Source organism: Cnephaeus nilssonii, assembly GCF_951640355.1.
Source record: "Cnephaeus nilssonii genome assembly, chromosome: 22".
Lineage (NCBI taxonomy): Eukaryota > Metazoa > Chordata > Mammalia > Chiroptera > Vespertilionidae > Cnephaeus > Cnephaeus nilssonii.
The window spans coordinates 5,498,427-5,786,784 of NC_137093.1; the positions used below are offsets into that span (position 1 = coordinate 5,498,427).

Below are 288,358 nucleotides of genomic sequence, written 5' to 3' on the forward strand. Positions count from 1 at the left end.
GGAAAAAGGAATTGATGTAGACCCTGTGGGAGAAATGAAGACAAGCCACCCTCGGGGGCGCCCCCTCAGTGGCCCATAGGCTCCTGCTCTTGTAATGACTTTGCTGAAAAATAGGCAACACTCTAATCCTACTACCGATAAAAGTATTTCCGCGGCAATATTTTTAGCTCCATAAACTAAGCCCCGGCAGTAGGGAAGGCGGTGGGTGGGTGTCTGCGTTAGTGTGGGAAGCCAGGGAGGGCTTTGTCAGTGTTATGCTTGCTGCTCGGATGAATGTGTTTTTCTTTCATCTTTACTCTCCGTACATTGTAGGAGGGAGGAAGCTTTGTTTTTACCACCGGCAGTTTCTTCCTTGGAGCAGGGGGGTGGTGATAACTGGGAATGAAATGACTCTGTTATGGACTGAAGGTTTATGTCTCCGCAAATTCATATGTTGAGCCCAGCCAGTGTGGCTCAGGGGTTGAGCATCAGCCTATGAACCAGAAAGTCATGGTTTGATTCCTGGTCAGGGCACATGCCCAGGTTGCTGGCTCGATCCCCAGGAGGGGATGTGCAGGAGGCAGCCGATCAGTGATTCTCTCTCATCATTGCTGTTTCTGTCTCTCTCTCCCTCTCCCTTCCTCTCTGAAAAGAAATCCTATGCTGAAGGCCTAAACTGCCGTGTGGCTGCCTTTGGAGATGCGGCCTCTCCATCAGCGGCACCTTGACCTTGGACTTCGCAGCCCGCAGAGCTGTGAGGAGTACATGTCTGTGTTTACACCGCCTCGCCTGCAAGTGCCTGGCACCCAGGAAGCGCTCATTTAATATCTATTGTAGAATGAATGAATGAGGAGCAACGTATGATTGCCTGGCGCATAGCAATCCCAGATTCTTGGGCCTTTTGAAATAATCTAACCCAGCATTTCTCAGGCACCTTTGTCTCTGGACCCCATTACACTATAAAAAAGTACTGAGGACCCCAAAGAGTGTACTAGTGTGGTTATATTTATTGCTAGTTACCATATCGGACATTAAACTGGTATGTTTTTAAATTATTTACTTATAAATCCATTTTAAAACAATAATAGGCCCATGAAATGTTAACAACAGTAACATATTTTGTGAAAATAATTATATTATTTAAAAAATTAGTGAGAAGGAATAGCATTGCTTTACATTTTTGCAAAGATCTTTAATGTCTGACAATAGAACATGGCTGCTCCGGCATCTGTTGTGATGTCATAGGTCATGTAGACTCCGCAACATTCCTTTCCTTGTTATGCACATCGAGTATTATTATAAAAGTAGTTTTGATCTGGTGGCCCCCAGAAAGTATTGGGGGGCCCTCTGTTACCCCTGGACCTTTCTTTGAGAATCCTGGATCTAGTCTACCGTTTTATATTTTACAGGTGAGGACACTCAGGCTAGAGACATGAAGGGCCTTACCCAAAAGTAGAAGCAAATTTTTCATATAAACTAAGTGATAATAAGAGCTATCATGTATAAAGTTCTTACTATGCACCTGGCACTAAGCTCAGCACTTGACATGATTATCTCATGGAATCGTCCAGGTGACTCTCCAATGTTGAGCCTATTTTGACCCTTGTTTACAAAAGAGAAAACTAAAGATCAGAGAGGTTATGTTAGTTACCCAAGGTCACACAGCTGGCCAGTGGCAGAACTGGGATTCAAACTCAGAGTTAGGTGTTTCAGTTTTGGCTCTTAGTCCATTATTCGTATTCCATCCCTAAGTGTTTGTGGGTTGAAAAGAATGAAGAGGACAGGCTCCTCTCAAAATGTGGGCTGACCTCAGAGCCCGGAGAGGCTGAGGTGCGCCTGAGGGTCCAGGGCTGAGCCAGAGGGCCAGAGCTCTGGCCAAAGTGGGAGGTGAATCTTGATGGACTTCCCTCAGACCTCACAGGAGGTACGCTGGATTCTTCCCCTGCAGTCTTGGAGGGAGTTTGCTCCATCCACCAAAAACCACCCCATAATGCTTGGTTCCCTGAAAAAATCAAATTGCTGATGACCAGTTGCTCCAATTAGTCAAATTTGCCAACTTTCCAAACCTTAATAAGGAAAGTTCTTATCAAATATGGTTAATTAACATGAATGTATGCCTCTTGAATACAGTCAATGGCTACATTTTTACACATAGGCTATTTTAATTTGCTGGATGATAACATTTAGTGAATTTATGCTCTTTAATACTCTTATCCAAAAATTTATTCAAGATATTTTAATTATATTCAAGACTGTTTAAGATATCCAAGAATATATTATTTGTTAAAAGATAGTCATAAGAAAGCTAAACATCTCCCATGTCTTTAGCTTGAGATAAATTGAGCTGAAAATTGTGCCAAAAAGATATTCACTGAATATGTTCGATACCAGTTTATTAAGAAGAATATTCACTGAAAATATTGAAGAAAGCTATCTTGCCCTGGCCGGTGTGGCTCAGGTGGTTGAGCATCGTCCCGTGTACCCAAAAGGTTGCTGGTTCGATGTCCGGTCAGGGCACACGCCCGGGTTGTGGCCTCCATCCCCAGTAGGGGGCGTGCCAAACAATGTTCACTCTCACACAGATGTTTCTCTCCCTCCCTCTCTAAAAAAGCCAATAAAAGCATCTTTAAAGAAAAAGGAGAGAAACCAAGCAAGCTAGTCTTCAAGACATTTTTGGCAAATGTAACAAGTTGGTGTATTTACGGTCTGGCTTCCAGCCAGGTATGGGCCTCTCGTTTCTGTGGGAGCTGTGGGGTCAGCAGGTCCTGTTAGAAGCCGTGAGCTGCTTCTGGACCGTCAGAGGATGAGAAAACATGGTTGTGTCCCCAAACACCCCCTGGACCCTTGGGTCACCTCCCCGGGAGGGAAACAGTCAGACAGAAAAGGGAGAGGTGGCTCATATTGGCTGCAAGCGTGACTTCACTCACCCGACCCAAGGAATCGGTTATGGAAATCATCCCCTTTAGGCAGTGAGGACGCTGGGGCTCAGACAGGCCACGTGACTTGCCCAGGATCATTTCGTTCATCAAGGCCAGAGGGGGAGTTTGAACCCACGCAGAGAGGGACTCAGACTCGGGCAGAGCAAAAACCTGAAGCCAGGCAGCTAGGTTTCCGCCCGCAGTCTTGACCATTGAACTGTACATTCTCCCACCACTGCGGCCTCCCAGGAGCCTCCTGATTCAATGAACAGAGAAGTGAACGTTGAGGTGGGGGCCTACTTACTGGTGGGGCCTGGGCGGGTGGGGCTTTGGGGTGCAGGCTCCGGGAGCTACAAGGCGATCTGGTGGCTCGTCCCTTAGGATAGCAGAGGAGCCAGGTGCCGCAGGAGGAAACCGCGAGTTGCCGGCAGGCCCCCTCCCCGTCCTCGATGCCGTGCATCACATACATATGGAGAGTCGGCGCCAGCTGTCTGTCTGTCTGTCCTATAGTCTCGTGGTTGCGTGGACGGCTGTGCCTGGTCCCTGGAACTCAGCACGAGGAGCCACTGATGGAGATCTTGCCCTGTTTCCCCAAAGCCTTGTAGGAGTTTCCAGCTTATGGAAGCCTTCGCCTCATTCTTTTTTTTTTTTTTTTAATTTCTTTATTGATTAAGGTATCACATATTTGTCCTCATTCCCCCATTCCCATCCCAAACCCCTCCCCACGTATGCCCCCACCCCCCTGTATGCCTCATTCTTTCTCTTGGGGAAAACCCCCAACTTTTATTTTGTCTTTATTTTCCAAGTAAGATACACACCCCAGGTACATTGCTGATAAATTAGAAAATATGTAGACGCTAAAATAATAAGGTAAAAATCATCCATACATTTTTTCTTCCTCTATTCCAAAAAATTAATAGTGGGTATATATGGTTTTTAATGCAGTTGTAAAATGGGGTCATATTGCACTTGCTATTTTGGAACCCGATTCCTTTAATTTATTATAATCCTAGTCATGAAGGCAACTTCGCATCATTTTTATTATTGCAGATGTCGGATTGTTAGTGATTTATTCTCTGTCCCCAAAGAGGTGAGAGATGAGAAGCGCTTTTGGGGCTTCCTGGGGTGGTGGCTGCCGGGCCAGGGGTCCTGGGCCAGGACGTCCCAGGGCTTGGTGGGCGGGTCTCTGAGGAGGGTTCACCTTCGGCCTCTTCCCAGCCAGTCAGGACCCAGGAGACTTCCGATGGCAAACGTGTGGGGACAGCTTACAATGACATCCTGCCAGTCACCTCCTTAGGTTCCTCGCCAAATGGGCTTGTCGTGAGAATTGTGTGAGGGAGGCCTCCTTGTGCCCACACAGTGCCTCCTCCCTCCCCCCATTTACTGCACACTGACGCCTCCACACACACACGGAGGCCCGTATGCCCCACCCAAGGACGATGGGTTTTAGCAGCTTTGTTCCACCAAGACAGCAAGGCTTTCAAACACCACATGACTTCACTTACATGTGGAATCTAAGGTACAATATAAACGATCAAACGAAACAGAAACGACTCAGCCGGAGGGAACAGACGGAGAGAACCGGAGGGGAGGGGCTGGGGGGCTGGGTGGAAAGGTGAAGGGATTGGGAAGTACAGGTTGGTAGTCACACAGTAGTCCGGGCTGTAGAGTCCAGCACGGGGAATATGGCCAGTAGGACTGTAATAACTACGGGGCCAGGTGGGGACTGGGAATATCGGGGGCACTTTGTGGAGTGTATGAGTCCAACCACCATGCCCTGCACCCGAAGCCAAGATAACGCTGGCTGTCAGCTGGGATTGAAGAAAACGTAAAAGTAAAAAAGTCCCGAACCACGTTTCAAACATTACTTTCTCCTGTCTTCTCAGCATCATCCTTTTAAAATCAGGTATTCTAGAAAACATTAAACTGGACAAATTAAATACACACACACACACACACACACACACACACACACACACACACACATAGTCTTTACACACACACATAATATATACACACACTGTATGTAGTCTTTACACACACACACAGTCTTTACACACACATATATAATACACATACACACATTGTATATAGTCTTTACACACATACACATACACATATAGTCTTTACACACACACACACACACACACACACACACATACACACACAGTAGAACTTGGCAGGACAACGAGACCAGGCTCAGCATCCTTCCCTCTCCCGGGGCTGGCTTTCCCAGGTCCTCCTCTCTGCCTCCTGCTTGGTCTTCTTTCCTTCTATTCCCAGCGCTCTCTCGCTCTCTCGCTCTCTCGCTCTCGCTCTCTTCGGAGTCCCCCCCACAAAGAGGGAGGCTCCGTGTGGTGGGTGTTAAGGCCAGAGATGGTGAGAAGTGGATGAACCCTTGGGAGGTGACCTGGGTCACCATTTGTAAATGCTATTTGATGAATGAGAATAATGACAAGGAATAGACACCCTCAAAAGAGTCTAATTCCTTCGCAGCAATATTTTATTTTTAGCCGTCAGCGAGATCATGTGGAATAAAAGCCACGCCCCTCAATCCCTGCCCCACAGAAGCACTTAGTGAGGCTAGCGATGGCTTTATGATGCTTTTAAAAGGCCTAGAGCAGTGGTTCTCAACCTGTGGGTCGCCAGATGGGAGTGGCTAGCAGGGTCGCCTAAGACCATCGGAAAACACAGATATTTACATTACGATTCATAACAGTAGCAAAATTACAGTTATGAAGTAGCAACGAAAATAATTTTATGGTTGGGGGTCACCACAACATGAGGAACTGTATTAAAGGGTCACGGCACTAGGAAGGTTGAGAACCACTAGCCTAGAGAGCCGTGGGGCCCGCAGTGGGCAACCGTGGGAAGTCTGAGGCCCTCTCCCCCCTCCTGCCAGCCCCCCCAGGCACCACCCCAGGCAGTGTGCACGCTGGGGAGTACGTTCACACCCCTCACCGCCTGGAGACAGCGGGGTGTCACAGGCAGATAAATGCCTTCATCTTCTCCCGCTGAAATTGGCACGTCCGGCTGGAGCTCGATGATTTATCTGCCGTGACAGTTCTGCTCTGGGGCGCAAGTGCCCTGGTTTGCTGAATGGTTCATTCATTTGTCTTTGTTGGGATGCAGGCCCGTGGGATCCCCGCCCCAGCTCCCACCAATGCCACATCCTTCTGTACCGCCGCTCACACGGAGGGGCTGGGCACGAGGGGTGGGTGGCGTGCTCGCCTCCCCGCTATGGGAACACCCTCCTGGGTCTGCGTCTGCTGGGGAGGCCCCCGGAGGGGGTCATGGAGTTGTGTGTGTCGGGCGGGGGGGACATTAGAGAAACCACTCTGGGCTCAAATGCGGTGCCTGCTACTTGTCAGTTGTGTGGCCTCAAGCAAATCGCCTGACCTCTCTGATCCTTCAGCTCTCTTATGAGGGAATAACAGTCTCTCTCTCCCTCCCTCCCTCCCTCCCAGCACACAGTAAAATGAGCCTGACACAGGTAGGAAGCTTTTAATTAAAGGCAGCTATTATTCATATTCTCATTATTATTCCCCAGGGCTCAGAGCTGGCCCCTGGAGAAAAGGGAGTTTCCTCTTAGGCTCATGAAATGTGAAAGCTGGAAGTAAGGTATAGAAAAAGCCAGACAGATTGAGGCTGTGACTCCCCAGCACATTCATGCTGTGCGATCTCAAGGCAGGTTCCTTCACTCTCCTGAGCCTCGGTTTCCTCATCTGTAAAATGGGGATGATGAAATGAGATATGTTCATGGAAAGTGTCTGGCCCCGAGGGCACTCAGTGGGGGTCAGTCATCTCCCACCCCCTCTGACTCACACCGTCCTTTCCGACTTACAAAGGAAAGTGACGGTCATTATCTGGTATGGTTCCCACCATTACACCTTTGACCCCAGGGATGGATCATACTCCCCGATTCGAGTAGAGAAGCCTGGCCAGCATGGCTCTGTGGTTGAGTGTTGACCTATGAACCAGGAGGTCATGGTTTGATTCCCGGGCAGGGCACATGCCCGGGTTGCGGGCTCGATCCCAGGGATGTGGGCTCGAACCCCGGGTTGTGGCCTCGATCCCTGGTGTGGGGCATGCAGGAGGCAGCTGATCGATGATTCTCTCTCATCATGGATGTTTCTATTTCTCTCTCCTTATCCCTTCCTCTTTTGAAATCAATATATATATATATATATATATATATATATATATATATATATATATAAAAGAATAGAGAAATGGGGCCTCAGAGAAATTCAGCAACTCATCCCAACTTATGATCATTTATTTCACAAATATTTACTGAGCGCCTGCTGCACACCGATCACTGTTAGGTGTCTCAGACATATTGATGAACAAACAGGCAAAAAAGAAAAAAATGCCTGTCTTTGTGAGCTTATATTCTAGAGGTGGGATGCAGGTAACACACCAAGGCAACAATAAATAGATCAACTATGTAATATGTTAGAAAGTGGCAGGTGCTGTGGAGAACGGACATCCTGACAAGGGGGTTCCGGAATGATGGGTGGGGAAGAGGCAGGTTGAGGTTTTAAAGAGGGTGTTCAGGATGAGCAGGTGACAGCCGAGCAAACACTTCAAGGAGATGAGGGGGTCAGCCATGCAAATGTCTGGGGAGAAGAGCATTCCCGGCAGATGGAACAGCATGTGCAAAGGCCCTGAGTTCATGGAGCAGCGAGGAGTGAAGTGGAGAGAGCAGAAAGGGGTGAAGCCAGAGGGGCACAGAGGGAATGGAGTGCGAGTGAAAGACAATCCTTTAGGACATTGGAGGCATACGAAGGACGAAAGCTTTTACTCTGAATGGACTGAGGAGCCACTGAAGGGTTTGAATAAAGTTGTGCCAACATCTGAGTGATATTTTCCCCAGCATTGCTCTGGCCGTTGCAGTCGAGTGGACTGGTAGGGTATCCATCAGCAGATGAATGGATAAACAAAATGTGGTCTAGCATACAAGGGGATGTTATTCAGCCATAAAAAGGAATGAAATTCTGATATATGCTACAACATGGATGACCTGTATAGACATTATGCCAAGTAAAAGAAGCCCGATACAAAAGGACAGATGTTGTATGATTTTAGTTACATGAAATAGCTAGAGTAGGCAAATGCGTAGAGACAGAACGCAGAGGAGGGGTTACTGGGTGCTGGGGAGAGGGAGGGGAAGGGGATAGTTATTGCTTCGTGCTTAGAATTTCGTTTGGGGCGATGAAAACGTTTTGGAAATAGATGATGATGATGATGATGGTTGCACAACATTGATTATAATGCCTCTAACTGTAAAAATGGTTAAAATGGCAGATTTTTAAAATATATTTTACCACAATTAAAACAACATTAGAAATTGACAACGGTGGGAAGGCTCAGATCAAGGAGGAGGCAGGGGAGGAGGCGAGAGGGTTCGGTGATGGTGCACTGGGGGTTAGGGCTTCCTGCTGCTTTGCAAGCAGAGCGAGTGACTCACAGGCCGGGCCTGGCCCGGGTCTCCTTCCCCAGGCCCGGGCCGCGCGGTCCATGTTCGGTGCTCAAGCAGGTCACCACCCTCCCAGCCCCGCAGTGTTCCCAGCGCCGGGGGCCCTGCCGGGCCTGGCTCCCGGGGCACATGGTGCTGACCACCTAGAGGGGAGGTGCTGGGCTGGGCCCGGGGTGTCTGCACGCCCCTCACCCCATCCGCATCCCCAGCTGCCAATCCAGTCCCGCCCGGCTGCCCGGCCCCAGGCTGGCAGCGCCGCCTGTTTGTTGCATCACTCGGGTTGTCTGGGAGATGAGTGCCAAGGTCACACGCCCAGATTTGGAACTGGGTGGAACAGATGAGCTCATGGACAACACTGTTGCTGTTTGCAGGGTGGACCATAGTAACCAGCCAGAGAGACCGGCCTAAGTCTGGATCCTCCTGAACTCAGGCACCATGGACAGAGGGCGTCCTGGGGCATCTTGTATAGACGGAGGGGGGGGGGGGGGGCTCAGACAGACCCGGGTTCAAATCCCAGCCTCGTCTCCTCCTTCCCTGTGATCTTGGGCAGTTGGCTTCCCGTCTCTGATTTCCCTGCTTCCTTCTGTCGGGATGACACCATTGGCTCTGAGTGGCAAACAGAAGAAGGGACGTTGGAGAGTCACAGTTGCTAGACAGATAGGAGGACAGAGGACATTGAGAGAGTGAGGTGCCTGTGACAGGTGAGGGGGCGAGAGACATCTGGGAGAGGTCTGGGTTTTCTTGGGGACAGGTGTGTGTTTGATGTTGCTTTTTGTTTAAATATATATTTTTATTGATTTCAGAGAGGAAGGGAGAGAGAGATAGAAACATCAATGATGAGAGAGAATCATCGATCGGCTGCCTCCTGCATGCCCCCTTAATCGAACCTGGGACCCTTCAGTTCACAGGGCGACGCTGTATCCACTGAGCCAAACCCGCTAGGGCATCGTGGATGTTTCTCTTTCTCTCTCCCTCTCTCTTCCTCTCTGAAATAATAAAAAACAAATTTTTTTTTAAAGAACGCAGATGTCACTTTAGATGTGGCATGGAGACGCCGCCGAACCTGCCACCTCCGTGTCTCTCTCTCTCTCTCCCTCTCTCTCTCTCTCTCCCTCTCTCTCTCTCTCTCCCTCTCTCTCTCTCTCTCCCTCTCTCTCCCTCTCCCTCTCTCTCTCTCTCTCTCTCTCTCTCTCTCTCTCTCTCTCTCTCTCTCTCTCTCTCTCTCTCCCCCCTTTGTGAAAGGAATAGACAATCCATAGCTCATATCATTGAAAGGAAGGCCAAGCGCTGGACCCCAGGGAGGGCAGGAACCACGAGTCCTTCCTCCTCTGGGGACCACGAGTGAGGAAGATGGCACCTCTTCAGGGCACTGTCATTGGGACAGATCCACTCCAGCTGCTCCCCATCCTCCAGTCCTGTGAAAGGCTCGCACTCCCCTGCGAGAGGCCCTGGTTGGCTGAGCGTGGGCCCGGGCCCACCATTGGAGGAGGGAGGGTTAGGGCCCTCTGATGGAAGTTCCCAGTGAAACGGCACATAGTGGTGAGGATGCTGAGGGCTGTGACCAGAGGAGAGGGACACGGATCCGCCAGGTAGAAGCCACAGGTGTGCACCCCCAGGCCCGGGCAGGGCTCTCCGGAGCTTCTGAACCTGGGTTGCAGGCCTCTTGGGGGAGGTAAGACCTGAGCATGAATGAACGGGCTTGGGCAGCCTGATGAGTTCATCAGTGCCCACTTACGCCCGGCAGGGTCCCAGAGGGCTGCCACAGGAGGCGGGACCGGATAGCTTTAATGCAAGGAGGAAGGACGAAGCCGGACCTGAGCCATTCAGTCTAATTAGGGGTGAGGGCGGGGTGGGGGACGGTGGGTCTTCACTGCCAACGTGCTTTCTATATGCCAGCGATGGCTCTAAGTATTTTACGTATCTTGTTTGTTCCTCGCCACAAACCTACAAGGCACTGTCATCGCTCCCAGGTTATTGCCAAGCAGCCAGAGGCCCAGAGAGGCTGGGGAATTTGCCCAGGGTCATGCAGCTAATAAACGATAGAGGAGAATTCAAACCAGGGCAGCCGGGCTCCAGTGCGTGTGCTCAGCCCCACACAGCCCACAGATGCCGTGTTCTGGCGGCGGGCTGTGATTTGCACCCGGTGATATATTCCATCGAGTGTCCCTCATGAGCGTGTACTCTTACATGTAACAACTAGGTCGACTTTTCTCTTCTTAAAGGCAAACAGTCTCCATGCAGAACAGTTGAAAAACCCAAAAATGCACAAAGGAAAAAAAAACAAACAGTGGCATCTTAAAACAACTAAAACATAAATGCACATTTGGGGTTCTTTTAAATGGGGCACCCTACATATCGATTCTTTGAGGCGAGCTTTTCCCATGGGCTGTTTCCGTGACAAACCATCGTCTTCAGGGGCCTGATGGTTCACGCTGCGTGTGTTTCCCTCGTGTGGGGGGCGGGCCCATCTGTCCACCTGCTCCTGTGACTGAGTCACCTCCCATGATCCTCGATTCCAGAGGCAGCAGACGCTGCTGTGGGCCCCTCAGCCCCCTGCGCCTTCCTGGCTCTGAGCCCTCTTGTTCCCAGGGTTTGCCCCTGGGACTCTTTTCGCAGGACTGCCCTGGGCTAGTGGAGCCACTTTGCTCACAGGGTGGAGGAGCTTGCGGATGGAGTTTATGTTCCTCAATTCTGTGCCTAGGGTAGACCCGAGCCCACGGGTGTCCGTGTGGGAGGCCTCACGCCCAGCTCCCCGGCCTCGGGATAAATTCCGGCCCACCCTGGGTTCCTCCGTGGCGAGGATGGCCAGCAGCACGTTGCAGAAGGATGTCATGCCATTTCCAAGGCCAGATCACCAAAGACCTAGTGGGCTGCTGCCTGGTGCTCTCTCTCGGATCACGTGCTCGGGGCGAAGCCGGCTGCCGTGTCACGAGGACACCCACGCAGCCCGGTGGGAGGCCCACGTGGTGAGGGCTGAGGAGCCATTGCTCAGTGCCTGAGCCTCGGAGCTGTGTAACAGCGGCTGCTGCATCCACAGAGCTCAGTGCCTCCGCATGACAGGCCTGTCGCTGCCGCCGATGCGAGGCTGGCCCGTACACAGCGCGTGCTGCGCCGTGGGCTCCTCTCGGTTCCCCGCGCACAGCGCCGGCGGCGGAGAAGCCCGTCGGTTTGATCCAGCGCGTCCCGAGATCATTTGGCGGCAGGACCTCCCACTCCCTTCCTTTTGGTGGAACCGTGTTGGGAAGGGCTGATCTGGCGTGAAATCTTGGACACACCCAGAGGTGCTCAGTATCTGTCCCTTCTGCCCCGCTTTGTCCCTGACAGCCGTGTCCGTGCTGGCTTGGACCGGAGGGCGTGTGTGTGCCCGTGCGGCGATCGGCGGAACTCTGCCGTCCTGTCGGCTGTGGGTGTTGTAAGCCGTCACTGTCAGAATGCGGACAGGCCAGTCTGTCATGCAGCGCTGACAGGACACCAACAGGCGGAGGGAGCATGAAATCACCCCTGATAGCAGGTCACTAGGCAACGTTTCCAGACAGCTGGTCGGTCCGCCTTTCGTCTGCCCTCGCTGCCGGATGGCGACAATTTCTAAGCAGTAGTCACGGTTAGTTGACAAACTTTGGTTCGTCTTCCCAGCCACCCTCCATGTGGTGATGGATTATTCCCATTTTATAGATGAAGAAATGAGGCTCTGAATGAGGATTAAAGTTTTGTGTGTGTGTGTGTGTGTGTGTGTGTGTGTGTGTTTTAAAGCTCCATCTACTGAACCCAAGAGTTATTCTGTCTGCCAGGAACTCCTGACCCCTCCTCCCACCCTGCCTGCTGCCTGGTTACCACACACAGGGTCTGGGACCAGTCTGCTCCGGTCTGGAGCTGGCTCAGCGACTCCACCACCTCCAGCTGTGCAAACGTGGGCGCATCTCTGGATCCCTTCGGATTGGCTTCAGGTTAAATGGGAAAATGGGTGTGAAGAGCGTAGACGGCGCCTTGCAGCTAATAGACGTTTAATAATGTCATCGTTACTAATACTCACCCTCCGGTTTCCATGTCATTTCTTCCTAGAAGAGCAGGAAGCTCCTGCCCCAACCAGGCTGGGCCAAGCCCCTGGGCTCTACCTGTGCAGCCCCATCCCTGCGCCCCGTTCTCCTGCGGTTCCTGAGCCCGGCTAGAACCCTCTGGGGCTTCTACTCAGGCCATGAGCGAGGCATACACCCCTTCCTTCCCCTCCAGCCAGTGAGGGGTGCGGGGCTGGTGCCTGGGCACCTCCGTTGGGACCTGACGGGAAGGCGTGAGTCGGGCCAAGCAGGCCGCCCAGGGCATTTCCACGTCCTCCAGGGAGGAAGGCTGCCGGCTGCCCCCTTGTCCGCCCTCCCGCCACCATGTTCTCCGCGGTTTCAGGATAACCACCGACCACGAGGTGATGGTCAGAGCTGACGCTCTGTGCTTGCTGTGTCCTAGGAACTGTGCTGACGGTTGGGGGGCCAAAGGCCCCCTCCTCTCATACAAATATATGATCCAGCCCAGTCAGCGTGGCTCAGTGGTTGAGCATTGACCTATGAACCTGGAGGTGAGCGTTTGATTCCCGGTCAGGGCACATGCCCGGGTGGCGGGCTCGATCCCCGGTTGGGGGCCTGCAGGAGGCAGCTGATCAGTGATTCTCTCATCACTGATGTTTCCATCTCTCGCTCCCTCTCCCTTCCTCTCTGAAATCAATAAAAATGTTATATGATTCAGATCCCAAGGTCATATTGGCAGGTTTCTCCTGATTCACAGGAGCCCTTCATTCTTGGGCAGGGCAGGCGGGGGGTGGCCGTGAGGGTTATGGCGATGTGGGTCAGGGTTACCTCTAGACCTGAGACAACGGCCACCGAAGGCCCCTCAGTGCCCGTTCCCGTTCCCGTGCTGCCGCTCCCAGGTGGAGACCGGGACCTGGGAGGCAGGTGCTGGGCACAGCAGCTCCCGGTGTGGAGCCCAGGGCCGCTGGCTCGGCCTCAGGTGGGGTGAGCATAGGGAGGGGGAGGAGCACCAGGAGGGGGAGGGCTGTGGAGCGCCGGGAGGGGGAGGGGGAGGAGCACCGGGAGAGGGAGGGCAGCAGAGAGCGGCACCCAGTGTAGCCGTGAGAGGGAGATGCGGTTGGGATGCGGGATCTGGGTTGGCTGGTTTTCATACAGAGCGTGTGCTCGCGGGGAGCCCATCACTGTCTCTCGGGGTCAGCCAGGCTTGAGCGGGACCGACCCTCCAGAGTCAGAAGGCCCCGCGCCAAAGCATCAGGCTACGGAGTGATGCTTAACGGGGACTAGGACCTGGGGCACCTCAGGGCTCGGGCAGTGCCGCTCGCCACGTGGTACCGAATAGCTCGCTGTGGGGACACCGGGCACCCGGCACCTGGATGTGCCGGGGAGTTAGTGCCCCGCACAGAGCCTCAGGGCGTGGGCATCGGACTGCGGAGTTGGGAGTGTCCTCCCCAGAGCTGTTGTCCTTGGAGAAGGGCCTGGCAAAGCTGCTCCACGTGACCCCCTTCCCTCCCCGGCGTCCAGCCCGCCTCTGCTCACACCCAGGAGGCCCTGGAGCTGCGGTCGGTGGGTTGACCTCCCTGCGGACGGGGCGACTCAGCCAGCCCTCAGCGAGCAGAGCAGAGCCCACAGCAGCCCTGCGCCTCCCACCCCCTCTGCCCACTCCCTGGCCCTGGACCGGACGCGGGGCGGGAGGGGACTTCCTGGCAGCCCCACCCTCAGCCCCTCCTTTAAGAGGCAGGATTGATTTCACATCATGATGCACAACTCGTGAGGCACCGAGAGAAGGGGGTGGGGGCGCAGCCAGCCACCGATTCCCGGAATGCATTTCGAGACACATTAATTTGTTTCTTCCCTTCAAGGTCAAATCAAGTCACCTCCATATATCACCACCTGCGGTCGCTGGCCGGCGGGCAGTTGGGAGGAGGTGGGGTGGGCTGCAAATACGACTTTCTGGGGAGCTGGTCAGGGGACTGAGGGGGTGGGGGGGAAGCAGGTTCCGGATCCTGTCTGAGCAGCAGCATCGGAGCGAGAGCCCGGGAGCAATATTCCGCTGTCATTTCACTGTCGGTCTCCTGGGAAGGGTCAGGTCATCTATTTTGATGACAAAGCGTGTGTCCTTAAGCTGGAAGCTCTCCAGACTGAAATGAGCTGAGTTTCTGGGGGTTGAGATCATGCCTTGGCTTAATTTCCCAGGGTGACTCACACTCACCATTCATCCACCCATCCATCCATCCACCCATCCATCCATCCATCCATCCACCCATCCATCCATCCATCCATCCATCCATCCATCCATCCAGTGCGTGTTTATTCCATGATGCATTGCACGTCGCACTTAGCATGGAAGACCCCGTGGTGGACAAGACAGAAAGGAAAGCCCTTCCCTCTTGGCGTTTGCATTCCAGGGTGTGTGTGGATGTGACGTGTGTCGAGGGCCGCGCAGACTGCAATATGCACGTGTGTTTGCAACCGGATGGACACAGTTCTGCAGGGTGCTTGGAGCCGATGCAGCAGGTGATGTGTTTATTAGTCAGTGACCAGAGAGGCCTGTTGTGAGGCCGCTCTGGGGAGGTGGAGTCTGAGGAGAAACCTGAGGAAGTCGGGTACGAAGGAGGTGGCTAGGCAAACAGCTGGCGGCAGAGTTCTCATGACCAAAGGAAGAGAAAGTGCAAAGGCCCTGGGGTGAGTGTGCGCACGGTGTGTTTGAGGGACAGAACGGAGGCCCGTGTGTGATGAACAAGAGCAGGAGCCACGGGAGACGGATCGGGGAGGTGACAGGGCCGGATCCTGTGGGACTTTGAAGGCGGTGGAAAGGAGTTTGGATTTTATTTGTTCCGTGCATTCATCCATGCATCCGGTGAATACAAAATGCCTTCTAGGTACCAGGAACTGTGTTAGGAATCATAGATACGTTGGAGACCAATAAGATGTGGTCCCGGCCTTTGAGAGACCTGGGGCCTCCCAGGGGACCCAGTCATCTGGTGAAGCCACGCCCTCTGGAGAGATTTAAATAAGTCCCCCCTCCATCCAGGGCCCTGGCCAGGAGGACAGTGATGTCTCAGGAGGCTCATTCTCGGTCCCTTCTCCCTTCAGGTTCCTGCCCATGGAGACGTCTCCTCTCCATTCACAGACAGAGGGAGACAGAGGGAGACAGAGAGAGACAGAGACAGAGGGAGACAGAGACAGAGGGAGACAGAGAGAGACAGAGGGAGACAGAGAGAGACAGAGACAGAGGGAGACAGAGACAGAGGGAGACAGAGAGACAGAGGGAGACAGAGAGACAGAGGGAGACAGAGACAGAGACAGAGGGAGACAGAGAGAGACAGAGAGAGACAGAGAGACAGAGGGAGACAGAGACAGAGGGAGACAGAGGGAGACAGAGAGACAGAGGGAGACAGAGGGAGACAGAGAGACAGAGGGAGACAGAGAGACAGAGGGACAGAGGGAGACAGAGACAGAGAGAGACAGAGACAGAGGGAGACAGAGAGAGACAGAGACAGAGGGAGACAGAGGGAGACAGAGAGACAGAGGGAGACAGAGACAGAGGGAGACAGAGAGACAGAGGGAGACAGAGACAGAGGGAGACAGAGGGAGAGAGGGAGGAGCAGCAGTTCTACTTGTTCACGCACACGGGTCGGTTCCTGTACGTGCCCTGACCCGGGTTCCAGCCTTGGCGTGCTGGGACGATGCTCTAACCTGAGCTGCCAGCCGGGGCCTGTGATTTGTTCTGCTGCACAAACACCCGGCTGTGACAGGCTGTGCTGTGTTCGGGGAGGGCGTCCCAGCCGAGGCCTGTGGGCCCAAGGGGGTTTGACGGAAAATAGCTTCGCAGGGGATCTCCTTGCAGGTTCCTAGCTGGGCCGGCCTTGGGCAGCCACGCCCCAGGCACATGACATTTTCAGTAAAAGGTTTCTCTTTGCCTTAAGCAAGCCCTGTCCGTGTTTTTCTGAGTCGATGTGACATATGTTGAAGTAAGCAAAGCCACCTCTGGAGACGCATTATCTTGTTTACTGTCCTGGAATCCGACCCCCACCGTGCGTCCTCCCACCTCCCGTCATCTTCCTCACGTTCCCTCATTCATTTCCAGATCTTTTGAGATCTTGCTCCCCGGCGTAGGTCGTCAGTTTTGGCTCCAGTAAACTGACAAGCATTCTCTGCAGGTCAGACGTTCTAGCCTTGACAGACGTAAAGAATTAACCCGTGAAGAGGCAGAAAGTGAGGCTTGGAGAGAGAGAACAGAGTGTTCAAAGTTGTGCTAACAAAAGCGGGCTTGTCTGGTTGGATTGACAGAGGGAAGTTGGGGGGGATGGGGGGGTGCGGGCGGGGGGAGGTAACCTGAGACCTGTAGGCCTTGTTCGTCTAGCAAAGGAGCCTGCGCTCAGTCCTGAGGACAATGGGAACGAGGATTTCGGCCGGGACATGCCATTCGCCTTGGCTCATGTGTTTTCCTCTGCCTGTGCGGCCCCTCCTTGCCGGTCTCTTGTTTGCTCAATCCTACAACCTGCTGATCCTCCCACCTGGCGGGGGGAACCCCTCCTCCGTAAGCCAGCCCCACCCCTGCCCACTCCCTGCGAAGCCCCACCTGGAAATAATGATGGGGTCAAACGTTTTGAGCTTTAGATGTAGAGCTAACAGGCGGGGTCACTGCTGGGTGTAGGAAGCTGTTGTCCCAGGGACTGGAATGTGTGACTGGACCCGCCCGCACTCCCGCCTCCCGCCCCAGGAGGACAGCGAGGGCCCCAGGAGGACAGCGAGGGCCCAGGAGGACAGTGAGGGCCCCAGGAGGACAGCGAGGGCCCCAGGAGGACAGCGAGGGCCCCAGGAGGACAGCGAGGGCCCCAGGAGGACAGCGAGGGCCCCAGGAGGACAGCGAGGGCCCCAGGAGGACAGCGAGGGCCCAGGAGGACAGCGAGGGCCCCAGGAGGACAGCGAGGGCCCCAGGAGGACAGCGAGGGCCCCAGGAGGACAGCGAGGGCCGCAGGAGGACAGTGAGGGCCGCAGGAGGACAGCGAGGGCCCCAGGAGGACAGCGAGGGCCCCAGGAGGACAGCGAGGGCCGCAGGAGGACAGCGAGGGCCCCAGGAGGACAGCGAGGGCCCCAGGAGGACAGCGAGGGCCCCAGGAGGACAGCGAGGGCCCCAGGAGGACAGCGAGGGCCGCAGGAGGACAGCGAGGGCCGCAGGAGGACAGCGAGGGCCGCAGGAGGACAGCGAGGCCCCAGGAGGACAGCGAGGGCCCCAGGAGGACAGTGAGGGCCGCAGGAGGACAGTGAGGGCCGCAGGAGGACAGCGAGGGCCGCAAAGGGTCCGCCTGGGCTTCAGGGCGGGAACCGGATGCTCAGTCACCGCACTGCGGCTTCTGTCTGACCCACTGCTCGCTCCTGAATCCCAGACCCTTCACTGCACTTTCTTCTCCATATAAAAGCGGGGGGGGGGTGGGGGGGGGAGGGGGCGGCTTGAGGCGAGATGCACGGTGGTCTGTTTAGGGTACATGACCCGCCGCCCTCTCAGCTCGCCGGCCCTGAGGGAAGTGCCCACTGTGATTCCATCCTTGTCTCTACTTACGGGCTCTGGTAGTGACGGGCAGCGTAAATGCCGACTTTTCCGGTTTCAACTTCATCTCTCTTTCTTCCCCCGAGGCGGATGGACGCATTTTACTTTCTTTGTGGGGAGCAGGCAGACGGGTAGTTAGCGGTGAAGGTGCTGGGGTCAGAGGCCCGGCCTGTGAGCGGGCAGTGCGCAGCGGCCTTCCTTGTCTCGGCCTCACCTTAGGCTGGAGATCAGGGGAACCTGCCCATCGACGTGCAGGGCGGCTGCGTCTGCTGCACACGGCACCTGGCACCCAGCACGGCTCCCGGGGGCCTGGCGTTCCTGTTCCTGCCCCTCTGCTCTGGGAGCTTCTTGCCACAGGGATCGTGGCCATTGGTCCCCGCACCCTGGGCTCCCAGCACAGGACCAGCGGGGTAGGTGCTTGGGAGGCAGCCATGGCCCTGCTGTCGGGGTTGGAGGTGCCCAGCAGCTGCTCATTCACGTCCCAAAGCAAACACCTCGGCTCCAGTTCTGCTGTCACCGCGTGACCTCCCCGCCGCTTCTTCCCTCTCAGCTTCCGCCTCTTCCTTGTAAAATCAGCGTCTACTTCCTCCAGCGATGGGGCAGGTGATGGGGCAGGTGACCCAGGCCTGGCCCCTCAAAGCACTGATTCCATGAGCTGTAGCTCACAGGTGGTCCTGGGACACCCAGGCGGGTCCCGTAAGAATGACTCTTGGGATGTGACCAAAGCTATGGGACAGACGGCTCCTCTCCCCCCCCCCCCCCCCGCCCCCCCCCCCCCGCCCAGGCCTGGGGCCGGAATGTGGGAGAATGTGGGCTGGAGTGACTGGAGTCATCTTGTGGCCACGTGAGAGGATGCGGGGGGCGGGGGGGCATGGAGGGCAGGAGCCGGGAGGCAGGACAACCGGGAGCCGGGGCGTGGAGGCAGCACCTCAGCACCGGGAGGGAGAGAGACGTCTGTTGACGTCACTGGGAGCTGAAAGGGACCTCACCCCTGACTTCTCGGCCGTGGGCACCCATCCGCACCCCTTTGCTCACTTCCGTTTGACTTGGTTTCCTGAACCCGAACGTGGCCGGTGCCCCGGGCACATTGGTCTGTGACGGTCGCTGCCCTGCTGACTGTCCTCACAGCCGCCGGCCGCTCCCCTTCCTGGCAGAGCCGTGTCTGTTCACCAGCCGTGTGCCCGCCTCAGGGGGTAAGTCATTGAGCTAGGCCCCTTGTGGCCCCCCTTTCCCTTTTGCCAGCGACTGGCTTCGGGGTAAACACGCCCCCGTTTGGGTGGATGAGGTAAACGTGGCCTCCTGAGCGCTCCTGGGACAGACCTTGAACCGGCCGAAGAGAGTGCGGATGAGGAGGCCATGTGCCCTGCCGTCTCTCCGACACACCCCCCGGACGGGTGCTCGGAGCCACCGCAGCCGCCGTGCAGACAGGAGGGGAGACTTGTCAGACGGCCGAGGAAGAGGGAAATCCTTCGGGTTTCACAGCTGAAGAAATCGTTGTGAAATCACGTATCTAGACTTGTTGTAAAGTCAGACAGTAGAGGTTTACGTCAGTTAAACCACTACGTGTTGGGTGTTAGTATTCGCAGCCAGAGCATTCCCAGTTGATATTAGAAATCTAAGTGACGTAGCATTTAATTCCTCAATCGAAGGAAGCACACAGGCTAAGAACACCAGTTCCTTTATTATTATTTACTGTTATTTTTTCCCCTAAAGAACAGCACAATTCAGATAACAATGACACACGTCCCACCCATATGCACAGTACCGCATCCTGCCTGCCAGGCTGCCTGGCCTCTGCTTGGTTCCTGGCGGAGCTGCCTGGAGACAGCCCCCTCTGTAAAAATCCCGACGGGGCCATAGACACGAGAAAGGGCGACTTCAGCTAGAGGGAAAACTGAGGGGCTTCCAGACTCCTGGGGGCTGCGAGCTCGGGGACGTGCGGCGGGTGCTGGGTGCAGGGCAGAGGCGCCATCTGTGTTCACGTGGCTGGTGGGTCACTCCCGGTGGGAGTGAACCCTGCTGTGGCCTCTGGAGGCCAGGGCTGCACAAACACAGGGGGGTGAGCTCGTGAGCTCCATCAGCCAACCAGGAGGCAGGCACGGACATTGGGGCCCAGAATAGGAATCTGGGTGAGGCGAGGTCCCCAGAGAAAAGCAGCCCTTGCAAGGTGAGATACTGTGTGAAATGTTATGTCCCCTTCTGCGTGCTTTGCAGCTGTTGAATGGACATTTTTATCAAGACAGAAAGGTAAAGAGAAAAAACTTCCAGCATTTTGGCCTAACGCAACCCAGCAGGACTTGCCAATGGCGCCCTCGGGTGCAAACACCTAGTATACACTCTCTAGGGACCGGTCAGATGACCCTGACCCCCAACATTTCAGTGGCACTAAGTCTATGAGTTCAGCTAAAGTGATGACTAATGTACCCTGGAATCAGAGAAGCCCTGGGGGTTGGGGGGGGGGGGTGACGAGGATGGGCCAAGACGGGTCTCAAGTGCAGGTGACTTCCTGGCCGTCATGAGGAAGCTGGCTGCTGAAGCTGCTGTCTCCAGAGGGGGAGTACGGGGGCACCTGGGGAGCCTCGATGATCAGCAGGCCCTCCGGGGACAGCGAGGCAAATACCGTGGCGGGATCCACCTCTGCAGGCAGCCTAGGAGAAGCACAGGGTTTGGTCATGTATGTGAACGCGGTCCACACGTCCTTCTGTTCCTCTGAAAGAAAATACTTTTGGTAAGAGCTTGGGCTTGGGGTGCAAATGCTGGGTCTGAGTGCTGGCTCTGCCCCTTTCTAGCTGCGTGTGGTCCTGGGAAGGCCACTCAGTTACTCGGGGCTTGTTCTCTCCTCTGCACAACGGAGATGGTTACATTAAACGTGTACCGCGTTTGGAGCTTTGGAAGTCTTTGCGAAGGATGTGGACATGCTTTGCGAGTGGTAAAACCCTGCTCGGCAGGAACTTACAAGGGAGCCGTGGCCCCGTGTCTGGTCCAGGCTGAAGTCTCCACTTAGCACCCACGACGCACCGGCTGTTGGCAGAAATGGCCACCGTCCCTCCCCGCGGGGAGCGTAAGGTGTGTCTCCCAGCGGGTGGCGCGTGTCCACCTGCCACGTGCATTGTGGGTGGAATTAATGGTGGAATGGGCAGTTTGGCAGAACGGGTCAGGCTGGCCGCCTGGCTAGAATGCCGGTGCCAGCGTCCGCGGTGATGTTTGGAATGAGCCGTGACTGGCACATCTTAGGTGTTGGCAGAAGGTGATATGTGTTTTGTTCCCTAAACACGTGTGTAGGCATGACCTGGTCAGAGCTTTGCAGCGGGTCCCGGATGGTTAACAGGAGTTGGTAGCCCATGCATTCAGCATTTATAGCGACTCAGGGAAATGAAAGGACAGGCTCTGTGAGGGAGCAAGCAAGCGTCAAGGATGGGCTTTCTGAACCCAAATCCGGTTCCAGTTCTGAGGCTGTTTTCACGATTTGGGGGTTGTTTGGAGTGAAGGAGGCTCCCCAGGACACGGTTTCTTCAACAAACTATTGGAACCGGGAGAACCTGTGGTGGCCTCTTCGGGATGCCTTTGTGAATAAAAATAATAAACCTGGGCCTCTGAGCGGTTCCCGTGTGCCAGGTACTCCACCTGAGGCACCTCATTTCCTTGTTAACCACAATCGCACCAGGCGAGTTCCATTACCATTCCTGATTCACAGATGGGGAGGTCAAGGTCAGAGGAGTGATTTGCCCAAGGTCACACAGCTGGTGAGCGGCAGATGGGAGTGGAATGGGAATCCTGGTCTCTGAATTCACAGTAGCTCTCTGGCACCTGACTTTTGAAAAGGGGACCATGGTGGGGGGGGGGGGGGGTGGGAACACAAGGTTCGATCACCATAGAGCTCTCCTGGCCCCGGCTGGCTCTGCCTGTTGTAAAAGCAAAGTCACGGGTCTGGATGGAAGAACCCGGAAGTGAGGTAAGCCCGCTCTGGGTCATGGGCAGGCCCTTCCCGGAGGGACAGCCCGTAGCCCATGCGCCGAGTGTACCAGGAGATGCCAGCCAAGTTGAGCTGCGGGCATTAACGGGGCCTGTGGGAAGGAGGGATGAGAAAGAAGGAACATGGGCAGCTGCCAAGTCGAGCTTCTGAAGTTTGTCCCTCCCCCTGGCTGCTGGGATGGGTCAGCTCTGCTTAACCGTCCGCATGCCAACCCAATGGGCAGCGGATACAATGGGAGATGGTGGCAATTTTTAAAAAACGTATTGATTTTAGAGAGGGGGGGAGGGAGAGGGAGAGAGAAACATGTTGGTCCACTTATTCATGCATTCCTTGGTGCTTCTTGTTTGTGCCCTGACCGGAGATCAAACCCTTGGCCTACCGGGACGATGCTCTAACCCACTGAGCTATCCGGCCAGGGCCCTGAATTCAAATTCTGACTCTTCCTGATTGTGTGCCTTGAGCCTGTGCTCTCGCCCCCTGAACCCATTTCCTTAAGGGGAGGGGTAACGGAAGTGTCGGCCTCTGCAGGTGGCGAGAACCCCGTGCCTGGTACGCAGGAAGTGCTTTGCTGAGGGTGAGCTGCTGCTGTTCTGTGAATATTTCAGCACAAAGCCCCGTGTCACTGACCCCCAGAATGTCAGAGCCCCAAAGCGTCTTCACGATTGCCCAGGACAAAGCTCTCATTTTACACCCGGGGAAACTGAGGCCCAGCGGTGGGGAGACTCAGTCAAGGTCTCTGGCCAGGTGCCCTGGTTTGGAGGTTTTAATAAGGCCAGTCCCCAGGAGGAGCCGGGAGTTATCCCCTGTGCTGAGTGCTTCGCACACATCCTCTCCTGCCCCATCGGGGTGCCTCCGCCTCCGCGGGGAACAGCAGCTCAGGTTAGAGGAGCCTGGACCCCCACCCCCTGGGTGAGATGAGAGATTTAACCGCAGGCAGCTGGGCACTGACCAATCAGAGGGGGAGGATTCACGCCGTGGCGAGGGGGGAGGGTCCTGGGGACCCTTTAGTTCAGGCGTCCTCAAACTACGGCCCGCGGGCCACATGCGGGTGTTTTTGCCATTTTGTTTTTTTACTTCAAAATAAGGTATGTGCAGTGTGCATAGGAATTTGTTCATAATTTTTTTTAAACTATAGTCCGGCCCTCCAACGGTCTGAGGGACAGTGAACTGCCCCCCGTTTAAAAAGTGTGAGAACCCCTGCTTTAGTGTCTGGGATGAGGGGAGCCCTGGAGGGTCCGGGCAGGTCAGGGTGGCTGGTTGGTGGGAGGGGACCTGGGGGCTCAGGGCAGTGCTAGTGCAGAATTGTCACAGGAGCCGGCTCAGCTGCCGGGCCCAGCGGACCCTCAGCCCTGCCTCCGGGGCTCCAGGCTGTTCTGTCGGGTCAGTAACCCCCAGAGCTGTTTCCCCGGAGGCCCCGGAGATGGCAGCACCCACGCAAACGGCCCCGTTCTAAGGTGATTAATCCGCTGCCTTCTTTCTGCCTCAGTCCCCTTCACAGCGCAGCTCTGTCTGTGACGCGGGGACACCTCATATGAGCCTCTTGAAAGAAACATCCGCGCCCCCCCCCCCTTCCCCTCAGCAGCGTTGGATCTGCTGCCTGACCGCGGGGAGGGGTCCTGGGCGGCAGGCCAGGGAGCACGGAGACAGGCAGGCCATTGCCTTATGGGGAAGTGCCCGCGGCTTCCAGGAACCCGCATCGCAGGGGGTCAGGCCGGGACACGTGGGGGACGGGACTGCAGGATCCCGAGGCCAAAGGACGCCTAGGAATCCGGCTCCTGCTGTCTGCAGGGCCGGGCGGAGTGAGGACCCATAGCAACAAGGATGACAGCCATGCGGGCGCCCGCTTGCCAGGGGCTGCCGCCTGCGGACCCGGCACCGCCTTCTCCTCGGATGTGCAGCCGGGGCGGCCGCAGGGCTAGCGTCACCCTCCGTCCTCCTCGCCGTGAGGAAAGGGCGTTCGGGTGAGGGACCGCTCGGGGCTGTTCTCAATTCTACCTGCAAGCACCTTCCGCCCACGGCTCTCCACCACCCGGGAGGGTGCGGGCTCCTGCCTGCACCTTGAGCTGCACCCAAAGGCTGCAGGTGCTGCCATGGGGCTCCGTGGGGCTCCGACTCATTGGCTCTGCGGGTGGCCTCCTGCTCACGTGATTCCTCTGCTGTGACATCTCCCCTTGAGGGTGAAGGTTCAGTTCCCTACCCCGCGGCCGGGGCGGGGTGTCTCTCAGGAGAGACGCCCAGGAGGGTACAGACCCCAGAACGCGGGTCCCAGGCCCCTCCCCCGCCCCCAAGCCCACCCGGAAACGCACCCAGGGGTCACTTACTGGATCTTCTTGGTGAAGTTCTTGGACACAATGCCCCCCTCGTGCTGCTTCTCTTCGTGTTTGCCTGGAGGGGAGAAACGCCACGTCAGGATCGGAGTCCCTTGGGCTCAGGTTCAAACCCTGCCCCGGCCCCGCTCATGGTGGGGCTTGGGGCTTGATCTAGACTCGAGGCTCCAGCGGTCTGAGCCTCGGGCCCCTCACCTGAGCCCGCCTCCCAGGCTGCTGAGGAGATGAAGCAAGACAATGGACGGGACCAGGGCCTTGACTGCAGTTTGTAGACAATGATGTGTTGTCTGGGGAAATCACAGAGGTGGGCACTGTTCTCCTGAGCCCTCATTGGACAGCACCCACTGCTCAGCAGCCAGGAGAGCCCTGGGCTAACACCCCGGATGCACAGCTCAGGGACCCTCCCCACCTCCCAGGATGGGCTGCTCGGGGTTACCCGTGCGGGAACTGAGGCCCAGCCCCGGGCTCTGAACCAGCTCTCTCTGAATCTAAGCCCGGTGCTGGGTCCGATCCTCTCTGCCCATCCCAGCTTCCATTGCTACCAAACCCACCCGGCCTCCCAGAGGGGCTCGGCCTAAGGAAGGGGCAGGCTCATGGTATGAACTGCCCTGTCCCTCCTGCAGGGGGCAGGGGAGGGGGTGTCGTTTTATTTTCCTTACTTAGGAAGGAAAAAGATGAAATTACAAGGAGGCCGGGCCCAAACTGCCTATCACCTTGCAGTTTATACAACAAATTCTGAGCCTCGTGGCCCTTTCCCATTCTTACTTATTTAAATGGAGAGAGCGTCTCTAATTTCTCTGTCAACAAGGAGTTAGTGTCAGGGAAGCCATTCCCCTCCTCATTTGTGGGGCCACGGCCCAGGGCGAGGGACCCTCATTTACACAGGGACGCCCTTCGGAGGGGCTGGGGAATCGAGACTCAATAACCTGGTGGGATATGTTATTTTCTGTGGTCCCAGATTTTTAAAAACTGACCATTTATAGGTAGCTACATTATTAATTGCTTTTTTATTCATTACTCCTTTCTTAATTACTTTTTCCTGATTACGAGATAATGCATGTGTAAGTTAGAAAATGTAGAAAATAATGAAAAAAATCAAAACCACCCATAACCCCATCGCGCTGGGAAAACCACTGGCATTTCTGTAATGTCCCAGACTGGTCGTTCTGTACTTAGAAACGCATCGATGTTACGCGGTGTAGCTGGGCACCATATAGCTTATCAAATGTGCACGTGTTTTTACATCTTGCTAACACACTCTGTGTAATTATTTTTCTGGGTGACGGCAGATGTTCTTGGACATGGTTTTTCACGGCTGCCCGGCGTTCCCCGTGGGGACACACAAGGTCATGCAGCCAGTCCCCAGCTTTTGGGCACCGGGACGGCTCCTGACATGGAAAGAATGTCGCTGCGCTGATATTCTTGGGCTTCTTTAGGGTAAATTCCGGGTTCTAGAATTTCTAAGCTTGATCTGTGCTGCTCAGTCACCCAGCTGGGCAGAAAGGGGCAGTTATAGGAAATGGTGTTGACACTGGAGTGCTGCTATTCTGTGAATGTGCTGATGCTCTGAGAGTGTGTTCTGACCTGCCAAGTCCCTGACCACCAGCTGCCCGGCGCTCCCACCGGCACGTGGCCAGAGGCGCGCGGTCAGCCCCTGGTCCCCTCCCCGGAGCCTGGGCCTCTGGAGGCCTGTCTCCCTTGGGGACAGGCCAGTGCCTCTGACTCAGCCCTTCTGCACACTGCGTCCTGGGAATAATAAAGGAGGAAGCGGGGACAGAGTAATAATAGCAAACTCAGATAGCACTTGCGTGGTGTCAGCCACTGTTCTAAGCACCTCACCTGTAACAACTTTCATTTCCACACCAGCCTTATTCCTGCAGTTTTGTGGATAGGGAACAGAAGTTCAGAGAGGTTAAGTGATGTGCCCAAGGTCACACAGCTTGGAAGAGCAGGAGCAAAGGTTCAGAGGCGGGTGTGTGGTTTTTGGACTTGAGTCCCTGCTCTGACATCTACTTTTCTCAGAGCCTCAGTGTATTGCTCTCTAAAATGGGGGTGACAGCAACATCCTAATTACTGGGTTACTGTGAGGAGTGAATGACAGTGAGTCACAGAATCGCTTTGTAAGTTGTAAAAATATTGTGTGAAGGTAAACGCTCTTGGTTTATTTTGATGTTTGGGACAGGATTGCCCCTCAGAAGCGAACCCTCCCTGTCCATGCTCTGGGAACAAGGTTTTGGGGTCAGGGAGGAGAGGGTCTCTGATTTCCATAAGGTGGGCCTGGGGTGGGGTTCATCTGGTTGAAAGAAGGTGTTGAGTCTTAAAGCTTAATTTGCATAGCATTTGAATATCTATTTAGTAGGGGCAGTTGAAGGATTATGAGTCATTATTTTGCTTTCCTGTTTATTTTCTACATGGGAATAATTTGATTTTTGTAAACATAAAAAAGTAATTATTATGATTAAAGAAAGAAAAACAGAACTCATCTGAAGTCCAGGGACGCTAAGAGGCTCGGAGGAACGTGGGCATCAGCCCTCGGGGAGGCCACGGCCCAGCTGAAGGAGGCAGGCTGTCACCCGGGGAGGGGGGCCTGGGGGAGGAGAAGGGCCGGGCATACGGTCTTGGGGGCTTTCCAGTCCCTCCCCGCCCAGAGCCTGGCCCAGTGGCCCGGGAAGGGAACGTGTCTTGGCTGGTGGCTGCAGGGCGGGGGTGGGAGTGTGAGAGGCATGATGGGAATCTTTAGTCCGGCATCATCCAAACACTTCTCTGGAACTGGACACTCACATGTGTCAGATAAGACAAGGCCGTCTCTCAGAGAGGCAGAAACCACGTTAGCAAACTCAACGCTCTGCCAAGCCCCACAGCGAGAAGACGGTTATAATGTTGTTTCATCTGGCACCCTCTAGAAGTCTGGACCCCCTCCTCCAGCCATTTCTCAGATGCCTAGTGACAGCTGAAAGAACACTGTTTGGCAAATACTGACCCAGTCCACCTTCATGGTAGCGCTGAGGGTAGGAGGGGGTAGGGAGGTTTTGCCCAGGGCCACGCAATCGGAACCGGGAACTGGCTAGGTTGGCCTGGCTTTGAATTTCAGACATTGCCATGGAGAAGTGGGTGATCTCAGGTGAATTCCTCTCTCTGGGCCTCAGTTTCCTCATCTGTAAAATGGGTGTAACAAACCTAGCCATGTTTACTTAGAAGTCCACGTGAGGAAGCGGCGAGCCAGCCTGTGTAGGTATTTAGCACCAAGTGCGTGGGGAATCGGTTTGTCACTCTGTGATGCCGGAGGGGAGGCCGGTTTCACGTCTGACTTCCCTTGAAAGTTGCGTTTTAGACGGAGCCTCTGCTGTTGATCTGATTTTTCAAACTGCTTTCGCGAGAGAGACTGTACGTCCTCTCAGGGGATCTGGATTCTGTCAAGCCAAGGTGGCTGAGTGCATACCTGTGAGACTCTTACAGCCTCAAAAGGCTTTGTCTGTCTTGGTCTTTTTTATGTTCCCCAATGACCCCATTTTACAGATGTGGAAACTGAGGCTCTGAAATGCGTTCAAAGCCTCCTGATCAGTAAGTGACTTAGCTGGGGTCTCGGCTTGGAGCTGCCCGACCCCATTTGCTAAGAAGCACCTAGAAAAGGGCACGGAGAGGCTGGGCAGAGGTCTCCTGGGAGGGCCACCGGACCCTCGGACCTGGGGTGGAAAACTCAGCACCTTAACTGAAACCCAGACGGAGAGGGGGGTCGTAATAATGCCCATTTCCAGGGCGCCAGCCAGGCACCAGCACCAGCTCCATCCTACAGACACTCTCATGTTCCATATTGTCTGCATGTATCTAAGCTTCCCTGTAGCCTGTGGGATAGATATTATTATGATCCCCGTTCTGCAGGTGAGGAAACTGAGACTCGGCGGTGAAAAGACGTTCTTGTCCGCATCCATCTAGAGAGTGAACAGCGCAGCCGGGGCGGGGACCCAGGTCTCGAAGGCCATCTGCCGTTTATGATTGCTCAGGGCCTTCTGGTGTGGCTGGCATTTTAGCAACATCGGCTTCGGTAACAGTTTCAGGCATTCTGCACCCACACGTTGCACGCATCAGCCCATTGGATACAGTCATCCTTATGCCCGTGTAGCCCTTTGAACCCCAATTTCCAGGTTAGGAGGCACAGCAGAGAGCCGCTAAGTCACCTGCACAGCCTGCCGGTCAGTGGGGGAGCCTGTTTCAGAACCCCAGCCCAGCTTCCCGGCCACGGCTGCCCAGAGCCCTGGCTGACCCCCTCCGGCACGTGGCCCCGGCCTGACTCCGGCCCCGCCTGCCAGCGCCTCCGATGTTTATCATTCCGACCTGCCGGGCTTTGAAACTCCCCCGAACGCCTTCCTGCCCGGCTGGTCCCGCCCGCCCGCCCCTGTTTGCAGTGTTTGCGAGGCTTTTATTGATTTCTGGCCGGCAGAGCCTGCTGGGAACCGGCTCCTTTTAATGGAGCTTTAATTGCCGGGAAGCGACAGAAAGCGTCTCCTCTCTCCTGGAGTGTGGGCAGGCCCAGACTCTTCTGCTGCTGACTCACAGCGTGACCTTGGGCGCATCCCGCCCGGGCCCAGCCTCAGCCCGAGTGGGCCTGGAGGCCTCTGTCCTCAGGGCTGGGGGCGGCGTGTTGGGGAGCAGGAGCAGAAGAGGTTTAGGCCGGCCCTTAGTCCCTCGTAGGGGCTTACATGACCGATTCGCCTCTGGCCTCCAACTCGCAGGCAGCTGGATTTGAGCCTCGGGAGAGTTCCCTGAGCCCCCCTGAGCCTCCGCTTTCTCATCTGTAAGAAGGGGAGACCCATGGGACCCCTGCCCTCTGGTCGCATTGACTGAGGAGCTGCAGGCGAAGTGCTCAGGTGGGTCTGGCAGACAGGAAGCTTGGTCAAGGTGACCAGTTCGTACCCTTAACGTGGCGATGAAGCCTCAGTGTTCTCAGCCGGGACAAGGGGAGTGTTGCCCTTGAAGCCAGGCTGTTGCTAACACCCCACATTAAACACACCTTCGAGGCCATGTTGTGATGCTGGGGTGCAAGGAACCCTATTTCTCTTCTGTCTTTCAACGCCTATGCCTGTGTCACTTCTACCTCTGTGATTCTCCGTCACCGTATCCGGCCGGGTTCCCACCTCCCTGCGGCTCTGATGGGTAGGCCGGCACCCCAAGGCCCGCAGCTGGTCAGGCCCAGTGTTCCGGGGCCAGGACAGGGGAGTTCTCCCTAAAGGGAGCTTCTGGGGCTGCATTCCTGAGCCCTGAGGTCGCCTGCGTCAGCCGCACAGCTTCCCCTGCGGAGAAGTCCTCTGAGCTGTTTCAGCCTGCAGCCCCCACCCCACCCCCTTCTCTCTCCCTCCTGCTCCCCACTCACCAGACACCTCCACGTATCTGTCCTTGGTCTTCACCATCAGCTCCTCCGGCTTGAAGCTGTGCACGTTGACACACACTTTCCAGGGCTCCCCAGGGAAGGGCGGGGGGCTCCTGCCATCCGCAGGGACCCCAAACCTGCCTGTGGCCGTCGGCACCCGGGGCACCGTGCCCGGCCTCAGGGATCCTGGCCAGGCCGAGGAGAGTCGGGGCAGCGCCCAGTCGGGCCAGGGGGCCGTCAGGTCGTCGGGGAAGGGGTCCATGCCAAAACCGTCGTCCAGCAGGCGGGAGGAGAGGGGCGAGTCTCGGAAGGGGTCCCGGCGCAGGCGGCTTGGGTAGTGGCAGGAGAAGGGCATCTGACCATCAGCCATGGCGGATGCTGAGCTGGAGCGCAAAGGAGGCTCAGCGAGAGGGAGCCACCTGCCCAAGGTCACACAGCCAGGTGGTGCGGGTGGCTAGCCTTGCACGCTAATTCTTCAGCCTCCAAAGCTGCTGAACCATCCACTGCGGAGGGTGGGGGCAGGCACCAGGCTGGGGTCCCAAACCCCAAAGACTCTCCGGCCGCCACAGGCCCCCCTGGGCTGCTGGTCCTGCAGAATCCCGGAGCGCTCTGTCCACACCGCCTCACCCGCGATCCGCCAGCCTCTGTCCTCCCGGGCTGTCCAGGCTCGAAGCCAGAGCCGCCAAGGTCTCAAGTGGAGCCAGGAGCTTAATAAACCCTGGGACGCAGGCCTAGAAACTTCTCCTGGCTTCTGGGCTGGGAGCCTTTTATTTATAGCTGCTGCGGCGGAGGCGGGTACTGCCCAGGGTCCGTCACGGGAGTATTCCGAGGTGATGAACTGGCCCTGCGGATCCGGAGGCCCCGCTGGCCCGAGGGGGCGGGGAGGGCCGGGCAGCCGCCTCTGGGACAGGCTCTCCGCCCCCAGCCGGCTCCGCCCGCCTCCCCGCCCTCCCCGGAGCCGCCCTCCCAGCCAGCTCTGAGGCCCGGCTATTAATAACCCTCTGCTGGCCGCAGGCTCAGATCACCCTCTGCAAATACTTTCCCCCGAGCCTGCTGATCCTGCCACAGAGGGGACCAGGGACCCGGGAGCCACGGGTCTGAGGGCAGGTGGCCCGGGCTGCAGCAGCGACAAGCTCTGAGCTCGCCTCCAGTGCCTGCCAGGCTCTCACGTTACCCCAAGCGCCCCGTTCCCACCTGTGAAATGGCCCTCAGAGCAGCCAGCTCGCGGCGCCCGGAGGAATCAGCCTCCCGCGCTGGGCGGACGGACGTGTTTGCAGAGTTGAGTTCTCACCCACCAGCTCCCTGTACCAGGCCCTTTGAAACTGCGTGGGACGCGGTGGCCTCTCTGTTGTTACTACGATGTTAATACTGGAACTTATCAACAGATGTTAATACTGGAACTTATCAACAGATGTTAATACTGGAACTTATCAACAGGTGCGATCCAGGCCGGGGTGTCGGTCTGACCTGTGAAGCCAGAGAGGACCTGTTCTCCAGTTCCCTGCCCCCCCGCCCCCCGCCCCGGGGCTTGGAGAATGACTGCAAACCCCCTTTGATGGGAGGGCCCCATCTTTGATCTGCCCCAACAGGTGGGCGATCTGGGGCAGGCTTCCCTCTGTGGGCTCTGGGGCTCAGCCCCGCCTTGCCGTGGTGGGTGGGGGTGCAGAGGAATTCGGTGAGTCATTGGCTGAGAAATCGTTGTGATGTTCAGCGGTGCCCGCATGAGGCAGTTGCTAAAAATAAGAACATGGAGGGTACCCGCACTCACCATCCTCCACTGCCCGGCGTGCCCACCCGTGCGTGCGGGGAGCAACTGCAGCCCACCACCACCCCGTTTTGCAGATGAGGAAACAGGGCGCGGGGTTAGGCCCCTGCACGCAGCTATGGGGCGGCAGGGCCCGGGCGGGGGTCTGGGTTGTTCTTGAATCTCTGATGCCTGCTGAGTGGACTGACCGGACCCCAGTAAATGCAAGTGGTGACCCCACCTGCCTCTCCCTCTATCCGGGAGGGAGCTGAGCCCCCAGCCTGGCCCCGGCCACCACATCCCAGCGACTGGGTCCCCACTAGCCCGGGGCGAGACCATCCCGCTGGGAGCTTCAGTCTGATGTCACCGCTGGGCCTGAGCCTCACGCTCTGTCATTCCTGCTGGGCCGGGCGCCAGTGCGGAGCCAGGATGGAGGGCGCTGCATGCCCAGAGGGCGCTGCCTGGCCTGGGACTTAGGCTGGGCCGGTGAGGGACCTGGGTGGGAGGGAAGGGGGAGCGGCTGGTCCCGTGGGTTTGCTGTGGGTTTGACTGGGTTTGCTGTGGGTTTGACTGGGTTTGAATGGGTTTGCTGTGGGTTTGAGTGGGTTTGCTGTGGGTTTGAGTGGGTTTGCTGTGGGTTGAGTAGGTTTGAGTGGGTTTGCTGTGGGTTTGGGTTTGAGTGGGTTGAGTGGGTTTGAGTGGGTTTGCTGTGGGTTTGGCTGGGTTTGCTGTGGGTTGAGTGGGTTTGCTATGGGTTCACTGTGGGTTTGAGCGGGTTTGGGTGGGTTTGCTGTGGGTTTGACTGGGTTTGCTGTGGGTTTGACTGGGTTTTAATGGGTTTGCTGTGGGTTTGACTGGGTTTGAATGGGTTTGCTGTGGGTTTGAGTGGGTTTGCTGTGGGTTTGAGTGGGTTTGCTGTGGGTTGAGTAGGTTTGATTGGGTTTGCTGTGGGTTTGGGTTTGAGTGGGTTGAGTGGGTTTGCTGTGGGTTTGACTGGGTTTGCTGTGGGTTGAGTGGGTTTGCTGTGGGTTGAGTGGGTTTGCTGTGGGTTTGCTGTGGGTTTGACTGGGTTTGAATGGGGTTGCTGTGTGTTTGAGTGGGTTTGAGTGGGTTTGCTGTGTGTTTGAGTGTGTTTGAATGGGTTTGCTGTGGGTTTGAGTGGGTTTGCTGTGGGTTCACTGTGGTTTTGAGTGGGTTTGCTGTGGGTTTGAGTGGGTTTGCTGTGGGTTTGAGTGGGTTGAGTGGGTTTGCTGTGGGTTTGAGTGGGTTTGCTGTGGGTTTGAGTGGGTTGAGTGGGTTTGCTGTGGGTTTGAGTGGGTTTGAGTGGGTTTGCTGTGGGTTTGAGTGGGTTGAGTGGGTTTGCTGTGGGTTTGACTGGGTTTGCTGTGGGTTTGAGTGGGTTTGAATGGGTTTGAATGGGTTTGAGTGGGTTTGCTCTGGGTTTGAGTGGGTTTGCTGTGGGTTTGAGTGTGTTTGCTATGGGTTGAGTGGGTTTTCTGTGGGTTTGTTGTGGGTTTGAGTGGGTTTGCTGTGGGTTTGAATGGGTTTGAGTGGGTTTGAGTGGGTTTGCTGTGGGTTTGAGTGGGTTTGCTGTGTATTTGAGTGTGTTTGAATGGGTTTGCTGTGGGTTTGAGTGGGTTTGAGTGGGTTTTCTGTGGGTTTGAATGGGTTTGCTGTGGGTTGAGTGGGGGGTGTCTGTCGGGACTGTGTTGTCTGTGGCGAGTCTGCAGGTGGAATTGTTTCTGAAGACCCTCTTCTCCCTCCTCTCCAGGCCTCCCTTCCACAGCCCACGGGGCCTGGGAGGAGGTGGAGACACAGCCGCGGGGCCTCACCCACCTTCTCATTTCGAGAGTGCCTGCAGCCTCGAGGCCCCGGGGAGGGGAGAGAGGGCGTGCGGCCAGCAAACCGGTTTAGGCATCATGGCATTTACCTGGCACCTGCGATGTGGCAGGTCCTATTCTAAGCTCTTTGAATTTATGTGCATTAATTCACCTAATTTTCCCATGGCCCGGCAAGGAAGGGACTGTCATTACCCCACTTCACAGGTGAGGGAACGCACAGCGGGATGGCGTGACTTGCCCATATACACAGCCTCTGTTAAGTGTCAGAGCTGGGGTTCGAACCTGAGCCCTCTGCTCTACGCCTCTTACCATCACGGTCACCACTTGCGTTTACTGACACTGACTGTGTACCAGGCCCCGTGCGCATCTCTTCACTATGACGGCATTGAGTTCTCGTGGTTCAGAGAGGTAAAGCCACCTCCCCTGGGCCACACAGCGGGCTGGGGGTGGGAGCCTGAGCCAGCGGGACTTGGGAGCCCGGTAGCAGCCAGAATGGACTCTGCTACCCGGGTCCTGTTCGGTGACCCTCCCACGGGCCTGCGACCCCGTCCCGCACCGGACACTCGCCGCATTTTGGGGCCAGGCCAGCCTTCCACTTGGGGAGCTGAGCAGGGAGGCAGCGGCTTGTCCTGCTGACCCAGCCACCTCGGGAGGAGTCAGCTCACCCCCGGGAACATGATCGGCAAGCTCCCTGGCTGAGAGCACAGGCCAGGCCCGGGGAGGCCGGCGGAGAGGGGGGTCCAGGCTGGTTCTAGGGCAGGAGAGACCCTTGGAGGGTGTGGGGGATGCTGGACCCCAGCCCTGGGACGGGGTGCTTTAGGCTGCCATCTTCTTGGAGCTTCCGCATGGAAGGACCGTAGTGAACCCTCAAACCGGCCAGTCGGGGCGAGGGTGGCATCCCCTGCGTCCTGGACCCGGGCCGGGAGCAGCCCGCACGGCAGTGCCAGGCGGACAGGCTCTGCCTCTGCTTTTCCCGCAGAAAGAGGCCCCGTGCCCGCCCGGCCTCCCCAGCTCATGGCCGGCACCTGTGGGGCAGCCGTGGCGGGAGGGGCTGGGGGGCCTCTGTGACGCCCTTAAAGGCCAGGTTTTCTGCAGGACTTGCTGCCTCACGTTTTAGCTACAGCCCAAGGGTTCAGAGCTGTTTTCCGGGTGTGGGGACAAGCCCCGCCCCCTCTGGGCTCCAGGCCCAGGAAGACCGACTCCGAGTTCGCTGGAGCCAGCACATCCTCCACCAAATAGGGGCACATGTGCTCCCGCTTTTTTCCTTTCTTTCCTCGGGCCCCTACAGAAGGCACTTGGCTCCCGAGGGCAGAACTGTTGGGTGTCCTGTTCGCAGCAGCGCCCCCCCCCCGTCCCCCCCCCCCCCCCCCCCCCCGGGCCTGGAAGGGTGCCTGGTGCCTTGCGGAGCTCAGTGTATCTTGGCCGAGGAAGATGTGTTAGCAGCCCTGTGCGCACATGTGAGAGACCCACACAGGGTCAGCTCTGGGATGTTCACTGACATCTCCCGAGCGAGCGCTGAGAAGGTGCCAGACCCCAAGCGAAGTGCTTTCCAAGCGTGTTTTTATTTAATCTTCACATCAGTCCCCCCTCCCCCCCACAGAGGTTCCTATTGTCATCATCCCATTTTACAGATGAGGAAACTGAGGCTCGAGGCATGATGTGACTTGTTCAAGGCCACCAGCTGTGGGTTCTGAACCCCGCTGTGTCTGAACGTGGGGCGCCGTGCTCTGCTACACCCACACAGAAACAAATGGTTGATACATCAATAACATAGCAGCCGGCACGGGCCCACCCTCAGCGAGTCTGTGCCTCCCCGTCCCATGAAGGTAAGGCTATTGACTGAGCCCTGGCAGCCTCCCGTTGTCCCCCAAAGCTCTCCAGGGGGTCAGCTCCTCTGACCACCTCGACAGGAAGTCATCATCATCAGAACCATAAGAAGAGCCAACAGTGAGTGCTTTGCTCCAGTTGTGTTTACAGATGTCAGCTTGTTTATTCCTCACCCAGGTTGCTCTAAGAGAGGTTTATTATCCCCGTTCGGGGTGATAATATTGAGGCACAGAGAGGGTAAGTGACTGGTCTAGGTCACACAGCTTCTGAGTGGCAGAGCACATATTCAGACCCAGTCAGTCTGGCTCAGAGTCTGGGCTGCTCACCGCTGTGTCATTCTCTGAACAACACCCAACACAAAGCCCGTGACGTGAGACCCACTTCGCGCCAAGCTCTGCTCCCTGTGCCTCCCTCTTACTCCTCACGGCCGCCCTCGGAGGCAGCGGGGTACGGTCACCCTGTGTCATGCTGGGAAGGCTAAGCGGAGTCCCGTCTTGCCGACCGGCTCGGAAGCAGCCCAGCAGGGACGCACCTCGGCTCATTCATTCTCTGGCGCATTCGTTCACACTTAGTTCTTCATTCTTGTAAGCAAAGCGCCCGCGAGGGCCAGAGAGGGAGCAGTGACGGGAGGAGACGAGGAGACGAAGGACTTGGCTCTGCTGTCTGTCGATAAACGCGTCACCGAACAACAGGGAAAGCGTTGTCGGTGCTGCCGTCGATGAAGGAGATGGAGGCTGCTGGCTACCTTACTGGTCCCATCCCCTGCGGCCACCCTCCTCCCTCACCCGCTGAGTCCCACGACCTCCTGTCTGTCCCTCGGACAGAACCGCACATGTTCCTGTCTGAGGCCCCACACCCGCCGCTGCCGCCGCTGCCTGGGCCGACCCCACCTCCACGGCTGTCCCTCCTCCGTCTGTGACTCCACTGAAACGGCCCCTCCTCCGAGAAGCCCCCGCCGCTTGGCCTGAGTCACTCTCTTCAGCTGACTTCCTCTTCAGCGGCACTTGCCCCTCCGTCATCATAAGCGACACCGCTGTCCTGTTTGTTTTCTGCCTCCTCCCTCCGACCGGGCCATGGGGGCTGAGGGCATGTGGCCGGGTCAGCGACACCAGCACAGGACCCGGCGGGTGCATCGGGCGCAGCCAGGTCCCGGGTGCCTGCCAGGTGGCACCGACTGTCCTGGCGCCTGTGCTGTGAGGAGCGTGGGACTAGATGCGGCCGGTGAGTGAGAAGCAGACGCCAGCCTGAGGCTGCGGGTTCAAAGCATTTGGTATCCGAGCGCGGGAGCCGGCTGCCTCTTCCTTCCCATCCCGCCAGCCTCGCGGAGGAGCAGAGCGCCCGGCTGGCCGCAGCGCCCGGTGAGCCTTAGGCTCTGCTCCTCCGAGGCGCGGGCATCTCAGATGTATCTGCAACGAGGGCGAGGGGGTCGCCTGACTGTTCCGACCTCTGTCCTCTTGTGCTTGTTGGTGTGGCTTCAAAGAGCGCTCTCAGCACCCCTCCTGGGGGCCACTCCCCTCTCCTCTGCCAGGAGCCCCGGCCCAGGGCGCGGTGCCTGCCTGGCGGTTTGGGGCTCTGAGGCGCTAGGCAGAGGGTGGCTCGGAGGCCTTTGGGGGAGGGAGAGCTGGAGCGAGCGGCATCTTGACGGTGCCTTTCCCAGGGACCTCTGAGGTCAGGGCAGAGCTGGTCCGACCAGTGGTGACCCTGACACTAGGCATCTGCTTTGGAAAGAAGTCTGTCTGTCTGTCTGTCTGTTTGTGTTGCTTTTACGTCTGAGAATGGGCAGCTGGCTCTTGGGCGGGTTCAGCCCGAGGGTCTCATGGTTTGTGCCCGGGGCGGGGGGGGGCGGGGGGAGGAGGAAGGTGAGGGTGGGGGGGGAGAGGAGGAAGGCGGGGGGGGAGGTCGGGGGGGGGGGGAGAAGAAGCTGGGAGGAGGATAGAGACGGACAAGGAGAGCTGTAAGCACACAAGACATCCTGTTTGGGGCTGTTTCACCCTGAGTATGAGATGAGCTTTGGCTGTGAATAGCAGAGTCAACACAACAGTGGCTGAAACAAGAGGGAAGTGTTTCTCCCTCGTGTTCACGTCCAGAGACTGTCTGGTACTGACATGGGGCTCCTACTCCACAAAGTCTAGAAACGAGACCTTCCCATCTTACTGTTTTGTCTGTATGGGCTCCATTCCCAAAGCCACTCACGGACCAGAGAGCCACTTGAGTTCCAGCATCATAGCCACATTCCATCCAGCAGGAAGGGAGGGAGGGAGGGAGGGAGGGAGGAAGGAAGGATGGAGGGAGGGAGGGAGGGAGGAAGGAGGGAGGGAAGGAGGGAAGGAAGGGAGGGAGGGAGGGAGGGAGGGAGGGAGGAGGGAGGGAAGAAGGGAAAAGCACACACACAGATCTATAGAAATTTCTGAAAGCTACCACACAAAATTTCTGCCTATATCTCATTGGCCAGCATTAGTCACATGGCCACACCTAGCTGCAAGGGAGGCTGGGAAGTGCAATCTTTACTCTGGGCGGCTATGAACCCAGTTAAAAATGGAGGGGATGAAAGAGCAATGGCTCTTGGGAGGCAACCGAACCTCTGCCATAACCTGAGCGTCAAGACAGATTTTGCAAACGATTCCAAGTTGGGTCCCTTTGGGAAACTGGTGAGAATATGTACTTTTCTGCACCAAAATGCGGGTATTTTTATGCATAAAAGCTTAGTGGGAGGTCATGGATTCCCTTCAGTTAAGACCACTTCATCCAGAAATAGGGTGGAGGTGAGGGAGACTGGAGGGAAAAAACTGTGTGTGTGTGTGTGTGTGTGTGTGTGTGCACGCGCGCGCACAAGTATGAGTACATTCGATATGGTTGGTGTCTATTTTGGTTTTAGGCTCCAGAGTAGATTGTGAAGGGGCCCAGCGTTACACCTGGGGAAATGATTTGATAACGTCCGTTGGCAATGGAAGAAAAAGACAAAAAGGACAACTGCCCTGAGCCATGTGCCCACGGTTGGCCGTAGCGATGGGACGTGGAGGGCCAGGAGCAGAGGGGGTGGGAACGCCGCACCGCGCCCCACGCCTCCCACGGGTGCACCGATGTCGGAGCAGGTCTGGTGGCAAATGTGGATGACGCGTCGGGGTGGGGACACCGTGGCACTCGCCCACTGCTTAGGAGGCTCTAGATTCTTCTTCGTGGAGGAGACACTTGTGGAGGGCGGCAGCTGGGAGTGACTCTCTTGAGAATTTGGTGTTCGAGGTGGTTTGACCTTTTGCCCAGGTGACCTGGAACCATCCCAAAAATGTGTCATCAGCTTACCTGGGCAACAGAAACGCCCCTAATTTTTTTTATTTTTTTATTTTTTTAGTGTCGGTAACGATGATGAAGATGATGCAATCAGGCCCTGGGCTAAGTGCTTTGCATGCAGCAGCTCTCCTCTTTACGGCAGCCTATGAGATCGGTACTTACTGTCCTCATCGGAAAGATGAGGGACCTGACGCTCAGAGAGGGTAAGCCACCTACACATACACACACAGCTAGGAAGTAGCAGGGCCAGGCTGAAACCTAGGTCTTTCTAACTCCCAGGTTCTCACTCGCAGACACGGCCTTAAATAACAGCCACCACCACGGGACTCCCAGCAGACAATGGACTGTTGCTTGGCCATGAAAAAGAACGAGATCTTACCATTTGTAACGCTATCGATGGACCAGAGGCTAATGTGCTAAGTGAAATAAGTCAGACAGAGAAAAACAAATACCATACGGTTTTACTTACATGTGGAACCTATAGGACAAAATAAATGAGCAAACAAAACAGAAGCAAACTCACAGACACAGAGAACAGACCAGTGGCTGCCAGAAGGGAGGGGAGTTGGGCAGCTGAGTGGAGAAGGGAAGGGATTGAGAAGTCAGAGGGTAGTTCGGAACAGTCACGGGATGTGAAGCACAGGGAACACAGTCCGTAGTTACTGTAAAAACCGAGTACGGGGCCAGGTGGGGACTAGAGCTGTTGGGGCCGTCGCTTCCTAGTTGTATAAATGTCTGACCCCGATGCCGGACACCGGAAACTAATAGGACACTGAATGTCAGGTGTCATTGAACAATTAAAGAACATTAATTTAAAAAAGCACGTTATTCTCTAATTTCAGGACATAAACCCCAGAGCTGCCCCTGGTGCTGGACCGGAAGCAGGTGCCATCTGTCTGTCCGCCGTCTGTCTGCCTGGCTGCCTTCTCTGACGCCCAGGAGGGACACAGTCCCCGAGGGAAGAGCAGGAGAGCGTCTTTGGCTCCCTAAGTGCGACGTGTCCCACTTGGCCACAGCCCTCGGGCTGCACGGCAGGCCCATCAGGTGACCCTCGCTGCTGGGCCAGGTGTGGCTGCCTGCTGGGCCTGCTGGGCCTGCGGGGGGTGGCGGGGGGGGGGGCGGTGAACAGGCCCATAAGGCTGGGCCTGCGGGGGCGCGGGGTGGGGGGGGGGGCGGTGAACAGGCCGATAGGGCTGGTCCTCTTGGAGGCGGGCAGTGAACTAACAAACACCAGTTACCACAGCCGTGAGCTCAGGGAGGAATGCGTGGAGGCCGGGCTGAAGAGCCACAGGCTGGTGGAAGGCGGCCTCTGGTCCCGAACACACACACACACACACACACACACACACACACACACACACACGGCCCAGCCTGGGATGCCTCTCCCTCCTCTTTCCTGAGCCCCTTCTCCAGCATCAGCCCAGACATCAGTTCTTGAGGGCGCTGTTGTGGCTGTAAATCACCATGACAGCTGTGGCACGCGCAGGACAGCAGACTGGAGGCAGGTGACATTCCGGTGCCACCGGACTCAGTAGTTCTCCATCCCTCCCGGCTGCGTATTAACGGGACCGAAGCCTCTCAGACACCCCGTCTGGCTCCCACCACAGCAGTGTTCCTCGGCGGCTCTGGGAGGTCACGGGCGGCTCTGACGTCTGTCAGGCGAGGACCGCTGGCCTGAGCAGCCTCTTGTAACGGGGCGGAACCGGGTCCCGGGTCCCGGAAAGGGCTCCACTGGCTTAGGTCTCCAAGCAAGCGGGCTCTGCCTCGCTCATCCTCCTCCCACCCCTGCTGGCCTGATGCCTTCGCCCCCGAAGGGCTGTGTGTGCCTGGGCGCTCCATCCCTGGGCAGGTCTGGGAGAGAGATGCCCCCCGAACGCTGGTCCCTCTCCCTGGCGGCCGGGGCGTGGAGCTGGGAGGGGCGGGCACCTGTTTAGGACAATCACTGGGGTTCCTGTCAGTGGGAGCCCGGCAGGAAACAGAAAGCTGGCGTCCCTGCGGACTCGGGGAGGGGAGCCGGCGTCACAGGGCAGCCTCCTGCAGCCACGTTTCCTGGGAAAAGGCGTCGGGCCTCACGGAGGCCAGCTCTCCTCCGTCAGAGCGGGAGGGCCGAGCAGAAACCTGCAGCCCACAGACCTGGGCTCAAATACCCACGAGCTCCGGGGTCTTCTGTGAGCCTCAACGTTCTGCTCTGTCAAATGGGACTAAACGGGGTCGTCATGAAAATAAGTTAAGGTGGGAAAAGGGCTAGTTGCTCCATAAAAGGTTATCATTATTGTTCCTGTTCTTTACTGATAGAACTTCAGAGGAGGACAGGGCTGTTGCCTTACCCTATGTGGGAAGAAGTTAATCAGTGTGTGTGGGGGGCAGGAGCGGGGACGGGAGGGGCGAGGGGGGGAGTGACAGTGGAGGTTAGCACTGGATGTACCCCGGGGGGGTGTCCCGTCCCAGTCACCTCCAGGAGAGATTTCCAGGGGGCAGGATGCCCGGGGCGGGGGCGGGCGGGGCGGTGGGAACCTGTCTTGTTTGCTCTCTCCCCAGCTGATAACCCCTCACAGGGGTGGACAAGACTGTGCAGGACTCGGTGAGAATCCCTCCCTAGCCCTGCGGTGGGGTGAGGGGCCCGGGCCCGGCCTCCTGTCTGGCCCTGAGACATGTATTATGTCTGTGTTTGTGTGTATCATATTTTTGACCCACATGGTGTTTGGGGAGGAGGAATGAGTTACAAACGTTTTAAAAGTCGGGAAATTTTTATCTAAAAACTCAGGTTTCCTTGAGAAAGGGCGAGGCTTCTCCCTGGCCTGGGATTGGCCCCAGGTCCCCCTCCCCCTGCCTCCCGCCCGTGGGTTCCAGCCCCGTCTCCAGGGCAGCAGCTTGGAGGCCGGCACTGAGGACACGGAGGCCCTGCTCCTGGTCCGTGTGGCCACGTGCACGAGCCCCGCCTGCAGGCCCCGTCTCCGCTCCGGGGACAGTGACGATGCTCACAGGCCCTGAGAGCAGGCCATGCCCTGTCATTCATTCGTTAGTCCTCACCCTAGGACACTTTCCCACTGATGTTTGGAGAAAATGTAAGGGATGGAGGAAGGAGGGGGAGAGAGAGAGGGGAGAGGGGGGAAGGGAGAAAGGGGGAGAGAGAGAGAAAGAGAGGGAGGAAGGGGGGGAGAGAGAGGGAGGGGGGAGAGAGAGAGAGAGAAGGGGGGGAGAGGGGGAGAGGGGGGAAGGGAGAAAGGGGGGAGAGAGAGAGAGAGAGAGAGAGAGAGAGAGAGAGAGAGAGATAGAGAGGGGGGGAGGGAGAGAGGAAGAGAGAGACAGAGAGAGATTGAGATTCAGTAGTTGGCTTCTGCAAGTGCCTGACCAACCTAGGTACATGCCCTTCAAACCTGCATCCTAGGTACATGCCCTTGACCTGCGACCCCGAGCCACACTGGCCGGCCTTTTTTTAGAGCCCCCATTGCCCTCAGTTCCCACAGAGGCTCGGGGAGGGGACTGCTGTCCCCGTTTACAGATGGCTGGTGGCCGCAGGGTCGCGCTTTAGGTCTGGTCCTTGGATCCCGAATGTGTCCCCCGCACTGAACTTCCTCTTGCCCCTCGGGGCGTGGAGAAAACCTCCTACCGAAGGGCCTGGCTCCTCCTGCCACCAGCCCAGTGCGGGGAGCAGAGGTGGGCAGCGGGTCGGGCCGTGGGCCTGGTCCTGTCATCGCCTCCTGGCCGCGGCAGGGAAGTGTTTTCGGGACCTGGTTTCCCTGTCGGAAGGAGGACCTCACACCCTCACAGGGTCGTGGGGAGACTAACCCAGCGCCCGCCAAGGCCCGGGACAGGCCCTAAGGCACGGCGCCCTGAGAGCACATGAAGCCCGGGCCTCCAGGCTTGTTCTGCAGGTTAAAGAAACGAGCAAGGCCTCCCTCCCTCCCCCCTCCCCCTCCCCCTCCCTCCCCCCACCCTCTCTCCCTCCCCCCTCCCCCTCCCTCCCTCCGCCTCACCCCAGAAGGCACAGAGCACGCCGTGTGTGCGAACACCATACTGTGGGACCTTTATTAGGACAGACCCGTGTTTCGTACAGGCTGAGAGTCGGACCCCGGAGACGGCTCTGCTGAGCTGTGAATGGGAAGCAGGCAGGCGTGGCCGCTGGGCGCCGGGTCCGAGGACGCGGGAGGACCCCAGAGCTGCTCCCCTCCGGCGTGGCTGGCCCGGGCAGAGGCTGGCTGCTCAGACTGAGCTGGGCTGGTGGTGGGCCCTGGTTTGGGGTTTTCCCGATGGGCGTTCCAGCCCCTGACGTGGAAAAATGGCCTTGGGGTTCACCAAGACCGCTGGGCTGATGTGGTAGATCTGCTAGGTCCTGGGCTCCTGACGGCTTGAGGAAACAGCTGAGAATTGGGAGAGAAGAGATACAGCACAGAAGTCCTCAAGCATAGTCCCGGCCAGAAAGCATCCTGAGATTGAGGGGCGTGGGCTCAGACAGCTCTGAACCCCTCCCTCCACGCTGCCAAGAACACGTAGGCCAAACCCCATTCTGCAGAGAGCAGGACTGAGACCCGAGACCCGAGACGCACTCCGTTCAATCCAGACACACGGGCTCATCTCGTTAAAAGGTGAGGCACAGCTTTTCTTGGCCAGGGAAGAGGCATTACAATCTTCTTCCTCACTTTTTTCTCCCAAGGAGCTGTGACTTTTTAATAGAAGTTGGTTCGTGTGCAGGCATTTTATTCCTCAATTAATTTCCATCTAAATGAGGTTTTCCCGGAGTTAACCAGTGTTTCAGTTCCATTTGAGCTTAATTTGTATGACTGAAGCCTGCGTTGCTGCCAGTTCCAATTTGCTCGGCGATTCTCGCGCTCATTACCTGGTGATCACGCTCCCACGCAGGCGGCCGCACCCGGAGCCGGGAGCCGGGAGCCGGGAGGTGGGAGCCGGGCCGATTTCCACGAGCCATTCTGGGGCGGGGTAGTCCCTCTCCTCTCCCAACACCACTCAATAAATAGGAAATAAATTATTAAAAAGCCAAGTTTTGGTAAGGGGTCCCCATCATGGTGTTTACAATGCAAAACCATCACCACTAAAAAAATCACCTCAAAAAATAAAAACAAACAACCAACAAAAGACAGCAGCCGCAGACAGAGGAGGAGGAGGGGGCAGCCGCCTGGCGCGGTGCAGAGGGAGGGAGAGGTTTTAAGAAGCCTTGCTTGGAACAGCCTACCCCCCCCCCCCCGCCCCCCGCTCGGGACTCAGGTGGCCACTGTAGGAGGGGTGAGTGTTAAGGAAACCTGCAGGTTTTAAAAACATTTTTATGAGACAAAATTTTATCTTCAGCTGCAGAGAAAAGCAAGATGCAGGCCAGGAGGCTACTTTGGCTGTCGGGGGGAATGTGGCAGGAGCAGCGCAGAAGTGGCACTTGAGGAGGAGAAGATGCTTTCGAACCCTTGGCCGCACCCCGGATTCTGGCCGCCAAGCAAACCTGGGGAAGAGGGTCTGCGTGCACGAAGGGATGGGGCTCTGAGGCCCTGTCGTTCAAACAGCTTGATTTCCTGTTGCTTCTGAAAGACCAACTTTCCTTCAAAGGAAGGGTTCGCACAGGGTGCAGGGAGACCTGGATGGACGGATGCCGGGCGGCTCTGATCGGGGTGTCTCCTCAGCCAGAGGGAGCCCACACACTGCCTCAGGCTCTCCTCTCCGATGAACCGCTCCATGTCCATGTGTCCTTTTTCTCCAAGTCTCGGGGAGCTCGCTCTGCCTTTGAGAACTGCCCAGGCCTCGGGTGAACCCCACTTCTCAACGTGGGAACTGGCCCCAGAAAGGGAGCGGCTCGCCAGGCGCCCTCACTCAGTGAGTCCCGCAGCCGGTGGGGGGGGGGGGGGATGGCAAGGGCTCCAGGAGTTTGGCCTCCAGCCAGGCCCCCTCCCTTCCATCCTGGTGGTTCTGTGCGCTCTGCCTGAGGTTTCGGGCATCGGCCTGCTCTCTGGAAGCGGGGGGGAGCAGCGATGGCAGCAGGGGGGGGGGCGCGGAAGGGGGGTGTGTAAAGGAGATGAGCAGCACCCAGTGAGAGCGAGGGACCGAGCCCCCAGGGCACTGAAGCAGCCTTCCCGGCCAGGGCTCCCTGGCTTGGGACGCCTGGGCGGAGGCAGGTGAGTCACATTGCCAGGGGAACGGCCAGGGCTGTGGCAAAGTCTCACCAAACCCAGCGCTGGGCCAGGCCTCCGGGGCCCGGCAGGGTGACTGTGGGAAGGCGAGCCGTCCCAGCCGCAGACCCCCGCTGGCTGGGCCGAGGCGCTGGGAGAGCCTCTGGGTCCTGGGTCCCAGGATGGGTTCTGAGGTGACCCTCTCGGGGGGAGGGGGCGCCTCTAGCTGCTCATTTCACTCCCCAGTTTCAGAAACAGCTTTGCTCTCTCTCCTGGCAGAAGAGCACGAGGTCACAGAAGGCCTTCGCTTGGGGGGGGGGGGGGGAGTGTCTCCCGGGATGACTGGCACCCCGTCCCCGGCAGCGGGACCCCGGCAGAGAGGACAGAGCGGGCTCAGGACGGGAGGATGAGCCACGCCTGTGGGGAGCGGGTCCCGCACAGGAGCCAGCCGGGGGGTCGGGGATGCCCAGGGATGCTGCCCGCCAGCAGGGGCCCTGGGGCGGGGGGAGGCCAGGGGTGCACGTTCCCGCCTCTTTCAGGACCTGAGCGCCTCCTCAGCTCCAAGTGCCTCCCGGTTAACACTCCTGTGACCCCGTGGCCTCCACCCTCCAGGCCTCAAACACAGGCCGCACCGATGGGCTGGGCGGGCCCCCACGCCTGGCACCACCTGCCCTCAGCGCCTGAAGGGCTTTCAGGGCCCGACTCCGACTGTGGCCTCCCTCCCTCCCAGCTAACCTGGCTCCACCACCCGTGGCTGGGACTCACTGTCACGTCGGCGCCTCCGCTCATAAGCTTCTTAGCCACTGACCTGGTGGGCAGGGGGCCCAGCCTGAACCCCACAGGCGGGGCTGAGGACTGAACCTTGGGGCTTGGAGCTCAGGGGTCTCACCTTCAGGGCGAAGCCAACATCCCCACCCCCATCCACCTCTCAAATCCCATCCAGAGAGACACGAGGGGAAAGAAGTGAGATGCACAGAAATACTTTAGAAAAAACCCTTCCCCCCCCCGACCCCCCCCACAGCCTCTCCATATAAATAAATAAATAAATAGTGAATACTGCTAATGGCGGCGCAGCGAGATCTCACCACATAAATAAATAAATAAACATAAATACAGGAAATAAATAACAGGCTTGCTGGCAGCCAGGCCTCTTGCTTCTTCCTAAGGAGGTGCCGTGGCTCCGGGAGCCTCAGTCTCCGTGGAGGGGTGGCGTCCAGCGGGGCTCCGGGGCGGGGGGGAAGGGGGTATTTACAGTTGCTGTACATGCCCTCCCGGGCACCTGCCTGTCCCGGCACCTGCCATCCGGCCTCCGTGGTGACGGCATTGGCATCGGTAGGTGTTGGCGGGCGGGGGCCGGGCCTGGGCCAGAGGCGTCGTGGAAGCCTGTCCTCACGCTGCCTGACAGCCCTCCGCTCCGGGTGGCCAGGCCGCTCTGGCCCCTCAGGCTGCGTGACGGAGACTGAGGAGGGGAGGGGGGCTGCTCCAGCAAAAACCACGCTGTTCCCCAAGGTGTTCCCTGTGGTGTGAGCGGTAACGGATGCTTCGTCCCTGCTTCCCCAAAGCTGAGTGTCCCCTCACTCCCTCCATGTCCTGTCCTGCTGCTGTGGCCACCGCAACGTGAAACCCACCCACGAGGCTCCGGAGAGCCAGTCAGCCGGTGAGGGGGCTGCCCCGGAGTTTATTTAAGGATCCTCTCTCACCCTGTTCTCTGCCTTCTGCGCACACAGCAGCTGCTGGTGTTTGTGTGTTAGAGATCAGCTTACCCACTGCCCAGCCCTGGGCAGGGGACGGGGTGGGGGTGGGGGGCGGAGGGCAGAAAGAGGGTGGGGCTTTCTCCACTGACAAGGAACTTCAGAAGCCACTGGCAGCTCAGGGCATGGAGCACCCAGGACCCCCAGACTCTGGATTTGGGTCTTTCCTCCAAACTGGAGCTGCTATGCCCCATCCTAGCAAAATTCCTGAGAGGCAAAGGGGGAGGCGGAGGTGGGTCCTCAGCTGCACTGGGCGGGATCCAGGGTGTGGCAGCCTGGGCGGTGGGGAGGGGGCAGGCAGGCGCCAACCGGAGGGCAAGGCCAGACGGGCTGGCGCTGGGGGCTGGCAGCTGGCCCTGCACTGGGGAGTGCTCGGCAGATGGTCCCGTGGAATTACGTGGGTGCCAGCTGGTGGGGCTGAGGCAGGTTTGGGAAGGGGCTGTGTCCTTTCTCCGGGAGGTTGCAGGTCCCTGCGAACAGCCCAGAGGCATTGTGGGTGAGCCAGTGAGGGCCTCTCCGTGCTAGAACCTGCGGGCTCCTTCTGACCTGGGGGGGGGGGGCATTGGACCCCCCGCCCTCGCCCTGTGTCTGCATCCCTGGGCAGAGGACCCTCCTCCCAACGGACACGCCCACGCCCACGTCCCTGCTCACACACGTCCCTTCTAGGACTCGACAGCCTGTTTGGGGGTGAAAGGCCTGACCCTCTCCTGGAGCTGAAGGGCCCTTGGTCTCTTCTCCTGCCCCCACCCCACACCCACCCTCTCGAGCCTGCATGAGGGAGGGGTGCTAATCGCCCTGCACCCCGGCAGCGGGTCCGTGGAGCCATCCCTGCGTTCCCCAGGCCAGGCCCCTCCACTGGAGTCACGGCCCCGTGGCTGCTTACAAAGCCCGGGGGGGGGGGGGGAGTGTGGTCTCCGTAGGTCCAGGCCTCAGTTGAACCCAGGGTGGCGCTGGTGGAGGCTCCTCGCAGCTGGACATGGAGGCCGACCCCTCGCTTCCTCCTCCCAGGAGCTCAGGAAGGACAGGGTCCAGGAGCCCTCAAAGTCTGTCACCAAGAAGGCAGGGTGGGCAGGGAGGGGGGCTGGCCCAGGCAAGGCCCGCCCGCAGGCAGCTGGCTCCCGGGGCCTCGCTTAGCGCCTTGTGCTGCAGTCGCTGTCTGCGGAGCTGGAGCTGCGGCTCCGGCTCCGGCTCCGGCTGCGGCTGCGGCTGAGGCTGCGGCTGCGGGAGCCCAGGCTGGGGCTGCGGGAGCTGGAGCTGCTGCTTGTGCGGGTCCGGCTGCGGCTGTGGGAGTAGCTGCGGCTGGCGGAGCGGCTGCTGCTGCTGCTGTACCAGGAGGAGGTGCTGCTGAGGCCGCTGGACGAGGAGGGGCTGGGCCGGTAGTAGGGGATGGGGCGCTTCCGGGCGCTGCGGAGACCAGGGGGAGAGCATGAGGGCCAGACTCCTCGCCTGCGCCCCAGCCTGCGCCTGTCCCAGGGGAGAGGGAGCCGCCCTTCTCCCTGGAGGTTCCGAGCGCCAGGGAGACAGATCTAGTGCTGACAAGTCCTAAAAAGTGGTAATTTCACCTTTTAACACAGCAGGCCCGGGGCTCAGAGCCTCCGGCTGGCCACGGAGTCTACGTTAAACTTCAGTCCGACTTTGGTTATTTTTACTTTGACTGGAACCTTCTATTTATGGCAGGGAAGGACAATTTTCCATTTACTGTGGTGTCTCAGTTTCCTTTTTAGAGAAATGTATGGCCCTCTAAGAAAAGGCAAGTCTATTTAGAGAAAATTAAGTCAACACTAGGACACTTGAGCAGACAAGGCAAAGGTGGGGGTGGCTGAGGTTTGGGAAACACTGATGAGTTCATGGCATGGACTATTTGGGGTTGACCAAGGAAACCCAAGTCTTTGGAAATGCCACCCTCATGACGTCAGCCTTCCTCTAAGCCATGGCAGCGGGCGCAGGAGTCCCCTCTTTGGCACAAGTTCCTTTCCCTCTCCGGGCCATGAGGGGGCGCCCTGCCCTGCGGGTCTCGGGGCTGATCCTGGAAGGGGCGGCAGGAAAAGCCCGGCAGCCAGCTGGAGGGCAGCACTCAGGCCCGAGACATCGCGTCCACTCAGACCGGCTTCTCTCTGCTGAGACCTCACCTGTTACAGAACCTGGGCACCTGCCCAGCCCGCCCATAGGATGGCACACAGCGGGGCCTGGTGTTCTGCATTTAACTCACAAGCACGTCCACATCTCTGTCTCCTCTCATTCCAGCTCAGATACTCCCGGGACTGATTTCCTCCCACACTTCCTGGCGAGAACTTTCCCGTTCCCCTGGGAAGCGGCCTGGCCAGGATTCCACTCTAAACCCAGGACCCTCCTCCTCACGGCCCTCCGAGCACCTGTGAGCTCCCCCACCTGCTCTCTGACACTGGGTCAGGGTGCAGATACAGTGGGCCTATCTCAGCCTGGATTCTGAGCCTGTGGGTCTGCCCAGCTCCACCCCCGCAAAGGCCCCGGCCCAGTGCTTTGGCCCGACCTCACTCTCTTCCCCAGCCCCGCCTCCTGGCCCCAACTCCGGCCACCGCCCAGGCCACACCCAATCCTCACGCTGGCCCACCCTTCCCAGCCTGGAGGGTGGACTGGGGTGCTGCCTTCGCCCTGAGGTTCTGAGGCAAACTATTTCCGTGGTTAAGGAGTTGGGGGCGATGTGGTCCTGAGCTCCCCCGGGGAGGGGAGGAGGGAGTGGGAGTGAGGGTGAGGTCGCACCGGCCTCCGCCTCCTCTCACCTGGTGATCCTCCGCGCCTCCAGGTGGCTCGGGGAGTCTCTCCGGCGCTTCCTCATGGGCGAGTAGGACCTCCGTCTCCTACGAGGTCGCTCGCGCTCCCGCTGCTGCGAGTTCTTCTCATTGTACTTGGGGTCCCGCTCCCTGAAGGGGTGCGGAGGGGATTACTGGGAAGCTGGGGCTGGCCTGGCTTACTGTGCGAGGTGCTGAGAGGGGCACTCACTTCCTGTGCCCACGCCCTCCCCCCACCGGGGCAGGGGCTGCTCAGGCTCCAGAGGGCGGGAGGGAAGATGGCCGGGCTGTGGAGTCTGCGTGGGTGGGCACCGTGGGCGTGTATGGGCACCGTGGGCAGGGTGGGCACCGTGGGCAGGGTGGGCACCGTGGGCAGGGTGAGCACTGTGGGCAGGGTGGACACCGTGGGCAGGGTGGGCACCGTGGGCATGGGTGGGCACCGTGGGCAGGGTGGGCACCGTGGCAGGGTGGGCACCGTGGGTAGGGTGGGCACTGTGGGCAGTGTGGGCACCGTGGGCACCGTGGTAGGGTGGGCACCGCGGGCAGGGTGAGCACCGTGGGCAGGGTGGGCACAGTGAGCACCGTGGCAGGGTGGGCACCGTGGGTAGGGTGGGCACCGTGGGCAGGGTGGGCACAGTGAGCACCGTGGCAGGGTGGGCACCGTGGGTAGGGTGGGCACCGTGGGTAGGGTGGGCACCGTGCGCAGGGTGGGCACCGTGCGCAGGGTGGGCACCATGGGCGTGGGTGGGCACCGTGGGCGTGGGTGGGCACCGTGGGCATGGGTGGGCACCGTGGGCGTGGGTGGGCACCGTGGGCGTGGGTGGGCACCGTGGGTGTGGGTGGGCACCGTGGGCGAGGGTGGGCACCGTGGGCAGGGTGGGCACCGTGGGTAGGATGGGCACCGTGGGCAGGGTGTCAGCCTTTGAGGGTAGGACGGGGGTGCAGGAGCTGCAGGGGTGAGGATGTGAGGGTTACACAGGCCCTGATGAGTAAGAATTGGGGGCTCAATATGGGGATGAGGGGTACTATGGGGGGTGTGAATGGTGGAGATGTGAATTCTGGGATGTGGCTGTGGGAGCCTTTGGGGTGGGGGTACATTAGGGCACAAGGATATATTTGGGGTCTCAGTTGCCACCCCAGCTTACAAAGGGAACTACAGTTTAATCATCATCCTGCTCCTAGTCTGGCTGGTTTGACCTAAGGGGAGTAGGGGCGGGGCTTGGGGACATTCCACTGTGAGCCTGGGGGCGGGGCCTACTCAGAGGGGCGGGGCCAGTGCCTGGGGGCGGGGCCGGTACCTGCTGGGGCTGTAGCGGGAGTAGCTGGGGCTGCGGCGGGATCCAGAGCTTCTGCTGGGCGGGCTCCTCTTGCCAGACTTGGAGGAGTAGCTGGGAGAGCGCGAGTAGGACCTGGAGGAGAGGAGACCCCTGAGAAGCCTGCTGGGCCCCAGGCCTTCCGTTTCCGGAGCCGCCGGAGGCAGCAGCCCTTCCTGGCATGAAGTGCCCTCCCTGTCACGTGGTTAATAACATGGGCATCTTCCTCTTACCGAGTTCTTCCTATCCTGGTCACTTATTAGCCACGTGACCTTAGGTAGGTGATGCCTCTGGGTCTCTTTTCTCGCCTCTAAAATGGGGGTAATAATAGTACTTACCCCACAGAACTGTAAACTAAATGAGTAAATTAGGGTAAATCACTTAGCATACTAGCACTGAGCCAGCCCGCGGGAAATGTTAGCTATGATGTGTCTATATTATCATATTATGTATTTTACTCTGTGCCAGCATTGAACAGCATTGAACTAAGATAAGCTTTGGGTGCGCTGTCTCATTTAATCCCAGCACATCCTAGGGTTGGGTCCTGTGACCAGTGTTGTGTTTGAGGAAACAGGCACCGGCAGGGGACAGAATTTGCTCAGGACATCTGGGGGAGCTCCTGTTTGCAGGGGGAGCTGGACTGCAGGAAGGCCAGGATGATTAGGTGGACTCTTGCAGACCCTGAGGTTTCGTGTCTGTGCATTCTGCTGCATCCATCTTCCACTTGAGAAAAAGCAGCAATTACCAATCTATTGTGCTCAGAGGTGGGATGCAAACAATGGACACGCCCTCGTCTTCCTGTAGCCACACCCCTTGAAATGTGACCTTGCAGCTCCTCCCACTCACAGGATCACCCCTTGCGTCTGATTGGTCGTTGTGACTTGCTGTGGCTAACAGAATGGCAGAAGGGATATCAGGCATCCCAAGCCAGGACCTCAGAGGCCTCGCACACTTCCGCCCTCTCTCCGCACCTGCCATCGCTGCGTGGAGAAGCCCAGAGAAGGCAGCTGGAAGGTGAGAGGCCACCCGGAGCAAAGCAGCCAGCCCCCGCTCACGGAAGACGTGTACTTGAGCCCGAGAGAGACTGGAAAACCACTCAGCTGAGCCCAGCCCAGACTGCTGATCCACAGAGTCAGAAATTAAATAAATGCTTGTTTAAGGATGCTAAGTTTGGGGGTAATTTTTTTAATTTTTAAAAATATATTTCTTACTGATTTCAGAGAGGAAGGGAGAAGGAGAGAGAGAGAGAGAATCATTCATTGACTGCCTTCTCCATGTCCCCCACTGGGGATCGAGCCTACAACCCGGGCATGTGCCTTGACTGGGAACCGAACTATGACCTCCTAGTTCATAGGTCAACAACACTCAACCACTGAGCCATGCCAGCCGGGTGGGGGGCGGGTATTTTATTTTTGCAGAAACTAATTGACACACATCAGCTCCTCATCATGCCAATAGCAACAATAATAACTAATATTTATTATGTTCCAAGTTGCTCTAAGTGCCTTGTAGTTCTCGGAACAATCCTTCAAGTAAGTATTATTATTTTCATTTTGCAGATGAGGAAACTGAGGCCCAGAGAGATGAGCGGAGGCCCCAGGCGAGCAGCTAGTCCTGGGTAAATGGCATTCAAACTCACGTCCGCCTGCCTCCTCTGCCCACGGGTCCAAGGACATCTCTGGTCTCTGGTACCTCATCAGCTCCCTCGGGAGGAAATGCTGCAGAGCCAAGGTCAGAGGGCACTCACCTTTTCCCAGAGGAGGCGGATCGGCTCCGGGTGTACCTGGGGGAGGCCCTGGGGCTGGGGGATCGGGAGGAGCGGCTGGAAGACCGGGTACTGGCGTGGGAGGAGCTGCGGGAGCACCCTCTCCTGGGGGAGCCCTGGGCTGTGGGCGGGACTGCACTGGACTTCACCGGCGACTGCCGTCCCCTGTGGGAGGGAGAGCATCGTCAGTGCCGCCCGCCGCTCACCGCCCACCTGTGCCTCAGCTGCGGTGCGCTCCGCACCCCCTTCCGCCTCTCCCACCGACCTCCGGGAAGTGGTCCCAGGCCACAGGCTGGAGGAGAGGCAGAGTGGGACACTTCGCAGTAGTTTGGGCCACTGGGCAGGGGCACGGTGGTGAATACATCACATCACGTGCTGGGAGATCTCCCTTCCCAGTCTCTCCCGGCCCTGGATTCCATTCGTGGGAAGGGTGTTGGTGCTGCTGGGTTTCACCCCCTCTCCAGGCTGCAGTCTCCCAGAGAGGAGGCAGGTCACCGTGACTAACCAGGAATAAATGCACCATTTCATCGTGTACCTTTATGGGTGCCTTCTATTTAGGACAAGTGGTACTAATGTTCTATTTAAGGTGGCACCCTAAGTGTCCTTAATGAAGAGGAGTTTATTGAGGTGAGAGGAGTACAGAGGGAGGGTGAGAATCGAGAAGCTGGATTGAGTTTGGGAAACCATGGTGTCGCCAGTTTGGGAGAACTGAGACCCAAAGGGTTAGCGGCTTGTTCAGAACCACCAAGGACAGCGACCGCCCTGTGCTCTCACTGCCCAGGGCCACTCGGGCCGTCAGGACCTGCTCACTTGGCTTGGACCAAGGGTCAAGGGTCAAGTTCCAACAACATTAGCAGGTTTCGCGGTTCAGCCCTCAGGCTCAGCTCTCCCCTCTGGACTCTGGGCCTTGCGGACTGTTAGTTCCTCCTGGAATGTCCCTGTCCCCTCCCTGTCCCCTCCCTGGGAGCATCCCCACCGCCTGGCACCCTTTTCTCCCCTCTTCACCTGAAAACTACTCAGGGTTCAGGCTTTAGTCTGACCTCACCTTTTCAGGGAACCCTTCCTTGACACCCCCCGAATCTGGCTGGGTGCCCTCCAGTGTGCCCCCGCCCCCATGCCTCCCTCTGCCCAATAAGACCTCTTGGCCTCATAGCTGTTCCTTCCTCCTGCAGACACTGAGCGCCTTGGGGACGCTGTCCCAGCCCCTGTCCCAGCCCCCGATACCTGGGCGCTAGGCTGTCAACACACAGCTGCGGAACAAGCACCTGGAGACGCCCAGGGCCCTGGCCCTTCACAGGCATCATCTCACTCGGTCCCACCAACAGCCTAGTGAAGCGGCACCACTGTTACCCCCAGTTCACAGAGGACTCCAGGCCTCCCGGACTCCCCAAACGGATCTGTCCAGCTCCGAGCCCATGCCCCTGCACCTCGCCAGCTCCCCACCTTCACGGATGAGGGTTCCCCGGATTTAGAGCTGATGCCTCTTGCACTCAGCCATCTGCTCAGAGCTGACATGACACAAATAGCCGTGGATTTAAAGATCATTTACATTTCAAAGTGCACGGCTGGGGCTGAATTATTTCACGTGACTGTCCACATCGAGCAGGTTAAACAGGTAACTGCTCGATGCTTCTAGGCGTTGCTCCAGTTCCGGGGACAGACCTGTGTTTGGATCCGGTGTTGACCCTCATAACTACTCGGAGCCTCAGTTTCCCCTGCCGCTCTAAAGGGGTTATAAGGGGACCGATCCCGTAAAGGGTTCAGCGTGCAGGAAGGTGATTCAGGGAAGCACGTGGCACAGGACCTGGCATGTGTCAGGGCTCCGTAAATACCAGCTGCCGCTATTTCTCCTGCTGCTGGCGTTTCCGTCGCTACTCTCGGTGCGCCTTGCGTAACAGCCTGTGTCAGTAGACACGTGTCCCCGCTCATCTGGAAATGTCACTCCTGTTCTGGAGACAGTGACATTTGCTCTGGCCCAGCCCTGGCTCCCAGCCAAGCTTGGGCGTGAACTGGGGTCAGGGATGTCCTGAGGCGGCGAACCAGAGGCCAGGTCTCGGTGTGGATGCCGCGCGGTGTCCAGGACAGAAGTGGCTATGTGCTGGGCACATGGGGGCTCTGTCCTTGCAGACGGCTCTGCGGCCGCGGCTGTGCTGTCTTTCCGACCTGGGCCGGTTCCCCCTCCTTAGGCATCCTGGTGGGCCCCGCTCCCGGAGGTCCCCATACTCGCAGGAGGTCCCCATATTGATGCTGACACCCTATCGATCGGCATAGCGCCTTACGGCCCAGAGCTCCTGGGCTCCGGGGTCCCCCAGCCTCAGCCTCCCCAATCCTGTCTTCTGAAACCGGCCACTGTGAACCAGAGCAGACCCCATCCCCAGAAGGAAGACCCCACTGTTGTATGGCGGAGTGCAAGCCCGTCCTTCCCACCCTCCTCACCTCTGCATCTCCCCCATTAATACTCGCTCCCGGGGAGAAGGGCCCCCGCTTTTGTATCTCCAGCACAACCAGGGTCCGGCCTGTGGGAGGTGCCTGGAGCTGAGGGATGAGACCCTGCATGAGTGTGGGGAGGGAGTGGGCAGCAAACTGCAGCAGCTGCTGCCCAGGCGCTGTCCTCGGTGATGAGAGCGTTACAACGGTCTCCTATGTGGCTGCACGGAAGTGTTTTCCACAGAAAACTGCACCCAGCAGGTGTGTGAAATGGGCAAGAGGCATGTAAAGTTTTATATCTACAACTTTCCACAAGTTCAGCCTATCCCGCTGTCACCATTCCCCACGGAAGGGTACATTTGTTATAAATAACTAGAGGCCCGGTGCATGAATTCATGCACGGGTGGGGTCCCTCCGGGTGGCCTGCAGGGATCGGGCTGAAACCTGCATTCCAACGCCACCTGTAGCTCCTACCTGCCGCTCCCGCTCATCCCGGCCCCACTTGCCTGCCATGGGCTCGCGCCCAATCAGTCCCGATCGGGAGAGGCTCGTGCTGCCACAGCAGTGCTCGCCAGCCGAGCCCTGCATCTGGCACCCTCTCAAGGGGAGCAGCCTGTGGGATGGAGGCTGAAACCAGCTCTCCAACATCCCCTGAGGGGTCCTGGATTGCGAGAGGGCGCAGGCCAGGCTAAGGGACCCCACCAGTGCACAATCTGGCTGGGGAGGGACCATGGGAGGGCTCCAGGGTGTGTCTGACTCATCTGGCTCAGTCCCTATCCGCTGGACCCCAGCAGCGAGCTAACCTACCGGTCAGAGCATCTGCCGCCTGGTGGTCAGTGTATGTCATAGCGACCGATTGACCGGTCAACTGTCTGCCCCCTGGTGGTCTGTGCACGTCATAGCAAGCGGTTGAGTAGCCTAAGCATATCATTAGCATATTACGCTTTGATTGGTTGTTCGGTTGTTCTGCTGTTTGGTCTATTTGCATATTACCCTTTTATTATATAGGATAAGCCTGACCCCAAGCCCAGCTCACATGAGGGCCCACTCTTGGTGGTGTCCATTCTGTGGGCTTTGACAAGTGTATGATGACACGTAATCACCATTACAGTCTCATACACCATCGCTTCCTTGTCCTAAGAATTCTCTGTGCTCGGCCTACTCCCCCCACTCCCTGCACAGCCCCCGGTGACCGCTGGTTCTTTTACTGTCTCCAGTTTTGCCTTTTCCAGATGTGATACAGTTGGAATCATACGGTAGGCAGCCTTTTCAGATTGGCTTCTTTCACTTAGTAGTATGGATTTTAAGGTTCCTCCATGTCGTTTCATGACTTAAAAGCTCATTTCTTTTTGGCTCTGAATTAATATTCCACTGTCTGGAAGGACCACAGATTATTTCTCCATTCATCTACTACAGGACATCTTGGTTACTTAAAAATGAAGCTGTTATCAATTGCAGGTTTTTGTGTGGACATACATTTTCAATACATTTGGGTAAATACTGGGGTCTATTTTTGAATGACAGCGACTTATTCTATACAAGAATCCAGCCTCCCCTGGCCAGAGTGGTTGGTCCACTGCGGCAAAGGGCCCACGCTGGCCGAGCAGAGCCGATGGGCGCCTGCCCTGGTGTGCTGATGAAGTTCGGGGAAAGAGGCATTCCCCTGCCAGTGGCTGGCTATCAGATGGAATGTTAGCTGGATGGCACGGCTGCCAGTGCTTTGAGAGGGCCTGCTCGAGAATGAAGCAACAGAGAGGGAAGCAGAGCTGAGAGATGTGATGGGAAAGACAGATTCCCAAGGATATATTTTTGAGCCCCTGGATCCAGCTGTACCTGAAGCTGAATATTTCAAAAAACATTTTAAAAAAGCAGGATTTGTTAAAAACGATGCCAGTTGGAGTTTTTTCCTCTTGCAAATAAAAGACTCCCGGGTCGGAGCCCAGTGGGAGGTGCAGGGTAGGGGTGCGAGGCTGCGATGCAGAGCTAAGGGGGTCCCCTCCTCCCGCCCAGGGCACTGACCTTGGCTCTCTGCCCCTGCTGGTGGGGGAGAGATTCTCCGGAGCCGTCCCCTTGTTCTGGGGAGAGGAGGTGGTGAAGGAGTTCCCTGAATCAGAGGTGTTGCCGCTGTTGAGGTCCCGGCCCTGGCTGCGTTCCCCGCCGGGGCTCTCCTTCTCCGGACCCCGAGACCTGCTGGAGCTGATCTGCGTGGAGGGTGGCGAGGAGGTGTCATTGCCTGAGTCGTACTCCTGGGAGCGGCCGCGGCGGGTGGCGAACGGGCTGGCTGTTTTGGTAAAGAGGTCAGCAGCAGACCCCGACCCAGTGATCTGAAAGCAAAAACACCCGTTGGACGCCTGAGCAGCGGCCCGCGGCTGCGTCTAGATAACCTAGAAATGTTTACCGTCATGATGCACTGTAACGAGAGGAAAGAGAGAAAGAAGAGACGCCAAAAAACAAAAGCACAAATTCCTGAAAGAATACCACAGAAAGGAGATATTTTACCCCCTGCTAGGATAACTGGAAGATTTAGGTATCATGCAGAGAAAAAGCATGCGATCCAGATTAAACAAAAGAAAAAGGAAATTATACAAAATTTAATTTCTAATGAATTAACGCAAACCAAAGAGGCAACTTAATAGAAAGGGGGGTGGATACACCCTTAATCTAAAACAATAACAAAATAAAGGAAGGGGAAGGGGAAAGAAATGGGACTGTGGGCCTGAAAAAAAAAATTATCTTGGAACTGAAAAAAATAAAAAAGATAAAGCCAAAATTTTGAACTTCAACCAAATTCTCAATGATTTGGACTATTTTTTTCTTTTTAAATAAAAAGTTGCCTGAATAGATCCTTAAACAAATATCACATGGGGAAAAGAAATGAAATAAAGATGAGCTTTTAAAAATATATATGTAGAGTCAAGGTCACAAAATGACATTTTAGTAGTGTTCAATTAAAGGGGAACAGAAAGGGGGCGGGGCAAAAGGAAGTCAAACAGTCTGACTGAAAACAAACAAAAAGCTCTATGGCCTCTGTGTGCGTCCTTCCCCCGGAGCAGGTGGCTAAGGCTCTCGAGTGGCTTCTAATAAATGCTCTCATGTCTTTGCGGATTTTATCCACTTACCGAGCAAGAGCTCCTCCTTTAGTAGGTAGGTAAGGTGTAAGAGAAAGGGAAGAGCGGGCAACGTGAGTCCATCATTAGAGTCGCAAATGACAAGAAAACACACACACCTTTCTGCACACCCTCACGCTGGGCCCTGAACTCCGCGTTTTGGTTTCTCCGGGTTCTGGACAGGGGAGGCGGCCGAGCTGTTCGCGTCCTCTGTGGGGACCTCGAGCTGCCAGCGCTACCTGGCGTCAGTCCCTGAGTGCCCGAGCTGGACCCAGAACGCTCGCGGACATGCGCACGGGGCCACAGCTGCATCTGTCTGGGTGCCGGGATCAGGCCACACAGGGAGGGTCTGCTTGCAACAAAGGGCTTGGGGAGGGGCTTGGAGATTTGGCTTTGGGGTGACTGGGAACGAGGAGGGGTTCTCAGAATCCTGCTTGGGGTTCACCTAAGACAGACGGAGTGAAGGGGTGCTGGAGAGCCCGCCCGTGGGAAGGTGGTGTGTTTAGAAGCCAGTGGCTGGTTTTCTCTCCAGGTTCTGGGTGTCTCACACCTGGGGTGACCCGTGTTTGGTTCTGGTCCCCGCCAACAGTGCAGGCGTATTTAGCTGCGGCAAGAGGAACCCCTGCCTGGGCCTCCTCCAACGATAACCATCCCCATGGGATCGAGAGGGCGCCTGGGGAACGACTCTCCGGCACCAAGACCCCAGAACCCTGTTTAAATGGCCCCAAGCCCCGGGGTCTCTGCGGCTCATCCTGGATCTACCTGTTCTCGAAGGCGTACACACTCCTAGCTCCAAGGGGCTCTCTGGACAGGCCTTGGAGGCTCAGGCTGAGGTGTCAGCGTGCAGGCGTGGGAGGCCCATCCAGGTGCCGCGTGGTGTAGGAGGCGGATGAGAAGGGGGGGGCAGGCCCTGGGCAGGTTCCCACACTGCCACGCCCTGCCCGGCTCTCTGAAGGGCCTGAGGTCCCCGATCAGAGCAGAGATGCTTGTGAAGACATGCAGGAGCACAGCCTTCACTGAAGCCCGCTGGCCTGGCTTACAAACATGCGGACGGACAGCATGTGGGCTGCCTTGAGACGCTCGCCCCCGACCCCGCACGTCCTCGTGTGGGTCTCACCGTCAGCAGCCTGCGGCCCCCACTGTATCTCCCGCTCTGGGCTTCCTGAAGGAACATTCCTGCCTTCAGCAGCTGGCCTGAGGGTGAGCCAGGAGCACCGCAGCTGGGAGCGGCACAGGCCCCTCCGGCAGCTCAGCATGGCTCCGGGCCGGGAGGCGGGGCTTCCCCGTGGGCGCTCCCGGGAGGCTTTGAGCACAGCCAAGGGATGGCCCAGCGGTGCCACGTTCTACCCAGCACGGCTGCTGCGTTCCCTGCCTGGGTCCTGGCTAGCTGTGCCCTGGAGAAGGGACCTCAACATAAGGCTGCTCAGGCGGAGTTTCTAGCTCCTTTTGGTCTTCCTGTTTGCAATGTGGATGTCACCTCTTCCCTGCCTCTGGGGTGGGAAAGGTAGGGTGTATTTCCACAGCCGGTCAGGAGTCAGACAGCGCCATGCCAGGCAGCTAGACCGGGCCGAGCGCTGGGGCGAGCGCTCAGCTGGGGCGTGGTCCAGGGATGGGCTCCAAGACTCGGCCTCAGAGGTGGTGGATGTCACTGGTGAGCCAGGCAAGCCCTCCTTGGAGAGAACCAGGCTCAAGGGAAGGGACTGTGAGAACAACGATCCCGTGGTCCCTGGCCTCCTCGCGGGGGCAGCCGGCTGGGCCTTTCTCTCCCCAGAACCTGGCAGAGCTGGGCCCTCCCCTTGTCTGTGCGCAAAGCCTTGTCTACTAATTTCCCATGATTGGCCCTGCTGCATCGTGGGTCCCCGTCGGCAAAGATTTGGCAAGTGGGAGGCCCCTCAGGGCTGGTGGAGGCAGAGGGGACCTTTTCTTCTCAACCCCACACCTGTGCTCACGGGGACACTTTTGGAGCGTCTCTACCTGACCACAGCCAATACCCACACGGGACTTGCGAGCTTAGAACCAAGAATTCTATATGGCATCGTGCTTTCCATCATCACCAGCGAACAGAGATAAAGGTGCTACTGCAGTGTTCCCACGGGGTTGGCCCTGGTGCCTGAAAATATCCACCTCTCTGGCCTGTTTAAAGGTCCCGCTGCTCGGGATGAATCTCAATTCTGTGACATACATGACGCATCCTTTACAGCCCACCCTCTGGGCTGCGGCGTCCCAGGTCGGTATTCACAACTGGCCTGGTCAGTGGGCCGGTGGGGGGGTTAATTCCACTCCACGGCCCGGGGCACACCAGTGTGATGTAACATCCCTGGCAGGTGCCGGACATACAATTCTTCTCCCTCTATCTGACCTGCTTGGATTGGAGTATTAACCGGGGATGGGGTGGGGGCGGGAGGGCATTCATCCCTGCTTCTTCCCCGAGATCTATTTGGTTCTGTCTTTCACGTCTTGGTGGCTCTGTCTGTATTTCCAGGGACAGGACATTTTAATAAATTCATTAGGGATGTCTGGTTAGTTTCATGGCTTCGCAGCCTCAGACTCTACCTTTCCCAGAGCTTGCCATTCACCCCACACAAAGAGGAGGCACAACTGAAGGGAGCTAGAGACGAATGTGTGTGTGTGTGTGTGTGTGTGTGTGTGTGTGTGTGTGTGTGTGTGTAACAGCTACGAGGACGCACAGGAGACCAAGTCTCGACTTTGTGACAGGCAGACAACAGGCCTCAGTCCCTGGCCTCTGCCCTCCTGTCTCGGGGGTCTCCTTCTGAGCGGGCACCCCCTCCAGCATGGAAGATGCAAACAGTGGCCCGTACCACACTGACACCAGGGGCAGCTCCCCGCCGCCCCCCCCAACCCCCCCGCCCCCGTCGCATAACAGGCCTCTCAAATTCATCTCCGAGCTCTTCTCCATCCACTGCACTTTCTCCTCTAGGCCTGTAGCTGCCTCCTGCCCTTTCTTCCCGGCTTGGTTGCAAAACGGTGCTCAAGATCCTTGCTAGCAGTCACCTAGACCTGCTGCCCAGTAACAGTGTCTTCAGGGAACCAGGGACCCCATTTAAGACGGGGCGCTCCTCAGACCAGGGCTGTCCTCTTTGGTCCACGCTGACCCCTTCCTCCGTCTCGGCCTCGCCCACCTTTGGGTCTTGGCATGAACCTTCAGCCCCGTAAGATCTGCTTAGCCACCAGGAGCAACAGCACCGTCTTACTATGGTTCTCTGGGAAATCAAGCCGGGCATTTGAGGGCTGGTAGTTTATCCCAGAGGGCGTGGCTGTAGGGACGCGGGGGGCGGGCGGGGGGGATGAGGTGAGGGAGGGGAGGACCCAGTAGAAGATGCATCAAACCAGCTGCCACAGAGGGCGCTGGAGGGCAGGAGCCAGGGCAGAGCTGACGCCAGGGTCCAGCTCAGCCTGGGCGGGGCCGCGGCACTGACTCCCCACTCCCACCCCTCCCACTCCGGATGAAGCCCGCAATGGCCAGGCCAGGTGGCCTTTGACAGACAGAGACACTGCCTGGCAGCTGGGAGTTGACCATGAGCCCTGGGGGGAGGAGGGTGAAGGGACGGACAGTCGGCTGCAGCCCCCGAGAGGCCCGGGACAGCGGTGCCTTGTTTTAGGTACGCCCCCTTGGTGTGCGCGACCACCAACGTGAACTAACTGGTTTCACCTAACAACCCCGTTTTGGTTCGTGTTGAAGAAATAAGATCTTGCAATGCAGGGTCCACATTCCTGCAGTATCAGCGTGAGAGTCACGGGCGCGGCCTTGTCCTCGGCGCCTGAGCTCTCTGGCCCCGAGCCCCACAAGGCCCCCCACACGGACCCCTGGCTTGTGTCGCAGCTGCCTGGCCCCTGAGACCCCAGAGTCTGTGACCCTCTGTTCTAAGTGTTGTTACCCCGATCACTCTTAAAGCAAAGCAACAGACACGTGTGTCCTGCGTGGCCTGTCTCGCCCTTCCACAGCTATAATGGATTGCTCCTGCTCCCCCATCTCGACCTTTCACCCCTCCTGGCCTTTGCCAATGAAAGGAACGAGGAGACCAGAGCCGTGAAGCCTTATCGATCGGAAGGATTGCCAATCTCAGATTTTTTTTTTAAGGGACAAGCTCCTGGCCCCGGGGAGGAAGCAAGCAGCCCCTCCTGCCTCCTCAGCTCCTCCCGCTGAAGCGCTCGTCCTCCCGCGCTCACCAGCCTGCCGCCTCTCCTTCCCTAACACACTCAGCGTTAACACTTGAGTTTTGCTAATAAGTAATTAAGTCCCCTCACCACGATCTCCGGCTCCCAGCGTTTCACTGGGAGTCTCGCTCAGCCCTCCAGGGAAGCCGGCACTGTTATTTATTGTTTTTGTCTCAAATCATTATTTAATCAAGAACGGGGGAAAAAGACAACCTCTCACTTACACTTTAAAATTTAATTTCAGCTGAATTCTGAGATCAAGAGGCAGCATAGCCTAATAGGTTACAAAAATACAATCAAGAAGAGAATTCCAATTAAGCTGAACAAGTCCATTTGCTGAGCTTCGCAGGGCCCCGTGGAGAGAGATGGCTATAAATTTCTTTTCCTTCCCTGCCATAGGGGGGCTGGGAGTTCTCAAGTGAACCTAGAGCTGCTGGCAGAGCTTTAGCTAGAGGGGCTGGTTGTTTCTTTTAAAAAATCCTTTTGTGGCGCAGACATTAAGTTTATTTTGCTGGCTGTCGTTGTCTTCCTTTGCAAACTAATTAGGAAGACAGCAAGAGAATGGATTCATTGACCTGTTGGGAGTTCATTTGAGAGGAGCAGGGGATGGAGGAGAGGGAGACCTGCAGGGGATTGTGGGGAGGTGACAGAGGCCCCGGGGCTGGAGCCATTGTGCAGGGCTGTGCACCGCATGTGACCTGGGGCCCAGGGCGTGGTCTGGCCTCCTCCTGTCTTTCCCTCCAGATGAGCAGGGCAGCTCCAGCTTCTAATTTCCCTGAAGGCCCTCTTGCTGGCCCCAGCCCACCGGTTCTCGCACTCTCAGCGCGGATCCAGTTGGATGGATTTTCACCAGCCCCAACTGAAACGAGAGGACTCAGTGCAGTCCTCTCGTTTCAGTTGGAAGGAGCTGCATTCAGTGGAAGGAGCTGCATCCATTTAAAGGCGCATCCTTTCTCCTGAGGCCATGCCCTCTGACCTTTTCTGGTGGGGAGATGTCACTTTCATGATAGAAAATCCTGTTTTCTTTCTCTCCCGACTCGGCAAAAGTAAAAGTTGACAATGTCATGCCACTTTCCATTGAAAACACACACAACCCACGGGTCTCACAGCCCCCAAGCCTCAGGCTGCCCTTCTGCATGCTGGTCCCTCTCCTCTAAACCGCAGGGCATGCTGGGCGTGGAGCCTTCCCGTCCGGGGAGAGCCCGGGAGCTTTTGCAGAATCTGCAGGAGCCTGGGCCAGGGCTCCGAAGGCCAGGGCCGCCCACGTGCTGCCCCGTGGCCTCAGTTTCCCTGTTTACAAAATAGGAAGCAAATTGCCATCCCACCCGTCTTTGAGGGTTGTTCTGCGGGTCACCAGAGAGCTTAGCTGTGATTAAACCTTGCAAAGTGAGAGATACTCCAATAACATCACGTCGGGGTCTATCTGCGGTAAGTCTAATAAAGCCACTCTGACAACGAACAATAACCCGCGTGACACTGTGCCCTGAGGGTATGGCCCAAGCACTGGGCAGTTTCCACACAGAACTGCAGCTGCACGAGGCAGGAACCTTGCCTGCTCACCCAGTACCTGGCACACAGTAGGTGCTTCATGCATGTCTTCAAATGAAGGAAGCGTTTATCTCATTCCATCTGCACTACTGCCCGATTAGCCAAGGTACAGACAGGGCACTGAGGCCCAGCGCAGTGAAATGACATGAGGGGGCCATACAGCTACACACCTGGTCTCTGAGGTCGGGCGTTCTGGGTGTGGATCTAACTTCTCCATTGAGTAGCTGCCTCTTCCTAAATTCTTCTAGGCTGTGGTTTCCTCATTGTAAAAGGAGGTATTAGTGGAAGCCCTTGAAGGGCTACTCAGAGAAATGAATCAGATGATACCTGTACAGAGTTCAGCCTAGCACCTGGCACACAGTAGGTGCTCAGTAAGCATTAGTTATTGCTGTTACCCAGGGTCTCGGAGGAAGACAAGGTGAAGAACTTTCGAGTATCCAGACCTGCCTCCAAGTCTTCACCACTGCCCTCTATTGCCTCTTCTTGTAGACAAACGTCGTGAGACCCATTTTTATGGACCCCAAGTTCTGCTTTTTTTTCCTCCTTGTTTTTTGTTGTGGCATCTGTGCAGATTTTTATTGGCAACGAGTTTGTGGCAACCGTCAGCCCAAGCTAGATTCGGGAGGAGAAGAAACAGAGCCTGCTCTTCTCCTAGGTCTAGCTTCCGTCTCGATCAGCCCCGTCCAGACTCCCTCCTAGTTACATGGCGATATGCTTCCTAATTTGTAAACAGGGCATTGCCAAACCTTGTGGCCACCAACCTGCCATTCATTCCGTGCTCTGGCTCTCAGAGTAAGCTTCTGCGGCACAAGCCGTGATTCATACCAGCTCCCCTTCCTCCTAATTGGGCTACCTGCCTAAGTCATTTCACCTCTCTAAGCCTCAGTTTTTCCACCTGAAAAATAGTGATAATGATAGTATCTACCTCAAAAAACTATTCTGTGGATCAAGTGAGGAAAAATCTGTGTAAAATATGTGACAGGGCCTAGCACATAGCAGTATTTCCCCCTCCCTCTGTCATCATCCATCTCATTTTCGTGAACTCCTACTCATCCTTCAAAGCCCAGCTCAAATTTCCTTTATTTATAAAGCCCTCTCAGACACCAAGACAATACTGTCTGGTCCTTCTTCTGTGGTCCTACTACCCATTGTATCTGCTTCCATCACCATTAGAGGTGATGTTACAAATATTCAACAATAATTGGTTTGGTGTGGATACTCTTTCCAAAGGTCACTGGCCTTGGTACTGAAGGGCTGTCCAGTATAACTCTTTAGTTGCTGGACTGTAAGAGGTCCAGAAAGTACCAGAGGAGAAAGGAGATGGCTTTGTTGAATGGGGGTGGGGGAGAGGGCGGGGTGGCAGTGGGGGGTAGAGATGGTGACGACAGGGTCTATTTATCAACTGGTGTGCAAGTATTTGAATATTTTAACAATTGAGGAGGTGCTCACCGGCTCAGTCTCAGCTCTAATTACAACACTTATCTCACTGTGTTGCAGCATTCTGTTGACTACTAGACTGTGAGCTCTGGAGTTCAAGGGGAGTATGTTATTCATGTCTCTGTCTCTCTAAGGCCTGAACGAGATGGTTGAGTGGAGATAAGGAACATGAGTGAGTCTGTGAAGGGTCCCTAAGTCATTTCCTTGGGACCCTCCTTTGGATTTGAGCTCAGGCCCAGCAAGAGGGCTTCAGGTTATCTTTAGCTCACCAAGTAGGATCGCAACGAGACAGGACCCCAGATTTGCATATTCATATATGCAAATATGCCCCTTGATGTGATACACCGCCCTTGATTTTTCCAAGAGCTGTGCATACGAAATGCCTGCAGTGGAGTGGGGCAGGAACCGCGGCACAGGAGACCCTTCGGGCCCCTGTCCTCTCCAGACCCGCACCTCCTGTCCCGGAACTGTCTCCACCCCCGACTCCAGCCTTCACTTCCTGCTTCCTTCGGCTCGTCCTGCTCACCTCTGGTTTCCCAGTCAGTTAGCCTTCTCTGCCCTAAAATAACCCCCAAGTCCTGTTCCAGCCTGCTCACCTTCAAGCCCGCCTCAGTGTCCCTGCACTCATGGCTGTGGATTGTCTTACCCAGTTTTCACCCGTCTGCCGCCGCCTATGAAGGTGCAGACTGCTCCCCACCCACTGGATCCCCAGACCAAGGTCAGAGCTGACCCTTCATAGATGCTCAGTGGGTAACTGGTCGATCGGAACGGATGACCGGACGGGTGATCAATGACAGTGGCGTTGCTGTTCTCTTTATCAGAGAGCTCAGGGACAACGTGGGGCCAGGACGTGGAAAACCTCCGGTCCCCCTGGCACCTCCTCTCACCCCTGCCCTGCCTTTGCAGAAGAGAAGAGGAGAGCGGGTCCGGTGTGGAGGGCACTCAGAGGGCCAGAACTGGGGGGCATCCGATGTGCCCACAAGTCAGGCAACCACGAGTGGGGTGGGCTCAGCCGCCCTCTAGGCCGGAAGGAAACGGAAGGCAGTGGGAGCAGGGCCCGGCTCTAAGTCCCAACTCATCCGCCGTCTAGTCTGGGCCGGAACCACACTCATCTGTGTTACATTACCACCATGGCTGCTACCATTCCTGCTTCCGCTGCCACATCGTGAGCATCGGCCATAACAGCATTTGCCCTCGCCTGCCGCAGCCCAAGGTGCTCACTTACACTGACTCACTGGACCCTCACAACATACCTGTGAGGAGGTCGGCCACGTTATTATCTGGGTTTTGCAGATTTAGAGGAAACAGAGGCACAGCGAATTCATGGAACCTGATGAAGGTCCCGCAGTGGGAGGGGCGGAGCCAGCACCGGGACGCTGTTGTCATGACACCCGCTAACCCGTGCCGGCTCTGCCCCGTGCCCCGCACCAGGAGCGGAGGTTCACCACATGGCTTTGCCTTTGTCCTGACAACGGCTTCTGAAGAAGAGCCTTCTCGCCATGTTTCTAACAGAGGAGGGGACTGTGGCTCCCGCAGCGATGCCCAGCGTGGATCTCACAGCTCTGACTGGCCGTGGCTCCTGGCGTCATGGGCCTTCTGTGAGGCTCAGTTTCTTTTCTTGGGATCGGGGCGTTGTTGGGCGAGCTCTGCAGCTCCCTGCCTTCTACCCACGGACGGGCTTCCAGCTCTTCTGAGAAGGGCTGGGCCCGTGGGGGCATCACGGCTTCAGGAGCCAGCAGCCAGCTCGTCCCCCACTGGCTGTGGGAGGCCCACTCCCCCCGACTTCTGGACAGACCTGCGCTGTCAGGACCCCTCCCAGGCAGGTGACCACACAGCCAGCTGCTCCAGGGCACTTCTTCATGAGGGTCTCGGGGCCACCGAACGGCCATGACCGGGGAGACGGGGCTTTCACTGACTGAGAAGCATTCTTCTGTCCCTGTGGCTTGGACTTTAAACTTATTTCCACCTTCGCAACAATCCCTCCGGGAGACCATTTCCCATTTTGCAGGTGAGAAAGCTGAGGCTGGGAGGGATAAAAGGAATTGTCGAGCCCCGTCTGGGACCGGAGTCGGAACCTCCGCACACAGGGTCCTCAGAGGGCACTGGGGGAGGGCGGCATGCAGGTGCCGCACCCAGCACCCAGGCTCGCCGCGGAGGAGCTGGGAGGTGGCGGTTCCAGCAACGGGGGAGGCAGGGAATTGGGCAACGCGGAACCTCGGTGACTCAGGGCGCCTTGGCAGGTAACGGAGGGTTCAGAATGCACGACGGAGCCAACCAGGGTGTCAATGAGACCCAGCGAGGTTTGTCATCACCTTCTCTCCCCTGACCTCCCAGCAAGCACCTCGGTCCCTGTCTCCCGCCACATCCTCTCTAAGGGAGCAGCCCTCTGAAATCGCCCGTTTGCTCGTGGCCAGACAGATGGGGCCCTCCTACCTGGCAGCCGCTCAGGCAGGCTCCCTCAGGGCTGAATCCCTGTCTGTCTGTCTGTCTGTCCCTTTAGCACCTACAACAGGCCGTCATAGACTTTATGTTGTTGTATATCCCCAACCGCCCCTTCTGTGAGCGAGTTACCGATGAGAAAACCGCGTTTCAATGAGGCTCAGTGACCTTCCCAGAGCGGCACAGCCGGAAGTGGCAACGCTGGGACCGGTCCCCCTCCACCCCCAACCCCTTGCCCAGGGGCTTCGCGGGCGCCGTCTGAAGTCACAGCCCAGCTCGTCACTGCTGACGGGTGTGTGGCCTGAGTCCACTTGCTTTTGCTCTGCTCTGTGGTGTGGACCCAGACCGCAACCTCTCAGAGCCTTTTTTTTTTTTTGGTCCCATCTGTGGAAAGGACTGGGAGAGCAGCTATGCCCACCGTGGCCCCCCCACCCCGCCCCGACCTCTGTGGACCGGGAGGGAGGCAGGGCCACGCAGGTAGGGCTGTGTTTACACAGTGAGGCCACGTCCCGGCGGCAGGCAATGGGGGCTGGCTGGCGTCAGAGACGTGGGCTTCATTGATCAGCTGGGGTGCCCTGGAGCCTCTAAGACCCCCGTCCCTTCCTCCCCCAGGTGGCTCCCACAGTGCCTCACATGTGTTCCTGAAGATGTCACTCTGGAGACTGTCAAACACGTATGTTTCAACATCCCCTGGGTATTTCCATTTGTCTAACCACCCACCCAGCCCCAAATCCCCAAGCCGAGTGCTGCCAGAGGCTGGCGAACGAGCATTGGATGGATCTGCCATGAGGCCTGAAACCGGGGGGCTATCTGCCCGAAACTGAATTAACGTGTGATGTACACTGCCCTGCGCTTGTGCCTGCCCCCCCCCCCCCCCGCCCCCAGGTGTCGTGGCCCAGGCTGGCCGAGGAGCCGTGCGGAATACTTACTACACCCCTGGCGGACAGGAGGCTGAGCATCTGGAGGGGCTGGCTGGGCGGGTGGCTGGACTGGGCCTGGGGGCTGGCCTTGCCGAGGGTCTTGGAGCAGCGGCGGGAGTGCCTGTGGCGAGACTTCCGCCCTTCCTCGGGGGACCGGCCGCGGTGCCTGGAGTCAGGGGAGAGAGGCCTGAGCGCCTGTCCAAGGGGAGCTTGGCAGAGAGGAGGCTGAGGGTCCCACAGGACCTGAGGACTAGAGTGTTTGTATAAACTCCGCGCGCATCCATCCCAACACACCCCCCCCCCCCCGCCCCACCCGCCCAGTCATTCATTCTCTCATCGTCTCACTTGTTCATTTAACAAATGTTTGTTTACGCACCTGGCGCCGTTTTAGGGGCTGGGACGCAGCTATGAAGACAGAAAAGGTCCCTTCCCTGATTCAGGTTAGGGCCCTTCGCACACCTGAGAGGCTGTCTGTGCGCCTGCGCCTGCGTGTGGCTGTGTGTGTCTGGGCCTGTCTGTCTGTATTTTCCTGTGTTTGTCTATAAATATAACCGCAGATTTCTGTGCGTCTCTGTGTATGTGACTTCGCCATCTGTGGAACAGGCATCGCGCTGACTGTCACCCGAAACTCTGGGGGGAATATAGCTGACAAGTGACAGAGGTGCCTCCTGCGAGCCTGTCAGGCCGAGATCGGCCACCCTGCCCGCCGTGCCGGCCAGGGGCGCCTCTGACTCTCAGAAAGGGCACTCGTGTGGGCTCCTCACGCTCGGCTCCTCGCTCACATCGCCCAGGGCCGTGGTCGGCAAACCGCGGCTCGCGAGCCACATGCGGCTCTTTGGCCCCTTGAGTGTGGCTCTTCCACAAAATACCATGGCCTGGGCGAGTCTATTTTGAAGAAGTGGCGTTAGAAGAAGTTTAAGTTTAAAAAATTTGGCTCTCAAAAGAAATTTCAATCGTTGTGCTGTTGATATTTGGCTCTGTTGACTAATGAGTTTGCCGACCACTGGCCCAGGGAGACGGGAAATCCTCCCTTCTCGCCCCGCCCTCATCCGCACTGACTCTGACCGTGTGCAGGGTGGGGCCCGGGCACTGGTGTTTTTAAAAACTCCCACGGTGGTGGCAAAGGGCAGCCAAAGTGCAGAGGCCTGGCGAGCCCGTGGCCTCGGGGCTGAGGGAGAGAGAACGTACGTGGAGGGGTAGCGCAGTGCCAGGCAGCGTGGGCTTGGAGGAACATTCCCCTCCTCCTTGCTCTAGAGCTTCTCATCAGACTGGGGGCGGCGGACAAGGACGTGAGATTTAAAACCTCCCGGTGACATGGACACGCAGCCACGTGGGAGAGGCATTTAAGGAAAACTAAGCGGCCGCCGGCATCCAGAAGCTGGCCTCCGCGCTCCCGCTGCACATCAGCCACTTCGCTCACTGGCCCCTCCTTCGCCCACAAAGCCAGTCCTTCTCCTGTTCTCAGGAGGCACAGCCAGCGTGTCAGCAAGGAAGGGCCCAGGTGAGGAGAAACCCGACTTGGAAGGGCCTCAGAACGAGGCACTTAGTGCTGTGTGACCTTTTATAGGTTGCTTAACATCTCTGTGCTTAGAGCAACCCTCAGCGGGAGTGCCAAGTCCAGAGCCAGACGCCCCATTCAATCCTCGTCTATCACTCAGCAGCTAAGTGAGGAGCAAGTTCCTAACCTCTCTGTGCCTCGGTTTCCTCATCTCTAAAGTGGGGATCACCATGGCCCCTATTTCCTAAGGTTGTAGGGGCCCCTGCAGCTGAGAGAGGGAGCCTGCGCACCCCAGTGCGGCCACAGGCGCCCAGGAGGCATGTGTGCTGGTTAGTGGTGATGACAGTGCCGGGGGCGTGAGGGGGGGGCGGGCACCCCTCTGCTGGGACAGCGGCATGGGAGGCGAAGCTGATGTAACAGAAACTGGGCTCTGGGCAGCGGCCGGGTGAGGGGCCCTTTGGGGTGAGGGGTACCTGCTCTCGCAGCTGGAGGACCGGGACTCCGAGCTCTGGGACCGCGAGGGCCTGTGGTGGTGGCGGAGGCGGTGAGACTTTCGGGGCCGGCTTCGCGATCTTGGGGTCGGGGGGGGGGGGGGAAGGAAAGAGTCAGAGAGAGAGAGAGGTTGAGTGATTGACCTTCTGATCGGACTGGGATGCAGTCTGATCGGACCCGTGTGACAAACCTTGTCCTCTGCCAGTGTCCCTGCCAAAGTTAAGCCTCTCCCTCCACCTCCCCCCATCACCCTTGCTCCCCACGGGGCACCTGGGGTCTCTCACCAGCCGTACCGCACACAAGTGACAGGAAGGGGGTCCTCGGCAGGAGCCGCCTGAGGACCCCGCCTCCCCGCTGGAAGCAGGCTGCCGACCATACCCTGGACAGGAGAGACCCCCCGTGCCCCCTCTCCCTCAGCTACGGCTGGAGGCTCAGCAGCAGCCCCGCGAGCCAGGCAGGCACCACAGTGCGCCCAGGTGCCAGCCCAGGGCCCGGGAGGAGCCTTTGCCCACAACAATGGCTTGGAGCTGGGTCTTTTAATTTCTCAGGCGAATACAGAACTATAGGTGTTTTTTATGTAAAAGATTCCTATTTTAAATGGAGGCTCGTTTTTAAAAATAACACTGTTTGGGGCAAACACACACCCCTGCAGAGTACATGAGGCCTCTGGGCTGCCAGTTGGTAACCTCAGACCTGGAAATGGAGTCTAGAATCTTCCCCTGGAGCCAAAAGCCCACTTTCAGAGTGAGTCCCACATCACCGACCACAAACAGCAGGGGAGCCATGGCCACTGTCCCTGCAGCGGCACCCTGACAGCGACTCAGCTCCTTTTCAGCGACAAGGACCGGAAACAGCGGTGCCACCGCGGGTGCCGTGCTTTGGGCCGAGCCAGGAGGACGCGGGAGGTAGAGGTGACTGTCGGGGGAGCTTGATTATCTCAGCCAAGGACTCGGGACCTTGTAATGTGATAACCAGGCCACTGCCCTCGCGTCAGGTCCGAACTCTGACCAGGAACCCCAGCACCTCCAGGAGCCACCCCGTTAGCTCTGCAGCCTCCGTGTGAGACAGCGCCCGGCCTGGCGGCTTGAGCAGCTCCGAAACGCTTGTGTTCCGGCTCACACGTGTCCCGGTTCCCGATGGCCTCCTGACAGGGCTGAGGAGGCAGGCAGCCCGCACCGACACACCGCAGGCCAGGCATTGTGGTCCAGGCGTTTCCCTTAATGGACTCAGCTGCTCCTCACAGCACCTATGGCGTAGCGTCCCTGCTATTCCCATTTCACAGACGAGGAAACCCAGGCACAGAAAGTCTATGCACTCGCCTAACCTGCAACCGAGAATAGTTCCACCTGCATCCCCACCCCAACCCTGACACCCCTCCTGCAGGAAGCCAGGGCTCCCACAGCTCCCTCAACATCCTCTCCCTCCGCTGTGCTGCGGCCCGCCCTGCCCGGCTCCTGTGCCCACTGCACCGGGAGCTTCTCGAGGCCAGCAGAGAGCTGGCTGCGCTCTGCCCTGGGCCCAGCACAGGGCCTGCCGATGTCAGGCCTCACTAAGGGATGTGAACCAAAGGGGCTGACTCACCCGGGGTCACTTGTTTAAAAGCAGCCCGGATGTGGGACTTGGCAAGAGTGACCATCCTGCTGGTGATTTCTGGGACTCATTCAGCTCTTGGCACTGGGAGGGCGGCCACTTGCTGCCGGAGGCGGGCAGGCCTGGTCTCAGCGAGGACTCTGCCCTGCCCTTAGGGTCTGGGCTCAGGCCCTGGCTCTGGGTGTCTGCACTGCAGCCCAGTGGGCAAGCGGGGCCGAGGGCGCCGAGAACAGCGCTGTCTGTACGTGGCATGACAGCACATGCAATGCCCATGACCAATAACCGCCTCCTGCCTCGCACCAGCCTGATGACCAGGAAGCCCCCGGAGCTGACTCGAAGCACTACTGCTCCTTCTGGAGCTTTCTCCGGGCACCGTGGTGGTGGCTGAAATGCCCTCCTTTGCACTGACCTTGGGTGAAGTGACCTTGGGAGCCGCAAAGCTGCGCGCCCTCCCTCTGTGCCCTGCCTTTCATCCCATTGCCTTTGATCCTCACGTTAGAGGCCTCTTGGCAGGAGATAAAATAGTAGTTGATTGGAAAACGCACGCACTAACATTTGCAGGGGACAGAGTAGGTGGGTTGTAACCAAATGTGCTTTTAATTTGGCTGGGAAGTGAACTCAGCAGGAAGCGCCGACTGATTGGAATTTCTACACCAGCTACAAACCCTGCACCCGCCGGGGTCCCAAGACAGGCAAAGGCTCACTGATACCTCGGTGCCCCGAGCTCCAGCAGCCAGGGCTCGGACTCATGTGCACCTCATGCATGTGCATGCATGTGATCATGCCCCCTTACCCCTTGTGCACACACAGCACACATGTGCACAGGTAAAGACCCCCACCCCCCGCCCCGAGTACATAACGCACACAGATATGAGCAGTGCACGCTCAGTGTGTACAATTCACATACAATGGCAGACAGCGCACCTATGTGCACACAGTCATGCTCACATAAGCACGGGCACACGTAATGCATTTGTATGAACACAAATACATACCACACACACACACACGAGGTACCCATATTGCGTTCGTTTATACACACAGTTCACCCAAATGTTTGCATGATGGGACAATCTATAGACATTTACAAACAATGTGTGCGCTACACATACACACACTAGATACACATAAATACAGAATACATGCACAGGAGCACCAGTTCACACACGGGTGTGCCAGGCACATGGGTGTACACCCTTCACTTTCATGCACACACACATCTACAGACCACTGTGTGCCCTTATGCACTCCCAAGCCCACGGAGCGCGTCCACACTCAGTTCTGTCCTCCCCGTCCCGGCCCCACCCTCGCCTGTCCCCTCCCTGTTCCCGGTCACTGGGCAGCTCCCCAGGTCGGGAGGACCTTCCCAGAGGTCTCTACTCACTGTTTTTTGTGCCTCTTCTCTTCCCTTCTCTTGCTTTTTGGGCTGGAGGAGCTAAAGGAGAAATGAATGGCCAGTTAACTGAAAGACGCAGAATTCCAGGCAAAGGTAAACATAAACAAGTAGTTAAAATGCATAACACCCAGAGGCCAGAGGGCCAGGCGGCCGGGACGGCTCCGAGACCCTAGACCTGGGCTCCGAGACCCTAGACCTGAGCGGTGGGCGCGGACTCTTTCACCAGCAGGTCCAGCCAGAGACTCCGCCCACACAGGCGGGAGGTGGGGGCCGGCTTTGGTAGCTGAACACTAATAAAATGACACTGCCGCCATTTTGGAGGCTTTATTACAGAGTGGACATTCTGCTGAATACTCTGTCAGTCATCTCATTTTACCCTCCCCACACCTGGGGCAGAGGGCGAGCTGAATAGGACGCATTTTACAGATGTGGACACCGAGCCTCAGAGGAGCCACAGTCACACGGGGGAGGGGGCGTGGCCGCACCGGGCCCACAGCCACGCCCCTGGCCGCACTGACACACCCTGTGCCATCCGTATCTGAGGGAAGAGAACGAACGTCCCAGGGACACTCGAAGCCTCAGCAAGCTTGGCAGGTGCGGAAATGTTCTGCCACGAGACTTCAAGCATTTGGGTTTTAGTGTCTCATTTTTTCTAAGTCACAGGCTTGGGCTCTGGACAGAATGGACGATGACTCGAGGTCCCGGCGTAAAGAAACGGAGGCCCCGAGGGTGAGCGGATTTGGCCTTCAAGGCAGACGGGTTTCAGGAATCAACAAAAGGCGTGGCTGGCCAGGCCCCGGGACGGGAGGGCTGGCTTCGGCACTGAATCGGACCTCGCCAAGAGCCGCGGATCTGACCTCGCTGTGAGCCGTGGATCTGACCTCGCCGTGAGCCGTGGATCTGACCTCGCCATGAGCCGTGGATCTGACCTTGCCGTGAGCCATGGATCTGACCTCGCCGTGAGCCGTGGATCTGACCTCGCCGTGAGCCACGGATCTGTCTTCATGCTTGAGACTCAGTCGGGGGTGGGGGGTGGGGGCAGGGCCTCCCTGAAAGACCCAAGTTCAAGTTCCGGCCCCACAGCAGGTGCTGTGTGACATTGGACAAGAGGCCCGTCTCTCGGAGACCCTTCCTCGGCTGTGACAGTGAGCCGGGCCCAGGCGGCAGGGCCGGGTGGATGAGGACGCTGGAAACCACGTCTACTTGTTCCTGAACGGACGGAAGGCCCTGCACTCTGCCAGCCGCTCGCGATGCGGCTGCGTTGCTGAGGAGCCATCGTTGCCCTGACGCTGTCGGAGACCTGGGTTGACATTTGGCTCTGCCACCGTGTGACTGTGTGTGTGGACATGCCTGTCCCGGCGCCTGTCTGAGTCTCAGTTTCTTCGTCTGTCACATGGGGACGCACCGCACAGGCTGTGATGAGGGTCAGTGGGGACTGAATACGCACACGCATGGAAAGGGCTTAGCGCGGGCTCCGATGTATGGGGAGTACCCTAGCTGTGTTTGTGCCCCCCCCCCCCCCCCCCCCCCCCCCAGTTTCCAGTACAGTGGGGTTGCCTCCATCGCTCAGCCGGGGTCTGGGAAGGCTCGGGGTGGGGGGGGCGGGTGGTGGCTGGGCGGGGGGGGGCTGATGTTTCTCTCCACGCCCCACCCCAGGCCTGTCAGTGCTCAGATGAGGCTCTGGCAAGTGGGGGAAGCTCCGGAGAGGGGCCCTGCCGGCGCTGGTTAGGGGCAGCCGCTTGCCTGTGGAAGCTGAAAGCTGACTTCCAGGGAGGCAGGCCAGGCCGCTACTCGGGAGGAAACCGACACAGGAAGAGGAAGAGGAAGAGGCTGAGCCCACGAGCACGGGGACACGGAGCCCAGAGGCTCTGGGCCAAGAAGGCAGAGGCCGAGCGAGCAGCCAGGGGACACGGTTCTTACCTGTGCCTTCTCTTCTTGGAGAACGACCTGGTGGAAGGGGAAGGGAAAGGGAAGAGAGAGAGGGAGGGCGGGAAGGAGAGAAAGGAGGAAGGAAGACACAGAGGGAGGGGGGAGGGGGAGGGGGAGGGGGCGGGGGGAAGAGAATAAAGAGAGGTGAGGTTGAGGGCCTTTCCCTGGGATGCATGTGTCAGTGTGCTTGCGATCACGTGACACTGGGGTCGGGACGCCTAGCGAAACCTCCTCGTCTCTTAGATTCCGAAGGGTATGAAGACCACATGGAGGCACTGTCTGCATTTTGAATTCCCAGGTCAAAACCTACCAGCGCTCGGTCCTCACCCAAATCGTCAGTGAGCCCGTGTGCGATGAGGTTGGGCGAGTCTGGTGAGGGTGACGTAAGGGCGTCCTCTGCCCCCTCCCCACCCCCAGCCTCACTTTCATCTGTCTTTCCCCAGCTGTGGAGGCATCACTGTCATTATCATCATCACTGTCATCCGCATGGGACAACCAGCTTCCACATGTGGGACTCACTGTGGGCCAGGCTCGTGCCCAGCATCTCACACACTCATCCTCTCTTTCCCCCAAACCCTGGGAGATACTATTAACAACCATTTTACAGAGACACCGAAGCTCAGAGAAGTCAGTTAAGTTGCCCAAGGTCACACAGCTTTCACCCGAGTAACTCCTGCTCATTCCTGGAATGCCTCTCCGGTGGCTTCATTTCCTTGTAGCGTGTTCCGATCCCCAGGCTGCTTGGGTGCCTCCCCCCTGCCCCCACAAGCTGCTTCCCCCCAAGCTCCGAGGCCAGACCTGTTCACATGATGATTACCCAGCTCCCCAGCGAAATGGGAGCAACTTGAGGGTAGGGGCTGGGCCTGGGTGGCTGTTCTGTTCCCAGGGGCCCAGAATCCTCATTCATGCCACATAAAGGCATTCAATAAAGATGTAAAAAGTAGAATTTTTAAAAAACTTGAAGCCTTTTTAATGGAGCAGAGAAAAAAAAAAATCTCAATGCATCCTCTGCTCCTAGCTCCTGTCTCCAAATAGCCAGCCATCATTCAGCGGACACGCTGCGGGTGAGGAGACGCTGGGCCACGCAGGGTGGGTGCTGCTCAGAGGGAAGAGGCTGGGCGGTCAGCACCAGCGTGTCCTCATCTCCCCGTGACAAAGTGCCGGCCTGGCCCATAAACACAGCCTGCGTCCTCCGCTGAGCATCCGTCCACTCTCCTGCCCGCCCCAGGAACCCACACGTGTGAGTGTGTGTGCCTGCGTGTGGATTGGGACCTGGTGGAACGTGTGTCCAGTTCAGATGCCCCTGAACTGTCCACAGGGCGGACAATCCCAGAGCCTGTTTGCCTGATTCCGCCGTGGGACACGGGACCAACCGCGAGGCCTTTCCTGGGGAATTCTGATGGAGAGTCCGCGTCCCCCTGTGGCTGGGCCTGCGATGCGGAGAGACAGCAGTGGGGCCGCCGTGGCTCCCACAGGGAGCGGGGAACCATGTGTCCTGCATCCGCCTCCGCCCCCCGCCCCCCCCCCCCCCGGTTCTAGACCCTCCCGGAGGCCTGGCTGTCCCTGGGACACCCCTGCCTGCCTACCACCCAGTCCCCTCTGCCCAAGGGGCTTTAGTGGGCCTCTGGCCCTCGCAGCCAGGGTCTCACGTTGTGCAAGATACAAAGACAAACAACAAAAGCAATTCCTAGAGAAACACTCCACGTGACTGAAATGCTCCCGAATGCCCTTTTGGTGCCACCCCTCTCCCTGCCCCGCCCCCGCCCCCTGGCCCGTCCCTGCTGGTGGAGGAGGAAGGGCCATACCTGCGCCGCTTATGCTTCTTGGAACTCTTCTTCTTCTTTTTCTTCACAGGCGACGGGCTATAGGACGGGGACCTGTGGGAGAGGGAGAGAGACCTCGTCAGAGGGAGGTTCTTAAAGGCCGGGGATGATTTAAAAAAGACCCCTTTCCAGCCCCGATGCTGGCCTCAGCTCTCAGTGACACCCCCTCCCCCAAGTATTTGTTTGAAACGTCAGGCTGAGGGTCAGGTGACCCGAGTTCCAATGCTGACCTTACTACCAACTCACGAGGTCACCTTGGGCAGGTCACTGCTCTCTCTCTATTTCCTCCTGACAAAGCACAAGGCTGAAAAAGGTTCGGAGTTGCACACTCAACGGAGGCAGCAGCCCGGGGTCAGGCAGTAGGGAGTGGTGGGGACTGTGGCCAACCAGAGAGCACCTGGCTGAAGGGAGGCTTCTGAGGCCAGCCGAGGGTCCGTGTGGGACTGCAGCCCGGGCTGCCAGAAAGCCCCCTTTCAATAGAAGTCACCAGAACACATCTTTTTACGTGAAATCTCCTGGCTTTTAAACGTTGGTCACCAATTAAAAAGACAAAACCAAAACCAAACCAAACCAAACACCCCCCACAAAAGCCACTTGGCAGGGCCAACAAACATGTCTGCCTGGGAGGGCAGGGCCGAGAACAACCCGGCTCCTCGGGCGTCACAGTGCCTGTCCCCAAACACGAGCCTCGTGGGCATTTGCTGGATGAGAATGACGTAGTGGAGCCTGATGCCCGTGCTTTCCTTCTTTGAGGTGTTCTCATGCCCCCCGCTAAGATCCAGAGGCATAAGCCATTTGCCCCAATTCCACCGCTCGCCCCACAATGTCTGGAAGTCAGGGTCTCACCCACATTCCCCTTTGGGCCCTCTTAGAAGGAGGCTAAAGGGGTGTCCTGGGACCTGTCACTCAGACACTCCTCTCTGCTGCCCCCTGCAGGCTTCTTCGAATACTGCCTCCCAGGTTTGGTGTGTTTTTCAACTCCCCGCTTCTAAGGTCTCTGCCCACCACTGTGGGTCTAATGAGCGGCAGCTTAGAAGAATATCTGGGAATCTTTTTAAATACAAAAGAATTAAAAGAAATTGTACACAGAAAAAATCATAGGATACAACAGAATCAATAGTGGCACAAATATAAAACCCATTATCCTTGGCTTTAAACCTGCTGGTGGGCGTGGCAGAGCCCAATGAGGAGCCTGGAGTCATGTCCCTGGGGGCTTTGCCACCCCCTCTCGGTGCCTTTCTTTTCTCATCTCTAAAATGGGGACAATAATGCTTGCCGGGTAGGTTGTGGTCAAGGGTAAAGAGGATATGGAGGACACAGTGCTTCGCACAGCCCTCCACACAGGGAGAGTTCTAAAAATACCCAAAAAAACAAAAAACCCAAATCAATATTCATGGTCATGACGATGCTGCCGATTAACTGGTCATTTACTATGTGTCAGACACTGTGACAGCTCCTTCCGCGTCTGGGTTTCTAATTCACACAACAATCCCAAGAGGTAGGAACTATCCTCATTTACAGAAGTGAAAACAGAGAGGGGAAGTGACTTCTCCAAGGTCACACAGCTAAGTAAGAGGCAGAGAGAGGAACTCAACCCAAGGGGTCACTGGCTCCGAAGCCCCTTTGACCCCCGTTTTGTCCCGTCCCCCATCTTCAAGGCGTCGCCTTCCCTGTGCCTCACCTCCTTCTCCTCTTCCGGGTAGACTTCTTCTTCTTCTTCTTCCCCCTGGAGGACGGCGGTGGCGTCCGATCTTTGTCGCGGGAGGCGCTGTAGGGAGCACAGAGTCTGGCGTTAGAGGACTCAGGGTCCCCGAGCCCCCTCAGGGCTGTCGCCGCCGAGGGAAGAAGGACCCAGCTCCTTGGAGGGTGAAGGCCCAGAGCGGGGCCCTAATTAACGCCTCATGGCTGGATCGGGCACACTTCAGACTAAGTGCCTCAAATAAGGAGTTAATGCCGACCTAATGAGACAGACGCTGTACGTTACCCAAACACCAACTGATTATTTAAAACAAAATTATCGAGGCTAACTGCTCCTTAATTGATTTACTATCAAACTTGCAAATGGTTCACCTTGGTAAATAAATCGCTTTTTAAATAATTAATCGGCAGTCCGGCCCTTTCCCTGCCCAATACGTCTTGTCTGCATAGTGCCTGCTGGAAATGTAATAGGAGGCGTATATGTTAAGTGGCAGCTGATTATTGGAAGTATATTTGCTGAGGTCTAATGTAATGAGATACATATCTTATATCGCCTCGCAGAACCTCAGAACTCTCCGCTTTTCAGGAATAATTATTTCCCATTCAATTAAATTCAAATGCTCAGGCTGCAGTTAAATGAAGTCGAGCTATCTCCTATTATAATCGGGGCAGGCTCCAGGGATATTTTTAAAATACTATCCCATGGCAAAAGGAGGTGGTTGGGGATGAAAAACCACTTGGAAATTGAAACACGCCAACCCAGTTGGACCACAGTGGGAAAATGAGATATTAATAAGAATATTATTGTCTTTATTAGCCATAATGCAACTACCATTTATTCGCTTATTACATGCATGCCGAGCGTTTTCAATGCTTGGATGCTCGCAGACGCGGTGAGAGGGGGCTGATTCTTACTGCCTCCTCCTACGGCCTGCCCACGCTGCCGGCAGGAAGGGTGGCTCCTGCCCTGAGGGCTTCCCCACAGAACCCGCCGCCTCTGGGTCCTGTTTCTGCGGCCACGCTTTTGGAAAGTACCCAGCTCTCTCTAGACCAGCATAAAACGCTGCCATATTGAAGTCTACTCCAAGAACCTGATCATTTTGGTGAGTGGGAAAAAAATGATCAAGTGGTTACAACATACGCTAAGGTCTCCGCATTGCCAGGATAGAAATCACAGAGCTGTAGCCAGAATGTTTGCAAGAGAGTCAGTTTCAGCGGGTTAAACCTACGTATCAAGGGGATTGCGACTCAGCTGCTTAACTACACTTACATGTGAGGAGACTCAGAGGACACTACGCGTTTCCGGAAGCCGACAGGCTGCTGGGTAACTGGGGTAGGCCACTTCCAAACCTTTCCTTCAACAAGTGCTGACCCAGAGGAAGAGTGGCCAAATGAGGGGTGAATGGATGAAATAATGTAGCCACATGTTAAATTGTCTGGTTTCATATAAACATTCCCCAACGTAACAGTGGCCAGGAATTTGAGAGAAAAGAGAATCCAAAGTGTTTAAGGAGGGATACTTAAGGGGGGAAAACACCGTTTATAAGTATATTGTGCGAAACAGAAAGATCTCATTGTTTCAGTCAATAACTCTCACTTCTCTCTGGAACCCGAGAGTCCCAGGGGAGCAAGGTTTGGGAACCACTGTCCTAGAGCAGATGGGGTAAAACCCAGAAAGCCCTTGCCTCTGGGTAGAGCTGAGGCTTGCTGATCCCGATGGAAGGGTTGAAAGTGGAGCTTGCAAAGCCCGAGGGGAGGAGTGGCCAGAGAGACAGACTCATTTCTGCCTCCTCAACGTGCACGTTCTCTCTGGCCTGGAGGAGTGGGCAGCACCTCACCTGCGTGCTCTCGCAGGACTGCGCTCCCGGCAGGCCTTGTCTCTCTCCCAGCTGGTGCCCGAGGCCTCTGTGGCCAGATGCTGGCTCAGCTTTCCAGAGGGTCCATCCTGACCTGGAGCCATGGGGCTGCTCTGGGGTTCTGTCCTACAGAAACAGAAATAAGGAAGCAAACGTGTTAGACTATGACAGAGACTCACAATGCTCGTCAAACCTCCCTAGACGCCCCTAACATAGCCCAGCTTCCCTGGCAGTTAGTTTGGGGCAATGGGGTTACCTTTGACCAATGGTCTCTGGGTGGGAATGACATGTCATTTCCAGTTTGACAGAGTAAGGTCTTACTGTGTTCCTCTGTCACAGCGACTCTGATGGAGCAGAGATGCCTAACCACTTTGTATGACAGAAATCAACCTTAGTTAGGTGAAGCCACTGAGGCTGAGTTATTTGTTACTGCAGCACAGTGAACCCTATCCTGACTAAATCACAGCGAGAGGCTGGAAACCAGCATTTCACTTCCTTCCTCAAGACATAATTTGAGGCCAAAGCATGATGTCACTAGTTTCAACTCCTCTTTGCCATTTCAATTCCATTTTATTTCTTGCCTTATATGTATACTAGCAGCCCATTTGCACAAAGATTCGTGCAATAGACCTTCATTCACCTGGCTGCCTGCACTAGTTTTCTGCCGACATCGGGGACCCAGGCCTTGGCTGTGGCCACCGCCTTCTGCCTTCTTTCAGGGTCAGGGCTTGGCCCTGGGCGGCGGCCTTGGGCTCGGCTGCACCCCAACCTCCCTGCTAAGGATCCTAGGAGCCGACCTCCAGTGGTTGCCTGCTATCCGTCGCAGGCTCCCCGATGGTGCCCAAGGCCGGGAAAGCCTCCGCCCGAGGCTTTCACGGCCTTGGGCTGGGCCGCACCCAGCATCCCTCCTACTGATCTTAGGAGCCGACCCCCAGTGGTTGCCTTCGATCCGTGCAGGCTCCCCGCTGGTGCCCAAGGCCAGGAAAGCCTCCGCCCGAGGCTTTCCCGGCCTTGGGCTCGGCCACACCCCAGCGACCCTGCGACGGTTTCCTGGTGGGCGTGGCTGGTGGGCGTGGCTTGTAGGTGTAGCGAAGGTATGGTCAATTTGCATATTACTCTATTATTAGGTAGGATGGAACAGAGATACCTGAATTTAAATACCACTTTCACCATATAATGGCTATAGGACCGGGGGCCAACTCCTCGACCCGAGTCGCAGTTTTCTAAGTTATAAAGTAGGGAATAATATCAGCCCCTATGTTGTTGAGTTGTGGTGAAGATAAAGTAAGTGAACAGGAAGACCTAAAAAGTGTCTGTTTCCTTCCCTTTCCTTCCCTGGGAACCAACCCTCCCATCTGGTGCCGTAGCAGGTCTGAGGCCGCCCCCTTGAGGAAGGCCTGAAGTTCCCCCTTCTGCCTCTAAGATGAGCTCCAAACAACACAGGCAGCTCCCTGAGTTCCCCCTCCTTCTCCGAGTCCCAGGCAGGGAAAAGAAGTTGCCTAATTACCCAGTCTTTGAAGAGACTGTCACTCAAATCTGCTGGCTCCTAAGCGGGAAGAGTCAGCAATCCAGAGTCACAGGTGGATCTGGCGCCCAACAGCAAGCGCCCCGCCCTGCCCGCCCTGCCCGCAGACTCCAGGGCCAGCATCGATCAGCAACGTCGGCAGTTCTCATGCCCCCCACTGCTGCAGCCAGTGCATCAAGATTGGTTTTACGACTCGGGATGAAGGCATCCGATAAGCCCCCTGCTCCTCGGGGCTGCCAGGAGAGCAGGCCAAGCCCAGTCAATATTGAAGGAAGGACAGCAAAGGCATCCATCTCTGTCAGCTGCTTACGGAGCATCTTTAGAAGCGGAGCGGGGAGATACTGCAGGCCCAGGAGGAATGAACATTCAGGTCAGGGCTTCCCAGCCCTCCTCACTGCCGGCTGCAGGCCTCCAGAGCTCCCTCCATCCTGCTCGGCTTGTGTCCCCTGCACCTCCCTGCCCCCCTCCTCCTCTGAGGGTCCCATTTCCATGCCTTTGCCCAGGCCAGTCTGTCCATGTGGAATCTGTCCTGGCTCTTCTCAGACAACTCCAGGTTTGCCATTTCTGCCCAGCCCCCAGCAAGGCGTGCCTCCCCTACACTTGTCTGGCCATGGCTGATTGCACTCATGAACGCCCATGCCCCGAGGGTCGGCAATGTGCCCAGGTCAGCTCTAAGTGCGGGGCTGCAGCAAACACAACAGATGTCCCCTGTGACCATGGAGTCTACATTCTAGATGGGGGAGCAGGTAATAAACACACAAGTGAGTAATAATCAGGCTTATTGGATAGTAATAAATTATGGAGAAATAAATCAGAGAAATGGGACTAGGGAGTGGGAGGGGGTGACTGCTATTTTGTGCAGAGTAATCGGGGAAGACCTTTCTGAGGAAGTAACGGGGTGGAGACTTGAAGGACTAGGGACTAACCTTGCAGCTGTGATGGTTTGGCCATGTGTTCACAGACTCTTTGGCACTCCCGCCATCAGAAGATGGAGCCCAATTTCCTTCCCCTGAGTATCGGATGGGCCTGGTGACTCACTTTTAACGAATACAATAAATTGTGGAAAACAGAATAAGTCAGCAGGAGTGACAACGTGTGACTTCCAAGTCTCGGTAAAAAGGCAGCTTCGGCCACACTCTCTTGAACTGACCACTTCCAGGGAAGCTGGCCGCATGGAGAGGCCCAAGGTGAAGGAGAGCCACGGCCTCCTGCCGACAGCCAGCACCACCCGGCCCCGGGAGTGGCCACCGTGGATGTGGACCCAGTCCCAGTCCAGCCTTCAGGTAAGACTGCAGCCCTGGTTGGCATCTGACCACAATCACAGGAGGGAGGGTGAGCCAGTCGCCCAGCCAAATTTCTGACTCACAGAAACCGAGACATAATAACTGTTGATTGTTTTAAGCCACAAAGATTTGGGGTAATTTGTTGCTCAGTAACAAATAACTTCTACACAGGCCCCTGCAGGAAGCAGGACATGTGCTCCCGGCAGAAGGAACAGCAAGTTCAAAGACCTTGGGCATACACAAGGGACAGCAAGCAAGGGCCAGAGTGATCAGAGAGAAGATCAGAGACCAGGTCCTTGTCAGTCCTAGGGAGAACTCTGGGTCTTCTGTGATCGGCATGAGGAGCCTCTTGGACAGAAGAGGGGTACGGTCTGGTTTGCATTTTAGAAGGATCCCTCCAATGGCTGGAGACACAGATGGAACAGAGGGAAGGATAGCGACGAGGAGACTGCAGCAATAGTCCAGGCTCAGGGCAGCGGGCAGCAATGGAAGTGATGGGATGTGGTCAGATGCTAACATATTGTGAAGGTAGAACTAGCGTGCTTTGCTGCTGGTTAAATTGGGGTGCAAGAGACTAAGAGAAGGGGATGGGTCAAGGAGGACTCCAAGGTTTAATGCCTGAGCAGCTGGCCAGACGGAGTCACCACAGCTGAAGTGGACATGGCGACGTAGGGAGTAGACACCTGGGGCGGTCTAACCCCTTTCCCGGGATGTGCTAATCCATTTGGTACCCTCACTGCAACTCTTAATCATGTGCTAGGACCATGTCACCGTCTTCTCTCACACTAAACTATGAGCTCCCTGAGAGCAGGGTCATGTCTTCCTGCCCCGAGCCTGCTGCTTAGCAAACACCCACAACACATGTTCAAGGAGTAAATTAAAGAGCACATGCATGGCTGCAGAGAACATTTGCTTCGAAAAGCTAGCAAGGGCTTTGGAGATGCTCTGAGCGAATCCCCGTGTGCTACAGCTGGTGGAAATAAACTAGCCGTGCCTCAGTCTACTCAACAGGCCCCATCCATGCCTGTTCTGTTCTGCCCGCTGTGTCTCTTAGAAAAGCGACCCATGAGCTTAGCGGTGTGTGGGGATGGCCCAGCAGATCATGAGTTGGACACACAGGAGGATGGCATTTCCGACTCTCTGGGGCACTATAGGAAGACAAGACACAAATCCATACCAGAGGCGGCCCTGCCACTGGCAAACATGGGGAGCTGATGTGAGGAACTGGGCGGTGAATAAATGCATGGTGAGTAGTCCGGGCACTGGCGGAAGGGCTTGGTGACTTTGCGCATGGAGGGAGCAGGGACCCGGGTCATCGGCAGGCAGGGGGAGATGGTGGGTGCTACTGCCGGGCACTGGGGCATAGGCTCAGGTTGAAGACAATGCCTCGTCCATCTCTGCCTTCAGCAGGGTTCAGAATCCAGGATGGGGAGCTCCTGGTGATGCATTGATGAGACAGGGATAGTGGGCTGGCTGCAACTTAAAATTGCCCTCCTTTGTGGCCCCACCCATCTCCCTTCCCTGCCTCCAAATCTGCATCCTTGCAGGTTTTTGAAAATATTTATATATATTCATATATTTTTATTAATTTCAGAGAGAGGAAAGGAGAGGGATAGAAACATCAATGATGAGAGATTATCATTGATTGGCTGCCTCCTACATGCCCCCCCACTGGAGATCGAGCCTGCATGTGCCCTGACCCGGAATCAAACTGTGACCTTCTGGTTCGTGGGTCGATGCTCAACCCCTGAGCCACGCGGGCCAGGCTTTGCAGGGTTTTAAGAAAACGCTGTGTCCATCTTTGCTGAGAAGGACCCGTTTTACCACATGGCCCTTCGATGCTGCATTAAAAAAACTTAAAAGAAGGCAAGCTCTCCAGGGGAGGCGGGCACAGTGGAGTCAAAGGCCAGCGGCTGCTCCACCTCACGGAGGGAGGGAGGGAGACTGAGTGCCGATTCCACAAGGCCTCCCGCTCCCTTCCTGCTAATCAGCGACCTGGAGCTTAGTGGCTGCTCTCCTGTAGTCATGGCAACCAGCAGATTTACAGCCTCTGATAAGAGCCAGGGCTGAACTTTCTGCAAAACTCTCTGAGATGCCTGACTCCCTGGCTACTTCCCTGGGTCTCTCTCCCAGCAAAGTGCTTGTTGGGCCCAGGGCTGGGTGCAGGTCCTGGCGCCCGGCACTAATCGAGCTGAACATTCAGAGATGGACCATGTTGCAGGGGAGCGGGAAGGGCCCCCAGCCTCGGCCCACCTGGTATGGGGAGGGGAAACTGAGACCCCAAGAGGCAAAGGGACTTGCCCAAGGCCACACCATGGGTGGCTCATGTTAGACCAGCAGCTGGAGCCGTGGCCTTTTGACCCCCAGTCGAGTGCTCTTTCCATGTCACTTGGTCACAGCAGCAGCTGGCATGTGTCAGGCGCCTGCTCCATGCTGGACCCTGGGGTCAGCACTTCCCATGTATCATTTCATTGAAGTTTTCAAAGACACCCAGGAGTACGCATGGCCATCCCCACTACACAGATGGAAAAACCGAGAGCTGGAAGAGTAAGTGGCAAGAACACCCTGCCCTGTGTGTTTACTAGGTGTACCGGTTAATAATGCGGATTTTTCAATAGATGGAGTTACACATATGTTGATATATATGCGATTTGATATGTATGCTATTTTCTTGTATTGACAACAAGCTTCAAAACTTCATATGCCAAATTTGCTGAAGGTGTTAACATCATAGATATTTTTACACTTAAAAATGTTGAATTTTGTGCCAAAAACCCCCACATTTGCAGGAAGTTATAATTCATTACTTTATTTTGAAGAAAAGTGCTGCTGAATACTTCGGGAAGCTTATGGTGAACATGCTCCATCTCAAGATACTTGTGAACGCTGGTTTAAAAACTTTGAAAATGATGATTTTGATGTGAAAGACAAAGAATGTTCAGGTCAACCAAAAAAGTTTGAAGACCAACAATTACAAGCATAATTGGATGAAGATGCGTGTCAAACTCAAAAACAACTCCAGAAAGATTAAACGTTGCTCAGCAAACAATTTCCAATCGTTTACAAGCAATGGGAAAGATTTTAAAGGGAGGAAAATGGGTGCCACATCAACTGAATGAAAGGCAAATGGAAAACCGAAAAGTCATCAGTAAAATGTTGCTTCAATGGCACGAAAGAAAGTCTTTTTTGCATTGAATTGTGACTGGCGATGAAAAGTGGATTTATTTTGAGAATCCCAAATGCACAAAATCATGGGTTGATCCAGGTCAACCATCAATATCGACTGCAAGGCCAAATTGCTTTGGAAAGAAGACAATGCTCTGCGTTTGGTGGGATCAGGAAGGTGTGGTGTATTATGAGCTTCTAAAACCGGGTGAAACCGTTAATACTGATTGCTACCAACAACAAATAATCAATTTGAACCACGCTTTGATTGTGAAACAACCAGAATGTTCCAGAAGACACGGCAAAGTAATTTTGTTTCATGATGATGCACCAGCACACACTTCGAAACCGGTTAAAGACACATTAAAAGATCTTGCCTGGGAAGTATTAACCCACCGGCCGTATTCACCAGACCTTGCTCCTTCAGATTACCACTTGTTCCAATAGATGGCACACACACTTTCTGAGCAGCACTTCAAAACGTACGAAGAAGTGGAAAATTGGGTCTCTGAATGGTTTGCCTCAAAACAAGAAAAGTTCTATTGGGACGGTATCCACAAATTATCTGAAAGATGGGGGAAATGTGTAGCTAGCGATGGACATTACTTTGACTAAAGCACTTTTGATGTTTCTCTTGAAATTATCGTGTTTTCTTTGATTACACAATCCGCCTTTATTAATCAGTGCACCTAGTATAAGAATCAACTGAGGATAAAGGAGGACAATCTGCAAAACACTTTGAAAATGTGAGGAAATAATGAGTGAGTATAATTACCCTGTAAGGCAGGGACTTGCCTTGTGTGTTTGGAGAAGAGGCTATAACTCAGGGTTTGGTCTGAATCTTACATCCACACACAGGAATGAATGGCACTGGTCATCAGGTTTGGGACTCCCTGACCCTCAGTGCCTCCATCGCATGAGTAGCCTCTCTTAGGGGTGCAGGAGTTGCTAATCCAGTGTCTCCCTCCATGCTGGCAACCCTCTGTAAGGTTCTCACTTTGACCAACTTATCCCCGTTACACAGATAAAGACACTGAGACCTGGGAGGCAACGGGACTGGCTTCCCATCCCAGGCTCGTGCCTCGGGTTCTTGGGCCACACGTGCATCCATGGCCGGGAGTAACCCCCCTTGTCCCCGCACCTGGCCAGACACCTGCACTCCGCCTGTTTCGGGAGAGAACGACAGCCCAGACCCTCAGCTCACCAGTCCACCAGAAAGCCCAAGGCTTCTCCTGGCCGACCCAGCCCGCAGACAAGATGGATTTACGGCTAATTTGTGCTGGGCTCCTGAGGCTCCAGGTTGGCCGGAGTCTTGGTACCAAGCCCTTTGGAAGGTGAATTAAGCTGGTTGGGGGCGCTCTGCGGGAGCTGTGCCTCTGAGCTTTGCTATGATGGTGGGAAAAGCACGGGAGCCTGGGGGAGACTGGGCGTTCCAGAGACATCATCGGAACGACACCATTCGCACGTGGGGCAGTCATGCTCATCTCAGGAGAAACGGAATGAGAAAGAGAAGGAAGCCTGACGAGGCAGGCATCTCCCTCGTTATTGCATTCATCTGGTCAGCAGCTGTTTACTGAACACCTACTTAGTATCAGACTCCAAGGACCCAAAGTAGCTAAGACTTGTCTCTGCCCTCAAGGAGTTCCCAGCCTGGAGGGGAAGACTGATCCCTCAGCTGGGAGGACAGTCATATAGTGAGTCCTCTGACGGGGAGAAGCTCGGAGGACCCCAGAACCACAGGGAGAGCACCTAATCCAGCCTGGGCAATGTGGGCAGGTGCCACGGAGAGCTTCCTGGAAGATGTATGGAGAGTAGAGTAGCATGTGCAAAGGCCCGGCACCACCCAGACACAGCAGTGGACTTCATGTAACTGCAGCTGGAAGAGGAGGTGGGGTGAAGGGTGGAAGGCAAGAGCCGAAACTGGCTTATTTCGCTTAGCATAAGGCCCTCAGGGTCCATCCATGTTGTCTCAAATGGCAGGGTTTCCTTCTTTGTGGCTGATAATATTCCACCGTAGATGTTTATACCACAACTTCTCTCATCATCTGCTGATGGGCCCTTAGGCCGTTTGCGTGTCTTGGCTATTGTAAATAATATTGTAATGAACCTGGGAGGCAAAAAGAAGTAGAGACGGAGAAGGAAAACAGGGCTGGATCCTTCAGGGCCGTAGGCAGGTGCTTCTCATGCCTTCTGGTACAGGGGACCCACCTGGGGATCGTGTGAGCACGGAGGTGCTGATTCAACAGGTCTGGTGAGGCCCTGCGCTTCTGCGTTTCTAACCAATTCCCCCAGATGATGTTGCAGTCCCTGGACCACACGCTGAGTAGCCAGACTGTAGATTTTACAAAGGATTTGGACTTGACCCCGAGGGCTGGCCTCGCCAGACAAGCACCGCCCTCTAGCATGCTGTCTCTACGGGCAATTGACGAGAGTGGTTTCATTCAGTTCTCAGGACTGAGAGAGTGTGGGTGTGAACAGATGTGTGTGTGTGTGTGTGTGTGTGTGTGTGTGGTAAACACTCTTGTATATCAAAAATTGCCAGCTTCCCAAGTTTAGGTCAAAGGACAAAAGAACCATATGGAGAAAAATAAGCTCAGCATTTCTCACCCAGCTCAGCCAAGAGGGCCAGGCCCCCAACCTGCCTGGGTTCTGAACTCTCATCTGGAACACATCCAGCCACTGCCCTCCAATCGCCCCCAAATCGCCCCGTCATTTCTCCCTCCACAGGCTGGCCTGCCGATCGCCTGTTTGCCTGGCGAGGGATCGCACTGCTGAGAGGGAGAGGCTACCTCCCTCTCAGCCTGGAATGCAGGCTGCCCCGACGTGGGAAACGGCTGCATTCCAAAATGCTGTGGTTTTCCACTTGAACGGGTTGCAAACGATGCTGCTGAGAAAGCGCCCAGGCCCTGCAGTCTCGCTGACCTGAGTTCACGCCCCGATTCTGCCAAGCTGTGTCACCGCGGGCAAGAATAGCATCCCTCGCTCCCGCCCAGGGCACCCTCAGGACCTCCGCGTTAGTTGGGATCGCAGACAGGGTTTAGATTTCTCCAGGGAGGGCGAGCTGCTGCCTATATTTTCTTGGCGTGATGAGTCCCTTTGGGGCATCATCACAGCCGCTGCTGGAGGAGGCACCAAGCAAACCAGACCTGCGGGGCACAGGGCGGAGCGCGTGGCCTGACGGGAAACTTCCACCCAGGGTTGGAGGAGCCTTGGTTCAAGAGCGGAGAGTAGCGACGGGTCTCAGAGAGTGCTGCCAGGGACCACTCACTCATTCCTCACTAGTCACCGGCTCAACAGATACTTCTTGAGCACCTACTATACGCAGGCACTGTCCTAGGCACCGGAGACACAACAGAGAACAAAAGAGGGAGAGCCTGCCTGGTGGAGCTTGCATCCTACCCGGATGGGCAGGGGGAGGCGGAGAGGAGCAAATTCACATAATAAGGTGTAAATGTATACACTACTGGAAAGTGACGAGCGCCATACAGGAGAGAAATGAGGCAGGATGGGGGACTGGGAATGTCACTGGGGGCTGCAAGTTTCAATGCGGTGATCAGGGAGAAGGTAACGTTTGAGCAAGACTTGAAGATGATGAGGGAGTGAGTTGCGTGCATGCCTGGGAATGAGAACAGGGCACAGCCAATGCAAAGGCCCTGGGGTAGGGACCTACTACACGCACTGAGGTTAGAACTGAGGGAGCAAGGGGGAGGGTAACAGGGGGGACGTCAGAGACTGTAAGGAGGGACCAGCTCATGGGCCGTCGGGTAGGCTATGACAGAAACGTGACTTTTTCTCTGAATGAGAAGCCACTGCAGGGCCTGAGCAGGGGAGGCTACTGCTGGACTGTGCTGACCACAGGAAGTTGTTCAATGTCACCAGGCCTTAGCTTTCCTAGCTGAGGCTGTGAGATGGTAACGCCTCATGGATGTTAATATAACCTGCCTCAAGGTAATTGTGAAATGCGTAGCCCACTTCCCGGACACACAATAAGAGCTCAATATATGTTATTTGATGATGATGATGATGATGATGATGATGATGATGATGATAATGGAGGCGACAATGAATGCAGAGTTTGGTCCATCACAATTCCACCAATCAGCAGAAAGCTCTCAGAAGACTCCGCCTCTGCAGCTCCAGCACCAATCACCAGCGAGTTCTCAAATCACTCCCTTGCCACTCACCCTCCCTTAGGCTTGTCCCAGATGCCCCATCTTTTGCCATTGCCACTCTTCTCTGACAAAGGGCTCCCTGTGGGAGAGAGGGGCCTCTGGAGAGAGCAGATGTCTGGCTTTACACGGAAGTGGCCGTTTGTCAGTGCCAGCCAGGCATCCAGCTGTCCCACCTGTAGGAAACAGCTCCTCCACAGTCATCCTAATTAAGGAGCTGATGGGAACGGTCTGTCCCTCCACTGGGACTTTCATCTGCCTTTTAAAAGTCAAACCCATTACCGCGGGACTGTGGGGGATTGGAGAGCTCTGTCTTTGGTGGGCATTCAGCTTCCTGATGATCTCCCTCCAACTCTGGTGGGTGCCCTGTGGCTCCAAGGGGACTGTGGCGGGGGGGAGGGGAGGGATTGTGCAGGAACAGCCTAGGGGTCTCAGGGCAGCCCCTCGCGACCACATGAGCAGAGGTCTCATTCAGATCCACGGTTTATCTGTTGACAACGGGCAGCCACTGAACAGCCAGGAGCCGCCAGGGGCTCGGGACTCAGCAGGTGGCCTTATTTTCACACTGGGACTTGGACCAGCCACCCTCCTCTCTTCTGCAAAAGGGGCTGATGCTAGTGCCCAGCCTTAGGGATGACGCCGTCACGTGCCTGACGCCAGGCCTGGTGCAGCGCAAGCATTCGATCAGTGTTAGCTGTCCCTGTCGCTGCAATTGCTCACTGCAAATAGGCTCCAGGTCAGAAGCTCCCAACCTTGCTGTCTTTGCTCAGCTGGTCCCTCCGTTCTCAGGGTCCCCCCTTCCCTTGGAGAAGCCTCACCCATCCTCCAAGGCTCAGCTCACCTCCACACCGGCCTTTTCTGACCCCCACCGCCCCCTCCCCACAGGAATAAATTCTTTACCCCATCCTGCTCCAACGGCTCCCTGTAAATCCCTCCAGGATACTGCAGCATGACCTTGAGCAAGGCCCCTCATCTATTTAAGCCTCAGTTTGCTCATTTTTAAAATGGGCATAATGCCCCTCGCATGAGGTGGTTGTGGGAAATAGGTACTTATTAAACTCAGCACGATGTCTTATTATTGTAATTATAACTGCAATTACTTTGGAAAGAGGCTTGGTAGCTCTCGTGTGACAAAGAATTTCTGCTTGGCGAGGCGCCTTATGAATGATCCTTTCCAGTCATCTCTGATGCGGGCATGGCCTCCAATCTGCCTGGGACAGCGTGGGACCCCGGAGACATGGGGATTGGCCCAGTGACCTCTGGAGAGCCTGTCCAGTTCCTAGACTTTGTGAGTCGCACTCTTCTCTGGGTCTAAGACATCCCCATCTTTTTACCTTTCTGAACACACCGGGGTGGCACAGTAGGGCCAGGACCTCACACATGGCCCGTTAGCCCCCAATTTAAGGATGAGAGTTGTCACCTCCTAACCAGCTTCTGAGCTCACAGGCTGCAGCACGGGCATGCCGACTCCCCCAATTCGCTGTGTTAAAGGGACCCCCATTAACTGAGCACCTACAAACACCTCATCAGTCATTTAAAACCCATTCTCTCACTTACTAGTAGGTCCCATTATAAGCCCTGGAAGTGGGTATTGTAAGGGTTGATGAGGAAACAGGCTCAGAGAGGTAGTGGTTCGCTTAAGGTCACACAGTGAACAAGTGAGGGTGTCCCGAATTCTTAAGGAACTGTGGCCGTGTGTCCCTGGCCCCGGACTGAGTCTGGCTACACGGTCCAGGCTGTGCCCACACAGCTTGTGGTGTAACTATGTCCTTTTCCACTGCTGGCCACATCCCCGCCCCCTCCACCCTGCCTGGTATTCCGCCTTCTCACTCCCTTCCCCCCCCACTGCGCCGTTCCCCGGCTGCCGTCTGCACAGTCTATTGACCGACACAATCAATCAGCCAGCTTGCTCCGACAGCTAGAAAACACCCGTCCACCGATTTCCCCTCCAGCGCCTCTCCGCAGACCATGAAGCCTCACTAATTTGGAATTTGCAATGGTTTCGGACACAGAACCTGCATTTCTCATTCCTGTAAAAGGACAGCCTCACTGGAATGCCATCACGTGGCCCCCTCGGGGCTTGTGAGCAAGGCCCTGGCAGCCAGAGCACCTGTGTCTACTCCTTTCCTCTTTGTTCCTTTTCCTGCTTCCTGCCACCTGCATCCGTGTCCGAGCTGGATAACGGACGGCGCCATTATAGATGTGAATCATCCTCCTCCTCCTCCTCCTCCTCCTCCCCTCCTCTCAGCGGCTGCTGCGGAGCACCGGCTCTGAGCTCAGCCCGCCCCTGAGTGCTGCCGTGGTTCTGATGGTCCTCACCAGCTATTCGAGGCCGGTGCAACCATCAACCCCGCTTCACCAATGGAGACACTGAGGCCAATGGGCCTGCTAACAGGTGGTAGAGACAGAATTTGAACCCAGATAGTCAGCCTCCGGAATCCACGCCCTACCCCCCCCCCCATCCTGCCTCGTGGGCTGCGCACCACGGGGGCCACTTGGGGATCCCCTGAGCCCCAACAGTGCCTCCTGCCTTGGGTGTGCAGAGCCTGGGGGTGAGGCCATGGGCGAGCTGCCTGGTGAAGTCTGTCACCGTGGCCACCACGGCGTGGGAGGTGCAGAGCCCTCGGCAGGAACTGGTGGCGAGGAATGAGAAGGCACTTTCCTCGGTTCGAAACCCTGTTTGAGGGGGTGGCTGCCCTTAGGGACCAGCCATCTCCCAGGGCTCTGGTTCTCCCTACAGCCTTCGCTGCACCTGGTGGCGGAGGGAAGCACCGCGCCAGCTCGGTGCTGCTCCGTGAGCCCCACTGGACTTGCGGATTCCTTCTTCATGGCGGAAAACGGCGGCCACGTGGGGGATTTGGAATGTGATTTGAGTGGAAAAGAAAGACCATTTTTAAAAATCCTTCTACCCACTGGGCTGGTGGGGCACAGACACAGCCTTCATTCACTCTCTGTGAAAACCTCCCTGGTGGTGGGTCCTGAGGCTGGACAAGTGTGGGGGGGAGGCTGGCGGGACTGAAGCATTGGTCTTCAGACTAGTCCCCCCCTCCTTGACCAGCATGACACTGCCTCCCACGGAACTGCACAGGATGGCCACCCTGTCACTTGTGTCAGCTAAGACTATCCACACGAATGCATAGGATGTGTCCAGCTGTGTGTGTGTGTGTGTGTGTGTGTGTGTGTGAGTGTGTGTAAGATGGGGAAGAACCTGGACCCAGATGTTCTCAGTATCAAGATGTGTCACTGGCAGAGCCAGGGTGACCATACAACTCCATCCACATGGGGACACTCTGATCAAAAGCCCCAGGGCGCGTGGTCATCCTGATTGTCTCTCGTTTCTGACCTTGACCCGCAGTGCCCAGTGTCTCCTCATGCAAGCACCACAGGCACCTGAAATCTGTCCAAACCTCAGCACATCACTGCCCCCAGCACCGACCTCCTGATCCAAGGGCCAGCTGGCCACCACCCTGGACCCTCCCTTTCTCTGACTCACATCCAGCCCATCAGCCAATCCTGACCATTCTTGCCTCAAAGCACTTCAGCATCACCTCCGTTTCTCCATCTCCACTGGCCCTCCTGGGTCCAAGCCGCCACCCTTTCTCACCGAGAAAATGCCCCGGCCTGTGCGCTGGCCCTGCCAGCCCATCTCCATGCAGCAGGGTGGGGGGGGGGTTACCTCCCAAAATGCGGAGGTGGTCATGTCTCCTTCTGCAGAGCCCTGAGGAGCAAGGCCAGATTCCCGACTGGCTCTCTGGCCTCAAGGCCCTGGCCCTGGCTCACCTGCCCAGCTGTGTCATTCTCTGGGCCATCAGACCAGCTGAGGCTCTCGCAGGGCCCGAACAGCCGGGCACCTTGGCTCCAGGCGTTCCCCCCAACAGATGTGGTGTGGCGTGGCCTTCGGGGCACAGCCTAGAGCCCAACCGCCGGGGTCAAACCCTGGTCCTGGCGCCCTGTGACCTGGGACCTGACTGCGCTCTCTGCTGGATGTGGACAGCAGCAGCGCCCACACCGCTCAGGTGTTCCAGGGATTGACAGTGAGTCTATGGAGAATTCTGGGAACAGTGTCTGGCACATCCCAAGTGCTCTGTTTACTAATTAAGAAATGACGTCTCTCATCTTCCCGCTTTCTCTCCCACTCCCCAGGCATTTCTGGAGCTTCTGCTCTGCTAAGACTTAGAGCATAAAGGCTGGGCAGCCAAGTCCCCTGTCAAAACCTTCTTCCCAGGAAGCTCGAGAGGAGGGCGGACCTGCTCCAGGTCACGCAGCCAGGGGGTGGCAGAGTAGTGAGCCCTGCATCCTGGGCTTCAGGTGCCCTGATGGGGGCTCCTCCTGGAAGCCCCGTCCCTGCCCGTGCTGCTGGAGGTCGGGGTAGGGCTGGCGCAGGGAAGGGAGAAGGTCAGCTGGCTGCCACTCTGAGCTGGCAGCCAGGGAAGCCTTCATCACGCCAAGTCACCAGCCAGGGCGGTTTGGCTCGGCATTTCAAATGCGTCCTGATACACCAGAACAGTCTCAGGAAGAAAACAGGATTTGCCTTTTGTTGCAATTTTAACAGAAAGGGGAGACGTCGCACACACTTTCTCCCTCTCCCCAGAGAGCAGCCCGTTGGGAGCAATCAAATGTTTCCAGCCAAAGCCCGTGCAGGCCCACGTTTCCCCAAACGGTATCAGCCGGGAGGGCGACGGGAGAGACGGAGAAGGGGGTGATGAGGCGGGGGTGGTGGTGGACTTATCCGCAGTGGATGCAGGGAGGGGGCTCCACTGTCCGTCTGTCTGTCTCACACCTAACAAAGAGAGGAGTGGGGACGGGGACTGGACAGGTGTGGGGCTGCTTCCCTTGACGGAGGGTCTTGGCTCATGTTCAGAGGAGCGCAGAGCCCTTCGGAGACCCCACCAGGGGTTCCGCCCACTCCTAGTAAGTCCCGTGGAATAACGAGGCTGATCCCGAGACCAACAAGCCTCGACCCGCTCGTGGGCCTGTCTCGATCGATGGCAGCTCCGCCATGGGTTTGGTACTAATGATTATTAAAGATGAGCATCTGGGTTTCCAATGAAAACAAATGTATGAATACATGCATCTTCATCATCTTAGCTGATGGCAGCTCGAAGTGGTAACCTCAGAGTTGTCCTTGACTTCGCGCTCTCAAACTTCCGGTCTGACCTGTCAGCAAATCTAGATGCTACCTTCAGAAAAGATCTAGAATCCAGTCACTTCTCTCCTCCCAGGTGGCTGCCGCCCTGGTTGAAGCCCCCAGCATCTCACCTGCATTATTGCAAGTGACTACTAGGTCTTCCCGCTTCCGGCCTGGCCCTCCTGCAGGGTGCTCCCCAGAAGGCAGCGGCAGGGATCCTGTTAAGACTCAAGCTAAATCATGGCACGCCTCTCTTCAAAGCCCGCCAATGGCTTCCCACGCAATCTGGCCCCTGTCCCTATGCTTTTTTCCTGCTCTCTCCACTCCTGCACCCCTGGCCTACTTGCTACTTTTCTGACATGCCCATTAGAATCCTACCTCAGGACCTTTGCACATGCTGTTCCCACTGCCTGAAACAGTCTTCTTCCCAATATCACATGACTTCCTTCCTCGTCTTCTTCAAGTCTTTGCTCAAATGTCACATTCTCAGTGACATTTCTTCCCCAACAACCCTGTGTGAGCCCTTTCTGTTGTTTGTTATTGCTTCCTGCTTTGTTTCCCTCTATAGTATTTATTACCTTGTAATATAATATAACCATTTACTCCATGTTTTTTGTTTGCTTGTTTATTATATGAGTTGCCCTCCCCCTCGCCCCCCCTCACACACACTCCCATCTACTATAATCTAAGTTCATGAGGGCAGGAAATTTTTTTGTCTCTTTTGTTCACAGTATTTCTCCATACTCCTAACTAGTGCCCTGGGACACAGTAAGGGCCCAATTAATATTTGTTAAATGAACAAGTGAACGGATCCCAGATCCCTCCTGCCACAGAGTCCTTTGCCCTGAGCTGTGCTCTGTTACGCTTCCCTGAGCAGGAAAGAGAGGTGTGGAAGTAGTCCGCATGCTGAGAATGCTAACATCACGTGACCTGGTCTATGCGTGGGGGAGGGGCATTGTGCGTGGTCACGCCATCTGGTAGATGTTTGGACTGTTTGGGGGAAAAGGTTGAGAACAATAAGCTAATGTGCAGACTGAGAGTGCTGCCTCGCTCCTCACTGCTGTGTGGCTCTGAAGACGCTGCCTGCCCTCTCTGAGACACAGCCGAGAACAATGGGTCATCATTGCACCATGAGCACTCAGGTCTCGATCCTGCCACCACGAGCTGAGTGAGCTCATCTGGAGAATTTAATTGCAAAACCTCTGTTTCCTCACGTCCTACATGGGGAGACAGAAGCCACGGGGTAGGAGGGACCAAACACGTGAGTGTGAGCTTTGGAACTGAGACCGAGACTGAATGTTGGCTAGCCACTCACGCGCTGTGGACTTCCCAATTCTTTACCTTAAATGGGAATAGCCGACTTGCACGGAAGTGTGAGGACTGAAGGAGTTACTGGGTAGATAACGATATGGTAAAAATCATACGTAAGTCATATTTTTAGCACTTATTTTCCAATCTTCATTCTAAGCTTTTATAGGTTTAATCATCATCAGAGTACGATAAGGACAACACTATAATTCCTACTATTTTAAAGATGAGGAAACGGGGGCACAGAGTGGTTAAATAATTCACCCAAGGTCACACAGCACAGCCAGGTTTTAAAGGTCTAAAACCAAGCCTTCCCCTCTCCTCCCTCTCTAGCCCTAACATCCCGACACCTCACACACCAGCTACAGAGGTTGACCCACATTTCCCAGGTGTGGTCCTATGTCTTTAAGCGCCAGAGTTCTCCTGAGCATCTGAGGGGAGAGGGGCGCTGGGTGGCAGGATTTGGGTTGATTAAATCAAGGAGAAAAATCAATTAAATTTAAATAAAGAAAAAAGATTAGAAATCAGACACAATGCCTTCTTAATTATAGCACCTAATCACTGGCTGAAAAAATGCACAACCCCAGCACATTTCATTTCTTAAACGCTGTGTGTCTGACCGAGAGGCTCCTAATGAAACGTCCATTACCCCACTTGACTAGTAATTGACGAGGCGATCCCGACAGGATCATGGGTGGAAATGATCAGGCGTAATAGCCGGAGCTTTTTAAGGATGTGACAACACAGGGTGCTCTGGGGGTTTATTGAGAGGTAGCTGGCCCCAGGGTCCCTTTTCTTTGCCGAGCAACCCACAATTCTCCTGACAAAGAAAGTGACACTGGGCAGGGCCGCGTGTGCAATGCAGCAGGCGAACGTGATTGAATGGCTGTTCTCTGCACAGTTCCAGCTGTGGCAAACACACGGGCCTGGGAAGATGGCCGGCAATCAGCTAGCAAATGCCTCCACGAAATTACTCTGACAAGAACCGCGGCCAGTCAGGTCTCGGATTGCAGCCTCCTAATTGGTCTCTCTGTCTCCCATCCCTTCCCTTCCAGGCTTTCTCCTCCACGCAGCAAGGGGCCTCTTATAAGGCACATCTCATGGCGTCACTTCCTGGACTAAACCCCTTCACTGGATTCTTGAGATTAGAGCACTCCAGACTCCCCGCCACGGCTCAGGGGGCCGGGCGTGATCTGGTCCCAGCCCATCATGTCCCCACTCCTTCCGCAGCCTTTGCTCCAAGGATCCCAACCCGATGGAGTTCCCCAGAACCTTTCATGTACTCCTGACTTCATGCCTTTGCATATGTAGTTCCCTCTGCCTTGAACACCCTTCCCTCCCTTCCCCACCTGGTGGGTGTGAAGCCACTCTTCCATGCTTTCAGAACAGCTATGCTTTCTCCCATCATGGCAAGCGTTACCTGAAGCAACAAACACTGGGTATCTGCTAGCGGCCCATGTCATGGTGTTGGAGAGGGGAAGTCCTTTTTAAGTCATTTATTGTCTGTAGTTTGTGGAAGGCAAGAGTTGACTTGCCTTCATTCATTCATTCATTCACTCATTTATTCACTCATCAGCTCATTCATTTATTCATTGAACAAATAATTATGGGATGCCTACTATGTGCCAGGCAGTGTGGTCAGCACTTTGCAAACGTTTTCTGATGTAATCTACAACCCTTAAATGAAAGCTGGTTTTAAGGTATTGTTACAATTCCTCCCACTTTGCCAATGTGAGACCTGGAGTGAGGAAGAAGTCAGGGCCTGCTCAGGTAGTTATAATGAACAAGGATGATGATGACTGACATTTGTGACCACTTATTACATCCCTGGCTCTGTGCTAAGCCAATGTGTTGAATTTAATCCTCACAACAAGATTTCAGGGTAGGTGCCATTCACATCCCATTTTACAGATGAGGCAACTGGTGTTTAGAAAAGGTAAAGTAACTTGCCCAGAGCCACGGGCTGGTCCATGATGGTGCCAGAACCTTATCCTAGTTCCACCTGATTCCAAGTCCAATGTTTCTCAGCGTGGTCCGTGGGCACCTGTTCCAGCAGCACCGGGGACGCTGTGTAAAGTGCAGAGTCGGAGAACAAGGCCCAGGACCTGGCATTTTACACAGCGTGCTGAGGATTCTTACGCTCACTAAAGTGTGAGAATGCTGTCCCTACCCTTTAGGTAGGGACCAGCCCTTTTCAACAGAAAGGAAAATACTCCATTCGACCTTCTCACTCATTTGATTCGGAAAAACCATAATGAAAGGAAGAAAGTCAGGCACCGGCCCGCGGTCCCGGAGGGCTGCGGGGATGTGCAACGAGAGGCAAAGGTGTTTTGCGGCCGACGCACCCGCAGATGTGTTTAGCGAGTCGGTTGGATTACGGCGCTAAAAATACCCCTTTTAAATTTAGGGGCCCAGAATATCTCCCCGTGCTTTTACCAAAAAGCAGCTTTTCAAACATTTTAATTCATTCCTAACCGCCACCTCCTTCAACCAGTTATTAGTATTGATGCTGGAGTCCCAGAGTTTGTTGTCGAGAATTATAATCGCAAATCACGGAGGCATTTTCTCTGATTACACAGACTCTCAGCGCCTTGGTCCCCGTCTCCCTGCCAGCCGTCCCCCTGAGTCAGCAAAGTGCCAGCTGGACCCTCTACTTCCTTCGGGTGCTGAATACCAGCCCTCGACAACTTCCCGAAATAACGGCCCCCTCGCCCTTCCTCCCAACCTTCCTGCCTCATTCTGTTTTTGTACTTGACATCTTTGAATCATATCCTGCGAAGACCTGAGAGAGTCAGAGACTTAATTCACAGAGAGGAAACCGAGGCACAGAGAGGTGGGTGTATAACTGGCTTGAATGTGACAGAGTACGTGAGCGGTGGGCTGACCCAGAGCCCACACACCCTGCCTGTGTGTTCAGTGACACCAGGCTGCGTCCCCGGCCACGCTCACGGCTCGACCTTTAAGACACCCACCGCCCCTCGCCCTGCAGTCTTCCTCAGGCCCACCGTCCTCGGAGTTGTCCCACACTGCTGGGCCTTAGAGAAACTTCTCTCCCATCCCACCTGGGAGCTCATGTTCTCACTCGAGGACCACAACTCTCCTAGCACTTGGTGTGTCAGCGTTGAGGGGGTAAATTTGTTGGCTTATTCAAGGCGTTTAGAACACCTGCGAGGCCTCTAGACCAGCGTTTCCCATAAGGATCACCAGGGGAACTTTTAAAAAATGCCATTGTCCGGGACCAACTCCGATCAATGAAACAGAATCCCTGGGGTAGGGGCCTGGGCACTGATGTTTTTTAAAAAACATACCTCCTTAAAATACCTCCTTCCTCCCAGAGATGTATTCTAACTGAATCAGACCATTTAACTAATCCACACACCTGATTTCCTAGCCCACCGACGGGGAGCCATTGGGGGCAGGTCTTGTTCATCTCTGCACCCACGGTTCCAACACGGGGCTTAATGGGCACAAAATAAATGTTTACTGAACTGATCGGCAATGATCTTTTGTACTAAACACCACGGCCCTGTTGGTGCATGAAGACGGTGCCTGAGCTACTTAACCTCGGAGTCCCGGTTTCTCGGTCTCTACACGGAGGGTGAGGACATCTATTTCTTAGACCTGTTCGTGGTGAGCTCAGGGACCTCGCCGGAGCCAGGGGCGTGAGAAAGGCCCACAACATGTGATATTTTTCTCTTTTCCCTTTACTAAGTCCAAGGCAAGCAGTCAGAGGACAGGAAGGCTGGCAGCATGCTTCGCCTCGGCGGGGGGTGTACCCCGCACCTGCAGTCGCCCCGTCTTGCCACCACACTGCACCGCCGCCAGCAGCAGTGTCGACAGCGAGTCCGGTCTGTGAGCCTCTCCTTTAAGGTGCTTTCCGTGGTTTCCCTAAGGTGGGGACTATGACGCCAGCTTTCCCATGACAGCGTGGGCGCTCCAAGAGCTGACCTCCCTTCTCCAAGTCACACAGCAACTAGGTGGCCACGCCAGAGCCAAATCTAGTGTTTGGTGTGTTTTTTAAGAAGCACAACTGACATGAAGTTACATTGGTTCCAGGTGTGGGACATAATGATTCGATACTTTTACATATTCCAAAGTGACCCCCACAATAACTCCAGTTCCAGCCCCGAGCTTTTCCCCGCTGCCCTCACATTCATCCCTATACGCCCCTACTTTTCAGGGACAGGCAATTCCTTTTGCAAACTGGCTCCTGGACTCCATTCTCTCCGTGGAGTGCCACATTCTTCCAGCTGAGATGACACAATGCTCTTGCCTCACCTGTCCACGCAGACCCCACGACAACAGACAAGCAGGCTGTGAGCTTTGGCCTCATTTCATGCCTTGATTTTCTTTTCGAGGCAGTAATCACTGTGGGCACCTTCGCATCCACCTGCTAGATTCAAATCCAAACTTTGACCAGCTCTGTGACTCTTGGGACAATGTCTTCAAGTAGCTGAGTCTCAGTTATTCCTTCTGTACAATGGGTCTAGAACAGCGGCCAACTCACAGGGAACTGTGAGGAGTAGATGAGATAACGCATGCATCTTGCCTTGCACTAAGTTGTAGTAACAAGTTTGTTCCTCTCTGGAAAAGATGGCCTCGCCGCCAAGAGGCCAGCACCTGCCTGTTACCAGAGCAGACTGGCTGGCTGGCTGCGACCCCGTGATGTCCGACGTCTCCATTCAATTACCTCCGTCTGTGAGTGAAGCAGCCCCTGCGTAATGGACTGATTAATCTCCTTATCGCACGGAGCACACAGTGTAATTACATCAGAGAATTCAGATCCCCGAGCGCAACATCAATCAACTCAGAGCGAACAGTCACCCTCCCTTCCTCACAGCTTCGGGGGCGGGGGGGGGGGGGGGGGGGCGGGGCGGGGCAGAAAATGTCTCCCCTTTCTGCCTTCCTTAAATGTGAGATCGGGACTAAGTTGGCCAGGGCTGTACCACAGGCCACGCTCAGAGCTCTGTGCGACGTCCACTCCACCAGACATGTGCCACCATGCAGCCACCTGGCCCCAGACCGACCCACTCTGCACGTGCGGACACCACCTGTGGCCGGGACTTCGTGCCCGATACTCGCTCTGCTCGCTTCTATCACGTAAGCTGCCCCTCTCTGCGTGTAACCTGCGTGTGGCTCTGCTGGCTTATTGGGGAGTCGCCCCTAATACACCGGGCACTGCGGGAAGACACACCTGTGTGACTCCTCCAGGGGTGCGCCCTTGCTCGCGACACTTGGTCCTTACTGTTCCCCTGCATAGACTTGGTGGCCCCCTAAAATCGCGCACGAAGAACAGGTGAACAGAGCGGTTCCGTTTGAAGCAGGGCTGGTGGCTTGGCTCTCCAGCCACTCAACCGTCTCCCCCCTCTCCGCGGCCAGCCTGAGACGGTCCGGAACGCAGCTGGGAACCTGACACGTGACCTCTCAGACGCCCGGCTCTGGCACACGGAGTCGATGCCTCAGTCGGTCCTGGTCCGTCTCGTCCCCACCGAACCCTCCCCACCTCGAACAGCACTGGCCCAGGGAGTCGCTGCTGAGTGGGCAGGTGGTGGCAAAGCTCATTCACCGAATGCACAGGTGGAAAGTGGCAGGGTTTTTGTGGGTTTTTGGTTGTTTTTTTCCCTCTCGTGCAAGACACTCCTGGAGAACGGAGTCCGCAGACATGTGCTTGAGATGCATGCTACTTTGCAAACGCTCAAAACTCACTGACGACGTTTCAACATCAGGCGTTTCATGCACACAGTTTGGCTTTAAGAAAGGTCAGACTGGAGACGAGGGACCTGCATTGCCCTCCCAAGGCAGCCATCAGCGGGATCTGGGCAGCAGTGGCCCCCACTCACCCGGTCCCCGCCTGGCTCACTTCACCCATGTGCGGTCCCTGGACCCTGGCAGGCGTTGCATTTTGTGAGTCCTGGTTGAGAGACCAGTTTCTTCTGCTCTCCTCAAAGCTGGTGATGCACAGAGTCAGCCACGCCCGGGCCCAGCCGTGCCAGGCAGCCGGGACCTCGTGACAGTCGGTAACATATGGTGACAGTCGGTAACACAGGTCCGGCGCCTTCACGGAATGAACTGGCCCCTGTAAGGCTGGCCCAGAACGCGGGCTCATCCTTGCCTCTTCCGGGCAGGCAGCGGAGGGGCCTTGTCTCTCAGTGGCTAGCGGGGCTCCAGGAAAGCCACGCTCTCACTTTCTTCGCCAGCGAGACACGACCACCACCCACGTTCTCCGCTCTCACACAGGACTCTGCTCCCAGGCTCCAAAGTGCAGGCTCGGCCCGATCAGGCTTCAGGGGGTCAGGAGCCTGACGCTGTGGTCTCTGGCAGTAGGATTATATTTCGACACGGAAATCCACGGCTGGCTCAGAATCACTTAAGGCGCTTTCTGCAAACAAAGATTCCCGGGCCCCCCTTGGGGGTCCTGACCCCATAGGTGGCGGTGGAGGCGGGTGTGCTCCAGGGTCTCTATTACAGAAAGCTCTCCGCGGGCAACGTCGTGCCCAGCCAGCGGGGGGACGGCAGGCAACAGGCTGAACCGCTCACCTGGATCCACCTGCTCTGCCTTCATTCCTTCCATCGCTGGCGTCACCATTAGGGCTCTCCTGTTTCTGTTTCTCCCTCGCCTTGAACTCGCCCTAAGGATGCCTTCCTAAGCCTAATGGCTTTTGCTCATTTTCTCCCTCAGCCAATTAGACAATATCCTGTGGGCTTAGCTTGGACCCCCAGTGCCAGTCCCACAGTGCTACACAGGCAGGGGAAAGAGGCCCCCACAACAGGACCTTTGGGGAGAGGCACTGCCCTCCCCCCCAAGCTCTGTGTGGAGATTTCTCCCAGACTCCTTCTCCCCGTCGCCTTCTTTTTAGGATCAACAGGAACCAGCACAGTTTTATCTCTGGGCTGTGGAAATCCATCAGCTGTTGCCAGACCCTCCGTGGCCGGCACTTGGAAGGAGTCAGCCCTGAGCCACAGCGATAGCTGCTGCGGGGCACGCCCAGTGTGGATGACCACGCCCAGGGGCCCCCACAGATGGGAGATAAATAGCTAAAGCTCCCCAAGCCATGGACCCGGGGCTCTTCACGGTGATTTTGCACACACAAAAGGAAAGGAGAGTGGAGTTCGATGAGGCTGCCCGCCCCCCCCCCCCCCCCCCCGTGGCCTCCCAGGCTTCTCTGTGCCGGTGGGCGGGCCAGTGTGGGAGGGGAGGGGAGGGATGGGGAGGACAGAGGACATGGCTGCGGGGTACGCAGTCTGCACACAGCCTGCTTTTTCGATCAGCAGGGCCACCATCATGATGACGGTGTTTATGACGATGACAGCTCACGGGACACAGCACCAGCCACAGGCTGGCTCATGCCTGGCACACCGTTCTACAAGCTCTACTTGCATTTGACCACGCCATAGCCACGGCACAGGTCCTGTGTCCCCAAGGTGGATCGCAGATGAGATAACCAAGGCCGGGGGAGGTTCAGAAACTTGCCCGAGCGCATGCAGCCAGGAGATGGAAGAGCCAGGCACCGCCTACTCTGAGTCTGTCGTCTTAAAAGCCAGTGTGTGCTGCTACCTCCTAGGTCTGTCCCCGCGTGGACAGCCCCAGTGGACCTGTAGCATGTGACCATCTGCTAGACAGGTGTGTGCCGCCAGCCGCTTGAAAAACTTGCGATACAGCTGGGGAGGGCAGATTTAATAAAAACAGATCATTTGCTCTAAGATGCCAGGCACCGGGCTGAGAGCTTTATGTGGACTATCTCATTTAATCCCCTCCCACTACTCAATTGCCCCCATTTTACAGGTAAGGAAACTGAAGTTCAGAGAAATTAAATCACACATCCCAGGTAGCATAGGGTGTGGGTGGAGGCCAGTTAGCTTCTAGAGCCCCAAGCTCTGACCCCATAGATTCACAAAAAGGTAACAAACCAGATAATTTCGTATAAATGCATCCTTGAAATCTAAGGAAGCAACATTTCTAGACGAGAGCCGTGGTTCTCAAACTGGAGTGTGCGCCAGAAACACGGGGGGCTATCGTAGCACAGCCTGCTGGCCCTCCCAGAGCGGCTGCGTTGGTAAGGCTGGGCTGGGGCCCAAGAATTTGCATTTACAAAAAGCTCCCGAGGAGCTGCTTCTGCCGATGTGGGGCGGTGTTTGAGAACCAGGAGTGCAGCGTGAAAGGCACCCAGCTGCAAGCATGTTCTCCGGAGCTGAATCCAGCATCTGTCCCCGGTTACCTGGGCAGGACTGGATCACCTCCCAGCACTCAGCAAAATGAGACCAGTAACATCAACATGGTGAGTGAGCTGTGTATTTGTAGTAACGCAGATAAAAGGCTTATTATAGTACTTGGCACATGAGAGGCTCAATAAATAATAGTCACTATTATTGTTATCACCCAGAGGCAAAGCTTAAACCAGCACTTAGCCAATAGCACATTAGGACTGACACGAAAAAATGGTATCTTCGATGACCACCCAAAGCCTGGGGTCACTAAAGTGACAAGTAGCTAATATTGATGAATAATGACAAAAATTTGGTAACACACATTGAGGGGTTACTCTTTGTCAAGCAAGACTTCAAAGGCAGACAGGAATTGGAGGCTATTTCTTCATGGCTACTAAATCAGATTGTCTATTTAACCATTCATTTGGTGTGAGATCCACTCATTCATTCACCCTCCATTTTTCCATCCATCCATCCATCCACCCACCTACCCATACATTTTTCTAATCCCCTATTTTTGGCGGAAAACTTCCTAGGTACTACAGTCAAGTGGATCTAGCATTGTGCCCTTCTGGAAAGCCAACTGGCTCATATTTCCACGTTTCATGCAGGAGCTGGACTCTCCCAGGGCAGGCTACACCCTGGCGGAGGTGGCCAGGGAGCAACAAAGAGCAGAGTGTCCCCAACCAACGCAAATCCAGACGCGAGAGGTAGAGAGGAACTGCGGCTCTGCAGAGAGACAGCAGGCAGGAGGCTCCTGTGCGCTGACCCATCCATTCCCGTTTGAGTGGTCGTGGATGCGTAACCTACTTGGTGAACCTCGATTTTCTTCTCTAGGAAAATGGCAATGTTAATAGTACCCATCTCGTGGGGGTGGCTGTGAGATAATGCATAAATAGAAAGAGGTTGGCATGATTCCTGGTGTACATTAATTAAATGCTAAACAAATCCTACCAGTACTGTTAGCAGTGGAGCAGGGTTCATGAGGGTCAACGGGGGCAATTTGCTTGGATCAGTGTCTTCATTATCAGCTGAATCCAAGCTTTTTTTTTTTCTTCAGCATTTCCCCTGAGAATATAAACCCCTCAAACTGAGAGAATGGCCTTTTTCCTCCCTTTTCCACAAATCCCTGCCAGATAAATCAGTGTCTGGCTTGAGAAGCAAAGAAGAGAAGCACTTACCAATATAATTCTGTTTATATCTTTCCTCTGTTATCCTGATAAAACCCTGAGCTTTAAATAAGCAATGTTTTCTTAGTCTCATTTTCTGAAACAGGAAATAATCACAGAGAGTGTAAGTGGCTTGCCTGAGGTCACACAGCAAGTGAACAGCAGGGGTGTGGCTAGTCTTCTTAAATGTTTTTATTAAACCACATGACAACCTAAGTTCAGTTTCTTGGATTTCCCCCTTTTAATAAGTAGGAAACCACAGAACTTTGGCTGACTCCTCTGGTATTTTAAACTCTAATGCCATCACTGGAAAAAAAATGTATATGCCTGCCTTTTTGGCTGTTGTGAATTATTAATGACGATCTCTTTAATGTGTCAATTCTGTTCCTTTGTTCAAAACATTCTGTTTGGCATTGGCAACAGCACTGAAATAGTTTATTTGCCAATAACACAGCTTGTTAAATTTTAATCAAATAGCGTATTGTAAGCACATAGTTATTTGGGATACACCCCTTGGGAGTAAGAGAGATCACTTTAAAAACGAATTAATAACAGAACCTTTGGAAGCCACAATGAAATGGCCAGTGGGGCCTTGATGTGGATTATCCCGATTTGAGCTGTCAATCAATAGAGTTGGCCTCTCCCTGCTCCCATTAAAACTTCCTTGTTCATTATTTTCAGAAGATAATAAGAATAACCAGATGTAGGGGGATTGTTTTGCCTCTTGCTTTCTTTTGAAAAGCACGAGCCCTTCTGATGATGTTATAAGCACGTAGCCCCGGTGTCATCAGGGGTTTAACCCTGGGGTCTGACGCTGAGGAATAGACATTCTTCTTCCAGGCACATATAGCGGATAGCACTTCCCTTCCCCTTGGATAGAGGTGTGATGCCAGGACTTGCTCTGACCACTGAAGTGTGAAAAAATTGGTGTGTGCCACTTCTGGGTAGAAGCCTTACAAGGCAAGTGCACAATTCATCATTTTCCCTTTCTCCCTGCCCTAGTAATTACAGATGTGCCAGATGGCAGGGGTTCATTCAGTCTGGCCTCTTGAGAGAGGGCAACATGGAGCAGAGCATCCCATCAACCCAAGATGAGCATGCAGTGTGAGCACGAAAAGAAACCTTTGTCGTTTGAAGCCCCTGACCTTTGGGGCTTGGTTGTGACCATGGCACATGGTTGCTGTGAAGCCTATGCTTGCTGAGAGATACAGGATAAAGTGCCGTGCACACGTCACCATGGGAGTCACATGCATTGATGGCCATGATATCAAATCCAGGATTTATGGTTCTTGGGGGAAAAGAGATGAATGGCTTGCTCATCTTTAAACAGCCACTGCCTAGCAGAGTGCCAACTACTTAGTGGACCTAGCGATGTTTTCTGAATGAATGACTTACAACAGTGGTAGGCAAACCGTGACTCGCGAGCCACATGCGGCTCTTTGGCCCCTTGAGTGTGGCTCTTCCACAAAATACCACGTGCGGGCGTGCACGTACAGGGCGATTGAAACTTCGTAGCCCATGTGCAGAAGTCAGTTTTTGGACTGGGCGAGTCTATTTTGAAGAAGTGGCATTAGAACACCCAAGGGGCCAAAGAGCCGCATGTGGCTCGCGAGTTGGGGTTTGCCGACCACTGACTTAGAAATACAACGGCATAATCTCGGGAGTTCACTGGCCAAGATGAGGATGATGATGATGATGATGATGGTGATGGCAACTACCTTACTGATGACACTCGCATCTTTGAAGGCTTATTACGTGCTTAGCATGGTGCTAAGTAAGTTGACAAGGAGTATCTGATTCCTTACAGAAACCCCATAAGATAAATATTAAAGTGGTTTTCATTTTGCACATGAGAAAGCAGAGGCACGAAGCATGTAAGCCAATTGGCCAGAGCCATTAAGAGGAGCAGAGCCAGGATTCAAATCCAGAGACACCTTTCCCACAGATTCTCAGTGAAGGCGGGGGACTTGATGCTGCAAACGTCGTGCAATGCACAGGGCAGTTTCCCAAACAAAGAATTATCCAGCTCCAAATGCCTCGAATGCCAAGGAACCGGGAGATAGTCCTACGATGCTCTTCACCAGTAAATTACACTGTCTCTGCACACATCTATCCTTTCAGAAATCAGGGAGACCAAAGCTTCAAGATTTCCAACCCTCCCTCCTGGAAGATTTATTGGAAATAAATGTGTCTCTGAATTGATCACATTATAAAATATAGGTTTACATACACCTTTTCAGGAGTACACATTTCCCATAAAGTGAGGGACACCTGAGAGGGATGTAACTAGTAGGTTCTATAGGTAAGGACCAAGGCATTGCAGCCAGGTAGCTTTCAAGGTCAGATTAGCCACAGCCTTGTTCAACCGCTGTCCTTGGTGCTGAACCACCGTCAGGCTCTCAGGGACGTGTATCAGCAGAGCCCCGTAGGAGCGGAAGTTCTGCCCACACGCCCAAGTGCACACGCAGGGCTGCACCTTTTTTCTTTTCTAGCCTCCACATCTCAAGGACACTCTGAACCCACCTTTGGAACAAGTTAATTAACATGCGGGAAACGTTTCTATTTTTGAGTCCATCTTGAAGAATTTTTGTTCTGGGGCTTGACAAGGTGGTCATTGTTTTCCTTCCATTATTCATTCCTTCAACCTTCAAGGACTTTCCTGCCACTGAGTACACAGCCCTGCCACACATGCTGATGCACACACACACACACACACACACACACTCCACATTAAGAGGTGCAGGGAGGGAACAGGCATGCTCAGAGGAGACCGAGAAGTAGGGTGTCCTGAGGAGGAGGTGGGGGAGTGAAATGATGGGATGCAGTTTCATTCTAAAGGAAATTAGCCAGTGGCCAGTGGCCAGGATTTGGTTGGCAGGTGAGAACTATGTTCCTTCTCCCATCTCAGACTTTCAGCTAAGGTTGATAAGATGTTTGATAAAAGCAGGAGGGAGCTGATCTCATCCTAAACATGGGTCTTTGGAGGTCATTATGTCCTTCAGGAAGCTGGAAGACCTGGAGGGTGAGATGAGGAGGATCCAGCACATGGGAGCAATTCTCCAAGGCTTCAGATGGGATGGGGAGTTGCCTGTCATGGAGCTGAAGTCCCTTTCCTCATTCTTATGCTCCTCTGGACCATACCTGGGAGGGGCTCTTGTCTAAGAAATTAACAGAGAATGCACGGAAAAAGTCCACCAATTCCCAATCTGCTAACTCAGACCTCACCTCCTTAGTCGCTACTGAAACTTGGTTGAACACCTTAGGTCCTGGCCTATTCTTCCTTGTGTAGGCTCCAGAAAATGCAAGGGCAAAGTCTGCTGTGTGTGTGTGTGTGTGTGTGTGTGTGTGTGTGTCAAACCCAGATACAGTTGCAGAGCATTCATGGAGATCTGACCCCTGTAACTGGAGGTACAGAAAGACCCTCAGGGAATCTGGGTGTATGGATGAGGGCATGTGGGTGCACACATATGTAGATACCTGTGACGTGTGTTATGTGTGAATGCTGGCATGCATACATGTAAAAATGCCCAGGAGTGTTTGATGGTGTAGGGTAGGAGTGCCATGTCATATCAACAGCCATTTCTCCGTTGGGTCCATGATTCTCCAGGGCAGTTTTTCACATTTTGTTTTTTGCTGTTTTGTCCACCTGTCCACCGAAGTGGATAATTCCAGGGAAAAGCATTTTTGCCTCATGAGCTGACATGTGAGATGGTCCAGGTCCCAGTCATCTCAGATTCCACTGTATTCTCCCTTGATGCCCATTATGGAAGATCAGAGCGGAAAGGGCCTCCATGCACAGCATTTTATCAATGGAGAACTAGGTCCAGAAAAGTGAGTTAAATCCACACTAAGTCACATAGCAGTCGGGGCGATGCCTGGACCTGGCCTCCCTGGGGCTACTGCCCCTCACCAGTCATGAGTCCTCAGCACGGGGAATGGACTGGCATCAGGCAGAGAACTGGCTTCTGAGCCAGCCAGCTCTAATCTCCATCTCGCCCCCACATGAAGGGACCTCACGCCTTCTCTCCTTTCCCCAGAGATGCTGCACACCTCAGTCTCAGAATCCAGCCTGCTCAGGGCTACCCGGATCTGACCTGGTAGAAGACAAAGGCTTCCCGAGAAAGAGAAGCCAGAGCCGGTTAGCACTGACACGAGACTCACAGAAAATGCAACTGCCTAAGCCTTGTGTGGCTCCGCATCGCCTTTAGGATGAGACCAGGAGGATCCAGTCCCTTCCTGTATCTTCCTCAGCTCCCTCTCCTTCAACTTCCAACCTTCACCCCACACTCTTGCCAGCGAGGCATTTTCCTAGGTGGGCCAGGCCCTTCCTCACCTTTGCATATAATGGGGACATGACTTCTCTCCTCTTTCCTGGCCAACTCCTGCTTATACCTCAAGTTTTGTCTATTTTGATAAGTAACCCTCATCTGTTGCTCCATCTCTCAGGGAGAGGGAAACAGGTAGGTTCTTATCTGGTGTCTCTATCTGGTTGGTTCAGTGTTGTAGCCCCAGAGTCTAGCTCAGTGCATGTCACGATGAATGAATGAATGAATAAACAAACATCGCTCTGAGTCTCTTCAACAGAGTTGGCAAGGGACTGAATGTGAAGCAGAAGCCCTGGGGAGTGGGTAGCAAGGGGACACTGAGGTGGCAGAATCAACGTTTCTTAAGTCAAGAGCCAAACAAGTGATTTCAGGGCTGCGGACGGCCCTGGAGGCTCTGAAATGCTGCTCTGGTGCTCACACCGTGTGCTTGCCAGGCACGGAGGAGGGCTGGGCGGCGGTGGCTCCAGACAAATAGCTGCAATCTAGGGAGCGGTAATTGCAGAATTTGAAGGCGACTCCTTCCATGTCTGGCTCTGCTCTGGGGAGAAGTGATCACAGGTGTCTCCGCTGGAGAGCCCGCTGAGTGTCAGAGGCAGCGCAGGTGGGTGACGGCCCTGGACGTGGCTGCCACGGGCAGGGGCAATCTTAGAGAGAAGATGAAGGGTGTTGAGGGGACAAAGTCTCTGGAAGAAGAAGGTAGGGGGAGGGAGGGAGAGGCAGAGGAGTGGGGGTGGGTGCAGAAGGACTGCTGGCTGGTGTCCAACTCTAGGGAGCATCAGCATCAGAAGAGGTGGGGAAGGGAGGGATTTCTGACAGCGGCTCATACTTCTGAGGAATGCGCCTGTGCTATCTCAGGAAACCTTCCAGATTATGATGGACCCTCTCATCTAGAACAGCTACGGGAGGGGAGCAATGACCAATGGCTTATAAACTTGGCTTTTTGACACAAGCTGCCTAGGTTCCTATCCCAGCTTTTCCATCTATGGGCTGAGTGACATGAAAAGTTATTTAATTTTGCTAAGCCTCCACATATCCCTCTGTGAAATGGGTGTATCAATCTCATGGTTACGAGGGTTAAAAACGAGACAGTCCACATAGGCACTTACTACAGTGTCTGTGGCACAATTTGGGCTCGGTAAAGATTTACTAGTGTTATCAGTGCCTTGTGCTATTTTTTACCAGGTATTTCTAGTGCCCCCCAAGTGTCTGGCACATAGCAGATTGCAATTAAATAGAGAAGAAATAAGTTAACAGATGAAGGAATGCATAAGAAGGCACCTGCTATCGGCTCAGGGCTTACCACGAGAGTCACAAGCCTGTGTGTCTGCTGTTCCCTCTCTTGGAACACATTTTCCATCTTCCCCGGTGATTGCCTATTCATAGGTCAAGACTCAGCTCAGAGAGTCTATTTCCCAGAAAAAAAAAAAAAAACCCTTCCTGGTATCACCTGAGGAAAAACTGTGGTCATGTCTCTGTTCTATAGCAGATGTGAGAGGTAGAAAGAACCCTGGGCTGAGAATCTGGGACTCAGGTTTTTATTTATGTTCTGTTCCTAACCTTGACAGTGACCTCGGAAAAGCTCTTGATACTTTGCATCTCTATCTTGTCATCCATTGAATAGGGGTGATGATGCTTATCCTATAACATTGTCGCCAACGTGCCTCTCCTTCAAACATACCTACTGAACTCATCTTAAGAATCTGGCACACCCCTGGGTTCTGGATAAACCTCTAGGAACAAGACAGGCCAAGTCTCTCCTATAATGGACCTCATAATTTAGCATAGGAGATGGACATTAAAAAATAAGTGTTCTGAAAAATATATGTAATTATACCTTGTGATATGCACAAAAAAGGAAAGGAAAATGTGGGAGAGACTTGCTTGAAGTCTGAATGGCAAGAAGGAAACAATCATTCAGAAGGGGCTGGGTTAGAGCTTCCCAGGCAGCAACAAGAGCATGTGCAAAGGTCCTGAGGCAGCAGAGAGAAAGCCTAGTGGGTTTTAAGAACTGAAAGTAGGTGAGATGGACATGAGCAAAATGGGAGAGGAAAGGAGAGAAGTAGGACAGGGACAGAAGGTGAGCAGAAACCAGTTCTGGCAGAACTTTGCAGCCACGGCAAGGAGACTAGAAAGCAAGATAAGGGATGTTGGTTCTCTTAATAAAGAGTAAAGCCAGACCGCATGGAAATGTCACATCAGACCACGGCTATGGGCCTGTCACTAGCCTTTTGGTTTCCGCATTGGCAAGGTGAGCTCACACCATCTGCCCTGCCACCCCCACCAGGAATAACAATGACCGTGACATCTCCTTGAAAGTGAAATCAGTGACATCTCTCCACCACAGCACAGCACCCCTAAGCCTATGGAGGCTGTACCAGGCACAGTGGCCCTGGCTATGCCAGCACTTAGACAAGGCTGAGCTATCATCAAAGGGGAGGAAGCATCCTGCAGGCTGTTTTGGAGCCGTGATGTATGTGGCTATTCTGGGCCTGGTGGGAGGGAGGCTGAGAGGGGGCTGGCCGGAAGAGCGGAGTTATTTCAGGACATCGCAGCATGCAATTTGTAGCCTGAGTACACAGAGCAAACCTGGGTAGATGGGAGGGGCCTGCGACCCTGAGCTGCTGGGAGCCAAAGGGCATCCCTCGATGGCCCCGGAAGAGATGTACTTCTGTTATAAGATCCTGTGGGTGCCACGGGTCCTCAAGGCAGACAGGCTGGGTTGATGCCCGCTGTGTGACCTTGGGGAGGTGCCCACCAGGTCCAGGCATGTAGCCACGTACCCTACACACATGTGCCTCCCAACAACCTTACGACAGAGCCTCTGTGTTCCCATTTTACAGATGCGGAAACTGAAGCTCAGAAGCTAAGTGACTTGCCTGGTCCTGCTATCAGAGTCAGAATCGGGATCTGCACTTGGTTCTCAATCTCAACCTGCCTGTCCTGCGTGCTTCTCTCTGCCTCTGATTGCCAACAGGAAACTACATGGGATGGCACATGCAAGACATCAGCACAGCTTTTGCCATGTGGCATCTTGGCATGTAGACATCTTGGTAAGATAGCACTGGATTGCATGAGGGCTCTTTGAAACTGCTTATTTGAAAGTACATAGGAAATGTGTGGCAGATAGAGGCAGGTCTTCCACATCCAGCAGGGACTGGTTAAACTGGGATTTTGAGAGGGGTATTAGCCATTTGGAAAAAAACACGTGGACTAAAGTATGTTTCTTATAGGAACCATGGAGAATAAAAAGCTGCAACGTTCATTACATTGATAAATCACCCTGCTGCGTGTGCTCTGCTCTTTAGAATAGCCTTGCACCGTGTGATGGCAAGAATCACTGTCCCGTGTCACAACGGCAGACACTGAGACACAGTAAGGTTTATGGGGTCGTCCAAGGTCACCGAGCAAACCGGAGGGACAGGAGTGACGAAACCCCAGTCTGCTCCTTCCAGGGGCAGCCCCTAGCCATGAACCTTCTCAATGAAGAGTGAAAGTACGGTTTCACAGGGGGCGTGATTGTCCCTCCTGAGCGTCTGCTCTCTGCTGTTATGGGAGCAGCAGATTCTTCTCTGAGGGGTCTGTTCCCTTCTCTACTCTCAGTCCATCTGTTTCAGGCAAAGGTGCCTTCACCCCAGCTCCAAGGAGGGGCACATGATCCAGCCCTGGCCAATCAGAGCATCACCTGCCCCTGGCCACAGTGATTGGTCCCTAAATAGGCACCTATGCAAATCAGGCCCATGGAGCCAGTGAGACTCAATTCTGGGACATTCATTGAAACTATTTGGAAGGGACTCCTTTGCTAGAGGTCGCTAAAAAGGATAAGATGGCAGCCTCCTGTCGCCGAAGAGGAGATATTGCCTACGAAATGATAGGGGGACATCGCTGTTTTAGCTCCTGGATCCAGCTAGACCTGAAGCTACTCAACTTTTCAGTAATGAAAACCAATACATTCTCTTTATTATTGGAGCTACCTTCATGTGGTTTATGTCCCTTGTTACCAAAGGGCTACTAACAAATGCAAAAAGTCTCATTATCAACAACAAACAACTTCACTAAAGTTCTACAAAATGTAGGAGCTTCTGGAACAAATAAGAGTAGTTAAGAGCATGCAGGCAAGCTGCCAGGGGTGAGGGTGGCCTCTGCTGCTTTCTAGCTGTGTGACTTTTGTAAGGTATGTTACCTCCTCATGCCTCATCTGTAAAGTAGGGTAATATCCCCTATCTTGCTGAATCACGGGGAATCCTATATAATAAAAGCCTAATATGCTAAGTGTCCGATCGTCCAGTTGGCTATTCAACCAATCAAAGCGTAATATGCTAATGATATGCTGAGGCCGCTCAACTGCTTGCTATGACATGCACTGATCACCAAAGGGCAGATGCTCTGACCAGTAAGTTAGCTTGCTGATGGGGTCCGGCCGATCGGGACTGAGTAAGATGGGCTGGACACACCCTGGAGCCCTCCTGTGGTCCCTCCCCAGCTGGCCAACCTCCCACGTCCCTCCCTGGCCCCATTCATGCATTGGTGGGGTCACAGCCGGCGAGTGCAGCGGCAGTGGCGGGAGCCTCTCCCACCTCCGCAGCAGCTCCCCATGGGGAGCAGGCCTAAGCCGGCAGTCGGACATCCCCTGAGGGCTCTTAGACTGTGAGAGTGTGCAGGCTGGGCTGAGGGGGACCCCCACCCCGCCACCAAGTACACGAATTTCATGCATTGGGCCTCTAGTGTTAAATGAGATAATAAATGGTGAGTGCTTAGAGCAGCACCTGGCACAGAGTGAGGGCACTGACCCTTGAGAAGTGTGGGGGTTAAGGGCACTGACCGCCTGCAGTTGAAAATCCACATATAACAACAGTCAGTCCTTGCATGTGTGACCAACTGCCAGATGACCTTGAACAACGCAGGTTTGAACTGTGGGCTACTTGAAAGAAAATGCGGGTCTAAGTGGACCATGCAGTTCAAACCTGTGCAGTTCAAGGGTCAGCGGTACTCAGTAAATGTCACTATTGGGATGTTGATGAGAAAGAAATTGTTTTACCCCAAATCTGGCACCCTTAGAGGCACCCTGTGCAAAAACTGATGTTAGACACAAAATACGCACAATGGATTTCCAATTTCTGAGCCCCGCTCTCTGCCTTCTAGGGCTATTTCACATGAACCACATAAGATAGGCAATTTATTATCCCCACTTCATTGACTACAAAACTGAGACTCGGAGAGTCAAAAAGCTATGCTCAAGACAACCCAGCTGGGGCATGACGGAGCCACCACTGAACAGAGGCTTGCTTTCTCCAAAGCCACATAGCCCTCAAAACCTGTTTCCCAAACCTCAGCTGCTCACATACGACCAATCGTGATTTTTGTCCATTTACGCATCTGTTTCCTGGAAGAGCATTTGCTTAATATCATTCTTGAAATTAACTTGCTTTTTGACTTCCCATACATAGTTAAAATCAGAAACCTCACATCGCGACTGTACATGGAAAATAGGTGTCCTGTTCAGAAATAGAAGACAGCCTTAAAAATAGATGTGATGAAAATGCGGGAACACAATGAAATTCCAGCGATGCCTTGCGACCGCCCAGGCTCGGGGCCTGACACCTGCTCCCTCTTTTGTTAAGAAAGGGAGATTAGCAGGTGCTGAGAGGCCTTAAAAACACAGCAGTCCCAAACGGAGACAACACTGACAATCGGAGGGATAGAAAGTGGATAAAAAGGGCAATTGCTTTCCCAACATGCTATTTCATGCTGCTGCCCTAGGGCCACCTAAAATAGCCAAATAGTCATGTGGATCCAAAACTTTGGAAAACACAGCATCCTGAACTCCAGTTCATCTATTCCCTACGGACTCTCCCTTCTGGACTCTACCATGCTCTCTCTCAATAGCTGGGCATGCTAGACGATCCATTTGTTAGTACTTGATTGGAATTAAGCAACGCTGAAAAAAAAGGAGTCTTCAAGTCACAAGGGTCTTTCCCCAAGTGAGTCCGGGAAACACTGTGTTGTACGCCAACATAAACACCCACCCAACTGCCACCTGATAGACACGCCTGGTCCTCACCAGTGGAAACCACTGCCCTGCCCCCTCTTTCAGATGAGTCAGCACCCACCCACTGCCACACAGGAGCCGTCTGGGTCTGCACTAAAGAACAGCCACGGTTGCCACGGTGACATATTCTAAACGAGGCAGGTGATGTAATTCTCCTGGGGAATGTGGTGTCAAGCAGGTGAACGGGCCACACTGCTTCTGATTCAGGCTCTTGGGGAGAAAGACTGGACTCAAATAGACTCCCAAGAATCATTACGAGGAAAACGATGAGTCAATGGCAGAAATGCCTGCCAAGCTCTGAAAGGTACCCTCTAGCTGTGTGGCCTGGGGTAAGACACCCACAATGACTCTCCCCAAACACCAGGACTTGCCTGTGGTCACACAGATATTAAGTACCAGCAGACCCAAGGGACAGAGAGATTGTTGGGTATTTCATTCCACACCTGACTATGCTATAAAGCAACATTTACCAAAATGTGTTCTATTGAACCTTGGTCTACAATGCATTAATAGTTGCTTGCTCCTCTATCATGGCATGGGGTGGAACACTGTACTCAAGTGAGATTGAGAAATACTAGGTTAAACAAAGAGAACCAGGTTTTGCTGCTGCAGGACTTATCAGAGCCTTTAATGCCTTAAACGCAATGTGAAGACCCAGAAAGGGAATGCGTTATGCAGGCTTTCTAAAAAACTTGGGAGCCACCGAATCTTGTTCGTGGCCCAGTGGGCTGGTATTCCATGGAGTACTCAGTGGAGTAATCTCAGTCAGAATACCTTCAATGAGAGGAAACTCACTCCTTCCACTCTCAGAAAACTGATGGTTAGAAAGATCTTCAGCTGAGAAAACACAGCCTCTCTATAGCTTGCACACTGCAGTTCCATTTCTGCTCTCTTCTGAGACACACAATATCTCTGAGACTTGCTTTTCCCTCCCATAAACTGGCAGTGACGCCAGCCCTAACTGCTCCCAGAAAGGGGGGAATTACACGGGATGACTCAAGTGTTGTAGATATCGGAGCTCTCATCCACAAAGCAGCATCGCAATCATGTAAAGACAAGTCGCTTCAGGTCGTCACCTTCAGGGTCGCCTTCCTGAAGACAGAGAACTCAGAACAGCGTTGCTCAACCTCGGCACCCTTGTCGGGGCGCTGCTGTCCTGGGCACTGCAGGAGGTTGAGCAGCATCCCTGGCCTCTATCCACCAGATCCCAGCAGCAACCCCCAGTTGTGACAACAGCAACAGAAACATTTCCAAACACTCCCCGGTGCCCCCGGGGGTAAAACTGCTCCCCGGGTGGGATCCGCTGGCCGAGATCAAGCTTTCTGTGACGACGGAGACGCCTGCAACTTGCATCAGTGCTTTCCAACAGGGCAGCACGCACACACGTGGCTGCTGAACATGTGAAATGTGGCGAAGATGACTGAGAAAGCGGGTTTTTAATGTTGGTAATTAATGAATAGTACATGTAGTCATACGATTTAATTTCACTTACTTTTTAATTTAAATCTACACAGCCAGAGCTGGGAGTGGCTTCCAAGCTGGACCGTGCACTCTGAGGTCCATCTATGTATTGCGCAGTATTTGTTGAGTACGACAGTGTGCCCGCCGCGAAGCCACATACGGGATAAACAGTGAAAAACGACACACATGACTCCTCTTCTCACAAACCAGTAGACACCAGCCAAGTAAGCCAGCTACAAGACCCCGTGCGTCCAGGCTCCTGTGCCCAAAGACGCCTCCCCTACAGGCCTGTCCCTCGGCCTGCACTCCCCCCCGCCACACGCTGCTGAATTACAAGGTCTCCAAAAGACACATATGCTATCTCAAGAGGAAAATTTATTAGCAGCCACCGACGTGCCAGGGCGGGCTTGTTTGTGTGATTAGCTGCACTGAACAACCCCCAGGGGCTCCTGGAGAACAGAGCCCTGTCTTGCCCTCATTATCACCACCACCAAAGCCTGGCACAGTGCCTGGCACACGTGGGCGACCAGCAAATGCGTCTTGAAAGGAGATCCGGGGCAGATCCAGAACAGACTGTGAGAGACGGAGAAGGTTCCGGAAACCATGTCATGTCAAGGTCAACGGAGCGACTGCCTACTTGCTCAGCACAGTATCCCGGACCCTGGCACAGAGAACATATAAATGCTGTGACTAGAGAGTCCAGGGGGCGGGGCCTCAAAGCCTGTGTCAGTCCCAGGAAGGTGCTGCTCAGATACGAAGAGCACGTGACTGGCCCAGACAAGAGAGATCCTAAATGGGCCATGAGGATAATAGAACAATAATTTATCATTACTTTTATTATTATTGTTATTTGGGGGCTAAAGTATGTCTCCTCCAAATTCATACGCGGAAGTCCCAAGCCCCGGGACCTCAGAACGGGTCTGGAGCTAAAGCCGTTAAAGACGTAAGTGAGGTGGAGTGAGGCCGTATGGGGGAGCCCTGCTCCAACAGGACTTGTGTCCTCAAAACAAGAGGAGAGGAGGGCACAGATGACACAGAGACCAGGGGATGGCCATGTGAGGACACAGCGAGGTGGCGGCCACGGCCTAGCCAAGGAGAGAGTCCTCAGAAGCAAGCAAGCCTGCCGACACCTTGATCTGGGACTTGTAGGCTCCGAACTGTGAGCAAACAAGTGTGTGCGGAGTAAGCCCCAGCCCAAGCAGACCACGCCTGCCTGACCATGGGAAGCGCTCCTCGTGCATTCTCTTGTTCAGTCCTTGTCCTCGTCCCCTTAAGTCTATTCCCCACCCCAAAGCCAGAGAGACGCTTCTCAGGGGAAGTCAGACTGTGTCCCTCCTCAGCTCGGGCTCCCATCTCACTCACAGTATAAATCAAAGCCCTAAAATCACAAACCCAGTGCACACACGGGCCCTGTTGCTCTCTAATCTCATCATATTGTTCTCAGCCTCTCTCACCGGCTCCTTCCCTGCTGGCCAAGCGCGCTCCCGCCTCAGGCCTTTGCACTGGCGCATCCCGGCCTGCGACGCTTTACCCCACCTGGCTGCTCCCACACTTCCTCCAAATCTCTGCTCCATGTCTCTTCACCACGAGGCTTCCCTTAAACACCAGATGTGAACTGGCTGCCTATGGCCAACAGGGACCCCACTCAAGGCCAGGCTTCCCCTACCCCTGTACCCTGACTCACCTTTCTCCTCAGCACTTTCCACCATCTATAATACTGCGCATTCACGTGCACATCCGCCTGTGGCCTCTCTCTTCGCACTGACATGAGGCTTCACGAGGGCCGAGACTTCCTCATATTGACTGTGACATCTCTAACATCTAGAACAATGGCCGGCACATAGTAGGTGCTCAATGCATACTCCTGAATGAATGAATGAATGAATGGGTCCTCACAACCTCTTTTTGCAAGTGTTATTGTCATCTTCGTTTCACCAGTCAGGCAACGAGGCTCAAAAAGTGAGTCACACATCCAAGACCAGCTAACAAACAGGAGCCGGAAGTGGGCTCTGGGCCCGACTCCCTTTGCCTGGACTTCCCATACTCTCAGAACCTAGCAGGCATTGGGGAGGTTTGTGAGAATAACACGCCCCCCTCCCCCCAACAGCTCACAATTCATGCTTGTTCTTGCCACTTTATCTACTTCCTTCACCCCCATCACATGGGCTGACTATGTCTTGATGACCCGGTTTTAGAAAGAAGAAAGGAAAGGGCACTGGGACCCATCTCCTTCCTCTGAGGACACAGCCCAGCTCTGCTCTGGGGCTGGGTTGGGGGACCAGACTCCGGCTCTGCTTGGCCACACTCTCCAGGTGTGTGATTGGGGGCAAGCTCCGTCCATTGCTACTCTGATCTCGTTTCCCCAACTGTAGAATGGGGTTTCTAATTCCTGCTTCACAGCACCGTGCTGAGGGTAACTTCCAGAACACTCGGGAAAGGGACCCTTTGAAACGGTCATGTGCTTACGCCCACGGCAGGAATTCAAACCGAGACCTCAGGCTTATCCAGGGTTCCAGCTCCAAGTTCCCCGGTGAGCTTCATGGTGGACAGAAGCCACGAGATGTTCTGGCTGAGGGGCCATACTTGTGCTTTCCTCCTTCCCCTGCCCCCGCCCACAGGGGCCACGCAGAGACTCTTTGCTGAGGGTAGCTAGGAACTCAGCCCCTCTCCCCCTGTCCTGGCTGAGGAGCATTGGAGGGTCCTGAAAACCAGCCCTGGGATGATTCATGGTGCCCGAAGCCGGCCTCGCTGCCCCATCGGTGGGTCACCAGGATTATTGATTGTTATCTTTATAAAAATAACTAGAGGCCCGGTGCACGAAATTTGTACACGGGGGGAAGGGGTGTCCCTCAGCCCAGCCTGCACCCTCTCTAATCTGGGACCCCTCGAGGGATGTCTGACTGCCCGTTTAGGCCTGATCCCGGTAGGATCGGGCCTAAACGGGCAGTCGGACATCCCTCTCACAATCCTGGACTGCTGGCTCCCAACTGCTCACCTGCCTGCCTTCCTGATTGCCCCTAACTGCTTCTGCCTGCCAGCCTGATCACCCCCTAACCACTCCCCTGCCAGCCTGATTGATTCCTAACTGCTCCCCTGCCAGCCCGATTGCCCCTAACTGCCCTCCCCTGCCGGCCTGGTTGCTCCTAACTGCCCTCCTCTGCCAGCCTGGTCCCCCCCAATTGCTCTCTCCTGCAGACCTGGGTCCCCCCCCCCCAACTGCCCTTCCCTATAGGCCCAGTTGCCCCCAACTTCCCTCCTCTGCCGGCCTGGTCACCCCTAACTGCCCTCCCCTGCTGGCCTGATAGCCCACAACTGCCCTCCCTTGCCAGCCTGGTCCCTCCCAACTGCCCTCCCCTGCTGGCCATCTTGTGGCAGCCATCTTGTGTCCACATGGGGGCAGCCATCTTTGACCACATGGGGGCAGCCATCTTGTGTGTTGGAGTGACAGTCAATTTGAATATTACTCTTTTATTAGATAGGATTAGTCCCAATCAAGACAGGAGTGCTCCAGAATTACAGCTCATTAGCTGTATGTGCATGTTCAGTTCCATAAACAGTCATGTGGCACCGAAGAAATCACAGGTCCCTGGAATCGGCATTAGAGATAAAGCCGGCCTGTGTTTCCAGCCGGTTACTCTCAGCCATGTTGACGTAGGTTCTGTCATTACTGATGGAGATGGAGGATGCGTGCATGCGTGTGTGCATGCGGGTGCCTGGGAGTGTAACCTAAGTGTGGATGGGGTGGGGGGCAGTAACAAAGGCCCAGGAGTTCTAAAGTCTAGGTCACAATACTCTGTCCTCTCTCCCTCTCAAAACCAGGCATTTGCATCAAAGATGTGGCTGACGTCAATTCAGAAGGAACAGGCCGGAGGTGCTGGCAACGCGGGAAAGCGTGGCAACGTGGGAAGGTTTCGAACAGGACTCTGGAGTCTAGGGAAGTTCTGCGCTGGCAGGCAGGTCCGGGCTCCAATCCCAGCTCTGCACCAACTGCAAGACTGGGTGTGTTCACCTTTCAGTCCTCAGTCCCCACATCCATACGGCTGAGCCCAGTCTTACCACCAGTAATGAGACCAACATCTTCTTCTCTTCCCATAGCTTCTCTCCCTCCTTGCCTGCCTTCTTTCTGCCCCCCCTCTTTTTTCTCTCTTCCTTCCTCTCTCTCTCTCCCTCTCCCCCCTCTCCCCTCCATTCCTCTCCTCCTCTCCCCTTCTCTCCCCTCCGTTCCTCTCCGCTCTCCCCGTCTCTCCCTCTGTACCTCTCCCCTCTCCTCTCCATTCCTCTCTCCCTCTCATCTCCCATCACCCACCAGCACCTCCTCCTCTCTGGTAGTCGTTTGCTGCTGTGTGTAAAGACTGGCAGAGCCCTTGGTGGGTGCTGGATCACACACATCGGAGGTCTGAATCAAATCACACTGCAACTGGATTACACGAATAAACCAATTAAATGGCATTCAAAAAGCAATTTCCATAGCATCCCTCACATTCATTGCAAATCTTGTTTCTCCATCGCGCTGCCTTCTCTTGCCGCCTCCCCACCTCTCTTTTTCTCACTCCTCCTCTCTCTCATCCAGACCCAGACCCTTTCTCCTCCCCTCTCCACAGGCCTGCCTGCCCCCGAAAAGGCATCCTACAGAAGCCACAGAACCCCAGGGCTCTTGGTCTGGGGACCGACCTCCCCGAGCACCTTACTCGTCTAACAGCCCAACTTGGAAATGCCCGTGGGCTCCGGCCCAGGGCTTCTTCTGAACCTCCTGCTGTTCTTTCATCCTTGAGTGGAAATGTCCTTGGTATTACAGAGGCAACATGGGAACTCACATGAGGGACTGCGGAAGGGCATCCCCATCTACCATTCCGCTGGGGCTTCCTAACCTCTCTGTGCCCTTACTCAGGGAACAGCACCCTCCCTGACAGTTGAGGAAACTGAGGCAGAGACAAGTTAAGGGGCTTAACCAAAGTCATGCACATTGAGGGTTCTGACTACAACCCACATGGACTCACTGGACCCCGACAGGCAGACAGGGTCAGATTTGAGTCCCAGCTCTGCACTAAGGAGCTGAGTGCCTTAGGCCAGTGGTCGGCAAACTCATTAGTCAACAGAGACAAGTATCAACAGTACAATGATTGAAATTTCTTTTGAGAGCCAAATATTTTAAACTTAAACTTCTTCTAACGCCACTTCTTCAAAATAGACTCGCCCAGGCCGTGGTATTTTGTGGAAGAGCCACACTCAAGGGGCCAAAGAGCCGCATGTGGCTCGTGAGCCGCAGTTTGCTGACCACGGTCTTAGGCGAATGAATTCACCTCTCTGGGCCCCGTTCCCGCACCAAGCGGCGGCGGTATGAACACTCTCCTAGCACGAGGACCTCATGAAGATCAAAAAGCATACGCACGCAGAAAGCTCCATCTGGTGCCGGGCCACACCGGGCCACACCAGGCCACACTAGGCCACACCGGGCCGTGGAGGGCGGTTGGTGCTGCTCTGTTCTTACGCTGCTGGCATTGGGACGTGCCTTTCCCTCCTGCCCCCACGCGGACACCTCACCCTACGGGGCGCCTCCCACCCACTCTCTCATTGCTGGCCTCCTCTCCACCGGATACTTCCCCCGTCCACGTGAAAGCTGTCAGTCTCGCTGGTCAGAGTATGGAAATAACTGGGTCATATTTACTGGTGTGTGTGGGGCGGGGGGAGGAACTGCATACAAAGGCAATGAACGTGCTCCCCACACGGTCCATCGGCAAACGTGGATGTCACGTTAGGATCTGGTTCCGGTTCCAAAGGCACACGTCCTCGCCGGGCCAGCCTCGGGCCACGCTCACCTCAGCGCTCCCTTTCCGTGCGTCACTCCCCCGCCACGCCGTTTCCCTGTCACACTGAGACGATGGCCCACCACCTCGGTGTGCCCAGGACTGGGGGGGGGGTCCCTGAATGGGGGGCCTTTGGGTGCTAAAACCCGGCAGAAGTCCTGGGCAAACCGGGACCAGCTGGCCACCCTACACTTCGCAGTGACAAGTGATACACTAAACTCCTTCAACTAATAATAATAATGCCAGTCATACGAGTGGCAAACATGCTATTATGGGACATCGGAAACATGCAAAACCCAGAAGAAAACAGGCCACCCTTAATTCCACCCGCTAGGACCACCTCCCCCAGCAGGCCCAGCAGGAGACACGCGTGTGTGCCCTTTCCACAGACCGCACCACGGCTGGCCCTTCCGGCGCTGTGCCGTGTCCGCAGCATCACTGGGCTTTGGGGGCCTTTGGTTCTGTGCTCCGAGGGGGGCAGGGGCTGGGTGGCGGGACACAGGGCGGCGATGCTGCGGACGGGCCACGAGCCTGATTTGATTCAGTTGTCAGTGCTCCCAGAGTAAGGCTGAGATGACGCCTGTTGTGTTTGTGCCCGTCCCATCTGACTTCCTCCGCTCTCTGGCCTCCTGCTCATGCTCTCATGGGAGGCCTGTAGGGGGGACCTGCCCTCCGTCAGTGGCGCACGTTATCTAGAAGTTCCTGGACATCACAGGGCCAGTTCAGCTCCTCTCTGCACCCTCACGGAAGGCGGCGAGGGAGAAGCGTAGTGGCTTTCCAGAGAGAGCCATGATGAACTGGGTCTCACCAGGCGGCGGGAATAGCCATTAGCAAGTTCCTGGGGACACCAACCCTTGCAGCACTCCCTGGAGAGTGAAAAAGAAGCCGGTAAAGAAGAGATGGGGCGCACGAGTCCAGGACACCTCGATTCTGGCTGAGGAGGAGAGAGCAGAGCATGCAGAAATCATGAAGGAAACTTGGCTGAGTGGAAGAATGACTTCTGGTAGCAAATCAAATACACTTAGCAAGTTCCGGGAACAAATAATGAGAAAAGATAAACACCTAGAAGTCTTGGTAAATGTTTGGAATTTCAAGGATAAAGAAGCACGTCTACAAGCAGGACAGGGAGAAAGGCGAGCTATGGGCTCAGACACTTGGTGTGAGCAGAGCAGAGCAGAGATGGGGAGGGGGCCCCCTTGATCACACCTGTCAGAGTGCATGGCCCAGAGCCATTGCTCCGTAAGTGCCGGTTCATGTGTAAGTAGATGGATGAAGCAGTGTCCTTAACTGCCCATGTCAGTCTCTCCTGTCGCATTCCAGCCTCAATCACACCTCCAGGGCGGCTGGACCAGCAGGAATATGACTACCCAGCCGGGCGATGCATCACCCGCCTTTATGTACCCAGCAGCTGATGCGTGCAGATGGAATGAGAACCCATGAATCTCAACTGCCAGCCCCAGACTCGGGCCCTGAGTGCTCAGAGCAGCACAGACCCATTTTCATGCCTTCCGTCTCCTTCTGTAAGGGAATATGCTCCAGGCGCCCGAGAACCCAGATACTATCCGCCAGGGGTCCCCGCGGTGACACAGCCTGGAGGCTGACGGACACCCGCAGGGCACACATATACATAAGCCAGCCTCGCAGACCCAGAGAGAAACTCCATGTGCTGGCGTGGCCCCCCGGCAATGCAGTCCTGGCTCACGCAGACCCGCTCTCCTTGGTGGGCCTGGGGTAATTTTTCACCCGGACTGTAATGTGAGGGAAGGCACACAGGCATCTACAAAAAATTCCACAGAAATCCAGTCCTCCTCCTGAAGGGTGAGCGCCCTGTCTCTCTCTCGTTGTCTCCTAATCTTCCCTCCAACCCCACTTACAAGGCCCTGCTGTCTGTTCTGCATTCTGGACAGGAAAATCTATTTTCTGATAATGGTCCTTAACTCCTGGAGTACTTTCCTCCTCACATGGTACGGCATTTTGCAGTCTGGGTGATGTTCATTCTGAGATCTCCCTCTCCATCTCTCTGTCTCCCTTCCTCCCTTCCCCCTTCGGACACTATTCTCTCAACCCCATTTGAGCAAGAGAAGCTAAACCAGTGACCTACCCAAGAACTGGGGGCAAAGAGGTGACGTTCTCCTTGTTTTCACCAGCAGGGGGCGTGGATAGCTGCCTTGCTTTTGATAACTCCTGTTGCTCCCATCACAACCCACTTCTAAGACAAAAACATGAAAAACCCTTTGGGTGTCCTCTCCCCAGAAGCGAGGGTGGCAGAGTGAAGGGGGCTAGCAAGGAGATCACCCAGAACAGCACCCTAGCATCATCGAGTTCCTCAAATACCCCCAGACACCTGGGACCACCCTAGGAAGCCTCACCCCGTTGGTTACAGCAGTGGGAGGTACCACAGGGCACGAGTGGGCACGCAGACCACCGTGTGGGCCATTCTCCTTTCTAGTCTGTGCTTTCTTCTTTTACAAAGATATTTTTATTGATATGAGAGGAAGGGGGGGGGAGAGAGAGAGAGAGAGAGAGAGAGAGAGAGAGAGAAACATCGATGAGAGATAAGAAACATTGATCTGCTGCCCCTTGCACAGCCCCTACTGGGGATGGAGCCCATAACCCTGGCGTGTGCTCTGACCGGGAATCAAATAGGCGACCTCTCGGTGCACAGTACGGCTCAACCAACTGAGCCACACCAGTCAGGGCTGTGTTTTCTCTCTCTCTCTCTCTCTCTCTCTCTCTCTCTCTCTCTCTCTCTCTCTCTCCTTCCTTCCTTCCTTTTTCTTCCTTCCCTCCCTCCCTCCTTCCTTCCCTCCCTCCCTCCCTCCCTCCTTCCCTCCTTCCTTCCTTTCTTTCCCCTCTCTCCTTGCCTTCCTTCTCTTAACTGCATATATCCCCCTCTCCTTCACCCTAACCTTGAACAAGTATTCCCTTGGGCACTACTCAGAATCACAATGCCGTTTGCGAACTCCTCAGGGTGTTACCCACCGCCTTCGCCTTCCCCGTGTGGTCCCCAAACTGCCATGGAGATGACAAACAAGACTGTAAACGAGATATTGTGCTGCAAGCTGAGGATGGCCACTCTCCCAAGCCGGAGGAACACGGAAGACGATCAGCAAGGCGTGGGTGGGCAGGGTGAGCCGGGAAGAAGCCCAGCTCCGCAGCAGGCCGCTGTGTGTCGGGACAACGGGCCAGGAGCAAACGGGACAGAGCCCGCTGGGACTTACAAACACCTGCTGGCAGCCAGGAGGGCCACCAGGGGCAGGCTGGGAAGCCAGCAGGACCTCTGGGAATGGAAGCGGAGCCGGGGACGCTGATTCCTACTTGGAGCTTGACAAAAGGCAGAGCATGCTGGGACCGTGCTGGCCGAAGACGGGCCACCTCTGGCTTCCCCACACACAAAAGGCAGCCCTTTCCCACGGGCACATCTCCTTGCCAAAGGTATCTGCTGGCTCTGGCTCCCCCTCTTATCTCTCCAAGCAGCTGAGTCTATGAAAAGGAAGATTACAATGAATTTAATGTTCCCCTTTTCCTTTCATGTGGCTTGAAATATCCAATCAAAGATCTACCAAATCCCTCTTAGAATCCATACAGGTTTCCACTTTACGATAATCACGGACCTCACACTGGAAGAGTGAGCCAACAGAGAACAAAGTTTGGCCACATGAGAAAGACGCGACGTTGAGAAGAAGGGGAAGAAAGAAGTCGCGATGTAATGCAGAGCTGCTGCGGAGGAAAGTTCAGAATTTTCTCGACAAGATGAAAGAAGGCGCTGCATCTGTGCCTCTGAGGAGATCCTCACAGAGGGGCCTATGGACCTGGAAGAGGCCACGCAAGCGAAAACCACGTTGGCTGAATTAGAAACAGAACTGCAATAGGAGCGGAAGCAGTCCACTGCATATTAGAGAGGATCAAATCAGAAATGTAAAGAGAAGCTGGAGAACATCTTCCCTAATTCAGAAACAGGGAAATAAAAGAGAAAAGGAAAAGACATGGAGAAGAGACCCACGGCGTCCCCTACTGTGAGTGAGGAAGCCAGAGCGTCAAGAAAGGGCGAGGGACACGCCCTGGGCGGGGTGAGTGCTTCCCTCTGCCAATCAAACACTTAGCAAGCTCGGGGGCAGAGGAGGAGACAAACACCCAGATATCTTGGTGCAATTTTTTCAGTTTCCATGATAAAGAAGCAATTCTACAAGGAAAGCAGGGAAGAAAGATGAATACTCCAAAAGTGCCCACAGCGTGGCTCAGTGGGTGAGCGTCGACCTATGAACTAGGAGGTCCTGGTTCGATTCACAGTCAGGGCTTATGCCCGGGTTGTGGGCTCGATCCCCAGTGCGGGGCGTGCAGGACGCAGACATCAATGATTCTCTCAACACTGATGTTTTTCTCTCTCTTCCTTTCCCTTCCTCTCTGAAATCAATAAAAATGTATTTTAAAAAATACTCCAAAACCAAAAAACCAGGCAGCCGCAAACTTCTCCACAACATGGAATATAATATGAACAAGGAAGTTTTGAGGGGGGGAGGGGAGGGAATCATGATTCAAGAAAAACAGTATCAAAAATGTGCATGACAAATGGTTAATAAAACACTTATCATATTAAAATAGTGAGCAGCTTTTTATTTTAAAAATGGGCAAAAGCACCTGGTCGGTGTGGCTCAGTGGTTGAGTGTTGACCTATGAACCAGGAGGTCACAGTTCAATTCCCAGTCAGGGCACATGCCCAGGTTGTGGGCTCCATCCCCAGTGGCGGTGGGGGCGGCGGGCGGGGGGGGGGGAGGAGAAGGGCAGGAGGCGGCTGATCGAGGATGCTCTCTCATCATTGATGTTGCCAACTCTCTCTCTCCCCCCTCCTCTCTCTGAAATCAATAAAAACATGTAAAACAAAACAAAACAAAACACAATGGAATAAACTACTAAGCCAGAACTCAATTGTCTGCTCAGAACAGGGTCCCTTGTTTCCTACGAGTCCTGCCTGGCTCCCCGGGCCGCGGAACCACGGCAGGTGCCTCAGGAGCCTGTGCTGTCGTGGGCAGCTCTCCTGGAGGAGCTGCTGTCTTCTGACAACTGCCATCCCCCCCGGGGCACAGGTGCTTCCTGGTCCTGACACACCCTAGGTGCTTTGAATTGCTCACTACAACCCTCGGTGTCTGACCTTTCGTGATGCTGGGCCGCAGGGGGAATGGTGAGGAACGCTGTTCTGAAAGGAGGCGGAAACTCACTGTGGATTTCCTCTCGCGTTCCAGTTACCTCTGCCCTCCTGTCGCTGCTCCGTTTCATCTGCTGCCCAGCCAGTGACCCCATTAGAGAGCCGAACGCTCCCCAGCTCAGTCGTGAGGTTGATGGATTTCCGTTCTCAGACCTCAGAAAGGCCTTGGGAAGCTGTGTGGGGCCCTGAGGGATGGGCCATTAGCCGGAGGTTGTCCTCGCTGAGAGAGGGCTCCCTCCATGGGAACGCGCTCCCACCAGGGCACGTGGCAGCCTGCTTCCTGTGCCCCTGACCGTGTTGTGTCTGCGTTTAGTTCAAGGCTCCCACTCCCCGGAGGAGAAAAGGCTCACAGTGAGGTGATTCTGGCCTATTGGACAAGTTTCATTACAACCAAAGCACACTTCAACTTCCAAACAAAGACCAAGTCGTAACAAGATGGACTCTGACGGACCATGAAGACAAGAACTATTTCTGTTTGATCCTGGGACCGCCCCTGGCCCGTGCTGGGCTCCAAATGACTCAATGGCTGGATTAATGGGTGATGATCAAGAACCAGCACCTCCGTTATCTAGACGCCAGCCTCGTCTCTCGCTGCTCACCCCTCACCCTGGATACTCCATCTGGCCTACAGGCCGTGCCCCCGTACGCCCTGGTCTTTGCACATGCTGCTCCTCTGCCCCAGCACCCCACCCCCACCCCCAGACTCCCTGTTTGGCTAAAGTCTCAGTGCAAGTGTTATTTCTTCTGGAAATCTTTATCCTCTGTTCCCCTGCGCACGCGCTCACACACACGTTACATGCCTTTGCTCTAGATGCCCGGAATGCTCTCCCCACACCCCATCGCAGCACTCCTCAGTTTACATTGTCATTTGGGGCTCAGGTGCCTCCCCACATAGAATGTGAGCTCTGAGTGGGGCATGACACATTCTCTCATCCTCCCTATTAGTCCAGGCCCCCGGACAGGCCCTGACTCACAGTAAGTGCTTTTCAACAAAGGGTCCCATCTCAACCTATGGCTGCAGCACATGGCTGGGGAGACAGAGAGTTTCCCTGGGGCGCCCTGAGGACGAGCAGGGTACACTCCCAGCATCAGCCAGGTTTGGATGTCCAGGGATCAGAGAAGATCCGGAGGCCCCACGATCCAGCTTAGAGGCCTGGCCAGCCTGCCTGTCCCTGCTCCTTCCAAGGGTAGCAGGTCTCAGCCCCAGGGAGGCTCAGTTTAAATGCATGTCAATCATGCTCTGGCCAATCCTGGATTAAAAGATCAAAGCTGACAAGCGCCTGTTGGAGGAGGGGGCCAGCCAGGACACACAAGGAAACGTGTGGAGAAGAAAATGCACAAAGTGGGGGCTGGGGAAGAGCAGGGCTTCTGTGCAACCGATGAGCTGCACACGGGCCCCGGCCGAGGGGGTGGCAGGGCTGACACCCAGCCACGTCCCCTCCACCAGCCTGCGTGCCTGCTGGCAGGCGGCATCAGCCCGAATCCAACCATCCAGAGAGGGCACCTTTGGTAACTGCACGGGGTGCGCCATGAGCCTGCAGCCACTCTGCGCAAGGAGCGCCAGCTCCAGGAAGAACTGGGGGCTGGAGGCTGAGAGGCGGGCTCGGGCCCGCGGCAGCCCCACCACGCTGGATGACGACAGGCAGACCACCTCCTTCTCGCGGCTTCGGGGACTATACTTGAGCCCCAGATAGACCAGGCCCTGGAAGTATAGCCAGGGAGAGACAGAAAGACAAACAGTGCCCTTGAAATGCACACAGAGATGGAGAAAAACAGACATTGAGCAAATAATCACATAAATACATCAAAACAACCGGGATAAGTAGGAGCAGAAAAGTCTAGAGGCCTATGAAAGAGAATTATAGGGAGGGTTTCATTTGCAAGAAGAGAAGCAATTGTTAAGGAGGAAGCATAAATAGGAATTAACTAGAATGTGTGTATGTGTGTGTGTGTGTCGGGGGAGAGAGGTAAGATTTTTGGCTGGAAAACAGCATTTATCCATACAACAAATATTTATCAAGACTAGTATGTGTTGGGTCTGAAGCAACGAAGAAAGGGAAAGAAGTCCAGAGCGGCAGGAGCAAAGAGATGAGGGGGAAAATGGAATGAGTGCATGTGGAAGGTGGAGGTAGAGGCCAGACCATTTAGGACCTTGGGTGGAGGTAGAGGCCAGACCATTTAGGACCTTGAGATAAGGCTTCTGGGAATAATGCAAAGATGTTGGGAGGTCTTAAGCAGCCTGTGACATGATCAGATTTGCATGTTGAGGTCACACTGGCTGCTCCAGGGACCCGAGCCTGGTGTGCACCATGGTTCAGTGCCTGTGGACTATTGCTGGGATGATGCCCAGGGCTTCTCTAGCTCCACTCCCCTAAAACACAAGTGGCCCTCGGCCATGGCACCCGAGACCTGTGACCCCTCCAACTATCATTTGACTCTCAATGGGGAGCTTCCCGAAGGCATCCAGTTGCTCTTCATGTTGTGATCTGAGGATGCATCCTTGTTAATCAGAATCCTGATTCTGCCTAGGCCTTTGGGTTGGTGGTGGTGGGGGCGGAGAGCACGCCTCATTAGGGGAGCCTGAACCCCCCCCCCCCCTGCAGTGCCACAGAATTAGTCTCAGTTGATCAAAGCCAATCATGGAAAGTGACTGGCCTGGGTACAAGCATGTGATAAATTCTGGGAGCCCAGCGGGAAGGCTTTCTTTATTCTTACAATAGGACATGAGAAAGGATGCTGTGTCTCACTGTGTTTGCATGCAATGGCTGGAGAGGCTGCAGCCATCTCGCAGTAGTGAGGGAAAACAGCTTTACCCCATGGGAATGGCAGAGCCAACGTGAGGTCTAGGTGCGTTGCTGATTTGCTGATTAACCAGCCTTCCCTCAGGACTTCTGTTACTATTTAAGCCACTTTCCATTGTGTTTTATTGGAACCTGCAGCTGAGAGCACCTTCATCAGTACAGGTTCTCTGGGCCTCAGCTTGAGATGTACATAACAAAGCTTTATACATTTCACAATCCCTCTGCCAACTTTCCCTGCCTGTGGCTAGCAACTCAGTTCCGTGATTTCTGAAATCTATGTCTAGTAAAGCTTCCCTCTTCCATATCAAGTGCACATTCAGCTGATGTTGCAGTCAGGGAGTTCTGCTTGGCATCCGGCTTAAATTTTGCTGCTGCTTTAGGGACTGTCTCCCTGTGAAGGAAGTCCTGTGGGGATCATCTCTTTGCCTTAAACAACCACCTAGAATCCTGGCCCATTGGGGTGATAACCTTGGTTGTACTTGATCCCTAGTATCTAGATCAGTCCCAGCAGAGAATGGGTCTTGAAAAGTTTTTGTTGCTTTTTAATGAGCAAATAAGCATGAAGTCTTCATCAGGGGGTCGAGTGGAGGCTTCTTTGTAAGAGAAAGAAAACCAGCATTCTTCTCTTTGGATCCTGTCACAAACACATCCCATTCCTAACTTCATTTCAGGCAGGAGTCCCTGGTGGGATAAGGCAAAAGCCTGACCTCTCAAGCAGGATAAGAGAGGGATTCTGGCAACACCGGCCGCTGGGGGACTATGGTGCACACCTGCATCCCATGTCTCAGGTCCTTGGGAAGCTCTAGGCCGCCCAGGTTCCTGCCCGCATAGCGGACCCAAGGTGTCCCCGGAGTCCTATCCTCTGAGCCTGCACTCTGATGAAAGCACACCTCTCCCTCGCAACGAATCAGCTGATCTCCCATGACTGTCATTCTGCCTCTCTTCCATAATTCTTCTATTTTCTGCCATTTGCCTACTGGTTCCATCTTCTCTAAGAAACTATGCACACAGCATACATTTTCTTTCTTTTTTTTAAGTAAAACTTAACACACTTATAGAAGAGTCTCTAAATCATCAAGGTAGAGCTCAATGAATTTCCACCAATTAAGAAAGACTATATTCCAGACACCCAGAAGCACCCTCACCCCCACCCCCAATCCCCACTCACTTTCTGTCACTCTCTCATCTCCCTTTCCTGACTTTTCTGACTTCCAGATGAGTTCTGCCTGTTTTTGTGCTGAATACAAATGGAATCACACAGTAGGTGCTCTTTTGTCCCTGATTTCTTTGGTTCATTGGTTCAACACTAAGTTTTTAAGATCCATCCCTCATTCCCAGTGTACTGATGGGAACCACTCATAGGGGTGGTTCACTCATTCCCATTGTACAGATGAGAAACCAAGGCTGGGGCAGAGGATCAGTAGCAAGGCCACCCTGGCATCCAAGGGAACTTATGGCTCCTCTCCACTTCTCTATGAATCATTTTCCTGCTGCCAGAACAGCGCCCCCTGTGGGGGGTTTCAGCACCTCTATTTGCTGTCCACTAGATAGGACCATTTTCTCTTTGCAAAAGACCAAAACCAACCAACCAACCAACCAACAAACAAACCTGAAAAATCCCTTCCTCACTCATGGCTCCACAATGAAATCCTCGTCATGTCCCCAGCTCTCCCCTCCTGTGCTCTGCACACAAAACCTTTCACCACCCCGCTTGCGATTACCACCAAGAGGAATCGCATCTATTTTGGGCGGTTCATTTGCGCTTTCGCACGCGGCCTGTCTGCAGCACCTGGACAGTCCTTTTCAGGACAGCCTCCCCGCTCCTTTTCAAGGCCAACAGCCAGGACTCACGCCCACTCCATGCGACCCTCCGCCTTTCCACGATTCCATTCCCTGCACTGTGGGAAATGGATCATTCAGCCCAGACTGTACTGATAACACGAACAGCTCTTCCCTGCCTGGGGCCACGGGTTTACTGGCACTTCCTGTGACGTCTTTACAAGGATTTAATTTAGATATTTAGACGACAGAGTTTTATCTGCCACACTGGTCGCTTTGCCTCAGAGGGGAATCCATTGGCTGTTTAATAAGGAGATAGGTGAGAGGGTCTGCGTATGTGGGGTGCAAGGGATAAAACAAGAAAGACTGAAAGTCAAGACTCTCACCCCAGGTAATTGACTCCCCACCCTGAGCCTCAGGGTCCCATCACTGAAATAAAAATGAAGGGGTGTGCACTGAATCAGAGAGGGGTGACCTAGTGCAGTGTCCATGCTGGGCGCCTCAAGTCCACCCAGGGAATGGGGTCCCCTTCCCTAACTCAAGGTGTCTTGAGGTTAAGCAGCAACTCTGGTGCTGTCGTATGAGTGTGATTTTTCAGCTTCCAAAGTGTCCCAGTTCCCAAGAAGGATTTAAAACCATCAGCATATGAGGTCTCTCTGGCCCCTTGCTTTCCTGCATCCTGTGAGTTCCTGGGTATTTCCTTTCTCCTTCCAATCCCCCCCCCCCCCCGCCCCGCCCGCACTGAAGTACTCAATAACCACAGAGCCCTACTCCTCAAATCAAAGAGCTGAGAAGGGATGGGGTCATAGTGGCATTTCTAGTGAAGCAGTTTGACCCCTGGGCGTTGGAGACGGAATGTTCCCGGGTAGAGAAGGGAGCAGTGATGGGGTTGGGGGAAAAAATGAATAAGTGTTATTTGGGGAGGTAAGAGGGTGAAAGCCAGCTGCTACCAGGGAAGGCAAGAAACTGCTGTAGTTTGGGGTTTGGGGTTGCCAGCAAAAAATTAACAAACAAAACACAACGCAGCTGAGGTGGGTGGGTGGTGGGAAAATGTTGGGGGAATTCAAATCCTGGGAAACTTCGGGGATTACCCGAGTCCCCTTTCCCTCAGCTGATTGGAGGCTTGGATTTGCAGGCAGCCCCCACATGCAGAACCCATTGTGTCAACTCAGGGATGGTCAGCATGTCTTGGATGAGGGCTTGATTTTGCATATTCCAAAAAGGATTTTGTGCTCAACGTTTTTTTTTTAAAGCCTCCATTAAATATTTATAGAGCTGGCCTCTGGAGCATTTAAATTAGGATTTGATTTATGTCAAATTGATTTGCACGTCACCTTTGCCAATCAGTTCCTCTCTTCAAGGGACGTAGCATTTGGGGCAGGAGACTGGTTCCTCAGTAGTGGGGAGCAGATGATGAGGAGCTGGGGATGAATCAGGCAATTCAAAGCAGGGGGTTCTGGGAGATTTCCCTGTGATAAACCCTTTCTACTTGAGCTCCACTGAGTAAGTTGTGGAAGCCTGCAATCAAACCATCCTAAAGGAGACCCACAAAGTCCAGCCACCACTGGGGGTGAGTGACAGCAGGAACAATCCAGGGGGAAGTGAGTCTGGGAGGAGCACGTTGTGTAGGAGGGCTAGCAAGGAGACCCTGTGGCTGGAGCAGCAGGGGCGGGGGAGGGCAGGGAGCAGTGTGTGTATGTGTGTGTGTGGGGGGGGGGCGGCGGCCAGGGGGTGTAGAATAGAGGCCGGGCCACTGCCTGGTGCTTGGGGTTTTATTGGTCCTGCAGCAATGCAGGTTCTGAGCAGAGGAGAGACTTGAACTGGTTTGATCCTCAGTGATCTCTCTGGCAGCGCATGCTGCACACTGGAGGGGAGTGAGCGATGAAAGCAGCAGGGGGGGGGGGCGGGGCGCAGGATTTGGGAGACTGTCCTGAGTCCAGGTGAGAGGTGATGGCAGCTCTGCCAGCTCAGTGGGGATGCACAAGAAGAGACTCGGGCTCTATCTGTAACTGAGAGATTTGCTGATGGATCGATTATATGTTGGGGAAGCAAAGAAGGGTCCTGCGGTCCTAAGTATGATTCTACACATTTATCCACCTGCAGCTCGCATTTTCCACTCCCCAAACGCCATGGCGCTCTCTCCCTGCCCATACTTAAGAGTTCAGCCTCATTCCTTTAACGGCTTCATTGCATTCCATATTTTGGATAGTGAACAATTTATTACTACTCCCCACTGTTGGATACTTGGGTTGGTTTCTAATTTGCACATCAATGCTGCAATAAACATCGATCCGATTGCTTATGTCTTCAAGAAATTTCTTGAGCAGAATTTGGGCGCCTGTCTGGGGTTACTCCAGGCTAGAACGGGTGTAGTGGCAGGGTGGTAGGGTACTCTCATACTAATGGGATTGTAGGCTTTTGCCAAAATATATTCCCAGGGGTTTAGTGCCCACAGATGTGCTGGCCCCGTGATAATCAGAGAAATCCCCTCCTCCTCCACCTTCTGAAGATGAACAGCCAGAGGGCCCCGCCTCCTCCCTTCCGGTGCCGTCCTGCCCTCGATGTAAGACTGCAGGGCTCCTGTAGGCCAGATGCCACCTTGTCTGGTCTTTAAATACGTGGAGTGGCATCTGGGGAACGGGACCAGGCTGCCAACTGCAGCGTGGAGCTGGGAAGTAGCTGGGTGCTCTCTGCAGACGGGTTTGCGTTCCTCTAAATACCTGCCCTCGTTTGAACCCGGGTCCAGTGGGAGAGATCGGAGCCTCGTACCTGTTCTGACTCACAGCCTCCATCTGCTACCGCGAATCGTGGTAAAGAGACAACTGGGGAGGGAGACAGAATTTAGCTTCACTTTCTGTCCCTTCTCCAAAAGCTACTGACAATGATCCCCTCCCCCCCCACTCTGACCATCTATCCTCATCAGAAATGAACAACAAAGAAGTTTAATAGGCAACACACATGACAGATAGAAGGAACAAGTTGCTCAATAGGCAAAAAGCTCTCACGAATCGAAAAAGAAACACAACGGCCAATGCCGTTAAATGGATGAAGGACACGAAGAGGTAAAGCGGCCCAGAAGGATCCACAGCGGCCAAGGAACACGCGAAGACGTGGGCCCTCGCTCATGTGCAGAAGGGGAATGCACAGGTGCACTGCGCTCTGACTCCCACAATGACAGCCATGGAGGAGCTGCACCGCCCCTCGTCTGTACAGGCCGGGGAGAGACTCTCATAGCCCTGGGGGAGGGGAGGCTGCAAACGCTGGGAGGGCAACTGGGCAACATCTTCTAGGAGCGTCACACAGACACGCAGGGCGGGGCCAGAGCAGCTGCCAGTGTGAGTGTGTGAAGCACAGCGTCTATCTTTACAGCATTATTAGTTATTGTATTATTTTCCACACGAACACCTGGAAGCCTAGTGTTGGCCCATCGTATAGATAGCTCCAAAGTGGGCAAAGAGGTATGAAAAGGCTTCTGGTCGCATTGCTTGTTATAGCAAAAATTCTGAAAACAACCTGATTGTGAATCAATAGAACGCTGATTAAGCTGAGGAGGAGACAGCCGTCCAGAATACAATGCGGCCATTAAGAAAAGAACAGGGCAGCTCTACGTGTAGTGATATATTTAAAACCCCAGGTACGACTTTAAGAAGAAAAGGCAAGTTTCCCAGCATAACGTGTTGTATTCTCGCGACGCACTTCTGGGAGAATGTACAGGCAAGCAGGTCTCCTCCGTCAGAGGTGAGTAGAGTTAAGATGCAGACACTTCCACTCTTGCTGCAGTGCTTTCGATAAACTAGCAGCATGTGTTGCTTTAATGATTAAAACTTGTTTAAAAAATATGTAGCAGAAAGCAGGTGACTCAGTGCTGGACTTAAAACCTGGAAATTGGAGCATCTGAGTCCTCACCCCAGGTCGTGTTCTCTTTATGCCTGTGTTACATTGGGTTACATCCTCAACCTCTCTGGGCCTGACTTTCCCGTCACAGAACTGGAGATGTTCTGGGTTTGTTTGGTGGTATAGTTAGTGCTGATGGAGGGCAAACTAGTCCAGAAACGCGAGCAGCTGGGCGGCTTGGCTCCAAAATGTGTTTTGTTTGTGAGTCATGTGTAAACATCGATCTCTTTGAGATCATGTCACTTAGTTCAAGACATAATAATGCTGCTCCCCCACCATGAAGGCGGCCTGGGGATGTTAGAGGGCGATCCAATTTTCACCTCGCCGTCCGTTAATTCCACCGTAGCTCCTGTGTGCTGGCAGTAAACAGCACTACCTCCCGGGTTGATGGAGAAATACCTGTTTTCTCTCCCGCCTCCCCTAAATTTGAGGAGGTAATTGGGTCAGTCTCTGTCATAGGTGGGAGTAAATAGAGACGAGGTAAATGTCAACAGAGCAAATCACTAAGCAGGGGAGGTGTCAGCAATAGCGACAAGAGAACCAGACCTGCCGAGGCACCTGAGTGAGAGGCAACTGCCAAACACAATGGAGGAACTTCGCAGGGTCTTTGCAGAGAAATCGCAAAGAACCACGGCTTCAATGTTTAGCAGAGATGGTGCTGAAGGAGGAAGCTGGGGGAGTGAGCAGGCCTGAGGGGAAAGGAACAGAGGGCTGCAGGAGCAGCAGAGATCATCCTGAGGGAGTCCGCTGGGTGTTTAAAGGGGGGTGGGGGGCAGACAGTCAAGAAACAGTAAGAATCAGAGGAAGTTGTGCTCTTCAGATTGCTGCCAACTGGTCCTCCGTTGCCCCAGTGGGGAAGGAAGCCAATGGCAGCGGGAGGAGGAGGGGATGGCCACAGGAAGCTTGGTCTCCGAGGAAGCTGCCAAGCAGGGCTGTCCTCCTGGGAGTGATGTCATGGGAACCCTGATTAGAAGACGCCGGGCTGGTCCCCAGCTCAGATGCCAGGTGATGATGGAGAACTGGGGCTCCTGTGGGCGGACTCTGTGTGTGATTTTTCCAGATCCAAAGGAAGTGGCCGTGGTGGGCGCATGGGGAATGCGTGCTGCACACATGAATGGCGCCCATTCCCTTCAGGGCGACAGCTGGCCTTCCAGGGAAGAGAAAGAGAAAAACCCGACCCTCTTCCCCATGTGAATACACCGGGCCGTGGGCTAATGTGCCATTTACAAACATTGCCACCGGAAGCAGCATCCTAGCTACCACGCTCCGAGCACGCGGCCCTGTGAGGACACGCTGAGCGCCCTTGCATCTAACCTGCGGGGGCGGGGGGGTGATCAGCACCCCCTTTCCCAGATGAGGAGGAGCTCAGGAGGGGAAGTGGCCTGCCCAAGAATGCCCAGGTTGGGATTTGGCCAGATCTATCCATTTACCAATTGCACCAAGATGCCCAAGACGGACAAGGGGGCGCTATCTCCCTCGTTCACAGACCAGACGCCGGAGACGGGAATCAGGTGCTCCTCCCACTGCAACGCTGCCCTCCCTAGTCCCAGGGGAAGGCAGGACTTGCTACTTCTGAGTCCTCCACCTAATCTTTTTTGTAAATTAATGTTTACATACAAAACTCATTGAGGGGAAACTTGTAACTAATGAAAACATTCTTGTTAAATACGTAAGCCCCAGAGGTACAGCTAAACACCCACCCACCCTCTGCTCCCCTTCCTCAGCGAGGACACTCTCACCCCCAGTCTGCGTGCCGCAGCGAAGCACGCAGAGCGCTTTCTAAGCGGAGAAGCCCCTCCGTGGCCCCCCTGGAAGGGGGTTCCTCTTCAACCCCAACCACTTGTTGTACGTAAAGTCTGAGCGATTCACCTACGCTACACCAGGTGCTGAGCTGGGCGCTGTTCTGATGCAGAGAAAAACATACTCCACTGGCAAACAGCCAGGAAACGTGAGAGCACACAGTTATGGCTGGGAGACACACACACACACACACACACACACACACACACACACACGAGCTCAGGAACAAAGAAAGAAAGTGGGGGGAACTGTTCTGACATGAGCGGAAGGGGAAGCATCTGAAAAAGTTGCCAGAAGTATTGGGTCCTAGTCATGATTTTTTAATATTAGTCTGCTTTCTTGATTTTTGTCTGTACCTCCCCCACACCCCATCTGTCACAGTGTCAGGTATACAGCAGGCGCTAATAAATATTTGCTCTGTGCGCGAATGATCTTATCTGATTCAACCCTGTGAGGAGGTATTACTCTAGTCTACGCAGGAGAACCTCAGGCTCAGAGAGGTGCAGCACTTGCTTGGCTCGAGGCCACACAGCCAGCCGGGGCAGAGGCCACCTAGACCCAGCGGCACGGAGTCCTGGGTCCTGCTCTCCACACCTGGCGGCTGAGAGCGAGGGCGTCCTGCAGAGCAGGGGATTCAGGGCAGGAGAAGAAAACGGTAACTTCTCCAAATCTTTCCTTCAACCCCTGGGTTTGCGGTCTGGCTCTCAGGGGCTGGGAGTGCGGTGACCTCCCTGTCATTCCTCCCCATTAGCCAGTGAGTCCCATCCCTTTCTTGCCCCATTCTCTTATTTAATTGTCCTTCCCTCCAGCCTGTCTCCCCCTTCCCCTTCCCGTCCAGTCCCCAGGGCTGCCCAAGAGGCCATTCGGTGGGATAATTAAAGTTCCCCTCCTGTTAGCATCTCTCCCCAGCCATCCCAGCAGCTGTTCCACAGGAGCCTGCCTGAGGGCTGGCCGCACAAAAGCTTCGCAAATAATTGTGTCTGCAACCTGCGTGTGTGTGTGTGTGTGTGTGTGTGTGTGTGTGTGTGTGTGTGGTGTGTACATGGCCCAGCATGCGCCTAGTCTCACCCCCACCCCCTTGGGCGGGGCATGGGTTCATTACAGCTTTTTCTTGGTGGCGCTGAGAGGAGGGAGGGAAGGGGACCAGATGGCAGACAGGCGGGTGGCGATAGGCCTTACCTCCTCCCCCCTCACCGAGCAGATGCCCTAGGAACAAGGGCCCTGAGGCAGAGGCAGGATTAGAGGGGGAAACTCCGTATCAATTAGTGTCAAAGGCCCGGAGAGCTGATGGGGGAGGGGCCGCCAGTTGGCTCTTGCTGGTGGTGGGGGGGGGAGAGAGCACTGATGGGGGTGGGGGACCAAGGCCAGCAAGGTTAACATGCATCTGCCCAGGGAGCTGGGAGGGAGGAAAGAAATACCCTTATAAATCAAGGGCAGTACCCTGCTTTCAGATGGGTAAACTGAGGCCTAAGGAGAAGGGTCTAATGTTAGATATTAGCATTAGATAATATTAGGTATTAGATAATGCTAATAGGTGTTACATAATATTAATATTCTTGTCAGTGATAATACCAACGGTTCTAACTGCGATGGAACAGTATTAGCCCCCCTGCCAAGCACCACATTAGGCAGACGGTTTCTTACCTAATTTAACCCCCCAATGGCCTGATAAGGTGGGTCCACGAGCCTTGCTTTCGCAGAAGCAGAGTGAGGGCGTGATGCTGCCTACAGTCACACAGCCCACAGGGACAGGGCTGGAGGCTAACCCAGGACTGAGCCAACGAGCATCAACAGCAAGGTGGCCGGACTCCCCCTGGGACTGCGGGAGGGTCTACATTGGTTTAGAGCAGCAGCACTCTTAACCCCTCACTTCTTTTACCCGAAAAAAGAGACCTGAACTTCAAGCCCCAAGCCCCAAATTCAAGTTCAAGCTCTTAATGTACAGGCTGCGTGACCCTGTGCAAATCCCGAGCCTCTCCGCATTGGTTTACTCCTCTCTCCTGTGTGTCATCCAACACGGAGGGTGGGCGCCTTTCTTTTGATAAATGCCTATAACGAGATACCATGTAGGCACTAAAGACGATGAGGTGCACAGCTATTTGCTGACACTGGAAGATACTCAGATCGTATTGTTAAATTAGGGGGGAAAGTCTGAAATTAAAAACATATGTGTGCCCAGAATCTCACATGGTTGTTATCCGGGTGCAGTGATATTTTTTTGTGTGCCAATATTTACAAAAATCAGTATGAATACAAGTGACAAATAGTTACAGGGTACTCTGTCATCAACCTTGCCCAGCACTGAGGATTGTGAGGGTCCAAAGAGCCCAGGTCTGCATCCTGCAAGTGCCCCCCCCCCCATACGCTTGGGGTGGCGAGGGGAATGACACGATGTAAGCCAGGGTCTAGTCCACAGCTCAGCGAGAGACCCAGCACTTCTGTGGGTCAAAGTCCTAAAGAACCAGCCTCTGAGGTCTGCCGGGGAGGGAAGGGTTAATGTGTAAATCCATGAAGCTGACCCTGGGCGGCCACTGAGGAGGCCATCTGCCAGCAGGCCAGCAGCTGCCAATCCCAGCAGGCCCCGCTCCTCCCAGGTCCTCCCAGCCCACACCTCAGGGAGCAGCCCAGAGGCCGGTGCCGCTCGAGTCCCAGCCAGGGGATCCGGGCTGGCAGCATCATCGCCTCGCCCTCCCCACCCCCAGCAGCAGCACTGACACCCACTGAGGCAACAAAGGTTTCCAACTTTCTCACGTCTGGTCTCATCCCACCAATGGATGAGGCGGTGTGCTTCCCACTGGAGAGCGGAGGGAACGGGGTCTCAGAGGAGCTGGGGAACTTGGGCAAGGACACAGATTCTCCGTGTGAGCGGCCCCGGCTCCAGGGGGAAGCAGCCAGCCTCGTGCCCTGATATTCTCCCACAGGCACAACTCCTCCCGGAGAAGGCGAGGGCCAGGCGAGGCCCATATTCCGCAGCCCGTCACCAAGAGCACCGGGCAGTGGGGTGGGGACGGAGGTGGGGCAGAAGAGCGCTTAGTGGGGCCCAGGGACTGAGACCTATCTGGAGGATCGCAGGGACCTCCCCCCTTCCACTGCGGGAAACCCAAGGTGAGGAGATCATCTCTTCTGGGACCCCAACACACACACTAGGGGTCCCATATCGGTCCTGGTAGACCACAAGACGGGAGAGAAGAGTTAACCGGAGGGGCAGATGGCGGAGGGACAGGATCCTCCCTGGAACCTGCCCAAATGTTACACTGAGCAGCTCAGGACTGCGGCCAAAGGAGGCAGAGAGAGACCCAAAAGCTCCCAGAGCAGATGGGCCAGCCAGGGCAAGAGGGGAATGAAATGGCCGTCATAATCGTAACATCTCAAATTCCTCTGGTGCAGTCCCCGTTTCCAAAGCTCGTTCAAATCCATTATCTCACTGAAGCTCACAGCTCCTCTGGACACTGCAGGCCAGGGGCTGTGAGACCCATCTGGCAAGATGAGGCCACTGAACTCAGAGAGGTTAAGAGGTTTGCCCAAGGTCACACAGCTCTCCTGCTGTCAGAAGAGCCGAAAAAAAGAGAATCAGTCCATCAATGGACTTGCAATTCGATTCTCTATCTCCCAACCTGGGGGCTTGGGATGAGGATAGATATTAGTCATAAAATAGCCATACCAATAATAACTCCAACATGTATTGGTCACTTATGACATGCTAGGCACTGCTTTAAGTGCTTAACGCATATAATCTCATTTAATTCCCACTTTTAAGGGACATGAGGCAGGTATTATTAGCACCAATCTAACAGACGAGAGACAGGCTCACACAAATGAAGCCACTTGCTCAAGGGCATGCGTATACCACAGTGGAGCTAAGATTCAAAGAGACCTCCCTGTCCCTTCGCCGCCACTGGAGGGTTCCTCATCACCGCTGCACATCAGAATCACCGAAGGAGGGTGTTTGAAAAATCGTGATGCCCGGATATCACCTTCTTTCAATTAAATCAGAATGTCTGGACGTGGGGCCAGGCATCAGTACTCTCTAAAGCTCTCCAGGTGACGCCGCTATACAGTGTCCTGGGACCTACCACACTGCACTGTCCCCCGGGACTCGCCCATTTATCATCTCAGAAGAGTTCTGTGACGGAGTCTCTCAGTTTCCCCATCAGTAAAGTGGAGCCCCGTCAGCCCTAACAGAGCGGGATCACTCCTCTCCAGCTCAGGACGGAGAGTGTTAACGCCCCAGAGCGTTGAGCTGGGAGTTCCAGAGGGCAGTCCCACCTCCTCGCCCCCAGGGCCAGCTAGGGTTTGGGGAGCCTGCACCGGAGAGGCTGCGGTGACACTTTTATTATATTTCTTTCCAGTCGGGCTTTGTGCATCTGCAGATACCGGGACCCGCAGCCCCAGGGACTGCGATGCTAGCAGTGTTTCTCCTCCTCTCCGGGTAAACGCGTTGGGTGCCCCGAAATACAGTGAAATCATAGCAGAGGGGCAGCCTGGGCGTCACCAAGGGAACAAAGAACACAGATCCTGGAGGAGGAGGCTGGCTTGGTGGGAACTGGGACACTGGTGTTTTTTAGGCTCTGAGATGGGCTCCACTCAGCCTTTGAGATCACCCCCACTTGCTCCTCAGCAGGAATCCAAGTGCCCTCCTGGGGGAGCAGCGCCGAGGAAAGGCGGTCTCTTCATTGGGCGGAGCCCTGGCTGGGGCCACTTGCTGAGTGGGCTTGCACCAGCCCCGGCCGCACTGTGACCGATCTCCTTGCCTGTACGTAAGGAGGTTGGAGCCCCTGCTGACCCTGACCTTCCTCGTTCTCTCATCAGACCGGTTAGCTGCCGGATGGAACACACAGAGAAACCCCAGTGAACGCAGAAGCCAAGGAACAGTGGGCTTCTCGGGGAGCTGCCTGCCGCCCGGCCCTCGGAGCAGCTGCCATCAGAAACAGCAGGGCCTGGCCGACCTCCTGGAATTCACAATCCTGGTTTATAGATGTTCTGGGCGCAACGCGGGAGCTTTTGGGATTGTGAAGTCTAGGAATCAAACCTCCCAATGTCCCATGGGAGGTGAGAGGGAGCCGAAGGGGCTCAGCGATGACAAACCTTAGCTTCGTGGAACATAGAAACATAGAATCTTATGATCTCAGAATCTTAGAGCAGGGCCATAACCAGTGTGGGGGCTGGAGCTTACTTACACTGCTGGGGGTGGGGAGGCTCTTTAAGAAAAAATATATACAATTTCAGAAATGAAATTAGGTGCCAAAGGGTAGGGCAAAAGTGGGTTTGATTAGCATGAAAAATAATAATAATAATAGTACAAAAATAAACGTCTACATACTCACAATTGTGAACCTACTTTTGCTCCGCCCAGTATTTATTTACAATGAGAGGATAAACAACAAAATTTTAAAAAATGAGAAAACCCACAAACATTCCTAATTAACAGACTGAAACACTACTATGATACTTCACCCCTAGATTTTTTTTGGCTGCATATTCTGATCGCTTCCTCGGCTAACAGTTTTGTCATCGACAGAGAGAAGAGAAAGACCGTCCATACTCTCTCTGATGGTCTGCTTGGGAGGCCTGGGGACCCCTTAGCTGAGAGGTTCCAAGGTCCCACTGAGGCAGGAAAGGGGAGGGTGTCTGTGACAAGTGGCTGAGGCCAGGCCGTGACAGCAAGCCCGGAGTGGGCTTGGGAGGACGGGGCGTCCAGCGTCCCTCTCATCCGCCTTCTGCCCACTGCGGGCTTCCTTCGGACTCTGCTGTCTGCGCCGCAGGTAATATCCATGCAGAGAAGACGGCTCATTTTTCGTGGTGACCTCCCCTCATCACCTCTACGAGCTTGCCTACGGAACAATCCCAAACCCTTGAGCAAAGCAAGTAGGGGAAATAGGAACTGAAAAAATATATAAAATTGCCCTCATTTTTGATAGTCAGCGTTTTATGCAATTGCTGACTTCAATCTTTTTAGCATGTCCCTGAGAGAATCAAGAATCAAGGATGCCACAGAACCCTGGGCTGGGGCTCAGGACAGGCTGGGGACTGGGAGGGTGCAGAGCCATGCAGCGGGGGCTTTGATTGGGTGACACTGTCGTTGGGTGGGTTCAATCCACTTGCCACTGGTCCTCGGCCACAGGCTGTGCCCCAGGCCTAACAGGCTTCCCCACATTCCCTGCCTCCCTGGGACCCAGATATAGAGCCATAGAGAGATGCTGGGTAGCAGTGCAGTAGAGTGGTTAGGGGCCAGGGATCCAGTGCCTGCTTCACTGTTTGCTAGTGGCATGACCTTGAACGAGTGCTGTCACTTCACTGAGCCCCACATGTCACACTGCAACATGAGGATGATAAGGTACCCACCTTTGGGTGGTCGGGAGGATTAAGCAATATAATTCACATACAGTGCTTAGCACAGTCCCTGGCATTGGATAAACACTCAGTAAATGCTGGTGTTACTGTTACTATTCCTACTCCTGTCCAGCCGGGCCGTGCTCACCACCAGAGCCCATGAGAGGCCCCTCCCTTGCACCTGATACCAGAGGAGGGCCGAGATCGGCTCTCTGAGGACCATATGCTAGCCCTGCACCAATGGTCGTGCCTAAGGCATCTGAGAAATGTAATTGTGTCTATGGTGGCCCTAACTGGCATGGAGGTAAGGCTCTGTCACTATAACGGGAAGGAAACACTTTCTTGAAATACTTAAATAAAAATATTACAGTCCCTTATACCTGCCTACTGGCTCAGTGTGTCCCATGAATAGGAAACGGACCCTTCCCACCAATTGGTTCCCATTGCAACTAGCCAATCAGGCCCCACATTTCTGACAACGCTGCTGTCCTTCCTCAGAATCTCCAAGAATTTGGGGAGGATGAAGCCATCCCATACCCAACTCTGCTTCGTGAGAGCAGAGACAGGATCTAGTTCATTGTCATGTGCTAAGGGTCCCCACCAGCTCCGGCACATAAAGTGCACTCAGTACATATGTCGCTGAATAAGTGACCATATGGGATACCAATTTGCAAAGGATAAAACAAAGAGAAACTCTGACAACTGAGTTTTTTCTTGTTTTATTTTTTGTGACCTATTTAATATAAGCATTAACGGTAGGCTAATCACTTTGTCTGTCACCATGTTTAATCTTCCCAAGAACACTTTGAAAGTGGCACTTTGACTAGGCAGTGCAGTCTAACAGTTAAGAGCACTGCCTTTAGAATTAGATATAGGCTCAAAATTTCTCTCTCTCTCTCTCCCCCCCCCTCTCCCCCTCTCTCTCTTCCTCCCTCTCTAAAATCATTTTTTTAAAAAGAGAGAGCCAACAGAAGTATTTGCTCACTCCTAATAAAAGGAAAACCCCAAGGGATGTAGCTGGATGCTTCTTCAGAGAGGGAGAGAGAGATAAAAACATCAATGATGAGAGAGAATCATTGATCGGCTGCCTCCTGCACGCCCCACACTGGGGATTGAGCCCGCAACCTGCACATATGCCCTGACTGGGAATGGAACCGTGACTTCCTGGTTCATAGGTCAAAGCTCAACCACTGAGCCACGCCAGCAGGGCTGGATGCTTCTTTAATGTGCCAGGCGTGTGAGGTTCTTTTCCAAATCATCGTCTCTAATGCTCGCAGTAACCTTGGGAGAAAGGCATCTCCCGTTTTGGAGGTGATGACACCGAGGCTCGGGGAAGTGAAACAGTGCGTGCGGCGCAGGAGGTGCTTTGCAGGACTGTTCTAAGCATTGCATGTCACTCATACTGTACAAAGCACCGCATGGAGCACAGCAGAAAGGACCTTCCAGGCACCACATTGTACGTGTCAACGTACGTGAAGAAGAAAGAATACTTGTTCCGCCTCCTTTGCAGTATTACCGCGCAGCTCCAAGGCATAATACACAGGGTGTTCCCAAAAAGCGTATACACTCTATCAATAAAAATATATTTTAGAGAAAGTATACACACTTTCACAGCTGATAGCTCAATTTTCAAAATGAATTTTAATAAGCCCTGCCTTTATCATTATTCAAAGTATGTGTATACATTTTTGGGGGATGTCCTATACATAAAGTATTTGGAAAATGGAAAACACTATACAAATGCAACTTATTACTTAATAAATAAAATTGGCTGATTGACAAGGAGGTGGGATAGCTTGGAGGTTAAGCGCGTAGGCTCTGGAACCAGATAGGACTGGACGTGATGATGTTCTGACCTCTCTGAGCCTCGGTTTCTCCATCTGCAGAGTAGAGATGCGCATATTCCCTGTCTCACAGGGCACTGCGAGGCTTCGAGAAGTTAATATATACGAAATGCTTAGTATAGCATCTACCTTAGTGGCCGCTATCGTTATCCTTGTCATTATTATTTGTCTTACTTTTCTCGTCTGTGAAATGGAAAAAATAAGTCTACCCATCTCACAGTGATTTCGTCATCTGAAATTCTTTAAAAATTCAATTTGCCAGCTCTGCAGATAAGAAGAATCCGCCCCCCCCCCCCCCAAACTTAACCGAGGCTAGACACAGCTGGGAAAGAGGAGATGGGGCTCCCTGAGGACGCCCCTCCTGGCTGCCCTCCCCCCCGCCCCCCACGTGGCCTTCAGGTGCTCCAGGCAGGAGGAAGCTGGCCCGTCCTGGCTCTGAGTTCCAGAGCCCCTGCAGCAGTCCCCTCCTGCGGCCTCCCAGCATCCTGCTGGCAGAACACAGAGCCAAAAATAGCTCCCTTGGTGCAGGACACCCGCTTCCTCCTCCTCCCTCCCCGCTTCAGCTGCCTGACTTGCCTGAGGAGATCATCACACGTGTCCGCTGAGCTTGGCATCTGTGGAAGCGGCAGCCAGCAGGCTGGTCCTCGAGCCCTGCCTTTACCAAGATGGTCTCTCTCTCGTCTTCTGAATCCCACCCAGCAGAATTGGGGCAATGTCTTTATCTAGCACTGGTTGACTCAACAAACACGTACCCTGTACCTAGTTTGTGCCAAGCACTGCACCAGATTGCTTTCCTATGACATATGCACAGCCAAATCTCTTCACTCACTACACCCCCTCCACGGGGATCTAGCACCGTGCCTGTCACAGTTCTAAGTGAAGAGGCTTTGGGCATGGGTTGTGTCCTGGGTCCATGGGTTGTGTCCTCCCTGTGCTAGCTGCTAGACCTATGGAGATAAACAAGACAAAGCCCTTTGGCCAAATATAGACATTCACACGCTAATTAAAAGGTTCCGGGATGGCTCTTCTATTGACATTTCTCTCCATCAACCCAATGGTTTTGTATTTAACAGTAGTTACCAGTGCTGATTAGCTACTAACTAGTTTCTTTTGCTTTGGGCAAGTGACTTGCCTTTCTGAGGTTCTGTTATTTATATCTGGAAAAAAATGCGGGGGTGTGATGAGCATTAATTGAAACAATGAATGTCAAGAGCCTGGCACCAACAGCACAGTAAGTGTTCAACGGTTGGTACTTGATCTGGTCCTCCCAAAAGCCGTAGGATTCCCGCCCTGGGGAAGATAAAGACATTGCCCCGACTCTGCCACCGCCCTTATCGGCACCAGTGAGGGACATCACTAATTGATAACACACTCCTTGCTACTGATCGCAGATATAGCCCAGGAGCCACCTCAACACGGTGCTGCCGGCAACCACTACCAATGAAGCTGTTGGCACTCTGGGGGACTTTTTTTTCTCTCTCTTGCCTTCCTGCCCTTATCCACTCAGTTGCTTCGTTCTGTGGTTTGGTGGACATTCTAAGGCATCTCTTTCCTCTCTGAGCTTCATGACTGGGTGCTGAGTGTAACTTCCTTGGAGACTGAACTCCATGGGCACAGGCCCAGACGCATGCAGGTGGTGTCCACTCAATGCAGGTCCTGACTGACATGCTCCTGAGCAGCAAGGCAGGCTCCCATTCTGCTGAACTGCTGATCGATCTTGGGCAAGTCACGGGTCCTTTCTGGTCAGTTTTGACTTTTCCCCTCACGTGTGTTAGTAAGACATGGGCTGAAATCTTGACTGCTGGAGCCTTACAAACCTGGGCTTGCATCCTGGATCCACTTCCCATCTGTGTGACCTCGGAGGAGCCACCTAACCTTCCTGAACCTCAGCTTCCTTGTCTGTTACCTGGAGACAGTCATAGCTCCCGTCTCAAAAGCTGAAGGGGATGAAAGGAGAGAGTGCACGTGCCATGGGATATTTTGATATTGATTCATGTGACGGTTTTCCTCCCGGTATTTCCTCTCTTCTTCTAACTATTTAAGCAGATCCTGGGCTCTATCCTCATTGCCTCAGGGGAGGCATGTGTCCGGACTGAAAACAGGAAGAATATGAGAGTGTTCTTAGCTTTTGCATTTTGGAAAAGTTAAAGTTTTTAGGAGAAGGGGATTTATGGGCGACAGAGAGTCTTGGAGAAACACACGGGAAGAAAAATTCCTCTAGAGTAGAGAAAGATTGCCTCTGGACTGGGGAGAGGAGAGGAAGAGACAGAGAGTAAAAGGGAAGGAGGGAGGGAGGAAGGGAGGAAGAGAGATTCCAAAAGACCAGAAAGGTGTCCTGTGGGCAGGAGTGATGGGTGTGACCATGGTAACGTGTATGAACCAACAGCCAATAGCCAGAGCTCTGCCATGCTGGGCAACCTTGGGCAAGTAAAAGAACCTCCCTGGGCCTGTGTTCTTCCTTACAGTGGAAGGCTGCTCTTATTCACCCTACAGGTTAGTGCGAGGAAGTGGGAAACACTGGTGCTTAACAAATACCGATCCTCCTAGCCCCTTCCTCAGCACCAACAGTCCAGCCCGTCCTCTGCGTCCCCTCTGTGAGTCCAGCTCTGGTCAAGAAAACACGTGATTAACTGCCAGCATCTCTCATCTCCTACGAAGGGCTATTCCTCTTCACAGAAGGCTCGATAATCTCCTTGCTGGAAGAGCACTTGTAGCGTGAAAAGCATTTCCTGCTGGTTCTTCCGAGGAACCCTCAGTGCCCAGGACCACCCCTCAGCCGGCACCTGAGGGCAGCCTCACAGATGCCACCCAGGAAACGTAAGCTTCCACGAAGTGCTCACCTAAACACTCGAAGGCAGGAGGACAGCGTGCCCTCACCTGTGATGCCTCTGCTCCCTGTCTGGCCTCTGGGGAAGGTGTTGGGTAGTAGGGAAGGCTGTGGCGGCAAACACATCAGGGCCATAATTCTAACTCTGACCCTTACAAGATGCTAACCTTGGCCAAGTTGCTTAAATCCTCTGAACCTCACTTCCACCATCTACCAAATGGGGACAATGGTACCTGGTCCCAAAGGGCCCAGCCTAGTCCCGAAGAGCCTCACTCAGAACCGAAGAGCCAAAGCTCAGACCCGAAGCCTAGCCCTGAAGAGTTGAACCCAGACCGGAAGAGCCAAGCCAGGACCGAAGAGCCTCGCTCGCCCCTAAGCAACACCCCCTCCTCCAGCAGGCCCCGGGAGTGAGCCTCAGTGTGGCCCAGTGACTTCCACAGGCACCGCCCCCTGGAGAGTCAGCAGCCCTTTCAACCTCGGGCTCCCAGGCCGAGTGTGCTCACTTAAGGGTCCTCTCCTCTAAGGCAGTCTTGTGGGGACCGGGGCTTCCCCATGGCCAGGTCCATTTGATTTTAACGGACCTAGCCCGGGATGGCCCAGCCACGGCCTAAGAGCTGGATCTAGTCCCAAAGGGCTGACACTGGTTCTGAAGACCCGAGCTAGCCACTAAGGAATCCCCTTTTTGACAATATTAACCCTGGCCTGCCTGCTAATTGCTACTTATTTATAGACACATCTTCCCTACTCAAATGTGAGCAACTCGAGAGCAGAGGAAATTTTACTCGTCACGACGCTTTGTGTTTAGTAGAAGCTCGGTGCTGAAGGGAGATCTGAATAAATGAAGGGAAATGCAGTCCCTCTGCACAACTGAAAAGTAAAGAATCGTGGCAACGGGGGTTCCTCCCTGTGCCAGGGGATCGGCAGGGCAGGTGTCAGATCCGCTCTCTGACATTTCCCAGCTGCGTGAGTTTAGGCAGGTGACTTACCCATCTGATCCTCAATTTTCTCGTCTACAAAGTGGAAACTGTCATAGACTACCTCACAGGACGAATGAGTGGGTTGGTGATATATTGCAGAGAAAGCATTATGCTCAGTGATGGGCATATAGTCAGTAAGCAGAAACTATGGTTAGTAGCCATTATGAAAACGTTGACATAAAACTGGCCCTTTCTGTTGTGAGGATCAAAGGAGATCAATAGTAACTGTTTAACAACAACGGCAGCAGGAGTAACGATATATGGTTATTTCAATGATGTGACAGTAGGCAAGTCATTTTGCATATTTGAGCCTCACCAGTTCTGTTTGTAAAATGGGAATAAATTAATTTTTCTGCCTTCTTCCCCAAGGAACTCTGAGCAGTGTAAGGAGGGTCTTAGAACTGGTGTCAAGGGTCCATGTTTCAGCTCCAGCTCTGATGTTCACACGGGTGTGCCACAGGACTTCCTGTGCTCCCTCTGTCCTCAGTTTCCCCGTCGGCAACATGAAGAAGCTGTGTTTGAGCTCCTCAAAGGTCCCCTCTGTGAGGTGATGCCGGTTTGTAAGAACCCAACCATTGGAAGGCGCCTTTATGAGAGTGGTTTCCTTCCGGAAACAAACATCCCATGGTAAACGGTGGCCCTGAGCCCATCCTGCACCCCTGCCCAGACACCTCCCCCTGTGACAGTGGGCGGGCCCAGCGTCACCTGCCACCTGGCTGTGGAAGCCAGGCTGGCCAAACAAAGCCTCCTTATCAGCTGGAAGCTCTGAAATAGGATCCCAGAAGCAGCCAGAGCTGCTCACCTGCTCTGCTGGGCACAGGCTGGGCACAGATGGACATCTCCTCAGGATCCCAGACCAGGCTCCGGGCAGCATATGCCTGGAGGTCTCGATGGGGCAGGTGCCATATCTCACAGTGGGGGCGGGGAACAAGAGAGAGTGGTGTCTGGTCACAGCGGGGAAGTTCAAATATGAACCTTGACAATGGGCAAACACCACCTCCCTGAACACAGAGCTCATCCAGGCTGACTCAGGCTATGGACCTTGGGCAAATCCCTCCCCCTTTGTGGGTCTCAGTTTCCCCACCCACAAAATGAGGAGCTAACTTAGACTAGCGGGTCCTAAAGATCTCTTGATCTCCCACCTTTCAGTAAGAGATTTTGAGAATAAAACCACCACATATAGGGTGTACCAAAAATGTATACACACACTTTGAATAATTATAAAGGCGGTGTTTACTGAAATACATTTCATTTCAAAATTGAGCTATTAGCTGTTAACATGTATATACATTTTTTGAGACATCCTGTATATGTATTTACTTATAAATTATATACACACACACTGTTGTTCCAAAACATTATGCATATTATAAAACACTAGAGGCCTGGTGCACGAAATTCGTGCGGGGGGGGGGGGGTCCCTCAGCCTGGCCTGTACCCTCTCGCAATCTGGGACCCCTTGAGGGATGTCTGACTGCCGGTTTAGGTCTGACCCACAGGGTTCCCTGCGGGATCAGGCCTAAACTGGCAGTCGGACATCCCTCTCGCAATCCAGGACCGCTGGCTCCTAACTGCTCACCTGCCTGCCTGCCTGATCGCCCCTAACTGCCTCTGCCTGCCTGCCTGATCACCCCTAACCCCTCTGCCTCAGTCCCCATGACCGTGGCTTTGTCCGGAAGGAGGACCAGATGACTGGAAGATGCCCGGTTGACCTGGTCTAATTAGCATATTACCCTTTTATTAGTACAGATATCCCTCACCCACCACTTGTAAACTGAGGAGACTGGGTGATCTCTACATCCTTTAGCTCTAAAATTCTGATGCTATACGATGTTGTGCCTAGGTCTGGCTCCAAGTTTCCTCATCGGTAACACATGCTTCTATACATGGTGTGCCCTCATTAATTATTCATTCTACAAATATTCAAAGACCCCCCAACTATGGGTCACTGTTCTAGGTGCTGAAATACAGCAAGGAGTGAGATGGACATGGTTCTACCTCAGAAGTTCCAACCGTTCTCAAAGGAAATAACATCACTGTTTTCATATATTGGCAATTTCATACTATCAGGCATGAAAGTGATTTGATGAAGGGAAAGTGTTAAAATTCATACATCCCACCAACATTTGTTTGGTCCTCTGCTATGTATCAGGTGAGAGAGATGTACCAATGTACACACAGCCCCTTCTTCATGAAGCTTACGATCTACTGGGAGGAGTACACTTTAATCAACGATCCCACAATCAATATAAAATTACAAACATGTCCAGAACCAAGAGGGGTACTACAGTGCTAAGAAAGGCTTTAATGTGGGGTGTGTCCAGTCTGGAGCATTATGGAAGGATTCCCTAAGAAAACAGCACTTGAGCTGAAATCTTAAAGTGGAGTAGGTGTAGATTAGGCACCAGGGGGTAGGGGAAGCTTTCCTGGCAGCATGTGCAAAAGCCCTGAGGCAGGAAGGTGATGGAAAGTTTGAGTAGGGTGCAGCAGAGGAGAGGGAGTGAAGGGCAGTATTTTAGGAATGATCTTGGGGGGTGCCAGGAACTGGACCCTAAAGAAACTTTAGGCCTTGGCAGGGAGTTGGCTCTATAGTCTACAAACCAAGGGATAGTGATGGAGGTCTGTAGCTGGGCGGAGGATGTATATCTGACTCGCTCTGAATTATTCTGGCTCCGTGTGGAGAATGGGCAAGGAGGTGACGGTAGCGTGTTGTGAGATGGGATTATAACAATGGCGATTGCCTAGACTGGACTAAAACAAGACGAGCAACACAAAGCAAAAACACCCACAACCTTCAAAGCCAAACCACAGTGACAGGAAGAGAAGAATGTAGCCAGTTGCAGTCGGGCAGACCCGAGTTCAGATCTCACTTTCATCACTTCCAAACTGCGACCTCGGACAAGCCACACTCCCCTCCCTGGTCTCAGTTTTTCCTTCTCTGCAAAGCGTGCTAAACTATAAACACATCCATTAAGAGCTCTGGGCTCTTCTCCCAATTCCGAGTTCTACCAGCCATGTGCCCTTGAGCAGGTCACTTCCACTCTCTATGCCTCAGTTTCTTCATCTGTAAAACAAGTTCTTAAAAATGCTTGTCCCTAAAGTGATGGTGAGGGTGGAATTAGACAACAGGTGAAACGTGCTTAGCACAGGGCTGGGCACATGATGCGTCAGGAGCTCAGCACACACATCCCCACCGTGAGTGAGTGCGCACACGCACCATGGATGCACACACGCAGGCCCAGATGGCACCTCTCCTCCCGCAGCAGTGTGCCTGCCTTGTAAAATTCCAGCTCACTTGCGTAAGCTTAACTTTTAATGAAGCCGGAGAACAGTGATCGGGGGTTTCTGCTCAGCGAAGCTGTCAGCAGGATGTAAGCCCTGGGAATCCGGCGACTAGGGAATCTCCTGATGAGAGACATTTGCATCCAGAGGATCTTCATGTTTGTTTTGAACAGACACATGTAGACATGAATTACTTAATGACTGTTTTAGGGTTCGGCACTGTTCCTGTACTTGGTTTGGCTTTGTCTCTATGACATCTTAATTCTGTGTTTTATTTCACGGAGGTCCGCACACAGGCTGTGGCATATGGGAGCTCCCTCAGCAAAATCTCAAATGGAGATGGGGGAGGGGGAGAGAAGAGGGAGAGAGATGGGGGAGGAGGGAGAGGGAGAGAAGGAAAGAGGGAGAGGGAAGGAGGAAGGGAGAGGGGGAAGGAGGAAGGGAGAGGGGGAAGGAGGAAGGGAGAGGGGAGGGAGGGAGGGGAATGCAGAGGGAGGGAGGGCGGGAGGGAGAGAGGGAGAGGAGACTAGCTTTGAAGGTGTTGCAGGTGTGCAGTGAAGGGGGCTGCTGGGTGAGAGGGAGCGTCTGGATTTGCATGCATGAATATGAGAGATACATCAAACCCTCGCCAGCATGGGAACAAGATTTGCCACTGCTATTTGGAAGTCTAAACAGTGTCTTTTTCAATTTCCTAATCTGATTGATCGCAATCAGAGAGATTGTAAATTTCATGCTTGTCCATAACACATGGAGGGCCCAGCTAAGCTTCTGACAAGTCACCGCTGGCTGCAGAGAATCGGGAGAGAGAAGCCAAGAGAAGCAGAGCAGACCCTGGACCCTGACTGAGAGGCAGGAGCCCCACGGGACCCCCTGCCTGGACAGGGAGGTCCACAGCGGGCTTACCAGGCACTGCCTCAGCTGTTTGCTGCCTACATCTATGCAGCCCTCTCCAGCCTTCCTCTCCCTCTGCTCCAGCCACACTGACTTTCTTGCTGTTCCCCAATACACACAGCATGCTTCTACCCCCGGGCCTTTGCACTTGCTGTACCCCCGGTCTCAGACACTTTCCCCCAGTTATCCTCCTGGCTTGCTCCCTCCCTTCATCCAGGTCCCGGACCTCTCCATCCAACAGCAGCCCCCTCCCTCCCTCCCGTTCTCCCAATTTGATTCTTCTCTAGAGTCCTCGTTACCACCTGATCTTATATTGCATTTTTGTTTCTTCACTTATTATCTTTCTCCCTGGGCAAGAGCAGGAACTTCACATTGTTCGCTGCTACACTGAGTAGGAGCTCAAGAACACTGGCGAATGAATGAAGGTACAACTTTATTTTTTAGCCGCATGCAGCTTCCTCCAGGTGCGCATTCACTCCCCCGGGCTTTGTCTGCAACGTGTGTGGGCTCACTCTGAGCCCCCTGATGCAGATGGAATCTCCTTTAGCCAGAGCTGGACGGGGAAGGACAAGAAACCCGATGGCCCACACCAGACCCTGCATCCTTGCGCCAGGGAAGCTGGAAGCTTTGTAATACATGGGCGGTTCCCTCCTGTGGCCCTCCTTCATCCGCATTGACTATGCTCCCCCCCGAGAGTTTAACCTACTGCTCTTCTGGGAAAGGATCTTTCCTGAGACTCTACTGGGGATAAAGGCCCTATTCGTTCTGATCATCCCTTGCATTTGTAGGTAAGATTGATGAAATAAACGAATCATTGCCACTTTACAGATCAGATAACTAAGGATAACTGTGTGACCATAAGCAAGGGACTCCAGCCTCACAGAGGGCTTCTCCCTCCTCTGGGTTCCCACCTCCCCTTTCTCTATTCCCACCTACCTTCCACAGTACTCCAGACCGTCTGCCTCGTGTCATGTATACGTGTGTTTGTGAGTTAACTTTCCGAGGCCCTTCAAGGGAGACACGGCATTTCATTCATCCTTTCCTCCCTGAAGGGCCTGGCATGGAGGACGAATAAAAACTCTGACTGATTATTAATAGCAAGAGCTAACATTGATGGAGGCCTCACTGTGGCCAAGCAGCGCTTTCCAGAATCAGTCCTTCCAGTCCTGACAACACCTCTTGCACGTGGCTGCTACTGTTAGCCCCATTCTGTGGATGGAGAAACCAAGATGGAGAAGGCCAGCTTGCTTGCCAAAGTCACGTAGCCAGTAAGCGTTTGCAAACAGTGAATGGAAACATTCTTTTGATTAGTTTGCCATCAGGCTGTCAGGTTCTTTTCAATAGCTCTACATCTCCAGTGGCTCTTTGGGGAGTGCCAAAATCATATTCTCAAATAAATGCAGAGCGGTGGCGGGGGACAGGTGGCAAGGCCAAGGGAACTGGGCCTCACCACCAGGTAACTAACCCCGCCCAGGTGGTGAGGGATGTGGCATTCTCCCTGCATCTCACTGGGTGGCTCATGTCCTAGTGAGGAGACTGCCATTTATGGGGGTCTTGGTCTGTGCCGGGCACTGGGCCATGTTCTCTATAGGACTTATCTCATTCACCCCTCACTACAACCCCATCTGCTGAGCATTTCACAGATGGGGAAACTAAGGCATGGAGCAGTGAAGTGACCAGCAGATTCTAAAGCCAGGAAAGAGCAAAGCGGCATTTCCTCCTGGGTGGCTTTGACTTCAGAGCTCAAGCCTTGAACCATTTTGCTTTCTCTACCTCGGAAACATCCCCTCACACTTCAGAGCAAGCCTGCCTAACAAGCAATTAAAGAATGCCAGCTCTGTTAGCCCCTGCAAGTTCTTCCACCTCCCAGGAAAGTAACATGTGGAAGAAAGAATATCTTTAGGGTGATTGTGCCCCTGCAGCCTGCCTGGGTGCTTGTGGAGCAGGAGGCACATGACCCAGGCTCCCTTCCTCGTGAAGGGGGTTGGGCTGCTAGGGAGGGCCCCTTCGGGGTGGCTTGGAGCAGGGACAGAGTTCATGGAGCCTCACACAGGCCTAGAAAGCACTTCCAGGCGGCATCGGGTCCAACCTTCTGTCCCCTACCAGCCGCCATGTCTAATCTCCCAGCAGCCAGGCGGCTATATCTAGGGAGCTTCACCCTGATACTAGCGAGAGTCAAGTCTTCTCAGAATCCCCGGTCAGGACTGGGAGTGGCGCTGGGAGAGAGCGAATCTGCTGCTGGATTGGGACCGCATGTACTCACTCCATTAACACATCCAACTGTCACCAACATGTACCGCAGCCCAAGTCTCTCCAATAGCACCCCACCAATGGACACAGACGGCCGGACATGATCCCCTACCAACCCCTGTTCACCCCTCGGCACATTTCACCTTCAGAAGGAGAGAGGTTGGACCAAAACGATGACACGCCCTTCCCAGAGAAAAGCCTTCGCTCATCGCCAGGGCCAGCGTTCTCAATGACCCCCTGTGCCTGGCTCCTCACCATATGCCTGGCTCCTAACCACGGCTGTCAGGCCACTTCCCACCGCCCCGTACTGGGCTCCCCAGGGCAAGGTCAATACAAACATGTTCACTGATCTCTTGGCACAAAGGAGAGTCTTGAATTAAATGGTTCACACGCTTTTTCCCTGACTTACAATTTGGCCATCTTTCCCTTTATGCAGAAAAATCTCCAATAGTTTGGAATTTATGACCCTTTGGACAGGGACTGGGCTGAAGTCTGCTTCTGGACTATTCGGACGAGAAAGGCTTTTCGAAGAAAATTAATAGTTTGCCAAAAGAACTGTAAAGGGAATGCTTATCCTATTTTAAAGGGGAGCCCCCTTTTAGCTCTTTACTAGCTCACGTGTATCCACAAACAATTGATATACTAATTACAAATGACTTTTACATGCTCATTAAGTCCTCAACTACTATTGGTCCACTTGATTATTACAGTTTGAGTTGGCCTCAAACACGACTTTCCACTTTGAGCCTAAACTTCTTGGGTACAACCTTCCGGACTAAGCGATTAACAAGGTGACTCGTTCACGCCAGGGAAAATGGCTACACCTTTTCGGTGCGGGTAGAATCCAAGGACTTATTGATGCACGCTGCTCTCTCCCAGCTGGGATGGGGTGAGGTTTGACCGTGGTGACCCTCATCCTGGTTTGCCTGGGACCGTTCCTGTTAGTTCTCCCTGGGAGAACTCCTCACAGCAACCCCTTCCTTTCAATATTGGTAGAAACCATAGAATATGTAGTTGCTCTAGATTAGATGGAACTAGGGATTAAAATTGTGATTTTCAAGGAGGTTGAGCCTCCTCTAGACTGGCAGCATCTGGTCATCTCTATGCAAACCTAAGAATACTCCATAAAGATGCTGCACCAGTCCTTGCTGGATCCAATCATTCTTCAACTGAGTCAGGTCAGAAAGCAGCTCCCCTTCCCCTAAGGTAGGGGAATTAGGGACAGCTCCCATGGGTGTGTGTTAATTCCATCTCCATGTAGTTTCCCGTCAGGAGTTGAAATCCCACCATTTCTATTGTCAGCATTAATGGGGTGAGGAGGGAAATGGGTGGGCACAGTCCTGGGAGGAATGGCTGATTTCCTCTGGCCATCTCAGTTCTGATTGCCTGTGTTAGAGGCGATGCCTATTAAACGACCGCTCTTCTCCCTGCACACTGTGGGGAGTGCTTTACCTCCTCCGTCCTCAGACCTCCCTGCCTGAGGCGGCTGCTGTTATTATTTCTATTTCCCAGCTGACAAAACGGCTCAGCAAGGTAGAGCCACTTGTCCAGGACACTCAGCTGCGTGGCAGAACGAATAGAAATCCAGGTTTGTCTGAAGCCCAGGTCTGAACTCGTAACCACTATGATGTGCTGCCACCCACTCCGTTACACTGTTCTGACATTTGAGTCAGACATCTGCTTGCAATTTGATACATTATAAAGCTATTGCCTCATCAAGTATGCCTCACAGAGGGGAGCGAGGGGGGAGGGGGAGCAGGGGCTGCTTCGCTCCCAGTGCCTGTATGATGTATGCACATTGCCGTGGATTCAGCAAATTGAATGTAAGTGTCTATCCTGGTAGTCAATTATCTTCGGCGAGAGACTTAAAATATCCCGGGGAAGTTTGTTCAGGGGGTAGCCCTCATCTATAAACAAACAAGTGTGTAACCCACAGAACTGGCTGGTGGGGCACCCGCCTCCTCCCCATCTCCCCGCAGACAGCGACAGGAGCAGATCTGCTGACTGTGAACTGGGCTCGACTCATGGAACTAAACAACATTTCTGATGAGACCAAGTCCCCAGGCTGCCCCTGGAGGAAGCCGCTGGGGCCCAGCCGATGCTATGCCTGTGCCTCTGTCCCTTCCCTTCCTAAGACCTCTGCTTTAGAAACATGGGACTTTCACCCTTAAGCACAGAACATTAAGAGGGGGGTGGACATGGACCATCACGGGGTGTGGCTGGCTGGGGTGACCCAGGTTTTAGGTTTTATAGACAGTCTTGTTAGACAAACCTGGATTTCTATTCATCCTGCCACGCAGCTGAGTGTCCTGGACAAGTGGCTCTACCTTGCTGAGCCGTTTTGTCAGCTGGGAAATAGAAATAACAGCGGCGCCTCAGGCAGGGAGGCACGGGGACTGAGGCGGGTACAGCGTGGAGTCTGTTCTAAGGGAGGCCACACCTGTTACAGAAGAGGATCCGTCCAGCAGGACATGAGTGAGGGGCTTGTGGCTCAGGCCTTCGTCTCAGGGGTGGAGACCCAGAACATTAGAAGACACCAGGGTGAAAAAACACCGTGTGGGGAGGGTTGGCTACTGTGAGATTCTCAGATGGTTGAGATTGGGATTTATACAAAGATACAACACACATGAGAGTTGGAAGAACTCGCGGGAGATTTTTATGATTGAGAATGTGACCAAGAAAAGAGCATGCCAGTAACAGACTGACAGACACCGGGTGAGGGCACCAAGCCGGTAGGGCATTGGGCAAGCTTTGCAGAATTAAAATACCACCAGGAATCTGCTCGCCTTTCCCCGGACCCCTGAAATCTATGGACGACCCTAGACCAAATGCCACGCTGCTGGTTTCCAGTGAAATTCCCTCTGGTCCCCTCGACAAGGGCATTATTTTTTGGCCAACGCAGCACCTGATTTGCCAACAGTAGGTGCACCCACTCCAAAGGTGGAACGAATGGCAGAAACCCAAGGAGACAAAACCGCTGACGTCAAAACTCTCTACAAAGAACCTCCTTCCAAGCAGAGAAACATGGGCTTTTGATGGCATTGGGTGTCATTGTTCCCCTTCTCCAGCCTGTGTCAGAGGTGCGCCCTCCTTCCCATCCACAGACACTGGCTGCTGCTGCTTGCAGCCCCTACACCCTGCTGGCCCCTCACCGCATCCACCCATTCCCAATGGGGGGCACCCATTTTTCTAAAGACCGAGATGAGCCGGGCCCCTTCCAGACCTTGAAAAGTTCTCCAGGCTGAGTTTGCCTTTGGGTAGATTCCCTGTCGGTCCTCCAGCCCTCGGCCGCTGGAAAGTTCGGATTCGGCTGTTCCAGAACGGGCATTCTGTCGGAAGCACTTTCCCAGACATATTTTCAATCTACTCCCTTAATGCAGGCTGCCAGGATTAATAAATCCTCCAGTCTCCCCTGGTCCACTTCTTTCTTTATCTCCCACCAAACCACTCACCCAACACCAGCACATGATGAGTTTTCACTCCGCCTCGGTTTTCCCTGACGGAGGGCACAGCCTTTTCCCCTTCATTCTCAAACTCCTCTAGATTGAACGAGTCATGAAAAGAACTGGGTTTTCTCCACCCTGGAGTGTTTCCGTGTTGCTCAGCCTTCTCTCCGTTCACCCCGTATCCTCTTCTCCCTCTTTCTGCACCCCTTTCCCTTCTCCCTATCTTCCCCTCGTCACACTGTGTCCACCACCACCTAAGGATCCCTTCTCATGCCTGCGTGCAAAGCACTCGGGTCCTTTCTGAAAGACCAGATAAAACTCCTCCAAGACCATCCCTGTGATCTTGGAGGCTCCTCCCTGACTCCTGAGCTCCGTTCCTGGTTTTGGATGCTGGCGAGGACAGAATTCAGCAGCAACAGAAGCCAGAAAGGCAAGGAGCAGGGTGCTTTTTGGGGTGTATTGGAGGGACCAGAATATGGGCTTTTGTCAAAACCTTCAGAGCTTGCTAGTTTTGGAGCTGAGTACAGAAGTGTGCCACTATCGCCGAACACTGCTTGAGCTGGTTCAGCCCTCATCTCTGTGTGTACAACACCTCCAGCCACCTCAAACCCACCATTCCTCCCGAGACCAAGAAAAGTTTCTCAGTCAAGTCGTATCCCACCTACACCCCCACCCAAGCAAGCAACACCTCTTGACCAGAGCTGCCAGGTCAGCAGACAGTTGTGCTGCTCCTTGCTAAAGATTCCCCGTCCCTTCTCGCCAGCTCCCACCTCATGCAAGCAATTAGTTCCCATGTTCCAGCGGGAGAGAGCGAGTAGTAACAGAAAGACGGAAAGACTGGCACCGTGGCCCAGCTGTCTGCATCCACCCTTCAGGGCACAGGCCAGAAAGGGGGCCCATCAGGGTCTCCCCCTTAAGAAGGAGGTCGTTACCTTGGCAGAGGCTTGCGGGCTGTAATGCTGGCGACAATGATGCTCTCAGGACGCGGGGTGGCCACAGCTTTAAAGGTTCCTCGCCAGAACTTCTCAAAAAGCTGCTTCTCGCCTTGCTGAACGCTCGCCATAGCCAACCCAAGGGCCACTCCCGGGGCGCTGTCCGAAGTGCTGAAACGATGATTCCAAACTGGGGCACACCCGGCTCTGGGCTCTGTCCACGCGAAACCTAGAGGGATCGGGTGGGAAAGATCGGGGTTCAGGGCGGGGGATGGGGTGCCTCAGCCGGGCAGGCGGGGGAGAAAGAAGGCTTGTCCCCGGCGTTCTTCGGCTTCTGGGTTGGCTCGGGGCTGCGCACTGAGCCTGTGGAGCCCCGGCGCCCCAGTTAGGAAGGGAAGGCTGGCTTTCTCGGCGGCGCCAGGGCAGAAGAGGCGACCGGGTCGTCTGTGCGTGCGTGCGCGTGTGAGCTCAGGCGCGCTGGGTTTTGTCTCTCTCACAATGTGACGTTGGAAGAGGAGGCTGGTCGCGCAAGCTGCACTTTCCTCCCTCCTCTTGTCTCCTCCTCCCCACCAGCTCCCGCCTCCTCCGGCTCAGCCCTCCGCCGCCATCTGCATAACAAAAGCCCGCAGGTCCTGGGAGGAGAAAGGGCGGGGCGTGCGCCTGTCACTGGGGCCCCCGCGGTGACAGACTTGCGGAGCTGACCCCAGGAAAAGCCATCGGCACCCCGAACGGAACCAGGCAGTAGATCCTGCTTCCCACCCCTCTCCTCCCCCACTATCGCAGGCCGTCCTCCATCCATTCTTGGGTGTGATCCAGGCGGCCACCTCCCTTCCCAGCCCCTTGGCAAGTCTCAAAGCGGATCTCCTATGGAAGGAGAGAGTAAAAACTTAATCTCTCCCCCCAAGCCAATCTCTCCCCACCCCACACACTTCTGGGAGGGGCTGCCTAGGCAAGAGACAGGGTCCCCTGTGTTCCTCTTTGTGCCTGAGGACCTCGAGATCCCCACCACCCAGAAAGTGCCATTTGATGGGCAATCCGTCACCAATTCGGCTTCTCGCCATCTGCCAAGCCGCCCCGCCCGCAGAGGGGCGCATCGTCACATCTGTGCATGCGGCGCTTTTGTGCCTCAGCCAGCCAGTCCACCGTCCCCGCTGCCAAGCGGTCCACAGGAAAGAGCACCCCACCCACCCCACCCCACCCCACCCCACCCACTTCTGGGAATTCGGCTACAGCCACTTTTCTTAACACAGCTTGTCTCGGGAGAAGAGCCTGTTTTGGAGAAGAAAGCTTTTGGGGGAGGGATTTGAGGGGGAAATCTGAGGATTGTGGGGGGCGGGGGAATAGTTACTTTTTTAGCTCTTTCTCGATCTTCTACCCCTTCCCAGTTCAACCCTAATCCCTGAAAGTGGAAGCTCAGAACCACAAATAAACCCTAGCCACAGAGGGTTTTGGCAGAAGAATTTCTCTACTTTCACCCTCGGGGTTTTCATTAAGAAAAAGAGATAATTGTAGGACCCCTTAGCTCATCTCTCCCTTGGAGCCCTTTACTCTCAGTAGAGTTGCTATTCTCTCTCCCCAGGCTGCAGACTCCTGGAAGGAAAACTCGCCAATTCTTAAAGGCCTCCAAGCGCCTAGCACCAGGTCTGCACCACAGCTCTAACAAACCCACGCTCTTGCTGATAGCTATGGGGACCCAGGAACCCCAACAGCAAAGTGAACTTCAGGAATTCTTTGAAAGGGAACGGGGTGGGGGGGGCGGGGGGAGAGGAGGAGGAACGCAGAGAGAACAAGCTGGAGGAGGAGAAGGAAAAAGAACCCGGAGGTAGCCGGGTACTGGCCCAGAAGCGCATACACTTTGGATATATGTATGTGTATTTGGATATTTGAGTCGGTTTCTGTGAGTGCCTGGGAGCGCTGCTCGCTCCGCAGTGACCCCTTCTGGTCGACAACTAGAGATGCATTTGCTGGCTTAGAGTGGGTTGCTGCTGCCAGGAGGTGGGGTTAGTTAGGGCTGGGGAGCTTGGAGGTAAAGGAAACTAGAGACCTTTCCCATCCCCACCTGCCTCTCAGAAACCCGTACTGCCCTTGGCTCTGAGGCCCTATTTCCTGACATTTTCATTGTAAAGCCTTTGAGAGCTGGTTCTGTAAGCAGCCTGGGATATTTAAACTCAGCCTTAATCATGGCATTTGAGGTGGGAACTGAGTCACCTGCATGGAAGTGGTAGCTGGGTCCTTACCTCCACAAGATCAATTAACATTTCCCAGCCAGTTCCAGTGTGAAGTTCCTGCAATATTGATAAAGTCTCTATTTGCATAACATTACCTCCTTTGATACCTAAACAGTACAATATGGCTAATCATTGTCCATCAGCACTAAGGGACATCTGGATATTGACACTCTGGACCCATTTCTAAAAGTCCAGTGAACAATAAATAATTCAAATAATTACCGGGATAATACGAAATATGATAATGAGACCAATTCATCTCTCTGTGCCTTTAAAATGGATCAGACTAAATTATTCAAACTACAGGATTCTGTATTTCTTCATATAGACATTTGGGGCAGGGGGGGGGGGAATGATTTCATTGCTCAAGGTTTACCAATCCTCACTTCTTGAAGGCTGCACCTAGTGTCTGATCTGAATCCCACCTCTGATGTTTATTATCTATTCCTCTCCTAAAATATAGGTAGACATGGGTTCAAATGCCCCTGGATTAACACAGATAAACCAGGAATTCTCCTTCCCTAGTTGCATAATTTCCAAGATTCTACAAGACAAATACATTCATTGCTATCTCAGATAAAAATAGCTTCAGTTATCAAGTCTATGTCACTACATTCTAGTCACCACTTGTGTACTATATGTGTGTAACATGTGTAGCACAAAGTAAAGAGACTAGTATAATGAGCCCCTGTGTATCCATTTCCAATTTCAACCATTACAATACATAGTTGATTTTTAAAAAATCCTCACCTGAGGCCATGCTTAAAGAGAGGAAGAGAGAGAGAGAGAGAGAGAGAGAGAGAGAGAGAGAGAGAGAGAGAAACATCGATTGGTTGCCCCAGTTATGTGCCCCCGACTAGGAATCGAACTGGCAACCTTTTGGTGCACAGGATGATATTAAATCAACTGAGTCACTGTGGCCGGGCTGCAGTTGATTTTTTATCTCACTCTGACCCACTTTCCACACTCCCAAATTATTGTGAAGCAAATCCAAACATTGCATTAGTCCAGTTGTAAATACTGCAGGATTATCTCTAAAAGATAAAAAAAAGCTTTTTTTTTTTAAGTTTAGGGTCATTGTCATTATGATGCTAGATAAAATTAACAATAATTCCTTAATATCATCAAATAGCCAATGTTTACTCTCTTAAGTACTTTTTAAAAGATTTTTTATTGCTATTAAGAGAGTGAGAGAGAGAGAAACATCAATGTGAGAGTGAAACATCAATTAGCTGCCTCCTGCATGCCCCCAATCCAGGCACGTGCCCTGAACCTGGAATTGAACCAGCAACGTTTCAGTGCACAGGCGATGCCCAACCAACACTGACCAGGGCTCTGTCTTATTTTTTCTTAGAAACTTGGTTGTTTGTCTAGTACAGTTTCCCATAACCTGTGTTTTCCTGACTGCATACCTGTGGCATCAATAACACGTTTCTCTAAGCCCTTGATTTCCTGTTAAGTGACAGTAAGATCTAGAAAGTTTAATCAGATTTAAGTTCAAATGAAATTTCACCAGGAGGTTAATAATTTATGACTTCTCCTTTTCTTGTGATGCTAGCTGACACTGAGGATCTCTGTCTAATTTATGAATTTATTAGAGGTCGAAAAATGGTGGTGAGCTCCAATCTACCATTCATTTTTCATGGATGAGCTGGAACACTTCTACAGAGAAGTACCCCTTCATCAACTATTTGGGTAACTCGGGGTCCGAATAGTACAGAAAAAGCAGAATAGAAACATGCCCCTTTCTCTTTACTTACTGGTTTAAAAAAATATAGAGATGGTGTGCTGACAAGGTAGTAGTGGGTATGTTTTTTTTATCCTTCGGATAAACGCAGATCTAAATGTATTTGACGCGCTGCAGTTCATTGCTATTAGTATTCTCAATGCTGAAACTGTCTTCACGAAGCCCGAACAGCCCATTCGATTGATTCCCGAGTCCTCTGGCACCAGAGAAGCCTTTGACGGCACTCTCTTTTTCTGATATGCCAAGATGTTCCAAGCTCAACTCACAAATTCCCTGCCCAGACCTGGAATCGGCCATTCCTCCAAACAGCACTGGTTCCCGTTAGTGGGTGCCCGGGCTGTTCACCTCTACTGGGTTAGTTACTGTTTCTGGGACTTTTAGAGTGGAGACCTAGGAAATTTTATTTGAGGACAAAAGGTATATATTATGACTTTCAACTGATAATTTCCTCTCAAATAAGGGCTACAGGTTTGCCCCATTAATCATACATCTTATACTTGTATCTCCTTTATGCCATGCCAAAAATCCGAGTTTAGTGACACCAACATAATTGCCCATTCCTCTACCCCACAATACACACACACCCCTTTCAGAACGACCATGCTTAGACTATTACCTAGAATGTGACTGCTAAAATCAGTTTAAGATTTTTTTTTAACTACTCACTTGGGTGTATATTCAAATTACTGTGTTTTAAAGTCAACTGGAATAAAATCACATTGAGGTTTATTTACTTATTTTGCCTTTTGAATTTTAGAGATTGCTTTTAAATATAACTTTCTTTTTTAATTACGTAAAATATTGACATGGCTCTAAAGTCAAAACTTCCAAAAAGGTATATTCAGACAAATCTAGACACCCTGCCCCACCCATCCTCTTTCCCTCTCCAGGTATACTTTTAAAATTTCTCATGGTTTATCCTTCCATTTAAAAAATATTTCTCATTCAAGATTATTCCATTAAAAGAAAAAAAAAAAAAGAGCACAGGTTGAGACAAAGATGCTACAGAGATTCTCAAGTAGTAGTCACACCATTAGTGCGCAGGACATGCTGCATTATCTACCTGTGGGAATAGCCAGCCTGCCTTTCCAGGACTGGAAAGGGGCCTGCCAGCATTGGACTAGAGAGAGGGGGAGGGAGGGAGAGAGGGAGGGAAACATCGATGTGAGAGAGACACATCAACTGGTTGCCTCCCACATGTGCCCCGACTGTCCTGGGTGCGCAATTGAACCTGCAACCCAGGTACCTGCCTTTGACTGGGAATCAAATCTGTGACCCTTTGGTCTGAGGGCAGATGCTGTAACCATTGAGCCACATTGGTCAGGACTCCACAGACTTTTTATGCAGAGGTGTGTAGCATAGCTCCTTTACTTACAAGCAGCACACAGTAGGCATGACACACTGTGGACATCTCATCTCCTGACTAAGCTCATGTCGTATTTAAATGCGGACGCACAACAGGAAGGTGGCAAGGGGACTTGCCTAAGAGAATCCAGTTTTGCATCCCAAAGCATCCCTCCTCCATGTCAGGGCTCGTGTGTGTGTGTGTGTGTGTGTGTGTGTGTGTGTGTGTGTGCGCGCGCATTGCCTCTAGTGCCTTCTGCTTTTAAAGATAGGCTGCAACTTCTGAATGTGGCTACTTTGTCTTGCCTGTTACTTTTCTACTAAAAGAAATAACGAATTCTCTCCTGGAATGCTTTGAAGCAGAGACAGAGGCAACTGACTTTTGGCTTGGACCAAAAAGGAGGCCACAAAGGAGAAAACCAGGGCTGTGCACCCGCAGGCCTGGAGGCAGATCTGAAGCCGGGCGTGGTCTGCAGCAGGGGCTTTGGGGACAGCTCCCTTTGGCAAATTCCCTCAGTCCTTGCTCCTGGATTGGATGTTGCCAAAATAATTACCAAAGGAATCGATAGTCAGTGTTGCGATGTGATGCGGTAGTTAATGCATTATTTTCCTCCTGGAAACTGGGTTGCCTTACAGGCAGGCCAGATTCCACACAGGCTCCTGACAGCCCCAAGGCGCAGCATAACCGCATCTTCCCACTGACTTCCGCTCAGCCCTCTGAACGGGCTCCCAGCTGAGTGCAGGGCCTTGTCTGAGGTGACACAGCCAGAACAGGCACGGGTCCACGGTGCCTTTCCCTGCTACTTTTCTTTGAGATTAAAATAAATGTCATAGAATTTTGTCTTTAGAAAAGTGATACGTGCTATTTTTTTAAATGTCCCTCTCAACTAGACTTCATGGAGAATTCCCGAGGTCTATTATTCAGGACTCTGGGCAACAAGCTTATGACTCCCAGCCCGATCTCCTTCAGGGGGTCTGTAGATGCGCCTGGGCAATGCACAGAGGGTGTGAAGGGCCGGCATTCCTGTCCTCGCTGAACTCTGGAAACTCTCATTCCTGACTCAGGCCTCAGTTTCCCATCTGTGAGAGGAAGAGATTGGCCTGTCAGAGGGCTTCACTGGCAGCCCACAGGATGAATCTGGCCTACAGATGTGCTGTGTTTCATGCTCCAGAGTCTTTAAAACTGGAGAAGCTGAATGATTATAGTCGAAGGTCAATGCTCTCTTCTGTGCCACAAACACCACCATCCTAACTGCCTCTCACCCAGCCTTCCTTGTGCATATGCATGCCCCCCCTCATCTCTATGTCGATTCCTGGGACTGAGCATCTCTAAGGATCTTCCCAGGAGTGACACTCTGCAGCTTTTCTCTGCTTATAATATTTATAACAGTAATTGTAATAATAGCAGAAACTAGCATGTATTGAGCTCTTCTTATCTGCCTTGCAAGGGATTAAGCACTTTACACACAGAGTATTCCAAGGAGGAAGCTATTATTAAGACACGCACCCCTTTTGCATACAAGAAAGCTGGGGCTCAAAAGAGAGAAAGAGCCTTGCCCAAGGTCACACAGGTGGTAGTAAATGGAAGAAGAGCTGGGATTTAGATCTAGGTCTTTCTGAGCCCAGAAGTGATATTCAAACTACTTAGCAACTAGTAGGTCATGGAGCTGACTCGGCAGGTGGGCACTGGACACAGGCAGCCTGGGCTCCAGGGAAGGACGAAGTGCAGACAATGGGCCCTGGAGGGGTCCAGAGAAGCAGCTCTTTACCAAGCTGAATGGAGACACTTCCCCATTAAACAGTGTGGCTGTACCTGCCTCTCGAGTAGTGGCCTTCCTGCTCTTACCCACCCCACGTGCTCCATGTGACGCTGAGCCAGAGGCACCTGCAGTATCTTGAGAGCCTCTGTTCGACCAGCGGGCACCCATGCCAGTGGCTCAGGGGGTGGACAGGGTCTCCTGAGAGATGGAGAGGTGGCAAAACTCAGTAACAGAGCCAGCCTCCCTGCTTTCAGAAACTTAGGAGGAAGGAAGGTGGAATTGACCTGGAAAAACAATTCTGTGGGTTTCTACACGATCTGAAGGAGGCCAGAGGTATTACTCAATGGATCACTTAATATGGCCCCCAAACCAGGAGAGCTTGGCTGGGTCTCAGAAAAGTAATTCAAGACATGTGCCCTCTCTCATTATTATAACAAATTACAAAATGCATTGGGCACAGACTCACGTGCAAGAGGTTGTACCAAGCACTGAGGTTTCAATGAGGAGATGATATCTCTGCCTTTGATATGCTCACAATCGGGGGGGGGGGGGAGGGGAGGGTGTCAGGTGAGGGGATAGACAGGTAGACAGGCAGTGACTGTGCTGTTTCCTGTGATATTATGGGCTACACCAGTGGTTCCCAACGTGGGGCACACGCCCCACAGGGGGCGATTTGATTTTTAAAGGGTGGTAATTTGAGAATGAGTTATTAATAGTGAATTTTTTGCATTTCTGATGGTTCTAGGGGCCTCATATACAGTATATAAATATATATTCTGACACATTTATGCATTTCAGTTCAGTTCTCTATTATATGTTTGGAAAGTTTATTTGCTATTTTTTTCATATCACTTCATATTATTATTATTTTTTAACAATTTCTTAGTGATTGTTTCCTCAGTACTTCCACTGTCCTTTTGTTCTTTTATTTTTCTCTTTCATGGATGCCATGTTCTTTGGAAGCTTGTTTAGACCAGTGGTCGGCAAACTCATTAGTCAACAGAGCCAAATATCAACAGTACAATGATTGAAATTTCTTTTGAGAGCCAAATTTCTTAAACTTAAACTTCTTCTAACGCCACTTCTTCAAAATAGACTCGCCCAGGCCGTGGTATTTTGTGGAAGAGCCACACTCAAGGGGCCAAAGAGCCGCATGTGGCTCGCGAGCCGCGGTTTGCCGACCACTGGTTTAGACCAAGTGAATGGCCTTTTAAGCATTCTCCATGTGAATAGGACTTCACTTTTTTAATAATAAGAATTCTATGTCACGGGGTGGGGGCATCAGGATTTTAGAGATGCTTAGGTGGGGCATGGCCAAGAAAAGGTGGGGAACCCCTGGGCTACACACAGAGGGCTGGAGTGCACACATAAGGAGCACTCATCCCTGGGTAATCAGGGAGAACAGAGACCTGAAGTATGAGCTATCCGGGCGGACACAGGAGGCGGGGCGGGAGGGGACACTCCCGGGAGCGAGCTCTGTAGGACAAAGACACAGGTGTGAGACGGAACTTGAGCACAGGGCACACCAGCAGCAGCAGCTCCCGGGAAGCTGAGAGAAATGCAGGTTCGCAGGCCCCACTCCAGCCATTTGACCCCTTCTAAGTTAGCAATGAGCATCCCGAGATGTCGGGTTTCTGCAAACAAGTATAACTTTAAAAATATAAATAAATGAAATAAATAGAGGCTGTGAGACTTCTCTTTGTCAAGTGTAGACAGTTCTTGAAATAATCAATTACCACAAATTATCATGATCGTTGCAAAAAAAGAAAAAAGAAAAAGCACATTTTATACCCAAAATGCAGGAGAGAGAAAGACATGCTCTCAGAAGAAAGAATACGCTTCTAAATTGACTGACTTTCACTTGCCTAAGATTTCACAACATTGTCCATCCTGTTTCCTTTTTCTCATGTTGACACCGAAGACCTGCCGCAGACCAGACCGGCCCAACTCCCTGGAGCACTGCCCGGGGTATGATGCGACAGCCTGGCCTGCTGGGCATTCAATGAGAGCACATTTAGAATAAGCAGCAAAGTCAGTGGCTTCTTACCCAGCCTGGAGAGTCAAAGTTAAGGTCACAGAATCACTGACCTTACAGATCCATCTGTCCAATCCCCCTCTATTTTTTTTAATTTCTTCTGCATTTTTTATTGTGGTAAAATATACACAACCTAAAATTTAGCATTTTAACCTCTACAACTCGGTGACGTTAAGTGCAATCAGTGTTATATAACGCTCACAACTCAAAACCTTCCTCCTGGGGTGCAGCCCCTGACTTCCCCAATGAGGGCCGCTCCCTCCCCTTGCACACCCACAGCTCCTTTGAAACAATCACCATGCATTGTGATTACATAAGGAATAATCTGCCTGCACCCTCCCATCTACTAGAGGGAACACTCTGGGCTGGAAAATATCATCTGTCATGTTCATGGCTGCAATATCAACACTCTGAACAGGTCCTGGCACACGATAAGCACAACTACTTGATTGACTGAATCCTTTCCCTTCTCATCCTTAACCCGAACCCCCATCCAACCCCCATCCAAATCTTCATTTTGTATTTTAAGTGCTGACCCCTGCAGACCACGGTACGGTGGAAAAGAACCACATCTATCGGATCGAGCAGGTTTCCGCAGCCTGCCTCCACGGCTTCCTATCGATGTTTTTAATCGCTTAGTGAGCAGGTGCAGCCTATGGCTGAGAATCCAGGGACCTTTCCAAAGTGGTCAGCAAGCCCCATCATTGACCAGCACCGACACGTCATGCACACCTGCATTTTGAAAATCCTAGTGTCTATTTTCTAATGAGCAAGTTGCCTCATTTGGCTTATTCCTTCTGAGCTGTCAGGAAGGTGGGAAGACTTTTATTTGCTCTCAGGATCCACTATGGAGAGAAGAGAGGGGAGGGAAGGGAGAAATACCCACATTTACAATCATAGCTCTGGGTTTGTCATTAGAGTGTGGGTGAGTCATTCTGAAGGCAAAGAGTGCAACTAAGGGGAGTCAACAAAGTCTTTCTGTGGGTGTCAAATTAGCAGCATCTGCCTCCTGGCCCTAACTCCCACCCAATGGCCATAACTCCCTAAAGCATATATCTTACCTCATCTAGCCTGAACCTCCATGAGCTACAGTTTCCTCATCAGTAAAGTGGGGAGAGTGGTACTTATTGGATAGGACTGTTGGAGGGACTACATGAGACAATGTATCCAAAATGCCTGCATCTATTTTTCTTTCTTCCCATGCACCAGCCAACACTCCCCAGCAATCTTAAGGTTAACACAACGACCAGACCCCAAATTCTAGGCAGCTCCAATACAAAGGGCAAAAAGTGTGTAATTCTGGGTCACAGGGTTGGCAGAAAAATGGTGGAACAAAAACAGAAAGAAACCGTGTAGAACAGCATTAGGTTTAATTTGCCCAAAAGCATTTGATGATGCATCTTTAACCAACAAGGAAGTTTCTACGTCTTTTCCACAAGGGGAGCATTTTCCCTTCGAACGGTCTTTTGTTTTTTAAAGCGGACAGACAGGAAAGATGAAGGAAGAGAAGACACTCTTTTTCATGTCTTCAAAGGCAAACTAAACGTGATCCCTTTGGTGAATGGCTCTAGATAAAAACTCCACTCCAGTCTGCTTTCTGTGATTAAAAGCCCTCTTGTTTGTGGAATCACAGGGAGAAGAAAAGAAAGGGAAGCTCTTGTCGCTGTTAAGTGCCCCGAAAGTGGGCTCCCTCCCAGTTCCCTCTGGTGGGGGCCCCCAATCCCTACAAAGGACAGGAGGCAAAGCAGAGGCTTAGCTGCCTAGAGTAGGAGAGAAAATGGGGATGAGGTGGGAGGCCCGAAGAAGTCCCCACAAGATTGTGGACTCAAGATAGTACGGTCTAGGACTCCTGTGCCCTGCCCCTGTCTTTTTAGGGACATTGCCACATTGGGACCCAGTCTGTTCCATGGCCTTCTCCATATAAGAAACCAGACAGACTGCTCTTTCTTTCTTTCGAGGGATGGGTGGGTGGAGAGGGCTAACCTAAAGCCATCTTGCTTCACTGGGAATCCAATTGCAGCTTGACTATAATGAGAACTTGAGTTTTCGTGGGAAGCAAGAACTTTTTGCAGAAATCGCTCTTGGGTTCTGAAGGTTCCTTTTGGAATGTAAGTGTGTTGGTCTGTTGACATCTTGCATTTTAGTTGGCAACCCTACGTATTGACCATCTTAACCTCAGCCTTCATTTCCTGCCTCATTTCCCCACGAGCAGTATCGGGAGTGTGGATAAGAGAGGAGAGCCCTCGAGGCTTCCTGAGGGCGCCAATGAGGTAGTCAGATCCATGGGTTTTCCTGTCAGGCAGGGCCAGATTCAAACCTCATGCCTGCCTCTAGCTCTTTGATCTCCAGCAAGTGGTGTTCCCTACTGAGCCTCCTTTCTGTATGGCGGAAATGAAAATGGTAACATCCACCTTACAGAGTTGTGGTTGGGATTACAATGAGCTGACATGAAAGCCCCTAGCACGCTGTAGATCCAAGATAAATGGCAGTGCTTATTCTCACCCCTCTCTCCCCTTCAGTAGACAGTTCTTTCTGCCCGAGTGCCCTTCCTTCCTCCACTTCCTTCTCACCCGTGAAACTTCCTTCACTTTCTTGTCGGCCCACCCTTAGCAAGTTGTCTAAACTGCTCGCCATGCCCACGTCATTTGGAGGATTACACTGCAATCAGCAGCATGATTCACAGATGCTTTCCCATCAGGACTGAATTGTTGGCAGATACCAAGTGTCCTTCATCTCCTTGGGTCCAGCCTTTAGCACAGGGATTGACACATAGGAGGAGTTTGATATGTCTGAGACGAACATGTTATCAAACTATGAACACATTAGTATAAACCACCTATGACTACAGGTTCCAAATGGCAGTCTACTCACACAAAATTAAGTTGGTGTAGGGGGAGTTTCTCAGAAAGCTCAGCTTATTCCCTTTAAGAGACTGTCTTTTATTTCAGACTATCCTTTCTTCTTTGTTTGGAATAAGAAATAACACTTGTCATTTATGGAATAATTTTTAAAAGGTATTTATTTGACAAAATGGAGAGTTTGCAGTCTATGTGTTGAGACACATCTCTGTATCTTATCTCTATCTCAACAAGCAAGTTTCAAGTGCATTAATTGAAAATGCACTAGCACTTGAAATTCAAAAGTATGAGAACCACCACTTTATGAGATAATAGAGTAGAAAGCAGAACCGGAGAGAATGTAACCCACAACTGGTAAGTTTGGGTGGAAGAAGTGGAGAGGAAAGAACCACAGCATAGGACATGGCCAGGGAGGCACATTTGATCTGAATAAAAATGCTTAAGGTGTTTGGGAGTCAAAATGATAGATGCAACAAGCAAGCGAATTTCCCTAGTTTCTAATCCCACCATCCCAGAGGGTCAGTATCTTAATTTACTCAAGTCTAAGACCCTCCCAGTGGTCCCGCCCGCAACTGTTCATATCAACAACCTCCTTCAAAGGATAACAAGACAGTACAAGGAAGGGCATCCATCCCATTGACCTCTGACCTCTGACCTCCAAGGCCCCTCCTGTCTTTGGAATCCTAGCCAGGCTCCTCCCTCTGAATGAGAGTTACTGTGCCAGTGTCCCAGGCAAATTCTGGGAACTTGCCCTCGCCTTGGCCTCAGAGTTACGTTTCTGTAAAGACAGTTCCTCAGTCCTCTGTAGCTCCATTGACCGTGACTCCAGGCATTGTTAGGTCATTCCTCAGTCCCGTCTCCCTCTGTCCTTTCCTAGATGGCACATCTGTCACTTTAAAGTTCCCATTGCTCATCTGTCATGGTCCACAATGAGTAAGAGACCAGGCGAAAGGCTAAATAAATGTTTTGCCACTAAAAGGAAGACTTTGACACCCTTAACTTAATCTCTCAGGGTATCAGGCCCCCCACCCTTTAAATAGTAATAACAACAACAATGGCAGCAACTCTGCCATATAGCAGTGTAATGCCATAAGACAGGCATAATGTTAAGCACTTTACTGCACTATTTCATTTCATCTTCACAACAAGCACACAAGAGAGATGTTACCATGCTACAGATGAAGAAACTGAGGCTCAGGATTTTTGTCCAAGGAGCTTTGCATACCTGGAGGAGCTGAGGACTGGAAAGCCAGTGTTTCTGATTCCAAACGTCTGTGCTTCACCCTACTTAATACTGCTTCCACTCTAGCACTTTCGAACCCTCCTAGCGGTCCACCAAATAGAACTCAAATTTCTCCTGGTCTCCATTTGCTTCCACCATTTTGTGTCCCACTCATGCTCTTCTGGATCCTCCATGTCAGTTACTTTAGAGTCCCTTCTACTTAAGAAGTCTCTCACTTCTGAGCTTTTCCCCACACTATTCCTCTCTCCTTAGCAAACCTACCCATGTTGTTAGCCCCCCCGTTTCAACATACTGACCCAATGAATTCCCCTTCCTCTCAATCTCCTAACACTGGGGTCGGATGAACCCCATAGTCCATCCCACAGAGGACCATGAGTTGCTCTGTAGTCATTCCTCACGTAGGTGTTTCATCTCTCCACCTTGACAGACACCCCTGGGAGGAGCCACGGCTCAGCACATGTGTCTCTTGTATACCACCTTCCTGAAAACACAATTGATGTCTAATCAGTGTTTGATGACTGAGCCCCTTCTGTCCTCTTCCTTTCCTTTCTTTCTTCTTATTTCTTCTTCTCCACCTCCTCTTCCTCATCTCCCTTTGGCACTTCCTTTTCTCCCCTGTTTTATTCTGCATTTTTAAGTGTATTGGGCAACTCCAGGCATGTTTCCCCAGGATCTCTGCCTCCTGATACTCACAGCCTTGTGTAACCCCCTTCTCCTTGGTGTGGGCTGTATCTAGGGACTTGCTTCCCCAGACTATACAGCAAAGGCATGTCACTTCTGTGATTAGACTACCAAAGACTTTGTCCCGTTAGCACTCTCCCTGGCTATCGTTCTTGTCCTCTCTTGCTCACTCGCATGCAGGCAGTTTTGTATTGTGAAATGCTCTATGGCGAGGCCCATATGGCAAAGAATCAAAGAAGGCTTCTGGCCAACAGCTCAACAGTCTCAGTCCAACAATACGCAGGGAACTGAATCTTGCCCCAAACTATATGAGCGAACTTGGAAGTGGATCCTTCCCATTTGAGATGGCTGACAGCTAAAGCTCTGGGCCATGCCTTGATGGCAGCCTTGTGAGGGAGCCGGAGCAGGAGACCCAGCTAAACCATGCCCAGACTCCTGATCCAAAGAAACTGTGAGATAGTAAGGATGTTATTTCAAGAGAGGGAATTGTTAAGCATCAATAGGTAACTAATACACTAAATATTCATTGACTCAGACATTTGGTGAATGTTTAACAAGTTGTCCTTGTTGACTGAGGGAACATTTTGATGACTCAAGCGTGTTCTCTAGTTTTGAAAAACTCCAGCCTACTTGGGAGTTGGGAAGAGAGTTGAGTCATCAGATCACTGTAATATAGCATTTAAGAGTGCTGATAGAGAAAGGAAGAGGAACCTAGTAGAGATTTGTAGAGGCAGCAGTTCATTCTGCTTGGGAGAATCTGAGAAGGCTCCCCAAAAGTGAATGTTGAGTTCGGTCTTAAGAGGGTGAGTGGGGCCGAAACCGGTTTGGCTCAGTGGATAGAGCGTCGGCCTGTGGACTCAAGGGTCCCAGGTTCGATTCCGGTCAAGGGCATGTACCTTGGTTGCGGGCACATCCCCAGTAGGGGGTGTGCAAGAGGCAGTTGATCGATGTTTCTCTCTCATCCATGTTTCCAACTCTCTATCCCTCTCTCTTCCTCTCTGTAAAAATCAATAAAATATATTTAAAAAAAAAAAAAAAGAGGGTGAGTGGGAGCTCATCAAATTGAGGGAGTTGGGTAGAGGGTATAGAAGAGCATTCCAGGGAAAAAGAACACTGTAGACAAAAACATAGCAGTATGAAAAGGCTTGTCATAATTGGGTAAAACATGAGAAGCTTAGCACTCACTCTCCTGACTCCTCTATCACAAAAAGAACAATATGCATTTATTCAGTGTTCACTCTGTTACATTTTAGCACTCAGTGTCTCACTGAATTCTTATAACATTCCTATGAAATGGGCAATCTGTATTTACGGTGAGGAAATAGGCTCAGAAGGTAGAAGTGACTTGTTCAAGTTACCAGCTAAGTGGGAGTTTGAATATTGATCTGTCTGACCCTAGCACACCTCTCTCAATCACCATCTGTGATGGGCAGCTCCCAAGGCAGAGGATTCCAGTTTCTGCTGGATAGGACAAGTCTTGAATTGCCTGTGGACCCACACACTCCTCTCACAGCCTGGTATGGAAACAAAGAAAAGAGGCTGGGCCAATCAGATTCTCTGGGGCAGTGTTTCTTAGCCACGCTAGCCACATTTCATGTAGTTTGTAGCTACTATATGGACAGCACAGATAACAGAACATTTCCATCTTTGGAACAAGGATCCACTTCCAAGTTCGCTCATATAGTTTGGGGCAAGATTCAGTTCCCTGCGGATTGTTGGACTGAGACTGTTGAGCTGGATAAGGGCACAGGCCTAGGTTCAAACCCTGGCTCCTCCACTTACTATGTGGCCTTGGACAAGGTATTTAACATCTTTGAGCCTGTTTTCACATCAGTAAAACAGAGAGATGATAAGAGCACCTAACTCATAGAGTCAATGTGAAAATCACAAAAAGCAGAAGCAGTGAGGGTGAAAGAATGCCATGAAATTGAAGGGCCTCATTGGAAGTCTATCCATGTTAAAAATCTAGTAATGAGGAACCCGAAAAAGAGAGAGGGAGCAAGCAGGTGGCCCCATACATTTCCCTCAGATTCTGATGACTTCGTAATTCTGATTCTCTTTTATCTTTAAAAGCAATATTCCATTTTCTTCAGACAACCTGATATTGTTGGGAGGAGAAGGGGATGTGGGAGGAGGAACATTTATTCCCTACTCCTCATGTTTCCCTGCAGGGGACCCTCCAATAGAGGGACACTCCCAGCTCTTGCCCCACCTGATTGGTGAATCTGGAAGAAGAAACTGAACATGCTCAGCTCAGTATTCTCTCTTTGGGGTGTTGCCTGCCTGCAGAAAAGGTGCATTCTGGGCTTCGCTGAGCAGGCTTTGTTTGCTTGAAGTTGGAATTGGAGGTTAAGTTCAATTCAGAAGAGTATTAGCAAGCTGTGTCCTCTACAAGAGGTTTTTATTTTTTAATCAGCAATAAAACTGGCACTTTGAGTTCCATCTGACAGACTTTCATGTCTCCTGCGATTCGTTTTGTGCCACCTTGATAAGGTTCACTCCTCTCTTTTTGATGATGCTCATTCCAATCCGCCATTAGGCCTTCTTGTCACGGTTCCAGATGGCTATCCTAAGCAAACTTTCTGCACAGACAGCTCTTCCCTGGGCTTTCTGCTCCCCTGATATCCTGGCTCCCCACCCACCCAGGTCCTGAATCATGGAGCAATTTGGCAGATTCACTTTATACCCATGCCTTACCCTCTGCCAACCCTGCAGATGCCTCGACTCATCCAAGTCTTTTCTAATTACTTCTTGGCTGATAGCTATTCTAGCAATTTCTTTATGTCTGGTGTATGTTCCAACTTCTCCACTTTGTCTTTCCCACTGAATACTTAAAATACAAAACTTGGTAACTCGGGCATTTTTGAATCATTAATTTCAAGCGTGCCTTCCTTTTATTAGCTAGTCTACATCCCCCACCGAGACCTCTCTTTTCTCCTTGATACATTTGAGCACCTCTGTTTAATTTTCTTTCCCATTACTGAGCTGGGACGAACTTGAACTAACTTACCCCAATAACATTCTTGCAGAAGCATCAGTAGACACAGCATCAGGGTGGAGGTTCCCAGGTGTCAATTGCTGGCAAGTGAGTCCTCAAAACATCTCTTCCAAGGGCTTGCTGCTCCTCTGTATGTTCTGAAATATTTTCCAATAATTGCTTTTTCTGAACTCATTAGAGGTAGGCAAAAGTCACTAGAAGGGCACTAATGATGGACATATTTACCAAGAGAGAAAGGGGAATTGATCATGAAGCCATCTACCATAGACACATATGAAAGGAGTCTCCAAATAAGCTCTCTTGTCACCAATAGAGGTTTCCCTATGGGATTGGGAGGGGCAGGTCAAGAGTCTGATTCTTAATAGTTCTGTCCAGTAGAATGTTCTGTGATGATGGAAACGTTCTATTATCTGTGCTGTCCATATAGTAGCTACAAACTACATGAAATGTGGCTAGCGTGGCTAAGAAGTTGAATTTTTAAATTTTATTTCATTTTAAGTAATAAAATGTGACTAGTGGCTACTATATTCATCAGTGAAGTTCTACCAGATATTGCTATGGGGTTACCAGGACATTCCCCCATTATAGTAACCATAGTTTTTGGTGAGTCATTGGATAATACACAAGGAGACAAAGATCCACTGGACTCACAGAACCTGGGGTCCATGGGTGGATGTCATGACGCTCCACACCCAGAGGAGCCTCATTCTGGTGCAGCAGTCGCCAACCCTTTGGACCTCCAGTGGTCTGCGGACCACCGGTTGGTGACGGCTGCTCTAGTGGATGCTTCGAGAAGAGGTCACAGATTGGTGGTCCGCCACCTAAATTCAACAGTGTAGGCATGTCTGACTCACACACTTAAAAGAAATTGCTGACACTGAAAAACAAAGAGATGTCACATAAAGTGTTGGGTTTCTAGCTTTTCTTGAAAAATCAAGAGAGATCACCTGGGAACATTCAGGTGGAAATGAGTAGCAGCAGCTTCCTTCACGTGGGGCAAGAGTTCTTCTCTTGGCCACAGTCCCACCACTCTCTACGGTCTAAATGCCCATGCAAGCATTTGGGTTTGTTTGTCCTTGTGTCACAGTTCGAAGCATAGGCTTTGTCTGGCACCAGACAAACTATAAGTTTGAATCCCACTTCTGCCTTGGAACAAGCTGTGTGACCTTGAGCAAGTGACCTCACCTCTCAGAGCCTCAGTCTCCTCATAAGTAAAGCGGGGAAGGTAATAAAAGGGACCTGGATCTTTGTTGTAAGGATTCAGTGGAACAATACATAGAAAACTTTTAATAAAAGAGCCAGGCTTACGGAAAGTGAGAAAGAGAAGAGGGAAGAAGAGGAGAGGAAAAAAGAAGAGACAGAAGGTGAAGAAAAAGAGGGGAAGGAAGAGGAGCAAGAGGAAAGTAAGAGCTGTTTTTCCAAACACATCTAAAACCAACAGAAGAAAAAAAAAATTCTTTTCCCAGTGAAGGATTTCCTAACCCCATCGCTTTAGTTCCCTGCCAACATAATCCCACAACCACCTACATTGTAAGCCCAGGACATGGGGTGGAAGTTGAGGGGTGAATGGGTGAGTGTACTGAGGGTGAGAGAGAGATGCATGAACAAAAGCAAGGAAATAAATCAGTTGGCCCCTGGAACCTTTGCCCTTGGATCTGCAACCTTTGCCCTGAGAACCCATTTTCCTGCCCACTTCTTGGGAGCATTTGGGACCTTGTGCTAGAAACACCAAAAGGTCTGGGCTTCCTAAAACCTATTGGGGCTGAAATCCCTCCCCCAAGTCAGCATCTGTCACCAGAAAAGACCTCCGTGTGGCATAGTTTGAACTTATCTATCAGAGGAAAGGCAAGCCTTCTTAAGACAAATGGAAAGGCACCAGTAGCTATTTGCCAAAAGACGTACAGGAGACTTGACTAAACTCTCAGGCAGTTATGACCTCAGGTTCTCAGTAGTTAGTTTTGCAGGGTTTCTCAAAGTTGATTTGAGGACCGTGTAATTCCGATGATGCTGGGAGAGGGGTATTGAGATGCCAATTCCAGGGCCTGGGACCCAGAGACTTGGACGCTCAGCCTATTTGGGAGTGGTGCTAGGGAATGTGCTTTTGTAGATATATAAGCTATTTTACTTCTACGACTCATATATTTTTATTGATTTCAGAGAGAAAGGGAGAGGGAGATAGAAATATCAAGGATGAGAGAGAATCCTTGATCAGCTGCCTCCTGCATGCCCCACACTGGGGATCAAGCCTGCAACCCGGGCATGTGCCCTAAGAATCGAACTGTGACTTCCTGGCTCATAGGTTGACGCTCAACCACTGAGCCATGCCACCAGGGCTTATATGATTCCTTTAATCAAGTAATTTAACAGCAGATTTGCCTGACATGTCCCACCTCTGGGGAAGCATGAAGATCGCTGTAAACTTGGGTGGTCCAGGAAGGCTTCTCAGAGGAAGAGACAGCCTTCTGCTGGATTTTGAGGTATCTAGATGGGGGCTATAGAAGGAGATGAATTCATTCATTTATTCATGTGCCAGAGATTTACTGAACACGTACTACGTGCTAGCTTCATTCTAGGAGCCAATTAATAGAACAGCAAACAAACTAGATCCTCATAGATCTAGCTGGGGAAGGCAAACAATAAAAAAAACAAAAACAAGTAAGCAAAAACACTCATAAGATGGTGATAAGCACTTGAAGAGAAAAACAAAGCAGAGACCTAATCCCGTGTGACTGGTGTCGGTATAAAAAGAGGAAATCAAGACACAGACTGAGAGAGACACGGGGAACGCACAGAGAGAAGGCGGCCATCTGCAAGCCAAGGAGAGAGGTCTCAGAAGAAACCAAACCTGCTGACCTTGATCTTGGACATCTAGCTCCCCTAACAGTGAGAAAATAAATTTCTGTTGTTTAAGTCACCCAGTCTGTGCTAGTTTATTCTAGCAGCTCAAGCAAACCAACATAGACACTATCACAGAACAGGTGCTCACAATTCAGAGACAGAGAGGAAAATGAACCAGGCAATTGTAATACAAGTGTATCTCCACCAATAGAGACACACCATTTGAATTAATTACCGTTCTAATCGATCCAACACATACTTGTTGAAAGCCTGCTACATTTCTGGAGCTGCACTAGACACCGGGGATAAAACGATGGATAAAGTGGATACATCCATCGCCTTTAGACGCTCACAAGGTCCTCTGCCCCTCCCTATAGACTCGACACTGCGCTCTCCCCAGACTCAAAAGAGGGGTGCAGGACCGTGTGGTAGATGTGACCATGGAGGGTGGAATTAGGGAGGCCTGGACTTGGGTCCGTGATCGCCCACTAAGGGGCTGTGTGGCCTGGGGCAAGCTATTTAACCACGCTGGGCCTCGTTTTTTCTCTAAAAGGCAATAACCATACCCAGGGATGATTGTTGTGAGAATTAAATAAGATCACGGCCACAAATCAGAACAAGTGCTTCGTAGACATTTGCTATGGTGATCACCGCAGCCTCTGAAGCAGACCCAATCAGATGATAATAAATATTATCACTAATATAGAGCGCCTTCTCGAGACCAGAGAACACTAAGTAATTTGCATATATTATCATTTTATATCTATGAAGCATCTTCCCTCCACTCAGCCTTTCCTAGTTTAATTTTCTGACTTCTCCTTTGTTTACTTCGTGTTTTATCAATCCCGTGAAGGCACTTCAGACCTGAGAGAGTCTGAGGGGGAGGCTAGGACGCTGTTGGGAAAGGGCTGTCTTTCTCCCCATCCACAGTGCCCGTCTCCAGTTTGCACACAGCCCGCAGGCTGGGAGCCGTGTCTGGAGGCACGGGCGCCACAGGGCTCCCTGTTACACCTGAGTCACTGGCAGCACATTCGACTGCAGGTCCCCATCAAGGTGGTGCGGTTGTCTCTGTATATGTCATTCCTGGAGGAGTTTTGTAGTTAAATTTCCTCCAGTGCCACTGGGAGATGAGATCCGCTTCCCTTGCCAGGGACCAGAGATGGGAGACAGCACGGAGCTGTTATCATGGAAACCACGTCTCCCCGGGGCCCCAAGGGGCACTTCTGGAAATGGTTTGGAATTTGATCACAGTCTTCGAGCTTGAGAACCACGGTTAAAAGCTGTTATTTCCTCGAGTCTGATAAACGGTTGTTGAGAAGCTGCCAGTGCTGGTGGCGCTGGGAGAGACGGGACAGGGGAGGACACAGGTCAGGAGAATGGGGAGAGATGACAGGATGGGGGATCCGGAGCCTCAGACCTGTAGGGCCTCAGACCTGCAGAGCTGACGATTGGGCGACGTTCCTGCCTGACTGTCCAGAGTGACACTGTGGAAGGGACACAGATTAGATGGGGTGAGTCACGTGACTCACCCTCTCCGGTCAGAGAGGGGGCTCAGGTGTAATGAAGGAACTGAAACATCTGGATACAAGTCATCATCAGCTCTGAGGGTCTTGGAAAAGAACTCCAGATAAGAAGTTGCAAACTCAAACCCCTAGAGACACCACTAAGTGAAGGTGAAATGAGCGTGGTGGGGCTTCGGTGGGAACGGAAGGGCACACCCTCCATCTAAAGGAGGTGGCCGGCGCCAGCCCCAGCTACTTATGCCTGGAGGGTCTGCAGCTTCAGCTCCGAGCCAATTAGCCACTTTTCCAGAAAAAAAAAAAAAAAACACCAAAAAAACCTCCAAATCTAGAACTTGAGGTAAACTCTCCTGACATTTAAATGTAAGCTATGGGGTCGAACATTTTAAAATCAAGTTGCAGGCCAAACAAAACATGTCTGAATGTCAAATCCAGTCCGTTCATTTCAGTTTGCAAATTGAGCATTAAAAAGAAGCTCCAAATTCCAGAGGCAGAAGGAAATTTTAATATATCACCAATTACCACAATGAAAAAAACACAGTCAAAAGAACAGTTATGATTTATTCAGTACTTACTGTGCGCTTAGCAACCTGTTTATATTACTCTATGGAGTCTTCCGCACACCTCTGGGGGCGCGGGACCTCTCACTCCTACTTAGGAGGAAACTGAGGCCCGCTGAGTTTAAGTCACTTGTCCAAGGTCACTCGGTACTACACAGGAGTCTCTGTGGGGAGAGGACTCGTTCCCTGTGCCTCTTCTGCTGCAGAGAACACAACACCCCGGACACCTCCACAGGCGTACTCCTCCCAGTGTTTGCCTTGCCATATGTGTCGGTTGTTCTAAGGCAGTGGTTTCTGACCAGGGGGGGATGTGCCTCCAGGGGACATTGCTAGTGGTCACAGCCGGCGGGGGAAGGGCAGGGTGCTACTGGCACCTGGTGGGTAGGGACCAGGGATGCTACTGAACACCCTACAGTGCACAGTACAGCCCCCATGACAGAGCATGACCTGGCCAACGTGTCCATAGTGCCAAGGTCGATAAACCCTTTTTTAAAAGGACATGGGAGGAAGAGATGAGGGCTGGGGGTTACTAAGGAGAGAAGAAGGAGATGGAGATAAAGATGAGGCTTGCAAAAGCAGCTCTTTGCTAGAGAACCTGCATGAGGTAGCAGGGTTGTCAGTCTCACCGTCTCACCAGCACTTCATGGCAGCCCAGCAATATATCTTCCTGCTGCCACTTGACAGGTGAGGCAACGGAGGCCCAGAGAAAGCGAGCGCTTTTCCCTCAGGCATCCATCCTTCCAAACACCCAGCGGAACGGTGGGCACTCTGTGTGCCTCCGTGTGAGATTCAGAGAAGGGAAAGCACCTGACCAAAGTCACCAGAATTGGAACCCAGGCATTCATGACGTTGAGCCCGGTGCTCTTGACCATCTCTCACCGGCCTGTATCCCATGATGCTTATCCAGTGAGTTCCCCACGCCGAGGAAACTGGGGCTGCACCAGCACAGTTCCGGAATGCATCCTGACTCGGAGGAGCTTGTGTTCAGGTGGGAAGCACAGGCAGCTCACCAGGAGCTGCACGTGACACAAGACGAAAAGTGACCGGGTCATGCAGAAGGCAGAGGGCTGCACGTAGGAACCCGCACACGGCGCCGGGGCCCAGCCAGCCTGCTGCCTGTGTGCGTGCGGGAATTTTCTTGGCCCCCGGCCAGGCCCACTTGTCTGCACAGTGCTTGTGGCTGCTTCTCAGTTGAATAGTTGCTACAGGCACCACCTGGCCTGTAAAGCCGAAGACATTTACTACACGGCGCCTCACCGAGCAAGTTTCCCGACCCCTGATGCAGGAGAAGGACAGAGGACCAGTACTGAAAATCACCCACCCTCCCTGCTTCTTCCCAGATCTGGTTATTTTTAAAAAACACGGGGTCATGATCCCCGGAGAGGATAGCGGTAGTAATGACATTAACAAACCCCGTGTACGAGGTGCTGGCGATGTGCCAGGTATGGGGCGAGTCCTCTCTAGTTCCCTGACACACCAATCAGATAGGCATTACTCAACCCTTTTCTATATGAGGAACATGAGGCTTGGAGCGGTCAAGTGGCAGACCCAAGGTCAACGAGCTGACAAAGGACAGAAATAGGGTCCAAAGGTGGACACGCAGGACGGCAAAGCTCTTTACCACCTGTGTGTGAAAACACTCAGCAGGAGCCGGCTTTGATGAATCCGGTAAGGTTTTCATAAATACATTTTTCTCCTGTTCTTCCTTGCCCAGGGGTCGGTCCCACCCCTGTAAACCAGTTGATACTGTGATGGGTAATAAGAAATATATATTTTGTCTTTGTCCCCATTCCTGGCACAGAGCTCCTAAACCCCTGGAATTGTCTCAGTGACGAGGATAAAGGTGTCTTTATGTCAACAGGGTGACTTGGGGAAGCCCCTCGGTAGCCTAGGGATGGGGTGACTGCAAGGAACCTGCCATGGGATTGGAGCGCTGGAACTTCCAGTCCCACTCACCCAAGCCCGACCTCCATGGAGTAGGGAGGAGGATTGCATTCAATCACCAATGACTTAATCAACACACCTTCCTAAAAACCCAAAAGGATGGGTTCAGAGAGCTTCTGGGTTGGTGAGCTCCTGGAGGGGCCGGGAGAGAGGACCTCTGGAGGGGGCATGGAAGCTCTGGGCCCGGTCCCCATGCCCCGCCCTGAGCATCCCTTCATCTGGCTGTTCCTGAGTGACATCCTATATAATAAAAGGCTAATATGCAAATCGACTGAATGGTGGAACAACCGGTCACTATGATGCACACTGATCACCAGGGGGCAGATTCTCAACGCAGGAGCTGCCACCTGGTGCTCAGTGTGCTCCCGCAGGGGGAGCGCTGCTCAGCCAGAAGCCGGGCTCATGGCTGGTGAGCACAGTGGCAGTGGCGGGAGCCTCTCCCACCTCCACAGCAGCACTAAGGATGTCCAACTGATGGCTTGGGAGCAGGCCTAAGCCATCAGTTGGACATCCCCCGAGGGCTCCCGGACTGCGAGAGAGTGTAGTCCAGGCTGAAGGACCCCCGCTCCCGAGTGCATGAATTTCGTGCACCAGGCTTCTAGTCTGATTATAACACACCAGTAATCTAGTGAGTAACATGTCTGAGTTCTGTGAGCTGCTCTAGCAAATGAATTCAACCCAAAGTGAGGGTCGCGGGAACCTCTGACCGGTAGCCAGTCATTCAGAAGCCCAGGTGACAACCTAGCCTTGCGACTGGCGCCTGAAGTGGAGGCAGTCTTGTGAGCCTGACCCTGGACCCACAGCATCAAGTCGAGATCCTGTCAGAATTGAGCTGAACCGGAACACACCCTGCTGGGGTCAGAGAATTGCTTGGTGGTGGGGGGGACACACACACTGGAAGTGGTGTCAGAATCGTAAGCGGTAAGAAGCTCCTGCAGGGCCCAGAAAGGCCTGGAAGCTCTTTTTGGAACCAGCGTGTCCGTCTCAGCACCCAGCAAGCCCCAGACCTCAGTGGGTTGCCAAGCAGCTAACTCACACCGCAGCTTCCAGACCGGCTCACACGCCTCCCACCCCTGTGCTCCAGCCGCTGACATTTACCCAGCGCTTTACAATCTCCCCTGGTTAATCCAGCATGTTCCCTGGTCACTTCTCATTATGCCGAGCGCAGCCTCCTTTTCACTTGTTCTGAATTGAAGTGTCACTTTTCCCGGCAAGGGGCTGCAGGTGGAAAGTGCAGGCACAAAGCTTGGAAGGCAGGGAGGGCAAAGGGGACAGCCCCCAGTCACCACCCCCTCAAAGCACAATGATACTTGCCCCTCCCACCGGCAAGTTAAACAAAAGTGAAATCCCCGTATGTCAGGGCTTTTTCAAAGCTGAGGGCATTTGGCCCAGCTGGTGCAGGAAAACATCTACAGCAGTTGGACCTGCCAATGTCTCTCCGGAGCTCCCAGGCTCGCCGATTACCCCAGCTGTGCGGCCACCAAAGCCCACCCAGATGCTCTTGCGAGAACTAGCTCTCCGCAGACATGGCTCTGGTTTCAACTGTACCGCAGTCAAGGGTCCCAGAGCCGCCACTCCCCTTCTCCCCAGCTTGATCGCAGGCCCTAAAAGCCACTTGTGTCCCCAAGGCCTTCCGTGACTGAGAAATTGCTACCTCAGCATCAGTGAAATGGCTAGCAGACCTCCCTTTAGCTACAAATCCATGAGCAAGAGGGAAAAGAGGCTGTGCATGTTGGTGGAAAGGATTTGAGTTTAAATCACCCCCAAATTAGCCATCGTCACCATTTGTAAGCTCACAGTTTGGTGGTATTAAGTACATTCACTTGGTTGTGTAACCATCACAAATGCTTTTCATCTTGCAAAACTGGAACTCTACTCATTATACAACTCCCATTGTCCCTCCCCACAACCTCCATTCTGCTGTCTATCTCTATGTATTTGACTACTCTAGGCAGCTCATATAAACGGAACATGTCCTCAATGTTGCAGCATGTGTCAGAATTTTCTTCCTTTTTAAGGCTGAATAATATTCCATTGCACCTATACAAAACCACACATTTGTTTACCCATCCATCCATGGACGGGCACTTGTGTTTCTTCTTCATTTTTTGCTATTGTGAACAATGCTGCTATGGCTGTAAAAATGCCTTTTGAGTCCTGCTTTCAATTCTTGTGGGAACAGAATTGCTGGATCAAATGGAAATTCTGTTTTTAATTTCTTGAGGAACTGCCACAGTTTTTCTTAGCAGCTGCACCATTTTACATTCCCACCAACAGTGCACAAGGGCTCCAATTTCTCCACATCTTTACCAGTACTTGTTATTTTGTTTCTTTGATAGTAGTCATCCTAATAGAAGTGAGGGTCTCTCACTGTGGTTTGACTTACATTTTCCGAATGATAGTGATGTTGAGCACCTTTTCCTGTGCTTGCTGGCCATATACAACGCATTTTTCATCAGAGCCTGGAATATGTTGGGAGCCCAGACCTGATGCTCATCATGTCGGATTCTGTGAGATGTGAATGATGACTCTGGCTGAGTCTTTCTTGCAGGTCTAAATGGCTCCAGTCCCCATCAAACCTTCAGATGAGACTGCAACCTAATGAGACACCCTGAACTAGAGCCACTCAGCTAGATCACTCCCAAAGTCCTGCCCATCAGAAACGGTGTGTGAGGCAGTACATGTTTATTGCTGTTTTAAGATGCTAAGTTACAGGAGTTATGATTTGTTACATAGCAATGGATACTTCGTACACTCACCTCATAGAGCCACTGTGAACTTTCAATGCATGTGAGAGATTTGCCTTGCACAGTGCCTGGCCCATAATAACAGCTCAGGAAATATCAGTCATTGTTACTTTTGGCCATAAAAGGAAATGATTTGCTCTTTGCTCTGATTCAAGGACTCAGGGAAATGTGTCTGTAAAAATATGCCCTGGAAGAGGCATCAATGAATTACTTAAAGCACAGATGATGCAGGGCCAAGAAGACAACATTTCTGTTATCCAAGCTAAACAGAGAGGAGATGAGGCAAATAAAAGTGTAAAAGGCTGAGCATCCTTTCAAGCATTGCAAAGATTTAAGTAAGCCAATGGCCGGGGCTGTGAGGCTCAAATAAAATACAAACTATAAAGGCAAGAACACTCGGAGCACTGTATAGACAGATGTGTTATTATTCCCTGTACTTTATAAAGTCTATAAAGTGCTTATGGAATTATCTCTTAATTCTTACACTAAGCCCTGCAGGATGGCTATTCTTGTGTCCATTTTATGGATGGGCCAACTGAGGCTCAGAGGGCTAAGGCATCTCTCCCAGGAGTATATAGTCAACAGATGCCAGTGATGGGTTTCAGACCCAGGCCTCCAGTCTGCCCGACTTGAACTGAGCCCAGAGATCATTCCATGATGCCAGTCTCTTCAGTCTCTTCCTCTCTCTGAGCTTAAATTTCATTAAATGTAGAGTTTGGAAGAAACAGGGGTCATATGTTCTTTGCACAAGGCAGATTATTTAAGTGAGAAAAGCAGGTCAATAGAGAGTGATTTTTCTACTCTAAGGAAAATAGAAGCATATGTACATAGCAAATGGCACTGGGCATCAGAGTTGGGAAGGCAATAGGGACTGGTGAGGACTGTGGCAAATTGAAGAGCATCTGTCCTTTCTTGAGCAAACCTCCTTAGCACTAGCCAGGTGTTGCTGCCATGCAGATATATAAGCCCAGGACTGCCAGATTGCCTACTACAAGGGAAGCCGAAATCTGTATTTTATATGAATTCTTCTAAGTTTAAAAGTCAGCTCAATGCAAATCAAAATAAAACAAAACGCAAACATACGCAGCTACAAGCCAATCAGCTCATTCAGTGACCCCTTCACGAGATAATTTGCAAGGTCCCTTCCTGCTCCAAGACAGACTGTCTCTCTCAGTCCTCGGCATGCACTGTTTGTTTACACAGGATCCTGGGCAGCCTCATAAATATTCAAAGAGGGTTTTCATGTGCGATGTGAGCTGTGTCCTCAAATAAGTTTCACTCAGTGCGGTCAGGGCCCAGGTCTCTGGTTCCCGTAGGTGTCTGTCTCTGACTCCCAGGAAGCGGTGCATCCCCTCAAGGGGAGCGCTCACCCGTAGCTAGGGCAGAGGGTCGGGCGAGTGCTCTTCCCCAGGCAGCAGCCCCAGGAGGCTCACATCATTTGGGGGCCTGGGCTCTGGACCTGGACAGGGCAGCTTCCATCACTGCCGGTGTTCTAAGGCAGCGAGGCGAGGGAATCAAGGTTAATGACTTCCACTTACATCGTGTCTGCCGGATTCACAAACCGCGCTTCTGTTTCTTGCGGGAACCTGCCTGGGGCTGGCAGATGTGGCTGCTTGTGCAGAAGGCAGCGACTTCCTCCGAATCTCCCCGTATCAGCAGGCAGGCTCCTCTGGGTGTTCTCCCCTTGGAGTGCCTAATCCATCACAGCTGTGGCTCTGGATGACATGGGTTCCGGAGCCAGCCTTCCTGGGTTCAAATCCCAGCTCCTCCATTTACAAGTTAGCAAAACTGCAATTGCTGCTTAATCGTTGCTGTGCCCATAACTTATGAAAAATATAACTTATGTCCTCTGAATTTAATTGAGGAGACAGAAGAAAAAAATTGCAAATGTTTAATGTAGATATGAGAAATTATGGTCCATAGCAATAAAGGATCATTAGCAAATGAGTTGTGTGAAAAGAACCGTAAGAGCACAGCGGAGGAGGGAAAGAGCGCAGTGAGAAGCACACAGGAGGGTTAGGCTTTAACAATGGGGGGCTGGTGGAGGAGCAGGCATGTTTGCACGGGGCAGAGGGGCACTGATAACAGGCTGTGCTTGCCCCAGTGAAGAAAAGGCTGAATAGCAGTTCGAAGCGCAGACTTCGGAGACAGACCTAGGTTCAAACCCTGAATTTAACAGTTGGGAGTGACAGAGACCCAACTTCCATGGCTCAAGCAAAGGGGGCATTGCTGGTTCACAGGAGAAGGGGTCATTCAACAGAATAGAAGGCAACAATTAGGGTAGCTCCTGGGACCTGAGAAACAAGGCCATTGGCATTATCTGACGCTGTTAGAGGCCTGAGTTTCATGACCTTCTGGAATAGGCTAGTTCTTCTCCAGTTCCAAGTACAAAGTCCCAGGGAAGAGCTGTAATTGGCTAGGCTTGGCCACATGACTTCCACAGGTCCTTCTCAGTGACCAGACGAGTGTGGTCATATTGAACAGGCTTGAGTCTTGGATAAGGCCTGTGATTATCAGCTTCACCAGAACCACAGTAGTAGGGAGGGTGTGGAGGGAGCCTTCCATTAACCCAAGAAGGATAGGGTATTTATCAATGCTTTGTTTTGGGGAAAGGCCTTAGAAATAATCTAGCCCAGTGTTTCCCATACCTGGATGAGCTGGTAAACTTCAGATTCCCAGGCATCACCAAAGGTCTCAGCCTATTGCCAAGGCCTGGAGCCTGAAAAGCTGTTTTTGAGCAGCTTTCCACATGACTCCAGTGATCAGCTAGGTATAGGAACCACTGGTTGGATATCCCGATCCTGTCCTTTTATTGAGGAAGAAATGGAGGCACAGAGAGGAAAGTGATTCGCCTCAAACCACAGATCCAGGAAGTGGCAAAGGAGGACTAAGACTTGAGTTCTGTTCCCCTACAGCCCCTGCTCATTCTCCTCAGAACTATTGCTTCCCCAGGCCACTGAGGAAGGCGGGCCCCGTGCCTCTCTCCCTGACCTTTCTACAACCAGAATTCTCTTCTGTTTTCTTTTAATCCTCACCCGAGGACATTTCATTGATGCACCCAACTCTTCCCTGTGACTGGTAACATATCAGGTAGTGACCTTCCCATCCCAGGAAGTAATCAAGCTTATCTCTGATGGCCATTCACCAGAGTCAGAGTTGAGCAGATTTTTATGACATCAAAAGCAGTGCAGTGTTATTACTGAGTCAGCAACTACCGATAGACAAGACCTCTAATTATGTCAGTTAATCGCAATCTCGCCTCCAAATAGCAGTGTTTGGATGGTAGCTCGATTTGTTTTCTTCAGAATTTCTATTTTGCACTGCACTTCTATGGAACTGCAAACACTGAGCCCATTAAATGAGCGCTGGGACAAATGAGAGGATAATGGCAATCGCCCATATTTATCATCTGCATGAGCTGCTTCCGCCAGGGTGCAGTGGAGAACGTGCTCATTAAAAACGGGAGGAGGTTCTTTGACTGGATTCCTTGGTAGAAATGTAGATGTGCCAATTAGGCAAGAGTCATCAAAGACAGCCAATGCCTCTAGTCAGATGATTTATTTCCAAGCTTTCGAGGGTGAACATTTAATGGCAAAGGGCATGGGTCTCAATGCCAGCCAGATGTGGGTTCAAATATTGGTCCCTCCACTTCCTGGCTTCATGACCTTGGGCAAGTCATTCAAACTTCTCTGAGCTTCTGCACTGCGCCTGGCACATAGTAAGTGCTTGACAATAGTAGTTGTTTTCATGACTAGTGGTATATTATAAGCTCAAGTGCTGCCAAGGCTCCTGAGGGATTCCACAGAATTGTCCTCACTCAGGATATTAGGTCTTCCCCCATTAAGCTGAGCTGAATCACAAATCCAATCTCTTTGCTCATCACTTAACTTCATTTCACATTATTAAATGGATGCCCTTAACCTAACTAGCAAATGTTTCAGTACTATATTTCACAAAGTATAGAAATAGTATCTATAGACATTAATACTCGTTACTGGCAAAAAGGAATTAGTGATCACATAAGTTTGGGAGACATTTCACTTAAACAAAGTGAAATGGATTTCTTTCCTGCAGGACTTGTCAGAGCCTTTTGTATGTCAGCAGGATTTCCAATTGTGCCTAAGAGGCAGGTGTAACATTGCACTAATCTTAATATTTCCAGCTACAAATGGCAGAAACCCAGCGGAATTTAGCTTAAGCAAAAATATAATCTACTGGTTCAGGTAACTCTAAATCCTAAGATTGTATGTACTTTAGGTTAAATGGATCCAAGGTTTCAAATTATGCCATCTAATTAATACCTATCCCACTCTCTCCCCCTTTCCTCTCTCCTCCAATCCCTCTTCTTCCTCCTCATTCTCTCCTCATCTATTTGAACATCTCTGTTTCACTTCATAATTAGGCTTTTGCATTTGACAGCAATATGGCTCCATAGAAGTCTCAAGCTTACAATCAATGATACAGAAAATATTTTCCCCAATTTACCTATCTTGGATCATGAACACATGTCTGATTCAATCTCTGTGGTGAGGGGTATAAAGTAATCTGATTGGACAGGTGAAAATAAATTAAGTAGGAAGAAGAGGGCAAGTGTTTCCCAAAAGGAGAATTTTGTTGGTGAGGAAAAAAAAGTGCATCCACTCTGAATATTTAGCATTTCATCACTGGGCTAGTGTTCCTTAAGAAATGCTGATTTTGTACAAACTTGGTCTCAGCAGAGGAAAAGGAAATCATCATTTTGAGCTACTATTTTTGAGTATCTGTTATGTGCCTGTTACTGTTCGTGGAACTTTGATATGAAAATGAATGAGATATAGTCATCATCTTGAAGAAATTCACAGTCTGGGAAGCAAAGATCAGAGGCAGACAGTAAACAGCGAAGGACAAGAAATCTCCTGGGTATTGTAGCAGAGGAATGAATGAACTGCCACAGGGACACAGAGAGGAAACTGGACCAATCTGACTTGCCGATGATGGAAACGCTTCATAGTGGAGGAGACAGTTGTGTTGAATTTGGGAAGAGGCCAAGTTTGAAAAGGGCAGGTTCTCCTGGCACAGAGAACTAACCATGAATGCTTCGGCAGTTTGAGAGAGCTCGTGGCTTAATTTGGGAGTAAATGTTGGCTGTGGATCCTAATGTAGCCTCTATGGCCAGGCAAGACACAGAGATGAAGAACACTAGAGCTAAGAGACTCCTGGCTCACAAGTCTTCTCTCTCTAGTGTTCTTCCTGAGAGCTTTCTTCATTCAAAAAAAAAAGGACTGTGGATGCTGTTGATTTGTTTCTACTTAATAAGCTTCCTCTAACCCCTTTCCCCAGGCCACAGCACTTACCATACAACCCAGGCAGGCTCCCACCTCACAACGACCCCCTGCCCTTCCCTCTACATGGACTGTTCTTCTACCAGGCTTGCTCCCCCTCCTCCTTCAGCTCTTTGCTCAAACATCACTGCCCCAATCAGACCTTCCCAGATGCTCTACTTTAAATGACAGCCCCTTTCTCAACACACTCTCCCATCCTTCCTTATTTTCTTAATTTTGTACCAGGACACCATATATTTTACTTGCTTACTTGTTTTATTAATTGTGTGTCTCCTGAGTAGTCCTCCATCCCCAAAAGATACGTCCCGCAATGACAAGGAATTTTGAGTGTTCTGCTGACTGACATATTATTTCCAGTGCTTACAACAGTGTGTGGTGTATAGAGGTCCAATAACTATTTGTCAAGTAAGTGAGTAAACGAATGAATGAATAAATTATTTGAATACCAACTGCCTAACGTCCGGTAGACACTCAGTATTAATTTATTGAGTAAATTATTTAACTAACGAAGGCTAAGTGAGTTTTTCCCCTGGCATTTTCATGTTTCTCAATCCCCTTCTCCAGCTTCCTAATCAATTATTAATGGAATTTGTTGGTTTGTGTTGTTTTTTTGCCAGTCCTGATTTATTCTGTAAATGTCTTCTCCAGTGGTACGAACAGTCAATCAATGGGTAGTTGGCAATGAGGAGTCCTATCCCAACCGACAAAGCCCAGCTCCATTCCGAAGAATATGTCACTCTTAGTGACAAAAAGTAGCAGGCAATGACACAATTCTTTACCATGAGTTTCCAAAATATTGATCTGAACATTCATCTGCATGCAAAACTAACTAAACCCTTTGGATTCTATAAAAAGGGATAGATGGCATGAAATTGATATTGAAATCATCATGAGAGCCCTCAAAGCACATGGGAAATATATTTGAAGGCAAAGAGATTTCCATACAAATAGAAAAATGCACAAAATACGTCTCCATTCCACCTCTGTGAGACCCATGGAGAACTTGGCATTAAAGAGTAATAATTAGCATGAACACAGAACTTAATAGTTTGCAATAAACTTTCATGTGTACAATTTCATCTGGGTTTCATAACCATCCTGCAAAGAGGGGAGTATTATTATCTCATTGTGGTAGGTTAAATTACGGCTCCAAATTATTTGCTGCCCTGCCTGCAAGAGGATCACGTGACCCTGCTTACTGATGTGGTTTGCACTGCCTGTCTGTGGGAGAAGGATGGCATCCCAGCCCCAAAGCAAACAGAAGGTGAGCCCGAGTGAATATATGGGGCCTCTGAGCAAAAGCTTAAGAGACACTGCAGGACTACCATCGCTCCTTCTCCCCTCGGCACAAAACCAAGACAGTAAGTTAAATGCTTCCTCATCCTGGATCTCAGAATGGAGAATCTACACGGACAAGAGCCACAGACCCATAGCTGAGAGCCGACCACAACAAAAATACAATGAGTGACACGTAAACCTCTACTGCTGTAAGCCACCAAGACTGGGGGAGGGGGAGCTGTTTGTTACCACAGCAATGAACTTAATCTGACTAACACACCCATTTTACAGATGAAGATTCTAAGGCTTAAAGAGATTAGTGACTTTCTCAGAGGCAGAGCCAGGATCAAACTCAGGATGTCCGTCACCCCCAGACCATGGCCCTTCTACAAGATCATCCTAACTAAAGACAATGTCTCCTGCACATCTGGAGTAGCCTGGGAAGCTCAGTGGTGCCAGACGCCGAGCTGGTGTGTTTTACACCGAGGAGGGCCTCTTCCCGCCGGAGCCCCTGCCAACCCAGTAAAGGGCTCTGCTCGCACAGCTATTTAGGAAAACAGAGTTGGCTCAATATAGCTGTTTTCATCAACTGGTCTCTGGAAACCAGCCCAGCCCAGGGTAAAATATGAAGTTTAATCACAGTGGGAATTGGGCCAGCAGCACCAAGCGCCACTGACTGCTCCTCTTGTTTTCTCTCAGGACTCAATTGATTTTCAGAAGCCTGTGGATGGGTCTGAAAGTGCTCTGGGGGGACAGGATCGGAATGCTAGCTTTATTAGGTCCTTCATTCTTCTGGGCCTTCCCTGATGTTCTTCTAAAAAAAAAAAAAAAAGCGACCTCTGGGGATCCAGGCAGGCTTGACCCCAGGCTAACATTCCTGAATATGCACACTCTACGCAGGGTGGGGAAAAGTAAGTTTCCAGTCATTTGTGTGGAAAATAATGCAATAGTCAATAAACAATAATACAAGACTAAACTGTGTTTTGTGTACTCACACGGTATACCTTTTACCAGCCCTGTACAATTTGTGCCTTAGGGGCACGGTTCAGAGCAGACACATTCAATTCCCAGGAGCTAAAATCTGGACCACAAGGGAAATGGTCCATGTCACCCAGGCAACCTGACTGCCCAGCAACATTTCCAAGGATGTTATAAAACAAATGTCTTCGGGTACCACTGATACAGAGTAAAGGCTGGCTGTGCCTGGAGTCTGCTCGTGAGGAGGCAGGAGAGAAAGGCTGAGGCTAGCTCAGATGCCCCAGCACCTTCATATTAGAACCCAGGGCCATGCACAAGAAAATGCAGGAGAAAGTCAGCTAAGTCTTTAATTGACTATTAATTCAGGAGCTATGTAGGGCATGGCTATTAATCCAGGAGCTATGTAGGGATAGGCAAAGGAAGTCTTATCTATTTAACAGACATTTACTCTGTACCAGACACTTTTCTAATCACTCTAAATACTGACTTATATAATGCTGGAAACAATTCTGAGATGGAAACTCCTCCCTATGTTATGGGTGAAGAAACCGAGGCACAGAGAGGTTACGTAACTTGTCCAAGGCCTAAGAGCTAGATGCAGAAAAGGCAGCATTTGGACCCAGGAAGTCTGCCTCCAGAGACCATACTCTTGACCTCTACGCTATGATGCTTCTATGAGGGGAGAGTCAGCTCTGAGCACAACTAAAATTGATTGGATGTCTCTGGCAATGTTATACTTGAGACAGTAGAGCAGTTGTGACTTCGCTCAGAATGAAAGGGCAAAGACCTAACGTCCCAAGGTGGAAGCTGAACACGGGAGCTTTCCCACATTTAATATCCCTGGGAAACTTCTAAAGGGGGAGGTCCCAATATGCAAAGGGCTGCTCTCTGCACTCCTGTCTCCACAGCACCTAAGGCAGTGCCTGAATCAGAGAAGTTCCCATAAGTAGTGGTTAGAGGTGAGAAAGGGAGGGATGAAGAGATGGGAAAAGAGAGTGAGAAAAGGAGGGAGGAAGAGAGGGAGGGAGGAAGGAGCTTATGGTTCCACATGATTTCACTTGTTTCCAGAGTCAGGAATAGCCCTCTCTTGTTAACCTTCATTTGGAAAGCAATTTAACTCTCTGACATTAAAAATTGAAATAAACAGCCCAGCACTGGACAATTAATGGACAATTAAAAGTTAAATTAACAGATAGTAAGTGATGAGTTAACTTTGTTATTGTAACCATATTAGTTTCATACTGGGAGGAATATAAAAAGTGGGAGATAGATCCCTTAAAATGAAGGAAAAAAAAAACAACCCAAAAATCAAAAAACGGCAAGAGAAAATTCACTCTTTGCAGCTACTTGCCCCCAAATTCAGTTGTCTGATAGTCATGCAGAAATGTTTAGATGCTAAAGTAATGAGAATTGATGATCTGGCAGAAAGAAAAAGAATACTGGTGTAATGTTTTATTGCAAGATGTAGAGCAAACAGCTGGATAAAGCAGGCTGGGATGCCTCACACCATGCTGATTGACAGCCTCTGGAATGACCTAGGGTTTTCAAACCCATGGATCTGCCAGAGTGCTAACTGCAGTCTCAGGCCCGACACCCTCTGCTGGGATCCATACACTGGGCTTCCATAGAACAGGGAAGTGGAAAAGAGCTGGGGGAGCTGTTTCAGGACCCTGGAGAGCATATAGTTCACCTTTTCCTTCCCTACCCACTTTACCTACAGCCCTACTTCCCCCAGGGGCCTACTGCTCTCAAAGCTCTTGTCACTTTATTATCATTGCATTTTAAGACATCTATCCTCCCTGCTGGTCTGTAAGGTCCCTGAGTTAAGAAATTGCTTCTATCTTATTTACCACTAGAGGCCCAGTGCACAAAATTCTTGCACAGGTAGGGTCCCTAGTGGCTGCCAGCTGCCACTGCCAGCAGGGGTGGGGCTGGCCAGGGGGGAGGGGCTGCAGGCGGTTGGCCAGCCGGCCCTGCCCCCTGGTCGAACACCTGGTGGAACTCCCAGTTGAGGGGATAATTTGCATATTGGGCTTTTATTATATAGGACTAGAGGCCTGGTGCATGAAAATTTGTGCACTCGGGTAGGGGGGTCCCTCAGCCCGACCTGCGCCCTTTTGCAGTCTGGGACCCTTCGGGGGATGTCCATCTGCTGGCTTAGGGCCACTCCCCGGGGGTTCAGGCCTAAGCTGGAAGTCAGACATCTCTCTGGCAGCCCAGAAGCCCTCGGGAGATGTCTGACTGACAGCTTAGGCCCACTTCCCATAGACCTAAGCCACAGTTGGACAGCCTTAGCGCTGCCGAGGAGGGAGAGGCTCCCGCCACCGCCACTGCACTTGCAGCCATCAGCCCAGCTTGTGGCTGAGCGAAGCTCCCCCTGTGGGAGTGCACTAACCACCAGGGGGCAGCTCCTGCGTTGAGTGTCTGCCCCCTGGTGGTCAGTGCACATCATAGTGACTGGTCATTCCCGTACACTGTTAGGGCCAAATTGCATATTACCCTTTTATTATATAGGATTATATGCAGGCATACTGCATAGTGTCTGGCATACAATAGGTGCTCAGTGTTTGTGGTCTTGAATTGATTTAATGTACCAGTTTACCAGCAAAATACTTGTTCAAAATCAGGGACTGGAGATAGCAATACGGTCACGCATAGCTTAACACAAGCTATGGTTCTGAGAAATGCAGCGCCAGGTGATTTTGTTGTTGTTGTGCGAACATCATAGAGTGCATTTGCACAAACCTAGATGGTCTAGCCTACTCCACACCTAGGCTAGATGCTCCTAGGCCACAAGCCTGTACAGCATGTCATTGCACTGGATACTGTGGACAATTGTAACATGATGGTATCTAACATAGCTAAATATAGAAAAGGCACAGTAAAAATACAGGTAAACAATAAAAATGGTGCTGTTGTACAGGGCGCTTCCAATGAACGGAGCTTGCAGAGGAGAAGTTGCGCTGGGCGAGTCAGTGAGTGAGTGGTGAGTGAATGTGAAGGCCTCGGACATTACTGTCCACTCCTTTATAAACACTGTATGCTTAGGCTACACCTAATCTACCACAAAATTCTGTTTTCACCAATAAGTTAACCTTAGCTTACTACAACTTCTTTACTTTATAAGTTTTTCCTTTTTCAAAACTGGTCTCTTTTGTATTAATACTTAGCTTAAAACACATTGTACAGCTGTACAAAATACTTTCTTTATATACAAATTCTATAAGCTTTTATCTATTAAATCTTTTTTCTTTTTACTGTTTAAACTTCTTTTGTCAAAAACTAAGACACAAGCACACACATGAGCCTAGGCCTACATGGGGTCAGGATCAGCAACACCACTGTTTCCATCTCCACAGCTTGTCCCAACTGAAGGTCTTTGGGGCATTCATGGAGCTGTCCTCTCCCAGGACAACAGCGCCCCCTTCTGGAACAGCCCCTGCAGGACCTGCCTGGGGCTCTCCTTGAAGAGGTGTTCCTCTTTTCAGATATACATCCGTGGTGGTTTGCTTCGTTTGTTTCTTTTTTCATTATAGATTTGCTTGTAATCAGATAATGCATCATGAACATTCCTCTCTATTCATGACAACCTGGCTGCCATATGGGAGGGGGGTGGAGGGGCAGGGTGCACAAGGTGACGGGATTAAGTACAAATTGGCAGTTACAAAATAGCCACGGGGATGTTAAGGACAGCACAGGGAATACAGTCAACACTGTTGCAATAACTATGTATGGTGGCAGGTGGGTACTAGAATTAGTGGGGGGATCACTTCATAAATTATATAAATGTCTAACAACTATGCTGCACACCTGAGACTCATAAAATAATATTGAATGTCAACTGTAATTGAAAAATAAAAAAATAAATTTTTGGTACCACTGAGGCAATTTACTAGAGACAGGATATTAGATGGTAGTATGGAGTTATTGTTCATTTTAAGAGTAATAATGTTGCCCTAGCTCAGTGATCGGCAAACTGTGGCTCGCGAGCCACATGCGGCTCTTTGGCCCCTTGAGTGTGGCTCTTCCACAAAATACCACGTGCGGGCGCGCACTACAGTGCGATTGAAACTCCATGGCCCATGCGCAGAAGTCGGTTTTTGGCTCTCAAAAGAAATTTCAATCGTTGTACTGTTGATATTTGGCTCTGTTGACTAATGAGTTTGCCAACCACTGCCCTAGCTGGTTTGTCTCCGTGTATAGAGCATCAGCCTTCAGACTGAAGGGTCCCAGGTTCGATTCCAGTCAAGGGCACATGCCAGGTTGTGGGCCCGATCCCCAATGGGGGGCATGATGCAGCCGATCGATGATTCTCTCTCATCATTGATGTTTCTCTCTCTCTCTCTCCCTTTCCTTCCTCTCTGCAATCAATAAAAATGTATTTTTTAAAAGAGTAATAACGTTATTGCTGTTTAATTGTAAAAAGCAACAACAACCCATGTCCTTATTTTTTTAATATAAAGGCTTAAGTATTTAGAAGTGAAGTGACCTGATGTCTGTAATTCCTTTAAAATGTTTAATCAATTTAAATATGTATGTGTGCAGGGAGGTTTTCATTCATATTAAATATTTGCTCAGGCAAGTAATTTTCCTCCCCAATCAGCTTATCTAGAGTTTCAAAAAACTCTTCAGCCACCTCCACATCAGCACTGGCCCATTTGCCTGCTCGCTTTCATGTTATATAGTGAATAACAATTCTCAAATGGTTTAAGCCACCCAGAGATAGAAGCATATTCAACACGGTAGTCGGGTCCAGCCTTTTCTTACAACATCACAAACAGGTTTTTGCTTTGGCCATGATCCTCATGGTGCTCAGCGGGGACTATGCGTCTACATCTGGTCTTCCATCCACTAACACAGTCATTTATTATCAGCATCAAGTTCTACGTCCTGTGCACAATTGTAGGTGCTGAACTTTCATACAATCAGCAGCACACTGGGCTTGTTTGCACTAGTATCACCACAGACATGTGAGGAGTGTGTTGTGCTACAACCTTACCATGGCTACAATGTCGCTAGGTGATAGACATTTTCAACTCCATTATAATCGCCAATATAATCGGCCCACTGTCATACACACCGCCTGTCATTGGCCAAAACATTGTTTTTCGGCGCATGACTGTACTAAATCCAAAGAGATGGCTCCTGCACGAGTGAGTCCAGGTACCAACAAGTGGCCAGAGGCTAACGGATAGTGTTGGGAGGGGAGGCTTCCGAGAACTCATCAGATCACAGCCTGTAGACACCTACCGGCTCTGATTACAGGCTGGTCTGACTTCAGTGAACAGAAACTGTCTCAGGAGCAAAGAACACCACTCAATTCTCACAACATGTGAAGTGTCCGACAGAATACGATCTGGTTCTGATAAGATGTGATCTGAATGGGGGCAGCCTTCTGTCCACAGGATCCTTCTCCCTTCCTTTTTTTTTTTTTTTTTGCAAACCCTACTGCCATGGTCTCTGTTTTGGAGTAAAGGATATCTGTTGGCTTGGGTAGCCCAGCATCCATTCCCCTGAGCTCCTTCATTTCCTTTGGGAGAATTTCCTCTCATTCAATATGCGTGGTCATAATGATACCAGAAGTCAAGGCACTGTACCTCCCACCCTGGGGCATATGACTCAAGTGTGATCATTCCTTTCCTGCTGTGACTTTGTTTTTAAAAAAATATATTTTATTGATATTTTACAGAGAGGAAGGGAGAGGGATAGAAAGTTAGAAACATCGTTGAGAGAGAAACATCGATCAGCTGCCTCCTGCACACTCCCTACTGGGGATGTGCCCACAACCAAGGTACATGCCCTTGACCGGAATCAAAACTGGGACCCTTGAGTCTGCAGTCCAACGCTCTATCCACTGAGCCAAACCGGTTAGGGTGCTGCTGTGACTTTGAATCCTGGGTGGAGTGTCATAAAGAGGGAGAACTGGTTGACATCACTTCCTCCAGAATGACACGGTTTTAGGAATGTCGCCCACTTCACCCTACCCCATACCAAAGCATTCCTTTCCTCCTCTGAGCTGGGTTCTCCAGCCTTCTCATTGATCCTATGATCCATATCCTTCGAATAAATCCATTTTCTGCTTAAATTAGACCGTCTGTTGTAACATCTTAAAATCCAAGATCTCTGACTGACACTTTGGATTAGAGAGCAAGAGGGGAGGCATCGTCTGAGCTTCCAATAACAGAAAATGTATCACATTTGTTAGTTAGCTCTCTACCAAGGAAAGTAAACCAAAAGAATGTGATCTCTAGTAAGAGAAAGGAGGGGAGAAAAATTAGGGTAGAATCATGTGGGTAAGTCCTACTGGTGGTAAGAGACTGATAAGGAGAGGTTGACCAAAGGAAATCAATTTTTGCCCATTTTGCTTGGCTTCAACCTCAAGCAAATGAAAAGATCCTAATCAATTTAACCTCAGGTAGGGTGCGAGGGATTCTGCATGATTAATAGGACTCTGAAGGCCTTCTTGATATAAGTCCTCCTTGAACCAGTTTCTTTGTCTCTTTTCCCAGAGGGTCCAAGTACCCAGCCATGGGATCCCCACCTGATGATGCTTGACTGACTAGACCATAGGACAAGACTACTCACCATCCCCATCCTGACTTAGCAGTGGATCAATTCACAGAGAGAATATATTTTTTCCAAGAGCCTCTGAATATCCCATCTGCCCGTCACTGTAACAACCCACACTCTATAATGAAAATGTGAAGCAATACCAAATAAGAAAAGATTTCAGGCACTGACTCCTTTGGATATAAGTTTCGACATTTCAAGGTATGCTATTAACAAACCAGCCTTGGTATCATCAAACATTCTGAACTTCTTGGATCTTCGTACAATTGTAAATGTATGTATTTGTGTTTGCCTAAAGGCCAGTAGTCATAGACCAAGAATCTTAAATTACTTAGAGTTTATATACATACCAAGAAGAAAACTCAGTCTCTATCAAGAGAAGTAAAAATGTAGAATCAGAGATGAGACACTAAAAAATTAACTGAGAAAAGCTAATAGAGACCACTGTGTCAACATAGACAAGTCCGCTTTATGCAGATTCCTGGTGGGGCAGATAAAAGACGGAGCCCATGGGAAGGGTGCATTCCAATTCCATTTGAGTGCTAGTCCTTCCTGTTGACAATGTTATAACTTCCCTTCCATCAGTGTCCACTATGAGTAAAGGGATAAAGGCACATGTCCTCCCCACTTTTTCTGAGTCCCTGTGAGATGACAGAAACTACATATTGGTCTCTGCCCCAGTTCCTGGCTCAGGGCTCCTGAAACCCTCATCATTACTGATAAGAACAGTAGGGGCATCTTTTGTCCTAAAAGTTGGCCCCCTGAAACCCTGGCAAATCCTGAGTGACAGGAGTCTCTTTTCTTCTAATGAGGTGACTCTGGGAGGGCTCCTGGGCGGCTCCTCCCTTTCAGCAGCGTCTGCTGCACTTAGGAATCCACGTGTGCAAACACTCAAAGTCATAACCAGCCCGGCCCGTGTGGCTCGGTGGTTGAGCGTCGTCAACCCATGAACCAAGAGGTCACTGGTTCAATGCCAGGTCAGGGTACATGCCCAGGTTGCGGGCTCCATCCTCAATAGGGTGCTTGCAGGGGGCAGCCGATTGATGTTTCTCTCTCATCGATGTTTCTATCTCTCTATTCCTTTTCCTTCCTCTCTCTACAAATCAATAAAAAAAATTTTTTTTTAAAGTGATAACCTTAGGAGAAATTTTTGCCATTGTAGCTGTTTTTGACAGCATGGTTGGTAGCATTTTCCTTTGCTTATAAAATCACCTGCTGCTGGCACGTGCCAAGCGGAAAACCAGAGGCAGAAGCCCCTCTCCCCACGTTGGAGCCCCCTCACGTCACGCACCACCTGCCCTGCCGATGAGCCCCACACTCACTAAATTGCTTCTAACCCTTCTCATCTCCTATGGTGTATTACCACCTCCGCTACATTGCAGTTTTAATTTGATTTATGCCCCAGCCGCCCACCTGAGGCCCGAGAAGATGGCTCCCCTCCGATCGCTTTCATCAGCAGCGTTAAGTGGAAGGTAATAAAAGCCCATACATGGCTCAGACGTTCAATTTCAATTGGAAATGGAAACTGCAATATGATTAAAGTTAATCTGCATCATCAGTAAACATGTGTGCTAAGCATCCAGGGCACAGGTTTGATGGGAGCGTGTCCTCCGTCTCTTGTCTAAATGATGTGTTTACTGAGGTTTGGGTCACGCACACCGGGCTACATGCATGGGCATGCAGGGAGTTGATATGTTTGTACAAAAGAGGAAAAATCATCATGTTTGGCAGGAAGAGGTTGTACGTGCTCAGCTGAAAATGGATTAGATCAATGCCTCTATAAAGATTGGCTAAGGGTGCGATGGTTTTTCAAGGAGTACTAATATTCATTCATTCATTCATTCATTCATTTATTCATATTGCATGCCTACCGTGTGTCAGACATGTGCTGGATCCTGGGGTCATAATGGTGAAAGGGGCGAGGGGGGGCATGGAACAGACACCATTTCTATTCTCCTGGCACTTACAGTAATGCTTTAGAGGGATGCCAGCTGAAGAAGGAGGCAATTAAATGTAAACTGCTCCCGAATGAAGTGCCCACAATGAAGAGGTTTACCATGCTCTGCGTGCGTAAAGAGGGAGAGCTTATTCTGTGAGGTCACGGAGAGCTTCATGGAGGTGGTGGTAATTGAGCTAAGGTCTCAATTATCAAGTCACATGAGGTTAACTTGGGTGGGGTGGGGACAGGGTTGGGAAGATGGTACAGACACAAGAAGTGATCCAGCCTAGGGAGGTTGTGTGTACAAAGGCTGGGGAGAAGAGGAAGCATGGAAGGTCTGAGGAAGGGCTGAGAGAAGGCAGAAGGGCTGGAGCAGAGAGAGGAGGAGGCTCAAGATGAGCTTGGAAAGCTGTGCAGAGAAATCCCACAGGACTTTGGAGGATGTGGCTAAGGGTCTAGATTTTTTTTCTAAGTGCAGTGGGCAGCCATCAGAGGGTGTTAAGCTGGGCAGGTATGTGACTAATTTAAAAGGCTGGTGCATAGCAAAGGGAATGGAGGAAGCAAGAACGGATGGGCAGAGACCAATGAGGAGGCTATTTCTTTGGTCCCGAGGAAATGTGAGGATCACTCGGACTCGTAGATGGCAGTGGGGGTGAAAAGTAGACCCACTTTCTATAGGATGGAAGCCAATGCCTGCCCTGCAAACACATAATAAATTGGTTCATCTCACTACCACTATCATAGCCCTTACTCAGTAAGTCTCTGTCACTTCCAAGAAAATAGGCCATTCCGTATGCACCCTGACATCTCTGACTTCTGCTTCCAAACTCACCTGCATCTTCACCCATCCTTACCTGTCTGCTCCTCCTGAGGGTAAAGGGCAGACCATGTTGGCTTGAGCTGGCAGGCCTTCACACACACTCTTCCCACCCTTTCCTCAAACCCTTCACCCAGCTCATCTGTACTTAGCTTTCAAGCCTCAGCCTACAGTTGTTCTTTCGGGAATTCTTCTCTGACTCTCTGCATATAAACAGCTCAGAGACCATACATCACAGCCCCCATAACTGCTTGCTTAGTGGGCTCTTAGCAACCAGTGCTGTGAAAACCTTGAAGACTGTGCTTCCCATTGTACTGCCCAGGACCCTGTACAGAGTCTGACACAGAAGGAGAGTCGATGAATATGTCTCAGGCAATTGAAGAACACCTCCTTTTTTCTTAAGCCAACTCCTCCCTCATTCTATTGATACCAACTCCCTACTTCAGCAAGCCCTCATTCCAACAATTGTCCCTTCTCTCATATATTTAAGCACACCCTCTTTAATAAAATTTTAAATATATTTTTATTGATTTCAGAGAGAGGGAGGGAGAGGAAGAGAGAGATAGAAACATCAATGATGAGACAGAATCACTGATCAGCAACCCGAGCATGTGGCCTGACCCAGAATTGAACTGTGACCTCTTGGTTCATAGATTGATGTTCAACCACTGAGCCACACCGGCTGGGCTCAAGCTCACCCTCTAAGTAGATCGCCCCTTAGATCACAGCAAGCTATTCAAGCTTCCCCGTCGTAAGAGCACTTTCCTTCCATCCTGGCTTCCCCAACAGTAGAAGCATTCCCCCAAGCTTCTACTGTTCAGACTTCCAGAAAACATAGTCGATGCACTATTTCTACTTCCTCAATGCTTTCATTATCCAGTACTACTGAAACAGCTCTGGATAGCTCTGGGCACCTCCCAATGCCAAGTTCAATCGTCGCTTTTCAGCCTTCCTCCTACTTGACCCCTCAGTAACATTTGATGCTGTTGACTCACCAGCCTTCTGTGTAAAACTCTCCTGTTTCTTGATTTTCATGGTAATATTTCCTGACTCTTGACTTATAACTTTTCTGGGGTTTTCATGCCATTTTATAACTGAGTAAACTAAGGCTACAATAAGCTATCCAAGTGTGAATATGTGTGTTTTTTAAAGTCTTCATCTGTTGGAGATAGTCACTCAAGTATTTTTGAGTGAAATGATATCCTATCTTGGAATTGCTGCTTTAAAATACTCCAGATGTAGTCAAGTATTTTTTGTGTAATTAAGGAGGTAAGTGTAATTGAAAAGTAAAATAACAAGTGTTTGTATTTGCCACCCTGATTCCCTCTTAGAAAGCCAGGTCTCCTTCAGGGTCCTACAACAGTGGTCTGTCCACCACAGAGATCAGCACGCCTCAGGTGATCGGGAGAGGGCTCGGCCAGAGCAAGGCTCACAGCCCCCGCCTCATACATGGCAGGTAGGGGACCGTGTGTGCATGTGATGTCAGAGGAACCCTGGACATGCTGTCAGGCACGGCTCTGCTGGGACCCACACCTGGGACCTGGAATGGTGTATCCATGCTGAAGTGAGACTCTCCGTCTGTGTAAGTATACTCTAGAAAAATAGTCTTCTGTAAGCAAAATTAATTCCGGATCTCTCAAATCTCAGAAACGATAACTATCAAGAAACTTGAAATGTTTTGTGATTTGTAAGAGCAGCCACATGGCGCGTGGGGAAGAGCAGAGGCTCTCCGTGCGACAGACCTGGGTGTAAAGCCCTGCTCCGTGACTTACTACTTACTAGTGCGAGGTGTGACCCGACACGGCACTGGGGGCTCCACAGTGTCAGTTTCCATGTATGCCAAAGGGAAGCGCGAAGCCGCACCCTAAAGGGTTACAGAAAGGATTAAAATGTGGAAACTAATAAACAAATGGGACTACCTCAAAACAAAAAGCTTCTGCACAGCAAAAAGCCATCAACAAAATGACAAGAGAGCCCACTGTAGGGGAGAACTTATTTGCCAATGATACCTCCAATAAAGGGTTAATTTCAAAATATATAAGAAACTCATACAACTTAACACAAGGAAGACAAACAATCCAATGAAAAAAGGGACCTAAATAGACACTTCTCCAAAGTAAGAGACATATGAAAACATGCTCAAAGTCACTAATCATCTGAGAGATGCAAATCAAAACAACAATGAGGTAGGTATCTCCTCACACCTGTCAGAATAACTACCATCAACAAATCAACAAATGACAAAGTGCTGGCGAGGACGTGGAGAAAAAGGAACCCTCGTGCACTGCTGGTGGGAACGCAGAATGGTGCAGCCACTGTGGAAAACAGTATCGAGTTGCCTCAAAAAATTAAAAATGGAACTCCCATTTGACCCAGTGATCCCACTTCTAGGAATATATCTTAAGAAATCAGAAACACCAATCAGAAAAAAATATATGCACCCCTATGTGCATAGCAGTACATTTTACAATAGTTAAGATTTAGAAACAGCCCAAGCGCCCATCAGATGAGTGGATAAAGCTGTGGTACATTTACACAATGGAATGCTATGCAGCTGTGAAAAAAAAGAACTCTTACCAGTAGATCAGGGGTCCTCAAACTTTTTAAACAGGGGGCCAGTTCACTGTCCCTCAGACCGTTGGAGGGCCGGACTATAGTTTTTAAAAAAACTATGAACAAATTCCTATGCACACTGCACATATCTTATTTTGAAGTAAAAAAAACAAAACGGCAAAAACACCCGCATGTGGCCCGCGGGCCGTAGTTTGAGGACGCCTGGCATAGATGGACCTGAGGGATATTATGCTAAGCAAAATAAGCCAGTCAGAAAAAGATAAGTATCACATGATCTCATTCATATGTGGAATCTGATGAACAAAACAGATCCAGAGACACAGAAGCATGGAACAGACTGTTGAACCTCAGAGGAAAGGCAGGAAAGGGTGGGTGGGATGAGATCAACCAAAGAACTTGTAGACATATATGCATAACCCACAGACAATAGGGTGGTGAGGGCCTGGGGTGGGGGGCAGGCTAGAAGAGGGGGGGGGGAGAAGGGGACATATGTAATACTTTCAACAATAAAGATTTAGAAAAATAAAGTGTGGAAACTGCTGGAATATAGCAGAAGTCTCCAAATTCCCATTTGGGGGTGGTGGACAAGTAGAGCCAGAGAGCCATAGCCCCTGCAGGAGAACTTCAGATTGGTCCCACTTTCCATTTCCCGTGCATCTAAATCAGGATGATTTGCAGTTGGTGGTGAATTCAGCCCTGGGACCAGAGATCTGAGACTGGTGATAAAACCGTCAGCCAAGATTTGCTAACATCTTTTCTTCCACCCCCTGGCCTCCCATTAAAAATGATTCATCGTTAGGACGAAACATGGGAAAACAAACGTGATTAAAATTTTCCTATATTAAATACCTGTGTGGCAATGGCAGGCCCGAGCTGAGCTCTCTGAAAAGGCTCTGATTCGTCCATCTGGAGAGGGCACGAGCGGCTGGCAGAGTCGGGAAGCAGAGAAAGAGTCTGGGTTTGTTCCTCTGCTGCTTCACACGCACCCTGGCACCTTCCTTCCCTCTAATGGACTTCATCCCATTGAGTCCGTCGAAAGCAGGTAGAGCTAATCAAGGATTAAAGGTAGCCGGGGCAGGTGCTGGGCATCATCACAGCACGGGGAAGTGAGGACGGGGAGGGAGCATGTTCTCTCCCCTCCTACTCTGCCTTCCCAGAGGTCAAAGACATCTCTTGTAAATTACAGAAATGCAATAGATCTGTCAAAACTCCACGAGGTCAGTTACACAGGCTCGGAGACAGGCTGCCCAGCTTCTATGTCTCTCTCTCTCTCTCTGAAACCTTTTGCTTCCTTAAGGTCTGCGGCAGATCAATTGCAGAAACACCCACAACACTTCACCCCTGCAGATAGCCACACCCCTTGCAAGGTGACTGCAGTTCCTCTCATCCAGAGTCAGAGGCACTTCCCAGTCTTGGCGTGGGACTTGGTCTGGCTGCCGGAATGCAGCAGAAGTTAGTGTGTGCCAGCTCCAAGGTTAAAGCTCAAGAGGTTTTGCACATGTCCACTCTCCTTCTTGTAACAGGCATGGGTTGCTCTACTGGAAGATGAAAGACATGGCCCAGCCACCACCCTGCAGTCACCCCATCCAGCAAACAGGTAACTTCTATATCAGTGAGTGAGGCCACTCCTAACAAGTCTCCAGACAACCACAATCTGCCCACAGGTTGATTAGTAAACCAGCTGAGATCAGCCCATCTTGCCCTAGCTCAGTAGGCCAGCCCAGCTGACCTGTAGACTAGTTAGCAAAAATCTAAGTTTGTTTGCAGTCACTGATCTTTGGGGAACACCGGGTGAACTCCTCCCACAAGTTGTCTGCAGATATATCATCTTTACCTGGGGCATTCTTGTTCCTTCTCTCTTCCTAGCTAATCCCTACTCATCCTCAAAGTCTCGGCTTAGCTGTGCCCTCCTCTTGGAATTTGTGTCAGGGGACCCTTGGACAGTGCTGTTTCAGCAGGTGGAAGACTCCTGGGCATTTCTGTGTGTCACTGTTTTCTTCCCTTGAAGATACAGAGCTGGATAAATCGTCACTTGGGGATCGTAACACCATAAGGCTTGGGCCCTGGGATAATTCCCATGAGTTGCAACAAGGGAAGAAACAAAATCATGAGCCTTTAAATTTCATTTTGCATAAATGAAAAACTTTGCATGCTTGCCAGCTAGTTATTTCTATCACAGTATACAGGAGGACAGCCCCCTCAGTGTCAAAACAGAAATAAAAAATTGTAATTGGATGTCATCACTATCAATCATCCTGGGTACAAAGTAGAGGGCGGGTCACCCCTTCTAGGGAAGGAGCATGAAGCAGTGACCAGGTTGTGGTCAAGGAGCTTGACTTGGATGAATCTGGTTCTCACCCACTTTCCTAACCAAAAGCAGGAGAGAGGAGACGGAGGTGCTTTCATTGCAGTTAGACCCTTGAAGTCATTTAAGAAGAGAGCCTCATTAACGGAGATGTGGGAAACCAGTAGGGTGGCTTCTTAATGATACCTCCAGTAGAAAATAAAGGGGTTGTGGAGGGGGAAAGAAAAGCTGTATTGACTGTTTTCCATTCCTTGGAGTTCTGAATGTTTCGCTGACTGCTTTATAAAAAGAAGCAATTAATGAACGCACAACTGGCAGGAAGACAGGTATCCAACCTGCTCTTTGAGTAAGATGACTCCTAACATAGAATTTTTGCTAATGTTACCAAGAATAGGTTTGAGGCGCCTTCTCTGGCCATAGAGGCCACAGGCAGACCCCCACTCAGAGTCTGTTTCCCTCCCCCTCCCCACTGACAGATTATGCATTTCCTGGGGACGTCTCTCATTCACATCAGCATTGGCTGGCTCTCAGAATTATGTGAATCTTAACCTATGAGTCACACTCACAGGTCAGTTCAGTATTCCTTCAGCCACCATTGAGCCGAGCATCCAAAGAGGATGTGCCCACCAGTTTGGTTCAGACCAAGATGCCCAGATCAACCAATTACCAGGCTTGGTCTCACCAACTCAACTGACGGAAGCATACGGCCCTCAAATATATCAGCTTGTGATTTCCTGGTGAGCAAATGATCCAACTGGCAGTTCGCCTGCCTTAGGGTTCAAATCCCAGCTCTGTCGCTTACTTGGGAAAGTTAGTCATCCTCTTTGTGTCTCAGTTTCTTTGTGTATAACACAGGGATAATAATAGTTCCTCCTCTACAGAGTGGTGTAAGAAATTTATATATATATATATATATATATATATATATATATATATATATATATATTAATGATAGCGATCACATTGATGATATCCTCATCAATGACACAATGAGAGGACACCTGTTCTATTCTTGGAGAGTATCAACTGGCTGGGAAACATTCCAAACAGGATGAAGAATGGATATGGATCCAATACATATCCGGTACCCGGCACAGGCTTGCACCTAATTAGCACTCTGTGGGCAGGCTGACAGGATGTTTCTGTGTCCTTGTTTACGTTCCTTCTCCCTTGTCTTTTAATGCTTGTATCAGCCGCTGAATTGCTATGCACAAACATTTCCTATTGACAGGCAAGCCAGAGAAACTGCAATCTTACAGCTCAGATATTAGTTCAGGTGCTCCGAGTCTTGCTGGTGTGATGGATGGCAGTTTTATTGCAAATGTAAAAATCTGCTTTCCTTTCTTCCCGTGTTGGCACATCAGCATTTTGGTCTCGCACAACACGTCCTGGCGCACAGAAGATAACAGGGCTCTAATGCGCTGGATGGCGCCGCATCAAAGCTGGTCAGTGCGCCATCGCCATCGACTTGGAAGGCAGAAACGACTGGACCAGCGACACACACACTCCCACCACTTGGTAAATACGGAGCGAACTCCCAGAGCCAGGGTGCATTTGCCAGGGCAGCACCAATTCCACCAACATTTATTGAGCAGCTGTCGGGGCAAGGCCATAGCCAGTGCGGAGCCCCTAGTGCACGGGTAGACGGGAAATACTTTCTGGTTAAAGGAATGAATGGATGAATAGAAGTCTGTATATTGTGAAACCACTGAGGAATCCATAATGCCTCCTCTTTTGGAACCTGAATTTTCAAAAAGCAATCAAATCTAGGGGGAAATTGGCTAAAAGAGATGCATATATCTTTTTTGGGCAAAACCCCAAAGACATTAGTCCACTGCTGCCAATGTGACAAATGCAGAAACCCAGGGGAGGGGATCATGGCTTGGCTGCTAAAGGATGAAAATCCACAAAAAGATTTAATTTCAAGGAGAGTATTTAACCACCAGCCACAGGCACCAGTTGGATCATGCAGATGTATTGAAAGTGGCCTTGATGCCATTCTAGTCACCGGTGGCTGCATTAATGTAGGCATTAGGAGCCCGGGGTTTTTTAGTCCAGGGAAGGAGGGGCAAATGGATTCTAGGCTCTGTGCCTAGAGGTCCTGTCAGTCTTCCTCGTTGCTATATCCCAGCAGCTAGCACAGTGCCTGGTACATAATAGATGCTTAAAATGCAGTGGAATGGATGAATGAAGACATCTGTAAGGTATACTGTCCATGTCTATTATGTTATAACATGTTATCTGCATTACTGCAAAAGTAATACATAGTATGTAATTTGTATCTAGTGTATCTGCATTACTTCCTTAGTTCCAGAAGGTAACATTTAGCCTACAATATTTTATCTGTAATCTATAATAGAAGGTTCCATAGTGTAGGAGAGATTAAATAGAAGAAAAGATAAATGCCTGCAAACCTGGGGAAATTGGGAGAGACAGAGACATTGAGGAGACATCTATTGTGGATCTTAAAGCAAAGGCGGAATCCAGGGTGTCTGGACATTGCCGATCCAGGCTGAGGAAATAAAAGGAGAAACATTTTGGCAAAACACAAATTTGGAAACATGTTTCTCCAAGTGTATCCCCTGGAAGCCTTTCCACAAACCCACCTGAAATTGACCAAGCCTGGCCTACTGGGTCACAGATTTCCGTTGATGAGGCTCATCAATCTGAACTCTAACAGACTCTCAGAGTCATTTTTATGAGCTACATTTTGGGAGCCATTTTCAAAAAGCACAAGCTCCCCCAATTCATTTCATCTTCTCAACTAGCCCAAGAGTTAGGTGTGATGATCTTCAATTTACAGCAAGGCATATGGAGGAGATTCAGGGAGGTCACCCGGCCTGTATGTAGGAAATGTGATTCAAACACAGACCATCAAGCATCAAACCTTCAGTCTTACCCACTACTTGTCGCTGTGTCCCGGAAATCAGGGCTACAGGACAGGGGGGTGTTCTGATAATAACAGTAGAGATGGATAAGGACAATGAGACCGTTTTGTATCTTTTAAAAGAAAGAACACGCCCACGCTCTGGCTGCCGCAGACTTTATCAGGAGGCTCTGATTAATGAGCAAGCCCCGGACTCCGGTTCCTAATACAGGCCCGTTAGACCGCCAGGAGATTTCCATCTCAGCGACAGGTGCCCACACGGGGCTCTGGCAGAAGTGTGGGTTCCACCTGCATTTGAGCAGGCTCATCTCTGGTTTAATATAAAGGTCAGTAAAGACATGCATCCGGTACAGTGACCATGGACCAGGCGATGAAGTCCAAAGCTGCTGTTAAAGAATTACTGGGGTTCACACTGGAGTGCACTGTGTGGTTGGACATTTCATTTGTGCTCACCAGACAGGCGGGGTTAAAACATCCGAGGTCAAAAGTCCAAAAAGGCTAACCTTCCTTACCATTCAAAAACCCTCGCTGGCCTCCCAAGTCGGCCTGGCTGCCCGCAAGTCCACGGAGGGGAGACCACATCAGGTCTGTGACTCACAGGTCTGCCTTGCGTCCTCCCTTGCCCCAGTCCCCTGCTAAGAGCATGGCCTCAGGCCACCTCCCTGGCCTCTACACCCCTTATTTTTCTTTGCTTTTTCCCTGACTCTTAGTGATACCCAATATTGTATTATCTGCTTATTTGTTCCCTTGTAAATTACCTTCCTCTTTCCATTAGACTGTAAATGCCATAAGGTCAGAGACCTTTCCCCCTGCCCCATTTCCACAATCGGGGGCTGAGCCTGTTACATTATAGATGTTGTGTAAATATTTGTTGAATGAAAGAACAACATGTTGTCACAGTAGCATCCTCTACTCCAAGAAGCAACTTCATTTTCAGCTGCTTGGTGACGTCATTTAAAAATAACACTTATTTTTCTGGTAAAATCTTGCAACCGCTTTCTTCTCGTCATCCCTAGGATAACACAACCTTTGTGATGTGGTTAATTGGACGCTCTGCTTCCGGGTGAGGTTTCTCAGCTCATGCCATGCCCCTGTCTGTCTTGTGTCTGCATAGCATACATTCTTTCAGCTGGTCAGGAGCGCCTGTCTTTGCCCTTTTTCGATTCTTTTATCAGTTCCCTCTCATGCTGAAACGCTTCCCTCTTCGCCTCTCTGAACCGGGTTCATTCCCAGGCATCCTTCCATTCTCAGCTTAACATCACTTCCTGGGGCTGCCGTTCCTGAGTTTTCAGGCTCGGCTAGCTCCCCTATGACACGTCTCCAGGGCCTCCTGCATTTTCACCTTTTGTCGCATTTAAGCACTGGGACACTTGTTCAGTGTTTGTCTTCTCCGGAGACTGCATTTCCTGAACCCCACACCAAGGCAGGTTCGGGTTTCTCCTGACTGCTGAGTTCCCAGCATTTCGCACGGGCTGGAGCAAGTCAGAGCGCAATGAGTGAATCATGGATGCACCAAGAGCACAGCTGGGAGTCACCTGCCATGGAAATGACCTCCATACATAGCGCACACAGATCTCCATCCCCTGGGCGGTGTTTGAGGACACGTGGGTGATGTCAGGCCTCAGGCTGGCAGCAGAGTTCCAGGCACCCCCATTATTGTCTGGGTCCAGCTCCTTGCTGAGCAAATCGGTGCTCTTCTTATCACCAAAGGCCTGGCCCCAGGAGCTGAGGCCATGACCAAGCCCACACCCTAAAGAGCCAACAAAACCTCTGAGACCTGGATCTTTTGCAAATGTATTATGGCAGCCTCTAGCTAAGAAACAGCACTTTTGTTTTGGGAGCTGAAAAACTCAGCATCCAGAATGCCAGCAAGTGAAGCAAACAAAAGATTGTGCTGAAATTGCAAAGCTAGAGGCCAAGGGGAAGAGGCCACTCCAGCTTTATGTGCATCAAGAACCCGGAGCCAGTCTGGAGACCACAGGAAAGGAAAGAGGGGCTGAGTAGGGGGGGAAACACGTGGAGATCTTTTATTGCTTTTGTTTAACTCTAATTACAAAAATCATAAACACACGCAAAAATCTCCCCTAATTAACCACCCAGAGATAACAACCTTTAATGCTTAGCTGCATGCACTTTGGTGCTGAAAGAGATGGGCTGGAGGCCGCACTGATTATTGAACAGCCAACCTTCCTGACTTGGCAAAGCCACACATAGTTATATTCCAATGGGAGGCCAGGGCCTCTGTAAAGAACAAAGACTTTTTAATGAGGAAGACCTGCATCTGACTCTCGCTGGACCATCTACTATTTAATTCTCCAGGCAAGATGCTGAGGCCTTAATTTCCTCATCTATAAACTGGGGACAAAAGCAGAATTGATCTCTCTGGGTTGAGAAGATTAAATGAAGTAAAATATGTGAGTTATCAACGCTGAGCTTGTGGCATAATAGATGTTCCAGTAGCTATCATTACTATTGCTGTAACATTAGAAATTACTTATCCACAACTTAATTTTGATGGCCAAGAGTGTCACAGTGAATGGATTTGCTTAACCAACCCCTTATTGTTGGGTATGTTCATTACTATTTTTCTTTTCTTTTTTAAAAAAAAATATATTTTATTGGTTTTTTTACAGAGAGGAAGGGAGAGGGAGAGAGAGTTAGAAATATCGATGAGAGAGTAACATCGATCAGCTGCCTCCTGCACATCATCCTACTGGGGATGTGCCCACAACCAAGGTACATGCCCTTGATTGGAATCGAACCTGGGACCTTTCAGTCCACAGGGCTTATGCTCTATCCACTGAGCCAAACCAGTTAGGCTATTACATTTTTTCTTTCCTGTTGGGAGGAGCTTTGGGTTGAGTAGTCATGCCAAGGGTCCCAGGAGAAAGGCAAGCACAAGAGGAATGGGTGGCTTCCAGTGGGTGTCCTCATGCCAACAGTGGCCGTGCCAATGACGAGGGAGTTCCCAAGGAGAAAGGAAGAGGAGAGGAGGGGGATGATGGCTGGAATCACTCAAAGGAGGGCAAACAATCGTTTTTCATTCTCCCATGAGCTGGAATGGAGATAAGAGTGATGGAACAATCCACAGTGGCCAGACTGATATTTAAAAATGTAACTCGGACATACTTTCTCCCTTAAAGCAGATCCAGTCTCTTTATCCTGGTCTACAAAATCCAGGTTAAAGATCTGGCACCTGTCTCCCTCTCTGACTGCATCTCATATCACTGCCCCCTTTGCTCACACCAGTCGGACCATGCTGGCCTCCTTGCTAGTCTTCAGACTTGCGATGTTCATTCCTGCCTCAGGACCTTTGCACTTGCTGTTCCCCTCGCCTGGAATACTCTCCCCCAGCTCTTTGCATAATGCACTATTCATGATGCAAGTTTTTGCACATTCTCTGAAAAGTCTCCCCTGACCACTCTATCTAATACAGCTCCCTTCTGTAACCTCTGACCACTCTATCTAATACACCACCCATCACTCTATAACTCCTTATATATTTTGTTTTTCTTCTAAACATTTACTTCTGTATGAACATATACATGCATTTGTTTATTGTCGGTCTTCCTTACTAAAGCATGAGCTATGTATGCTGGAACAGTGGCTGCTTGTTCATCGATGTGTCCCTGATGCTTAAAACAGTGACTGCAACATAGTAAAGTTAAAAGAGTAGTTTACTAAACACCCATATACCCTGATCTAGATTCATCAAATTCTTTACGCACACACGCGTGCGCGCACACACACACATACACACACACCCCTTTTCTATTCCATTTCTAAGTAAATTGCTGCCACATGATGGCTCCTCCCTAACCAGTAACCACTGCCCCACACATAATCTGTCCTCACAGCCCATCACAGGCTTTCCCTCACTTCCCAGCCAGAACTGCTCTCATCCTTGCTTCTAGACAAGCTCCACATGTCTGCTGCTCACCTCCACCCCCTAAAGGGAGACTCTCTCCCACAGCTCTGCCAAATGAACCCTGCCACTTGACCTAGGGAGCAGGGAAGGTCTCTGACCCAGAGGGATGCCAGCCATGGGTTGGCAGGAGCCTATGATCTGGGTAGGGATGAGCAATCAGATTCTCCCTCTTAGAAGGTCTTATTGACTCAGGGACCACTGCAAAGGTTGAACCATAGGAAACAAAAGGATGATGGAACAGTTGCACCAAAGTACTGCAGGAAAAGTAAAAAAATAATAACAACAGCTAACACACATTGAGTAGATAGTACGTGCTAAGTACGGTGCAGTGATAAACTCAGTTAAAACTTGGCATAGAAGCACATGCAGTATCACCTTCTCTGTTGGGACTGAGGCACAGAGAAGTGAAGTAATCCACCCAAAGTCACACAGCAAGCAATTGGAGGAGTCTTTTGCAACCATCATCCTGTTAGTTCCAGATATTCTCCCTGCCTTTCCTGAGGCCCACTGTTCTATTTTTCTGGATTCCCATGAGATTTTTCTGCCTCTCACAGCAAAGCCTCAATTGCACTTGAGCTAGTTGGAGTGGCTTTCTGTTGACTTCCATCAAAGGAAGCCCGACTAAAGCACTGGCCTCACCTGCGACTTCAATGGGCCTTTAACCTGAGACTGGATTTCCTTAAAAACGCTCACGCCCACCATTCTGACTGACTGCCTACAAGTTTGCAAAGATAGCACACACATTTTCTGGGGAGCCAAGGATGATGCATGGCAATGAATTATACATGTCCCATTACCAATCACTTAATATGCATAACCTGGTTAATGCCACCTTATTTAGATGCCACCTATGCTTTATTTGATGTAAAAGAAAATTTAGCAGGACTCTCCCAGTTTCACTCATGACCCTTACACAACACAACCCAATTTTCCAGGGATGATCCTAAGCTTCAAGGGCTTGAATTTTCCTACCATTGAAATTTTCAGGGAAATACTGCTTGCTTGATTAGGGAGAGACTTTTTTTAGATAACACATTGAGGTAACCAATGTTTTGAAAATTAGCATTCCTGAAAGTACAGTTAACACAAATGACAACAAACATAATTGCATCTTTCTGATGATTTAGGAGATATTTCTGAATGTCATTCTCCTTTATTTGAGACTAAAAAAATCCGGGTAGTGAAAATAGAGCCTTACCTTTGCTTGTTGGAGCTCTCTGGGAGGTACATGGTTGTGGGACTAAGTCAAACATAAATGTCATATCTGGTTTCTTGGGCTGTTTACCCGAAGAATCGGAGGCATGATGAATGGTGTGAGAAGACACCCATCTCCTCCATGGTCTGGGGTCAGTCTACTATTCTATGGTAGAGTGTCTCCACTGAGCTGGTTGTATTTCTTAAAAGTTGGATGGTAGCTCTAAATTCCAAGGCAGTTGGGAAAAACCAGGGAGTTTTCATATTTGGGAAATAACAATTCCCACGCAGCAGAGCTGTTCTGAGAATCTGAAAATTATATGTCATGTTTATAATACAGTGTCTTGTGCTTAGTAAGTGTTCAGTAAATGGTAAGTGTTATTAAGGAAATAAATACCTGAGCACTTGAGATGACCCAAAAATCTATTCTTCTGGGTAGCTCCTACACAGTCTGACTTGTGTTTTTTTTCATAGCAGATGGAAAACAATTCTACTCCTCAGTTCCCCTTTGGAGAACATGGAAATCCTCCTGAGTAGAGGAAGGTACAGAGAAAAGCAAAAGGAATGCAGGAGGAAGCTTTAGTGTCATGAAAATTCGTGGGACCTGAAGGCAAAAGACTTGGGTTCATGTCCCTACTCTGTGCAGCCGGTGCTTTGAAGCAGCCCCACACAGCTGGGTGTGAGTCACTATTACGTAGTGTTGTAATGAAATCCACATCTGTTCCCCTTTTAACTCTTACCTACTGGCTCATTGTTTCTTCTCTCATCAGCAGAGGTACAGTAGGCACCTACCAGGTGCCCAGAACTGTCCTTGGTGCTGAGAAAACACCAGGAAATGCATCAGACCAGGACCTGCCCTCATGAAAGGTTTCAAAGGAGAAGTGCAGTGTGCCCAGCGTGTATGATGACCTTATCCCGTGTTGGAGGTGGTTCAGAGAAGCTTCTGAGGGAAGTGACATTTAATCTAAGACCTGCAGGAAAATAAGGAGTCGTGGATCCAAGTTTCTCCTTATAAAGCAGCACAGAGAAAGTCTTTACTTTCCAAACATTAAAAGTCGCCTGTGCCCTCTTACACTTGCCCTCTGCTCTCACTCTGCTCTGACCACCTGGTCCACACTGGGGAGTTCTATTCTCTTTCCTTGGATGGCATAATTCTAGGCTCTTTAACCAACCTAACTATCCTGACTCCACTACCAACAAGCTCCATTTGGCCAAAAGTTCTTAAAAGGGTGGCCACCATGCTATCTGGATCAATAATGAAAAGTTATACCTGATGGCACACTCTTGTGTGCCTAGACCTCCACATCAACAGTGTCTTGCCCAGGCCAGTGAGGCTCAGTTGGTTGAGCATAGTCCTATGTACAGAGAGCTCACCAGCACATGCCTGGGTTGTGGGCTCCATCCCCAGTAGGGAGCATGTGGGAAGCAGTGGATTGATATTTCACTCTCACATGCATGTTTTTTCTCACTTTCTCATCAATACAAACATTTTTTAAAAAGAGTATCTTTCTTCTCTGTTTGGAAATGTTTCTAGAACTCCAACAATGTGCCAGACACTGGGAGTTTCTGCAAGTTGGGTTCCCCAGGAATCAGACACCATGGCAGAGTTAAGAATACAAAAGTGTTACCGGGGATTTAAACATGTGAAAGAGAAAGGGATGAAGCTGGATTGGGCAGGAGGATGCACTAGGTCCCAATGCATATCCAATAAAGTCTCTACAAGCCCAATAGGGGGCTCTGAAACAGGTTAGATAAAGCAATCGTGAAAAAGGACAAGGTTGGAGGATCCTCACTTCCTCACTTCAAAACTTACTACTAAGTTGCAGCAATCAAAATAATTTGGTTCTGGCATAGAACAGACACATCGATCAATGGAATAAAATTGAAAGTCCAGAAATAGACCCATGTGTCTATGGTCAACTGATTTTTGACAAGGATCCTAAGACCATTCAATAGAGGAAAAGAATAGTTTTTTCAACAGTTGGTGCTGGAACAATTGGATAGCCACATGCAAAAGAATACGGTTGGAACCATACCTAACACATTAAAAAATTAATTCCAAATGGATCAGAGACCTAAAATGTAAGAGTTTAGAAGGAACCATAGTTATAAACCTACATGACCTTGAATTAGGCAAAAGATTCTTAAATATGAAAACTAAAACACAAGTAACAAAAGAAAAAGTAGATAAATTGGACTTCATAAAAATTTAAAAATTTGTGCATCAAAAGTCACCTTTGATGATCCACGTGTCCAGGGCTGGATGGCCTAGGTGAGAGCTTCCTGCCAGGCTATTGTACCTTCCCTAACTGACCATCAGGATGGACTTGAGAAAGTGGGAAGGGAAGAGAGGAAACAACACAGGCATAACCCAAGAGGCGACAAGAGACAGAGGGAGGGACCAGAAAACATTATTTTCTTCCTTTTGTCTCCAAAACCAGGTGACAGAGAATGGAAAAGGGAAATGTAGATCAAAAAGTAATTTTCCTTTACAAGCTGCGGCGAGGCCAGGGGCTGGGGAGACAGCCTGCCCTGGGGACTGCACACAGCGATGTCTCGTTGGCAGCTTTGCACAAAGCGGTGCTTATTAAAGGTCAAGAGGAGCAGCAGAGGAAGGGCTGACGGGCGCAATAAAGGGGCGCATGTGGGAGGAGGTGGGGGGGGGCACAGCTGGTTCTAATTAAGAAATTGTCCCAAGTAGGGCAGAGCAGGTGATGCCTCTGACACCCACCTGGGACCCCTCGAGCTGGAAAGCGCTGCCTTTGTCTCCATGGCCCAAGAATTTCCCTGGCCCCTGCAAAAATCAATGGTGAATCAATACAACACTGGCTTGTATAAGAAACAATTACCAGTGAGCCAGGGAAACAGCATTGGGAGGCTTCTGCTCCTGTCTACCTGCCAGTGGGTGGGAAGGTTGCCAAGCCCTCAGAGGTCAGGTAGCTGGAGAATGACCTAAGCTCCCACAAGCCAGGTCAGGCTAACTCATCATCATCACTGTCATTGTCATCACCATCATCATCACCATCACCAGTTACTTCTATTATCTGTCAAACATCTACACAGTTCACAATCTTACTAAATCCTTTCAACAACCTACAACAGTGCTGTTATTATTCCCACTTTACAGTTGGGAACACTGAGGCTCAGAGAGATCAAGTCTCCTGCCCAATAGTATTTCCAGGGATAAGCAGTCAGGGCATATCCCCAATCTGTCTGACTCCAATGCCTGTGCCCTTAACCATGATACTTAATCAATATAGTCAAATGACTATTGAAAACCTACTATGTGCTTGGCCATGAATGCTTTGTTGGGATAACTCATTTCTTCTCTCGGGGCCTCAACGTTCTCATCTATCACGTGGAGAGTTATCACTAATGTTCGCATCTAGGAGGAGGTTTGAGTATCAAGTGATACTGTTGGTATCCATTTGAATATCCAAGTCAACATCCACTTGGAAAATGGAAAGAAACTCTGTGTGTTTAAGAAGTTGTCCCTCTCTGTATCTTTCACATGGGAAGGCTGCCCTGCCTAGCATGTAGCACAACCCTGACCCAGCCGGAGTCCCAAACTGAGATGAGGACAGATTACTTGATTTGTCACTGAGCCTGGAGTAGAAAACAAACATGAAGGCCATGGGGTGGGAAACGGGGGATGAGAAATTACAGTTGACCCAATGATAACCAAATAAATACTGGCCTTAAATAACAGGCATGGCCCAAACCATCAGGCCTCTGACCCTTACCTGAAAACTGACAATCAATAACCTTTTGCTAGTCACAGTCCTGCCCCCAAGATGCTGAGCTACCATGCTTTTATATGTGTTACCAGTCTTCAATTTTTTAGCATGAAGGGTTCTTTTCATTTTAAAAGAGCCAGGGATGGGCTCTTTCATAGCCCTCTCACCAGGGCTGGAGTAAGGCTGCCTGGGAAGGTTGGGAAGTACCTGCCTCAGCAGAGCCCAGGGCTGCAGGAAAAAAAACTTTTTCCTGAACAATGGAAGCAAGTACTTTAGGAGGTAAAGAGGTGGCGAAGTGAGAGTTAGGAAAAGTGTGTGTGTGTGTGTGGTGTGTGTGTGCACATGCACACGCGTGTGCGCTCCTAACAGCCCTTTAACATTAAAAAAAACTCTAGCACTCTTATTTATTTTGCCGTTTAAATATACCTTTTATGCCATCTTAATCATTTCTTCCTGACCACTAACATCTATGGGACTTGATCTTGCAAACAATGGCTTAGCCAGGGACAACAGATGTTCCTGGTGGCCCAGTCACCACCCTTCACTCATCCGTGGTTGTGGCCTCACTGACGCCCTTCAGCTACAAGCACCTGCCCACAACCAGGGCTCTCTGCCTTCTGCCTCAATGCTTTTCCTAAAGCTCAAAAGCCTGCTCAGCCCCAGGCAGCTGCATCCGATAGTGCAGGGCCGTTAATGCCTTCGGAGGAACAAACACGCTGCTTCCTGCCTCCCCTTCACACTGAGACTTCTGGGAGGCCTCTGGACACTTCTCAGGTGCCCTAGTGGAGTCCAGCCCGACTGCCTACAGCCACAGCCTGTAAATAGCGGATTCTTCTTTGATGTCTCATTGTTTCCTGATTTCAGCCTCCCTGCTCCCTCACTTCTGCTTCTGGGAACCGGCTCCCAGATTAACAACCTGCCCCCAAGTACACATGTCAGGGTTCTGCTTTGGAAGAATCCAAAATAAGGCCCCCAAGCATGTATCCTTTAGGCGAATCAGTCAGTGTTCAATCAAAGAAGCAGGCCCCCTGGGAGGTTGATGTGCATTTTAAAGAATCTGTCCCAGGCCTGTGACCTTCCTCTATTGCAATTGATTGAACAGTCTCTGTGAGGCTGTTGTTGCCTTTACATCCGATGCTAGAGTTTGAAATCTGCAGGGCAGACTGTCCCGAAGGGCAGATAGGTGTGAAGTGGGGGAGAACAAGGACAAGCTGGAATCCGTGAGCACAAACTAGAACGTAGACTTGAATCCACATTGGCCCGCACCGCCTCTGACCCTGATGATGTGGGCGTCCTTTACCACACACACACTTGGCCCAGGAAGCAAAGAGCCTGAAGGGGGACCGTGGGGAGCTGGCCAGTGAGGTGAACCCAAGACAATACATGTGAGCTATGAGAGTGCCTTACCTTGACCTACAGAAACAAACAAACAAAAATGGCGGCTGCTTCACTTCTGCCTTTCAAGTCTCTCCTAGAAACCTTGCTTGTGGCACTAGAAACAGACCAGAGAGGGCATTCTGGGAAATGTAGTTCAGCCTCACTGAGTAGGCACTTTACAAAGCCACTGCAGTAGATGAAGGATTCCTGCATTATAAATGCAGGGCCAGACTTGACCTCAGGACCAATGGCACTTGGAAAGCCTCGCAGTGACTTGCAAACACTGTAAAGAGCAGTGTCCTCTTTCTCAGATGCTGAAGGCAGAGCTGCTGCAGACACCTCCATTCTGGAGCGCCCATTCACGTGGAGTATGACGTGGATGGCGCCCCCTGGAGCTGGGCCCTCCTTGAAAAGCAACCACACCCACCCATGAGATTTCCGCTGGTGACAAGAGGGAAGCATAGACTCCCAGCCCATATGAAGCACCCATGTTGATTTGGGGGGTTGCCATATCTTAGCCAATAATTAGAGTACTGTTATGAATAAGACCAAGCTAGCAAGAAAGAAGGTGCCAGGATTAAGAGGGGACGGTCAGGTGGGTCTAGAGGTTAATGGTAGTGTAAGCAGGCGAGAGATGAAGTCCAAAGAGGCCACCTAAGACAGCAGGGAGAAGAAGCACCTGGCTCCGAAACCAGGCAGGGAGCAGAGCCCAGAGGAGCACAGGGGCAGGGGGGTCCCTGGGGGGAGCGCGGGTTCGTTCCTGCACTTTGTCTGGACTCCATCAGGCCACCTGGCTGTGGGTGCACTTACATTAACTTCAACCACAGAGGAGCTCAGTGGGGACATGTTTAAGGGTTCTGGAAATGCCAGAGTCAAGACAAAAAAAGCCGGGTCTGTAACTGTGCCCACTTGTGGTTTGTTCTTGCCCAGCATCCATTCTCTTTGGTTCTAACATCACAGCAACTTCCTTTGTGGGATAATTTCCGCCCCCCCCCCCCCCCCCCCCCGGCCCAGTCAACAGGCAGCCCAATTCAAGATAAGGAAACTGAAGCTGACAGACAGGCGAAGTGGCTGCCTCAGTGTCACACGCATGGCGAAGTCCGATTAAGACACATGATGCTCTGCAAGCTCCCCACCAAACAACGGTGAGCTGCCCCCAGAGTGCAGGGCTGGTCACCTTTGGGGTGCAATTCCAACAGAAACTAAAATTTGTTTTCTCACTTTTGTTCTCCCTCCCTGTTCAGAAAGTCAACACTTGCATAGCACAAGCAGGGAGAGAACTTCAGCTCATTAAATCGCTAATTCTCGTCCTTGTGGGCTGCCCCCGCCACCCCGCCCCCCGCCCCCCTGCAACGTGGCCCAAGTCAGCACACCCCTTATCTACTGAATCTGATTGTATGCCACAATTTATTTCTGAAATTCCTTTCCTTGCTGTATAATGGCAGCTCTGAAAAAGCTCTATTGATTTCTTGATGGCAGGTTTACCGGGGCTGAGTCAGCCCCGCCTTCTGCCAACTAGAGTCTCCATTCAGATCTTTATCTCGTCGATTCCTAGCTTGAAAGACTGCGTTTACTTAAGGCCGTAGGGATGGGTCCTACGGGTTGCATTCATACTCATAATGAAACAAAATTAGAATCTGCTTTAGGTTTTAACAACCACTGTATTCACTGTGCTGTATTCACACAGAGGAGACCGTAAGAAAATGGAGGTGAAGGGGAGAAAGCAGACAGAAAACCTAAACTTTGACCTGGTGCTGACCTTGTGCACCTGTGCTAAAGTGCTCAGCATTCCCAAGTGGGGGAAATATCCTCTACTTTCCTTAGGACATCACAGACTCATCAAGAAAGCCAACAGTTCTCAGTAGAAAAATACTTGAGAAGAGATGATCATTATCCAAGTGCCTCCAGACACAGCCTTCAGGGGTCTTCAAACCTTGCTTTCTCTAAGAACCTTTCCATCAATTTTCATTTCTTTATTCATTCAGAAAACATTCATCAAGCAGATACTAGAGACATGAGTTAATTCTACCCACACTTACATTGTCTTCTTAGACAACCTGCCCATACCTCCTGGGATAGGCAATTTGTTTGCTCCATCTGACATCCTCATGGCCTATCTTTTCACCTTCAGCCTTGCTGCAGCAAATCACCTGCTCACAGGTGTACACCTTGCTTTAGCTGCTTTCTGCTTTAGGGTTTGATCTAAGAGGCACTCTCGTGTATGTACAACACTGAAGATGAGAGGGAGGTAACACCCCTTGGGCAATCCTTTGATTAGTAAAGAACAGGAACTGATGGGTAAATTATTCCCCTCCCATTCTGAGGAGGGCATTTCTGATTTCTGGTGAGAGGACCTCTGGTGAGTAGGAGCCTTGTTGCCTACATCACCTTTGCACTGGCTTTCCCTCCTTCTCTATTTCACTTTTCCAAGTCCTCCCTCTTCTGTTCCTTGGCATCTTTCCCCAACCAAACTACCTGCATGCAAGCCATTCTCTCAAGCTCCACTTTCAGGAGAGAATCTGAGCTAAGATTTCCATATTGTGAAGAGATACTCTCAAACTCTAGAGAGCAGCAGACCACATTATCCCCCCGCCCTATTCTAAAGGCAGAGCTGAAAGAATTTGCTGGTGGATAGGCTGCAACATATTATAGAAACAGCAGAGTCACAAACACGACAGCTTCTTTGCCTGAACTGGGAAGATGAAGTGGCCAGTAGCTAAGACGGGAAACATCAGGGTTAGGGCAGTGGAAAACACCTCACACCCAGTACACTGCCTGGCACATAGTAGGAGCTCAATAAACGTTTGTTGAAGAAAGGACGAGGACAGGGAGAACAAAAGGAAGAAGTGAAAATTCAGTTTGGGATACTGGTCCTTCAAATCCCAAGTGTCTAGCCAAGCGACACGCTTTGTCTCCTTTTCCATGTTCCCCATCTTGCTCCTAAGCCAGGCAGTCATAATCATAAAGAGAGCCCCTGGGCACAAAGGAAGTGGAAGGCAGATTCAATTAGAGCAGGATCGCTGGCTCTCAAATGGCTTCGGGTCCAGGAAGCGTTGTTTTCTCCCCAGCATGGGGCTGAATGCACAACTGTCCTCTTTGGTTTCTGAACAATAAGCTTCCAAATTACTCTCCGCCTGGCAGCTCCACTTGAGATCTGCGAGCCACTCAGAAGTCCCTCCCTGCCTCCCATTTGCCCTGTACCTCCCGAGCACTCCTACTTGAAATGTGCCTCAGTGACATTTCACCAGGGCTGAGCCCTCGTGTGAACTGTTATTAAAATCCACAATTTTTAATGGCCAATGGATATAAAAAAGCAATCATAAAAGAATAAATACAAACAGCCAATTAACATAAAGGAGGGAGGGAGCCCAGCCTCATGATTCTCACAGAAATGGAAATGCATACAATCTTGAGAGAACATCTTTTGCCTATCAAATTGGCCTGATTAAAATACATGCAAATAAGCTAGCAGGAGTGTGAGAACACAGACAGAAAAGTACTTTGCTGGTGGAAGTACAAATTGGTACACCCATTCTAAAGGAAGCTTAAAAAGTAGTCATAATCTTTGATCCAAAAATTCTACATCTAGGAATTTGTCCTGGGCACACTGTTATGGATATCTGTAAAGATATTCATCACACCGTTATCCGTCATAGAAACAGCACAAACAAACTTAACATATAAAGGAATTATGGCACTGCCCATAACAGAAGAATAGATAAATGCTACAATGAATTATGCAGCAATGAAAATAAACAGACTAGTAACACATGCAACAACATGGATGAATCAAATACAACATTAAATGGAAGAAGCAAAAAAAGAATACACAGAGTACGAGTCCATTACATAAAATTAAAAACCAGACAGACTTAACTATGTTGTTTAGGATGTAAACATAAATAGTAAGACTCTAAGAAAAAGCAATAAAGTGGTTTCAATTAAAGGCAATATAGTAGTTAACTCCAGGGAGGAGGGAGGAGGTACATACAGGGAGTTCCTGGAGTTTGGCAATGTTTGACTTCTTGCCCTGAGTGGTAATTATGTGGGTGTTCAAATTGATATCATTCTTTAGCTATATTTTTCCCAACCTTGGTCATTTTACCACCAACCAATATCGGGAAATGAAATTTTTTCCTTCAAAATTTATGATGGAACCACACACAGAGCGGTTTGACCATTTGTATCTAAAGATTCTAATAAGATTAGCATGAATAATTTGCTCTTAAGATTTCTTCTCTTTGACCATCAGAAGATTTAAATGCTAAATGAGCCTTACTTTGTTAGGATTGTCCTTGAAGATAACAGGGCCACCCCATCTGTAAATCTGCTGAAATTCAGCATCAGAGGGAGAGAGAGAGAGAGAAAGAGCGAGAGAGAGGGAAGGAGGAAGGGAGGGAGGGAGGGAGGGAGGGAGGGAGGGAGGGAGGGAGGGAGGGAGAAGGGCTAAAATAGCTTGCTAAAGTTCTGCTCTTTCAGCTAATGAGTTAAATCAAAATGTGGCTCAGTTTGGGGCAGGGGTGGAGGAGAGAAGCAAATGCTAGGTAAGCAGGGTCACAGATTCAGCACTGATCTATGGAGCTCTGCCACTTGTTAACTGAGCACTGTCCTTGACGTTGAGATAGAACAAGAACCAATGCCATTTGGACTTGAGAAACTCCCAGGGCAAGGGAAGGTGTCAGGATAGCAATGAAAACAGTCCATTTTGGGGGATGAGAGAAAAGTTGAGGCCACAGAAGAAAAAGGAAATGAGGGTATGTGTTTCTTCCCTGGGCCATTTTTTCTATTCTAGCCCAATTCAGCAGGAGTTAGAAGCCCCCTGGTACCCAGAATGAAAAATGGCTTCCTTCTTCCTAGTAGGCCGAAGTTCAAGCACATGTCCATGCATCTAGAGCCTTCTGCTAGGAGGCAACAACACCGCCAGTCCAGAGGCACATTGGGCTCTCTCTTGTCAAGAGGATGCGATCTCTCAAGCACTCTCCACGTTACAGATGCTCTGCACCTCATTCAGAAGCTAACGTGTTCATTTGTGATTGTCATTAATTAAAGCAAGAGCAGCCGCAACCGCAATGAGGGGGATCATTAGGAAATTCACTGAGGACTTAAGTGTCAGATGCTTAACTTGCATTATTTCATTTTCTCACAGAAAAAAATAGGTCGTATTTGAAAATATTATTAAATTCCCATTCTACTAATGAGGGAATGGAGGAAGGGAGAAGTAAAGCTACGTGACCAAGGACACACAGCTGGCTGGTGGCACAGTGTGTATTAGAACCAGGACCATGTGACTCAGCACCATGCTGAGAGGCACCACATGAATGCTGCCATGAGCAGGTCCTTCCTCCACGGGGGAGGGAGGAGGGGAAGGCTTAACCATTCTGCCCTGCTCTGCTGGCTCCAGCAGCATTGCACTGTGAGTGAGGGGTCTCCACACCAGGGGGTGGTGTAGCAGGGCATAACTGGAGTGACGGTAAATTACTTCGGTGATCTCTTTTCTGACAATGAGTGTGGAGCTTAGTCAGCTAAGCATCTCGAGGTCCCTGCCACAGGAACCTGCCTGCATTCCTGCTGCAGTTGTGATTTATATAGCAGTCTCCACCCTCTCTTTCACGTTGACCAGGGGCCTGTGCGCTGAAATTGCTGGGGGTAGCGGGGGTGGAAGGGAAGGTCTTGAGCTCCATTGGGTCACAGGAGCCCTGCCCCAAGAGATGTAAATCCAAGGGAGGAGCAGACTCAAACAATGCTAGTGCAAAGGATTATGGGTGGAGGGAGCCCAGGAGGAGGACCAGTCTCAGGAAAACCTCTGCAGAGGAGAGTCCCCAAGAGCTGAATCCTGAAGCTGTCAAATCACATAGGTGATGAGGGTCCCAGGAGAGGAAATGGTTTATCATCCATATGAAAAAGGGAAATGTTGGGAAGGACTGTGTGTCCAATCTTATGCTTATTCATGTTGATGCTACTGAATGTTTATTGAGCACTTACTATGTGCCAACATACTTGACCCCACTTTAGAACCACAGCAAACATGATCAAGATGATCGCCTCCAATGTACAGATGAGGAAGCTGGGCCTGGAGGGTGACCTGCTCAAGGTGACTTGCCAGGGTTCATACTCACTCCTCTATTCTCCTCCTCACTCACTCCTCTACTCTCCTCCTCACTCACTCCTCTTCTCTCCTCCTCACTCACTCCTCTACTCTCCTCCTCACTCACTCCTCTTCTCTCTTCCTCACTCACTCCTCTACTCTCCTCCTCACTCACTCCTCTTCTCTCCTCCTCACTCACTCCTCTACTCTCCTCCTCACTCACTCCTCTTCTCTCCTCCTCACTCACTCCTCTACTCTCCTCCTCACTCACTCCTCTACTCTCCTCCTCACTCACTCCTCTTCTCTCCTCCTCACTCACTCCTCTTCTCTCCTCCTCACTCACTCCTCTACTCTCCTCCTCACTCACTCCTCTTCTCTCCTCCTCACTCACTCCTCTACTCTCCTCCTCACTCACTCCTCTTCTCTCCTCCTCACTCACTCCTCTTCTCTCCTCCTCACTCACTCCTCTACTCTCCTCCTCACTCACTCCTCTACTCTCCTCCTCACTCACTCCTCTACTCTCCTCCTCACTCACTCCTCTTCTCTCCTCCTCACTCCAAATCACTGAAGAGTTTGGAAAGATGGTGAAGAAGCAGAGAGAGGAAGGAGGTTCAGGTCAGGTGATCCTGAGAGCATCACTCTTTGTACGTAATCCTGACAAGCCTGTGAGGCGGGTGCAATTATTATTCCATCTTGTAGATAAGGATACGGAGGTCGGAGTGGTGAGGTGATGTCCTTCCCAACAACGGCATCCAGGTAGCCTCCAGTTCTGAGTGCCCACCGCCCAGGCTCCCGACCCCCTGCTCCAGAAGCTGGAAACCTCTTGGCTCCCAGGCCTCTGTGGGGAAGCCTCCACTGCCAGCCTCGCTGCCGAGGCATCAGTCTCGTCCCTGCCGGGGAAATGCGCAGCCACGCCCCAGCGGCCCCGAGCCCCAGAGGAGGCGAGGCCACTGACTGGATGAGTCTGTTCTGGTGTCTGCCCAGACTCCAGCAGCCAGATGGGGACGAGACGGGAATCCCAAATCACTCTGTTCTAGGGCCTCTGAGTGTGGTACCCAAAAGCTGCCATTTCTGAAAAATGGTGACGGGGCGTGGCTCTGGGAAGAAAGAACAGGAGAGGGCTGCGGGAGGGAAGGAGAGCTGGCCGTGGGATATAGGGAAGAAGTAATCCTTTTCTCCCTTAAGCAAAAAAACAGAGATGAGCAGTCACTGACTTGGTTTTAAGTCTGAGAAGGGGTGGCAGTCAGGCTTGTCGCGTGGGAGGAGCCCAGCGTTTAGGCAGAGCACACAGGCTGTGAAGCCTCACTTCCCCTTCCTCTGGTAAAGCGCCAGCCCTTGCTCTAACATGACACTTTTCACAATTAACTGGGTCAATTCTCAAGACAGTCCCAGGAGATAGAGGGCTCCACCATCCCTATTTTACCGGTGAGGTAACTGAGACTCGGTGGCAACTCGGGTTTTAAGTGCAAGAGATAGGGCTTGAGCCCCGATATATGCCCTTAGCTACAATTTTACGCTGCCACAAGGGAAAATAAATAATTGTAGCGGCTGCTGCTCACTGAGTACATATCATCCCCATGTGCTCTCACTGCATCTTCCTGATACTGTCTCATCAGCCCATTTCACAGATGCGACCACTCTGGAGACCCTCAGTGATGTGCACATGGTCCCCCAGCAGCCGGGATTCCATCCCAGGCCAGGCTGACTTCCGAGCCCCTGTACACGGCCACCACACTGTGGTTCCCCATCTGGATCATCTTAAAGATCGCCCGGGAGAGTGCTGAGCATTTGGACTTCCAGATTCCCGTCTGAGAGCTGGGCTGCACTTGGTCCTGAGATCGTGTGTGCTTGAAATACAACCACAGTGATTCTAATTATCAGTCACTTGCCAAAAGTGACATGTTAGAATTGCACAAAATAACAAAGGAATGCATTAGTAAACTTCCAAGTGCTAGGAAAATGCTATAAAGTATGATTATAACTGGAACATGCTTCATCATTATTAACGACAAACCTCTGTAAATGTGTGCTGAAGCATCGGTGACTGTGTGCTTAGCCCTAATGGCATCAGAGCTGAGAAACAGGAGACACAGTGACTGACCTAAAGACGCTAAATGGCCAATAACCGAGACAAAGGGTGAGTTGTGGTGTGTGTGTGTGTGTTTAGGAGTGTGTGTGTGTGTGTGTGTGTGTGTGTGTGTGTTTAGGAGTGTGTGTGTGTGTGTGTGTGTGTGTGTGTGTGTTTAGGAGTGTGTGTGTGTGTGTGTGTGTGTTTAGGAGTGTGTGTGTGTGTTTTTAGGAGTGTGTGTGTGTGTGTGTTTAGGAGTGTGTGTGTGTGTGTTTAGGAGTGTGTGTGTGTGTTTAGGAGTGTGTGTGTGTGTGTGTTTAGGAGTGTGTGTGTGTGTTTAGGAGTGTGTGTGTGTGTGTGTGTTTAGGAGTGTGTGTGTGTGTGTTTAGGAGTGTGTGTGTGTGTGTGTGTTTAGGAGTGTGTGTGTGTGTGTGTGTTTAGGAGTGTGTGTGTGTGTGTTTAGGAGTGTGTGTGTGTGTGTGTGTGTTTAGGAGTGTGTGTGTGTGTTTAGGAGTGTGTGTGTGTGTGTTTAGGAGTGTGTGTGTGTGTGTGTGTTTAGGAGTGTGTGTGTGTGTTTAGGAGTGTGTGTGTGTGTGTGTGTGTGTGTTTAGGAGTGTGTGTGTGTGTGTGTGTGTGTGTGTGTGTTTAGGAGTGTGTTGCTAGAAGAATGTGTCGAGAAAGAACAAGGGAATTCATGCTACTGTCCCCCTACAAAGGCAGTGGGCTCTCAGTTCCCCACGTGCAGAGCAGAAGGATGCTAATGCGTGTGAATTCCTGAATCCTCGCCATCAGAGAGTGCGAAAAGGGAGGAATACTCTAAGCAGCAGGAAGGAGCAGCTACGTTAGACTATGAGCTTAGCACCTAGGCACAGAGGTGGGGGGTTCTGTCAGAAATATGATGGAACTGGTAAAAGAACATTCATGGTTTACTAGCTTCTAACAGTGTGCAGAAATCACCCACTGTCATCAAGAGAGAAAAGAAAAACACTCCAAGCAGTTTAGTATTAACTCAAATTGAATTATATGTAAGTAATGATGTTTCCATGTATTAGGGTTAGGATTAGGGTTGTGGTTAGCTAGTGTGCTAACAGGAGAATGAGTTCCCATGAATGGGGGGAAAAAACAAGAGTATAGCATGATGCGATTGCAGCAGGCATGATTTAAGCTGAAGTCCCAGAAAGATTTTTTCAACCAGAAGATTCTATTTGAAGAGAGTATTGCTCCTACTGACAGCATTTCCAGGACCCTTGTCCTAATTGGAGAAGATGGCTCTTTCTCAACTCAGCTGTCTGCTCTGGATCCCAGCTGATATCTAAAAAAAAGGGGGGGGGGAAGGACAGAAGACTGGATATATCCAGAAGGCCCACTTGGAAACAGTCCGGTGCTGTTTTCTCATTTGATCCTAACAATGCTGCAAAGTGGGGTTATTTTAAAATTATTTCCATTTTCCATCTGAGACTCACTCAAAACTCTGTCAGCTGAATTCCCAGACCGGGAGGTGCCTCAGAGCCACCTGGGGACCTCAGCGAAACGTCCACCCGGAAGACTGCAGGTCTGCAGTGGGCTCGGGGCATGTGCTTTTAATAAGTCCTCCTGCAACTGCAGTGCAACTAGCCTGCACCGACTTGCTTTGGAATAACAGATGAAGATGTCACTGCCTGTCTGGAGCAGATCAGAGCAATTCTTGTGCTTCCCACTCCCTTTAAAGAGTAACTGCTTCTTCTTTTCTTTCTGTCCTTGACACCTAGCCCAATACCTGCCAAAAAGCTAGGGCTTAATAAGAATTATTGACTCACTAAATGAATTGAGAAATGGGTGGCAGATGGGTAGATGCATGCATGTGTGCAGGGAGGGAGGAGGAGGTGAGGTAGAAAGGAGAGGAGAGGGAAGGGGAGGGGCAGAGAGGAAAAAGAGGGAGATATCAAACCAGGGGCTCCTAGAGCTTGGCATTTACCCACAAACTTGCATGGAGTCCTCAGAAGCATTTATTTAATGTCACAGATATAAAACAAGGGGTGCTATCTGAGCCAGTAAGCAATCCAAGATGAGATGTCTACATTTATAGGATGCACTGAAGCTCTTACCAACTAATGATCAGCATAGGCAGGGACTGGGGAGGGGCAGCGGAGCCTGATTCTGCAGAGGATGTGGAAGGACAGTGTTGGCGTCTATGCCACCCTGTGTGACTAGTTCCCGAGGTCTGAGGCATTAACCTACACCATGGCCTATTTGCAGATAACAGGCCCATCTGGGCTCATTTTACCCAAATGAACAAAATTGCCCCATCTCTCGTCTTCGCTCACTGTCTTTCTGACCTAACCTCCTTTTCATCTCAATTCCTTGCCTTCCTTTCTGTCTTGTTCATGGGATCTTAGAATCTTCTTATGAAGCTGTACACTCCACACCTCCACCTTTCTAGAGGTAAAGTTGGGACCACTTACTCATCAAGACCCATCCTGCCACCATCACAACCATGAATTAAGTGGTCTTCATATTACCATGACCGCACACACACACAGTCACACATACCACATCTTCTTTTTCTATTCATCTATCATGGTTTCACTTATATGTGGAATTTAACAACAAAACAAATAAACAACACAAAAACAGACTCATAGAAACAGATATCAAAGGAGTGGTTACCAGAGGAAGGGGAGTTGGGGGATGAATGAAAAGGGGAGAGGAATATAGTCAATAATATAGGGTTTCCCCAAAAAAAATATACACACTTTGAATAATTATTAATTCCAATGGATTCAATCTGAAAAGAAACATTGGAATTAATAATTATTCAAAGTGTGTATACATTTTTGGGGACACCCTATATTATGATACGTTGGCATGGTGACAGGTGATTACTAGAATTAGTGGGGTGATCACATTGTAAAGTATAAAAATGTCAAATCATTATACTGTACACCTGAAACTAATATGAGCAACATAAGATTATATACCAACTACACTTAAATAAAAATCTGAATTGAAAAAAGACATTTGCATATCCATGCTTCATCCCAAAGGGGTAACAACTGGTGGAAATGTTAAGCACAAACTAGTTCTTCAGCAGGCAGCCCTTTGGCTGCCCTAGATTACCGCTACCTAGGGGACCACCCACCGCTTACATGTGAGACCTAAGTCTCAGGCGTTCTCCTGAAATGACCTCTCCAGGGAGGAGAGATGTCACAGGGGTTAAAAGCAGGAGATGGAACCAAGTGAAATCCCCATTCTTTCCCTTTCCCTTCATGTCAGCTCCAGATCCCCAACTATACCCCATAATCTGACCAAACACTCCAACACACACATGCATACGACTAAACAGCCTTCATTTAAATTCTGATAATTTTCCCTTTAAAAATACAAGTGCATCTGAGACTGTGATATTTTCCCCAACCGAGTTGGTGCTGCAGCCCAAGGGTGACGGCAGACAGGAAGCCCGGCTCATTACTCCCGCCTAATGTCTCCACCACAGTCTCAGAGAAGAGGCTCATTGGGCAGCCACCGAATGAGACCTCCATTAGGTTCCTTCCCCCTACAGGCGCCTCAGTTTCCCCATCTCTAAAATTAGGAGGATAAACTAGAATTGGGAAGCAGACAGGCACGTATCTCACATACATTTTTGTCTATTATACCATTCTTTGAAATTCAAAAGAAATCAGCCCAGACTCTTTATCTTTTATGCAGCAACAGAACAAGTTTCCTTCTTGGTTGTCCAGGGATGTTTGGGGTGGGGTGGGGTTTGTATTTCTCTATCTCCAGGTTCTCTATTTTGCTGAGCTGGTTCAGTTTATGGATCATCCATTTAGCATCCCATGTGGTCTCTTTTCCCCCAATATTATGTCATCTGATACTGGACGATGACCCTATTCTCTCACTCTCCCAACTGCTGCCAACACAAGTCTCAATGTGTAAAACTGACTTTCATTGGCAATTTGGGTCAACAAACTCTAGACTGCAGTGAGGCAAAGTTGGAAACGAGGCATCCTGATTGGAGATCTTTGGCTGCTCTACCATCAGGGAGTTCCCATGTTGTCTTTTCTTCTCCTTGAGGCTCAACTGTCCATCATGTGGCTCAACCTCTTCTCTCCTACAAGCTCTCCCTGCATCCTGCTTCATCCACAACCTTGAATTCTTACACATTATGCAGAACAACTTAGTTCTCTCTGCATTGCTGTTTTCTTACACCGTATGTCCTTTGGGCCCCAACATTAATACCCAAAACAGCCTATAAAAATACATTCTAAGACAAAGACAGCTTTCTCTCTAAGAGGGGTTCTGATGACAATTGTGCATATAGCTTTTTTTTTAGCCCCTATTCAAATACCTGCCATAAACTTCCAATTCCATGCCTGAAACACATCACTAATCAATCTCACCACTATTTGCCACTAAGAGGGACTCTATTCAACAGAAAACAAACTGTAAGCAGACACTACCAGTCACTACCAGCTGCCACCCTAACTGTGATCTATTTGTAATCTCTGAGCCCAGATGACCTCAAAGTTTTCTTCCAGTTTTGACATTCTAGGGTCTGGTGAGAGTGTAATACATTGAATAAAGTCAACTGAGGATATCATTAGTCATTTGCATGGAAACATTCCAGGCTATCTGAATAGGTCATAGCCCTGCCTCAAACTCCCCCCCACCCTCAGCTCAACAGTCTGCCACAGATCTGACAGTAGCTCAGACCTGATCACTCCTTTGGATTAAAATATGAAAGAGCCTGCTTAAATAAGAATCGCACACCCTCATTCCCTACTCATTTGGTCTCCCCTCATCTCCCCTGACTTCCTCCTAGTCAACCTTTTGGGCTTAGCTAAAAGGTCACTTTCTTCAAACAGACATCTCTAAAACCCCCTTCTCCAAAAACAGGCTGGGTCCTCTTCCCCTCACTATGTGCTCTGATAGCACCATGCACTTTCTTCTGTAACTTACCATTTAAGCGCATAATTACTGCTTGTTGTCTATCTTCCCAGATAGACACCAACCCTAGCACTAAGACATGCATGCATGTAGCAGATGCTCAGTAAATATTTGCTAAATGATGGATTGATTATTGGTTAATTAATGCCTACTTTCTGCAATGGTTTTGATTCTTAGAGATGCATACTGCATATAACAAACATGTTTAGCAATGTCTGGCACATAGTGGGTGTTCCATAAAAAATAATAAGAATATGACTGATATAGGGCTCTGTTCTCTCTGTGTGTCACTTTCTCTGTCTCTCCCTCTCCCTCTTCCTCTACGTCTCCTTCTCTTGGCACTGTAATTATATCCAGTTGATAGATGAAGAAATTGAGGCTCAGAGAAGTGAAGTGGCTAGCCCACTGCTGCAAAGTGGGACATGGACACCTAGGCAGCTTAGCCTCAGAGCCTCTGCCTGTGGGTTATCCAAGAGGCATCTGGGGAGGGGCATCATAGCAGGGACTCCAAGGTGAGTGAGGAAAGGGCAAGTGTAATAGAACAGCTAGGACTTGAGCCTTAGAGTCAGAAAAGCCTGAGCTCCAACCACTCCCCAACCACTTCCTAGCTGGGTAGCATGGACCACGACTAAACCTCTCTGAACCTCAGTGTCCTCCTCTATAAACTAATACCTCTGCCTGTAATTGTATTATGATAATGAAGCAAGATGCTGTAAGTGAAGCACTGGTACGCTGCCTGATTCATTATGCCGTGCTCATAAAATAGAGGCCAAAATTAATCTTTCCTCCTGATTCGCTCGCTCTCTCTCTCTCTCTCTCTCTCTCTCTCTCTCTCTCTCTCTCTCTCTCTCACACACACACACACACACACATTTACATATACATATATGTCCTTCCTTCCATTCTTAGAGCATCACTTTTAAGTGGGTAAAGAGGCCGAGTAGAGGCTTCTTTTCCTACTACTCAGTGGTATGTGTTTTGGGAAGAACTGGGGGTTTCCCCCAAATGCTTGAAAATAAAGAGACATTATTGGGTACAATTAATTGTTCAAACTGCCAGGGATTTTAAAGTAGAGGGAGTAAACAGATGCTGCTCTGAGCTCTGTGCTCATTAACTCAGAGAAAGAATTCATTTCCTATGCATGATTAACTCCCCATCGTCGGTGATTTACACAGCAGATGATCAAACGAGAATTCATTATTCCACAGACAGAGATTCTGGGTACTAGACATTCAGCCTCCTTGGGTTGGTTCTATCCCCTCAATTCCTGGGGTGTCTGTGGTTATTGCCTTGACCCTGGAAGATGCTGTTTGCCTTTGGCCCAGTTCTCCCAAGGGCTCTGAAAAGAGCCATAATCCAGAGCATCACAGAGTGAGTCACAAGACCTCCCTCTGTTCGGTGACTGGAAGGAAGATAGATACAGGCACCTTTGGTCTCCATTATGTCTTGCCATTGCTTAAAGGAATACCTGTACTTTGGAACATAAAGCCAAGCATGACATGGCTCAGGTTCAACAGAGAAAGCCCCTAGGATCAAAGCAAAGAGTTAACCTTGTAGATCAACATTGTAGAGTTCAAGTATTTACTGAGCACCTACTATGACAGTGCAAGTTGAGAATATCATAGCCTCTTCTCACTATAGTAGATGGACAATGTCTTCCTGGAAAGCTAAATGAGTACCTTCAGTGCTGAGCTGGTAGGTAAAAATCCAAGGGGCTCTACACTGTCCTCACCTTTTTCAGTAAAGGTTAATTCTACTGCTACAGTTTTCTTTAACCATCATGGTGCAGAGACCAAAGGATCAGGAACCAAAAGTATTCTAGAGAAAGAGGAGGGTCTATGCCCTTCATGATGTGCAATCAAATAGCCTTAGAACAGTCACCATGAGCCAGGCTTTGTTGGGAGCTGGTGCTGAATCAGACCCACTGATCACCCATGAAAAGCTCAGGCTGAGAGTGGCCATGGGGTAGGGACATGAAGAATTAGAACACAAAGTTTCCTAATACCCCTCTCTAAACCAGAGCTTATCTGTGATTAATTCTTTACCAGCACTCAGAATCAAGAGAAAAATAAAAACCACCTCTGTATGAATTTTTTATAGAACTAAATTTATTTCATTATTAAAATAGTTCCTTATTTTGAAATAATGTTCTTCCTCCCTGTTTTCTCTTTTTGTGCTTAAATAAGTTTCCTTTAGGAAATGATGGTAGAGATAAAATTTGTTTGTCTCAAGGTCTTTTGGGCAAAGTCAAAAGTTGCCAAATCTATGTCAGAACTCCACCCCACCCCCGTTTTTAAATGTTATTGGCTAAGGAAATATCTAAATCAGGCACCCACAGCTATAAATAAAGGCAGTACAGATAAAGCTCTGGGAGTCAGCAAGGAGGGCGAGATGTCTTCTCACTTGGGTAAAATCAAGAAAGACTTCAAAGAGTTGACATTTGGGCTGAGACTTTAAAGATGGATGGACTTTATATACTTAGAGTTTTGAGGTAGATTCAAAAGGGCATTTCAAGTGGAGGGCACAGCCAGAAAAAAAGGCACACAGGTGAGAACAGAAATCCAGAATGAGTCATTCTTAGAAATAGCCAAGACCTAGTTTAACCTCGTCTACCTGTGAACCACCGCCTCCTAGAGGGCTGTAGAGGCATCTTCCAATTTTCATGCCCATGTGCCAACGTCTCATTCCTTAATACAACTACTTTTCATATATCTGAAGATCAATTTATTCAAAAGCATTATTGAACTCAACAAATGATTTCTCAAGGAACATATACTAAAATCTAGACTGTTATTTTGGAAATCCACAATATTTTTTAATGTCAAAAAGGAAATCTCATCCCATTCATTCAACAAGTATTTATTGAGAGCCCATATGTGCCTGCCACTGTGCTAGATACAACGTGTTGTGGCAAGCAGGGTTCAGAACAGAGAGACCACGGAGAAGGATGTTGTAACCTGAGCGAGGATGAGGAAGAGACATGGACTGGGAAAATAGCAAAGCAAAAGATGAAAAATGGCCAGATTGGGACATATTTTGAAAGTAGACTAAACCAGACTTGCTGGTGGGTTTGATGATGAGGGGGTCAGGTAAAGAGAGAAATAAAAAATTACACCTAGGGGAGAACCAAGATGGCGGCATAGGTAAACACCTGAACTTGCTGCCTCACACAACCACATCAAAACTACAACTAAAAGACAAAATGGATGTCATCCAGAACCACAGGAAGGCTGGCTGAGTGGAAGTTATATAACTAGAAGGAAAGAGAAAAGTGCACTGAGACTGGGAGGAGGTGCAGAGGTGCGGAAGTGCGGAGGTACAGAGGTGCGTGCGGAAATGGGCTAGCAACTGGATACACTGTTGTCTTTTTCAATCAGGAGGGAGATACAAGCTCCCGACTGCTCTAAACTACAGTTCTGGGCGAGACTCTGGGGACCCAGACTCATACAGAGAGAAACTGGACTGTCTGGCATTGGGCCAGAACGCAAGGGTGGCTTTCTCTCAGAGGTGCTTGCAGCCATCATTGTTCCTGCACAGTGCCACGGGACACAGAAACCCAGGGGATTCTTTGGGACAGGGCTGACAGGCAGCCATTGCTGTTTGCTCCACCCTGGTGATTCCCTGAGACCCCACCCCACCCAATTTACAACCCCACCCAAGCTCTGTGCAGAGGCTTTTGCATATAAATGGCCTGGATTTTTACAATCTAAAACCTAACAAACTGCAGCTGGGTCAGAGAGCCCCAGAGCTTCCAAAAGAAGGCCGAAGGCTCCACAGCAGCTTGCATTGCTTCACAGCTGGGCCTCATCTGGGCACCTCCAAACTCCAAACAAAGAGGAGGAATCTGCAGATCTCTCTGTAGCTCCTGCTGGGTGGCCTCAGGCAGTGGCTAACTTTGCACCTCCTTGGAGATCCAAGAGCCAGTGTACCCAGTGGTCAGAGTGAGACCATCCAGACTACAACTCTTCACATCCGTAAGAGACACATTCAGGGGGCAGACTCAGTGAGCGCCAAAGCCCCACTGAAGCAAGTCCTGCCCCATAAGGGTGTCTCCAGCACAGAAGTTCTCCCATTGTAGACACAACTGGTCCTCACAGCCAATTAGCCTGGAGGTCAATTCCTCCCAGTGATACCAACAACAATCAACGCTTAACTACAACAAGACTGTGCACACAGCCCACAAAGAGGTGCACCAACAGTGTCCACCTCAAGTAATTAGGGAGGCTAGGCCATTGGGCCCTATAGGACACCTAGAACACAAAGCGACTCAACACAGGGAAGCAGCCAAAATGCGGAGACAAAGAAATGGGTTACAAATGAAAGAAATGGAGGAAAGCAAACTACTGGATATAGAGTTCAAAACCACGGTTATAAGGTTACTCAAGAATCTTCTAGAAACCTCTGAGAAATTTAGTGAGACCCTCAAGGATATAAAAAAGAACCAATCAGAAATTAAGCATACACTGACTGAAATAAAGAATAATATACAGAGATCCAACAGCAGACTAGAGGATCCCAAGAATCAAGTCAAAGATTTGAAATACGAACAAGTAAAAAACACTCAACTAGAAAAGCAAAAAGAAAAAAGAATCCAAAAATATGAAGATAGTGTAAGGAACCTCTGGGACAACTTCAAGTGTACCAACATCCGAATTATGGGGGTGCCAGAAGAAGAGAGAGAGCAAGATATTGAAAACCTATTTGAAGAAATAATGACAGAAAGATTCCCCTACTTGGTGAAAGAAGTAGACTTACAAGTCCAGGAAGCACAGAGAACCCCAAACAAAAGGAATCCAAAGAGGACCACACCAAGACACATCATAATTAAAATGCCAAAGGCAAAAGACAAAGAGAGAATATTAAAAGCAGCAAGAGAAAAACAGTTAGTTACCTACAAGGGAGTACCCATATGATTGTGAGCTGATTTCTCAACAGAAACTATGCAGGCCAAAAGGGAGTGGCAAGAAATATTCAAAGTGATGAATAGCAAGAACCTACAACCAAGCTTACTCTACCCAGCAAAGCTATCATTTAGAATTGAAGGTCAGATAAAGAACTTCACAGATAAAAAAAAGCTAAATGAGTTCATCACCGCCAAACCAGTACTATATGAAATGCTGAAGGGTATTCTTTAAGAAGAGGAAGAAGAAAAAGGTAAAGATAAAAATTATGAACAACGAAGTGACAACAAATACATATCTATCAAGTGAATCTAAAAATCAAGTGAATAAAAAATCTGACGAACAGAAGAAACTGGTGAATATAATAGAATCAGGGGCATAGAAAGGGAGTGGACTGACAATTCTCAGGGGGAAAGGGGTGTAGGGGGTGCAGGAAGAGACTGGACAAAAATCGTACATCTATGGACGAGGACAGTGGGGGGTCTATGGGCAGGGGGGGTGGGAACCGGGTGAAGGGGAGCTATGGGAGGATATGGGGGGGGGAGAGGAACAACGGTAATAATCTGAACAATAAAGATTTATTTTAAAAAATAATAATAATAAATAAAAGAAAAAAGAAAAAAATTACAGCTAGGATTTTAGCCTGCACAACTGGATGGATGTATCCACTGTATGAGAAAATGAGAAAAGGTTGGAAACCATTGGACTACAGTGTGAGGCTTATGAAAGTAGGTGAGAGGGTCATTGGAAAAAATTCTGGAGGCCAGATCAAGAGTATGGGGGGATCTTAAACACCAGAACAAGACATTCATAAATGAAGGCACTGTCTTAAACCACCCCCCAAAAGTCAGCAGTTTGGGATCCCTGAGAATGCCTGGGGGAGCTGCTCTTCAATCAAGTACTCTTTGTAAGTACCCACTGTATACAAGGCACTACACTTGGCACCGTGGGGGACACAAAGGAAGATAAGATGTAATCTCAGCCCTGAAGGCATCATCATCGCATTGGTAGAATCTCAAGACTCACTGATGAGAAGAGCCAGCGTCCTGACTTTGAACAACAGCATAAGACAGGCTCTGGTAGGAAGCGGAGGTTTTCGCTTTTGTCAAGATCCCTGTGAGGAATTAGTGAGAAATATCCTGGATCTTCCTGGCATCTTTGCGTCAAAAGGTTTGTCCTCATGCTACATACAAATAGGCTTGACACTCTCACTTTGTTCAGTTTCCATTCCGCATCCTTCACCCTGACAGGTGAATGGACCCAATCCCAACGCCCTTTACGAGCCCATTGCATCCATCCCCCAGATGCTGTGAGTACTGGCTGCTAGGCTCCCATCTGCCCTGGCAGAGAATTGCTCTCAAACAGGAGCCACCTCACCAGAAAGCCCACCTTGGGCACATCCCTTCCCCGCTAGGCATCCTATATACAATAGTAACTGACCTGGAGTTAAAAAAAGGCTCACCCCACACCTTAACGTGGCATCAATTCTGCAGCACAGTTCACACTCCAGGGATGAGACTGTAGCTGTTCTCCCACTGAGATCATATCCTTGCTCCTTCTCTTGTCCTTGTCCATCTCCTTGCTCCTGAGAGCTCAATACATCACATGCCTGAGAGCCAGAGTCTCACATTCAGTTTGTAGATATCAACTTTGTACTTCACTCTTGACCACAATACTGTCATTAACAACCACTAACATTTTAGAGCCCCTATTATATACCAGACAATATGGGACATGCTTTAAATGCCTCGTCGTATATGATCTCAAAGGCTTAGTGACATTACCCCCATTTAACAGATGAGGAAACTGCAGCTTGGGAGGGTATGTGTGGCATCACCCCTAACAAGTTCTTCTGGCCTCTCAGAAAGAACCCAGATCTACTAGGGGGCTACACTCCTCATTCTGCAAAACCATCTTTTCCTCCATTTTATTTTATTTTTATTTTTTATGTTATATTTGAAACAAGATTACACTCTTAAATTTTAAAATGACTATATCAGAACTGCATTATTATTTCATAAACTAGAGGCCCAGTGCATGAATTCGTACACGGGTGGGGTCCCTCAGCCTGGCCAGTGATTGGGGCCAATTGGGGTGGGGTGGGGACATTGGCTAGGGGGAGGGACTGTGGGAGGTTGGCCAGTTGCAGGAGGTTTGCTGTGGGAGCGCACTGACCACCACAGGGCAGCTCCTGCATTGAGCGTCTGCCCCCTGGTGGTCAGTGCATCATAGCAACTGGTCGACTGGTTGTTCGCTTGTTCAGTCGCTTAGGCTTTTATATATATAGACTAGCGTTCCCGTTGCAGGAAAAATCCTGCAATAGGGTTTCCTGCTGCACTCTACCCCACCCTGCCTGCTCTCCTCCCTTGTCCCCCGGCCCGCCTTCTCCGCCACCCCGCCTGCTTTTCCCTTCTCCCCCTGCCCTGCCTTCTCCGCCAGCCCGCCTGTTTTTCTCCCTTCTCCCCTGGCCCCGCCTCCGCTCCTCCCTTCTCCCCCGGCTTGCTTGCTTCTCCGCAGCTTTGCTCCCTTCTGCAGCTCTTGGCTTCTTTCTATGCTGTCTTGATATGCAAATTAGCTGCCATCTTTGTTGGGGTAATTTGCATACTCGTCCTGATTGGCTGGTGGGTGTGGCTTGGTTGGTGGGTGTGGCTTGGGCATAGCGAATGTGTGGTCAATTTGCATATTTGTCTATTATTAGGTAGGATTCTTCTTTTACTTAACATGCAGACATGTCCAGCTTGCCCCAGGTGTGTGTGTGTGTGGGGGGGGGATGGGTGTGGTGGTTTTATTTTTGGTGTTCAAGGGTAAGGAAGAAAAATTATGGTTCTTTTGTTTAGCATACATGTTTTCCACTTTAATTAACTAGATCTTTAAAAATGAAAATGAAAACCTTCTCTGACAGCCATATTTATCTTGTCGAAGGAGAAATAATTTCTCAGTGAAATGTTGCTGGTCTATTAGTAAATGCCCTCCCGTGTGGCTCCTCCCACTGGTCTCCCCCTCCCCCCCAAGCCTTCTGCCCCTTCCTGTTCCACAGGATCCTTTTCCAAGTGCAAGGACCTCAGTGGAGACAGCAGTTCAAACCCCACAGAGGAGTAGCCTTCTGCTCAATCCACCTCCCCAGTGACTCATCAGGGATCAGACAGATCCGAAGCATCCACTACAACTTTAATAAAAATGGTGTCAACTTTAATATAGGTCCCATTTTCTAGCCCGATTTGGGCCATTTTAAATGTAGCTCTGCCTTCCTCTTCCTTCCTCCTGCTACATTCTCGCTTCTCATACCCACCCCCTCAGAAGACCAGTGGTCAATTACATGAGTTTCCCTGTGCAAGATCTCCTAGGGCAGTGAATTCAATTTATTTCCATCTGTTTCAGCTTTCTCTTGGAAGGCCTTTTTTAAGTGGCAAGAAGCACTTTAGTTCTCCCAAGGATTGCTCACTCAACATGTTCCTAATGTTTTTAATAAGCGTATGTGTTGACATGAGGGAGGGTGTCCCACCATGTCTTCTTCTAAATGCTCAAAATACTCAATGAAATCTGAGTCTGCTGTAGAATTCCAAAGAATCAAGCCTCGGCACCAGTAGAGTCAAAGGGTAAATATCTTGACACTCCAAACCCCCGTCCCCCGAATGAAGGGGGATAAGAGAGTGAAACTGACTTATACTGGCCATCTACAAGGAAAGGGGGGTGTGGTGGGCATAGCTACAGGCGGGGCGGGGGGGGGGGGGGGCGGAACAAACCTACATGCTTTGCATAAGCTGTTCCTTGTGCCTAGAATGTTTTCTCTCTTTCTCCAACTAATGAACTATTATTCATGCTTCAAAACCCAGTTTAAATGCCATCAACTCTACAATGTACACGAGTTTCCCCAGGCCCCCAAGACAGTCACTGCTTTCTGTGGAAGTACAGAGTACAGTCTACTCTCAGGCTATATCACAGTAGGTAATTAAGAGCTAATTCCTTTGCGATATGACCCAGGATAAATACTCACTCCATCACCCACCAGCTGTGTGACTTTGTGCGAGTCATTCACCTTCTCTGAGCCGCAGATGCCTCATCTGTAAAATGCTAATGCACAAAAACACTTAGCACTATGCCTGGACCGCAATAAAAGCTCAATAAAATGGTAGCTAAGTCTTCATTACTATCATCATTACCACACCCTCCTCTGAAGTCCCATAAGTACTATTTTCCTATTGTCCATTCCATTAATACACAATTTACCCTCCATGGCCTTGTTTTGTTCATTAATGTTGCGTGTATGTAGATCTCTTTTCCTTAACTACACTGCAAGGTCCCTGTGGAAGGAAATGCATCTTACCCTTTTGTATCCCACGCAGCTATGAGAACAGTGCCAAACACGTGATACATGCTCAAATATTTGCAGAATAAATTCTTAAAGCTTTGGCTACAAGTATAGTGCTTACTTTGCTTGGCAACAGAACAAACAACATTTTGTATTTACATTCTTGCTTCCAGGGCTAATTGATGTGGGCCTTATACTCATAAAAACCCCTCTAACCTGTCTCCTAATAATGGCAGAAGCCATCAATTAAACAAACCATTAGATGCATCAACAACCTATTAATCCGCTCTTCGTGGAGGGACGTTGGTTGATTTTCAGCTCTCTGGCTGCACAGTGGAGCTGGATTTAAAGGAAATATTAGGTTTGGTTTCTAGCTTTCCATCAGCCCTGCTTACTCTACAAAATGGGACTGGATGATTATGTAGCTAACATAAATATTGAGATAGAGAAAGATATGCAGATAGGTTCTAACCCAGTTCCCAGCATAATGCAAAACTGTAATGTATGTGGCTCTAAAAATCCGGGGTGTGGGGGGAGTAGAGTTGGAGGTAGAAGGAGGTCCGCCCAAGCCCTGGCTCTGCCACCGAAGTCCTTTGATCTCTAGTTTTCTCATAAGCAAATGGGGATGACAATACCTTCTGTGCAGGGTGATGACGAGGATTACATGAGGTTATTGTACATATAATCGTCTGTATTGGTATAGATGATACAACTGAGAACACAGGACAGAGTGCCTGCCCTGGTGAAATTAACAATCTAGGACAAGACACAGACCATCAGTTAGTTTAAGAGGGCAGTAAGGGCTATGACAGAAGGCAGCACCGAGGGCCAAGGGGCACACAGGAGACAGGCGGGGTCCATGCAGGCTTTCCCAGAAGAGGTGCATGCTGGCCAGCACCCTCACACCCAGCTTCACACCCCCCCCTTCCATCGCCCCTGTGGTGACGAGGGGCTGTGACTATGCCCACTTTGCTGGACACATGCCTGCAGGTTCCGAAAGACGGGTGGTGCCGGGGGAGACTACAGGGCTGGAGGAGCCGCATTCATTTGCAAGCACTGCTCTGACGAAGCGCCACACTGGGCACCTAAACGACAGAAAGCTGTTCTCACGGTTCTGGAGCCCAGAGTCCCAGACCCAAGTGTCAGCAGGGCGGCTCCTTCTGAGGCTGGGACGGAGTCTGCTGCGGCCTCCCCTGGCTCCTGGTGGTGTGCCATCTCTGGTGTCCCTTGGCTGGCAGATACAGCACTCTGACCTCTGCCTTCATGCTCTCGTGGACTGTGTCCCCTTTTTATAGCAGAACCAGTCATGTAGGAGTAGGGGCTCACCTTAACGAATTACACCTGCAATGACCCTATTTCCAAATAAGGTCACATTCTGAGGTACTGGCGGCTAGGGCTTCACCATAGGAATTTCTGGGGGTTGCGGCGGGCGGGGGGGGGGGGGGGCGGTGGTGGAAATTCAACCCATCCCAGGGGCAGAGGGACCGTTCCTTCCAGTTTGCATCCTGCTCCTATCTGTGTCAATGGCTCCCCCCAACTCCAGGCAGTGCCAGTTGGTTCCAGAAATAACAGCTAGCTCCAGCTTCAAAGTGTTGTTTTCCTCACATTCCTACAAACAGCCTCTTTAAGTCCCACCAGTGTCACTCATATCAACTGGTCAGGGCCACCCCCTCAGAGCCCGTCTCAACCCCATGGGGACCTTCCTCCAACCATCTACTAGTAGATTCTAAAGTCCCAACCTCTTCCCTTTGTCCTCCAGCCCTGTAGGTACTGCAGTCTTTCTGCCTGAGAGGGGCAGCCTCTGACATAGCCCCTGATATGTATGCCCTTGTGTGATCCCCTCCCCTCGAGTGCAAGAGGGACTTACAGACTCACTTCTACTGGGAAACAGCAGAGATGATGGGATGTCCCTCTAGAGACTGAACGATGACTGTGGCCTCCATCGTGGGTGTTGTCTTGCTTGCTCGCTCTGATCAGAAGGAGCCAGCCCTATGGAGAGGCCAAGGTGGCCAGGACCTGAGGAGGCCTCCAGCCAACAGACAGTGATAAACTGACGGCTTCAGTCCAACAGCCCACAAGGAATTGAATCCAGCCAACAACCGCTTGAGTGAGCTCAGAAGCAGATCCTCCCCCAGCTGAGCCTTCCGATGAGACCCCAGCCTCAGCTGCCACCTGATTGTTGCCTTGTAAGAGACCCTGAGGCAGAAGATCCAGCTAAGCCATGCCCAGGTTCCTGAGATAATGAATAGGTGTTTTAAGCTACAAAGTGGTGGGGTAACTTGTTACGCAGCGATGAATAACCCACTGTGGTTACTATCTCTATGACCTCAGTGTTCCCTTTTCACCTTATCCGTCTTCCAATAAGAGCTTAACCAGAGCCCTATCAAATTCTCTTGGTTAAATTAACTGATATGATTTCTATTTTCCTGATTAGACACTGACTGACACAAGATGACATCTCAGCTGTGGCCTTAAGGACAAGTGGAAGCTAACCAGACAAAGAGGATGGAAAAAGTGTTTCCAGGAGAGGAAAAAGCATATGCAAAGGCCCAGGCACCATTCATTCATTCTTTATGAAACACCTATCACATGCCAGGCCTGGTGTTATGAATGAAATGACAAATGAGAGAGTAAGGTCCTATCTCCCATGAAGACTGTCCTGGCATGATCAGAATAAGGCAGCAGTGAGACAATCCAAGCCCTCATAAACAGCCCACACACGAGGCCTCCTCACAAGGCACACACACGTCCTGTTAAGACAGTAGCACTTGCCGTGCATTCTTAATCCAGGCACCAGACCAGTAACCCCCTCCCAGCTTCAGCATCTCATCTGTAAAGCAACAACGACAGTCTCTCCCCTCGCGGGAATGGCAGCATTGATCACATGAGGTTTGGAGGCTTAAAGCAGCTTTGTACAGGAGACAGAGCAGTCCTACTTAACAACTGAAACTCTCAGCTCTGAATGATCCGATTCCTTTATCTGCCCAGCGGCCAGCGGCCCTCTGCTGGCCTGGAGCTGGCTGCAGCCTAGGGGAACAGGATTAAACACAGAGCCTGTTGCTTCTGGCCCCAGCCAGCGGGTTGCTGGTCATTGATAAAAACAAGCTGTAATACAAAAAGCAACCTCCCTGCGGACACCGGCTCCATAAATCATCAGCTACCAAGGGCTATTGAATTACCTTTGGAAGATGGATGACACCAAGCTGGAAGGCTGCTTGATAAGGTTTCCCTTTGAATAATTCCGTGTAGAAAGCTGGGTTTGAGAAATGGGGTCTTCCCACCAGCTCAGCCCCTTCCTTGCCGTCTCTGCCGGGTGCTTTCAAGATAAACACGTTTCCTTATGGGCTGCCACCGCGTCTGTGATGAAGGAAGAAAACTTACTGCCAGGCCCCAGGGAAGTATCTATGTCTGTCCAAGGCACAAAAGAAGGCTTTGTTTTATTATTGATATTCATTGTTTATAGTACTAACTTATTAATAATAGCTATCATTTATTAGGCATATTCTATGTGGCAGGCAATGTGCAAAGCATGGAGTGCATTAAATCCTTAAACAGCCATGAGACAGATCCTATTACTCTGTCCATTTGGTTGATGAGAAAACTAAGGCTCTAAGAGGTGCTATGACTTTCTCAAGCTGACACAGCTAGTATGTGTTGGAGCTAAAACTCAGTTCATGCTTCTAACAAGAGTCAGCAAACTTTTTTTTTTTTATGTAAAGTGGCAGATAGTAAATATTTTAGGCTTTGGAGGCCATATGTTCTCTATTGCATCACTCACCTCTGTCCTTGTAGTGCAAAAGCAGCCATAGACAACACATAAGCAAATGAGTGTGGCTGTGTTCTAATAAAACTTTATTTACACAAACAGGCAGAGGGCCAGATTTGGTCAGTGGACCATATTATGACACCTCTTTTCTTAGCATGTAAATGACACTGACTCTATGTTTGGGCATCAGTTTCTTCCACTTATCTGTTTCCACATAGAAAATGTGAGGGGAGCTCAGACCAGGGTGGGAGCTTCCTGGAGAGCTAAAGTGAGAAAGATTGAGCTGGAAAAATCAGAGGGATCCACTGGTGATGTCTGTCAAGGGCTTGATATGGGAGAGTGGAAGGCCCTGTGCCCATGGCTCTGATCGCAACTCCTCCTTTGTATGTGCTGCTGAATTCTATTTGACAATATTTTTTAAAGGACTTTTGCATCTATAATTGTTTTTAATGTCCTCATCTGCGTTGCTTTTTTTCTTTTCTTTCATCTGCTTTTCCTGTCTAAGTTATACTGGCCTGAAGATACAAGTTGGAAACAATTCTCTTTTTCAAAAAATTCTCATCCAAGGATATGTTTATTGATTTTGGAGAGGGAGAAAAGGAGAGGGGGAGAAGGAGAGGGGGAGGAGGAAGGGGAAGAAGGAGAGGGGGAGAAGGAGAGGGGGAGGAGGAAGGAGAGGGGGAGGGGGGAAAGGGAGAGGGAGAAGGAGAAAGAGAGGGAGAGGGAGAAACATTAATGTGAGAGAGAAACATCAGTCAGTTACCTCCCACATGTACCCAACTGGGGATTGAACCCACAACCCAGGTATGTGCCTTGATGGGGATTCAAACCTGTGACCTAACAATTCTCTTCTTTACTTTCTGGAAGGGTTTGTGTAATCTCAGCATTATTTTATCATTAAATATTTGATAAAATGTGTCTGTAGTTGTGGGTGAGGGGAGGCAAGGAGAGGTTTTAAATTATGAATTCAATTTCTTAAATAGATACAAGGCTATTTAGGTTTTTCTATTTCTTTCTCTGCTAATTTTGGTATGTTATATTCTTCAGGGAAGTTGTACACTTCATCTAAGTCATCAGATTTAACCAGTTAACTTAATGGTAAAGAAGTGAAAGCTTAGATATGACAACTGACATGCCCAGGCCACATAGTAATGACAGACAAGTACAGGGCCTCCGGTCTTCAGAGGCTCAGCCGACTGCTCTCAATCTGCCACATCCAGACTCACCCCCTCCTGAAAGCCCAAGGAAATGGTCTAAGGAACTCTCTGAAAATGACATACACAAGCACTTTAAATGCCCACATGCCACTCCTTGGCATGATCTGGTGATTCAGAGAGAAAGAGCTGTCCAGAGTGAAAATCACCTTCGTCAGCACCTATCTGGAGCCTCAGAGTTCAGCAATTTTACCTGCCGAAGCCCGGGGCCCTTTTGAGAAAACTGAGAAAGCTACTCCGTTAGGCTGCCCTGGAAGCACCCCAGGCTGCCTTTCCCCTTGCTGCACCCAGTCCCTGCAAGGAGCCAGGCTGTCCATGCACATCCCGCCCCCACCCCCGACTCTGGCCTGGCCATTACTCGACGAAGTCCCTAAGGGACTGCTCAGCCTGGCCTGACCTACTTAGCTGTGACACGCCTGACGAGAGTTGGAATGGAGCTAATGGGGATGGACAAGAAGGCAGGCTTGGGCCCAGGGGAGATGAACTTACAAGACTTGGCTCACACTGCTCCTGGGGGAAGGTCTCCCTAGAGGAGAAGCATGTTAAGTCTGACCACAAGGGCATCCTGCTTCAGAATGTTCAGTGATACCCTGTGCTCACATGAGATAGTCCGGACTCCACAGTGAGGTCTCCAGGGCTCTGCTCGTGTGTCTCTATCCCCGCCCCGCCCCCCCCACTCTTGCGCTCCCCACTCCCCTTGCCCTCCCCCACCCCCATTGTCTTCTCTGAGTGAGACTGATCTACTTTTAGTTCCAAAATGGCAACACGCTCTCCCTTGCCGCAGGCCTTTGCACAGGCTGTTCCCTTTGCCTAAACTATTTCCTGCCCCGATTTTCACCTGGCTCATCCCACTTCATCTTCAGGTCACAGCCTGAAGACCACTCACCCCAGCGGCATTTCTCAGCACCACAGTCTGTGCCCCTTTCTTGTGCTTCCACAGCCCATCGCACTCACCCTGTGGCTGCACTTACACGCTGCTTGGGAAACATTCGCTACCTACTTACAGTATCCCTGACTTACCTCTTCCCTGAACTCCATGGTCCTAGGATCAATTTCCTACTCAACAGCTTTGTTTGGATACCTATAAACATGTCAGACTAGTAAGTCTGATACTGAACTCCCCATCCTTCCCATCTCAGCAAATGGCAATTCCATCCATTCAATTGTTCAGGCCAAAAACCTTGGCGTCACCCTTAATTCCTCTCTTTTCATCATACCCCACATTTTACCCATCAGCAACTGACCTTTCAGAATATTTCCAGAGTTCAGCCGCTACCCAATGCCTCAATGCCACAACCCTGATCCAAGCCCCCATCATGCCTCACCCAGGTTATTTGCAATGAGCTCCCCGCAACTGGATTCTCTTGCTTCCCTGAGCTCTATTTCTATCACAGCAGCTCGAGGCCCCCATTTCAGGCAGAAGACAGAGCATGTCACTTCTCTGTTCACAGCCCCCATCCCACTCCTAATACAAACCGGTTCCCTTGGCCTACACATCCTGACAGGGTCTGACCCCAGCTCCCTCTGTCCTACAAACCTATTAGAATGGCAAACATCCAAAATCCTGACACCACCAAATGCTGGAGAGGAAGTGGAGCAACAGGAACTCTCACTGGCTGTTGGTAGGAACGCAAAATTTACTCCATTCTGGCAGGCAATTTGGCAGCTTCTCACAAAACTAAACATAGTCTTACCATGCAGTCCAGCAACCATGCTCCTTCTATCTACCCAAATGAGTTGACACTTAGGGCCACACAAACACCTGCACATGTTTTTACCAGCTTTGTCCTTCATCGCCCAATCTGGAAGCAACCAACAGGTCCTTCAGTAGGTGAATGGATAAGTAAACAGTGGTACATCCAGACAATGGAATATTATTCCGTGCTAAGAAGAAGTGAGCTAGCAAGCCATGAAAAGAAATGGAAGGAGCTTACGAAGTGAAAGACACCAATTTGTAATGACTATATTATTCCAACTACATGGAATCCAGGAAAGGCAGAACTACAGAGACAGTGAGAAGATCACGGTTGCCAGGGATTCGGGAGGAGGAAGGATAAATAGAGCACAGAGGATTTTTAGGGCAGGGAAACTATTCTCTGTGACACTGTAATGGTGGATACATGCCATACCTTTATCCAAGCCATGGAATGGAAAACCAAGAGTGAACCCTAATGCATCCTATGGACTTTGGTGATAATGGTGTGTCAGTGCAGATCTACTGGTTGTAACAAATGCCCCACTCTGCTGCTAGAGGGGGAGGCTGTGTGTGTGTGAAGACAGGAATATATGGGAACTCTCTGAACTTTCTGCTCAATTTTTCTGTGGCCCTAAAACTGCTCTATAAAATAAAATCTATTTAAAAGGAAAAGAAATGTCCTCTTTCTTCTCTGCTTCGTCCTTCTTACCTCAACACAGCAGGGAAAATAAAGGGAGCAGGAGAGTGTGGAGTATAGGGTTGTAAGAGACAGGCCAGATCCACCTCCCAAGTCCAGTCAATGCTGAGAAACAAAAGGGGAAATTTGAAAAGAATGTAAGATTGGAGTTGAAAAATGGCCCGGCAACCGAAAGACTGAAAAGTTATAGAACCAAACAGACTTAACAGGTAGCAGAAAGGTAGGAAGTGGGTGGGAAGTGGAACAGAGATTAATCTCACAGTAGTTACTGGGGGAAAAATGAAACAATTTCATATTTATTCCTCAAAGAAAGGAGACTTCTCAATTAAGCAGGCTCCAGTGGCAATTTCTGAGATATTTTACAAATCAGATAAATTCTCCCTTATTTCTGCATCTAGTGTTTACCCTTCTGTACACACACATATGCATGCACCACGCACACATGCACACACAGCGAAGAAAGGTCCTATGTCTGGCAATATCCCAACACATGTTCTGGTCTTGTTGGTAGAACACGGGCATTTTAACAAGAATATCCTCTGGCTCTGCTGAGAAGCAGAGTTTCAGTAACAATCACATTTACAAAAGCTCACACTTCTATTCCATTTTGTTTCAGGAGTGCTGAAATACTTGGCAGACTTTAATTCATTAGCATGTGCACACCCACTCACCACCCGTGAGAGGAATTGCAATTGTGAGAGGCTCCAGCCCAGGTCTGATACAGTGTAATAAGATCCCAGGGCACCTGTCAGGAGATGCACGGTCCTGTCTCAATCATTCACGTACCGTGTCATGAAACTGTTCCACAGGGGATTGAGACGACAAGTCCCCTGAAGGCTCTCCATGTCACCACTGGTCAGTTGGGCTACCGCATTGGTTCTTTAGGTTTTATCCAAAATGGTTACTTCTTCTCGTCACTTTGACTTGGGTCTCATCTCATAGCTCCCTGGGATGCACGGCAAGATTGGCCAGGCCCCTAGAACAAAGTTTTCTAATAAGAGTGAGGGTTATAGTCATGACCCCACTGCTATACCACAGCTTTCCCCTTCCCCACAAAGCACAGCTGTCCTCTTACTTCAACAGTTGGCCAACTGCTGAGAAAATGCCCTGATCCTTATCACTTTCTGGGACCAGAGACAGAGATGGAAATGGGTAAAGGGGGGCTCACTCACATGCCATGTTCCTCCCACTACAGAACTTTGCAAGGGCTGCTCCCTCTGCCTAGAATGCCCACACCCCCATTGCCTCCCCCTCATTTAATTCCAGCACCTCCTTAGACCTCAGGGCAGGTCATTCCTCCAAGTCTTATTAGATGTTTTCACAGGAACAGATCCTCATCCTTCACATTTGGTTCATTTTGTTACAATTCACCCATTTTTGAGATTATTCTATTATGGTCTGCCTCCCCATCTGAACTGTAATTTCCATGAGAGCAAGGACTATGGCTAATTTTGCTTACCAACACAGCTCCAGAATTTAACACATTGATTAGGATATAGTAGATACTCAATAAATATTTTAAGGAATAAGCCAACAAATCCTATTTTACTGAAAAATTCAAACTCATTTTATAAACATTTTGTTGAATAAATTAGCCAATATCCTTAAAACCAGCATAATATTAGCACCTACTTAATAGTACCTACCTAATAAAGTTATTAGGAGAATTACATTGTTAATGTAATTAAAGTTCTACTGTGCCTGGCACACAGCATGCACTCAATAAATTAGTTAATCTTATTATTTACAGTGTGTTCTCTCCATATAATAGGAAGATATTTTCAATTATTACCTGAAGTGAGTTTTCCTCTGTACTTCTTCTGATAACCCAGTCCTTCTTTCAGCCTTCTTTTTTTTTTTTCACTTTTCAGATGTGGAAACAGAGGCCCCAAAAGACCCTAAGCTGCACAGCTGGTAATGGGATCTTGGATTCCAATTCTCATCTCTGACTCTGAAACTGTTGTGTTTAACCCACTTTTTCTCAAACCATCTACCAGCAGTCAAATGAATAGACTCAGACAGCTTCAACTTGATTCATGTTGAAATATCAACTTCTTTACTTGTCTCCTGAAGAGAAGGCATCATTTTACTGAAATGATAACAATCCCAGGCCCAGCTCATAAAGAAACTCTCCTTTTCTATTATAACAAAGACGATGGTGTGCCGATGCATTCTTGGAAACGATTGTCTCTCTACTTAGTTTGGGCTGGAGCTCGCCAGAAGTTGCTGTCTCAGCCAATATTACTTAAAGACGGTGATTTTTTCCATTTTGTTTTAGTCCCACGAAGTGTTATTTTAACAGTGAATAGGAGGCCCTGTTTGAAAAATCGATTATATATTTCCATTTTAATGTAAACATTTAGTGTCCAACACACTCTGCCTGGCCATCTCATTAGCATCTGAATGCAAAGCACCATTACAGACACTTATTTCAAAACCTTCCCTTTTTTTCCTCAGAGAAAGCAAATACAGCAAAATCTATACCCCAGGGGATAGTAAACCAAATACAACAATCGTGACAGGGGTGGGGGCAAACTTTCCAAAGAAATGGGAAAATACAAGGTAACTTTAAGTCCATCTTCTCCTCCAGGGAGCTGCTAAGGCATTCATTTGGATTTTTAGATAATCTTTCAAGCTCTGTTTTGCAAATATACCTCCAAAAAATAATAATGATAAATAAAGGGGGTTTTACGATGGCCAATTTAGGCCCTGGATGACTAAATTTCCCTTTTCTCCATCTCGGGTTATTACTCCTCTGAGGTCACTGGAAAAGGCCCGTTGACTGAAATCTGCAGGGTGGGAAGGAAAGTGCTGTTGGCAGCACAATGCTGGGTTGAAACCCTTCCCCACCTGCTGAGCTGCTGCCCTGTTTCCAAAGCCACAGAACGCAGCCTGAACTCCTCCTGAGAAACGTTCAGCCTGTCTGTGTGTCCACCCAGCACGCCAGGTGCAATGCAGGCAATTCAGCTGAGTGCAAAAAAGTGCTCCATTTCAGGCTGAAATCACACCAAAAGCTCCTTACAAAAGCGACATTCAGCACCTCCGCTTCCACATTCCATTCCACATGTTGTCTGCCATTATTTCCAAGGATTCCAAAAGCACTTGGCCGCATTAAATAGGAGCCGGGAAGGAGAAACAATAGCAAGGAACTGCTGAGGACACAAAGCTGGAACCACAAAGCAGGGGCAGCCAGGGATGTCAGCTGAGCTCCAAAAATAGGTGTGCCTTAATGAGAAGAGGGAGGCTGGGCTTCTCCAAAAAGGCAGATTAACCAGGTGGGAACTAGATCGTCCCACTCTAATGATGGGGCGCACCTTGGCTCAGTACTTTTGGGGGGCCATTTGGTGGTACTCACTGTTAGGCCTAATCAAATAACTGAATGGATACCACCCCTCCCCCCGGGGCACTGACCTTTAGACCACTTCACAATGAACATTCCCTTTTGCTTAGACCACATTTCACTTGCTAAGACCACATGCCACTTGCTAAGACCATTACCTTTCCCCTCAAGACCTACCCAGAGACTTCACTGCCTAGAAAAAGCCCATCTAGAGTCCTTTAAAATCTCTGACTCCCTGTCCCTAGGTGCTGGCACCATTTTGGGGCTCAGCCCATCTGGTTTTCCAGATGACCTAATCCTATATAATATAAGGCTAATATGCAAATTGTCCCCTAGAGGGGAGTTTGACCGGCAGTTCAACTGGGAGTTTGACCAGAGGGTGGGGCTGGCCGGCCAACCGCCCTCGGCCCCTCCCCCTGGCTGTCCCATACACTTGCACAAATTTGTGCATTGGGCCTCTAGTAAAGTCATAATTCTTTACCCCTTTTGGCCTCGTGTGTTCCTTCCTCCTTCGGCGACCCTAACACTCACTAGAACTAAAAAGTGCTTGGTGGTCCATGAAGTCCGAAAGGTTGGCAACTGCTGCCCTAGAATACAGACATTTCTGTTCCTGGCACCTAGCCTAGAGAAAGATGCAGATAGACACAATGCACACGGGGAGGGATACACAAAGATATTCAAGACTGAGCTGTGTGTAATAGCCAAAAGGTGGGAAATGATCTAATATCCATCTTCGGGGAATGGTTATAGTGGAATACTTTCAGCAGCGAAGGGACCAAGGACTAAGCAGGAGAGGCAATGTTATCAGCACACACCTATCCAAAAGTTGAGATGTTCTAGAAGCCCTCCTCTGTGCCTCACACACTGAACCATTTAATCCCTGTAACAGTCCTTGGTGGGCAGGGGAGGTCTCTATGCTCACAGAGCAACTGAGGCACCGAGATGTTAGATAACCTGCCCAGCACCACACAAGTACACAGGGTATTTAAACTTGGGCCATCTTGCTACAAAAGTCATGCTGCTTCTCAGGGAATTTTAAAAACCTACTCTTGCCCTTGGAAGAAAAAAAAAGCCAGTTGCCCATGGCCTCCCATCCCCTGAACAGTACTGAATGGATTTGCTTTATATTATGACCATAAGCTAATATTTCTAAACCAGATCAAAGATGTGCTACAGATCCAGGTGGGAGGGGCCGCTTCACCTCTCCTTCTTGGTAGGTCAGTCCAAGTCCATTCAGTACTGTTCAATCACTCACTCACCCTGTTTCCCAGCCTCATCATTCCCTGTCAATAGCACATTATTATTATTACGTTTGGATATGTTCATTTATTCAGTCAGGTTACAATCAAGTCTGTAGTTCTGAGGGCCTTTTTGTCTTTTAACATGTGCCCTGCCACAAACCAGAAATGGGAGGAGGAAATACCTGGGATGATTAAAAGCATGGATTTTAGAGCCTGACAGATCTAGGTTTGAATCTGTGCTCCACCTGTGTCCTTGGGAAAGTGACTTCCTCATGCGAGCCTCCTTTTCCTCATCTGTAAAATGGGGATATTGAGTTCCTACACCTCAAGGGTGGTGAGGATAATGTATGAGCAATGTTTAGCATAGTTCCTTGGACACCATAAGCTCTCTCTGGCCCATATCAGAGTGGGGGAAAATCACATTTTCTTATTTCTTCCTTTTTGGGGCGACACCTCACTCTGCCCAGAGTAGGAAGGTAGCAAAGTCAGTTCAACCTGTAACACTAATGGACCACATTAGCCCAGAGACATCTGTCACTTTGGGATGTCCAGTCTACAACTCCTCTTCCTGTTGGCATGCTGATTTCCGCTCTGGGAGCTCTCCCATTGAGAATGGTTCTGGATGAGTGCTCATCGTCACAATAGCAGCCATAGAAGAGAAAGAGAGTAACTCGGATCCCTCTAGTCCCATGCTTTCTCCAGGGGCTTAGAATCTTAAGTGAGTGACTTAAAGATGTAGAGATGATTAAGTGTGACCCAGACGATTTCTGCTGCTGGACATTCACTGTACTTCCTGAGGCTCACTGGTCATCCAGCTCATCATTCATTCTATGTACCCCATTTCGTTGAAGAAAGCCAAAGTTAGGTTTCTGTCCCTTGCCACCAAGGATGCTGGATGATACACCTACTGTATACAAGATACTATGCTCAAGTTGTCCATGACCTTGCAGGGAAATTCATAGCACTCTCATCAGGTGCCTGGCTATGTAGTATCCTCCCTCCCCACATCCCAAACAAGGCAACATTTGATTAGAATAGAGATGAGAGAGAGAGGGTAGGGAATGATGACTGACCAATGGGTTCTGACATCTCTGCATACTACAACCCCATTCAAGAGACCAGAGACCATACCCAAGCTTAATCTTGTGGGCCTATTTAGAAGTCTGGCTAATTAATGGCTGTAAAAGCAGTTTGGACTTTGCAAGTCTTTTCTAATGTGCCTCATTTAGACATAATGGGCTCGAGATTGCCTCTGGCATCCTCAAGAAAATTAAAAATCCAGTAGGCAGTAGAATTGCCTCTACGTGGGTTTCCTATTACTTTTTATTTTTATTATGATTGCAAATAGTGGCGTGGCTAATGGTACCTTGGACGAGAAAGCTTTTCCAGGGAAGGCCTCGCTGTTTCCCACGTCCACAGCATGATTCATTGATCCTTTAGCCAGTGGCATGTTGGCTTGTTCCACATGATGTCATTTAACTCTTGCCAAACAGAGGGGAGCTGGAGGGCGCTGAACACACAGAGTCATTCCTAATGTGGGGCTACTACAAACAGAGACACCTTTCATTACACTCCAGCTGGACAACACAAGTCCTAATTGGTATTTGCCCAGTCCTTGGCTCCTGACAAGCAGGCGCCTGGTGTGTGTGGGCTGAGCAAGATTTGGTATTCTGGAAGTCTGGGTTAGTGTGCAGAGAGTTGGCATTGTATAAACTGGGTAGAATAGGCACGACTAATCACAATGACAGTGATAACTCTACTCATCGGGATCCTGAGTTGCAAGTAAAGTACTTCTACCAAGTTTATCAGAAAGAAATCTTAATGAAGTCAAGAAGTTTCTGGCATCTCCAGTGGGAGTGGTCAAGAAATGATGATGAGGAATTAGATTGCCTGGAATGAAATCCAAGTCACCAGCTCAGCAAAGACAACGGCTCTGACTAGTCATTATGGACACTCCCATTAATATTAGTGACTTTGGACTTAAAGCACCACCCCACTGCCACTGTGGACCCTAAAAAGTGGGGTGTGTCTGCCACCTGCTCATTCAAAGTTGGATTCCACCCATACCTGCTTACCAACACTGCTCACCTCCAAACAGACAGTTCGATAGGCGAGTAAAACTGGCAGCATTAGGTCACAGGCATGCCAGAGGCAGTGGGAGTGGTTTGCCCCAGTGCAAAGAGGAAAAGAGTGCTTATTTAATACCGAATTTTATAAAGCAATATAGTAAAACTGAATATACGTTGCTTTATATTATGACCATAAGCCAATATTTCTAAACCATATCAAAGATGTGATAGAGATCCAGGTGGGAGGGGCCGCTTCACCTCTCCTTCTTGGTAGGTCAGTAGATTAGTTCCCATCCCTCCACCAGCGACACAGGGGAGGTGCATCTGTCAGTGGGGACAACAATGGAACCTACCTCACAGGGCTGTTGTGAGAAAAAAATGAATCAATAATGTAAAGATGCTATTTCTCCTCGAACTGATCTAAAGAGGTATAATCCCAATCAAAATCCCAGCAAGTTGTGTTTGGGTTTTTTGTTTTGTTTTTTGTTTTGTTTTGTTTTGTTTTGGGGGGGGGGTGTATTTACAAGAGAATTCTAAAATATGTGTTAGAAATTAAAGAGCCAAGATTATCACAAGGAAGAACAAAGTCAGATGAATTTCACTACTGGATATCAGGAGTTATTACAAGGCCAGAGAATTAATGAGCATGCTTTGATACAAAGAAAGATTAAACAGACCAGTGGAACAGCAGAGAGAGCGCAGAAACAAAATCACACATACAAAGACACTTGATTTATAACAAAGGGGCCACTGGAGAGCAAGGGAGAAACAGTGACTTTTTCAATAAATGGTGCAAGTCAGTTGGCCATCCATATGAAAACTCTGAATCCTGGTCGCCACCTCATATTACACATAAAAATCAATTCCAGGTGGACTGATATGATAAAGCGTCTAAAAGACAACATAGGAGAGAATCTTGAGCTGGAGGCATGCAAAGATGTCTTAAACAAGACACGCAGGAGCTGGGATGTTGATGCCCCACTGCACAGTTAGTTAAAAATAGCAGGGACCTCACAAATCAAACTCCTTATCTAAGTCCCATCCCTTAAAGGTTCACTGCCTTAGAACCTCTGTAAATCCCAGAATGTTCAGGCTTAAGTAACCCAAAGGAGAAGGGACTTTCCCATGATGCTCTTCATGAGAAGCATCTATGTGTAGGTTGCTTTTACAGAGGCAGTGACTCTGATGTCGTTGACAGTGATTGTTTCCTATGTGCCAGGCACTGTGCAAAGCACTGCACCATCATTTTCTTATTTCTCTGTATTTCAGCCAGCGATTGAGGCCTGAGAGTTGGTCACCATGGAAACCACAACACAAGAAAATTTATCTTCCGATCTCTCTCCACTACCTCATCCTTTAATATATAAAATTTTAATTTACAAAATTAAGACACACAGAATCAATCATGAAATTGAAGTTTAAATGAGTGCTTCCTGCTGTCTTGTTTTGTTCAATTTTCAGGAAAACTCAACATTAAGTTGATGACTTCAACTTCTAAAAAATACATTCCCATGCATTTCCTCATAAAATATCTATGAAATGGCTATAGTTGACATTGTAATTCCAATTGTCCAAATGCGTAAACTGAGGCACACAAAAAGAACCTATCAGATTCTGGAACCAATGCTAACTAAACATTGCAAGCCATATCCAAATGAGTGGAAGAGTTGGCTAGTCAGGTTTGCAGAGGCATACTCAAGTGAAGGAGGGAACGACTATGCCTGGGATTGCCTCCTCAGAGATAAGTAACTGCAGATGAGGAGGCAGGAATGTACTTAGCCTTCACTTCAGCTTAATTCAGAACCTCCTCACCTCATTCCTAAACTGGTCCTCCTGCCTCTAGTTTCCACAAATCTCATAGCAACACTTTCAGATTTATCTTTCTACACAGCATTCTGAAATGTCACTTCCTTGCCCCAAATTCATGAACAGCTCCTCTTCACTTTTTCCTAAAAGAAAGCATTTGTAATCAAACACCAAGAGAAATAAATATTGCTCCAATTTTGACACCAGCACTTAACAATTGAGAGTTTTTGGTCTGCTTACTTAACTTCTCTGAGTCTCAGTTTGTCTGTAAAATGGGACTAAGACTAGGGATGTGAGGGTAAAAGGGACATTTTAAGTGTAATGACTGAGTGCATTGATGTTTTAAAAGATTGCCTGGCCAGCATGGCTCCGTGGTTAGGTGTCGACCTATGAACCAGGAGGTCATGGTTCGAGTCCTAGTTGGGGCACATGTTCAGGTTGTAGACTCAATCTCCAGTGTGGGGTGTGCAGGAGGTATCCAATCAATGATACTCTCTCATCATTGATGTTTTTTCCCCCTTTTTTCTCTGTTTGTTTTGCTTTATAATTTTTTTCATCATTGATGTTTCTATCTCTCTCCCTTGCCCATCCTCTCTGAAATCAATAAAAATGTATTTAATAAAAATAAAAGGTAGAATAGAATACTTGATTAAGTTAACAATAAAACCAACCCTCTTTTCTTCCTTTTTTCCCTCCTTCTTTCCTCCCTCCCTTCCTCCCTTCCTCTCTCCCTCCTTTCCTTCCTCCTACTGTTTAGATCTTGCCGTGTGCTTGCTCTGTGCTCACACTTTTCATGCAGTTTTATATACACAAGGACACTGAAACTCAAATGGTCAAATTTAGTTTTAAACTCAGATCCCACTGAGTTCAAAACTCATACTCTTCCATGCCATAGCTGTACCATTTACATCAGAATCACCTGGAGGTCTTGCAAAAAATTAAATCTCTGTGCCCCAGTCCAGACTGTTAGACTTCCACCAGAACCCATTCTCCCCTTTCTTTTCAGTGGCTGAGAATATGGCTGCATAGCTAGAGACTGTATTTCCCTGTCCTTTGTGCAATTAGATGTGGCCATGTGACAAGTTCTCGCCCATGGAATGTGAGCAGAAGTAATGGGTACCAGCTCCAAGCCAATGTGGGAAAGAAATACATGCATCTTCTCCATCCTCTCCCATAGACTAGAACCTGGACATGGTAGAAATTCAATCAACCTTGACTGAGCAGATGATGACAAGTTCATGAAAGGTGGAGGAGCCTCTTATGGAAGAAACCTGGGTTTCTGAATGCTTATGTGGTTTGGTCATCACAGCTACACAAAGCACCCTAAGTCTTAATGACTTTAAACAACAGTCAAGTACTGGGACTGGGACTCTAATCGGAAATGTGAATCTACAACTTGGGCAGGGATTGATGGGGATGGCTTCCCCCACTTGGGAAGGCTCAACTGAGACTAGAGGATCTGATTCCATAATGAGTCATGCCCACAGTTGGAGAGCCATTTCTGAATCTCAGCTGAGAGTTCAGCTGACAGCCAGGAACCTTTGCTGTTCTCCATACACTGAGTGGCCAGATTATTATGATCTCAGAACGCATAATAATCTGGCCACTCAGTGTATATCCTATATAATAAAAGGCTAATATGCAAATTTTCCCCTCGACCAGGATTTCGACCAGCAGGCTGGCCAGACCCCACCCATGCACGAATTCATGCACTGGGCCTCTAATATATACATACATACACACACACACACACACACACACACTGAGTGGCCAGATTATTATGCATTCAGAGATCATAATAATCTGGCCACTCAGTGTATGTGCCTCTTCATAGGCTGTTGGGCTTCCATACAGCATGGCAGCAGAGTTCCAAGAGTGAGTCTTCTGATAGAAAAGAAGTGGAGTCTCTTAATGCCTGGGCCCAACAGCCTGTTGCCTAAAGTAGTCATAGAACCAGCCCAGATGTTAGAAGAGGGGACATCAACTTCATTTCTCAAAGAGAGGAGTGCCAAATAATGTGTGACCATCCTTAATCTGCCACATCTCATGAAACAAAATAGTATCCAAAAATAAGGAACACTCACCTTGGATTGTAATTGTGTGGGAGAAATACCTTCTTCATTCTCTAAACCACATTATTATTGGGTCTCTTGATACAGTAACTTAACCTTTTGCCATAACTAATCCTTCCAGTGAATCAGAATAGAGGACCAGGTTCAAGAATCTGCATTCCAACAAGCAACCGGATGGCTTAATGCACGACAGAAATCAAGATCCACTTTGCTAAGCAATGTGGCTACTCCATTCAATTTCTGACCTTTCAGTGACTCTGAGATAGTTAATCCCTTTTATCTTATTATCCATGGGGTTCACATCTTAGAACAGACAACATCTCTAAGGGATGGTTTGAAGATCCACGACCTGACAAATCCCACTTGGCAATAGTCAGAGGGGCTTTGGAATTCATCTGGTGAACTACTCGCTGACACAGGAGCCCTTAACACTCTAGGATTACAGGCAAAAAATTACAGAATTCATGGTAAAAGGTAAGTTTCTGTGTGTGTTTTTGTTAACCCTCACCTGAGGATATTTTTCCAGTGATCTTTTAGAGAGAGTGGAATAGAGAGGAAAAGACAGAGAGAAATATCGATGTGAGAGAAACACATCAATTGGTTGCTTCCTACATGTGCCCTGACCGGGCCCAGGCTGGGGAGGAGCCTGCAACAAAGGTACATGCCATTGATCAGAATCGAACCCAGGACCCTTTGGTCTGCAGGCTAATGCTCTATCCACTGAGCCAAACCAGCTAGAATAGGTACGTATTTATTTATTGTCTTTTCTTATATGAAACTCCTCTTGACAATCAAATAAAAGGACTGAAGTATCTCAGAGGCATCAAGAGATCAGAAAGCGAAGTTATAACAGTGTTACTTAGCCGGATCTGAAATACCACAGACGTGAATTAATTGAATGTGAATCACTTTATGAGTTACATACATTTTCCATACCAGGGGAGCCAGGTCCCTATACCAGCATGTTAAAATTATCTAAGCAAGAAAGTTGCAAGAAAGAGCGGTAGCACTTACAGCAATTAGTGAAGACAACCAATCAACAAAAGGACAGCTTTTAGACAAACATCTGGCTATTCAAGGCTCTTTACAAGACCACCTGGGGGTCTTATAAAATCAGGTCTCTAATTCAAAAGCTTTCTCCTCTCCTTAGTTCACTTCCAATTCTGTTTGACTATTAAGCTTCCTTATGGTTAATATTGGGTCCCTGAGGACTTAATTTGGCAATCTTCCTCAACAGATAGGACAATACCAGTCCCATGGGGTTGTTCCAAAGATCAAACAAGATAATAGAGATATTCATGCAATGAATATTCACGATGAAGACCCATGGAACATGTAGGACAATATTCAGAACAATGTTGCTACATAGTAAATATAAATTCCTTATATTCCCTTGCCACTTCTAGGAAATAACTTCCAAGTCAGAAATAGCAGCTGTTATGGACTGAATGTTTGTGTCTCCCAAAATTCATATGTTGAAATCCTAACCCCCAAGGTGATGGATAATATTAGGAAGTGGAGCCTTCTGGGTAGAACCCTCATGAACGGGATTACTCCTCAGGGACCTCCTTCGCCCCTTCCACCATGTGAGGACGCAGAAAGGAGTCAGCCATTTATGAACCAAGAAGTGGACTCTCACCAGACACCAAATCTGCCAGCCCATTGACCTTGGACATCCCAAGGCCCCAGAACTGTCCGAAATGTTTGCTGTCTAAGCTTCACAGTTTATGGTATTCTTGTTACAGCAGTCCAAACAGACTAAGACAGCAAACATAGATATTTGATTTGCTGTATGCAATGACTTTTTAAAGTTTTAAATTAGGTTTTAACATGAAAATCAGAAAATTTAGGTTTCTGTTTCTCTAAAAGAACAGAAGCTCTAGAAACATGAACCAGCATGGCTCCTGCAGGCATGAATTTGAGAGCCTAGGACCTAATAATGTTCTTTCTCATCAACTTTTGTATCCCAGGCCTACTTTGCTGGGCTCTAATGTAGCTTATCAGTCTTGGGGAGTGAGCAGGTAAAGAGTATGTTGGAAGCTCTGATGTCACCATGAATTTTGAGTGGAGAAAATTGCCTTTGATTTTCAGCTAGCGGCTGGCTGCATGCAATGACAAGAGATGTCATACATCTTCCTTATGACTTGCTTAGTCAACTACCACCCAGCCAGAAATCTGCTTTCAAAGCCAACATGTTTTATTTGATTTGGTAAAGCCCTACTAAGCTCAGGACACATGTTCTATCTTATGGAACACAAAAATTAGAAAGCAAGAGACCTCATCTGGCTAACCCCTGTTCACCCCCTAAGTTAGTATTAATGTCCCTTCCTACAGAAAGCCTTCCCTAATGCCGCCAGTTGGGTTAGACTTCTAGGTACACACTCGAACTTTTCCTTTGTCACATTTCATGAACTTGGTCAATGTCTTTCTCTATCCCCCTCTTCTGAGTTAGTTATGATGTCCTCTTAATTGTTGTATCTCCAGTTTCTGACACAGCACCTGACATCCAGTAGGCCCTCAACAATATGCGGAAGGAAGGAAGGAAGGAAGGAAGGAAGGAAGGAAGGAAGGAAGGAAGGAAGGAAGGAAGGAAGGGGGGGAGGGAGGAAAGGGAAAGAAGGAGGGAGGGAGGGAGGGAGGGAGGGAGGGAGGGAGGGAGGGAGGGAGGGAGGGAGGAAATATGAATAATTGAAGATTTGATATTTATGCAATAAACTGCTATAGCAGTGAGAAGTGGGACAAATTTATTCATTGGTTAATTGGTCATTTGTTAAACATTTTAAATACCACCCCTGAATCTAGGGGAGTTAAGTGTCCAGTGTATTAATAGCTATAATTAATTAAGAGCTGTAATGATTACAGGCAGATAATTAAAGTATTTTCCACTAAAACGGGCAGTTGTCTCCCCTCGAGGAATTCTGGTATGAAGTTCCTTATATAAATTAAGCTCCTGAAACACCGTAGGTGCTCAATCCATTTCATTTATTATGAGTACTGAGATTTACAATATTGTATCTATTATCTTTACTGCTCTATTCTCAACACAGAATACAGTACACAGTGGTGTTTAATAAATATTGGGCAAATCAATTATTTATTAATGATAAATTAGCAATGTTTTAACTCAAAAAAGAAGTTAGTCTGATCGTCCTAAAGGCTATTTGGATCAGCCTTTAAGCCCTTGAGTGTATCCTAGGACACCTAGGGTCAATACTGTAATAGGAAGGTCAGTTTTCAGCCTGGGAGGAGGGGGCAGTGTTTGAGGATCCCAAAGGCCTTGCTTCTCTTATCTAGTCTTTTGAGAGTCATGCCCAAGGCAACCTTGCCATAAAGGGCACCTTATCTCCAGCAGCACAGCAGGCTGAGGACCCCAGATAAGCCCTACAGGAGAATGGGACAGGCCCAGATGGGGCTCCTAATTACAGCTAAACATTCTGAGGGCTGCAGGGGTCAGGAGTCTGACCCAAGTGTTTCAGGCTGCTCCACAGGAGTCTTTTTGTATTTCACAGAAAATCTGCTGAAGGGCTGGAAGGTGGGAGAAAGGGCGGAGGGGGGGGGGGGTATAAGAGAGAAGAAGGAAAGACTCAAGATAGAGAATCATGGACACACACACACACACACACACACACACACACACACACACAGACACTCAGATGCACAGTAGTCAGGACAAGAGAAAAGAGGGACCCAGAGTCCGTGAGAGAGCCAGGACAGAAAAGAATCAGAGGCAGAAACTCAGAGATACACAGAGCAATCAACCTGGGAAAAGGGAGAGACAGGTGAGAGACACAGAGAGGCAGCGACTCAGAAATATTCACCCAGAGAGATAACACCCAATACAGAGAGAGACAGAAGAGAGAGAGAAGAACGAGAGAAAGGGAGAGAGGCAGTAAACAAGGATAAAAACAAACAGAGCAACAGAAACACAGGAGATAAAAATAAAATCAATACACAGGGACACAAAACAAGAGACACCAGTGACAGAAAGGCAACGTGTGGGGCAGAGGGGCAGATGAGCAGGCACATCTATGGGGCATTTCATCTGGAAGAGTCCTTTGCACTTGTCAGAGAATGCTCCTGGGCATCCTACGTTTCAAAAGCTCCCCAGGTGATGCTCATGTGCAGCCTGGATGGAGAGCCACTGCTGAAAGCCAAAGTTCTGGTCAGTAGGAGAACTGTATCAGAATCACTTGGGGTGTCTGGAGCCCTTCTTGGGCTATGAATCAGATCTGTGCGTGTGGGGCACAGGCAGATGACACTGCAAGGTGCTGCCTCAGATCTCATCATTTAAGGAGGGCAATGATCAGACACAGACTAGTTCATAAAAAACAAAGCCAGATACTAGATCAGAAATCCCTTTCTTTAATCAGAGGTTAGGTTTGTTGATGCATGCATTTTACTAATTGCTATACTGAGGAGTTACTGTGTACTTGGTATACACTTTAGACAACTTATCAAAATAGTTTTTTCTAAATATATTTTTATTGATTTCAGAGAAGAAGGGAAAGGGAGAGATAGAAACATCAATGATGAGAGAGAATCATTGATTGTTGTCTCCTGCACGCCCCCTACTGGGGATCGAGCCCGCAACCCAGGCATGTGCCCTTGACCGGAATTGAACCTAGGACCCTTCAGTTTGCAGGCCAACGCTCTATCTACTCAGCCAAACTAGCTAAGGCTCAAAATAGTTTTGAAGTCAGATTCCCTGAACTCAAATACTAGCCCCAAAGCTTACTATAGTGGGCAACCTCGGCCAAATGATGCAAACCTCTATGTCTCAATGCTCTTATTATAAATGAGGTATGATAGGGTTAAGCATAATAAATGATGTGTAATAGGGTGACTGAAGGGCTGTAAAGAACACTAAGAACAGCACCTGCTTCATGCAAATGACAACTATTTTTGGACAATTTATTCCCCAAGGCATCGTTGCTGACAATAGAACAAATAATGGGGCTTAACAGTCAGTGTGCTCAGGGAAAGAAACAAGCAGAGTTCTGTCAGAGGCACTGTCATCCTAGTGTGACTGTGGACATGGCCCAGGCTGCACCCCTGAGAAGCAACATTAGAGGCTTCACACTGACTACCAGGGCAAGGGAACAGACTTCATTAAAATAGTCCACCCACCACAAAACAAGTAAACAAGCAAATTACAAAAATGAGTAGTCTTTTCAACAAAAAGTACTTGGGCAACTAGGCAGCCACATGCAAAAATATGAAGTGTGAATTCCCACACATCGTACACAAAAGCTAACTCAAAATGGATCAAAGAGCTAAAACTATAAAATTCATAGAAGAAAATATAGGGGTAAATCTTCATGACCTTGGATTTGGCAATAAGTTCTTCAATATGACACCAAAAGTGTGAACAACCAAAGATAAATTGAACTTCATCAAATTAAAAAAAAACTTCTGTGAAAGTTTTTCCCACATAATGGAAAAGTATTTGCAAATCATTATCCAATAAAGAAATTTTACCTAAAAAATATAGGAAACTCTTACAACTTGTTAATAAAAAGATCAATAACCCAATTAAAATTGGGCACAGGACTTGAATAGATATTTCTCTAAAAAGGACATACAACTGGCCAATAAGCATATGAATTAGTCATCAGGGAAATGCAAATCAAAACCACAATGAGCTATCACTTTACACTCATAAGGATGACTAGAATAAAAAAGCCAGATATAACAATGTTGATAAGGATGTGGAGAAATCAGATCCCTCCTACACCACTGGTGGGACTATAAAATGATGCAGCCACTTTGGAATATAATCTGGCAGTTTTTCAAATGGTTAAACATAGAGGTACCATATGACCCAGTAATTCTACCATAGGAATCTACACAAGAGAAATGAAAATATATATCCACACAAAACTTGTACAAGTATGTTTACAGGAGCATCATTTAGCCAGAATCTGAAACCAACCCCAATCCATCAGTTGATGACTGGATAAACAAAATGTAACATATCCATACAATTGAATATTATTCAATTATAAGAAGGAACAAAGAATTACCCACGCTACAACATGGATGAACCTTGAAAACGTGCATAGTGAAAGCAGCCAGTCACAAAAGGTCATGTATTATATGGTTGCATTTATATAAAATGACCAGAACAGGCAAATTTATGAGACAAAAAGCAGATTAGTGGTTGCTTATGTCTGGGGAGCTGATAGCTAAAGAGATTTCTATTTGAGGTGATAAAAAATGTTCTAAAATTGACTGTGGTATTATTGCACACATCTCTGAATGTACTAAAAACCATTTAATTATATGCTTTAAATGAGTTAATTGTATAGTATGTGAATTATTTCTCAATAAAGCTGTTATAAAAATTTTTGAGGCCTAGCTGGTTTAGCTCAGTGGATAGAGTGTTGGTCTGTGGACTAAAGGGCTCCGGGTTCGATTTTGGTCAAGGGCACATGCCCAAGTTGCGGGCTCGATCCCCAGTAGGGGGCATGCAGGAGGAGTCAATCAATGATTCTCTCTCATTATTGATGTTTCTCTCGCCCTATCCCTTCCTCTCTAAAATCAATAAAAATATATTTTTTTTTAAAATAGAGGACATAGCCAAAAAAATGGAACTTAAAAGATAAAAACAAAACTACAAGTATTTCTTAAGTGTTTACTGTGCCTTTGATAAACGCTTATTATTTACTGTGCACAAGGTACTTCTCTAGACTCCAAGATAAAACAAACTAAACAAATTTCCTGCCCCCAGGCAACTTACTTTTGAGTAGAGAGAGAGTTAGATAATGTATAAACATATATGAAGTAGTAAAAAATGTTAAAAAACAAAGCAGGGTAATCATATAGAAGATGACTGGGTCTGCCATTTATAGGGGGAGGGTCATGGAAAGTTTTACTGATGAGCAGACAGACTGAAGGAAAAGAGACTGGAGAGGGAGCAAGTTCAGAGCAGTAGGACCAGCTTCGTACAAAGGCTTCCAGATGGGATGAGCTGACGCATGATAGGAAGAGTAAAGAGGTCAATGCAGCTGGGGTAAAGTCAGTAAGGAGGAGAATGGGGGAGAGAGGGTCAGAGAGGAAGGCAGGACTTTTAAGCAGCAGTGGGACTTTACTGACATTCAGTGCTAGGGTCTGTCTCACTCCTGTGGGCAGACCTGTCCTTAACCCCATAGCATTTTCCTACCATATCCAAGTGTCTCAACACCCAAGGTTGGACACTCACAGTCCAGTCCAATGTTTTCAACCTATTCATGGTGCCATGAAACCAATTCAGTGAACTGAAACCTGAATTTTTGGAATGAAATAGAGTTGAGTGGATGAAATGAAATGGAGTGGAGTCCATTGGAGCGGAATGAAATACAATGGAGTGGAATGGAATAGAGTGGAGTGGAGTGGAGTGGAGTGGAGTGGAGTGGAGTGGAGTGGAGTGGAGTGGAATGGGATGGAGTGGAATGGGATGGGATGGGATGGGATGGGATGGGATGGAATGGAATGGAATGGAATGGAATGGAATGAAATGGAATGAAATGGAATGAAGTGGAATGGAATGAAACAGAACTGAACAGAGTGGAGTGGAGTGGAGTGGAAAGGAATGGAGAGAAATGTTGTGAAATTTAGTGAAAAAAAGTGGAGTGGAATGGAATGTAGTGGTGTTGAATGGAACAGAAAGGCATGGAGTAGAATGGAATGGAGTGGAGTGGAATGGAATGAAGTGGAATGGAGTGGAGTGGAGTGGAGTGGAATAGAGTGGAATGGAATGCAGTGGAGTGGAATGGAATGAAGTGGAATGGAATGGAATGAAGTGGAATGGAGTGGAGTGGAGTGGAGTGGAGTGGAGTGGAGTGGAGTGGAGTGGATTGGAATGGAGTGGAATGGAATGGAGTGGAGTGGAATGGAATGAAGTGGAATGGAATACAAAGGAGTGGAGTGGAATAGAAAGGAGTGGAGTGGAATGGAATGACGTGGAATGGAATAGGAAGGAGTGGAGTGGAGTAGAGTGGAATGGAATGGAGTGGAGTAGAATGGAATGAAGTGGAATGGAACAGAACTGAACGGAGTAGAGTGGAGAGAAATGGAGTGAAATTTAGTGGGAAAAGGTGGAGTGGAGTGGAATGGAATGGAATGGAGTGGTGTTGAACAAAACAGAAAGGAATGGAGTGGAGTAGAATGGAATGGAGTAGCGTGGAATGGAATGAAGTGGAATGGAATAGATTGGAGTGGAGTGGCGTGGGAGTGGAGTGGAATGGAATGAAGTGGAATGGCATGAAGTGAAATGGAATAGCATGGAATGGAACAGAACTGAATGGAGTAGAGTGGAGTGGAGTGGAGAGGAATGAAGTGAAATTGAGTGGGGAAAATTAGAATGGAGTAGAGTGGAATGGAGTGGAGTGAAGTTAAGCAGGGTGGAATGGAATGGAGTTCAGTGAAATGGAATGAAATGAAAAGATCCCTGTGCAACTGTTATGTGTATTCCTGTATGTGTGAGCATGTGTGCACAGATGCATGTGTTTGTGGGTGCATGCCATGTACTGGTTGTGATATAAAATGTATTTCTTACCAAAGACAGCATCAAAATATTTGAACCTGGCTCTAGTCCATTCCCTGCTCACACAGCCCATCAGAGCACACACACACCTGCATCAAAAGGCACCTTGGCTGTTCGTTTGTACAGAGCCTCCTGTGCTGACTGTCAACAACTTAATTGATCCCAAAGACAAACTAGCCTGCAGCTACAGAACAAGGAAGGTCTTCTGTGTTAATTGAGACGTTTCCTTTAAGCAAGGCAGGAACCCATGTGTCTGCATTTTAATGAGTGTTTACTTTTTTTTGCTTTGTTTAGTCACCATGGTCCCTGGTCTGCAGAAGAACCCCCAGCCTGAGCCAAGGACATCTCTCTGGGTTCAGACACACCAGATAGGAGAGAGGTTGGTGGTTCCCTCTAAAAAAAAAGTGCCAGGCTCCTCAAAAGCAGAATGATTGGAGTCCAATAGGCATACACTCAATCCTGATGCTGTTACCTGCCAACAGTATGACTTTAGACAAGTGAAACCTCCACTGAGCCTCAGTTTCCCCATTTTCAAAAAGAGGTAATGATATTGCCAACCTCATAGGATTATTATCCTACATAATAAAAGGTTAATATGCAAATAGACCGCACAGTGGAACAACCAAACAACTGAACAACTGGTCGCTATGACGTGTGCTGACCACCAGGGGGTGTGCGCGGATAATAGCGGGCATTGGCAGCAGGTGGCAGAGCGTGGAACATGGTGGGCATCAGCCATGGCGGGATGGTGGAGCAAGTGAGCGGGGGCACTAGAACAAGGTGGGGCGCCGGTTGCTGTCATTGGGGCAAGCCTCTGGTGGTTACTGAAAATTCTTTGCTCCTGTGTGCTGTCGTCCCGCCCAGTGCTCGCACCCGCTGCCGGCGCCAGACCTACTTGCACCTGCTGCCAGTGCCTGACGCCAGCCCCGATCACTCGGAGCCATCAGCAGGTGCGAGCAGCGGCTGCCGACCCCGATCAACCCTAAGGGCTTCTCCACCTCCCTCTGCTCCTGAGGGGCGATCAGGGCAGCAGCTGCCGCTCGCATCCGCTGCTGGCACCAATCACTCTGCGCCATTAGCGGGTGCGAGTGGGGCCGGTGCCATCAGCACGTGGGAGTGGCGGCAGCAGTGGCAGCAGGAACTGCTGGCAGACAGGGGACCGGGCCGCAGCAGGAGGGGCTGGGCGGAGGTGCAGAGGATGGGCCGAGACCCGCCCCTGTGCCCACTGCAGCCTCGTGGCCCACAGATCCTTTCAAGATGCATGAATTCGTGCACTGGGCCCCTAGTGGGTTAATAATAATGACAATCTATACCTAGCACAGTCCTTGCAATTACTATGCATATTAATTTAGGTAATCTGCACTACAAGGCTGACAGATGAAGGATCTATGTTCCCCACTCTACAGATGAGAAAACTGAGGCCAAAGAGGTTCAGTAACTTGCCCAAGGTTACCCAGCTGGTAAATTTTGAGGGCTGGGCTTCCCACTTACTCTCTTTGCTCAGTTTTAACAATAGCCGCATAATGAAAAAAATTGGGAGCCACTAGAAAAAAATGATCTAAGAGAGTATGGGAATCTTTAAGACTGCTTACCAAGAATTTCGGATTCTCTCTCCAGGCACATATTAGGATTACTCTTCTCCACCCTCTTGGATTTAGCTATGTCCGTTCACTTGCCTTAGCTAATGAAATATGAGTGGAAGTGACATGTGCCACTTCTGGGGAAAGGTTTAAGAGAGCTTGCAGTTCAGTGTGCCCTCTCCTTCATGCTGTGCTGACCATACAGACATGTCACACAGAGCCACTGTTAACCTGTTTTCCTGGAAAAGCAGGGCAAGCCAAGACCTCCCTGCCAACATGCCTTTGCCACCTGACAGGAATGAGAAATAAAGTTTCCTTACATCAAGACTCTGAGGTTTGGGTTTATCTGTTACTATAGCAACACCTAGCCTATCTTGACTGACATGAGGCCTCCCTAGTCTGACCTAGTGCAGCTCCCATCTATTTAACTCTGTGTGTCATTGAACCCTGACCACAACCCTAGACAGAAGTCCTATTAGCATGCCCATTTCCAGATGAGGAAACTGGGGCTCTGAGAGGTAAGTAAATTGCCCAAGTTCACACAGTTAATACTAGTAAGTGGCATGGTTAGAACCCAAACTGAGACTAATAATAAAAACTGCCTCTACCACTCACAGGAACTGAACAAAGTCATGCACTGCACCCAGATCATACCAGCTCATAAGAGCTGATTGTGGGCATCTATTACCAAGATCCCATTCAGTGATGTCATACTGGTAGTTTAAAAACACCATGATGGGGGTGTTTACACCATGGAAACTGGCAAATACTACAAATGATGGCTTTTCTTTTTGATTGAAGAGTCCATTTACACTACTGATTAGACCCTATGATCAGAGTTCTAATCCACTAAACTTGCTCAGGGGATTTCCCAGAAGCTCATCCAGGACCCCTTGGGATTCTCCAAAGTGTTTTTAGTTGATGAGACAGAGTCTGTAGTGAGAAAAGTACAAAGCAGTGGAGTCACAAGCTGAGCAGGTTAAGAGCAAGAAGAGAGAAGACGCTCTGCAGGGTGGCTAAAAAATAGGCTGCCGGGGCAAGAGGAAGAGAAGCATGCAGATGGGGAGAGAAAGGCCTTCCGGTCAGGAGTCTTTCATCTGTGGAGCACACATTTTGTTAGGTTTGCATGATTCATGAAACGCCAGAACATCTCGAGGACAGCTGAAGTTCAGGGCAGAAGATCAAGTTGACATGATTGGCTCTGGGATACAAGCAGGAAGAGAGGTGGGGGTTGGCTGCAGCAACTGACCTTTATTTCTCTGTTTGCACTGCAGATCTCTCATCATCCATCACCCCAACTAGGCTTTGCCCACAGCCTGGGCTGGGGGGGAAGAGGAGCTTGGGAGCCTGGGGCCACAAGGATGGCACTATGTTTGGATATGTGGGCACATATTCAGACCACTGTATGAATGCCTGTGATGACAGCGATAGTACCTCTGCCACTTACAAGCAAGGTGACCTTAGGCAAGTGATTTTACCTCTCTAAGCCTCAGTTTGTTCTTTTGCAAAGTGGGGCCAAAAGCTCCTAGTTCATGGGGCTGTAATGTGCTTAGTCAATAGTGGCCACCAACTTTTATTACTGAAGGAAGAAGAATCATAGAATAATTGTAATATTTAACAGTGCCAAATACTGTTTTGAGAGATTTACTTAAAATGAATCCTTTAATCCTCACAGCAAGCTTATGAGATAGGTCCTCTCATTGTCCCCATTTTCCAGATGAGGAAACTCAGGCAGGAGAGGGAGTGTCACTTGCCCAGGGCCCAGTAAGTGGTGAGGCCAAACAGTTACTCAGCCCCTGCTAAGTGTCAAGGAGTTTACAAACATTAGCTCACATCCTCACCTGGACAACTTGGAGAGATAGATCTGTTTGTTTCCGTTTTAAAGATGAAGATACTGAGGTTCAAAGACTTAAATTAGCTAACCCCAGGTCACTGAGCAAGTAAGCAGCAAAGAAGGGATTCAAGACTAGGCCTGCTTGTCTCTAAGTGCTTATTTCATTCAATTATCTTTCATTCCCAGAAATAAAAGCAGCCACCCTTATTAAGGCTAATCACCATTCAATTGGAAATTAAGATCTGCAGGACACTAGACTAAGCATTTTACAGGCATCCTCTTCAAACAGCAGCTGCAGGAGGTGGTTACTTATCCCCATTGTACAGAATAGTAAACTGAGGCACAGAGAGTTGGCCATGTGTTCAAGGCCACATAGCTAGAAAGTGGCAGAGCTTCGATGTGAGACCAACCACCCTGACTCCAAAGTCTTATTATTTAACTGCTGGGCTAAATTCTGTTGAGCTATAGAATCTACTGAACAAATACCTTTGACCTGTTAAAGAAAAAGTTGTTCATGACACTTGTTAAAGCATGGTAAGGCAGACTTTATTCAGGGATGACCACGGTTATAAGTACAGGACTTTGCAGTAGGAGAGAAACCTAAATACAATACAATACAATACAATACAATACAATACAATACAATACAACACAATACGCAGAAGTGGGAATTTATAAGTCAAAGAGCAGGTTGGGGGATCAGTGGACAGAAAATTACTAAGAGGAAACCTCAAAAGGTAGAGATGCTGGCTAAGCAGACCTTTTGGGTCTTGCTGAAGGCAGCCCAGGGGGGGTGGTGGAGGATGAGGAACCCAATCAGATACGAACGGTAAGCAGATGTCAAGGATGGCTCAACCAACTGAGCAGGATTCTTGCTAAATGCAGAGAGGAACAGGGGAGCCCCAAAGTCATGACCCGGTTGAGAAGGGAGTTCAGAGGAGCCTGACTGGAGTGTGGGCGAGGAGAGAATCTTTGTCACCTGCCATGGAAATCATCCCAGGTCCTCTCATTCCCTTTGACCAATATCCAGATAGGCTTGAGAGGAAGAAGGAGGAGGAAAGAGGAGCTGGAGAGAGAAAGGCAAATAGTTGAGGGAGGGACAATGTTGGGGCTAAAGATGATGGACAGAAAGCTAGACCTGTGGCCAGGACTGGGCCAGCCCTCCCCCATCCCCTCATATTCCTCTGTCCCCATTCGCCCCAAAGAAGAAATCCCAGGACTGTCTCAGCTGTGTCCTGGAGGTCTTGGAATTGCCGACTGAGCAAGCCTGGCAAGATCCCTCTGTGTCCTTAAAGAGAGAGTGACTATCTACCCCCATACCCCCTTTTCCCACTCCTGAGAAGGCAGCAGTGGAGACAGCAGCTGCGGAGGACCCTCCTTGGCTTTCTTGGCTGGAAAGACTTAGTAATGCAGAGCTTCTGAAATGACAAAGGTCAGAGGCTGCCAGCTGGATGGACCGCCAGGCAGGGTCTGACAGAGTGAAGCCAGGAGGAGCTCATGACTTGATTAAGGCCTTCCTGACCCCCTCCTGGCAAGGTCATCCTGGGGGTGACCCAGAGCAGGGCCCCGCCCAGGGAGGAAATAGCATGTCTCCTGTAGGTTCCGAACTGAATTCTGATGTGAGGAAGAGTCCCTCCTGAGGAAGCTCACCCTCCATAACCTCCAGACGTTTCTAAATGATCTATTACTACCGCACCTCCCCTGCTTATGCCAGGTATCCGCATGAAACCTCAAAGTTCCTTGGGTGGCCACCAGATCTGAGACATTGTAAAATTGCAGAAAGTAGTCAATAAAGTTTAACTTTCCCTTCTTATCTGCCTATGAGAAGGCAGATAAAAAAATGGTAAGAATGAGCTACTACCAAAGTTCCATCCTACTGTCTTATTCCCTGGTTACAAGCAACAGATGTTGGCAGCTGAGTGTGTAACATGATATATATGTGAGATGATAATGATGAACCAATTATAACCACTCTTGTGAAAATCCATCAGAGTCATAAAATGGTCTTTGGTTTTAAAGTGGTAACTGGCAAGGTGTTTCTAAAATACTTAGAAACACCTTGTGAACCAGTGTGGTTCAGTGGTTGAGCATCGACCTATGAACCAGGAGTCATGGTTAAATTCCTAATCAGGGCACAGGGCCTGGGTTGTGGGCTCAATCCCCAGCAGGGGGCCTGAAGAAGGCAGCCGATCAATGATTCTCTCTCATAATTGATGTTTTGATGTTTCTATCTCTCTCCCTCCCCCTTCCTCTCTGAGATCAATATATTTTAAAAAATAAATAATATGCCCTGGTTCGTGTCTGTACCTTCCTGCCCCTCAGACCACAGTTTCTTAGAGTGGTCTGGGAACCATTTTTACTCATCACCAAGGGGACTACTGGAAAAGGCAGATCCATGGGCCCCACTTCAAACCTACTGAGTTGATCTCTGCTGGGCAGAGACCTATCATCAGTACCTTTAGCCAAGTTCCCTGGGGGGAACATTAAAAATTGAAAGGCAGTGCTCACCATCCCCTCACCCAGACCTCTCTACCTCCATGTCCCCCACTCATTCTACTTTGCGCTGCAGCTGGAGTGATCTTCTAGAGACAAATCTGAAGCATCACCCTCTGCTCCAGGCCCTGTTAAAACCTCCCAATGGCTTCCCAGTGTCCTTAGGTTTGAGTCTGAATATTTTAGCTCCATGATGATCTCCAGCCTTTATTGCCAGTGCTCTCACCACCACCCCACACACTCCCTGCACCCCACCAAGGGGGACCCTTCACTTTCGTGTCACTCATGCTTCTATGACTCTTCCAGTACACCTCTGCTCACCACTCTCTAACCCTACCTTTCTCTGCCTGTCCAGATCCTATTCATCCCTCAAAGGCCCTTCTGGGCTACCTGCACTTGACCTTCCTTGGTGCTCCCAGTCACCCCTGCTGTTCCCATTATCTCTCTGGCATAGAACATCTCAAGATATTTTGTAACCGGCAGGCTGTGTGCCTGTCACCCACCCCCTGTGCATCTCTGGGGAACAGAGGCCATGCCATCTGCACCACTGTTTCTCCATCACTACTTTATCATCTGGTTTACAGAACATTGTTGGCTCACAGGACTTAGCACACGAGTGAATGAATGAATTAATGAATGGCATCCTCATACTCACCTCCTCATGATACACACCTTGGCCCACCCACCCTCTCAACTCTTCCTGCCTTCTGTCGCTCGCTCATCAATAACAATTTTCTTGAACTCTGCCCCACTGAGTCAGGGCTGTGACCTTAGCAAGAAGATGAGGGGTGGGTGTTTTGTCTTTGAGGCCCTCGACAGTATGTGAGCTCCTCACAACAGCCTTGGAAGACAGGCAAGGTTAATCTTGGTATCCCCAGGATGGAACTGAGTGTGTTTAGGTGGATAACTTGGGGGCTGTCTTGTTGACACCCCCATTTTGACAGCCGTTGCAGAAGAGGTAGCCACAAGTCACATGCTAGGAGCCTCCCCACTGGCCACCACTGATTATACCAGGACCGTACACTTGATTTAAGTGAGCTAATAGGGTTCTCTCTTGAGAATCCGAGTTGTAAGACAAAGAGAATTTCCTTGAAGGTCATTCTTGGCATTTTTCAATCCTGTGAGTTGAGCCAACGTGTAGAGAAAAGCAGAGAGGAGCCACTAGCCAGCCTCAGAAAGAGAGAACGGAAAGGAATGGTCTCCTTGGCTTCTGATCTCTGTTCAGTGCCCTGAGGAGTCTGTAAGAACAGCTCTGAGTCCTGCCCTTGGCTCTCAAGAGCCACTTCACTGTCCTTTCAATAAACCTCCCATTTGACTAAGGCCATTTGTGTAGGTTTATGCTCCTTGAAAACAAGTAAGCCTGACCCAGACAGGGATGTAAGCAGGAGGAAGAACACTGAGCGGGGGATATGAAGGCTGCAGGGGCTTTGCCCCTGAGTGAAGGTGTGACCCCAGGCGAAGCACTTCATCCCTTAGGACCTCAGTTTCCACTCCTCCATGGTGGAAGTAGTGACGCTTCCTGCCATATAGGATCAAATGAGCAACATATGTAAAAGAAGTTTATAGCTATAGAATCCTCAAAGGAAGTAATTGGCCAAAGTAGTCATAATGGTGGGAGATTCAAGCATCATGATGGGCGGCCAAGAGAGACCTACCAGGGAGAGACCAGGGCCGTTCACCCAGTCACTTGTACAAACAGCCTCTTAGGAGTGCAGCTGCCTGTGGACACTTCCTGGAGAAGGAGGAAGAACACAGCGGCCCTCTCCAGAGGCCACCAGCCTCCAAGAGACACCAGCCTGGAGAGGGAGCCCCAGTCACTCCAAGGGGGGAAGGGAGCATGCCCTGCCTCCATCACAGCATCCGTTTCTCCCTCTCTGGATGTGTGAGCTCCCAGGGTAGCAATGGTATCTGTCTTCCTAACAGCCCTATCCCCAGAGGCCACAGGCCCTGGCACACTGCAGGCACTCCTGGGTGAATGAGTACCTCCATATCTCTAATGTCTCTGTCTCTCTCCGTTTTAGTGTCTCTGCTTCTCTAAGGCTTTTTTCTGTGTGTTTTGTCTCTTTCTCCCTCACCCCTGACCCACCCTCCCTCTCTCCCTCTCTCTCCTTTCTCTCTCTCTCCTTTCTCTCTCTCTCCTTTCTCTCTTCCTCTCTCTCTCTCTCTCTCTCTCTCTCTCTCTCTCTCTCTCTCCTTCCCTCCCTCCCTCCCACTCCCTCCCTCCCCCTCACTTTCTCTCCCTTTCATCTTCTTTGTTTCTCCCCTCTGCCTCCTTCTGTCCTCTATGTCTGCCTGGGTCTCTCCCTCATTCTCTCTGTACCTCCTCCCCACCTCACCCTGCATACACTCATACCTGCCCCAAACTCTCCTTCACACCATCTCCCTTTGTCTTGGTCCCTCTCTCGTTGCCTGGTAACCATGCTCCCTACCAGCCCCATGGAAACCATAGCAACAGACAGCAGACAACACAGTCATTCATCTCCCTTTTGTCCCTAGCATTGCACGCGGACACTCCAATTACAGGTACTCACAGGCGATGCCTTTGTCTGAGGCCCATTCACAGCTGAGCCAGCTCCCTTGCCCAGAAGATGCTGGGTGCTACAGCACAAAGCACCTTTGTGCCTCCCCCCGCCCCCTGCAGCCGCAGCCCCTGTTCAAGGACAAGGACTCCACAAGGGCAGTGGGGATGGAGTAAAAGTAGAGGGGAACAGCCAGTAGATGGACCGACAGACATACTGAACCAACAGCCCCTAGAAGAGAAGCCAGAAGGGTTGGGAGGGGAATGGCCTGGCTCCCCCACTGATCTGTCCATTTCTCCAGAGAGTAGGTCATACTCAATCCACAGAAACTTGGCACTTTCTGTTCCCTCCAGCCTAGATCTTCCTTCTGTGCACACACAACTCCTATGTCATCTTTAGAACCCAGCTCCAGTGCCCTGTGCCCTCCCCTCCACCTCCCTTCACTGGCTACCACAGCTCCCTATATTTGCTTCCACAAGTGCAATTACATAGTTCTTGAGTGGCACCTTAGTTCCCTAGGGCTGTATAACAAATTCCCACAAACGGGATGGCTTAAAATAACAGTTATTGTCTCACAGTTCTAGAGGCGCGGAGTCAGAAATCAAGGTGCCCCCAGGACCCCATTCTTCTCCCTCATAAGAATCTAGAGAAGGACCCTTCCTTGCCTCTTCCTAGGTTGGTGGCTGCCAGCTATCTTGGCATTCCCTGGCTTGAAGATGCATCACTCCAATGTCCTACTGTGTTGTCACGTGGCATCTCTCGGTGTCTGTCAAAATTTCTCACGTAAGGACAGCAGTCATTGGATTAACTCAGTATACCCTCATAGTAACTTGATGATAGCTGCGAGGAATGTATTTTCAAAGTTTCCCGTAGAATAAAGCTCCAGTGGGCCACAGGAGTGGTCCCCTGAACACCCCTTCTCTAGGCTTCTCTCCCTTCCCCATTTCACTTTTCCATTCCCTCATGCCTGCTTCCTGAGATCACCTTCCTAATAATTTATTCACACCATGTCCTTGTCTCATGGTCAGCTTGGCACACCCTCCAGTGGAGTGGGGGTAGGAGGGTGACTCACTCTAAGACAGGTTAGTAGCCATATCGCAAGGTCAATTACAAAGAACAAGTGTCTTCACCACGAAATGGAAGGAATTTTAAGCCAGTCTTGCAAGTGGCCCCTTATCCACTAGCCCAGGCAAGTATGGGCTGAGCCAGGCAAGTCATCTAGTGATTAGATTCACCGATTTCTCGGGGATAAAGGAAAGCTTTGGCTGCCAGGTCCGCATAAGGACCCCCACCCCAGCATCACCTCCACTACCAATCCACTCCACACTTGTCCGCACACAAAAGACCAGGCATTGTCCCAGGAAAGGGGCCAAGCTTGAGAAAGCTTGAGAAAGTTAGGTAAAGTTTGCCTTGCTCAGTTCACATAGAGTCTCTGGGTGCAGCTGAGGTTGCTGCTATATATAACACACAAGCGCAACCAATAAAACGGGTTGTAAAGCACTGTGCAGATCCAAAGTGCCACATAAATGCTAAATAAGAAAATTCATCTTAGCTACAAAGAACTCACATTGAGAGACTGGAGAGGAAGGGAGGGAATGCCATCCTCCACGACCATGCTCTGCCTTCACTCTCCCCCATCCAACATATGTACTCACGCCCCTGAGCAGCATGCGGGAACACAGCTGCACTCACTAGCCCAGGGCAGCTCAGGTGACTCCTAGGCGTCACTTGCTGCCCCCAGGCCACTTGGGGGGAAGGAAATGCCACCAGCTCCCTACTGCTGTCCCAGAAAGGCTGTCTTCTCTAGGCCCCTTCGCGCCAGCTTCACACAGCACTGACCAGCAGAAGGAAATGTCAGCCGATGTCAGTGTCTCTGCTTCTCTAAGTCTTTGCATGGCGTGTAGATGGTGGTCTAGCTTCACAGCATTACGGCCGCCTGGAAAAGTTCCCTCAGGAGCCAGAAGGATATTAGCTATCCCCGCTCTTCTAGGGGAGCAATGAGATTTAAGATGGCCATGGGGTTCAACACAAAGCCAGGGTCTCCAAGAGCACATGGGCTCAAAGAGACTACAAGCTCCTTCATTCTCAAGGGGGAAGAAAATGAACACTGGCTGGTCTTTACTGAGTACCTACTAGGCACTAGGCACTATGCCAGGCGCTTTTGCATTGTAGTCTAGAGACATACACCATTATTAGGCCCCTTTTACTGAAAGAATGGTGGTCAGGAAGGCTTGCTCAGGGCCACACGGCCCGAATTGGGACAGAGCTTTCTGACCCCAGAGAAAGGATGCCTACCCACAACAGGGCACACCCTCCAGGGAGGGAGTTTCCTGTCCCAGTTATCTTCCAAGTCACTGCCAGGCTGAAACCACAAAGCCAGTGTCCTAACACCAGATTTATCTTATACACCATGGAGCCTGCTTTGCGACTGGTAATGGACACAGATAGATGACGAGTCACAGAGCCAGGATTAACAGTACAGGAGTCACAAGCATGAAGGCAGGGGACAGATGGTGGCCCATCACGGCCATTTCTCCCTCGCCTTCTTGTCTCAGAAGTAAAGTCTAATTGGTCTCATCCATTCCTGCTTTTTTTTTTTTCCCCCAGAGATTTGTTTTGGGAATCAGACACAGGACTCAGTTTTGGGCCAATGGTTTCTGGAAATGTCTCCTTGCTCTTAAAGCAACATAATCAAGAGAAGGCCTCTCATCTCCCCTGGACGTTGTATCTGGACATGACACCTGGAGCCACAGCAGCCATGTTGTGACTTTGAGAGGAGCCAGACAGAGGGCGATTCCAACCAGCTTAGAGATGGGAAGAATCAAGTTAGATGACATTGTTGAAATGCTGACTGAGGAACCAGAGAACCCAATGTCCTCGAGACTGCCCGTGTGGGACATGATGAAAGTCTTCCTTGTTTAAGTACATTGAGTCAAGGTTTCTCTTACTTGCAGCCAGAAGAAACACTCACTAATATAATGAACTTTAGATCCTGGAGCCCAGCTGCATGGGTTCTAATCTCCACTCCCCCACCAATTAGCCATGTGATCTTGGGCCTGTCTGTTTACCCTTCCGAGCCTTGATGTTCCTCCCCTGTACAACTTGGTGGTGATAATGATCCAGGGTCATTGGGAGGCTACTGTGAGATGATAGCAATTAGAGCTCATTGCAAATAGAGAAGCCTGAGGTGTTGCTGGATGGTATTGCTGTGGTTGATATTACAGAATCAACCGGGACAGAAGAACTGGGCAGCCTGTGGGGCCCAGAGCTTGCCCTTATTCCCCATGAGGGACTCAAGGAAGGAGCAGCTGCACACACGCAGATAAGGCCACATTTGCATTCTCCCAGCCTCTCCTGCCCAGCTCTCTGCAAGCTGAGCCAGACAGCAGCCCTTCCCAGGAGCAGAGCGCTAGCAGTGAGCGTTGGATGGAGAAAAGGACAGGACGGGGAGGTGGGGGCCAGGAGGGGGCTGCTGCCCAGCCAAGGAAGCCCTACCAGGGAAAGTCATACACCAGTGACAGTATAATATTCTAGCTGTCACATCCTGAGTCTTCTGGGTGGCCAGATCCTTGCTCTGAGCTTCTCATTCAACCCCTGTAACAACTCTATAAAGTAGATGTATGCCCTCTTTTATGCATGCAGGAACTGAAGCTCAGAGAAGTTAGCAAACACATCCAAGCCTAAAGAGCCAGCAGTGGAATGGCCAGGTCTGTCTGACGCCAAAGCCATGCGCATAACCACTACGGGGGAGCCACGGAAATGAGATGCCCTCAAGCTGCATGAAAAGAAGAAATGGCAAGAACAGTTCTGGGAAGAGCTGAACTCTGTTCATGGACCTTGGCCTCATGGAGCTCCCCATCTAGCTATGCCTGAAGCAGACTCCAGCGCTTCCTACAGTCTACATTTGACATCCTCGAGAAGTTCAATGCTACTCTGAAAACGGCTCCAGGAAAGTGGAGAAGGTATCCTTCACTAAGAGTCGGGGACCCAATAGGGCAAACAGGAAGGAGCATTTGGGAGGGGGCTGGCTATTCTCTGTTTGTGACGCTCCCCAACCAGGTCGCCCTCTGTCATTCTCTGCACCATCTGTCTCGAGAGGCTCACCAGTTAGACAGCATCCATGGGGTCCTTTGTCCTCTAGCTTCCCAGTGGGCTTGGTCACTGGGAGGCACCAGCAGAGGTTGGAAAGCTGGAAGAAAGACTTGAAGGTATTTCTCCCATTCCCTCCCACTCCTTCCCTGATTCAGTGCTGTGATTCTGGCCAAGTCCTTCTATAACTACTGCTCCCTCTGGCACCCCACCCCCAGCTCCACCTCTCACCAGCTTCTGGTAACCCGGTTCCTCTCCTTGATATTCAAGCCTAGGGGTGGTAACTGCTCCCAGCTCTGGCTAGTCTCTGGGGGGGTCTCATATCCCTGATCAGTTCCCCTAACCCTGCCTACCTCTCTGCAAGTAGTCCTTCCATTAAATTTTCTTCAGACTCCCAGCTCTCTGTTTCCTCGTGGGGCCCTGGGCATTGGAGTGTATGTGTGTTGGGGAGGCCAGACTGTAATATGTTCTCGAGGAGTTGGGCTGTCTTGGCTCAGCTGCTCAGGTAAACTGCCAGTGGGAAGAGCCTTAAGGAATTGCCAGGGGTTGATGATGTCCCGTGTGTCACTGGCAGAGGGGGTAGATCTTGGTGGCTAGGGCAGCCCCCTATTTCTGGAGGATTCGGGCTTTGACAAGCCAAATCCCATCGCCTTGTCTGCCTGGCTCACAGTGAGCTGCAGAATGGCAAGGAGGAAGCAGCCTATGGGAGGAGGTGGTACCCACACACTAGCTCCTCTTCTCAGCTCCATGGCACTTTCAAATTGGCAAGGCATTTTCTTATGAAGTCACTCATCTGAGTCCCACGACCCAGTGAGGGAGACAGCTAAAGGCCACTTCCCCCACTTACAGATGAGAAAGTGAAAATTCAGAGGAAGGGACACATCTAAAGCCACACAGCCCCAGCAGGCTTCACACCCAGCCATGCTAATCCCAGCTCTCCTCACACTTGCAGCCAATGGACGCTTGGCCTCATGGCAAACCTGAGAAGGCTGTCCTTCCCTCAGACTCAACATAATAATGAAGGAATAAGAGCTAACATTCGCTCACTGAGCACTTACTATGTACCCAGCACTGGGCAATATACTTTATCTCTTTTAATCCTCAATAATGCTGTGAGGTAGTTATGATTATCTTCATTTAAATGTGGGGGAAGCTGGGGCTTAGAGAGGTTAAGTGATGTGCCAAATCATACAGCCAGTAAGTGACAGACCTGAGATCTGAAACTAGACCCATCTTATGCCTCCTGTGCTTACCTATTACATTAAACTGCTTCTACTCCAAATGCTCCCATGATGGATGGAAGGCATGTCTTCCCTATGTCAGTGCCTAGAGCTGTGTTAGCAAGTGGGGTAAAGTGCATGTTGAAATTGATCCTCCTGCAGGCAGCACCAACGCAAGGCAACCCCTCTCCTGGTGGCTTGTCTTATGTTTTCTGTTCCCACACAATGTTGCCCTGGACTTGGTGGGGATGAAGGGATCAAGTTCCCCTGGATGGAATGAATGACAACTCATACACCTCCAGCATTTCACTTCTTAGGATGTGTTTTGACATGTGCTGGGTCATTTCATCCTTACAGTAAACCTGTTGGGCACACAGGATAAAGATTCCCTATCCCCTCCTTCTTTAGACAAAACTAAGGATGCAAAGAAGTAAAGATACTTGCCCAAGGTCACACAAGTGGTACAGGTGGAGCCAGGATTCCAACCTGCAAAGACTGGGCTCCAGCGCTTATGCTCACTCCACTATCATGTGCAGTTGGGCTCGGGATGAGAATCAGAGAGGGGAGTGACTTGCCCAAGGTCACACAGCAAGTCAGTGTTGTTAGGATTAAATTCTGCCAACACTCCTTGCTGCGTCCCTGCAGCCACCCAGATTTGCTCTTCTTCATCTCCTCCTTCCTTCCTGGCTGTTCTCCCCTCTGGGCACCTCCCTCCTTCAGTTCCTCCTCTAGAAGCACCTGGAACTAAGAGATGTCTCCCATACCACTGCCTCCATGGAGAAAAATAAAGAAGGGAGACTAGTCAGAAGGGGGAAAGCCGTCATGGGCCTCATTTGCATGAGCTGGTTATAGCACAGTTTCCTGGACTCCTGGCAGCATCCGCCTGCTCTCTGCCCACAAGAAGGAGGCGGAACAGCTGTATGCACATCTGCCAAGGGAATTTTGAAGAGCAGAGAGGATGCTATTTTTCTACCAGCAGCAGCAACAGCAGCAGGGCAAGTGCTCGAAGCTCATTCTGGTTCATTTTCTCCCTGTCTGAGGTTCCTGTCTTTTGAACAGCTGTGCACACAGAGCAAAGCAAGGCTGGACAGTAAGGAGGCCTCCAAAGCAAGCCCAGGAGCCCCCTGTCAAATTCACATGAATGGACTTGTCACAGAGGTTGCTTACAGACAGAAAACAATAGCTAAGACTTGCCTTATGTGCCAGGTACTGTGCTAAGTCATATGTTTTTATGTCAATAGTTGTAAAAGTATTATATATATATATATATATATATATATATATATATATATATATATATATATAATAATAGAGTAATATGCAAATCATCACTCCGCTACACTCACAAGCCACGCCCACCAGCTATGCCCCAGCCTCGCCCACCATTCAATCTGAGTGAGTATGCAATTAAACTGAAAACATGGCGGCAGCCCCGCCCCCAAGCCTCTCCAGGTCTCTGGGAGTTGGAGAAGTCAGGCGCCAGCGCCTGAGGCTGGCTGCAGCCACAGAGACCAAGAAGCCGCCTGCCCCATGATCCCAGGCTGCAGCCAGCCTCAGAAGCCTCAGGTCCGCCTGCCCACCGTCCTGGGGAGACGGAGAAACTGGGCCCCAGCGCCTGAGGCTGGCTGCAGCCACGGAGACCAAGAAGCCACCTGCCCCATGATCCCAGGCCTCAGCCAGCCTCAGAAGCCTTAGGTCCGCCTGCCTCACATCCACCTGCCCCACGTCCTGGGAAGACGGAGAAACCGGGCCCTGCGCCCGAGGCTGGGTGCGGCCGGGAGAGGAAGAAGCTGCCCACCCCATGATCCCAGGCTGCAGCCAGCCTCAGAAGCCTCAGGTCCGCCCGCCCCATGTCCTGGGGAGACGGAGAAACCGGGCCCCAGCACCTGAGGCTGGCTGCAGCCACGGAGACCAAGAAGCTGCCTGCCCCGTGATCTCAGGCCTCAGCCAGCTGGAGAAGCGGTTCACCCCACGTCCTGGGGGAGACAAGAAACCAGGTGCCAGTGCCTGAGGCTGGCTGCAGCCCGGGAGATGAAGAAGCCGCCTGCCCGGTGATCCCAGGCTGCAGCCAGCAGCAGAAACCTCAGGTCCGCCTGCCCCACCTCCTGGGGGAGAATGAGAAACCGGGCCTCAGCGCCTGAGGCTGGCTGCGACCTGGGAGATGAAGAAGCAGCCTGCCCCGTGATCCCAAGCCGCAGCCAGCTGGAGAAGCCGCCCTCCCCACGTCCTGGGGGAGACAAGAAACCGGGTGCCAGCACCTGAGGGTGGATGCGATCTGGGAGACGAAGAAGCTGCTTGCCCTATGATCC

At 50.9% G+C, this 288,358-nt stretch overlaps 2 protein-coding genes across 2 annotated transcripts; both read right to left on the reverse strand.

The window, feature by feature from the left end:
• Positions 1-19,605: 19,605 nt before the first annotated feature.
• On the reverse strand, positions 19,606-30,478 carry HSPB8 (heat shock protein family B (small) member 8). The gene is made up of 3 exons (XM_079762342.1): positions 29,612-30,478; positions 24,238-24,301; positions 19,606-20,591 (listed from the first exon to the last, which is right to left on the reverse strand). The coding sequence occupies exons 1-3, from the start codon at positions 29,976-29,978 to the stop codon at positions 20,432-20,434; spliced, it is 591 nt and encodes a 196-aa protein (XP_079618468.1). The 5' UTR covers positions 29,979-30,478; the 3' UTR covers positions 19,606-20,431.
• Positions 30,479-47,299: 16,821 nt separating this feature from the next.
• Positions 47,300-179,200, reverse strand: SRRM4 (serine/arginine repetitive matrix 4; the record flags this gene model as incomplete). The annotated part of the gene is made up of 14 exons (XM_079763246.1): positions 179,102-179,200; positions 162,196-162,424; positions 80,334-80,477; positions 78,479-78,565; positions 76,780-76,851; positions 74,966-74,992; positions 73,034-73,084; positions 70,041-70,139; positions 68,079-68,235; positions 56,462-56,766; positions 51,998-52,180; positions 50,236-50,346; positions 48,929-49,069; positions 47,300-47,573 (listed from the first exon to the last, which is right to left on the reverse strand). Exons 1-14 carry the CDS (start codon positions 179,139-179,141, stop codon positions 47,300-47,302), a joined length of 1,920 nt encoding a protein of 639 aa, XP_079619372.1. The 5' UTR covers positions 179,142-179,200.
• Positions 179,201-288,358: the final 109,158 nt, after the last annotated feature.

Excerpts from the sequence above, each read along its gene's own strand:
- HSPB8 (XM_079762342.1), bottom strand. The coding sequence starts at position 29,978 with ATGGCTGATGGTCAGATGCCCTTCTCCTGCCACTACCCAAGCCGCCTG. Across the intron at positions 24,302-29,611 it reads CAGATACGTGGAGGTGTCTG|GCAAACACGAAGAGAAGCAG; the intron begins GTGAGTGGGGAG and ends TCTCCCCTCCAG. Across the intron at positions 20,592-24,237 it reads AACTTCACCAAGAAGATCCA|GCTGCCTGCAGAGGTGGATC; the intron begins GTAAGTGACCCC and ends TGCTTCTCCTAG.